Source organism: Thamnophis elegans, chromosome 1, assembly GCF_009769535.1.
Source record: "Thamnophis elegans isolate rThaEle1 chromosome 1, rThaEle1.pri, whole genome shotgun sequence".
In the NCBI taxonomy this organism is placed as follows: domain Eukaryota; kingdom Metazoa; phylum Chordata; class Lepidosauria; order Squamata; family Colubridae; genus Thamnophis; species Thamnophis elegans.
Window position 1 is genome coordinate 95,970,696 of NC_045541.1, and position 288,358 is coordinate 96,259,053.

The following is a 288,358-nucleotide window of genomic DNA, read 5'->3' on the forward strand; positions in this document are numbered from 1 at the left end:
GAGTCTTGACACACTGTTGATGTATTGTGATTAAGACAAAACATCTTCAGTCAACCAGAATCCTCAAATGTCTAAACTAGAATGTGTTTTATTATATTTAGAACATTTTTTTTTCTGATTGAGATGGATGAGGACACGTAATTGAAAATTTCCTGGCTTGTTTATTGTTAACTGAGGTGTTGAAGCCATAGGTTAAAAGCAGAATTTATCTTATTTTGCTAAATCAAGATATGATAAAACAAAAATAAGTGATAACAGAAAAGTGAGGATATTACAATTTGGGGCTTAACTTTGGTTTCTACCATGCAGTTTTATTAATTAGACTTCCTATATCCAGGCCAATGGATGATGGCTAGATGGCACCAAATAGAAACAGAAAATTCTAAGGTTTTGCTTTGTTAACAAGATTTTTATAGTCCAGATCCTGTATTTGTGTGATGTGTAAAAAGAAAAAAATAAATTATGTTGTATAGCTTGTTCATCTTGTTTAATTAGTATAGTGAATTAATCACAACACTATCCTCGGGTTCAGATTAGTCCATCTTGGTGGAGCTCCATCTTTGGGTTGGAAAAATCTTCCAAATAAAACAATGCTTAGTTATTTACTTAGCTGTGTTTGAGAATAAATAGAACAATTTCATGTCCTTTAGCGATATATTTCATTTCATCATATCCAAATAAATGTTTGTGGTTTCTTCATAAGAAAAGTTAATGCAGCAACAGCTAAAACTCTTTCTCTTTAGCAAACAACAATTTCAACCCACACAAACTTCAATTATAGACACAAGAAGAATTGTGTGTGCATGGCAAAAATAGCAAGTTCTTAATATTGGAACTATTTACTGACAAGCTTGTGATAGTTTTGTTTTCATACTGATAACATTCAGGTAAGGAGGTGCTCAGCATAACATGAAGATACAAGGAAGGGCTATAAATCCAAATCTATATCTCACAACTTCTAAGTTGCTCTGGGTAGTAAGATTGCAAAAGATACAAAGTGAGAAATGAGTCCAAAAAAACTCCAACAACAACCCCCAAACATTATGTTAAGGACTCTATTGGATGGTACAAGAAGAAGAGACTTTTATTTTTTTTAGTAAAAAAGACTTTTATTTAACCTCATTTGTACTTCCGAAAAGATTATTTGAACTTAAATTCAGATGCATTAACCAGTCTATAACTTGGTGATATGTACAGGTAGTCCTCAATTTACGACCATAATAGAATCCAAAATTTCTATTGCTGAGACATTTGTTAAGTGAATTTTTCCCCATTTTGCAACCTGTCTTGCCACTGTTGTTAAATGAATCACTGTGGTTGTTAAGTTAGTAACATGGTTGCTAAATGAATCTCACTTATGCATTGACTTTGCTTGTGAGAAGGTTGCAAAGTGTGATCACATGACTCTGGATATGGCAACTGTCATAAATATGAATCAGTTGCCAAGCAGTTGACTTTTGATCACCTGACCATGGGGCTGCTGCAATGGTCAGAAGTGTGAGAAACGGATGCGCAAAAGTATCCTTCAATATAGCCAATATAGCTCCATTTTATATTTGTAAGTCAAAGTTAAATGTTCTTTTATTGTTATCTTTAGTTTCTTCTATTTCTTCCCTTCCTTCTGCCATGATTTTTAAAAGAATTCAAAACAGCAGCATTTTTTCATGGGAAGTATTCTTATAATACAATCTAAAATCTTATTTCTTATCCATCTGGACACTTTGCTCATTTTTAGGTTTCCAAAATAAAGTTCGAATTACTCTTTTGCTGACTACTCCAACAACAACTTTAAAAATAAACTTGCATTAAACTACAATCAAAATGGTATTTGAAACTTATTTCATTATGATCTAATGAAAACTCATCCAGTATTTTCATACCTGTCAATCCAAAGTTTCAACTATAGCTTAAAATTAGTTAACAAGCAATTTCTGAACATGATTAAAAAAAGGAAGTATGCAAATCCAGTGACTTTAAAAATATTAATCATGGTTTGAGTAAGATAGCTATTCCCTCATCTCCCAATTCTCTAAACTCACCAGAGATCACTATCTTGGACATGTTTTAGGCAATTATCCTTTGGATTTTCTTGCTATTTATTTATTAGACTTACAATACGTGTGTTACCTGTGTTTTCCTTTTCTGTCCTTTTCTACTCTAGTTTATTAAGCAGAATGTATTTGTCACTCGAGAAGGAAACAGAGGCCATATAGTTTGCTGTATGGAAATGGAATGCATTTTAGTCTCCAACCTGATGCTGAAGCCTGAATGAGGAATAGCAGTAATCAAATTTTGCTTATCAGTGTCAAAACACCACCTCTCTCCTGTCTGCTCTGTCACCTCTTGTTAGCGCTTGTGCCCTGCTTTTCCTTGCCTTATTATTCTAAGTTTTCTCTTTTTCCATGAACAGCTTTGTTCCTTAGCCCGCCTCTCTCAAGTTCCTCATCCTCATTTCTGTTCATTCTGCATCATTTCTCAAGACTCTTCAGTCTTTCCTTGTCCCTTCCACTTCTTACAACTGTCTAATTCTTTCTTCCTTAAAAAAAGAATTCTATATATTAATGTACTTATTTACTTACAGAATGCCATTCATACTCTTAAATGTTGTTGTGACCCTGAGCATAGCAAAGATTCTGAACATAGCAAAAATTCTATAACTTGATGTACCAAGGTAGATATTATGACAAATGGATATGATATTTTTGCAAATGAGGAATATAATAGATAGTCGGAAGATGGTCTATGCTGATTATTTCATAGTTGTAAAACTCTGCCACTACTGATATGAAACATTTGTTTGCAATTCACAGCGCCAAGCTGGCATTGACTTCTGGTAAAGCATAACAAGCATAAAGCATTCTGATTAACAATGCTGAAATGAATACAATTATGTGTCATTTTTTAGAAGTACAATATAATTAACATAATGGAGGTCTGACCTGAAACAAGAATGAGAAATGTCTATAGCAGAAAAAAATACATACACAGGGTCAACCAAGAGTCACAATCGTTTGTTCTGATTGCTCATGAATCAATGAATATTGAATGAAATATGTCCCCATTTATTGCTGATTTAAAATAATTAATGGGAAAGAGAAATAGGCACAAGGGTGTTTATTAAACATTACTCAGCTGACTTGATTAATGTCCATTATTTTAAACTCTTTTCAATGAAGCCTCTGATTTGTCTTCTCTAGAGACATATTTTTATCTTCAAACACCTTGTCTCATGACACAGCCCGGTGACAGGTCTATAGTGGAAGTCCCCATGTTTTCATTCAGCAAATTCTGCTTGTGATGGCTGATAATCTTTAAGACAGAACCAAGCTTTTTAAAAGGAGCACTGAAATGAAGTTATAAAACTGATTCTGTGTGATGTCAACACTTTCTAGGGGTATACAAATAAACCATGATATAATCCAAGCTGAATATTCAAGATTGAAAGAGTATGATTAAATTCAAGGCCATGCAGGATTTGAATTATTTTTTAAAGTTCATTAGAGGTTATCAAAAAGAAACATCAAAACACTTGAAGCTCTTTGCGGATTTTTGTTAGAATGGGATAAAATGGCAAAAAATATCAAATCTTAAAGAAAAAAAATACTGCCACATTGAGGTACATATTTTTAAGGGATTCATTGAAATAAAACCTTGAAATAATCTCTCTGCATCTATTTTAGCACAAGGCAAATATTCATCAGAAAAAGATAGGCAACAGTCTCCAATTATGTTAAAATTGTGCCATATACTGTAAATACAGTGCAATTAAATACTAGTTAAATACAAGAAAGTTCACAAACTATTTAAAATTAAAGGTCTTACTTTGGAATGTCAGGATTGGCAAAACATTGAAGAGTAATTATTAATAAGCTGCTGTTTTTCCTGCCTTCTGATTGATGTGCTTTCAGCCATGCCATGATAATTTTCATAGTAACCAATAAGCTTGGTCCTAACATATACCATACTTACTTGTGTCATAATTGTGTTTTGCTAGTAATACTAAACAGAAAGGGTGGTATAGTTATTAGGATTGAGCAATACTAGTTTGAAGTCCAACTTCATCCATGGAACTCACTAGATGATTTCAAATTGACCACTGTCTCTAACCTAAGTTTATTTTATCTAGTTGCAGTTGCGGTGGGGGGAGAAATGGAGAAGGGAATTCTAAGTACTGAATTTAAAAATAAGAAAAATCAGATTATAAACCTAATAATAGTAGTTTGTTAGTTATTTCCATAAAAAACCCAACTTATAAAAAAGACACAGTGAGACACAATACTACAGAAATAAACAGGACATACATAAAAAGAGATTGGCAAAGGAAAAGTAACAATTGTAGCCTTGCCCGTCTATCATTTTTTTTAAAGGTGAAAGTTTGGGGTGGCATCTAAATATTTCAGCCTGGTCTCCAAGAAGTCATTATATCTCCTCAGAATTTCAAAGTAAAGTTTGGTTACAAATTACACTAATCAGCTTTGAGCTCATATCCCGAGTGGATGACCAGGAACATTGGCAGGATCAGCACAAAAGTGAATCTTTTTTGTAGAAAAGCTAAGTGTCAGCCCTTTGAAGTAGGCTATGTCAAGAAATGGCTACAGCAAGATTCTAGTCATGCTGCTTTATTTTGGTAAGGGTATATTAGCAAAATTTAGAAAAGCTGTCCAAAACCTTGACTGCCTCTTCTTAAGTAGAAAACACCCTCCAATGAGTTTCTTTCTCTGGGTCTACTTTCCAGGACTAAGAAATTATTTTTCTTAGTTTTCTTAGTTGTCTTTGTTAATTGTGTTGTTGTTGTTGTTGTTTTTAATTGGCCATCTCAAGGCCATATCTAAATTCCTTTATATTAATATTGTGGCTAGCCATATTAAAGAAGCTGAAACATGACAAAATAAATGACTCTGAAGCAATGTTGACTTTGCATCTGAGGAGATAGGGATCAAATTTAACCAGAGGTGAGTTGCTACAAGTTCAACCAAACCGGTAGTGGTGGCAGCGGGATGCTCCGCCTGGACACTTCTGCACACAAACGTTGCGCACATGCACAAGCATGCACACGAGCAAACTGATAGTAAACCGGTTAGCAACCCATCACTGAATTTAACATGATGGAATTCACAGGCCAATCACTCCTTTTTGTGACATATCATGCCATTTAGACTTACATCAGTGTTTTCCACATAAGGATATGATTTGGCCCTTCCTACAGAATATTGTCCACAACAACCTCAAAACAAAAACCTCATCAAATCAGCCCAAATGCCTGAAAGCTGACAAAATGCTTTGAGTGGGTCCCTGCTTTGATTAATGAATCAGCTTCAGTGAAGTGATTTGATTGAAGCTTCATGAAACCAAACTACACCTTTGATGCTTTTAAAATTTCTGGAATTCTACTGGAGTATCCAACAGCCTGCGAGAACTATTCTTGTTAATGTGAAGTCTCATTGCTAGAAGATGGGAGGATATGCTAACTTCTGAATGAAAGAGAAAAGGGTAAAATAAGGAAAAAGAGATAAAAGGAACTTAGTTTTTTGCCTGCTTATTCTTTTGTGCAGCTTTTGTTTCACAGCTTTTGGGAAGCTATTATTCCACTTGCTTTGTTTTGGATTATCTAACTGATTTGCCTTTTTTGTTTGGTAGGTATAATAGGAGGACTGAATTCACATAGACGAAACAATACTTTCAGCTGGAGTTTCTTTCTATCAGAGTAAGGCTTCAGGCCTTTGAAAGACTTTAGGAGGCACATCAAGGACACACATAGTTTTTTTTTGTTCAGAGAAGTTCTTTATCCATATGACAGTATCACCTGAACAAATGTCCAAGCAACAGAGATTTTGCTTTTATCATTTGGGAGTTAGCGACTTCCGGCTGCTAATATGACTAAAGACCAGAAAACAGAAATGCTTGAATATTTTCTATCGTGAAATGTACATGAAATTCTTTTGCAGTCAGTCAGCCTTTTCTTTGTCTTTCTGCCTGCCTTTTAAGAATTTGCCATTTTCATCTTCCTTTGTGTCCCCATATGAAAAGCAATTTAAGGTGGATGGGTGGACCTATGGAGCATGGCATAAATATCAAAATCGGTAAAGTGAGGAGCCAATGATAAAATTGTTATGACAACTTTTAAACTCAAGGGAAATGAGTTTGGGAACAATGAATCCGTACGCCAAAGGAAGCACGTTGAGTAAATGAAGGCAAGGGTTACTGTGGGATAAAGATGGTTGAGTCATTTCATTAGTTACTGCAATGGGAAGCTTCTATTGTGTGTGACATTCAGAATATTCTCACTCTGCAGAATCTGTCACTTTTTAAAGTCCAATGTAGCCTTTCAGCAGGTGACCTATTACAGTAGTTAGTGAAATATGCCTCTTTAGATCTTTCTTCTTTGTTACCACAGCAGTTATGGAATATATTAAATGCTCAGCCCCAGGAGGCTTAATCAACACTACGGCAGCAGTGTTCAGTTGTTCTGAGTTCAGCTTTTATCCATGGCAGCTTTCTTTTATTTTTAAAAAATAGCAGTTCTCCTTCCAAACAACTTCTTTCCTAGAAATATTACACCATCTTTTAAACCCTATCCTCTAGATTTCATTCCGTAATCTCTGCCAAAAGAGGAGAAAGTGACCAATCAATCTCCAGATGCGGTGGTTCTATTGCACTGCAGATTATGTGCAGGTTTGCCTCATTTTAACTCCTACCTTCCAAGGATGGAAGGATAATGATGCTTTTTCTGGTCTTTGTTTTTAGAAGATCAATTCCACTGGGAAAAGGACTTGCCCGACCATCCTGATCCTCTTTTGATGGGCAGTAGTTTACTTTTTATCTTTTTCCCATGAGGGGCACAATAAGGCTGATGTAAGAAGGCAGGATGTAATATACAATGTGCTGTTTGTTTCAGACTTTTGTCATGGGGAGAAAAAACAATAGGGAGAGGAGACAATATATCCTTTTCAGAATCCAGCCTTATTTTAAATTCCAGAAGCAGCTTATTTGTGTGTCCATTCCACCATGCTGAGCGTGCTGCAGCCATCAAAATGAAATCTTCTCTGAAATACTGAGTGGCATTCTGAAGCCAGAAGACAACTTTATCCCTCAAAGGGGAAACGAGATGCCTACACTAGGTTTTACACCAGATTGCTTTGTTTAGTTATTTAGAGTAATTTTTGCTTGTTTTAACTGAGGACTTAAACAAAGATCTGTTTTAATAACTGCTGTTCCCATCTGTGCATGGTTCCATGATCCTGTAAAACACATGTCAAACTCACCGCGTCACATTGCCGTTACATGACAATTCGCAATGTTTTTCCCGTTCGTGGAGCAACTAGCCCATGGGTCACCAGTTTGACACCCCCGCTATAGGTTGCATATTGTGTCACACAATAGGACAGGACCACAGATATTTGTACCTCAAACACAATCACATTTACATTTCTATTACACTTCATGCTTTTTTTTAGCGTATGGCACATGCTAGCCAGTGATCCCCAAGGTGGCTGACTGCCTCTGTTAAAGGGATTTTTGGGTGGTATTATCTTTTACCCATAAGATGCCTGAATGCTGGTAGGCAATTGGGGAGGCTCCCTTCTTGTCCCTATGTGGTTTGTTCGTTCACGGGAATCAAACCACCAACCTCAATGGTTTGCAGGTCCAGTGTCTTACTAGTGTCTTACCATGTGAGCCACCATGACTTCATGCTCTATACATCACATAGAAACACATATTTCCATCTAAGCCCAGAGTTATTACAATCTGGTTGACTATATGAGTATTTTTAAAGTAAGACAGACAGAAAGAAAGATGGAAAGGATACTTGTTGGGGTGAGAGGCTTTATTTGATCTTCATGTTAACTGCAATTTTCCCTGGTATATCTAGCAGAGAAGAAACAGCAATTGCCTTTCTACTGCAGTCTTCCACCTATTCCACTCCTTGGTGTCATTGAAAAGAAGCTGCAAAACCTCTTTGAGAGTGTTTGCACCTACTTAAGAGCTGCTCAGAGACTGGCTATGAAATTACCTCTCTGACCCTTTAATAGTCATATTAATCATAGAGAGGCTGCCAAAGCAGTTCCTGAAGACACTGCCTCGACCCATGTGAAATACGATGGAGGCATAAATGAACTGATATAAAAATGCCATACTTGATTTTTTTTTACACAACGTGCCAAAATTAATTAACTTTCTCCTAAAAATATGAGAATTCCCCCAGGAGGTGGGGGAGGGAAGTAGGAGGGGAGTGTTAGAGGGAGGAAAGGAAAGTTGGAGGGGGTAGATGGGGTGTATGGAGGATGGAAGTGTCAGGTGGGGTTGTGAATGATGAGTTGTGTTTTCTTTTTTATTTTTTTTTCCTTCTTATAGCAAATACCCTGTATATAAGTGATTGTAAAATGGAATGTGAAAATGAATAAAATATATTTAAAAAAAAAAAAAATGAGAATTGAGGGGGGGAAATACTGATGTGTCAATGGGCCTTCTCAACTCCATTATTTGCAGTCAAATTCACAAGCGCTCCCAAATGTTTGAATGTTTGAATGTTTATTAACATTTGTAGGCCGCCCTTTTCCCTGAGGGGACTCAGGGCGGCTCACATAAAATCAGGAAGGGGAATACAAACAATGACGTAGACACATATAGTAAAAATAATAAGCAACATTCATTCATCATTCGGGAGGGGCGGCTATCTTTGTCCCCAGGCCTGACGGGCTAGCCAGTTCTTAAGGGCTGTGCGGAAGGCCTGGACGGTGGTGAGGGTACGAATCTCCACGGGGAGCTCGTTCCAAAGGGTCGGGGCTACTACTGAGAAGGCCCTCCTCCTTGTAGTTGCCAGCCGGCACTGGCTGGCCGATGGAATTCGGAGGAGGCCCAATCTATGAGATCTAATTGGTCGCAGGGAGGTAATTGGCAGAAGGCGGTCTCTCAAGTACGCAGATCCACTACCATGCAGGGCTTTATGGGTGACTAGTAGCACCTTGAAGCGCATCCGGAGATCGACAGGTAGCCAGCGCAGCTCGCGGAGGATAGGTGTTATGTGGGTGAACCGAGGTGCACCCACAATCACTCGCGCGGCCGCGTTCTGGACTAGCTGAAGTCGCCGGATGCTCTTCAAGGGCAGCCCCATGTAGAGCACATTGCAGTATTCCAGCCTAGAGGTCACAAGGGCCCGAGTGACTGTTGTGAGAGCCTCCCGATTCAGGTAGGGTCGCAACTGGCGCACCAGGCGAACCTGGGCGAATGCCCCCCTGGTCACAGCCGTCAGGTGGTGGTCAAAAGATAGCTGTGGATCCAGGAGGACTCCCAAGTTGCGAACCCTCTCTGAGGGGTGTAAAATTTGACCCCCCAGCCTGAGTGATGGAATATTGGTCGAATCTTTGGGAGGGAAACACAACAGCCACTCGGTCTTTTCTGGGTTGAGTACAAGCTTGTTAGCCCTCATCCAGTCCATAACGGCCTCAAGGCCTTGGTTCATCACGTCTGCTGCTTCATTGAGTTGGCACGGGGCAGACAGATACAACTGGGTATCGTCCGCATATTGATGGTATCTTATCCCGTGCCTGCGGATGATCTCTCCCAGCGGTTTCATGTAGATGTTGAATAGTAGGGGGGATAAGACCGAACCCTGAGGCACCCCATATGTTAGGGGCCCAGGGGACGATCTCTGCCCCCCCACTAACACCGACTGCGACCTGTCCGAGAGGTAGGAGGAGAACCACCGCAACACGGTGCCTCCCACTCCCACCTCCCACAGTCGTCGCAGAAGGATACCATGGTCGATGGTATCGAAAGCCGCTGAGAGGTCAAGGAGAACCAGGATGGAGGAATGTCCTCCATCTCTGGCTCTCCAAAGATCATCGGTCAATGCGACCAAAGCGGTTTCTGTGCTGTAACCGGGTCTGAAGCCTGACTGGAAGGGGTCGAGATAGCTTGCTTCCTCCAAGGACCGCTGGAGCTGGAAGGCCACCACCTTCTCAACAACCTTCCCAAGGAAGGGAAGGTTGGAGACTGGGCGATAGTTATTAAGAACAGCTGGATCCAGAGATGGCTTCTTTAGGAGGGGTCTCACCACCGCCGCTTTCAGTGCGGCGGGGAAGTTCCCCTCCCGAAGAGAGGCGGTAACAACCGCCTGGATCCAGCCTCGTGTCACCTCACTGCTGTTAGTAACCAGCCATGAGGGACACGGGTCCAGTACACAGGTGGAGGCACTTACAGCCCTCATGGCCTTGTCCACATCCCCGGGGGTAACATCCTGAAACTCAACCCAGAGATGGTCTACTTGATCCTCTTGTGCCTCGGCTGGAACTGCAGGGATGGAGTCCAAGTCCGACCGAAACCGAGCAATTTTGTCCGCTAAGAATTGGGCATAATCCTCAGCTCTGCCCTGTGAATCCCAATTCACAAATCCTCTCTCAATGAGGATTCATTGTTATCCAGTAGAAGCACTTTGAATTAGTTAACCCATTCCTTTGCCTTTCATTTTTTTTAAAAAAAATAAAACATGATTTTATATCCCTGAACCTCCACCAAGATTGCAGTTCCACCTGCATTTGTGTGCACTTATCTAGTGATTTACAGAACCCTTCCACGAGCAGGAGATGCTGCAAGAGAGGGTCAATTGTTGATATTCTTGATATATATTTTTTAACAGGAAAATACTGAAAACTTTCCCATAATGCCATATAAGTACAGAGATGGTATTTGTTATTCCACTATCAAAGATGACCCCAGTCAGAGCATAGAAAAAGAAATGGTGCAAGATCAGAAGAGAAACCTGGTCCATATAATCATCAAGAGTCAGACTTGACTATCATCATCATCTGTTATTCACAGAGTGGCAAATCACCTCGATTGAAGGACTTTTTACTAGGCAGGGCCTATAATGGGAGGTGGGCCATTCCATCAATTTAAAAAAATGCCTGCTGTCATCTATATTCACGTGAGCAAAGAATAACTTCTGGTTCTTCAGCGGTAAAGAAACACCAGAATTTAAACATTGAAACCAGAATTTAAACACAAGCATTGAAATGAATCAGTGCTAGCCTGCATTCAAAGTTTTGCACTTCACCAGGAGAGGGTTCTTCCAGAGGCAGGGAGAAAATGGTGGCATAGACCTTTGTAGCTATATTCTGTATAGTTTATAATTACTGGAATTTAGGTTGAGTAAATTCACATTAAACTGAAAAAAAATACCCTTTACCTTAGCTTTAAATGTTAAATTTAGATAAGCAAATGCAGTAGTAGATCCCCTTCAAAGAAGTTGTTTTTGTGATTCTATAGCTATAGATTGAGTGAATATCTGCTGCAAACTCTGCATTAGTGACAGGAAGGGCATCTGGCCAGTAAACGCTCATTTCCGTTAGTTGCCTTGACTCCACCCCAATGCAAGGGATTATGGGGTCATTAAAAGACCAAAAACAACAACAACAACAACTTTGGATTGTGCAACATTTTGTTTTGATTCTTCATCTATATTGTTCATTAATTTATCATGCCACCTTAAGTCACCTTTCCACAGTGGAAGACTGCCATCCAGGATTCCTTATTTATTGAAATATTTCCATCCATGGAAGGAAATCACCGGGGGAAACAATGTTATTATAAACGTAATATTGCATTTTTTTTCTACCCAGGTAAGATTACTTCTTTTGCTCTCTCGGTTCTATGTCCCTGTGCAGCCATCAAAATTATTAACTATTTTTGAAAAGATACAATTATACAATATTTCATAATCACTAGACAAGATGTGTTGTTACATTTTAGAGAATGAATAAAAAAGATTTCTACTTGACAACTTAACAGGCTAAATGAGACAAAGGATATATTATAATGAAATGAATTAAAGGATTAGAGTAGGACTGGAAAGTGTAATGATCTGAAATACTGCATGTTGTCTGAGAAGCTAACTATTGCTAAAGATAAAGGTTCCCCTTGCACATATGTGCTAGTCGTTCCTGACTCTAGGGGGCAGTGCTCATCTCCGTTTCAAAGTCAAAGAGCCAGTGCTGTCCGAAGACATCTTCATGATGAGGCCAGCATGACTAAATGCTGAAGGTGCATAGAACACTGTTACCTTCCCATCAAAGGTGGTTCCTATTTTTCTACTTCATGATGAGGCCAGCATGACTAAATGCTGAAGGTGCACAGAACACTGTTACCTTCCCATCAAAGGTGGTTCCTATTTTCTCTACTTGAAAGCATTTTTTACATGCTTTCAAACTGCTAGGTTGGCAGAAGCTGGAACAAGTAACAGGAGCTTACTCTGTTATGCAGCGCTAGGAATTCGAACCACCAACTGATCGACAAGCTCAGCATCTTAGCCACTGAGTTTACCCATGTTAAACAAGCATTTTAATAATTTTGTTTTGAGAAAACCATTGTATCTATTTCATTTCAATGAACCCATTTTACTGTTTCAATAGGGATGTCACTTACTGGAAAACATTTTCTTTTTATTATTTTAAAGTGTAAGGCAGTTTCAGATTGGATATTCACTTATTGTCATAATAGAGGCTTTCAGTAAAACCCTGACAAATCCAGAAATGATGCTCCATCTGCTAGACTGTCACACAAGGCATTCTTCTTCAAAAGCAGAACACCTCGTGGGAGTCTATAAAACAATACGTGGAACTGAAATTCCGGGTTTTGTTGCTTGATGACATGAGATCCTGAGCACTGTTTGCTACAATTTAGATGATGGGAATATATTCACTGAAAAAGAAATGTGAAATGTTCTTGAACTTTAAATAACATTTGTTTATAACAAAAATATAGAGATGTGGTGGCTCAGTGGCTAAGACGCTGAGCTTGGGGATCAAAAGACCAGATGTTTGGTGGTTCGAATCCCTAGTGCCACGTAATGGAGTAAGTTCCTGTTACTTGTCCCAGCTTCTGCCAACTTACCTGTTGAAAAGCACGTAAAAATGCAAGTAGAAAAATAAGAACCACCTTTGATGGGAAGGTAAAAGGATTTTGTGTGCCTTCAGCATTTAGTCATGCTGACCACATGATCACGGAGCTGTCTTTAGACAGTGCTGGCTCTTCAGCTTTGAAACAGAGATGGGCACCACTCCCTAGAGTTGGGAACGACTAGCACATATGTTTAAGGGGAACCTTTACATTTATCTTTATAACAAAAATAGAGTTTGGTGGATCTCAAATTTTATTTTTGAAGGTACTCAACTGTCAAATGTATTCGATATGAAACCAATTCTTCCTTTTCAATTAATAACAATTACAAATCCTTCAGGTTCTTCTGTGCTGCCTCAACAAATCTGGAAATGGAAGGATCTGTGAGGTACACATACGTTGAAAATATAGACTCTCAGTTTAGTCATCAAAAGTGTGAAGGTCATTCCACCTATCCACCTAAAAAAAGAAGACATCAATATTGGATGGCAGTTGGAAGCAACATTGACAATGGCAAAGGCAATGGTTACCAAGAAAGCCTCTTGGATAGAGAGGCAATCTAAAGTAATTTATGATATGGTGCTGAATGATGGGCATATTTCTTGGCAATGTAATACTGAAGAAGAACTGAGAATTTGGGGGAGAATTGTGTTTTTGTCATAGCTACTTTAGTGCCTCTGAGATGTTCAGTTGCTGATGTTGCCATGCAGAAAAAGGAAAATTGAAGCTACAACAACAATAGGGCTCTGAAATATAAGAACATTTAACATGGTGAAAGATGGAAGAAATTATGTATTGACATCTGAAGCATCAGCAAATTGTAATACATTAGAATTGGGCATTTTGAATCAGAAAATCATGTTGCATATGATGCAGTATTGCTTTTTAGCCAGCATAGATATGGCAAAGCTGCTACCTATCTATAATGCAGTCAGTGACTGAATAATATTAATTAGACATTTCAGAAACTCTTTAATATGATGGTTATCCCAATTTAACATCCATCCATTGATATGGAATAAGAGGAGATTGATGGGTTTTATCATGAAAGTCAACCTGAAATTGACAGAACATGATCTTTTAAGGAGACCACGAGGAGTCCTTTAAAATCCTGAATCTCATTAACAGGGAGCTAGAGGGACCGTGAAATGAAATAAAAGAAATTATTAAGGAGGAATGTAGCAATAGCAATAGCAGTTAGACTTATATACCGCTTCATAGGGCTTTCAGCCCTCTCTAAGCGGTTTACAGAGTCAGCATATTGCCCCCAACAATCCAGGTCCTCATTTTACCCATCTCAGAAGGATGGAAGGCTGAGTCAACCCTGAGCCGGTGAGATTTGAACAGCCAAACTGCAGAACTGCAGTCAGCTGAAGTAGCCTGCAGTGCTGCATTTAACCACTGCGCCACCTCGGCTCAGTGAAAACAGGGTTCCAAAGACCAAGAAACCAAAGGAAGTAAACCAGATGTCACAACAAACAGTTGAAATTGTCAACAAGAGAAGAACCAAAAGATCTTAGGAAAGAACTGAACAAAGAACTTCAAAGGGACATTAGAAGAGACAAGAAACAGCATTACAATGACATGCATAAAGACATCCAAGGTGGAAATAAACAATAAGGAAGTATTCCAAACTTCCTCTAAACTCAGAAAAGTATTTCATCATCGTTGATCTTTTTCTTTACAGAAATTTCCTTTGCATGCATTACTGTAAATGAATATGTAATATGCAACTCCTATTGGTTTTCAGTTTACAGAAATTAGAGTGTCAAAGCTTTTTAAAATTTATTTATTTTTTTAAATTTTCCACCAAATTGTACAACTGAGGTTACCATTCTGATAATTATGCAACATTAAGTTTAGTATTGCTGTCTTCATGCATCTTTCCAGGGAATAAATGTATCTCAGACTCAGATGCACCACTCTGCCTTCACTTAATCACCTAATTTTTAAATGAAATTGCATTATATTTAAAAAAAAATCCAGCTCCTGATCATATAAATGTGAATCTAAAAATGAAAAACTCAATAGACAAATACTATGATGGTTTAGACCCGGAGTGGAGAACTATGGTCCTTTCATGACCTATGGATTTCAACTCCCAGAATTCCTTAGCCACCTGGCTCAGGAATTCTGGGAGTTGAAGTCCACAAATCATAAAGAAGCCACAGTTTCCCTTTTCTTGTTTAGAGAAATGTAAATTCTAAATATTGTTTAGAGTAATGATAGTTTGCATATTGATAATTGTTAATAATTTATTAAATAAAAATAATAGTACATTTGAGAAATCAAAGGTGCTTTTGATATGAAGACAATCACATCTGTTTTTTCTGAAAATCAGAAAAATGAATGGGAACAATAAAAACCACAGAATTAACATTCTTAGCCTTTATGTTACTCAATTCAATAATAACACGATTAGAATTATTCTAATTATACATTATAACTATTACATTTAATTGATTTCAATTTCTATATATATATATATTGCAAAATACAGGTTTTCAGTCATTTCTGCTTTTCTTTTGTCCTCAAGTACCTGATGGGATTTATGATGAAGAATGTATATTGAAAAGGGAAATTGATTCTGTTGGAAATAATGAGTGTCAAAAATACTTGTTGACATGATTGTGTTCTATTAATTAAATGCAAAGGATATCTAACTAGAGGGCTTGGGTTGCTAAGTGTTGCTGGGCAACAAGATTCATACTGAGCATGTGCCATGACAAACTGATGACCCACCATTGATTAAAATAGGGAGGAAATATTCAATTTAAAGAAACAACAAATATGAGGAATACAGCAAATATTTCCTTGATAGACTACAAAATATTCTATCTAAGAGATATAAGAAGAATTGAGGGTTGACAAAATATTTATAGAAAATCTTTTGTCAACTCTTAAATTACTTATTAAATTTAAACCAGTATCGAACAACTATTTAATTCCCTATCTACTTTAAAATGATTGAGGCTGTCCTCAAATGATTATCTTCTATCTTGATCTGGAAAGATAAATTACTCCTGTTCTTTTTAAGCTTCATTTTAAAAGAGTTTATTTTTTATCCAACTTTAAGTAGCATTGATTAAACAATTACAGAAGCTCTTTATGCTTTTGAAATCATGCTAGGAAGACCACTTAAATATTATATAAGATCATTTTTACCCTTTCTCATCTGTCTGTCTGTCTGTCTGTCTGTCTGTCTGTCTGTCTGTCTGTCTGTCTGTCTATCTATCTATCTATCTATCTATCTATCTATCTATCTATCTATCTAGCTATCTAGCTATCTAGCTATCTAGCTATCTAGCTATCTAGCTATCTAGCTATCTAGCTATCTAGCTATCTAGCTATCTAGCTATCTAGCTATCTAGCTATCTAGCTATCTAGCTATCTAGCTATCTATCATCTATCTATCATCACATTTATATGTACCAAAGGAAAGAAATTTGAGCTATGTTGCCAAGAAGAGTTTTCAAGTTCCAAACATATATGAATTAACTAATTAAGTGTTATAAAGTTTTAAATGCATAACATAATTGAAATTAGATCTTCCAATTGTCCAGCAATATAAGACTGCTTTTTAAATCTTAGGTTCACCATTTTCTTCAAGGTACTCATAGACATATTTGTCAGGCCTGTAGCCATGTTCCTTTTGGATCTTTGGCCTGCCATACTTCTATGCTACTATGCTGTTTCTATAGTGGGGAAATGGGAGGGGGGGATAGTATGGAGTAGAATGTTATGTAGCCACAATAAAATTCCTTTCTAGATTGCCAAGGTCATCCTTTGTCTTGGTAGCTCTGCACCTGATCAGAACTGGATGGGTGGAACTGTCAGCATGGCAGTGGAAATTTTGGACCATGTGATGGACTTGTGGCTGTGGGGGCAAGATCATTAACTTTAACTTGGGAGGGAGGGAATGGAAGAAGCTTCAGATTCGAGTTTTCCCACAGATGTGCCAGCATGGCTCTCTTAATAAATTGAAGCTTTGAGCAGTAGGTTGCCTTGGACCCTAATTTAATTTGGACGCTGACAGTATTCTTGTGATGAATGCTAATTTTGACAAATCAACATGCAATTTCTCCTTCTAGAAAAAGCCAGATATATTGTTCATTTCAGTTTCTCTACTTTTATTGTGCTACTTGGGCTGATCGATAAATACAGGAGAGTTTTGTTATAAAGAGTTTTTTTAAGTGGCAATGAAATGACAACAGTGAGCATGAAAGTAAATTTGTATATATATATATTTTTGACTCTGGAATTTTCACTTCTGCTGCCTTTTTATCGCTGGACTGCATTCTTGGACTCTGGAATTGCTTGTGAATACTGTATATACTTTTGAGGGTTTCCTAAATTGCCTTTCAACTACATGTCAAAGAAAAGGAAGAAATGTTGAGCTTCCTGGGGGCGGAGCCTGTTGCCGAGGAGGGCTCAACCGAGCTCCTCTCAGAGATCTGGTCTGTATATCTAAATAAGATCATAGATATCACCCCTTTTTGGCTAAGAAAGGGGCAGGGAGTAGCTCTGTGTGCTAGGGTCTATTCATAATCCACAGCCTTTCTCTTTTTTTGGCTGTGGACAGAGATTAGATCCAGCGGGAGCGGAGCTTTTATCTCCAGCCAGTTCTTCTCAGCTGCCTTTTTTTGCAGCCCTAGACAGGCGAGCCCCCCCCCCCCAGGACAAAGCAAAGTTGTTCCAAGCCAGGACTAATACGGGCGGGTCCCACTCCTGTGAGATTTATGCTTTTATTACTATCTTAATTACCAGCACTATTTGTCTTAGAGACTTCTTTGTTTAAACGGACTTCAAAATGGCGATTTCTCTCCGTTGGTGACTGATAGGTGATGTACTTAGCCGGTTTTACCTTCCTGCAGACCGCTCCTTAACAAAATAAACTCTTTTTTTTTTTGGAAACAGAGGGGAGCGAAAGCGCTGTTTATTTGTTTATTTATTATGGCACCCAGGTCAAAATCGAAGCGTCTCTCTACAAATGTGCTTAAAGAATCTAAAGAATTTATACTGGAATCACAGCCCTTGTCTCCTATGCCCTCTACTGGAGAATTTTTAACACAGGAATTTTTCTTTCAAATGCTTAATGATTTTAAACAAGAAATCAAGGAATTCGTATTGGAGCTATATGATGATTTAAAGTTTAAAATTGACCAAATGAAGGTGAATACGTTTGCAGCCGTGTCTGCCCTGTCAGATTACTCTGCTGAAATAGAGAATAAATTGGAAAGCTTGGAGGAGGCTAATTCTAATTTGACTACTAATATTCAAATATTACAACAAAAAATTAGAGACACTGAAGAACAGCTTGTGATGATAAATTTTAATAGGAAGGCATTTGCAATAAGAGTCAGAGGACTCTGCGAAAAGGAGCGAGAGAATTTGAAACAGACCTTTGTTGAAGCCTTCAGCCATGCGGTGGGAAGCCCGGGACTTAACTTTGATTGGCAGATTCGGAAAATCTATCGCCAGAACTCGTTGGTAGCAGAACAGCGACAGCTCCCGAGGGACATAATTATATATTTTTCCACAAAAGAATCCAGAAACGCGATTATGCAAAAGTTTCATAATAACAGTCTGCGAGTTGATGACCAGGACCTGATTGTCTTCAAAGAAATACCTTTCCAGATGTTGAGAGCAAGAAGAGACTATGCCTTTTTAACTAAAGAGCTTAGAAATCAACAGATCCAATACAGATGGGAGGCCCCAGCCGGCATTACGGTCACATTTGAGAATCAAAGATTCCGTCTTAACTCTGTTTCAGAGGCTCGAGATTTCTATTACAAGACTTTGAAGGCGGGACTTCCTGATTCACTCGGAAAAGAGGAGAGACAAGCTGAAGGAGAAGGCAAGCGGCAGGCCGCGTGGTTGCAAGATGGAGGGGGTAGCCTTTCCTCCCTCGGAGAAGCAGAAAAGCGGAGATCGAGGATTTAGACATTTTAAAATATTTGCCCAAGTTGTGGACTGAATGGGGGTTTGCGACCTTTCTCCGGTAGAAAAAGTGGAACTTATTGGTGGGGTGATATTGATTGTATATATGTAAAATGAATGCGGAATGATTTATGTTGTTTAAATTCTGTTAGAAGGGATTACTTTAAAACAGAAGGTTAACTGATTTTTGTTGAAAGTATTATTTGAATATGTGGATTGATCCATGCTATTTAATTCTTATTAGAAGGGAAAGTTGGATGAAATTACTTTGAACTAGATCCTAAACTAATGTTTGCATAAATTTGATAGTGGTAAATATCAGACAAGCAAGGGATGAGGGTAAAATGCATGCGGAATGATTTACGTTGTTTAAATCCTATTAGAAGAGAAAGCCGGTTGGGATTATCTTAAGCTAGAATGTAAACTGATTTTTGTGTAAAGTAATACTTGATCCACGCTGCTTAAACTCTACTAAGAAGGGAAAGTTTGGTTAGATTATTCTGAATTACTGTTTGAAAATGAGGTTAAGAAAGATTATTTACGCTGTTTAAATTTTATTAGAAGAGAAAGTTTGATTATATATGTAAAATGAATGTGGATGATTTATGTTGTTCAAATTCTATTAGAAGGGATCACTTTAAAACAGAAGGTTAACTGACTTTTGTTGAAAGTTTTATTTGAATATGTGGAATGATCCATGCTATTTAATTCTTATTAGAAGGGAAAGTTGGCTGAAATTACTTTGAGCTAGATCTTAAACTAATGTCTGTATAAATTTGATAGTGGTAAATATCAGACAAGCAAGGGATGAGGGTAAAATGCATGCGGAATGATTTACGTTGTTTAAATCCTATTAGAAGAGAAAGCCGGTTGGGATTATTTTAAAATAGATTGTAAACTGATTTTTGTGTAAAGTAATACTTGATCCACGCTGCTTAAACTTTACTAAGAAGGGAAAGTTTGGTTAGATTATTTTGAATTACTGTTTGAAAATGAGGTTAAGAAAGATTATCTACGCTGTTTAAATTCTATTAGAAGGGAAAGTTTGATTATTCCTCTGTAAAGTAATATTTGAATATGTGGCATGATCCACGTTGCTTAAACTTTACCGGAAGGGACTATTTTTGGTTAGACTGTATATTGATGCCTACACAAATCTGTATAAATGTTTATCTGAATACAAGGCTAAGGAAGAGGAACGGGAGAGTCTACAGGAGGTTGGGGTAAATAACAAAGAAGTAAGAGACGAGAATAAAATATAGATAGAATGACTTATACTATTTAGGCATAGATAAAGATGGGGGGCTGAGTTCAACACAAAGAGTTCTTTTTCCTTTTTTTTTTCTTTTTTCTTTTTTCTCTTTTCTCTTTTTTTTCCTTTCTTTTTTCTTGTTTCTCTTTCCTTTAATATATTACTTTTATTTTTAATCCATACGTATACAAGATACTTTAGACAGAAGGCAGTGCCAGGTGTGGGCCCTGGGAAGTCGGGGGGATTAGGGATGGGGATTCATGGGGGGTGGGTGGGTGGGTGTTAACATAGTCTCAATAAGAACAAGAATGTACTTATATACGGTTGTTGTTTTTTCCCCTTTTTTGTTTTTTTTTTCTTTCTCTTTTCTTTCTTTATATTTTTTTTTCCTTGGTTTATTTTACTTTTTATCAGATTAAACAACACTTGAATAAAGGCATACACCAAGGAGGGAGGTAGAGGGAAAGAAGAGGGAGGAGTAAGGAAGGAGTAAGGGGAATGTAAGGAGGGCGTGTTGGGAGTAAGGGGAGAAGGAAGGTTTGAGGGGAAAGGGAAGTAGGAGGGGAGTGTTAGAGGGAGAAAGGAAAGTTGGAGGGGGTAGATGGGGTGTATGGAGGATGGAAGTGTCAGGTGGGGTTGTGAATGATGAGTTGTGTTTTCCTTTTTTATCTTTTTCTTTTCTTATAGCAAATACCCTGTATATAAGTGATTGCAAAATGGAATGTGAAAATGAATAAAATATATTTTAAAAAAAAAAAAGGAAGAAATGTTTTATTTATGATTTTTCTGCCCACATTTTCCATTACACTGAGGAAAATGTTGCCATAGGTCCCAATGCTTTGTTTGACAAAGGAAGTAGTGCATGTCAACAAAGAATTCACAAATTCTGGGAGTTGTAGTCCCAAAACACTTGAACGATGTCAGATTGGGGAAAGCTACATTAGGCATATAACGGATGTCAAACTTGCATTGTCACAGCATCATCACGTGACACATCACAACTTTTCCCCCTTTTGCTAAACAGTGCTTGGGCATGGCCAGCACTGGATGTATCCAGCCCACGGGTTTCAAGTTTGACAGTTTAAAAAGCTAATTTAAACTCATATACACCTCTTCACCATCTTTGATTGAATATCTCCTTTCCTGGATATTCCAAAATTATTCCCTTTATTATTTTTGTTCTGCTTTGCACCAAGTACAGCACCCTCAAAGCTATTCTTTGAACTCCTTAGAGGAAGAAAGAAAGCATGAAATGTAATACTGGTGTTGATTATTCATATGTTCGGCTAGAAGGTGTTTGCATAACAAACTTCATTGTTCATTAAGTGTCACAAATTTCTGTTAAAGTAAAATTAATTGAGAAGAAGCAAACTGCTATTCTTTATTCCACAAAAGTCCTTCCTGCCATTTCAACCCAGCGTTTCATAACACTATTTATTAGCATTCATCTTGTGCTTACAGAGGAGGAAAGGAACTTTAATTCATGAAAGCACACCAGAATATTCATATTATGCTGTCAGAAGGTCTTATGTACACTTCAGCCATGATGTTCCTTTCCTTTTTGGTACCTGAAAGGTTATCGTTCCCAATTAACTTAGACATCTTTCAGGCCCTGGAGATCTTTCAGTCTTCATTTCACAACTGATTAAACATGTTCTAATAGAAAATTCCAGTGGCAAATAGAGCTAAGAAAACCACAAATTATAGAATTTGCAAAGGTAGAAAACAAATATGGCTAAAATCTTGTCTAAGCTACAAAAATATATATAATAAATAGGGCTTGCTGTGCTTCAAATGTGATTGGAAAAATTGATTTGGCACATGGAAAAATAAACTTATAACCTCTCTTTAAAACAGCTGCATCTTTCCCCATGATCAACTGATTATCCACTGCAATGGCCACAGGATCCTAAAAAAAACCACCCTATCTATGGCTGTTTTGAAGAATCACCAATAGGTGCCACTTTCAGATTCCTAAGTATTTTAGAATTTGGAAATAAAATTTGAAGCATTGTACAGATCTAATGATTAGGACAATTGTAAGTGATAAGGCAATGCATACTTAAAACTGAATTATTTCAGACCCTTAGTGAGCATAGCAATGCTCATTAAAGCAGTCTGTCTTTTTCAGTGCCTGCAAAAAAAATACACGATGCTGCCCTAAGGTATTGTTAATCTGACTTTTAAAACAGAGGCTCTTTTCTGAGGCTGCTGAATTGCAAAAATATCCTTAGGCTTGGAATATGTCTGAAATGCTTCTGAATAATTTTTGAGATCTTCACCTTAGCCTTAGGAGGTAACTTTCATGAGTAGAATTATATGCTTAAGAGAAAATAATTTTGTTTCTTTGTTCAAATGAAAAGTCAGTAAATAGTTAGGTGTGATGTTGTTAAAGTGTACTCCTAAATCACATACATTGTTATAACATAGCAACCTAGAGGTAGCTGATATGTAGGTTTTATCAGAAGTAAATATGTAATAAACCAAGAAATGGAATTAAAGCAGTTGTAGAGTAGGAAAAGTGTTTGAAATGTCACAAAAGTGATATGAATGTTACATTCTTTACACAGAAAACAAATGTGTTCATTTTATGAAATGTGTCAAAAAGCCATTCCCATCCATCTGAATTTATGTTATTTATCCTCTCTGCTTTGACTGCATTCCACATATAAGTGTTGTAAAGGCCTGTTTGACAAATACGTTCTAGCATACAACAGCACAAAAATAATCACAACCCTTGGAAATATCATACAATGTCAGTAAGTACAAGAATATGGCACACTTGTGTATTGAGTAAGCTTTTGTATATAAAGGCTTCCCTAAGCTAAATTCCAGGTAATGCAGAGTTCCAGATAACAAGGAAGCATTCATCTCTACACAAAAACTCATTCCAATAGACAACTGTGTAGGGTGGTGCACAATCAACTCTTCAGTAACAATTTAAAGACAAGCTGCCCACAACTCTTCAATACTTAAGCATATCCTTTGAGCAGGTTTCCTCAGGAATATTTGCCTGCTACTCAAAGTGTTTCATTTTGTTAAGCAACATTTCTATTGGCTCCCTTGTTGGGGATTTAATTATTGTGGTTTGTTAAGCTGTTAGTAAGACTATCCTATAGTCTTCAATAGTGCTAGGAAGCATGGAAGAAATGCAAAGATGGGCAAGATGCATGTTTTAGCTTACATATGTGGATATTCCATTGATGAACACTAACCTGCGCACACTGAACTGATTCTGTACGGTCAGCCCACTGAGGAAGACTAGTCAGGAAACAGACACTCCAAAGATTACAGGAATGTTCTTCATTGTTGTAGAATGGACTAACAGAATCTTGAAAGCCTGCCCCACCTTATACTAAACAAAAACAAGGTGATGGTTTCTCTAGATTTTTTTCTCATGCTTCTCTCTTTCTCAGAATTGTCAAATCATTTATGTAGACCCTCCCTTAACAGTAATCTCATACCTTCAATTCTACATTCTTTTACATGTTTATTAATAATTTGCTAAACTATTGCCAACAAAACCACAGTGATCCTTGGAGAGTTGTTCTGTGGCTTCTTTCCCTGATTCTGATTTTTTTTTTACCCAAATGATGTTACTTAAATAAGACTATGGCCCACTGTTGTATTGCTTCCTACAGTATATACTGCAAAAAGGACTAGAAAGGGGGAGTGGAGAAGGCAAGAAAAGAGAAGAGCTGAAATAACACCACAATGATTGCTTGAGCTGTATTTCTTTGATGTCATAATTTTCAGTTTCATAAGATGTTCATTTTATTGCAACTTAAAAGCTCTCTGCATTCTTTTTCTACTCATACCAGTTCATCATATATATTTCTACTTTTTATAGCCTTTCAAATTTTAAATTAACATCTTTAATATTAAAAAAAATCAATACCAGGTATCTATTTATCTTTCATTTCCTTTTGGTAAATCAGTAATATCATGCTGGAGACAGCAAAAGAACGTATCATGTAAAATGCAATGTGTTTGAAGACATATTCGGACTACTCAAAAACCTGTTGGATATTTGTATGTGTTACAAGTGTGAGGTCATTTATTCAGAAGACTGTTGACAACAATTATATTTCAATGGTACTTTGTTGTAGGGATTGCTCGTTATGTTAGCCTACTAGCAAGCTAAGTTCTGATGAAAAGGTCTGCCCTATGTCACAGCTGTGTCAGAGGCATGACTGATAGGAAGAAGGGATAAAGTCCCCTCGATGGAACTCTCTGCCTATAGGGTAGCATGCTCTATGGTTGCCTTTGATTGATTGGTTAAGACTTTCCTATTTAAGATGGCCTTCTTTCCATTGACAGCATCAATTTTATTTGAATAAATCTTCATAATGACTGCCTGTTTTTATTAGAAAATATACTTTGGTCTGTTTTCTTTGGTATTCTTTTTAGACCCCATAAAACTCCTTGAAATTTGCTCAGATGGCACAGGATGAGTTTTATGAGCTCCTTCCAGACAATCTGCTCATATAAAGACATAAGTGTTTTGTAAATAAGTAAGAATAAATGTGTTTATCGATACACGTACAAGTCACTCATTGCTTTCCTCTTTTTGCAGTAGGCAGTTTGCAATTATGTTTTTTCTAGTTGCAATCAGAAAAGAAAGTCGGACTATATAAGATCCCAGTGATAATGCCATCCTCAGGGATCCCATGACTGAATCATTTTGGTGATATTCCCTTTTGTCTGCATCAGCCTACTCTCACCTTCACTTCCTGCTTCTTTTCTGTCCCATCCTCTTCCTCTATAATTTCAAAGAGAATAGGATAAGGAGTCAAAAAGAAGTATGTTATAAAGAAGGTTCTTAAATGTTATTCTGACTGACTGCCACAAGTTATGTTTAGGTTTGTTTCTAAATATCTTGAAATAATAAGCTCTGTTTAGTTTTCAGGCAGAATCAGAGAGTGTCATACTCTCAGGTTAGTACTCTTAGTAATTTCCTTCCAGGACTCTGTAAAATAAGATTTAAAGAAGTTCAGGTTACTATGATCCCATCTTAAATTCTGTTCCACTATTACCACTGTTGAAAAAATGTTATAGAATGTGTTAGTGAGTACCATTATAGTTTAAGAAGTACAATAAAAAAGGCAGAACTTTTTCTTATGGATTTCTTATTTGAGAATAAAAGGGAGGTGGAGAACTAAATTCAGGGAAGTGCAAGGATTTAGTTGAACATAATAAGTTTCAGGAATGCAATTTCCTCTTTTTGAGACACTCTAAAAGCTACATAGAAAAAGAAAATTATGATATAAGTAAACCCATGAAAGCAGACCTTAGATTTTCCCTAAAGAAAGAAATTGCATTTCCAAAATGCATTGGGTCCAATGAACTCAAGGGACTCCTAAGGATTTGTTTTCTTTCACCTTCTTTCCACAGTTAGAACTTTCCCTCTTCGATTCTTATCTTCCTTTGAAATGGTCTTTGACAGGGCAATTATATACACGTCTGTCCAGGAATAAACTGGAGAGTTTATATTCTGGTCACTGCAGATAGAACTATAGCTTCAGTTCTTCTGTACTGATGGAAAGAGACATACAGAGAGGTTCACAGACAAAAGGTGAGGGGCTCTTGAAACCTGGTCAGTGATCCAGTGGCATCAGAGTAGTCAAAGGGAACAAAAGCTTATGTCATTATGAATGTGTTAATCTTGATCTGCCAGGAGATGCTTAGTGCTTTTGCTGAAACCAGCTGCTTTGTTGGAAACAGTTAGCACAATGATACTCTCAATGAAATGAATTGGAAAATATGGTTCACAACTGCCTACGTTTATATGTTGGCAGCAAGTCATTGTTCCATAATTTTACCATTCATTATACCTGTCAGCAAAAGGCACAGTCTGTTTATCACTGGTTTCTGTTTATACAGATAAGTGTGATTTTTCTTAGAGGATTGCATTTGTAGTTATAGTGAACTGAATCAACTGCATGAGCAGCAGTGCATATGGCCAAGTTAACTCAAACCTGCCTGATTTTAAAAACGTCTTGGTGCATCATTAATTTGGCAAAACAGGGCCAACAACCCATTGCTTCAACTCATTTTTTATGGAATCCACAGTGCTGAAGGCTTCTGCAAGCATGTAACAGGCACTGAATAGTTTGGGCCTCGAATAACTGAATGTGAAATGCAAAGGAAAATAAAGAAGTGCAATACAATTCTACATAGATTTTTTTAAAGAGATGAATGATGCTACAGAAGTCAAACTTCTCAATTTTTATGGAATGAGAAGGAATATATTTAGACCAACTATTTCCAATTTAGATTTGAGAAATAGGAAGCACTGAGCATTTTTTATACCCCCAGTACCTTATTCTCAGGCACCCTCTGATTTTGAAAAGTGCCACACAGAGAACTAAAGGAGAAACAGGGTACATAGAATTTTACCCTTTAATTCTGGAGTCCATTCTACAGTTTGTAGAGAAAAAACTCTTCCTAATGCCTGAAAATGGATTATAGACATTATATTATATTATAGATATAAATATATTATAGAACAAGATGTAAAACACATGCTATCTCACAAAGAAAGAAACATTATGGTAGAATTACAATTTCAGATGCAGCATATGAACATGTCAGTTTAATGTGAAGCTTGTGAAAAAGGCAATTGAAGGAAAGGAAAAGATTAATAGAGCAAAATGCAAGCTTATCAATACAAAAAAAAGTTTTGCATTAAAATGTGGAGATGGTTTATGTGTAGAACAAGACAGGAAATGTTAGAAATAATTGAAAAATTCTATTCAGAGCTATACAAAGATCAAGATCACTCAAAAGTAACAACACCCATGAAAGAGGAAATGCCAAATATCCTAGTGGAGGAAATATCAAGTTCTATAAAATCAATGAAAAATGCCAAAGCTTTTGGAAATGACTATGATATGGTTGAAATGCCAAAAGCTGGTGGTCACAGTTTACATAAAAGACTAGCAAAACTATACTTGAGATGCCTCAGAGAAGAAATAATATCTGATATATGGAAAAATGCTGAAGTGATTCATATACACAATAAAGGGGCCTAGGATGAGTTAAAGAACTATTGCCCCATAATCCTTATTTCAGTCATCTACAAGGTTTTCAACAAGATAATACAAAAACATTAGATGATGCACAGCCAAAGGAGCAGGCAGAGTTCAGAAGTGGCTACAGCATAACGGATCACATCCAGGTTGTTCAGCAAGTCACTGAAAGGCACAACAAGTACACCATGCCTCTGTGCATGGCTTTCATTGACTACAAAAAGGCATTTGACTGAATATTCCAGCAAGCAATAATTAATGCATTGCTCAACTAAGGCATAGACATTGGTGAAAAAACAATGGTGAAAATTTGCCTTAATTATCTTAAATTGGAAATCAACATAGAATGAGGTATACAACAAGGTGATTCGATATCACCTATCATTTTCTCAGCCTTCATTGAAGAAGTATTTCACAAACTGGGCAAAAGATGGAATAAAACTCAATGGTGTCTATTTAAATCACTTAAGATTTGCAGATGATATTTTTCTCTTCTCAAAAGACCCAGAAGAGCTACGAAGACACATACAAGAGCTGCATGAAGCAGGAGAACCATTTGGCTTAAAAATAAACCCGAAAAAGAGACTGGTTATGTTTAATACATTCACTAAAGAAAGAAAAAATATATATCTGGAGAAGAACTAGATGTAGTAGACCACTGAATATACCTTGGCCAATGGAAGGTGATACAACAAGGGAAATTGAACAGTGTGTTAAATGTGATTGGCAGAGATTCAGCAAGCTAAGCATAATTTTCAAGAACAACCTACCCTATGCCTGAAGAGAAAAGTTTTGATCAGTATGCTAACTGCTGTAACATATGCCCGTGAAACATGGACACTAACCTCACAATCAATACAAAAGCTACAAGTGGTACAAAGAGCCATAGAAAGACATATGCTTGGCATTACAAGACAAAATAGAAAGATATACAAACAAACAAAAGTATATGATATCATCAAGAGAGTAAAATAATTGAAATGGAAATGGGCTGGTCATGTAGCAAGAAGAACTGATGGCAGGTGGACCAAGGCAGTTATAGCATGGAACCCTCTTGATAAAAAGCATCCACAAAAGAAACCTAAAAGAAGATGGATCGATGACATTTGCAAGGATTGTGGGCCTAATTGCCAAAAGAAAGCTCAGGGCTGTATAGGTCTGAAACATGCAGAAGAGACCTTCATCCTGTAGTGGATAGACAGTGGCTAAAATGATGATGATAGGAACTTCTAATCTGAAGTTATTCTTGTAAGAGTTATTTATAAGAGATTAATCTATATTTTCAGGCCAAATGAGTGTGCTTATCCTCTGCAGATGACAAAATCTTAAGCAGGAATTGATGAGGAAAAGGTAAAGATTTGAAATGTTAAATCAGATATATCTGTAGTGATTGTTTCTTTCTTCAGAGTGGCTAATATCTATTCTTTCTTCTGTTCAGTATCTCTATCCTCATTCTTTTGTTTCTTTAATAAAGCAGTCTATTCATGTCCTGGAAACGTGTCTTCTGTTGCTGTATCTGATCTCTGGAATGAGGTGCCCTCTGACATCTGGGTAACTCCCACCTTGGTGATATTTTGGAGTATCTTAAAGAACTAGTTACTTCCCTATTCTTTTGGTTGAATGATTTAGTGGATGTATGAGATGTCTGTTGGATGGTCAGATTCACCATCTTGCTTACCATTATGTGCTCTATTTTTTTTATTGTACATGTGATGTTTTGTTTGCATGCTGGAAACTGCCCAGTGTTGATTGGAGCTGAATGGCATCAGCTATCCAGCTACTTCTATAGATAATTTAAAATTCAAAGACATAACATAAATTCTGTGGACTAAAAAAATTCTCAATTGGAATTTCTTAATGGTGAGAAAGTTCAGATATCAAGCCCTCTACAATTAAGGAAGAAGAGGGAAGAAAAAGAATGACTGTGCTTTCCCTATTGCTGACAGTGCAATGTCCTGAATTCCACAAGGACCTCTAGAAGAGCTAACAAAATGTCTGACATGGACATCTGGAGAAGAAATGGCAACCTGAAGATGGCTCTGATAAAAGCAGAGCAAACTATCATAATGGAGCAAAGAACCAGTGACTAGAACTGCTCTTTGTATAATCCTCTGGGTTTAGAACTCTGGGAGATATGGGGAATAGCTACATTAAAGGTAAAGATTTCCCTCGCACATATGTGCTAGTCATTCCCAACTCTAGGGGCAGTGATCATCTCCATTTCTAAGCTGAAAAGCCATAATTGTCCGAAGACATCTGTGGTCATGTGGCTGGCATGACTAAACAATGAAGGCACACGGAATGCTGTTATCTTCCCACTAAAGGTGGTTCCTATTTTTCTATTTGTATTTTTTACATGCTTTCCAACTGCTAGGTTGGCAGAAGCTCAGACAAGTAATGGAAGCTCACTCTGTTACGTGGCACTAGGGATGTAAAATCGCCGAGCTGCCGACCTTTCTGATTGACAAGCTCAGCATCTTAGCCACTAAGCCACCATGTAGCCTAGCTACATTATTATTATATTATTATAATAATGTAATAATAATGTAACAATAATGTAATAATAATGTAACAATAATGTAATAATAATGTAACAATAATGTAATAATAATGTAATAATAATAATCTTAAAATAATGTAATAATAATATACATTATTATTATATTATTATTACTAGGGTTATTACATTATTCAAACTACAATTGGTATCTTTAAGGATTCTGGATTCACATAATTCCCCTTCACTTTCATAATTACTAATAACTGCCTTTTAGTTATTAGAAACCTTTGGATTGACAAAGGTTTGAAAACACCTGGTGAATTTCCTTCAATCTTTAGCAGAAAAAAAGTTTCAAGTACAAGTTTAAGGACTTACCAATAAAAGAGAAGAACAGATTGCTCTGTATATATGCCTAGGAAAAAAGACAGAAGGCATGTCTTTAAATTAGCAGTTTCTCAGACCAAGAAAGGCAAAGTATATGAAGAGAGGCACAAAGTAAATCCTTAACTCCTTCTACATGCTATTCTCACCTTCTCACCAGTAGATCATGATGTGCAGAAGAATCAGTGCCTTTAGATTTTCTCCTTCGACAGCATTTGAGCCTTGGTGGCACAATGGTTAGAATGTAGTACTGCAGGCTAACTCACTGCTCGCTGCCAGGAGTTTGATCCTGACTGGCTCAAGAATGACTCAGCTTTCCATCCTTCTGAGATTGGTAAAATGAGCCAGGTTGTTGAGGGCAATATGCTGAATCTATAAACCATTTAGAGTGTGTAAAACACTATGAAGTACTATTGCTATTTCTGTATTGTGAACATTTTCCCCAGAAAATTTGGGTGAAGGAATTTCTGGAGTTGTATAAGATATAATATAAAACCAAAGGGAAGGATGATGGGGGAAAAACACTTTTTTCATTTCTTCAGTGAGAGATGGCTGGATTTCAGAACTTTCCAGAAATAAGTGGATCTTCTTCAGATAGTCCTTGAGGTACAATGAGAATTGGGACCAGAATGTCTGCTAAACAGCTGCTAAGCAAGGCAGTTTTTGAATTGCAACTGGATTTGTGACCTTTTTTGAAATGGTTATTAAGTGAATTGCTGCAGGTGTTAAGTGAATATGACTTCCCCCACTGACTTTCCTGCTGAAGCCAGTTGGGAAGGGCACAAACGATAGTCATATAATCCTGGGACACTGCAAACACATGCACCCAAATTTTGATCATGTGACATGGGGATACTGTGACGGTCATCTGAGGACTGACTTTGAATCACTTTTTTCCACTGCCCTTGTGACTTTGAATAGTTGCTAAATAAAAGGCTCTAAGTCTAAAGACACATAATAACTAAGGATTTAAGTTGATTATAGCAAATTTGCATGAATGAACATGGTGAGGATAATATCAAAGTATAGATTTTGATAGATAGCTATCTAACTGCACAGCTAGATAACAAGAGTGAACAAGGGAGGGAGAGGGAGGGAAAGAGAAAGTGGGAGAGGGAGGGAGAGAGGGACAGACAGAGACACACACACAGAGAGAGAAATTTGGTACTCTGAAGAAATTTCATCTGCCTGGATTTCTCACACTTTTCTATGACTCTAGTACTTCATTCATCATTAAAATTCAACACTGAACTCCAAGGTCTTGTCTAATATTCCCCGCTGCACTGATTTAAACAAATAGCACAATAGCTTCCCATTTTATTTGTAGCAATCATAATACTAACAAGAAACAAGTGCCCCATTTTCACAAAATTATGGTGCTGTTTTCCACCACCGCTGGAGCTGGATTTCTAAAGTGCTATTGCTGTAAGGAAATGAAATAAAGAAAATAAAAGTCAATAAATTGAAATTAGTCAAAATAATTCCTTTTGCAGAACTGGGTTTGCAATTATATCTTGAATCCAAATTGTTATAGAGAGATGCTAAATAAACAGTGAATTGAAAAAGACTACTTAAAAAAAGCCAAACAAAAAAATAAGGGGACCTAAACCACTAAATAAGCACAAGAAAAACATACAGAAATTTTCTTTGATTAGAGCATCAGGTTTGATTAGAGCATCAGGTTAGAAACCGGGAGAGTGTAAGTTCTACTCATACCTTATGCACAAAATCAGTTGGGTAACCTTGGCCACTCATACCCTCCCAGCCCTATGAAACGGGCAATGGCAAACCATTTCAGAAAAATCTTGCCAAGAAAACTGCAGGGACTTGTTCAGGTAGTTACCAGTTGTCAGAAACTGACTCAAAGATACATGCTCTCACACACAAATGCACACCTTATATGAACAAGCTTACTATTATTTTTCAAATTGAGAATTGTTAGAATTCCAGAAATGTAATGTTCATATCAATAAATGAATATTTATTGATGAGTTCCCCAACTTGAGTTTTACTCTAGTATTGGACTGACTACAAGTCTTGTTAGTAACTATTGTGTTTGGGATGGATGGCATGTAGCAAAATATTTTAACTTTGGGCACGTTTGAATGGTATTATGTTGGAAACGTCTACATTAAAGCTTTGTAGATGCAGTCTCCTCATACAATGTCCTTTGTGAACCAAGCACCGAAGATACCTGGGCAACATTGTTTGGGTACTTAAATTTAAGACATGCGATTTTGAGAAATGCTACATTGAAGTAAACAATGGAGATCAAATTAAGCAAGGAACCAGGTTCTAATGTAGATATCCTACAAGGGAGAGGAGGAAGAGATAATAGAAGACCAATAAGAAGTTACATAGTGTGTCGTTCTGAGTAGTGATCTGGGTAGGATAGTACAATAGATGTTCAACCAAAAAGTTCTGTATGTATTACTTTTAAATGTGTTACTTTAGGTGAATAGAAAATTATGTATTTCCACTCCCTACTCTATATATTGGAGTGTTATTTGATAAGCTATTGGATGTCACTAGACTGTGGCAAGGAAGATTTACATATTTTCACTTCTTTCCTTGTCAACTAATCATGCTGAACAATAGTTTCAGACCAGGTATTTCAAGTACTAAATTTGTGGTTTCAATGTGCTATAAACATCTTCAATGACATGCTGGATACATATTGACAAAGGATGGAATTTGAATCTACAGTATGATGTCACTGGAAATCAAATGTCAGTAACTGCAATTTTAGGCTGAATCAAGGAAAGCATCTTTTCTAAATTATGGAAATAACAGCTCCATTTTATTCTGCATGGGTGAAACCTCTACTTACAGTAGTAGTATTCAGCTGGTTCGGACTGGTTTGGGCAAATCGGTAGTGGTGACTTGTGGGTGCGGGTAGGCCTGCCCACCCACCTTGGAGCTATGCAGTCCTATTTAGCCACATTTTCTAAGCCATGTGCATATGTGCAAGCCGTGTGTGTGAGCAGAGCACATGCACAGAAGGCCACTTTCATGTGCGGAGGTTTCAGTGCACTGCAAATTGGTGGTATTATATGAAATCCATCTCTAACCACTTCAGATATTGGGCCCAATGCTGTGTGCTACATCTTAAGACTGATTAGAAAATGGAAGGGGGGGGATAAGGATGATCAAGGGCTTGGAAACTACCGTAAGATCAGGAATAGTAGATTGAAGGGAGGGTTGTTAAGCTTGGGAAGAGCAGATTGAAGAATAGTAATGTTATTTGAATAGCTGAAAGGAAAATTAGACAGGAGTTCAACACTCAGCTTTATTTTCATTTTTTTCTGGAGGTCAAATAGCAACACAGGCAGTTATGGGAAAACAAATTCTGATAGAACTTTAGGAAAAGTACACACATTTTCAGAGCAATTTAATACCAGAAGCAATTGTCCCAAGAAATAGTAGGCTTCCCTTCAGATCAGGAGAACTTAGACAACTAACTGCTGAGCATGCTTTAGTTTGGACTCCTACAGTGAGCTTGGCTTGAACTCAATGGCTAAATTGCTCTTTCCAATTTTGTAATTCTATGTTAGTATGACTTCAGCTTTTGCTAAGCTATCTGTAAAAACAGGATAATACAATTCAATACAATACAATAGCAGAGTTGGAAGGAACCTTGGAGGTCTTCTAGTCCAACCCCCTGCCTTGGCAGGAAACCCTAACCCGTTTCAGACAAATGGCTATCCAACATCTTCTTAAAGACTTCCAGTGTTGGGGCATTCACAACTTCTGGAGGCAAGCTATTCCACTGATTAATTGTTCTAACTGTCAGGAAATTTCTCTTCAGTTCTAAGTTGCTTCTTTCCTTGATAAGTTTCCACCCATTGCTTCTTGTTCTACTCTCAGGTGCCTTGGAAAATAGTTTGACTCCCTCTTCTTTGTGGCAACCCCTGAGATATTGGAACACTGCTATCATGTCTCCCCTAGTCCTTCTTTCTATTAGACATACCCAGTACCTGCAACCGTTCTTCATATGTTTTAGTCTCCAGTCCCCTAATATAATAACATCCTGTTCTTTTCCTTGTATAGAATTCTAAAAAAAATCACATAAAGAAAACCAATCCTTGATCATGTGATGAGTTGCTTTCTGTTCTTTGCAAAATATGGCTTGGAGATCTATCTGTGCTTGCATGCTGCTTCAATTGGTCCATGGTGAAACATAGAAAATGAATATATATTCTGTAGGTAGTTATGGTTTCACACTATCAACTCCAAGTCTCTGAGAAGCTATCATCCCTACCCAGCTTTATTTCCCTTACAAAGAATTCTGGAAAACAGAAAGATCTGTTGCTGCTTTCCAAAATATTTTATTACTAAAATCCCTGGGAGTCAGGGTATATGTTTGCAAAACAACGTTTGTTTTTAATAGTCCTATTTCCTTCTATGCATAATAGCATAATGTATCAAATTAGCTTTGCTTAGACAAAATAAATAGAATGCCATTTTGCCTAAGTGCATCAATGAAATTGGACTTTTAAATATAGATGGGGAAAAATGAAGGAACAAAGCATATTTTTGTAAAAATAAAATAAAACATGGAAACTGTACACAAATGTTGCAAATGAATGAATAAATGAATGTTTTTTCAAGAAACTGAAATGCTAGTCATGAGGAATTTCTTACTAGCTCTTAAATTCTTGTAACCTGACAATGTGGTACCTCTGTATTAAAACTAGCCAGGAGGCCATTTCTATGTAAATATAATGGATACTTCTCTCTGGACTATTACAGCTACAGTCCACAGCTTTCCAGAGTGATATTGCCAGATTTTGCAGAATTTACACTTTAAAAAAAACCAATATACATACACACACACACACACACACACACACACACACACACACACTGCATTACATTGGGTCAGTCACTGACTCCAAACTCTCTCCAAGAAAGAAAGATGCAGCAAATCACATCTGAAAGTGTTGCTGAGAAAAATGAAGGGATTTGTCCAAATCATATACAGACACCACCCACCACCAAATTATGTAAGCATGCATGAATGCATACTATGCAAGTTGAATAAATGATTTTTCTTCCACATCTAAGAATTGTCATTATATAGTAGCATGGTTACTCCCACAGACTTGTACCATCTGTATATTTACATTGTATCCATCATATTATAAGCAGCTGTTACTCTCATCTGACCCTGTAGGATACCAGGTAAAGAAGTCTTAGGATAGGGATGTCAAACTCAAGGCCCATGAGCCAGATATGTCCTGCGGGATGCTTACATCTGGCTCATGGGGCCAGCCTGGAAATAGCAAAGGACCAGCCCATGGTGCCTCTGCTAGCAATAATGGGGGGAAGGAGGGACTTCCCACACCCCAATTTTTGCCTGGACAGCCTCCTGCAGCACTCTACTGGACAAGACAGGGCACAGGGGGCTGTTTGTGGGCCCCTACAACCCATTTTGGCTGTAAAAGTGCTGCAGGTGGCATCCAGGCCAAAAATGGGGTGCCGGGGGCATATATGAACCCCTCCCACACCCCATTTTGGCTGGCAGGGTGCTGCAGGAGGCATCCATCCTGTCTTCCCCCACTCTTGGTCAGCCCATGAAGGAGAACTACAATGTTGATCCGGCCCTTGAAGAAATCCAGTTTGACACCCCTGTCTTAGGAGAAAGACAGCTATTTCATTGGGCACAGACTTTCACCCTGTGCTTTCTATTAATTATTTTGTTTAATTGTCTGTTTGTTTATTGTTTATTATGTCACCCCATTTATAACTTGTGTTATAAGGATCTGAGTAGAAAACAAGATAAAATTAAAATATGATTAATTTCTGTCATTTGCTAAATTGGTGCCCTACCAGGAATTCTATGGCATTCTAGACCGAGCCAAAGCATCATTATAGTAATATTGTTCAATGTTCTGGCTAACTTTAGTCCACAGATCAACCATGCATAAGATGGAACTACATTCCAGATGCAGTTATAAAAATCTCAAACTATTCTATGAAGCACATCCAGGTCCATACTGTATATGGGACAGAGCATGACCCCCACTTTCATGAGGAAATATTCAGTTCACAGCAAGGGATATAAATTATACTCTTTTCTGCTCCAAAATAAAGACAGGATCCAATAAAAAAATCTTCCAATGTCTTCCAATTACTTGTAACAAGTCCTGCACACTGAACTGGTTGAAATTGCCAATATGTTTTCAAACACAGCTCTGCTTAGAACAAGAAACAAATAACTTGTATTTAATGCTTGTGTCACCATGGCAGACATTTGTTATAGTGCATTTATCTTTCAGCATCTTGGTATTACTTCAGAACAAGTCCAACTGTAACTGTCTTGAATTAGACCTGCAATTATAGGGAAAAAAATAAGCACTGTTATGGAAAATCTAGGCTACTATGTTTGCGCTTGCTAAATTTTAATTGAAATCTAGACCCGTGATTTGCTCCCAGCCATTATTTAGAAAATGAAATTATAACCAGTTATAAGCTGTGGTGGTACAGTGGTTAGAATGCAGTCCTGTAGGCTACTTCCGCTGACTGCCTGTTGCCAGCAGTTCGGCAATTCGAAACTCACCAGCTCAAGGTTGATTCAGGCTTTTATCCTTCCAAGATGGGTAAAATGAGGACCCAGATTGTTAAATATGCTGACTCTGTAAACTGCTTAGAGAGGGCTTTAAAGCACTATAAAGCAGAGTATAAGTCTAAGTGCTATTGCTATGAGTCATCTTTCTCTCACTATGATCTTTGCAGGGAGACTACAGCTAGTAAAGAAAAGGACAGGTACGTACATGGAGTGTGTTTTTTGGTTACCTTCTTGGAATTCTGAAAATAAGGCACTACTGTCAACTGAAATGGTATTTCTTTCTCTCTGTCTGTGAATCAGAAGATGTGCGTGTCTATTTTATTGTGTGTGAACACTAAATTAGAAATTGTTGAAATTTTGGGTTTAATAATAAATGAACAGACGTCCAGAGTAGTATGAAATATAATATAAAGGAAAGGATGATGGGAAGAGCCACCTTTTTCATTCCTTCAGTGAAAGAGGATTGGATTTCAGATCTTTCCAGAAATAAATGGATCTTCTTCAAGTAGTCCTTGACTTATGACTGCAATTGGAACCAGAATTTTCACTGCTAAGGAAGGCAGTTATTACGTGAGTTTCAAAGTTTTATGACCTTCCTTTCTTTGCAAAAGTTATTAAGCGAATGACTGCAATTTCTAAGTGGTCGTTCAGTGAATATGATTTCCTCTATTGAGTTTGTTGGAAGCCAGTTGAGGTTGCAATAATAATCAAGCCACTATCAACTCAGAAGTAGCATTAGTGGAAGAAAAAAAGTGACCTACAATTGCCACTCAAGTAAGGTAATAGCTGGATTTTTTTCTATCACAGGGAGTGGTAAGAACAGGATGTTAAGATTACTTTTGGGAAGCCCCAGATGATAACCTTTTGTGGGGAAAAGGTGGGAGGCTCATGCCAAGCCTTACATTAAACTGGTATTTGTCAACCTTGACATCTTGAAGATGCATGGACTTCAACTCCCAGAATTCCCCAGCCAGCAAATCCACATATCTTCAAATTCCCAAGGCTGAGAAATACTATGTTAAACATTAGGCATGAAATATGCTAAGGCTGATAAGAGGTGGTTGATTTGATTTACTTTTCAAGTGTATTAAAATGGGTAGGGAAGAAAAGCTTTTGGTGCAGTCCTTGTGAATGAAACAGAGTTTATGGGTTTGCTTTTCCAGAGTTACACGAACCTAAAGTTTTTTTTTAAAAGAAAGTTATGAAGATATCATGAGTTCTCTTGGATCTGATTAAAGGGCTACCTTGCTTAGCCTCATGTATCCTACAGTGGCTGAACAAATGAATTTGGGATGCCTACGGTGAAAATGTGAAGGCAACTGTCAATTCCCATTGCCGCCTTGTTACTAGTACTCACTGGCAGATTGCTTCTGCACCTAGCTGTGACAGTTTCAAATTATTATCAGTCCCTCGCTTCAGATCTTTTACTTTGAGGTACTTGCTTTTAAAAAGCTGTACAAATGTATAAGACTTTTCATTAAAGTTTGAAAAACTTTAGCAGATCCTTTCAGGTAAGAAAAGTAGGTTGAGGCACTCATTCTGGCACCTTGGGTATTGAATGATCAGGATTTAGATATCCATTTTGAGATATGCCTCACAAAAATAGCACTGGAATGAATCACACATTGCTTTTGAAGCACAGACAAAATAACTAAAATAAATCAAGGGGTGTCATATTAAAAAGTGCAACCAACCACATAAAAATGTGACAATGCAGAAAGGTAACATCTCTAGACCTCCTTACCTCCCATCAAATTGGCCTCTGGTGATAGATTAATGAAGTTGAACTGAATGGGAAGGAGTGGATATAATTATTATTTCTCTCCTGGTGTTTTAAAACAAGCATTTTAAAACACGAAGAGACAAAGTTTTACAAACCTCTCCTGGTGAAATATGGTTTCTTTCAACAAGGCCTTGAAATTGCTTTTCTACAAATTCACTTCAATCAGGCAAGACAAAATGTCATGCTCAACACTCTTTTATTTGAAGTAAACAAAAGACACTATTGCTCAACCAGCTCTGGTCAGTTGAATATACTGTTTGAACAAGAAAAGCACAGTAAAACAAAGTAATCAAAAGAAGAAAAGGCACCACTTTATGTTTGGTTTATATCTTTTTGTCTTGCTAGATTACTTTTTTCTTATTTCTTTGAAAAATCAGGATAAATGACATCTAGCACGACTTGCAAAACTAAAGAAAATACCATAGCTGAGTTTGGATATCATGTTTTTTCTACCTTATTATGATAAGGTTAAGAGTGTTAAATTGTTTAACCAACAATTTAATGATTAATCCAAAACTGTTTCAAACATAAGTAGAACCACATGTAACTGCTGGGGTAAAATACTAAAAATGAGAGTGCGATTTGGGGACTTCATTCCTGAAAATATATCATAAGGTAAAGGTTCCCCTTGCACATATATGCTAGCCATTCCGGACTCCAGGGGGTTGTGCTCATATCCATTTCAAAGCCAAAGAGCCAGCGCTGTCCGAAGATGTCATGTGTGGTCATGTGGTCAGCATGACTAAATGCCAAAGGCGCAAAGAACTCTGTTATCTTCCCACCAAAGGTGGTTCCTATTTTTCCACTTGCATTTTTTTACATGCTTTCAAAATTTTAGATTGGCAGAAGCTGGGAGAAATAACAGGAGTTCACTCCATTATGCGGCACTAGGGATTCGAACTGCCAACCTTTCTGATCGACAAGCTGAGCCTCTTAGCCATTGAGCCACTGTGCCCCCTTTAAATAAATAAATATATCATAGGGGAAGAATATAAGTCTACATGCCAAACACTTATATAGCGCTTACCTTTGTAAGGGCTGCTGGAGTCTGGGTTCTCCTGGCCCTTTTGTGTGGCTGCCAGTCCAACCTGGTCCCTCTCTGATGCACCTCTACTTGCCAGGGTCATGTGATGGGGTGGTTGTCAGCCTCCTCTCAGCAGGCAAGTCACAGATGGAGTGGTATTCAGGTGACTAGTTGGAGCTTCTTCCTCTTTCTCTATCTTCACTCTCTATTGGACCGTCTGCTAGGCTCTTCTTCCAAAGCTTCTGCTCCTTCATTGTTTCCTCTGCTCTCCCTCAGGTTTGCCACACAGAAGCCTCTGCTATCCTATACTCTTCTCTCCCTCAGGCTTGTCCCACAGAAGTCTCTGCTATACCACTCCCCTTTTCCCCTCAGGCTTGGCCCACAGAAGCCTCTGCTATACTATTCCAGGGGTGGGTTCCTGTCAGTTCTAACCTCTTCTATAGAAGAGGTTCCACAAATCTACAGTGCCATTTAGAACTGGTTCCAGCTCTCTCCCCCCGCCCGTCCGCCCATCATCAAGATGAAGAGCAAGAGAAGGAATTCTGGGAGTTGAAGTCCACAAGTCTTAAAGCTGTCAAGTCTGAACACCCCTGGGTTTTTTTTCTAAAGGGTTAGGGGTGCAAGGGTCTTGTAACTTGACAGCTTTAAGATTTATGTGCTTCTAATACCAGAGTTTCTGAGCCAACACTTTGGTTGCTAAGCAAGAGCGTTGTTAAGTGAGTTTCACCACATTTTACAAGTTGGCCATGCCCACCCAGTCACATGGCTGGCAAGCCACTCCTAAAAAGCAGAAGAGGTTCTAAAATTTTTTGAAACCCACCACTGTAATATTCCCTTATTCCCCCCAGGCTTGGTCCACAGAAGCCTCAGGCTTGGCCCAGAGATCGCCCACTATTCCCTTTTTCCCCCTCAGGCTTGGCCACAGAAGCCTCCGCTATACTACTTCCCCCTTCCCCCCAGGTCTGGCTCACAGAAGCCTCCACCACACCACTCCCCCTTTTCCCCCAGGCCTGGCACACACTCCTCTGATCTCCTCTCCCCCTGCTTCCTCCCAGGACAGTCCCTCCTTCCTCCCCTCCCCTCCTCCTGTCCCCTCCCCTTCCTCCCAAACTCTGCATTTATTCCTTCCCCTCTGCTACACTTACTTATACACTTATGTTTATTGTACTAAAAACTGTACAGAGGTGCCCCTCCCATCCTAGTTTAGATGCTGAATGACATAGTCATTTTTTTTATCCCTTGCTACATTTTGTCTGCTATAACTGCAGCAATGAATGCAATATCAATTTCTCTCATTCTGCATAGTTGTTTTGCATTCCTAATTTTATTTCCGGTGAATCAATTCATGGAAAAGAGGGAGTTACTTAAATCTTTTATTAATTCATATATTTAGGTTAAATACACATTGACATCCAGATATTGTTTCAAATCATTCAATGCAAATCGGCTGGGAAGAAAGGAGAGAAGCCAACATACTGAAACAGCAAAGGTATAGATTAAACTACATTGGTCATGCTGTCTGATGACTGAAGACCTGATGGAGGAGCAATGTCCAGGGAGAGGTCTTCTTGAACCTTTCAGAATTCTTAGAGCATGCACTACCTTCAAATCCAGTAACCATGGCATCTTTCTGAACCTGCGGCAAAGGTTACAAATTGGCACACACTGCAGTGGTTCTGCTCCTCCTTGAGTGGGTGATTCCAGTCAGTGAAGATAAAGCAAGATTTGTACTAGAGGATATTTTTCTCTCTTCCATACTCTTTAGCATTTACAAGAAGTTGCAGAGAGAGGTACAGTACTCGGCACTTTAATGGTGAGGCAACTTACCAGTGTGTTGATGCTATCTAAGTATACATATTTATCTTAGGCTGGGCCAGAAATGGAATGGAAGTCCTGACCCAGGGCTAGAAAGCCATTAGGGTTTCTACGGAGAGAAAGAAGCTCAGGTTCAATGCCAGTAAGACTGAACTATTGTTTTATCAGAAACCATCTGACTCTCTATCTGCTCCAATGGTAAATTTCAGTGGAGTAGAACCCTTGTGTGTAAGCTAAGTCTGCAGCTTGGGAATACTTTATTACTTGTGGCTGGTGGTAGGCGTGCAAGTAGAGGCCATGGCTAGAGAGAATAAAGGTAGACCTCAGCGTAAAACCATTCATTTAGTGACTGTTCTTAGTTACCACAATACTTAAAAAGTGACTTATGATTGCTTTTTACACTTATGACCATTGCAGCATCCCCATGGTCACACGATCAAAATTTGGACATTTGGCAACTGGCTCATATTCATTATGGTTGCAGTGTCCCAGGAGTCATATGATCATCTTTTGCAACCTTCTGACAAGCAAAGTCAATGGAGACGCCAGATTCACAGAACAACTGTGTTATACATTTAACAACTGCAGTAATTAACTTGACAACTGTGGCAAGACAGATCATAAAGTGGGATGAAACTCACCATCTATCTCACTTAGCAACATAAATTTTGGACTCAGATGTGGTCATAAATCAAGGACTACCTGTATTGCTCAAATGTAGCTGGTATACCAGAAGCAATCTTTCCTGGACAAAGATGGCAATGACTTGTCACCTCCTGGATACAAGATATGTTACATAAGGATTCTTTTGAAGACCCCCTCAGTAGTTGCAGTTGGTGCAAAATGCAGCAGACTGTGAAAGTTGCTTTTCACATATGGGCATGAGTGTTATAGGCTTTGTTTTGTTTAACAACAGGTTTCTGGGACAATTCAAAGTAATGGTGTTGATTTATAAAGCCTTTTTAATGCAGGTCAAACACAAGGCCCATGGGCTGGCCCTCTTGAGCTCAATTTTCACTGGCAGAGCACTCTGGCCACCACATGAATGATGTCAAGCCAGCCACACCTACTGCAGCCCTTAATGAAATTGAGTTTGACACCCCTGGTTTAATGTCTAAGTGTCTTCTGCATTATCTGTTTCAAATAGAATGTGTCCTTATGGTGATGCTGAGAGATACCCAATGCAAATAATTTGATCCAAATGTCAATTTTAGTGATGGCTTCTATATTCTGAATAGCTTCTCCCAGATTTTTGTATGACATTCTCCCTCCTGATATTTTGATAGAACTTTAAAGCAGAACTCTGCAGATGAGCTTTTAATATAGAACCAGATGCCTTCAAGAGTGTATTTAAAGTTATCTGCTGTTTAATACTACAGTGAGTCTCACTACTATATGCACTTTTATGCTATAAATTGCCAGGAATCTGTAGGGAATATGATGGCAGAAATATAAAGTAAGTAAATAAAGATGAAAATGACTAGAAGTTTATTGATGCACGTACATTTCTGACAAATGGCACCCCTTCTGTATGCATCAGGATGGCTATGGAATAATTGTACTTCAGCTTTCAACTTTCTCTAGCTTGATGCACAGTAAATGGACTTTGATACTTATCAATCCCCCCCCTCACTTTCTGTGCAACTATTTTACATCACGCTATATGCGTACCATATTTCACTCCTTCAGAGACAAAATAAAACCAACCTAAAGGTGTCTAAGCAATGAACGGTATAAACTTCCTGGCTCTCAAGCTATCCCTTTAGAGTACTGAGTTCTTCACATCAAGGTCTTCCAACCAAAATGGATGGTCCTTTGTCAGAGATGTTCTATGCATCTTGACCAAGGAATTAATCCAGATGTTGGATTACAAACAACATCTATGGTCGTTGCATACAGCTCTCAAAAGGTCACCACCTCCAATATACACTACATAAACATGACAAAATAATAAACAAATAAATACACACATACATACATAATTATGCATATACCCACATATATGACACAGAGAAACAATACAGTCTAGCTCTGATATATACAAGTGCATGGTGAGAAAAACTAATCTTTTGAGTTTAGCAGATAGATGGCATAAAGCTGATACAGAATCAGATAGTCCTGCTAAAAATACTTCAAAACATCCAAACATCCAAACAAAACAGAGGAGAGCAACAGAAACAGATTGTAAAATGGGTGTGTGAGGTCTCTAACAAGGCTTTGAGTTCTTTTTAAAAAAGTAATATTCATTACATTTCCAACATTTAAAAAACAAAACACAAAACACAAATTTACACTTGTAACAGCTTTTTCATATTGGTATACATATTATCCGTAACAATCCTATTTACAAAAAATTGTATCTCTGTATCACTATCCTAAATTATATTCTTATTTAAATACTCTCTATATATTATACTTTTACCCTTTATACCTTAGGTTTTACATTTATTCTCAAGCCAGGAATACCATCTATTCCAACTTTGATAATATCTGTCTGTTTCCAGTTCTGTGCTAGTACAATTCTACTTTCAGTTCATATGTGTAATATTATGTAGTGTAATTTTTTCTCCATTTTCCCATCAAAGATTCCCAGGAGAAACAATTCTGGCTTCAGCTCTATCCTTTGCTCAGTTATCTCTTCCACCACTTCCTTATCTTGCGCCAATATTTTCCAACCTTGCATGTGGTAGAATGTTCCCGCATGTGGTAGAATGTTCCCTGCTTGTACCCACACTTCCAATACTCTGGAGATTGGTTTGGGAACATCTTAGCCATTCTGTTGGTGGTAGATGCCATTGGTAGAACATTTTGTAGAGTTTATCCTTGTAAGCAGCTGACATGGTTAGTTTGTAGTTTCTCCCCCATAATTTATCCCACTGATTCAATTGAATACTATGTTCAAAATTTCTTGCCCAGCTAATCATTGTTCCTTTCACATTTTCTTCTTTCATTTTGAATCTTAGTAAGAAATTATATACTTTAGTAATCATTTTATCGCCTGTTCCTAATAATATTTTGTCAAGTTCCAATTGCTCTTTATAAATGCCATATTGTTCCCAATTCTTTTTATATTGTGTTCTAATTTGCAGGTATGGCTACCAATCAATTTTTATTCCTTAATTTTTTAAGACTTGTTCCTATTTTAAATTTCCTTGTTCATCCAATAGTTCTGGATACCTTACCACTTTATTTATGCCCAATATATTTGGATAAATTATTGCTTCCATTTTGTTATCCAAATTGGAACTTTCATATAATGAGTCTTCTTGATTCTATCCCAAATATTTATCAAAGCTTTTCACACTAGATGTCTCTGGAAGCAAGTATGAATTTTATTTTTCCTTTCCCACAGAAACGCGTGCTATCCCAGCTGAAGAACATGACCCTCTAGTGTTAGAACCCTCTTGTTTTTTAATTGGACCCAATCCTTAAGCCATGTTACTGCCACTGCTTCATAATATAATTCCCAATCAGGGAATTAGCTCCTTTAGCTCTAGAATCCTGCAGAGGTTTAAGCTTTATTCCCCCCCCCCAATCAAATGGATTTACCTATTATTTTATTTAATTGTTCAAAAATTGTTTTCCCCAGACCTATTGGTATTGTTTGGAATAGGTATAAAAGTTTAGGTAGTATGTTCATTTTTATTGTGGCAATTCTACCAATTAAAGATATTTGTAGTTTTGCCCAATTGTCTAAGTCTTTTTGTATCTGTTGTATCAATTTATCATAATTGTCCTCTTTTATTGTTGAACATTTTGCCATTAGCCAAATTGCCAAGTACTTTACTTTTTTCACAATTTGAATCCCCAATTTCTCTTCCAATTCCTCATTTTGCTCTTTTGTAAGATTCTTGGCCAAATTTTTTGTTTTTTCTTTACTTATTTTGAGCCCAGCCACTTTACCAAATTCCTCAATTTCATTCACCAGGATGGTTCCTGTCCCCAGGGAGTCTTCTAAGATAAAAGCCAGATCATCCACAAAAGCTTGAACTTTATATTCTTCCTATTTAATTTTCAGCCTCTTTATTGTCTGGTTTTGTCTAATTTTTATTAGTAGTATTTCCAATGATAGTATAAATAGAAGGGGGGGAGAAGGGCCATCCCTGTCTTACCATTTACAATTATTTTCACCAATTGCTTCAAATAGATCGCTTTAATCATATCCGTAATTTTTTCTTCAAAGTTCATAATTGTTAAGTGATTTATAAGAAAGTTCCAATTTAATGCTTTGAGTTCTAAGAACATCATGCTTATAAGGAGTATCCTGAATAACAGGAATTGATCTTTCTATAATCTTCTTGGCTGTCCTTACCACTCTCTGTATGGACTTTCTATCTCAGGCATTGCTGCCACCAAGCTAAACTTTGATACAGTTTGTTAAAACATTTTTATTTGTGCCTCTGTAAAAAGTGGCCAGGACAGAAGGAGAAAGATATGCTCTTCTCATCCGACACAGGAAATGCAGACTCTTGTTTGCACGCTTCATTAAGGATGACATGTGGAGAGACCAGTTCAGCTTGTTAGTTATCTGTAGCCCCAGACAACTAACATAACATGATTACTCTATATAGAAAAAGTTCCAAGGGAAATCTGATTTATACTTTTTCTGGAGAGATCATTATACCAAGCAGCTAAATATTGCAATAATATTACCTTCCCTGAGGAATATTAGTATTTTATTCCCACAGTCATCTCAGAACTGTTTCAGGCAATAAATTTCATAAGTGAGGAGCATAAATGCCAAAACAGGGACTGGAGGAGAAGCCACCGTGTGGAAATACAAATAAATGACAACGTAAGTCTCTAGGCAGGTGGAAGAAAGGGAAGCAGTTTGAAGATGGAAATGAAAAGTAAGCAGCAATGACAGTGGAGAAGATCAAGAGACAGAACAATAGGGTAAAGCTGAGTGTAACTAGTTGGGGTTTCTGTGTAGTTCACGACCATATTTTTCTTTTTTTAAATCAACACATTTGATGGGTTTGTCCCTTGAGTAGGAATGAATATTGTAGATAAATTAATCTGATGACACCTCTAAGTGCTTCTTATGGGGGAAAGAGAATGGCACACATGCAGAGAGAATATTACTACAGGTAGTCCTTAACCTACGTTCATAATTGAGCCCAAAGCATATGGTTAAGTGAGAATTTGTTCAGTGAGTTTTGCCCCATTTTACCACATTTCTTGCCACAGTTGAGAAGTGAATCACTGCAGCTGATAAGTTAGTAACCTGGTTATTAAGTGAATCTGGCTTCCCCAATGAATTTGCTTGTCAGAAAGTCACAAAAAGTAATCATACAGCAATGGTCATAAGTATGGATCAGTTGCCAAGCATATGAATTTTGATTACATGATCATGGGAATGCTGCAGAGATTGTAATTGTGGAAAATGGTCATAAGTAACTTTTTTCAGTGTCATTATAACTTTGAACCATCGCTAAATGAACTGTTGTAAGTCGAGGACTATCTGTAGTTTGAAAAATAATTATTAACTTTTTAATGTGTATGAACAAGAAATGGTTATAGAGAGCCTCTGAAGAGAAAAAACAGAAAATGTGTTCTAACCTAGGCTTCCCAAAAGCACGAAGCCGACTTCTCATCCCCATAAAAACCCTTTTATTTAGTTTAAAGTGAATTCCCCTCCAGCAAAATCCCGGTCAGATTACACAACTTTATCAGGTTTGGAAAGCTGCCAGGCTGATATCTTCCAAACACCACTCATGCAGACAATACTTGGCAAGAAGTCAGGAACAGATCTTCACCCTAATGAATTTATCTAATTGTCTCCTGCAACCTCCACTCCCCTTTCACTCCTCCTTATTCCCTAAAGGAGGGGCCATTCATGGTCCACCTGTAGCTTTATTCCTCAACCATTGTTCCTTAGCTATTCCCTTCTCCTGGCAGCTCTGTGCTAGAAACATACTAGAAACAGGTTCCAGTTGTTCTTCTGCCCCACTGATGTCTGACTCCAAAGGCAGCTGATAACTGTCAGACGGCCATGGCCCCCTCTCTGCCTCTGATGAAAAGCACTCGTCAGACCCTTCCCCAGACTCCAGGATTGCCCCATGCTCCTCCCCAACCTCCTCACTGTCTGAGTCTGCCACCAGGTCTGCTGGTGGGCCACAACAGAATCCATTATTCCTGTTGATTAAGCCTAAATTATTATGCATTTGAGTTATGTATAATGAAACAATCCAGATTTGCTTATTTAGGGGAAATGATTATGCTTCTGGGGGATGAAACTTTTACCACTTAGAAGAGGCCATGTGATTGTGGTTCCTGCCAGCACAATTTTAAACAAAAAATGTTTTTAAATACATTCAGTTTTGTCCTGGTGCTTGCCAAATTGCTGGATTAAAACACACACAGAGAGATACAGGCAGAAACATTCATGCAAACCTCTGTGCATTAGACCTTTATCTGAATTTGCAAGCTGTTTGCAAACAATTCCATCATTTTCAGGATCCATTCCTCCATTGTGGGTAATGTCAGATCTTTCCAATTTCATCAATATAATCTTGTGGTTATTATAACTTCTTGTGATGAAAGGGAAAATAATTTTATATATATTTTTTTCTTTTTTAACTATATTCTTATTTTTCCTTTCTTTTCTGTTTTATCCCTTTTTCCTTTTGTTAGTTTGCATTAGCTTTTATCTTTCTAATTATAGATTTTTTTAAAAAAAAATTAAAATTATTATAAAAACAGGCCTCAGATGAAAATAAAGAATAAAAGATTTTGGATAAAGACACTAGCTAGCATTTGGCTCTTTTCAAAGTCTGGAATTTTCTTCTTCAGAATCTGACCTCTAGGACCTTGGTAAAAACTGCCATTTTTTTCATCATTCGAAAATGTTATATATTGCCGCTGTTCCAGCTATACATCAATAAGATTCAGCTCAGTGATATCCCTCTATGGAAAGGGAGCTTGAAATATTTGTTGGCAGTTTAAACATTCTTAGTGTCCCTGGGAGCTTTCTGAGAGCTGGAATCAGACTTGAGTAATGATTAGTGAAGCTGGATTTATAATAGAAAGGAGATTTATTTTTAGAAGATACATGAAAGGAATATTCAAAGCCTGGAACCCAATTAAATTCCATCCTATCAGCAGGAGAGTCCAAGAACAGGTCCTCTGTATATGTGTGCCTGGGCAGAAAGACAGAAAGCAGGACCTGAAATTAACAATTAGGCAATTAGAAATTAGACTAAGCATATAAATAAATAAATCCTTAACTCTATTTATATCAGAGGTAAGAAACTATGGCCTTTTATGATTTGTAGATTCAACTCCTAGAATTTTTGAGTCAGCAATGCTGGGAGTTGAAGTCCACTCATAAAAGGCCATAGTTCCCTATCTCTGATCTGCATGCATGCAGTCTCTGTCTCTGTCTGTCTGTCTGTCCGTCCGTCCGTCCGTCCGTCCGTCCATCCATCCATCCATCCATCCATCCATCCATCCATCTATCTATCTATCTATCTATCTATCTATCTATCTATCTATCATCTAACTATCTATCTATCATCTATCTATCTATCTCTATCTCTCTTGTGCAGTTCTGTTTTTTCTCTTTCTGCTTATTCAGTAACAATTGGAAGGAACCTTAGAGGTCATCTAGTCCAATGTCCTGTACTCGCAGACCTATCCTATTTCTGATAAATGACTGTCCAATTTTTTTTTCAAAAGCTTCCAGTGATGGTCACTTCTTGCATTTTGTCGCAATTGTAATTCTTATTACCCTGTTTCCCTGAAAATAAGATCTCCCCGGATAATAAGCCCAATCAGGCTTTTGCGTGCATGCGCTAAATAAGCCCTCCCCTGAAAATAAGACCAAGTGCTTATTTCAGGGGTCAAAAGAAAATAAGACCCTGTCTTATTTTCAGGGAAACTCAGTACATTCTAATCCTAATTAGAATTCTAATTTCAATTCTCACAATTGTAATTCTTAATAAAATTACTATTAAAATATTAAAGGTAAATTCATCAGTGAGATTGCCTATTATAATATTTGAGAGTTGATGTGGTTTATCTAATGTGAGGTTGGAAGATTAACTTTCCAACCAATGCAGAAAATAACCCATTCAAACTCCACAGAACTGTAAAAACACACATTATTATAAGAGAAATTTTCACAGTGTATATTGAGGAATAGCTGAGGCCAACGGTAAGTGCTTTGTGTTGATTGCAACAATAGCTAAGAATCAGAAGTTCTTTCCAAGTATTGAAAAGCAACATAGCAGGAGTTGATAGAGTTCCCTAGTTAATTGCAGAAATACAACAAAACACCAAACCTGGCTTGAGTAGTTTTACCTTGAATGGTTGAAATTAATTTGTGCAAAGTGTCTATAAATATCTGTTTTCTCTTTCCACTCCAGTTCTATGAATCACAAGCTCTTAAAAAAAAGCTGAAATATTTGGGGCTTTTCATCTAATCTTCATAAAATTTGATATGCCTCTAGAGGTGACCTACAACAAGCTACATGTTTCTAAAAGTTCACATTTTATTAATGAGTAGCATAGATTGTTCAGAGTTTTTAAAAAGTGAATCTGTCATTCATACTATTAATATATTAGTAAATTTAAAATATGTATTCATATCTTTCAGGAATTCAAAGCTCTTCACGTGGGGATTTTTCTAACAATGCAGCAACCTACCTGTGATGAAGGTGAGGAGAAAGAGAGTAACTAGTTCAAACATGCTCCTCTAAACTTCTGTTTTGAGTCTCTCCAGTCCCAGAGCAACACATTAAGTGCTATCTGACACCACTTTGACTATCTATTTATCTTAAAGATAGATAAAAGAATTTAAACAACAACTTTCAATTTTTCTACATAAAGTTATGTTAGAGAAAATATAATTTGTTGTGAAAGTAAAATAATTTAGTGAACATGTTGTAACTAGGGTTGGCTAACTTTATTCTTCCTTGTACGATTTAAAACCTTTTTGTTGTTAATATACCAACCAAAACAATTTCCTACATGTATCACTACCACCGATTCAATGAAGGATGCATTTTAATATTTTTTTCTTTCCCTGCAATAATAGCTAACAGCAGGAACTGAATCAATTTCTTATGTTACATCAATGTATGAGCCTCAGGAAAAAATATGGACAATAAACTAACTGCAATATTCAGTAAAAGCAACTGTTGGATGGTTTTCTCAATTTCTTTAAAAAAATAAATCAAAAGGACCAATTAATTGGGTGAGGCCTCATTTTAAGGATGATAACATGTTTCAATTTGTTTATAATCCCACCAGCACAACTTGGAGGGTATACTATTTATGTGTTACAATTTTAGAATGTCATATCAGCTTTGAATTATAGTCAGTTTTTGATGACTTATTGAAATAGATGCAAAAGGAATTCCAGTGAGAGTCATTAAGTTCAGCCCAAAATCATTTTGTTTGATTTTTATAAGACTTTCAAGGAAGCCTCTTGAGTAACAATTTCCCCAATGAAACACATACAGTACATTCAGAAAGTATTCAGACCCACTTCACTTTTGTCAATGTTGTTATGCTGTAGTCTGATTCTACGATTGTTGAAATTCATTTTTTCTCTGTATTCAGTACCCCATAATGGCAAAGTAAAAACAGAATTTTAGAAATGACTAAGTTTACTAAAAATAAAAAAAAATGAAATATCACACATGTCAATGAGGGTCAGGATTTCAATGGTGAAAATGGTGGCTATATGCTGATGACCACATTATGGAAACTGGTTTCTAGCTTAACTAATAATTTAAACATGAGCAGTACATAATCTGTTTCAGCCATTCCCTGTGCATATGTTTGCTGTTGCAAGTCTTCCATATCCTTCTACTAATTCTATGGTCAATTTGATTTCAATGTACTTCCTCTGATGATGCCCATGTATAAAGTCACTGTTGTGAAATCACTGGATTGGCAAGAATTTATAAGGCATTCTCTTGTTTCCTTCCAGCTTCATAGGTCATATCATTAAACTACATTTTTCTTGGTTTTTTTTTCTTTGAAGATGTTTTGCTTCTCATCCAAGAAACTTCTTCAGCTCTGACAAGAGAGTGGGGAATGGAAGAGTTATATTCCTTACAGACAGCTGGTAATTTGCATTTTTTAGAGGGTTATTGAAGCACTTGGAGATTCATCTGTGTTCTCAACAAAACATCTTCAAAAGAAAAAAACAAGAAAGTCCAGTTGCCTCCTGAAAAAGCAACTTTGGGACAACCATGACCTGGATGACTGAGAATCTCTACAGACTTTTAGTTATACAATTTGGGATGAACACCATTTGAATGGTGTGGGCTAGAAATGGATTTCCAGAGGAAAAGTTGCAGACTACAAGAACCAGAAGCACTACTCAGGTGATCCTGAGAACACAAATGAATCTCCAAGTGCTTCAACAACCCTCTAAAAGGATGCAAATTACCATTTGTCTGCGAAGAATACAAATTCTTCCATTCTCTACTATCCTTCTGAGCTGAACAAATTTCTTGGATAAGAAATGAAAAGTCTTCAAAAGAAAAAAGTAAAAAATTAATCTTTCACTGTATTGAGCTTTCCTATATCATTCAGTTTGAGGTATTTTTATGTTTGTTTGGCTGTATGGCAACCTCAGCAGGGACATGCAGTCGGGGGAGGCAGGGGAGGCGAGGAAACGAAAAGAATAATTAAAAGGAAAAAGACTACGGTAGTTGCTGCCAGACTCCAGAGTCACAGTGGATGACTCTGAGTCTGCTTAATGCTAACTGCAGGGGGAGGTGAGAGAACTACAGGCCTTTGCATAAGGAATTTTTCACCTTTTAACCCTTGCTCAGAGTTAAGCAAGGGTTAAAAGGTGAAAAATTCCTTATGCAAAGGAGGCACATGGTTCTCTGCCTCCTGATCTGGGAGCAGCAAATCGTGCCTAAGTTGCCTTTTTATTTAATTTTTTACATTTTCATTATGGTGAGCAGACAAGAGAAGAGTTGAAATCCCAGAAAAGGTATGTGGATCGGACTGAGGGAGGGGGGGAATTCAAAATTATTGTAATTTAATTTGTAATTTTTTATTGTGAGTAATTTGTGTGTGTGTGTGTGTCTCTGTGTGCGTGTGTTTCTTTCTTCACTCAAACTCTTTCTCAATTTGAGAGAGAGTTTGTTTGAGAAGAGAGGGGCAGCCCTCTCCCCCCAACTGGGAGCGCCGTCCTGCTCCCCTCTCCCTTTCCTCCTCTTCCTCTCCCCTTTCTTTGCCAGCTGCCGCCTTGCCCCCCCCCCCGAGTCGAACAGGCCAGGCATCTCACATTTATGTCCGCCATAAACACGAGACGCCTGGCCTGTTGGACACAGTGGTGGGATTGGAGGAGGCGGGGGGCAAGGCAGCGGAGCGCGGCAGTGGCAGAGACATTATAATTGTTGTTATTTTGCCTTAATTCTCCCTTCTCTTCCCGTCAAAGTCTTTATGCTTTTCAGGGGATATTTATAACCTTCTTGTGTTATTAAACAACAATAAGTTATTACTTGCCAAATGATACATACCCATTTAAATCTATATCTACATATATCTCTGCTATACATACGCAAATAATAAATAATTTACTAATTTTCTCCTTGTTAAATATCTATAAATAATTAAAATACAATCAAATGATTGCCTACATTTCATTAATTCTAATGTTAGAAATCAGTAAATTGTATCTAGTGTTTCATAATTCTGCTTACTGTCCTTTACATGCTGCCAAATACCTATTTATCTTTATTTATTTCTTATTTGTTGTTGTTATGAAGTGTAAATGCTATCACAAAAGCAAAATCAGATATTTATCCTCTGGTTGTTTATCCTTGGAATAAATTCGCTTTTCATATACACTATGATCCTGCTGGCTCAATGTTATTCTCTTGTTGGGTAAGAAAGGTATCCATATAATTAAGAGCAATGAATATGACAGTTCATAGACCAATCTTTCTAAAATAATTTTATTAATCAACTTGTGTGTGTTTTTGCCAGTAGGCATTCACACCATGAAAGATTCTGACATTTCTAACATTTAATTGAGTACATCTGGCTCATTCAATTTATTTTAATTATTATGCAGTATATTTATGTTTACTGTCGTGCTGAATGATGCCTTCAAGGATCGTGATGCAGGAATCACCCTTAAGTACAGAGTGGAGGGGAAGCTCTTCAATTTGAGGAGAAACTATTACCAAAATGAAGACAAACTGTTTTAGAGACTCTTTCTTTGCTAATGACTGTGCCCTGAATTCTGGCTCAGAGCCAAAGATACAAGTCAGTATGGACAAATTCTCTGTGGTTTGTGACAACTTTGGACTCACCATCCATATTCAAAAGACTGAAGCCATGCACCAGCTGACTTCTCATGCACCATACATAGATCTCAAAATCACAATCAAAGGATAGAAACTCCAGGAAGTAGACTACTCAGTTACCTTGGTAGCACTTACTCCCAAGTATGGCTATTGATACAGACATTAACTTCAGAACAGCAAAGTTAAATTGCATTGTTGGCACTCCACTGTGCAGTAATGTCAAGGAATTACTCCAGCAACAAATTGAAGGTCTACAAAGCCATGGTACTCACTACCCTTCGGTAAGCTTTAAAATGTGGGCTATCTATCAAAGGCATGCTAGTTGGTCAATCAATTCCACAGAATTTATCTTTGCAGAATTATCAGATGGCTAGATAAAATCCCAGACATGGAAGTTATCTCTAGAGCAAGTCTACCATCAATCTACATGCTAAGTCTAAAATCACTGCTACTCAGGGACGTGCAGTCACTAGAGGCAAGGGAGGCGGAGCCTCACCAGTCTCCTCAGGAAAAAGAAAGAAATTTAAATATATTTTTTTAAATAATTAAAGCCAAGATAGTTGCTACCAGATTCCAGGTCACAGTGGCTTGGTGTCTGCTTAGTGTTAACCAAAGCAGGAGGCGAGAGAACTCGGGGCCTCTTTTCCATAAGGAATTTTTCGCCTTCTAAAAGTTAATAAAGAGTTAAAAGGCAAAGAAGTTCAGATGGAAAAGAGGCACTAATTCTCCCGCCTCCTGATTTGGAAGCAGCCAATCGTGTCTTCTTGAGCACACTTACGTTGGGCGGGGCGTGCTTCAGAGGAGAGAGGAGTGGGCGAGAAGGAGGAGGCTGCCTCTTTGCTGCAGACCTGGGCGCTTGGCGGCTCCCGCGATGCAAAGTGCCCCACCATCCCCGATGCTGCCGCCCGCTGCCCCAGCCTGCTTCTCCAGGCTCCACCGCTGGAAGTCCCGGATCGCCTCTGGGGGAAGGCTGGGTGAGAAGCGAAGCGAAGCTTCTCTGCGGCCTCCCGGCGCTGCCCAGAGGCTCTTGCAGGAGCATGTGTCAGCGGCCGGCGGCCTGGAGCGGCCCCGGCTGTGAGACAAGGGAGCACTTAAAGCAGCCGCTGCCCCCTCCGCCACCACCCCTCCTTCGCCCGGCGATCCGGGACTTCCAGCGGCGGAGCTTGGAGAAGCAGCGGACGCAGGCCGGGACAGCGGGGGGGGGGCAGTGGGGCACTTTGCATCGCAGGAGCCACCAAGCGCCTTTGCTGCAGACCCGGGCGCTTGGTTGCTCCCGTGATGCAAATTCCCCCCCCCGCCAAGGCCGACCGCTGCCCTGCTGAGCCTCACCAGGTATCAACCTCACCGCATGTCACTGCTGCTACTCACTTCTTCAATCACTCATAGTGTAATATTGGTGTTGTTTTAGTTGTGTTGACCATATAATCATAAATGTACTTATTCTAGTTCAGATAGATAGATTACATAGATTCATCTGCAACTGCATAAAAAGATGACCTTTCTCAGAAGCAATTAAGCAATCTTTAAAAAAAATTAGGATGAGAAAATTAAATTGGAATTAATCGGAAAATTAACATAGACAACTATATTTAATGAAAACTTTTAAGAAAGCTATTTTACATTATGGTGTTATTTTTTAATTCTTTTGCTGACATCTCTCTCTTCTTTAATCTGAACAACATTCAGTTTTGAATCTCTTTTGAAGACACAATTAATTTTCAAGTTGTAAATGCAACCTTTATTAAGCAATTTCCTACAATAGCCTTTTCTTTAATGTCCCAACTGGCCTACTTGTCTGTTCTGAAAGGATTTGTATTAACTTCTTCTCTAACATGATGGTGATTTTTTTACAAGGTTTTATGATGTTGAATGTGATTGGGAATGTTGTTCAGGTCAAATGATGTATTAAATTTCTACAATGGGTGATTCATGTTAAATGAATTTTGTACATGAATGACTAGATGGGAAATTGCCTTGACTTTCATGACCCACATTCTCCAATCATTAGGACTATGACATATATAATTTCTCGAAATATGTGATATTGACATTTAAAATGATAAGTAGGCAAAATATAAAATGTTTGTTAAACAACAATAGCTCATTGACATTTTTAGGCTGTCAGAAGAATTACATCAAGCTATCAATACAATCAGGAGTAAAAATTCTGAGTTTTACTCTGCAATCCAACAAAAGAAAGAAGAACATTAGATTGGGATCCATCCTGTTGGCTTTGAATGCAGAAAACTGTGATCCTAACATAACTTAAGGACAAAATATTGAGGATGTCATGGCTTTCCTACACAGTCATGCTATACAGATAAGGTTCTCTCTAATAAGGATTCCAATTATTAGAATTCCAAGTACACTGAGCATGAAAACCCTGACTCCTAAAACTCCAAAGGTTGTGAATGTTCCAACACTAGAAGTTTTTAAGAAGAGATTGGATAACATTTGTCTGAAATGATATAGGGTTTCCTGCCTTGTCTGAAATGATATAGGGTTTCCTGCCTAAACAGGGGTTTGACTAGAAGACCCCCGAGATCCCTTTCAACTCTATTATTCTATTCTATTCCACTCTATTCTGTAAATTTTATAGCTGCAAAATCTACCTTTGAAAATTCAAGTACAATTTCCCAATGGACAATCACAGGGCTGAAGTTCAAAGAAATACATAATCAGTGACCCTCGTTACTGCTTTATTCCATTTTTGATGTTTGGTCAGAAGAAATGCTCAAGTTTAACTATTAATATCTGATTGATTTATAATAGCAAAATGATGTAATTTGCAGAAAAGGAATAAGAAGCAGCAAGCACCAGGTAAGCCTATCAATACTGACTTCAGCCACCAATATTGTTTGGTTTATTTGAGTGTTTCATTCATTTTCTTTTTAAGCTAGATAAGATGCTGCCAGCTGAGATGATACCTGAGTTGCACATGCATCATTCTCTGCCAACAATAAGGATATACCAGTTAGTTTCAGCATGCACTGAACCGAGGAGGCGCAGTGGTTAGAGTGCAATACTGCAGGCTACTTCAGCTGACTGCTAGCTGCAGTTCAGCGGATTGAATCTCACCAGGCTCAAGACTGACTCAACCTTCCATCTTTCCAAGGTGGGTAAAATGAGGACCCAGATTGTTGGAGCAAATATGCTGACTTTGTAAACCATTTAGAGAGAGCTGTAAAAGTACTATGAAGCGTAAGTTGAAGTGCTAAGTGCTATCTGTAAGTTGAACAGCACAAAATTTAATAAGAGAGAGGGAATGGGTGGGTGGGAGGTAGAAATAGAGAGGGGGGGAGGGAGAAAGGAAGGGAGGGAGAGACTCCCATCTTTCAACCATCTCTGGGCAGCTCCCAACCAAAGACTAAAAGACACATAAAATCTCATTAAAACTATAAAACCAAGCAGACTAAAATAGCTCGGAGGAAAAGTCAAGTCTTGTAGATATGGCCATAAATGTTTTTCCTATACAAATGAGGGTCTCTAATCTAGAAACTGTTTTGCAAGCCACTTTAATGTTGCCTACATACAACAAACTAAGAGGAATATGCAGTGCATTGATACACCTTTATGTCAAGCTGACCTAAAGAGGATTAATTGAGTGTAAGAGTTTACACTTGAAAATTCCTTGCTATATTTTAAAATATTTTTCCCACTACTTTTGCAATTATTTAAGTGTGCAGTAATAGCCAACTTCATTTTAAATTCCACATTGTACTTTGTTCTTTGTGTTTCTTCAAGTCTGTAATTATATTTTCAGAAAATGTGCCAAGAGATTAAATAAATCCCCAAAAAAGTATATTGGGCACAGAGGTAGCATATAAACTGTAAAAAAAATCAATGTTTCATTATCAAATACATTAACATAAATTGCATAATTGTATTTCTTTTTTAATTACAAGTTTCTGCAATTGCAATGTCTTTGCACATGGTTTCACATCTGGCTGATTGGCCTGTGCCCTGCAGCAAATGCCTATGGATAGACAAAAAAAATGCATTACTGAATATGCTTGAAACTAAAACTTCTTTCACTGTGAATTGAAGGAAAAATAAAGTCTGGAGATGTGTGTGTGTGTGTGTGTGTGTGTGTATGCTGGTCTTGTTGTATTCAGGTCTTTTCCCATGTAAGATTGAGATTGTCTTGGCAACGTTTCAGTGAGGTCTCACTCACCATCTTCAGGCTGGTGTTTTTGGCTTTAAGCGTGGTCGGAGCTGCTGTCAAATTAATCTTCAAAACTGAAAACTTGAACAAGAGAATAATTATGGAAGCTATCGAAATAGAGAAATACCCCCACAACATGAATATACGTGACGATACCTCCCACCTACCAGACATCTGGAAACCAGCCTTGTCAACAAATGAGCCCCACCCACCACCCAGGCCATTACAACACAAAACAACAACGGACAGACAGACAGCACCAATCAGCACAATCTACCAATCATGATACAATCACACAACCAGTCAATCCACTTACTGAAACAAAGCCAGCACTCCACACACCCCCACCAAGATTTATAGAAAGATGGCAGCTCTGACCATGCTTTAAGCCAAAGATACCAGCCTGAAGATGGCGAGTGAGACCTCGCCGAAACGTTGCCAAGACAATCTCAATCTTACATGGGAAAAGACCCAAATACAACAAGACCAGCATACCTACGCTCGTGAAAATCTGTGTGTGTGTGTGTGTGTGTGTGTGTGTGTGTGTGTGTTGCATTTGTGCTGATAAATAAATAAAGGGAGACTAGTATAGGTCTATTTCAAGCTATTTAGCTCTCATCAGCTAGCCATACCCTTCCTGGGAATTGAAGGGTATGGCTAGCTGATGACAACTAAATAACTTGAAATAGATCTATACTATCTCCCTTTATTTATTTATCAACACAAATGCAACACAAATGTAACAAAGGCAACATAAAAAATGGCTTTCTGCCTGGATGGCTACTAGGGTGATCCGAAAGACAGAAAAAGGAAGCAGTATGCTCCCTCCCATATTTGGGCATACCAGGGGTTGTGACACTAAATATATACCTTCATCCCTGGCTTCAGCTGATAAGGAGGAGACCTGTGGCTTAATGGCTAAGACGTTTGCCTAAGATGCAATACAGCACAGGTTTGAATCCCAGTAAGGGTATGGCTAGCTGATGAGAGCTAAATAGCTTGAAATAGATCTATACTAGTCTCCCTTTATTTATTTATCAGCACAAATTTAAAAAACACACAAATATAACAAAGGCAACAGTAAAAATATTGGGTTTCTGTCGTGATGGACTCTTGTGACGAGCCGATTGACAGATGATGGAAGCAGTTAGCTTCCTCCCATAATTGGGGCTTACCAGGGGTTGTGACTCTAAATATATACCTTCTTCCCTGGCTTCAGCTGATAAGGAGGAGATATGTGGCTTAATGGCTAAGACGTTTGCCTGAGATGCAATACAGCACAGGTTTGAATCCCAGTAAGGGTATGGCTAGCTGATGAGAGCTAAATAGCTTGAAATAGATCTATACTAGTCTCCCTTTATTTATTTATCAGCACAAATAAAACACACACACACACACACACACACACATATATAGTTTTTCTTGGTCAGAAAAAATATTAAATGTAGTATATTTTTGAAAAATTATTTTAAATTTCCCTATCTAGATTCTTTCTGAATATATCAGAAGCAAATATATGGAGACTATTTCTGAAAAAAACTCTGCAATTATTTAACTTTCAGTGTATTTTTGGAAAATGATGGGTTGGATATATAATTCATCCAAAACACAAATAAGTACCAATAATTATGATTCTTTAGAATTTCTTGCTTTTCTTCTTGAGCTTTATTTTTGTACTTTTAATTTTTTTTAGTTACAGAATTGCAAAGTATAGCATTACACACGGTCATTTTCAAAGATGAAATACGGAAAGCAAGAACTCCATTAAGTTTATTTTGAGATAAAATGGTCCTTACTCTTTTAAATTGGGGACATTTAATTAAATATATTTTAAAAATAACTTAAAACTTGTTATAATACCAGGCAAATCAATATACTATACAGAAATCTAAATTAATTTGCAGATACAAAAATATTTTTTAAGACATTTTATTAAGACTTATAGGCCGCCCTTCTTCCTGAGGGGACTCAGGGCGGCTTACAATCACAAAGGGAAGGGTGTGCAGTAACAAAAGACAAACAATAAGTGACCAAAAATAAAATGATAAACCACAACATGCATTCAACAATCGACACTCGGGCGGGTAAATTGGAAACCTATCCTCAGGCCTGCTGGGAGAGCCAGGTCTTGAGGGCTGTGCGGAAGGTCTGGATGGTGGTGAGGGTATGAATCTCAACGGGGAGATCGTTCCACAGGGTCGGAGCTGCAACAGAAAAGGCTCTCCTCCGTGTAGTCGCCAGTCGACATTGACTGGCGGATGGAATCTGGAGGAGGCCCAGCCTGTGCGATCTAATCGGTCGGAGGGAGGTAATCGGCAGAAGGCGGTCTCTCAAGTATCCAGATCCACTACCATGGAGTGCTTTAAAGGTGGTCATCAGTACCCTGAAGCGCACCCGGAGACCGACAGGTAGCCAGTGCAGCTCGCGGAGGATGGGTGTAATGTGGGCGAACCGCGGTGCGCCCACTATCACTCGCGCGGCTGCATTCTGGACTAACTGCAGTCGCCGGATGCTCTTCAAGGGCAACCCCATGTAGAGCCCATTGCAGTATTCCAGCCTAGAGATCACAAGGGCTCGAGTGACTGTTGCGAGAGCCTCCCGGTTCAGGTAGGGCCGTAACTGACGGACCAGGCGAACCTGGGCAAATGTCCCCCTGGTCACAGCCGACAGCTGATGGTCGAGAGTCAGCTGTGGATCCAGGAGAACTCCTAAGTTACGGACCCTGTCTGAGGGGTATAAAATTTGACCCCCCAGCCTGAGTGTTGGAATGTCGGCCAAATTATTGGGAGGAAAACACAACAGCCACTCAGTCTTGTCCGGGTTGAGTACCAGTTTGTTAGCGCTCATCCAGCTCTTAACGGCCTCAAGGCCCTGGTTCATCACGTCCACCGCTTCATTGAGTTGGCACGGGGCGGACAGATACAATTGTGTATCGTCCGCGTATTGGTGGTATTTTATCCCGTGCCTCCGAATGATCTCGCCCAGCGGTTTCATGTATATGTTAAATAGTAGGGGGGATAAGACCGAGCCCTGCGGCACCCCATATGTTAGGGGCCTCAGGGACGATCTCTGCCCCCCGACCAACACTGACTGCGACCTGTCCGAGAGGTAAGAGGAGAACCACTGCAAAACAGTGCCTCCCACCCCCACCTCCCGCAGTCGTCGCAGAAGGATACCATGGTCGATGGTATCGAAAGCCGCTGAGAGGTCAAGGAGAACCAGGATGGACGCATGGCCTCCATCTCTGGCCCTCCAGAGATCATCGGTCAATGCGACCAAAGCGGTTTCTGTGCTGTAACCAGGTCTGAAGCCGGACTGGAAGGGGTCATTATTAGTAGAGATGTAAAAATGTTCTATTATGTCAATGGTTCCATAGCATTAAATCACTTAAGACTGAGAGAGATTAATAAAGTATTGAATCTAAATTATATCTGTGTTGTAGACCACTGGAATATGATTCAAAGAAATAAAGACATAAGTCATTCAGATAAATGTTGTGGCCCAGCAGGAGCCATTGGAGCTGCCGATGTACTCCGATAGCAAGGACATCTATGAGTCTGCTATGGAAGATGTGGAGGACCCTGAGTAGGGGTCAGACTCAGAACAGAGACCAGAGAGGCTGGTTGGCCACCAGGAGGTGCCTGAGGCATGGAGCAGTGGGGAAGATCAAAGGGAATTTGTCCCTGATGCCAGGCAATGGAGGGCAGAGAAACAAAGGCAGCAGTTACAGAGACAGACTCATAAGAGATAATCAAGCCCAGGTGGTTGTGGCTTGGCCCCTCCCAAGAGAGTATATAAAAAGAGAGTTTGGGAGGAGTCCTTTTGCAGGACACAACCATTCGTACTAATCTGGAGAACTCCTTGTCTTGTCTGCCTTGTGTTCCCATGTCTGTTGGAGTCTGGGTTGCTGCCAACGTCTTGCCAGTGAGTTGTGTCTGGGCTTTCAGCCAACAGGATTATAACTGTTGTGAATAAAGAGTGGTAAACAGCTAAGCCTGTGTCTGCGTTCATTACTGGACAGAGGGGGGCCAGAAAAGATAACAGATAACTATTGGGTATTGAGTGTTGTTCTCTTCTTTCTGCAGGAACCTTTCATTTCTTTTAGTGATACATTTTTTGATCAAGCATCTTCTGCTGGAAAAGAAGTACTGAGAAGTTGCAAAACAAACCTAATCCTGCAAAATCAACCACTTTTTTTGAAAGTGGTCTGGAAAGGCTTGGATGCAATGATGTAAGAAGCAGATTTCTACTAGGAGTGAAAATTTAGCTTTTCTTAAGTGATCCATTACAACATGAAAAACTTGCATTATAAATTAATTAAGAAGATTCACTTTTAAGATTCATTAACTGTGATTCATTAACTGTGATTTTACTTCAAGAACCTTCCCTGCTTCTGATACTTATGTCAATCCTTGCAGAGTTGTTACTGTGAGGAAAATTGGAGAAAGAAGGTGTGCTGCCTTGACTTACTTATAAAAATAATAAATGTGGTAGAGAATACATTATATATATATATATATATATATATATATATATATATATATATATATATATATATATATATATATATATATATATATATATATAATAGAATACAAAAACAAACAGGGTTATCAAGCAATCGAGTGACCTTTTAATTCTGGTTAAGTAGTAAATCAGTGTCAAAGAATAATGATAATTAACATGTTGTGCCATAGCCATTTATCTGGGAGTAACCCTATTAAAATTCAGTGTGACTTTTGACTATAAAAATGAAGAACTGTTCTGATAAAACATATAAAAATGAAGGCATTACTTTGCTTTCATTGGTTAAAATGTAGACAATATATGACATGAAAAGATACATATATCTAGTTTAATTGGTTGGGGAGAATTGCATTGCTGTCTGTCTAGAGTGCATAAAATACAGATTGTATCCTTTTCTGGTTTAGCTCCTCATTTCCTCATCAATGAATAAACCTTGAAATATTGAGATGCTGGCTTCTTAGCCATCTGTAGCTATGCTGATAGGAGGTAATCAGAAATAAACTATTTGGAATGTGATTTCATCCTGGCTATTGCTGTAACAATAGTAGGGAAGCATAAAAGGATCTACAGTTGAATATGACATAAACAATCGGGTCCATTATATTCTTCTTGACCTGGCATTCTCCAGAACTAATCAGACTGTATGCTAGATTCTCCAGCCAACATACTAAAAGCCACACTGCTGGATTTCAGAGACCCAATTCCCAGTTAGAATAACCTTGAAGCTCATGGATAGGAAATAGAAGAACTGTGAAGTCACTTTAAAGAGATTGTTAAGGACAATGAAAAGAGATTGCCATAGATCAAGACAAGAAGGAAGCAAACTGGATCTCAGAACATACCATGGAAACTGCTAAGAAGATAAGAGAATGCAAATCAAGAAGGACAAAGAGCTCAGGAAGGAACTTCGAAAAGAATTTCAAAAAGCTGTTATGAGAGACAAGAAGCAATATTATAAGACATCAAAGAAACAAACAAACATGGGGGGAAAGGAAAAATGTTCCAAAAGACTCAAAAGCAAACCCTAACCCTAACTATAAATTGCTATGTATAGTAATGATGTCAATAACCAAGAAAAATTAAAATATATTCTTAACCTAGAAGAACCTCTAATGCAAGTATGTACAAAGGAGGGGCACCAAGATTTGTTAGTGCTCAGGGCACCAGTGAGCCTTAATCTGCCACTGGATGGAATACCTACAGATATTGGGTAGTCATACCAAAGAAGAAGAATCTGAAAAAGTTCTAACTAAGAAGATAGAGGGGGGGGGGGGGTATATCATTGATAATGCACACTGGATAAGCAAAGAAATGGAGAAACAGACTGAATCAGAGTTGACAATATATGTATGTATGTATGTATGTATGTATGTATGTATGTATGTGTATATATATATATATATATATATATATATATATATATATATATATATATATATATATATATATATATATATATATATATATGTTATATTTATGCTGATAAATAAATAAAGGGAGACTAGTATAGATCTATTTCAAGCTATTTAGCTCTCATCAGCTAGCCATACCCAAGTTTGGGAATCGAACCTGTGCTCTATTGCCTCCCATACTTGGGCATACCAGGGGTTGTGACTTTAAGTATATATATATATATATATATATATATATATATATATATATATATATATATATATATATATATATATATATATATATATATATATATATATATATATATATATAGTCACAACCCCTGGTAAGCCCTAATTATGGGAGGAAGCTAACTGCTTCCATCATCTGTCAATCGGCTCGTCACAAGAGTCCATCACGACAGAAACCCAATATTTTTACTGTTGCCTTTGTTGCACAAATAAAACACACACACACACACACACACACACACACACACACTATTTACATAAAACTACACTGATAACATTACATTAAAGTTGAAGTTGAACATGCAAATGATCTGTCAACTCTAATAATAAAAGTCTGGGAGCAGAATAAAAAAAATAGAACTAAGATTAAATATAAAGAAGACCAAACTAATGACTACAAGAACAGTAACCTGCCTTAGAACTAACAATGAAGATACCAAAGAAATGAAATCTTTTCAACTATCAACAGTGAAGGAATCAGCTGTCAAGAAATGTACAACAGACTAGAACTTGGCAGAATATCCATGAAGACCTTTCAAAAGATATTTTAATGATGAGATGTGCCTATACCTACAAAGATCAGATTAGGGTAGCCAATGGTATTCCCTGTGATATAATATGGAAGCAAAGGAGAAAGCGCCTGAAAACACTAACAAAGAAACAGCAAAGAAAACAAACATTGAACTAATCAGTCCAGAGTTTTCACTCAACGCTCAAAGAATCAGGCTTAAATGATCATATTTTATATACATAATAGGAAGATCTGCAGAGGTGTATAATGCTGGGAATGGTGAAATGAAAGAGAAGAGGAAGAACACAGCAAGGTAGAGGTACTGAATTACAAAGGCAATGGGTGCACCATTGGAAGACCTGAAGGATCAGGTTCGGAAGCAGCCATCCTGGAAAAACAATCTATATTTGTGACCTCTAAGAGTCAATACCATGACTCTTATGGCAAATAATTGCATTCTAGAATATTACCACCAATATTTAAGATTAAATATGAGGAATTTAGCTATTCAACTATTTGATCTTTCTCTCTGGGTAGCGTCTGAGCAAACATCAAATATGTTTGTCCCTGATCACACATCCCTAACTTGAACCAAAAATAATCTTGATTGTGAAATTGAATATAGGTTGTAGCTGGGAAAGGACCTGACTTAAAATTTTTGTTGTTGCCTGCCAGCAGCCAGAGGAGTGAGGAGGTTGGGAAGGAACATAAGCCAGTCTGGAGCCTGGAGAAGGCTCTGATGGGGGCTCTGTGTCAGAGGCAGAGAGAGGGCCAGAGCCATATGCCAGTTATCACCTGTTTTCAGAGTCAGATATCAGTGAGGCAGATGAACAGCTGGAGCCTGTTCCCAATGTGTGCATGCACAGAGTTGCCAGATGAAGAGAACAGCTAAAGAACAGGGGCTGACTTGGGAGTAAGGCCAGAGATGGATGATGAATGGCCCTTCCCAGAGGAAATAAAAGAGGAGAGAAAGGGGAGTGGAGTTGCAGAAGGCAACTAGTTCGCTTAATTGGCTTGTGATTCTCCGAGACTCCTTGCCAAGTTTTTCAGATATCAGCCTGGTGGCTCTCTATGCCAGATAAGGTCTGTGACTGTAAATCCTCCCTTGAAAAACTTTGCTGTATGTGAATGAGCAGAATTCACAGTCAATTAATTTTTAAAAAAGGGGGTTGCCAGAACAAGGAGTTTGCTTCATGCTTTTGGGAAGCATAGTTCAGAACAATTTTAACCATACCATCTTCAATTCCACACTGAGTGCTATATGACTCTGGGTGCTACGGTAAAGCCTCTCAGATATGCTGAATGAAGAAAAAGATTTGATCTTTGTTCTTTTGATCAGTAACAATGTGAACATCACAAGAGCCCACTTCTCTATTATAAAGTTGTCTCTTTCCAAGGCTCTAGCTTTCTTTCCATTATATTCAATGAGAAACCTTTTCAGGGATGATTAATAGAGTAGTTTTTCTAAAAGTTACTTTTATCTGTTGTATCTTGATTTGTGAATAAAAGGCAGGGTGCAGGAGAAAGGTTTATACTCATTTGTTAATCTTTGCGTTTTATATTCTGCAATTCGACGAGGAGTGCTATGACTTGCAACAGCCACATGCTGTTTTCACATTAGTTTTGTGCACTTTTGCATTTGCTAGTTGACTTTGAAATCTCAAATTATTTCCATGCCTTTATTAAGGAAAGGCAAAAGGAGAGCTTTATTATGCATATCGAAAGCCCAATTAATGTCAGAACAATTTAACACATGTTGCCTTTTCCAGGATTGCATCCCAGCTCTTTAGGGAAGAAAATTGTAAAAGTATTTTAAAAATACTTTTTAAAATACTTAAAAAGCTATTTTAAAAGTAATACCAGGTAAAATTATAAAATAACTGCAAAAAGGCATTTTCAATTTTTTTATGGGCAGAAAATAAGCAAAATAAGTGCTTGCACTTAGCTAGTGCTCTAGATGATTGTCCCACCTCCTTCTGTAAACTTAAAACTTAAAAATATGTCATGCTCCAATGAAGTATAACAATAAAATTAGACAAGGGAGGAATGGGACCAGCAGGTCAGTTTATCTGGTTATTGTTGTTGTTGTTGTTGTTGTTTGCAGTGCTCTTAAGTTTAAATGATGAAAATCTGTTTTTTATACATAGGTCTACTACTGTATCTGGAACAGAAGTTCTACATATTTCAGCACTCTTTTCATGGCAAAATCTCAAGCATCAGCCTGCTATTTTAAATATTCTGAGTGACTGAATGATAAGCTACATTTCTTTGAAATGCTGGTGTTTGTTATTAATAAGTAGATTCATGCCAAGACATTCCTTTGTTATGCAAATCTTGACTGGGAACATCAAATCGTATCTCTTTCTCAAGTTTTCCTCCATGTTAAGGGGTTTCTGAAGTTTCAAACTATCAATAGCAGAACAAGCAAAATTCTGGTTTCTGGATATTTCAATTCCCATACACTCCAGTCAGTAATAATTGATTGTGATTGTTATAGTTCAAAACACCTCTCCCAGCTACAAACTGTGATTGATCACTGCTTGCTATCTGCATTTTAAAAAAAAATCTTCTGATTAAAATAATTGAAATTGCAATTACAATGAACTAGATAAAGGAGCATGGGAAAACAACATCAAAGCCTCTCTGACAAATGACACACACAAACACATACACAGTCTCACACACTTGCAGATAACAGTGACCTGGGGCAAGCAATAAAGGAATATTGCTTCATTATATTATTCATATAATATGAAACATTGAATAAAAGCCTTAAGGGAGAGAAATAAGGAGGTATGCATATATGAAAAAAATATTATGTGCATTTGAAAAAAAAAAGAGCTAAGAAAAAAATTATGTTGAGCAGGGACTGGAGAGATGCTTGTTGAAACTTGAGTGACTTTGAACCAGTGCCTTTTTCTTAGATTCACTTACACCGTATGGCTGTTGTTGTGAGGATAAAATAAGATGATCTAATGCAGGGGTATCAAACTCAAGGCCTGGGGGCCAGATCCAGCCTGCGAGGCGCTTAGATATGGCCCATGGAGCCATCCTGGAAACAGTGAAGGACTGGCCCATAGTACCTCTGCCAGCAAAAATAGAACTTGGGAGGGCCGCTAGCAGAGGGTTGCAGATGAAAACGGCATTCAGGAGCCACAGGCACTCTTGACACAACTGACATTGAGCTGGCCACACCCACCCTGGCCCCCCAAGGTCAAACACAACCCTGGTGTGGTTGATGAAATCGAGTTTGATATCCCTGATCTAATGCATATTTTGCTGAGCTTTTCTAAAGGAAATTTGTACATTTCAAATGGTTATGGTATAACTAGCCTTCTAGTTTTTCTGTTTCATACTTAGACTTCACTAAAATTGCTTATCTCTATAAAACTAAATTCTGATTTCCTTCCTATTGTGTTCTGCTAATAACTCTGCAGATACCTTCCAGTTTTAGGATCTGTCATCCCCAAAAAAACAGGGAAAGATGAATGCAAATAAGTTACAGCTCCAATATCTACAACTCATTTGTGTAGCATATACCTTAGCAATGGCTATTACGAGCTACAGCATTGCTTTGATTCACTGGGCCTTTTCATTTTGACATTATTATGAATGTCAAATGTTTCTGGTTTCCAATTCCACTTCTAATGGCATTCCCGTTGATTTCCGCTGAAACATATATCTTTCAAACAAAGTTAACCATACCTTCCAGGCCATACTGGTTTTTTAAATGTAAATAGAAGGAGTGTCACCTCGTGAAGCTTCCCTGACCTGCTCTCAAGTTGCCATAGGCAGGGGGGGTGAGAAATTGTGCCTTGTAGCTGTACCAAGGAATTTATTCCCTAGTCATAACAATATGTCTTCAGGCTGACCAAGTCAAGGCCATCTCTGTGGATACCAGCAATGCCTGGAAGGGGATGACTTCTGCAACCCGAAATTACCTCATTGGGGAATGTGACTGGGTGACACACTTTGGGGCGCGGGGGAATCGGAGTTGGAGGTAAGCAGGAAGAGGGTGAAGACTGAGTTGGCTTCATCTAGGTAATGCTGACACGGTGCTCCTAATAAAAGACTGGGTTTTTATTGGTGGATGGCTTGAGACACTTGATGGTGTTAGGGCACTGGTTGGAACCCTGACAAGGAGAGCAAAAGAAAAAAGTATCAATCAGGTTCTTAGCATGCTGCTGCACTTTAATACAAGTATCCATTTGCAGATGTATTGACAGAAGACTCGATCAGTAATAGTACAAGACGATTGCAAGAACATATGATTCTTCCATTTATGGGATACACAGTTGGCTTAAAAATAAAACTGTTTAGCTATGAATCAATTTTATTTCCTTAAGCATATTATGGATAATTTGTAATGTATCTCACCAGGTTCCAATTCCCATATGTACAGTATTTAAAAGATGTGACATTCAGTATGAAGAATGAAAATATGTGAAATGTGGAAAAGAGGGGGGCGGGGGAAGTCTGACATTGAACATTCATAAACTCTGGAAATAATCATGAACTATAGAAATTCTATGGCACTTAATTGATTTTTCAAGAGAAAAAAGTAGTGTGGTTATTCCATATAAAAAAAACCTAGGCTGAAGATAGTACATTTTATTTATATTATACATAGACAAACTCCCCTCTGACTGACCCAGAGGTGAACTGATCTATTTTATAAAGAAAAAGGAAAGAGAAGGATTGGTTTAGTTCTTAAGTCAATTTTAAACTAGAGGCTTTTAAAAGCTAGGAATATAGCCTCAAAGATGTATTCATGGTCACCATCACACACACCCCACACAGCCCCATCAAAAGTCTTTGAAAACTATTGTCAGTGAAACAACTAATAAACAAGAGGTTGGTCTCACTCTCTAAAAAGTTTATCAAGTTTATCAAAATGTTTTTAAGAAGAGATTGGCAGCCATTTCTCCAGAACGTCCCAAAGATGCTCCCCTCCCCCCTCCAAAAGGCAACTGGACTTTCTTTGCTTTTCCTTGAAGATATTCTTTTCTTATCCAAGAAGCTTCTTCAGTTCTGACTGAATGGTAGGGAATGAAAGGATTTATATTCCTTGCAGTCATCTGGTTGTTAGTACTCTGAAGGTTGGCTGTTAGCTCTCTGAACCTTCACCCCATTGGTGCAGGGCTCTGATAATTCCCACACAAATATTTACAGTTTGATTCTCACCACCCATTGGAGCACAATGGGAGTGACCAGAACCCTACACCACTGAGCTGAAGATTTCCCTACCAGCAAAGTGGGAAAATAAAATTAACTAAAACACATTAAGGAATCCCTCCGAACTTGTGGCTATCCCAAATCCAAAAAAGGCTCAGAAGGAGCTCTTCCATAAGAGATAAAGAAAAGAACAACAAATGAAGCAATGTTGTCATTTTATACACTGCGGTAATATCTGAAAAGCTCAAAAGGATTTTCAACTAACACAACAAACGTGCACACTTTATACCTGAGAGTCACTAAGGCAGGAGCTTGTCCACTCCCAGGATAATTACTCATACACAAACTGAGCACTGTGGTATATGTAGTGCATTTCAGTGAGACATGTGCAGACCTCTACACCGAGAAAATAAAATATCCACTTTACAAATGCATGGCATAGGAGGACAAAGCCATCAGAACAAGATTTAGCAGTCCATCAGCATTTGAAAGACAAAGTTCACTCATTTGAAGACAGCAAAAATCCACATTCTGGACAGACAGGACCACTGGTTTGAAAGGAAGGTCAAAGGAGCCATCTCTGTTAAAACCAAGCAGCTCTCTTTCAACAGAGGGGGAGGAATATGACACCTCCTGCTTACAACACAGATCTTTAAGGAGTTCCAAGAAGGTTCTACACCGTTTGTGTTCTGGTCAGGTGGCCTTGTGGGTACAGAAAAATCCCCAAGTGGCCTCAATGACTGTCAGAGATCTGACTGACCTTCAGAGTGCTAATGACCAGATGGCTGCAAGGAATATATTCCATTCCCCACTATTCAGTCAGAACTGAAGAAATGTCTTAGATGAAAAGCAAAATGTCTTCAAGGAAAAAAGAAAGAGCTCCAGTTGCCTTTTGAAAAAACACCCTTGGGACAACCATAACCTGGGTGAATGAGAATCTCATGCACATATGTCCAGATTGGTATAAGGTGTCATGTTTGGACAGGGTTGGACTTCCAAGATCTCTTCTAATTTTATTATTCTGTTGCCAACATCAAATACAGCAAGTAAATTCTCAGTCAGGATTGAGGAACCATTTAGGCCATTGAACCCAACACCATGTGTTGGGTGTGAATCCAGATTAAAGAACCATGATGGACACCTCCCTAGCTTCTGCTAAGGCATAGCTAGAGAAGAAGACTCTTCCTATGGTTCCATTGTCTGCCTGCTTTTGTTATTAGAACATTTCCCCCTACTATTCAGTGAACACCTGCCATCCTTTAACTTAACTACATTACTCCACATCCTACACTTTGACATGTCAATGAACAAAAAATGAGATGGATTTATGAAATTTTATCATCAAAGTGTTCCACAAAATGATTGTATTGAGATGCTGAGAGATCTCTCTCATTGCTCCATGTCCATAATAGAATCATTCCTTCTCTACTCTAGCAGGCAAGAATTACTTCTGTACTACCATTTTTGCCATAAGGTAGACCTGAACTGGGCATTAACCCATGTTTAGACAGAATCATCTTTCACCATCACTCTTCATTGTTCTAGACAACTACTCTAATGTACAAAGAGGATATTAACTAGATACATGTCAACTTGGTTACACATTTTGTATGAGATAGAACATCTACTTTCCATGCAGAAGTTCATCGTTGAAACAAACCCTTTTTAATGACCATTTAGCCAAGGATTGGAAAAAAAACCCTGAATATGCTTCTGAAGCATTGAGAAGCAATGAGAAGTTACTTTGGACAATTCCAAAGTAGAGTTAACAAATATCATGGATTTCATAACATAGCTTCCCATGTGTCTATGACATTAATGTAGCTTATGTTCTGTTATTCGAGGAAAGGAAGCATTTCTTGATTAACTCATTTGAAGGTATAATATAAAGCAAGTAAAAGCAATTCAGAGAAGCAAGAATTTCTAACATTTATGTTTGACTAACTGTATGATGCTTCAGAGGATGCTAGATTCTTTAAACAAACAAAAAGTAACAGGAGTTACCATGGTTACCATTTCAACCATTATCCTTGCACTTACATACGCAATATAGCAATATTTTTTTTGAAAAATAAAAAAAATGTATAGCAGAATAATCTCATCTTCTACAAACCATCTGGCATTGAGGTTAACTTTTTTCTGCATTATGCTACATTTCCATAACTTAATATGGCAAGAAAGGGATAAAAAAACTATGAATAAAGAACTCAATAGGGGATACGATGGAAGGTGATTTAACCTGCAGTCAAGGAGGGAGAAGGATTTCTGCTTCGGAGATTTGAAAATTGCTTGATAACTTTAAAATCACAATGATGGCAAAGTCTTGCTTTATGGGGAAAAAAACATGCAGACAAAAAGTAACATGGAAATCAAGTTTATATTTATATAAATGTTACTAGCCAAATTTCATTGTGCTCTCTAAAAAATAGTGTCTCAATATTAAAGAGAATTGGGGTTTTTTTTTTGGATTTTCTGTTCCTAAAGTCTATTGTTGGATCCTGATGCACAGCAACTTGCCCTAAATAGACATACCAGATTTCTAACCAATATCTTGAATCCCAAAGATTAACCTTAATAGATATATTTAAAGTACATTATTTTATAATCTCCTTTTCCTGGGTGTTTCTGGTACAATCTGTGTTTCCAGAAGCTTTCTATGGATGTTAAGACCGGATCTTATTTTTGGGAAAATTTGGTATTATTCCATTATAGGAACATATGTGTACACATTTATCCATGTTCATGTAGCAATTACTGACCACTATTTTAGTCAGCTCTTGGGGGGAAATTCTACCTTTGAGAGTTTACAGCTTGACTTTTTGGTTGCGTTTCAATTTTGTAAATCTACTAAATACACGTACAGATCATATATGCACCTACACTTACTGCAGAAAATGCATTTATCTTTTTTTTGTAAAAAGTTTTTTTTAATTTTTCCTTTCAAATTCATTCTTAAATATACATTCTTATAATTGTTATTTAACATGTCAATTCATATCATTTTTCCACCTGTATATTTACATTTTGATATTTTATTTCCCCTCCCCCTATTTTAATCATGTGTCATCTGAGATACTTATTTCATGTTCTGTCCCTTTTTCTTTCTGTTTATATCTTTTTTCAAGCCACTCATAAAATCGCCCCCATGTCCTGTAGTACACTGATTCCTCTTATCCTTTATTCTCAATGTCAACCTATTCATTTCTGCACAGTCTAATATCTTCTTTGCATTTATATTTTTTCAACGGAGTAAATAACAATCAGAACCATTTTGAAAATGGATCTAGCTCCTCTATTTGAGCTTTTGCAGAATTTTGAACTCTGATGGTCAAAGGAGAGAGTGCAAATAGAGCTTATCTTTAAGAGTCATACAGCATGTTGCCAATTACACGGAAAACCTCATATTGGACTGCTGCCACTGTAAATGTCTAATTTATACAGGCTTCTCTTGTATTCTGAATATATGTTCCATACATATATATCACTTTGCTAACTCCAAAAGTGAAATTATGTTACAAACATTTAAAAAATGTTACAGTAAATCGGTGATTTACAGAAACTGAAAGCCCCAATTTACTTCAATTCTACCTATTTTAACACTAGCATAACATGATCAGCTTTCAAGTGGCCTAGAGGTGGAACTCTTGCCTCACAACCAGGAGGCTGTGATTTCGATCCCAGGTAGAGACAGATATTTCTCTCTGGGCACAATGACAATTTATCTGCGGAATGAAATTCCATATAAGTGACAGGAAAGGCATCTGGCCAGTAAACACTCTGTGTCATTCAGTTGCCTAAACTCCACCCCACAAAGGATTATGAGGTCATCAAAAGGAGGTGATCACATGATAGGCTTTTGAGTTGTTTTAACAAGGCAAATTTTGTGTAGCTATCAGATTGTCTTATATTTTTTCCCCCTACCAAAGCCATGTTATCTTCAATCTCATTTAGGGCCTTTACAAAGGACTTGCCTACATATAGAAATCTCCTTTGTTGAGATGAGTCCTGGTAGTAATAAATCACTTATTCAGAAAATCATCAGTTTTATATAGATGTGTTGAGCCTTAACATTGTGGTTTGGATGTGTCCATAGAATTGATAATAATATTTTTTTTCTTGGATATTTTGTAGTATATACCCCCAAAGAACAATTTCCTGACATATGTCAGACTCACTCTAGATCATAATGAAATATTTTTATGCAATCTCTGTTGGACTGAATGAAAGTTACCCAGCAAGCATATTTGGTAAATTGCACTATTTGCTTTTCAACGGCTCTGGTGAACCTTTACATAGCTGAAAATAAGGAAATCTAAGATTTTAAAATGCCAATTTCCTAGATAAATCTCTACCAACATTTATTTGCAAAGAATTAAGAACATCTCCAGTGTCGACTTTCAAATGCTTATCTAAAACTGTTTTAATGTGTTCACTATTTTTCTTCACCGAATAATTCAGGAAGATGAAAAGGAACTGGATTCTTTTTTTTTTCAAGTCAAGGTGCTGATTGGCTCATTGTATAGGTAGACTTATGGTTGGTCTGATTCCTGACTGGCCTGCCTCTAAGCCAGATTACTGCTAGGTTTTCTTTCTGATAAGACTGCTGCAGATTTTATGTTGTTGGTTAGTTAAGTGCCCTTTAGCCTTGCTGTGCACCCATACTTTATTTAGTTTCAAAATGTCCTCCTTCTAGTTGAAGTTATTAGAATGTTATTTGATAGCCTCTCTATGTAGCCAACTCATGGTCATTTGATAAAGTAGGTCCAGTATGAAGTGACACATGTTCCACTATTGCTGATGATCAATTTTCCTAGATGGCAATGCATTTCAGGTTCTTTTAATAAATATTAACCTGGTTATTATGGCTTTGGAACTGCAGGAAAGTGATATACCACTGGATTATGAAAGTGGATTTTGGCTTTGGTAAAAGCAGGGATGAAATGCTACCGGTTCAGACCGGTTCACCCGAACCCGTAGTAAAAAGTGCTACTGCTTCAGGCCAGCCAGTATTTCTGTCGATCAGTTATCATACATGATTTATATAGCTAGGAAGTAGGATTTCTCTACCCTTGCTATTCTACCTTTGCAGGCACGCTCAGTAGCAGGCTTCACCCACACACCTGGACATCATCACATCCATTTTTGATGCTCTGGCATGCGCAAAAGGTCCTATACATGCACAGAGGTGGTGCGTGCGAGTGAAGTGCTCACATTTGCGAACCAATAGTGAAGGTAAGTAAATTTCACTCCTGGGTAGAAGCTTTGAGTAGAGCCTCACTCAAGGATAGACTAATTGTTTCTGAAATCAATCAGAATTCTTCCTAGACAAGGAGCCTATCACAGCGATGGCGAACCTTTTTTTGTTTGTGTGCCATAAGGGGGGAGCGCAGGGGGGTTGTGCACTAGTGTGCTGCACCCATAATGCAACATGCGACTCCCCCAGTTTGCATGCATGCATGAAAGGCAACCCCCCCCCCATTTTTTGCATGCTTTTTTTGCCCTCCGCAGGCTCCAGAGGCTTTATAGGAGCCTGGGGAGAGCGAAAACAGCCCCCTTGCCCCCCCCCCAGGCCCTCCAGACACTTCAGGGACCTTCAGGAGACTTTGCAGAAGCCTCCAGAGGGCTTAAACTGACCCTACGAGCAAACTGGAAGTCACTTCTGGTTTGCTCATAGGGTCATTTTTAATGCTCCGGAAGCTTCAGGGAAGCCTCCAGAAGGTTCCTGAAGCCTCTGGAGGGCTTAAACTGACCCTATGAGCAAACTGGAAGTCCATTGCCAAACTTACGGTTTGCTCATAGGACCGGTTTTTCGCGCTCTGGAGGTTTCAGGGAAGCTCCTGAAGCCTCCAGAGGGCCTCCAGGGGGCGGGGGCTCTTTTCACCCACCCCAGGCTCCTATAAAGCCTCTGGAGCCTGGGGAGGGTGAAAATGGATTTAAAAAAGGCTGAACTCAGCTGGCCAGTGTGCACATGTGCTCTGGCCAGCTGACAGGGCAACGCCTTGCGTGCCCTGACAAATGGCTCTCCGTGCCACCTGTGGCACGTGTGCCATAGGTTCACCACCAGAAACAGATTTCTTGGACTCCTGTGAAATATACAATTAGGGATCAGCTTGACAAGTGCATTTTCTATGTACAGGTAGTCCTTGTCTTACAATCACATTGGAACCAGAATTTCCATTGCTAAGTTCAGTGAGTTCTGACCGATTTTATGACTTTTTGCCATGGTGGTTAAGCAAATCACTGCAGTTCTTAAGAGAATCATGTGGATGTTAAAATAATCCAGTTCTCCCCATTGACTTTGCTTGTTGGGAGCTGGCTGGGAAGGTCACAAATGATGATCTCATGACCCTAGGATGCTGCAAGTGTTGTAAATACATGCTGGTTGCCAAATGCTCAAATTTTGATGGTGGAAATGCTACAACAGTCATAAGTATGAGGACCAGTTGTAAGCTACTTTTTTCAGTTCCATTGTTACTTCAAATGATCACTAAAAAACTGGTGTAAGTCTTTGTTGAGTATTTATTACCACTACTATTAGATACTCTGATACATTTTGAATGTCACTCCCTATGACTATTTAGTTTTGCTCTGGAGAAGGGAACACAAGACAAGCATACAAGAGAATACAAATTAAGTCATTGAGATCCAAGAAAAATTGCCTAGGCTGTAACCTCATGACTTTGAGAAGGAAAAAGAAAGAAAACTGGATGTCTATGGAGATTCTCAGTCAGGTCATGATCGTCCCAAAGGTGCTTTTTCAAGAGGCAACTAGACTTTTTGGTATTTCTTTGAAGACATTTCACTTTCCATCCAAGAATCTCCTTCAGTTCTGACTGGATTGTGGGGAATGGAAAGATTTATATTCCTTGCAGACAGTAGTGCAAAAAGCTGTGGAGCCTTCTTGGAATTGCTAAAAAGACAGTGTTGTAGACTGGAGATAGATGATGCCATATCCATCCCCCTCTGTTGAGAACGGGCCATTCAGTTTTGACATAGACGGCTGCTTTGACCAAGACACAAACTGAGCAACATGGTATATGCAGTACAATGCAGTGAGCCATGTACAGATCTGTACATTGGGGAAACAAAACAAGCACTTCATGTACAAATGGCACAACATAGGGGAACAAACCCACCTGGACAAGATTTAGCAGCTCATCTGCGTTTAAAAGACAAAAGCCACTCTTTTGAAGACAGAAAATTTTATTTTTGGACAGAGAGAATCGCTGGTTTGAAAGAGGGGTCAAAGAGGCCATCCATGTCAAAATTGAACAGATCTCTCTCAACAGAGGGGGAGGGATACGACATCATCTATCCCAGTCTACAATGCAGTCCTTTCAACATTCCAAGAAGGCTTTACACCCATGTGCTCTATCTCCAGGTGGCCTTAATGATTCTCTAAAAAAATGCAAATGACCAGTTTCTGCAAATAGTATAAATTCTTCCATTCCCCATCACCCAATCAAACTGAAGAAGCTTCTTGGATGAGAAGTGAAACATCTTCAAAGAAAAATGAGAAAGTCCAGTTACCTATTGAAAAAGCATCTTTGGGTTGCAATCAATTAGAACATCAGAACTGCAATCATGTGTTCATGCACTCAGGCAAAACACTGTAGTTACCCTTACAAAATATCTGGGTTTTTCAAGGCAGAAATGTTCTGACATTTCTTGAATCAAGGCCATCCCTTCAAGTCAAGTTAAAAGCCATGGGCCCTCCTCCCAAGGAAGCAAGACTAAGATAAAAAGAACATTCTAACTGACTTCGTTTACAGCTAAACATATTTAATTTGTATTTAATTTGCATTTAATACCTTTGAAATTACTGAAATTTAATTATGTTTAAAGAAATTAAATGCAGCCAATATGATTATCTTTTATATCTCGCACATTAAACACTAAGAATTTTAGCATAGTTTTAAAAAGAATGTGAACAGGCTTCTAATTATTACACTGAAAATCTATACCTGCAACTTCAGATTTCATTTCCATCTTCACATGTTTGAGAGGCAATACAGAAAAGCAGTGGAATGGGTCTTCTCGGAACCAGCTCAGAACTTAGATTTGTTCTAAGCAGTTATTGAAGAAAATGATTAATGCTTGTTTTTCATGCTTACAATGGTTACAACACTGATCACATGAACAAAATTCAAGCACTTGGCAATTGACTCATGATGATTGCAGTGTCCGTGATCACCTTTTGCAACCTTTTGACAAGCAAAATCAATGGGAAGCCAGATTCACATAACAACAGTGTTACTAACTTAACAATTGCAGTGATTCATTTAAACAGCTGTGGCAAGACCACAAAATGAGGCAAAATGTATTTAACCATTCTCTCTCTTAGCAACAGAAATTTTGGGCTCGATTGTGGTCATAAATCAAGGACTATCTATCTGTATATATAGCATTTACTTCTTTATGTTAATAGCAATAGCAATAGCACTTAGACTTATATACTGCTTCACAGCACTTTACAGCCCTCTCTAAGGGGTTTACAGAGTGAGCATATTGCCCCCAACAATCTGGGTCCTCATTTTACCCACCTTGGAAGGATGGAAAGCTGAGTCAACCTTGAGCCTGGTGAGATTCAAACTGCCAAATTGCAGGCAGCCGGCAGGCAGCAGAAGCAGCCTGCAGTACTGCACTCTAACCACCGTGCCACTCTTAATATTACAAACTTTGGAAAGGAATCGCCTTCTATTTGCTACATCTGTCCACCAATCATTAAAGCAGCCAAACCAAGATTACTAACTTATAATTTTTCCGTTGATTGTATGCTCTTTCCAAAACACACATTTCAGAAGGTGCTGCCTTTCTACGGTGTTTTTCTATGGCCTCCTTTCTTGAACAGAATTGCCAATACAGAGCCTGTAAATAAAGGGATAGGTCAGAGCGACAGTACCCCTTCTTTTCTGACTTGGGGAAATCTGCTTTCACCATTGAAACATGGTCCCCTGAGTTCACCACAGGGAAGGTCTCCTTGCTGGGAACAGAGCAAAGATTACAAAAGCTGTCTCTTATTTATTCTCCAGCCTACAAATTCACTCGCTCAGCTAGAGCCACCACATCCCTTGTAAAGGCACAGAAATTAAAGCAGCTTTGTGACATTTAGTGAAGGGTGGAGGGAGGGGGGCACAGCTCTCATGTAGCCAAAGATATATCAGAGGAGAAGGGTGTGCGACAGTTAAAAAGCTAGAATGCTTTATTTCAACACAGTAGTTCAGTGGGGCTTAAGCCTTTTAAGCCAGTGCTTGCTGTAAATGAAGGAACTCTGAACACAGGAGTAACACACTGCTGCTGTGTGGTATTCTGAGATCCCAGAAAACATTTAGTTCTCTCAGCTGGCTTGAGCTTGTCAGAGAACACAAATACCTCATGTTCTGTGCTATTTGTTTCTTGACTAAATGAGGAGGAAATAAAAAAAGAGGAAGATAATTTTTCTAGGAAATAATTTCCCAATTGTTAGTGAAAATATGACACAGCCATTTCCTGAGTCATTCCATCCAGCCCTTGCATTATACTAGCAGCAAATGTTTTCTCCTACCTATCATTTATAGCTTACTGTGTTTCTCTCAAGATCCTAAGATTGCACTTTCAGGTTTTCAGCTGTTATTGGCTAAATCGGTGGGTCACAACCTTTTCTTCACCATGGACCATGGCCACGGAACCCCCAAGACTTAACTCAAGATTTAAGTCACAACATTTCTTCAAGCCTTCACGGATTCTTTGTGTTGACATCACATACCCCTCCCCTCCCAGGGTCTGTGGACTAGAGGTGGTATTCAGCCAGCTCTGACCAGTTCTGGAGAACTGGTAGTGGAAATTTTGAGTAGTTCGGATAACCGGCAAATACCACATCTGGCTGGCCCCGCCCCCATCTATTCTCTTCCTCCCAAGTCCCAGCTGATTGGAATCCCAGCTGATCAGCTGGGTCTTCTTCTCTTGCCCTGCACAGGAGAATGTAGCTGAAAGCAGGTTAATGAGGTGGGGAGGGAATGTGGATTTTGCAGTATCCTTGTCCTGGAGTGGGAAGGGAATGGAGATTTTGCAGTATCCTTCCACTGCCTAGTAAAAAAATTGAATTCTACCACTGCCGTGGACCACAGGTTGAGAACTACCGGGCTACATAATAATGTGGCTTGGTTTTTGTATAATAAGATATGCAAATCTATACTGTATTATAAATTTATTATGCATGAGCAGATCATTAAAGATTTGTTTTTTTAACAAAATAGCCACCATTCTGTTAAATTCTCTCTTTCTGTGGTAGATTCCACTTCCAAAGCACCAATAAGGAAGAACGTGACTGATTTATTTGCTCCAAATAAATATGATACAGCAATTAATCCAAGGACATTGTAAAGGATATTAAAACTTAAATGGCAATTTTCAGGCCCTGTGAGGATGAAAGTTACAAGAAATATCAAGGTTCAAGAGGGGGGAAAAAACACCTTCTCCTGTGCCAGAGTATTTCAGCTTTATCTGGGAGAGGGAACTATTTGCAGATTTGATGTAATCTTAAGGAGAAGCCATGCAGCAGAAAGATCTGCAAACAAGAAGAGAGTATCAGAATATTGCTCTCAAAATACAGAATTTTGAAAAGGTCAGATCAGCAATATACATGCCCAATAAATGTTGCTGTGAAAATACATAGCCATATCTTCCATTTATGGATCACCACTGTAGATGAAGGTCAGAATATAAACCCTTATCAAATTCCTGGTTTCACCAAGTATCTTTTCAACTCACTGTTCCATTCCCCCACCCCAAAATTCACAATGCTAACTTGACATACAAAAAATTACTGACACAAGGATGCTCTGTGCAATCTGCTTCAATCTTCACCAAGCAATAACACGGAAAGAAGCATTTTTAGTTTTGATTCCCATATGCAATAAACAAGGGACATGGTGGCTCAATGAGAGACACTGAACTTGTCGATCAGGAAGGTTGGCAGTTCAGCGGTTCGAATCCCTAGTGCCATGTGTTCCTATTCCAGATTCTGCCAACCTAGCAGTTCCAAAGCATGTAAAAATCAGGACCATCTCTGGTGGGAAGGTAACGGCGTTCTGTGTGCCTGCGGCATTTAGTCACATCAGCCACATGACTATGGAGACTTTTTCGGACAGCATGGCTCTTCGGCTTTGAAATGGAGATGATTATTGTCCCCTGGAGTCAGGAATGACTAGCATATATGTGCGAGAGGGACCTTTACCTTTATACAATAAACTGGCAAATTTATTGCTACTGTGTAATGGTTATCTTTGCTTCTCTTCTCAATCCATTTTCCTACTAAAACATTTTTAAAAAAACCTACAGGTAGCCCTCAACTTATAACAGTTTGTTTAGTGACAGTTCAAAGTTACAACAGGAATGAAAAAAGTGACTTAGGACTGTTTTTCACATTTATGACCGCTGCAGCAGTACCAAGATCATATGATCAAAAGGTGCATTTTCTTCTTTGACCACACTTCTACCCTTTATGTGGGCCCATTATGTTCCTTAAGATGCACATATGACTCTCATTCCTTTCCCAATCTGAGCATCCATCTGTCAAAGACATTCACGCGGGCTTGATTTCCATATTAGTGGCGGTAGCTTACGTTGTCAAAGTACAAATAAAACTGGGAGAAAAGGCAAACCTTAAAACAATTATAGCACATTTTAAATGTTGAATGTAAGATGCCTTCATATAGTTTATAGGATATTTTGTAGTGAAATTCAGAGATTCAAAATGATATTAAACAATGGGGATATCCATGTATGCATATAACAGGGGTGGGTTTCAACTGGTCCGCGGCGGTCCGCACAGACCAGTTGGTCAGTGAACCCAGAAGTAAGTAACTTCCGGGAACGCCAAAGGGCCCACCCACCAGCCCTCGCTCCTTACTGGTCTTTAAAGGCTTCTGCGCTTCCACGCAGGTGCATGACACATACAGCACCTGCGCGATTCTCCGTGAGCAGCTGGAGCATCGTGCAGGTGCTAAGACGTATGCGTGAACTGCGCACGTGCACAAGGATGCCGCCAGCCCCGTTCCAACCGTACCGGTTGGAACAGGATTAGCAATCCACCACTGGCATATAAGATGTGCATATGCTCATCTTTTTACATATTTGAGAAACATATTCAGATAGATGGTGATAGACAGACAGACAGACAGACAGACAGACCAACATCGCCCATGCTCAGGTCACAGCAAATCAACATTCCCCATTTTATATATCGGGATTGCTGCTCACAGAATTGTCAGATTGAAAATTCTGCAGTCCTAATATATATTGAAAGGAAAGAACCAGAAAAGCTGGTTTAAATTTCTTTTTAAATGAAAGCTACAGCATCTCAAGGCTCAGAACACTCATTTATGACAGCACAGGATTTTTTGCTGAAGCTGAAATGACAATTGTAGAACACTGTCACACTGATACATCTTTTGACTGATGACAGCAGCATACAAAACAGTGCAAGTCTGAGACTTTTAACCCCACTTGACTACAACTTGAAAACTTGGGAAAAGTGACATTAGACCTAGAGATGGCTCAAATAAACTAGGCCGTGCTACCAGTTCTGAATACTATTAGAGCAAAAAGGGGTGACCCTTAAAATAAAACAAAAAACAAAAAAAGTGGGTTTGTTTTTAGATTGCTTACATTTTATAAGCCACTTGCCCATCTAAATTAAGCCTGTCAGCAGTTTATCTAACTGTGAAGCACTACGAAGATTCACTATTGGAAGACAAAAGTCTAAGGGGATGAAAGTTGGCTCTCTGCCCATCTGCAGATGGAAAGTGTTTTTGTTAGTCCACAAAAGAAAGTCCCTCTGACAGAAGCATCAGAGTCCTGCTTTTCAGCAATGGCTGGAGGTAGGGGAAATTAAGGGACTACTTAAAGTTTTCTGTGTGTCTTTGTGTATCTCCTGCTGTGTGTTTGTGTGTGTTTGTGTGTGTTTGTGTGTGTGTGTGTGTAAGAGACAGACAGACAGACAGAAAATAGTAAACAGTAGCAGAGTTGGAAGGTACCTTGGAGGTCATCTAGTCCAACCCCCTGCTCATGTAGGAGACCTGTACTAGGGGATTCAAACCACCAAACTGCCGACCCTTCTGATTGACAATATCAGTGTCTTAGCTACTAAACAACCTAGTCAGGCTCAGACAGAGAGAAAGACAAGGAATATAACCTAACATAAACCAAGAAAGAGGGGGCAGCAAAGAATATAAAGTAACACGATATTAAACTATACCTGGATAGAATTTTTCCATATAGTAGTTTAGAATAGTAAAACAGTCAAGAAAAAATGGACTTGTATTTTGTCCATTCAGGGCAAGGGAAGGCTTTTAAGCTCCCATCTGTCAACAAAACAGCTGCTTGTACCACTACAGCTTCTGCCAAAGCTCATAATGTATCTTTGTGCCATATAGTTTTTGCAACACCACAATCTATACAGTATTCATCTTTATGCATTTTACCCTACCCAAAATATGGTTTTTGTGACATTCAGGTTTTGACAATTACAGAAGGCAAGATGCCCAATTTAGGAGTTAGAATCACCTTTTTAAGGATTTTTTTTTAACCAAAGTACAAAAGATTCACATCCAAATCAGCATCAAACCAACTGGGTTACAACTAAGTAATCACACATGCCACTCTTTCTCAGCCTAACTTCCTAAAAATAATGTCTGTAGTTCTTTCTGTTACAGTCCAGGTTTAAGGTCTTACTCTGTTATGGAGCACAATCAGAGGTGGACGTCACAAACTGTAACAACCAGTTAGCCTAGCAATGGAAATGTGAGCATGCATGCGTGCGGCGGTTCCACCACAAAATCGCGGAGGACAAAATTGCGCTCGACGAAAGCGCGCATTTGACGTCATCACAGCGCGCCGAAAACATCGCGCTGTGATCGAAAAATGTAAAAATAAAGCGAAAACCTTACCCTAACCCCCCCAAACCTAACCCTAAACCTAACCCTAAACCTAACCCTTAACCTAACCGTAAATCTAACCCTAAACCTAACCGTTAGCGTAACGCTAAACCTAACGCTAACCCTTAACCTAACGCTAAACCTAATGCTAACGCTCTAAACCTAACCCTAACCCTTAACCTAACCCTAACCCTAACCCTAAACCTAACCCTTACCTTTATGTGAATCGGCTTGCTTTAATTTTATTTTTATTTCAATTTTTAATTTTTTTCGTCGCGCTGTGATGACGTCACATGCGCGCTTTCGTCGAGCGCGATTTTGTCCTCCACGCTTTTGATGGGTCACAGTGTGCGGCATCAAAACACACATCAATTCGCTCTCAAGTGCCTTCTCCGCATGCATACAGGGTCAAAACCACAGCGATATAGAACGAGATTACACCCAGGAGGTTGCAACTATTAGTTCACCCGAATAGTCCAAACCGGCGGCAGCCCACCACTGAGCTCAATGGATCACTTTGGCCAGCTATTCTCATTTAGTCTAAGACAGCCTATGTTCATAGGCTTCTTCCAGAAGGTACATGAAATAAATATATATATTTTATAATGGACGGAAACATAGTTGATTAATCGAAAAGTATTTCATATAATGCATACACACACACACACACACACACACACACACACATGCACACAGGCAGACAGACAGAGATAGAGACAGAGACAGAAATATCAAATTTATATGACCCCCATTTCATTGTCTAGCGATTCTGGGTGGCTTGCAAACATCATAAAAGTAAAGGTTTAAAACATTAAAATATTAAATAAATAGAGATTAAGTAAGTTAAAAAACAGAATACTTTGGAGTCAAAGTGGGATCTTCTTCCTAATCTAATAACCACCTCCAGTATGAAACACCCCATCAGGGTTTAGTAACGTGTGGGTTGTTGTTGTGAGGGAATTGACACGCAGGAGCCATGTGCAAGACAGATCTTTATTATAACACAGGTGACAAGCGATTCAAACGTTCCCTGCAACTGTCAGGGTATTTATACTAGCACTCAGACCAACTGTCAAAACGACCAACCAATCAGGTCGCAGCTGGTATTTGCATATTGAATATGCAACACTCCTTCCCCCCAGTTCTAAAGACCAAATGACCAGCCAATCACGTCGCAGCTGGTATTTGCATATTCAATCTCTCTCCTTCCCCCCAGTTCTGCGCATGCCTGGCCTCGCTGTTTCAAGATGGTAGTGAGTCCTTCATAGCTAAATTTTAGAACCAAAAAAAAAACAGGTCCTTTGGGATCTTTGCAGCAGAGAGGCTCTCGTTGTGTTGTAGGAAGGCTCTCGTTGGTTTTAGGGAGGCTCTCGTTGGTTCGAGAAGCAAGCGGTGGCCTTTGCAGCGGAAGGAGGCTCTCGTTGGTTTTTTAGTTTAAAAAGCGGCGTGGAACTAGGCTTTTGAATAGGCTAGCGGCGGAGCTGTAGACGGAGGCAAAACGGAGGCAAGTGGATTGCACAGGTGAAGAGTGCTCAGGTGTAGAGGACAGTCTGGTGTATGTTGTGAGTGTGCTAGTGTTGGAGAGGCTTTAGACAGGCTGAGAGAGCGTAGCCGGTGGTGCTAGGTCGCATCTTTGAGAACGAGGCTGTTGTTGAATGCAGCGGTTGGAACGAGGCGGTTGGAGTGCCGTAGGAACAGCTGGTGGCAGGCATGCCGTAGGAACAGCTGGTGGCAGGCAGGCAGGCACAGCTGGCGCAGTTTAGCCATCACGGTCCATAGCTCGTCCCTGAGTAGCGGCGGCGGCTCCAGTCGAGGTTAAGCGTAGGAAGCCCATCCCTCGGACGGATGGAGGCCGCGCCTGGGAGCTTACTGAGGTTGGCTACAACCGGAGGCCCACAGCGGTGGGTACTGCTGTTGATGTCGCTTGCTGGCCATAGCGGCGGCCCTGACAGGCCCTCAATGTAGGAAAGAAAAAAAATTTTTTTTTTCCTGCGTTCACTGCGTTCACGTTGGCTGATGTTGTTAGGCTCTGCGGGAATCGCATATCAATCCCATCCTCGTCGCCAGTTTAGTAACGTGTGGGTTGTTGTTGTGAGGGAATTGACACGCAGGAGCCATGTGCAAGACAGATCTTTATTATAACACAGGTGACAAGCGATTCAAACGTTCCCTGCAACTGTCAGGGTATTTATACTAGCACTCAGACCAACTGTCAAAACGACCAACCAATCAGGTCGCAGCTGGTATTTGCATATTGAATATGCAACACTCCTTCCCCCCAGTTCTAAAGACCAAATGACCAGCCAATCACGTCGCAGCTGGTATTTGCATATTCAATCTCTCTCCTTCCCCCCAGTTCTGCGCATGCCCGGCCTCGCTGTTTCAAGATGGTGGTGAGTCCTTCATAGCTAAATTTTAGAACCAAAAAAAAAACAGGTCCTTTGGGATCTTTGCAGCAGAGAGGCTCTCGTTGTGTTGTAGGAAGGCTCTCGTTGGTTTTAGGGAGGCTCTCGTTGGTTCGAGAAGCAAGCGGTGGCCTTTGCAGCGGAAGGAGGCTCTCGTTGGTTTTTTAGTTTAAAAAGCGGCGTGGAACTAGGCTTTTGAATAGGCTAGCGGCGGAGCTGTAGACGGAGGCAAAACGGAGGCAAGTGGATTGCACAGGTGAAGAGTGCTCAGGTGTAGAGGACAGTCTGGTGTATGTTGTGAGTGTGCTAGTGTTGGAGAGGCTTTAGACAGGCTGAGAGAGCGTAGCCGGTGGTGCTAGGTCGCATCTTTGAGAACGAGGCTGTTGTTGAATGCAGCGGTTGGAACGAGGCGGTTGGAGTGCCGTAGGAACAGCTGGTGGCAGGCATGCCGTAGGAACAGCTGGTGGCAGGCAGGCAGGCACAGCTGGCGCAGTTTAGCCATCACGGTCCATAGCTCGTCCCTGAGTAGCGGCGGCGGCTCCAGTCAAGGTTAAGCGTAGGAAGCCCGTCCCTCGGACGGATGGAGGCCGCGCCTGGGAGCTTACTGAGGTTGGCTACAACCGGAGGCCCACAGCGGTGGGTACTGCTGTTGATGTCGCTTGCTGGCCCTAGCGGCGGCCCTGACAGGCCCTCAATGTAGGAAAGAAAAAAAATTTTTTTTTTCCTGCGTTCACTGCGTTCACGTTGGCTGATGTTGTTAGGCTCTGCGGGAATCGCATATCAATCCCATCCTCGTCGCCAGTTTAGTAACGTGTGGGTTGTTGTTGTGAGGGAATTGACACGCAGGAGCCATGTGCAAGACAGATCTTTATTATAACACAGGTGACAAGCGATTCAAACGTTCCCTGCAACTGTCAGGGTATTTATACTAGCACTCAGACCAACTGTCAAAACAACCAACCAATCAGGTCGCAGCTGGTATTTGCATATTGAATATGCAACACAGGGCACCAAGCTACTCAGCAAAGTCAGGTTTTGAGCTTCATACAGAAGACCAAGAGGATGGTGGCAGATCTCACTTCAAGCAGCATGATATCCCAGAAGGCGGGAATCATGGTAGAATAGGCCCTTCTCCTGGATCTCATATTTCACCGGGCAGGAGCCATGGAAGAAAAGCCTCTTCTCCTGGATCCCACCAGCCAGAATTCCTTGACAGATGAGGTCTGTAAGATACCACTTCTGCTGGAATGAATGGGCCAGTCCAGGGGTGGTTTCTACCTGGCTTTACTGCTGGTTTGCATGTGCATAAACTGTGTGCGCATGCACAGTTCAATTAAAATTGTTCTGCACATGCACAGAACTAAAAAACAAGATGGCGGCAATGAGGGAACCGGTTCAGGGGCGTGGCAAGCCCGGATTGCTTCCAGTTCTAGCAACCCAGGCTGCCATACCACTACCGGTTCGGTCGAACAGGGCCAAACTGATAGGAACCCACCCCTGGGCTAGTCCCATTGATGTGACACAGTTCCTCAGGTAGTCTGGATCCATGCCACAAAGTCCAAATATTATATATCTTTTCAAATTTGGTGACCAAATCAAATACAACAAATATATAACAAATCTATACCAATATTTAAAAATAGGATTTGTTCTATGCAGAGTTTCACTTTCATCTCTGTTTATTTAACTTTGGTGGTAAGTTTTTAGCAATAGCAGTAGACTTATATACCGCTTCATAGGGCTTTCAGCCCTCTCTAAGCGGTTTACAGAGTCAGCATATTGCCCCCAACAATCTGGGTCCTCATTTTACCCACCTCGGAAGGATGGAAGGCTGAGTCAACCCTGAGCCGGTGAGATTTGAACCGCTGAACTGCTGATCTAGCAGTAGCCTGCAGTGCTGCATTTAACCACTGCGCCACCTTGGCTCTTGAAAGTTTTGAAAGTGGACATGTAGGAACACATCATAGTTTTGTTTTGGTCTTAACTTATGCATCAGATTTACTCCAATATATATTTATAAGCCAAGCACAATGTTTTGGATTTCACAGGTTGAAGTCATATAAAGACAAAGAGGGGTGGGGTTTTGTTCACTGGGGCAAGGAGCAATATGGTAAGCACCAACCAAGAAGACATGATTTCAAAAGGTCTATACAATTTAAAGTCTGGACAGCAGCTGATCACAAAGTCCTCTGCTTGAGTGTATGGAGCTCCTATGCATTGTAGACCAGATACCATTGGATGTATACATGTATATTATATGGATGTTTGGATAGATGGATAGACAGATGCAGCAATGGGTTTCACATTTTGTTACCACCAGTTCTCCCCACTCCCCCACCTGCATGCATGTGTCCCTTCTGCACATGTGCCTAGCCTTCCTCACATGCGCTGTGCTCACGCACATGCCTTCCATGCATGTGTCCGGCCTAAAAAATGTGCCTAAATGTGCATTGAGCCGGGGCGGGTGGGCAGGCCCACACGCAATTTCTGCTACTGGTTCAGGAGAACCAGTCGGAACTGGCTGAATACCACCACTGAACGGATGGATGGTGGGTATTTCTCAACCTTAGCAACTTTAAGACACATGGACTTCAATTCTGAGACTGCCCCAGCCAGCTGGGAGATGAAGTCCATCTCTCTTATAATGTACTCAAGGTTAAGAAACACAGGTACTGATCCTGTATATTAATTTGTTAGGTGCTGGTATCTTCATAAAGAGAAGAAACAATATCCCAATAATCATTCTTTTTAATCCTTTGTGAAAATACATTTTGTGTTTACTTTTTTTAAACTGCAGAGCTTAAAAGTCTAACAAGTATTAACGGCATCTAATATATACAGAAATATATGAATGAATTGGTTTTATTGTCATAAGCCCAAAACCTTGTTATACATCGCCCTCTGGTGGGCTCAGTAGAGGAAAAAACAAGCTAATGTTTAAACACAAATAGACTTCTTTGAAAATAAAATATGACGTTCACTGGAAAACAATGCACCAAAGACTTCATGATGATAACAGTTTATAATCTATCTTAAAATGTGGCTAGAATCTCCATACCAACGATGTGATATGATTTACAATGTTACAGGGGGAAAAAATCCAAATTTGCTTTCAGCTACATAACATGTAGAACAGCTTGTGTTCTATAAGGAATTTAAGGAGTGCTGTTTTTAATCTTTCATGAAAAAAGCTACTCACTTTCAGAAAATTAGATAATACAAGTACCTATTTCAGTTAATAAGTTGGAATTAACCTTATCTGACATCAACATCAAAGAGTACGTGGTAAGCTATTAGTAGAAACTAGCACCCTAAATAATTGAAAAAACTCCATGTCACAGAGAGATTAAATTGATCATTCCTTGGAAAATATTCTTTCTTAAGAGGCAATATATTTGATGACCTAATTGTCAGTCCCAATGCAAACTGATCTTCCTCAGTAGATAGGAATAGGTGTAAAATACATACTTACCATGACTAGCAAATTTGACTATGGCCTTCAATGATTCAGAAAACACACTGGTCAATCACTCAGAGGCTAATTGATTCAATGTGGTGACTGAGATGAAAGAAAGACTCTGAAAACTGAATTATATCTTCCTTTTTATTAGTGTGGGAAGCTTAGGTTATAATTTTTTAAAAGGGCTTTTCACAAGATGGGATGAGACATTTAATAAATCATTTAAGAGTGATGATACCAGATCTACTTCAAAGAAATAGATGCAGAGATTTTAGGAAAGGGGTTCCTTAAATCCTATTTTTTTTAAAAAATATATGAAAAACTGACATTTTTATTTGCTTCCCTTTAAAAATATAAAACGACATTGCAGGAATATTCGAAACTTGTTTATAAAAATGAACACGGTCTTACTTTAGACATCCAAGCAAAGGAGATTTTACCTAAAATAATCTTAAACCTTTCAAAATTTATCCTGTTTGTTGGGCAATAGCAATGAATTTGGCAAAGGATTAGCTAAGAGCTCTCTCTAGATTCAAAACCTGTCAACCTAAGGAAAGCTTTTTGTGGACTATGGGAGTGTCAGCCTATATATCGCTAGCTTGCTACTGGCTGCCATAGTAACAGGGAGGGAGGGGGTTTATGTTATTTGGGAGGGGAATCGTGCTGGAGGAGACATCTTGAAAGAGGGAGTTTTGTTCTCACCATCTTCTGCGCATGCTGAAGGCTCATATTTGGGTTTGGTCAAGGCCAACCATCTCTGCATACCAGCTGGATGAGGCCAGCTGAAGAAACACCCCAGATGACACCCTTGGAGGTTGGAGATTGGACATTTAGGCTGGGGTAACTGGGGAGAGGGATTTGAGTAAACTTTTGATGTGTACAAGTTCACGCCTTTTTGCCTCAGATCTTGCTTCACTTTCACTGTTTTCACTTCATATCCAGTAAAAGTACCTTTTCTCTAAACCAATGGAGTTGGGGGTTTCCTTTTTGGGATTCTGACAGGAAGACTGTGAGTTCTAGTTCTACCTTAGACATGAAAGTTGGCTGGTGACTTTGAGCCAGTCATACCCTCTCAGTCCAATCCACCTCACACAAGTCACCTCTCTTGCAGGAGCTGCATTACTTCCCAATTTTTTTCTGGGTCCAATTAAAGTTACCTTTAAAGTTCTATATGGCTTGGGACCATGTATTTGAAGAACTACCTTTTCCCATTTACATCTACCCTGATCCATAGGGTGCAGGGAGGAAAGATATGTTATAGGTCCTCTTTATTAAGGAGATAGGGGACACGGTGGCTCAGTGGCTAAGACACTGAGCTTGTCGATCAGAAAGGTTGGCAGTTCGACCAGTTTGAATCCCTAGTGGTGCGTAATGAAGTGAGCTCCCATTACTTATCCCAGCTCTTGCCAACCTAGCAGTTTGAAAGCACATAAAAATGCAAGTAGAAAAATAGGAACCACCTTTGATGGGAAGGTAACAGTGTTCCATGCGCCTGCAGCATTCAGTCATGCTGGCCACATGACCACGGAGACGTCTTTGGACAGCGCAAGCTCTTCGGCTTTTAAACAGAGATGAGCACCGCTCCTAGAGTTGGAAACGACTAGCACACATGTTTGAGGGGAACCTTTACCTTTTTAATAAGGAGATCCATCTAATGGGTCCAAGAAGAAGGGCCCTTCTGTGGTGGCTCCCTACCTATGTACATCATTCCTATGGAGATAAAATTGGTCCCCATTCTCATACTCCTTTAAAATGTTTGAAAATATGGTTTTGCCATTGTGCCCTTATTATTTAGCTTTGAACTTATACAGCTTAATTTACTGCAACATGCTTGGGTTAAACACCAGTTTTGTTTTGACTGTATATCAAATGTTATTTTGCATATCACATTTTATACTTTGCATTATATGTTTTATAATGTGCTGGCTATTAGACACCAATCTATTTCAATAGGTTTACATCATGTTTAATTGATGTAACCTTCCCTGACTTTTATCAGATCTTTTAATGGTTTAGAATAACTTCTTGATTACTCAACTTACATTTCACCAGTCTCATCACACAGAATGAGTAAGTGTGATGAACAATATTGACCATTTACCATCATATATATAAATTACTATTTGTAGAAAACTGGTCATTTCTCTTCTTCTCATTTAGCTGAGGAGCCAAGATTACTTAACCTTAAGAGATTAAATGTGAATGTACTCATTAAATGTGTACTTATTCATCATATGTGAAGGTATGGAAAGGCAGAATTGGCTAAACTCTCTAAAGCAGGGGTACCCAACTCCTGGTCCGTAGACTAGCAATGAGCCATGGCATGCCAAAAACTGGTCCATGTAAACAAAGAAAGTCCCATCCATGGGATGCAGGCAACACACAAAACCACAACCCATCTGGTCCATGGAAAAGACTCTCTTTACAGAACCAATCCCTGGTGCCCAAAAGACTAGGGGCCACTGCTTTAAAGGTACTGTATGTTTGCAGCTACTTTGTCACTGTTTAATGGTTGAGGCTAAGGAGGGCAGCTTTTGTAGACCTGGGATTTGATTCAGAAACATGTTCCGTAGAGACACAAATGTAGTATCTGTCTCCAATTCTTTAAAGCAGCATCTTTAAAGCTGCATCTTTTCTCAAGGTTGTAAGTGAACTCTGGTCTTAAATATATATATATATATATATATATATATATATATATATATATATATATATATATATATATATATATATATATATATATATATATATATATTAAAAAAACATACCTGAAGCACCGCACAATCCAAGAGCACCATATATTTTATTTGAAACAAGTTAATAAAAGCATCACTTGATCAGCCTTTCGGTTGAATGTTCACCTTTCGGATCAGATGCCCCTTTGTAATATGTGGACCTGTCTCAAAGAAGTTTTGGAAAATATGTAATACTTGCTTTTTAATAAACGAATGCAGAGGGAAATACAAGAGGGAAAAGCAGAAGGAATCTTCTTGTTTATAAAGGAAAAATGCAGACTCATTTTATTCTTAGTGTTATATATCAAAGTTCCCCACTGCAAGAGAGAGCTGTGGGATGAATAGTGAGCAAGAACCATGAAAAAGCAATGAATACAATGATGAAATGAATTTTTATTCAGAAAGAGAGAGAGGGAGAGGGGGGGAGGGAGGGAGGGAAATCTGTCTTATTTTGAGGCCATCAAGCAGAAATGGAAGATAATGGGTTATTGTGATTCTTAGGGCAAAGGGTAATTTTTCCATCAATAAAATCTCCTGCAATCAGTCCAACTTGGCTATCTCTTAACCATTATGCTGGGATTTCTAAAATTGATTTATTGAACCTGAAGAAGCAGAAAAACACTTTTATAAGTCCAAAGCCAACCATTAGGTAGCTACCATACATTATGAGATTTTTCTTGCCCAACAGTGGAACTAATAGAATTACATATAACTTATAAGGAATAGAAATGAGATTCTCTGCACGTATTTTAGGTTTCAAATATGCCTATGGGTCCCCCCACCAACCTTTATTTACTCCACCTTGTTCGTTACATGTTTGATAACAGGCACCTTTTTTCCCCCCTACTCTTCAGGAAAATGTGGCTGCATTTCCCTATGCGGGACATGTTATTGGTCCTTTCAATGAATCAGCCTGTAATTGAATTTAAATGCTGGCTCAGCTTTTAGAACAAAGACAAAAGGCTGCAAAAAGCACACTGTCCAAAGCTTACATTCCTTTAAATCCCTTTCTGTAAAAATTGATCCAGAAATGTAAATTAAAACATACCCACTTATCCACTAAACATAAAAGAGAAATAAAGCCACCATTTTTCACCCTATCTTTTTAAAGCACAAGATCATATAATTTCAGTTGTACAGAAATCTAACACAATTTTTACCCACTAGCATTGGATTTAAATTCTGGTTTGTTGCCCAAAGGAGCTTTGGCGTCCTTCTTGGGGTGTGTTCACACATCACAGTGAGCCAAATAAAAACCTACAAAGTAGCATAATGGAAAACAGTGGTGGGATTCAGCCAGTTCACACCTATTCGGGAGAACCGGTTGGTAACTTTCTAAGTAGTTCAGAGAACTGATTGTTAGAAGAAATCTCATTTCGTTTTGTTTTTTTCCACTTACAGGGCTAATCCTGTAAGGAAGGCAGGAAGGAAACATTCTAGTGTTGTTTCTAGCCTAATATTGGTATTGACCTGCTTACAGAAACTGCCTCTCCAGTTAACCCTTATTACATTGTAACAGCTAAGGTGAAGCACCCATCAACCTGAGTGACCTTGAGTTGGCCACACCCACCCAGTCACATGACCACTGAGCCCCACCTACCCAGATGGTCATTATGGCAGAGAACCAGTTGTTAAATTATTTGAATCCCACCACTGATGGAAAACCTCTTGCAGCCCTATATAGAATACATATTTAAGCAACGTAGGTTCTGCTTTTTAGAAAGTGGATATAAGCAGAAATCCCAGAGGGATGGAAAGTGGGGATCTGTTAATGCGACTATTGCTCTATTCAATATATCACTGTAGGTAAGGAGGTATAGAGGACACTGTGGTGTTCTTGACTTCAGCACCTGTCACAGATCACAAAGTAATTAGCAACCCATCATGACACCAGCAAGGATGCTATGCACTACAGCTTTGTCAAAGCTTCAATTAGCCAACCAGCATAGCTGGAGAAAAACACTACTACATTAAATATATTTATTTCTGCATACTTTGAGCGGTCCTTCAAACATTAGTTTAAAATAATTAGGAAAAGAGAAGTTTTTTTTAAAAGAAATGGCTACTGCATTTATGTTATTTATTATATTTACATTTAATTGTATTACATATAATACTTATAATGATTTGCTGTTGTGTTATTAATATTTTAGTCTGCTGATTGGGTCTAAGATTCTGAAAAGCAACATTGGAACTAGCAGTTCCTGAAGTTGCTATCTTTTTCCTGAAAATAAGACAGGGTCTTATTTTCTTTTGACCCCTGAAATAAGTGCTTAGCCTTATTTTTGGGGAGGTCTTATAATTTTTGAGGTACAGGAGGCATAAAGTGTAGTCACTTCATGGCTGCTGCTCTGTTGCAATATTTTCAGGGATGGCTTAACTTCAGGGAGGGTTTATTTTAGCACATACACTCAAAAACCTGATCGGGCTTATTATCTGGGGAGGTCTTATTTTAAGGGGAAAAAGGTAATCACAATGCACATGGGACACTGTACAGGTTTTTTTTTTTTTTTTTACAAAACACAAGCAATGCTTCAAATACATCTGTTACTTGAAGACTGAACAATATGTATAGGCAATTGTTCTTCCCATGTATAAATACTCAATATATTCATATTTATGTATATATGTATGTACGTATGTACGTATGTATCAGAGGTGGATTTCTACTGGTTTGCATTGGTTCGGGTGAACCAGCAAGGGTAATTAGTCCTGGGTCACAGAACCGGCAGCAACCCAGGCTGGCCATGCCCCAGAACCGGTTCCCCAGTCTCTGCTGCCGTTGCCAGCATGGTTTTTATTAGCTTTTCATGGTCTTTGCGCATGCATAGAACAATTTACAGTGAACCACGCATGCACGAGCAACACACATCTGGCACGCAAGCACGCCTGCAAAGCGCACACTAAGCGATACGGTACCAATGTGGTAGGAACCCACTCTTGGTATGTATGTATGAATTTATTTATTTCATACACTTCTTATTTCACCTAGGGGCAACTCTAGGCAGCTTACAACCAAGTAATGAAACCAAGTTCATCACAGGTAAAGAATGAAGATTTAGAATTGGTAGATAAGCTGAGGTTGAAAAGCCAAGAGAAAGAAGGAAGAGATTGTGAGTAAATTAATCAATATGCACACATTTGGGAAGACAGTAATTCAATGGGGAAGACAGCTGAAGATGAATGATTGCTCAGAGTAGAAGGAAAAAGGTAAAGAATAGCAAAAAAGAAATAGCAATAGCAGTAGACTTATATACCGCTTCATAGGGCTTTCAGCCCTCTCTAAGCGGTTTACAGAGAGTCAGCATATTGCCCCCAACAATCTGGGTCCTCATTTTACCCATCTCGGAAGGATGGAAGGCTGAGTCACTAAACCGCTGAACTGCTGATCTAGCAGTAGCCTGCAGTGCTGCATTTAACCACTGCGCCACCTTGGCTCATAAAATCATGAGAAATGTCAAGAAGCTACAATTATACAACACATTAACCCACAATCCATTGTTAAATAATCACATCAGGTGTCCTAAACCAATACTGTATATGGAAATCATATTAGATTCTGATTTTATTTGGCTCAGAAAGGAATTAGAAAACCACAAGTAATCTGAAATAGCATAACTATGTCCTGAGAATGAGCCTTGATAATAATAAAAAAGCTGCATGTACTGTATTTAAATTAAGTTTTAAAATGAAGATGTTTTCCAATCTTTCCATAATTTCAAACCCCAAAGAAGCTGCAAAAGCTTACAGGTCCATGAATCGGCATACTTGCTTTACAATATATTTGTAATCTTAACTATAATTAAGGTGAATAAATACTAAGGGGTGGTTTATTTAAGCTGAAGAGTTAGTAAACATCTTGATGAATTTAGTTAAACACACTGGGCTTTAAAGTTAGTTTCCCCTCTATAGAGAAAGAAAACAAAACAGACTAGACACCCTACTGATTAAAAATATATATGTTTAGTAAGGCCTATGTAGAGTTCACAGATTTCCTTTTCAACAGACATTTGGGAGTGATCTGATCAAATGAAAAGGCATCTAGTTCACAACTCAAGTGGTCAAACTAGAACAGGGGTGTTGAGCTCGATTTCATCAGGGTTGTGTTTGGCCTTGGGGGCCGTGGGAGACATGGCCAGTTCGACATCACTCATTGATGGCTTCCTGCAGCTTTCTGCCAGTGAAAACGGAGCTCATGGAGGGCGTGCATGGTCCTCCTGGGCTCCATGTTCGTTGGCAGAGGCTGCAGGAGCCAATTGTGGCTAAAAATGGAGGCCAAGAGGGCTGGGCATGGCCTCCCCAAGATCCTTTTTTTCCTGGAAAAGGCACTGTGGGCCAGTCCTTTGCTGTTTCCAGGGTGGCCCTGCGGGCCAGATCTAAGCATCCCATAGGCTGCATTCGACCCACTGGCCTTGAGTTTGAACTGAACTAGAACATGAGTTTGGTTTTCTTTTTCAAAGCGGTTTGTGAACTGAATGGATTGAACAATCATTTGTGAGACTGAAGCATGATCATGTTGCTTGGTACCACTACCTTACTACAAGTAGTTCTTGTGTTACAACAGTTTGCTTAGTGACTTTTTGAAGTTACAACGGCACTGAAAAAAGTGATTTACGACCATTTTTTGACACTTACAATTCTTGAAGCATCTCCATGGTCATGTGATCAAAATTAAGAAGCTTGGCAACTAACTCATATTTATGACGGTTGCAGTGTCCTGAGATCTTTTGATGATCTTTTGTGACCTTCTGACAAGTAAAGTCAATGGTGGAAGCCAGATTCACTTAACAACTGTGTTTGCAATTTAACAACTACAATGATACATTTAAAATTGATGGCAAGAAAGGTCATAAAATGAGAAAAAACTCATTTAACTGTTTTGCTTAACAGAAATGTTGGGCTCAGTTGTGGTTATAAGTCAAGGACTACCTGTATTACATGAGAAAAAGTGGATAAAGTTGTTATATTATGCAGTAGTATATACAATACTTGCATATGGATTCCAGGCATGGACATTGGAGTTATCGTGATGAAATGGATAATAATTTGAACATTCTGTTTGCTTCATTACTATCCTTTTATTAACACTTCAGATTGTGTGTCTCATCTGCTGCAATATTTTTCAGTTCCCTAAACTTTAGCTTTCAAAATAGGTTTGACTTGACAAAGCACTACATGATTTATTAAAGATCACTTTGAAACTAAATTGAAATATTCTCACCCTGAAGTGAATATTAAAGGCATATATCAGTTCTTAACCTGTCAGCACTGATTGCCTACTATTTCTACGGAGGCAGTCTCTCACTTCCAGTTTGCTCTAAAACCACTCAAATTAAAATTTAAAAGCACATCAAGGGGAAAGCAATCTTTTTATACTCATCATGAAGGTAATTGAATAAAGCATTAAGGCGCTCAGTCATTTTTCTTTTCAAGCAATTATTATTATCTTAAATAAAAAAATCTGAACAGGGAGATATATTGTTTATCAAGTCGAATTCTTGGAGACAGGTGGCATTCCTGTGCCATTAACTCAAGAGGACATACTAATCCCTTTCAGACCACTTTTTTTACTTATGGATCACTTTTCAACAGTTTTTCACTTATCTGCACATCACATTAGCACATTATTATTTCTGCATCAATACAAGTAATAATTTAAGGATGAAAGAAACCTTAAAACCCAACTGTTATTACTACTACTTTCTACTAGCAACTGAAAGACCTTATTAAGCTTTTGTCCATTCATATGATGTCAACTTCGAACTAGCAAAAAGTATTTGCGGGCCTTTTCATTGAGAAGATGTAATTTGCTTAAATTATAAGAATAGCCTAAAAGCTTCCACATTTTGTCTTTCAATAAGTGGCAAGGAATGTTCTATGCTGGTCTATGGCTCCTAGTTGCTTGGGTTTTTTGGGGTTTTTTTTGGCAAAATCCACATTCCTTGTGTCAAACTTTGTACTGCAAAGTGCTCTACATGGGGCTGCCCTTGAGGAGTATTCGGCGACTTCAGCTAGTCCAGAATGCGGCCGCGCGAGCGATTGTGGGTGCACCTCGCTTCACCCACGTAACACCTATCCTCCGCGAGCTGCACTGGCTACCTGTCGATCTCCGGATACGCTTCAAGGTGCTACTTGCCACCCATAAAGCCCTCCATGGTAGTGGATCTGGGTACTTGAGAGACCGCCTACTGCCAATCACCTCCATTCGACCAATTAGATCTCACCGATTAGGCCTCCTCCGAGTTCCATCCGCCGGTCAATGTCGACTGGCGACCACGCGGAGGAGGGCCTTCTCAGTGGCAGCTCCGACCCTATGGAACGATCTCCCCGTGGAGATCCATACCCTCACCACCCTCCAGACCTTCCGCACAGCCCTTAAAAACTGGCTTTCCTGTCAGGCCTGGGGCTAAAGATTGCAACCCGCCCGAATGGTATGAATGTTGTGTTTTAATGATGTTTGTTCTATATGTTAAAAGTTTGTTCCCCCCCCCCTTTTTAAGTTGTAAGCCGCCCTGAGTCCCCCCAGGGAAAAGGGCGGCATATAAATAAACTTAAATACAAATACAAAAATACAAACTATTATCTGACTTAAATTGTAATAGCTTTTATGACAATCTATTTTTTTATTTGAATTCTAAGCTGCCTTGGGTATTTCTATACCCAGAAAAGCCTGCTACACATTTAATAAAATAAATAAAGGGAAATCTCCATACAAAACTTTGCAAATAGAACAATTTTAATTATAAAGCCTTCCCACTTTTAAAAGCTTGCCTGTTTTGAGCAAGGACCAAACTTTCAATCTAAGCATCTATAGAAACTCTTTCCCACCCTGCATTTGATAGAGCCGTGAGGGTGAACCTGTGACACGCATGCCAGAAGCGGCACACAGAGCCATCTCTCCCAGCACACGAGCCATCGCCCATTGCTCTACCGGATTCTGGCAGAAAGGCCACCTGGTCTTCACATGCACAGGAGCGCCGGAGCACTGTCTAAACCAGGGTTGGTGAACCTTTTTGGCACCGAATGGATGCAAACATCGGACAGCAGCTCTAATGGTTTCCGGTACATGCATGCACACCAGCCAGCTGCTCTAGAAACTAGAATACCAGATGCATGTGCACACTAGAAACCAGAGGACGAGCCGCCTGGTATGTGCATCAACTCAGTGCCGAAAAGGTTCACCAATCCTGTGATAGAGGTATCAAGTAACTCCCAGCAACCAATAAATACAGACTATACCCAGATTATACTCTTCCCACCAGGCACCAAATCACCAAATGGTTGATTCCTTGACTCAACTCCATTTTAGTCCAATGGTGGGAGAAGAATCAAGTCTTCACTGACTTTTGGAAGGTTGAAAGGATAGGACTCCTCTCCCCACTCTCAGATTTTAGGTGGGACGCTATTCCAACAGGCTGGATCAGCTACTTAGGAAGAGATCTGGAGCGTGCTCTATCTGCCTACTTTATCCTCATAAAGAGGGGGTTCCACTAATAGCCTAGTCTTGTGTCAGGTAGGGTATTATAGATGATAACAAGCATCTTGATTGTACCCAGGAGCAAATGGGGGACAGCAACACTCATGAAAATCAGTGTTAACATGGGCAAACTGTGAATCACCCAAAATTGTACGTATTGCTACATTCTGGAAGTTGCAGCTCCCAGACAGAATTCTAGATGGTATTGATCTAGAGCACATTGAAGCCATCCAATACAGAAATGACTAGTGCATGAGTAACAGTAAGCATGACTCCCAGGAAAGGGTGCCATTGAAACACAAGATGAATTAGTGAAAAGGTTCCCCTGATCACAGATGCCACCTGTTCTTTCAGCAGGTAGGGTAGACATACACTTTCTCTTGCGAGCAGGCAACAGAATTTCATTTTTAATGTGGGCATATGTGCTTGCAATAAAAAAATGACAATAAAGTCACATTATCTTATCACCTTAACACAACTGTCTTGCAAATCATGACTCTGATTCGAAAGAATTCTCCTTGATAAAGTAGCCAAGATACATCCGAAATATAGGTTTCCATAGATCAAAAGGTGAGCATGTCAGCAGCTGCCAGAATTTGTCACCTCCCGTTCGGAAGAGGGACTGGTGACTATCTTTCTTACCGGGAAGTGGTATTGGGACTCCACAAATAAACTGAATAGAATAGAATAGAATAGAATAGAATAGAATAGAATAGAATTCTTTATTGGCCAAGTGTGGACATACAAGGAATTTGTCTTTGGTGCATATGCTCTCAGTGTACATAAGGAGAATAAAAATACATTCATCAAGAATAAAGATACAACACTTCGTGATAGTCAAGGTTACTAATAAGCTATCAAATCGTACTAGGAAACAAATAAAAACAGTATGTTGAAAGATACAAGCAGCATGGCTATAGTAATCAGTTGGAAGAGATAGATACTAGTAAGGAAGAGAAGAAGAATAGTAATACAGTCTTGGTACATTATGTGGTTCCATATTAAATCAATCAGGCAATAAGGACAGCGCCAGCAAAGGGTCCAGAGGAAACCTACACCAGCTTAACGACTCAACCCAATCAGAAGGAAGAAGTCTTATTGGCTTCAGTTAGGTTTACTTCTGGGTAACGGTTGCACTCAGCACCCTGAGAACCTCGCAGCATCGGCCTTTGCTAAAGAGAGGCATCTGCTAAAGAGATGCATTTGCTACGGTCTGAGAAATAACCAATACAAACGGCCAGGCAACCGCAGGCCTGATTGCTAACGCCGCGGCGGCAGAAGTTGCGAAACTTCTGCTAGTTTTGCTCTCCCTCTTTCTCTCCTGCTCGACGAATCCCACGCAGACGGAACTCTGCTCTCTCCCACGGTCGTGCCAGCGTCCTCCCCTCTTCCCTCCGGCTCCGGAGCGGCAGGTGGCGCCGTCCGTGGTTCGCACAGGAAGGCAGCCTGGCGGTGGGTGGCTTGGGAGGAGGCCCGCCGGTCAAAGGACGGCGGGGCGGGGTTCCAGCTTGGACTCGCCGCTTGGGCTCTGGCCGGCGGAGTGTTGCAGGCAAGTCGGAATGGGGTTGTGCCTGCCCTGCCTGGGGGGAACCGCCGACCAAGTGGTGGAGACGCCGGACCCAGTAAGTGGGGCGAGATCGGGCTGCCGAAACTCGTTCCGTGGCGGCTGGGGGTTTCTCCTTCCTTTTGGCTTTTCTGGGCAATCCCAGGTGTCGTTCAGCGTTCGCCTTCCGAAAAATTCCAGATTGTTTTTTTTAAATCCTCCTTCATGCAGCATGTCTAAAATGCCCTTAAGCCTTCGCCGAGCTTGCCCCCTCCCTTTGTTTATTAATTGTTAGATTATGTATGAAAAATACAACAGCTTTGAAGTACGAGCAAAGCCCGGTGTTTCTCCAAAACCAAGCCCTGTTGAGTTTACTTACTCCCAGGTTCCGCCTTGTAATATTAAAAAAAAAATACTATGTGTTTTGTGGTCCAAATTTAACTGCTTAGTTCAGGATCAATTATTCTTTTCACAGGTAAGGGCATGTCTGTTTTATTATTTCCTTATCTTGCCTTTGTGCACTGGAGGAGCCGGATCAGTGTGTACCCAAAGGTCCATCATTGCAATGCCTGTGCTACATAAGCACAAAAAAATAAAATATATATATAACAATGACAGTGCCATCTTTCAAAAATGCCAAAGGGAGAATAAAATTTAGGATGAATAAGCCCTGCTGGAAAAAAGCTTGTTTGTTTTCAAACCATTTGATTTATTCCCGGGAATGTCAAATAATTGCTTGGTTGAACGCATAGCTTCAGACCTCTTTATAAAGGAAGTGATCTGGATAGGAATGACACTCTTTATGAAGTGTTTGACTGATGGAGAGTTAATAAAATCTTAGCTACAAGCAAAAGCAAGTCCTTCGTTTTCTATGATTGGGTTTTGTTGCAAAGTTGGTGTGCATAGATTGGAGGTTTGATTGAAAAACTGAGGAGATGCAGATAGCCAGGCGAGTTCAAGTCAATGTGAATTAATGCAAGGCTGTGGGCTTACTGAAAAGTCCTCACACAATAACTTCCTTATATCAGAAAAGTCAAGTAACTTATTTTCCTTTAATAAACAAGGTCCAAAATTTTAGGGATTGGGTTGTGTTGGAGAACATGCTGTGGGCTGCGTCACAAAATGGTATTCAGCCTATTCAGAAAAGAACTGTGATAGGAACCTACTAATTTAAAGCCCTTCGTAGCATGGAGCCAGAATATTTGCAGAAAGATTTTTCTGCCTGAAGTTATCTCTGCCCATCTGAAAAAATACAGCTGGTTTAATGCTTTAGGTCACATCTTTTTTTTCTGCCTCTGCCCTCTGGAATAGTATTTACACAGGGTTGGGCTGATAGGGGTTTGCACCGATTCGGATGAGCCTCTAGCTAGGATTCTGCCCAGTTTGGCAAACCCCCAAATGCTGCCCCTGGCTGGCTCCACCCACCCCACCCTTCCCAGGAGTCTCCACGTGGCCTGTTCATCATGCCAGATAAGTGCAGGGCCCGCATGGAGGATCAGCGAGGGGGGATAAACGGGCCAACTGAAGGGTCCAGAAGTCCGGAAACGGGCCTGTTCCGGTCTCCAGAGAGCCTCTGGAGCCTGGGGGAAGCAGGGAAGCCTTTCCAGAAGTCCAAGAAAAGCCTCCAGAGCCTGGGGAGGGTGAAAACCACCCCCCTCCACCGTGGTGCAGGAGGCCAACTAGTCCATGGCCACATCCACCCAGCAGTGGGGCAGCGAACCCGTTGTTGCAATTTTTGAAGCCCACCCCTGCATTTACCCCAAAGTTTGCAAAATTTTGACCCTGTCTGACTTTTAGCAGCGTCCTAAAGTCTCCGCTTTCTCCACAGTAGTGAGCCAGGACAGTGTGTGAGCCACTATTCGGTTGTTTGTTGATAATTGTTTGCCTTCTACCCTACCCACTCTGACGTAGCCACCTCTATATATTGTTTATGTTATTATTTTTAATCATTGATAGCCATCTGGAGTTGTATATAAGAGATCAGCTATAGAAGTTGAAATTATAAATAAATAAATATATTCACTGATACAAGCATTAATTTTCTAAAAAGCAATTTGTGATCCTCTTTTATCTGCCCTTGCTGCAAAATGTTGTGCATTAACCCTCTTCTTTGTTGTGACAAGCAGGCACAGTTCCACAATACGGAGTTGCAGCCACTCATCATTTGAATTTTCTAAGAAAGTTTATGGTCCTATTTGGGGGCCAGAGGCATTCTGGTAATATCTCAAGGGGATCCTAAAATCTTTTTTTCCCATGATAAAGTGCTTATAATCTCCTTCCACATTCTTCTTCTTCTAAATGTACAATATACAAAAGTTAGCAAGGAAAGTCACTAAAATTCCACTCTATTACCAAGAATGACCACAATAAGATTGTAATGTAGCTGATAAAATATTCTTGCAGGATTCATATTGGAAACCACCCAAAATCATTGTAACAGTGAGATGACCATCATTTAAATTCAATAAAAAAATAAAATAAAACTACCAGAAAAACTGTTTTTTCTACGCAAATTTAATTCACACTGGTACATACTTAAATTGAAGATGAGACAAGCTGATTTATTTGACGTCTGACTGTTGGCTTGAATTTTGATTGTCCCAAATCAGATATAACAAACTCAAGATAAAAGTAGCTAACAAAATGGGTTTTTCACTTATTCAGCTGGAAGCACCGTTTAGTCTTTCACATGTGTAGTTTAATGACCTGTGAAATGTTACTGCTTGGTTTTATGTGGATGACAGAACCCCAGCGGTGGAAGTACATGGCTCCTTACAGTGACTAAGGATTTCTCTCTGGCAATTCTCTTTTGTCAACATTAAATAATGTGACCAGAATTGGCATTTTAAAAAATGAATGCTCATTTCTAGGATTTTGAAAGGTTGTAAGATATTTGGAAAACCCTTTTGAAAACCCTGTCTGTTACGTCTGCATTGGTGATATGAAATATCTTTGTAACTATTGTTATATGTTTTCTTCAGGAAATTAGAAGGCAGCAACTTGCAGAAGCAGCAGAAAAAAGACAAATGGAGGTAATTGGATATTTGGAACAGCAATAGATTAAAAGAAAACCTCCTCCTATAATGAGTGTGAACAATAGAAAGATCTTTCCTGGAAACAGCATCTCTTAAGAATGTGCAAACTGGCCATTATTATACTATTGGCAATGGGGTTATACTGAAACTCAGCACTACAACTAACTTTCCAAAAAATAAGGTAAAGATAAAGGTTCCCCTTGCACATATGTGCTAGTCCTTCCCGACTCTAGGGGGTGGTGCTCATCTCCGTTCCAAAGCCGAAGAGCCAGTGCTCTGAAGACGTTTCCGTGGTCATGTGGCCAGCATGACAAAACGCCAAAGGGTCACGGAACGCTGTTAGCTTCCCACCAAAGGGGTTCCTGTTTTTCTAGTTGCATTTTTATGTGCTTTCAAACTGCTAGATTGGCAGAAGCTGGGACAAATAACGGGATCTCATTCCGTTACGTGACACTAGGGATTTGAACCACTGAACTGCCAAACTTTCTGATTGACAATATTAGCGTCTTATCCAATGAATCACCATGTCCCTTCAAAAAAAAAAACAACCTACTCAGTGCTTATTAATGAGAAGTAATAAGATCATGGATATGTGAAATAAGAAACAATGAGATAATATTTGCAATGGTGTTGGGGGAGCTGTTCACAATAATTTATAGAGAAAGACCTGCAGATTAACAGGCTCTTATGTCTAAAACAATCTAAATATCAATGATGTCCTTGAAGAAACACTAGAAGAGGTAACAGAAGTCGCTCAAATTTATTATTCCAATTGAAATGGAGAGGAGTTGGGCTGAGAATGTCAAGATTAAATGTGCAGGCATCACTGATTTAAGTAAAGCAAAAATACCAAAGTTCAGGATTCCTGATAGATTGGTGTTCTTTCAAACACACTGCCCAAACTTTGCTCTAGTATTTGAAGGTTGACCAAAAAGATAATACCTATAAATTGACTCTTTGCTTGAACTATTTCTTTATGGTGGGAGGCCTCCCATTTGATGCTCTCAACACCTATACATACATTTTTCTGGCGCAATCCGTCCCTGCCACCACCACTATTACAAAAATCCTCTTTGCAGCAAAGGAGAGAACTTGTATAATAATGCCAAAATCACAAGTTTTAAACCACATATTTAGTTTTGGCATAAGATCAGGCAAAGCAACAGGAAAAAATAAATAAATACAAGTTAAGACAGCTTTTTCAAGTATTTCCTGACACATTCGGGGGGGGGGGGTTCATTTAAAAATTTTAATTTCTGCATGGTGTTTCCTGCCCCTTTTGTGAATTTAATGTATTTTAGGGTAGTTTTTTTCCCAAATAAAACTACCACGGCTGAGTCTGTAGTTAACTTAAAAAATGAGTGAGAAATGGGGGATTATCCCCCAAAGTAAGGGGAAAAACTAGCTAGTCTTTAGCACACATTGTAGATTTAGGTAGGGCAAAGAAAATGTAGATATCCTCTGTTCTATGCTAGGTTTGAATAGGTTCAATTCTATAGAAGAAATAACTGCAGTTATTTCAGTTTTTCTTTTTTAACATGGAAGTGCAATGGGTGTTGTTTGTTTCCAATTCTTCAGTGGAATGAGAAGTTTTGCCTTTGCTTTTTAACAGGTGTCAAATTCCAGTCAGTTGCTTCTTTTTAACATCTGCATTAGAGAAAATGTGAACAGCAATATCATGTGTTGTGATCAGTTGTGACTGATAATAATCAGTTGTGACTGATTGATGGACAGCCGATAAATAGCAATAATCCTGTATATCAAAGGAAGAACATGTATATATAGCATATTTTCTCACCCATATTTGATAAGAATCTCCTTATCAGTGAAATGGATGGCACATATATTTAATAAGTAAATAAAAATAATAAACAGCCATCTATTGGGGTGGGGGGGGAACCCTACTGAGAATTGCTTCTCAAGGAAGCTTCAAAATATGCTTCCTGACCCTCCTCATTTTTGTAGAGGAGGGAGAATAAAACTTGTCCAAATGCTTCCCTAAAATGTTTTCCTGTAGCGTTTTTGTTGTTGTTGAAGCCCATGCTTTTACAGTCATATGTTATCACTCTTCTAAGTAAAGTTCAGAGGTGGGTTTCTACCGGTTCAGACAAGTACATAGTAACTCAGCCTGCCATGCTCCCAAACTGATTCTATCGGCAGCATCATAGGCACCACCCTCTTGTTTTTTGCTTTTGTGCATGCGCAGAAGCATTTTTTTCAGTACTGCACATCAAGCGCACGAACGTGCGTGGCACGTCCCTGAGCCAGTGGCAGCAGCCAGAATCCACCCCTGGTAAGGTTATGTAAATTTAATACAGATTTATTGGAGTTCTATATGGAATACAAATTAGAGAACTAAATTTATTTTGCTGATATAAAAATGAGATGTAATGTAATGTCCCGTTGTTTCTTTTCCAAAGGCTGCATCTCGTGGTATTAAGAATCTCTCTTCTGTGGAACAAAAAAAACGAAAACAAGAAGAAATGGAGAAACGTCTTGAATCTGGAAGCCATGAACCAGACAAAGGCAATCTAAGGGTAAGAAGTGAAGAATCAAATTTGGATGGATAAGATCAACGGCCAGGATTTTCCAGTTATTGTTTCTTACATTGCCAGTTTAGACAGGGTGTGAAGGCTTTCTTCTGATTTTTTTTCCCTCAGTATCTCACAAAACGTATCAATGTACCTGGCTTGATATCAGTCACTCTTATGTCTCTTTTAAGTGTTTCTTTGTGTATTGAAACTTTAGGATAAATGACTTCAGCATTTTGGCCAGGCAATTGCAATTATTTAGATAATGTGGCGAACCTTTTTAGCACTGTGCCAAGATGGAAGCATGGCAAGCTGGTCTTCGCGCACGTGGGAGCACCTGAAACTGGAAGAGCAGCTCCCTGGTGCACATGCACGGGAATGCCGGAAACCAAAAAGCAGTTCCCCTGCGTGCATGCGTGTGCCAGGAGTCTGAGTTTCCGGAGTGTGTATGCACACTGGTCACCTGGTCTTCTGGTGCATGCGTGAAGACCATCTGGCCGGCACACATGCACATGCCAAAACTCAGAAGTTCAGATTCCTGGCACGTGCATACACACCAGGGAGCTGCTCTTCTGGTTTCCAGCACTTCCACACACGTGAAGAGCAGCTTGTGCATGCCGGTACCCAGAAGAGAAATGGGTGACAGGTGGCATGCCCGGAGAAATGGCTCTGCATGCCACTTCCGGCACGTGTGCCATAGGTTTGCCATCACAGGCTTAGACAGATCCACTAAGCTGTGTTTACACATTTGGTCCCATTTTTACAGCATATGATGGCTTGATCCATTATCTTGTCAAGATCACTGCTTTCTTCTTCTGTATAGATTTGGGATAGAGTCTTGAAGTAGAGATGTCTGGAAGTTGAGTCATGGCAACCCCTTTCCTTTTTTGGTTTGAAACATTTTGCTGCTTATCCAAGTCGCTTCTTCAGACTAACAGAAATTTCAACCCCCCCCCCCAAAAAAAAAAAGAAGAAGAAGAAGAAGTCCATTTGCCGTGGGTCAGCTTCCAGACAATTCTACCTGATGACTTAGAATTTTCATCAGCATTGTGTGTGAGCCAGTCGGGGCAGTTCTGAAGTGCTCCCATCTTCAGAATTCCATTTAAAGCTGAAATAGGTAGACTAATCTCAGGATATAAGCAATGGATTTACACAGTCTTTATTTTAAATGTGATCATTGTAATTGCTGCATAAATTTTTACTTTTCTTACACAACAACTTTTCCTTGTATCTTAAAATGCATTTGCTTCCTTTACATAAACTCATGGTCCAGAATTGTTGTTTGGAATACAATAAAACTCAAATGCATTAGAAAACAAGTATCATTATTACTTGTTTTTTTTTCTTCAAAATACTATATTTAAGGAAGATTTTTCATAACCTAAAAGTAGCCTGGAAAAGTGGGGTGGGGGTTGAAATAAAACAAGGTTATGCTTGCAAGTGAGAAATTGAATAATGCCCTTACCTGTAAAAAGTAGCTAAAATTCATTTCTGTGTTTTTGCTTTTAGTGGCAGGTTGGATAAAATACTGAGCTGCTTCAGAATGAAGAAGGGTGAAGCTTTGTCCTGCCAATAACTTGCCAGTTGCTGCAGATGAATTAAACTTGTTAATTGTTTGGCTTTTGCTGGGTGCCTCTGAAGATGCAGCAGTATTTTGCCGTTGTAGCAGGGTAGCTGACATACGTGCACTAAGGATGAACACTTCACAATACCCGCAAAGATGCCCCAAACTGATCACTTCCTGTTTGTGTTGCATTATTGTGTAACATTGCATGTCTAAATGTACTGGAGGGGTGAATTATGGGAGTTACTTAGGTAAACTGTTGCCATTTTCATGCCTTTGTGGTCATGGGGGAACAATTCTATTTTCCAAAAGTGCACCTTGTTAAACTTGTTGCCATCTTACCCCATGTTATACTTGTATGAATCAATTCAATCCAGTGCACAATCCTTGAATCCCTCACACCTGATTAAATGACTGAAACCAACAGGCTTGTTTTAAGAGTAAGAACTTCAGAATCAAAGCTTTAGTGCCTTCTGCTGGTTATACATTTAACTGCTACATTGCAATGAGGTGAAAAATTCCTATTCTTGTGTCTTCGTTTTACACACGTTATGCCTATCTGCAGGGTTTACAAAAATACAGGCCAAAATACTAGACTCTTATTTTTTAAAAATAACAAGTGAAAGAATATAGTGAAAGGTGTTCTGCTTTATCACTTGGGTGTGAAGTTTGGGAGAAAAACTCATGAAAGGACAGCTACATGATTCTACTTCTTTATGATTAAATTGCTTTATAAAAATTACTTTTTTAATTCTTAAAAACTGGTTCGAGGACATTATTCTGCAGATACATCCAGTGTAAAAATATGTTTATAACGTCATTCATATACTGGAGTAAATATAAACATATTAAGTACTTATTCTCCCATATGATCCCTTTCAGCTTATCTGGAAGTGATGCAAAAAGAAACAGTACATTTGTTGAACTTCTAAACTAATATAGGAAATGTTCACACATCTTGAATTTTAAGCAAGGAGTAGTATCGATTTTTATGAAAGAAATGAAGGTGCAGTTTATCTTGCTTTGTATCAGAAATAAAGATAGTTGCTTCTTACTTATTCCCAGTGTTATAAATATTGTTTTTTTGAAAAGAAAATGCTTCAGAAATATATTTAAAAGTAATGACAAGTGTTGTATATGTAGATATATGTCTGAGAGAATAAAATGTGCAAATGAATTATTTTTTTCTGATTTTTACCTTTTCCATCCTAAACAAGTATGAAAAAATAATGATTATTTGACAAGAATTTGACTAATAATAAATTTCCCATTTAAAATGTGACATAAATCAATGTAGCTTAAACAGATTGCTTAACCATATTCTATTAACCTCAGTAAAATATGTTGTTTTCTAATCTATTACAGTCAGTTCTTTTTTTAAAAAAAAATCTTGAAATCTTCATATTTCACAGTTTACACTTTCCTCTTTCTCATTTGTGCACATAAATCCAGTACTAAATGTTTTAAAAAATTAATTGGAATTCTGGAATTCATACTTTTCATTGCAATAAAATAGTTTAAGCTGTTAAATTATTGCAGTATTTTGGACTAAAATTCCAAAAGGCGCTTTGAGTGTCTTTAACTGTTTGCGTCTCTTTAAAGCAGCCACCCCATTTCCCTGCATCACGAGGCAGCTGCAGAGGAGAACCTGGTATTTATGTGTCAGGTGTAAAGATTTGCAAGCAGATGGTACTCTTATGCTTGAATGCACCTTTTCCTATTTATTTCTGAGGTTCTTTAGATTCCTATAAAATAATAGTGCTACTTTAAACTTTTCACTTTGTTTGCACTTACTGGGTTATTATAACCTTGTTCATTTATTAACAAGTACCATTTTTCTTTAGTTGAGCTAATCAACCACTTGGTGCCCACTTTGATCTTTGTGCATTATAATGTTACATTAATAAAGTACAATCTATTAAAACCTGATGATAAATGGGCATTTGTACCACTCTCTTTCACTGCTTTTGTTAAGGCAATGCCTATCTACCAATAACAATTATTTTTGAATCATCTAGATTGATTTTCTTATGGATAAAATCCCTCTGGAAAATGGTGCAAACCATGATTAAAGTGAAAGGACTAATTTTGTTTGCATAATTTTTTGTTTAAGAAAAACAGGTGGTGTAAGGTGTATGTGAAATCAAAGCTCAATGATGAGATCATCATATTGTCAAGTCTCCTTTGGTCCTTTCCCCAGTTGGCAAAGTTGAATTGCAGCCTCTTGTCCTAGAAAGGATGCTCTACTTCTGCTCTAAAATGTGGTAAGACATCTGGCTTTACATATTCAATACATTCCAATGTGATTTTCTGCTTTTTGTTCCCCGAGCAGGCCTACTATTGAGTCCTTCTGAATAGCTGTGTGGCCCCAGGACAGATATCCCACTTAACCATTTCTTGTGGGCACATTCTCATGATGATGTCCAATCTTCTCTCGAAAACCTCCAGCAATGGTGCACCGATTACCTCCCTTCGTCCCATCAGATCGCACATAGTGGGCCTCCTCCGAGTTCCATCCGCCAGTCAGTGCCGACTGGCGACTACGCGGAGGAGAGCCTTCTCAGTAGCAGCTCCGACCCTTTGGAACGATCTCCCCGTAGAGATTCGCACCCTCACCACAGTCCAGAGCTTCCGCACAGCCCTTAAGATCTGGCTATCCCGTCAGGCCTGGGGATAAGATCTTCATACACCCCACCCGAATGTTGACATGAATGTTGTGTTTTATTGCTATTATTATTTGTACTCACATATTATTTTACGTTCTGTCTTGCACCCCCTTCCCATGAGTTGTAAGCCGCCCTGAGTCCCCTCAGGGAAAAGGGCGGCCTATAAGTGACAATAAAATACTGAAAAAATACTGAAAAAAATACCTACAGCTTCAGGATGCAAGCTATTGCATTGATTAATTGTTCTTACCATCGGGAAATTCCACTTTATTTCCAGGTTGAATTTCCGCCTGATGAGCTGCTTCCACCCATTGCTCCAATATAAGAGTGGTGTTTTCTGCGATATGCCAACATTCCACATGGATATGGAATCACGCACAGAGGAAGCAGCTTAAGATAAACATAGTTGAGGTTAGCAATCTGATTGGCTCCAAATGGTCTACCAGAGCAGCTGTGGGACCATCTTCTTCTGTTTTGTTGCTAGGCTGGGCAGTGTTATTTCAATTGTAAGGGAGACCAGTTTCCACAACCAATATTTTTGTATCCTTTGTGTTGGGAAATCCACCCAATTGGACAAACAAAAACAACTTTTCAATATGCCTAATGAAAAATGAAATGTAACTCCTGCCAGTGCTGAGTTATCCATTCCTCAAGATCTTAACCTAATTGGACCAATTGTGATTAAAATATTGGGTTGTATCATGGCTATTCCTATGGATAGAACAATCACTTTTGGAGACTTAGTTTATAATGATTGCAAAATTCATTACACTCATTTATGTAGAAAATTAGGGGGGAAAGGAGTTCTTAGAAGTGTTTTTAAAGTATCTTTATTTCTAATACACCATGTGATTTGAGCTGATCACATCATTTATACAGTCACCATTCAAATAATTATTGAACAATGATTTCTTTTTCCTAGCAAGGCACAAAGTTATCAAGTATAGTCAAGGAAAATTAGCAAAACCTATAACCCAAACCCCAGCATTTGCATATATCACAGATATGTGTATGGCAAGCCCCTTCCCATTATTATCTACATATCATTTTCATTTTTTTCCAGTATGTCCAAATATAATGGAATTCAGAAGCATAAACTGTCCCACAGGGTCAACAGTGTATGTGTGTGAGAGAGAGAGGGAGGGAGGGAGGGAGGGAGGGAGGGAGGGAGGGAGAGTTTAATATGAAAAACAATCCTGAATGAAATTGGTAACTTAAAAGCATTCCCAATAATTTTTCACAGATGTACATGATTTCAAAACATCTACTGGTTCTAAAAGAGAAATATTACTAAGTTGCTCTTCTCCATTTCTTGCAACTGTCCATTTATCCAAAATTAACTGGTGTTAACTTGTGACCTACTGACTGCATGAATCCTGACTTTCTGGGAAACTTTGTTGTGTTCATTAGTGTTGGGTTTTGAATGGAGGGAAAGTTGTTGTTTCAGTGAATCAGCTTCCTGGATGTCAATTGACCAAATGGGTCAGTATGAAGCTTGTCGTTCTACTTTAGATTCTCAAACAATATAGATACTATTTGAGACATGCCAGAGATAGACGTAACTGACAAACTCACCATATATATCAGAATCAGCTATTTTCTAATATGAATAAACAAAATGAGCCATCCATTTACAGAGGATTTCTATTATTTCTTTTTAATTTCATTTTGTAGATGGGTTATCATATTGGTCCAGCAAGTATTTATGGATATGGGCCTGCCTGATGCAAGTATATATTTTCCCATGTCTCATTCATTTAATATGAATATGTGTATAGATGAACTTCTTTCCATATAGGAATCAGCCAGGAAGCATAGAATAAATGCACCAATTGATACAGGTAGTGATCAGCCTTGAATTGTTGAGAAAATTAAATTGGCTGTTCACATGTTTAAATGTTAACCCATGAATAATGATTGACAACAACAATGGATGGAGTTGTATGTGATATAATTCACAAACAAGGAGCTGTTTTTCTTTGAACAATGTGTGTATGTATACATATATGAATCCTGAATTTCTGGGAAGCTATATAGACAAACAACAGCCTGAAGATGGCGAGTGAGACCTCGCCAAAATGTTGCCAAGACAATCTCAATCTATATTCGCTCTCCAGAGCCAAAGACAGATGGTTTTCCCATTACATTATTCTTCCCCACCCATTGCTTTCTTTCTTTACTAAACTGAATATTCCCAGTTTATAGTACTGAATAGTATTCTTTGCTGTGGCAAATTATTGGGAATCATACCTACTGCTTTTTCAATCAAATTTGTCCCATTTCACTTTTCTAACATGATCCATATTCTTTTAATCATCCTACGAGTACATTCATGGAGTAATAATTAGGCTAAAAATATGTCTGTCTTTAAAAAACATATCTGGTTAACCTACCAAGAGTAACTTGCTATGAAAAGGTACAGTACTAGAAATAAATAGTTCTACAGTTCAACAATCCATGAAATGGGTTGCCATTTCCAGTCTGCATGTTAAGTCCAGAAGTCCTTTCAAAGCATCAACTAATTTGACTACACAGGAAGAATAGCGTGGGTCTACATATACCAAGTCCCCCAAAGAAATGAGAAGGCAATTTCACTTAATCTCTTTTTTGGTTTTGTAATGAGCAGAAACCACCAGGTAGCTGTCTGGAGTCAGGTCCTTGATGGTGGAGACTTGTTCTGGATGGGGGAAGTTTTGCCATCCACCCGAGATATTTGCAGCATTCGGCAGGGGTCATGCTTCAGCAAGTATCCTGCAAATGTCTCCCATCCTCCTCCTACACGAACCATTACGTGTTTGTTGTGCAGCATCTAAATCAGCAAAAGGAATGGGAAAAAAAGAAGGAAAGTTAAAATAGCTGAAGGGCAAAATTCACATTTATCAACTGTTGAGAAGTGAAAGGGCTTGATAGCATACATTAATCCTGTTAAAACTCATTGTTAGTATCCAATACTGGGCTGATATGTGGCCGGAAATATAGATTTTTGCCCCTGAGATATTGCCTCTCCAAAGATAGCCAAATCTAGATGAATGTGTCCTTTCTTGTTATTTGGTTCTAGGGAAATATCTATAACTTATGAACCCCTTCTAAACCAATGGCCCCAACCTTTTGAGCACTGGGGACCAGTTTCATGGAGAGAGGGTTTTTTGTGCGCTGCTTGCACCCCATGGATGGGGCTTCACTTGTTTTGTGACCCGGTTTCTGGCATGCTGCAGACTGGTACCCATCCACAGACTGGGGATTGGGGACCCCTGTTCTAAACTATGGCCAAAAAAAGAGATGGGGGCGACAGTGCCTGCTTTGACTTTATAGCAATTTGTTCCATAATACTTCATAATGGGAAAAAAGGAATGGATTGTTGATGTCAAATGTATATGTGGAAAATACCTGTAAAAAAATAGCTGATTGATGAGCCAAGAGTGTTAAAGGGAGTTCATGTCATCTAAATAGCTTGGAAAGCCAGATCAATTTTATTGGGCACTATCTACATTTGACTTAGAGATCAATCAGCAAGCAGAGAAGCAGTGGCAATAGAGTGATGATCACAGACTTACAGTTTAAGCACTCCGGGACAGATGCAATTTCTGAAGCATCTTCAGGGACCATTTCATAAACATAACATTGGAGTAGTTTAGCCTATAGGAATCACTGAAGCTAAAACTTTCTCTTTATATATGCATATACCTATTTGATGTGGCAAGAATATACCTATTTTCTGCGCATGTGCGAGGAAGATGGCTGCCTGAGCTTTTCGCTCGGGGTTTGAGGAGAAAGGAAACCTCGAAAAATCGACCCTCTTTCTGTAGCCAGACTACTGAAGGGCGAAGCCTGGGTAAGAGGATCCTGAGAGGGTGCTGGAAAAACGAGCACCTGAAAAAACGCTGTTCGGGACGGCTTGGGCGACGCGGTATCGGGCGGTGCTGAGAAGCCTGCAGGCGGACTCACCCCCCTACAGACGGCGTGGGGCGGCGGCTTCCAGCTGACGGACCGCCGCAGCTTGCCTTCCTTGTGAGAAGCAGCGGAGCCGCTGGAACGTGAAGCCTCCACTCCTCCTCTTGTGGACGGTGGTTTCCAGCGGATGGCAGTTCCAGCGCTGTGTTAGATTGCCGCGGTCCTGCCTTTGTTCTGCGTGGCGCCGTTGGGCCTTTGAACTGGACGCCCCCCCCCCTTTCCACCCTCCATCGTGGATGCAGCGCTCAGCTTTGGACCCAGATTGTCATGGTCCTATTTTGTCATGCTGCTGAGACGCTGGGTGTGCTGTCCTCAGGGGGGTTGGTGAGTTGTTCCTGAGACGCCGTGGGCCGAAAGGTTAGGCTCGTTGCTGTTATTGCTGCCGACCCAAACGCAACCACCCCTTCCATCTCACCCTTTGAACTTCTGACTATCATGGCCTGCCTTTCGGCTCATGTTGCTGTTGCCGCTGCTATCCGTGGCTGCTTTAGGAGCCCCCATTTTAGACGCTTGACTGTCCTTGCCTTTCGACCGGCTTTACCCCCACCTTTACCTTCAAGACCAACATTTTGGAATAAGCTGGGATATTTGAATTCACCTCCGGCCTTGCTGAGACTCCAGCCATTTTCCTGTATACCATCCTGCACTTTAATTTTGCAGAAAGAAGAAGGCAGGGGACGAATAGGACATGGACAGGGGGCCTGCTTGGCACCTTCTCTCAACTGACACTAACCCTCTAACTATTTCAAACTTTTTAAACTCTTGGCTTTGCCCCCTTTTGCTGGACTCCACAGAGGAGAAGTTCAAAACATTAAGTTTCTCCTCTCTTGCGCAATTTTTTAAATTGGTATGTTGAGTGTATGGGAGTTGGCTGGAATTGAATGAATGGCCCACTTTTAGTAATTGTTACCTTTGTATTTTATATGTTTTAATATTTTACGTGGGAACTGTTAGTGTGGATAACTGAGAATGTGTGACTCGGAGGACCTGCTGGGGAAGGCGGGGGGTACCGGGGTGGTTGGGGGGACCATGGACATGGGAGTGGGTCGGAGCATAGCGGTCGTGATAGGGAGAGGCAGATATGGCGGGGACCTTAGGGCTGGCCATTACCGGGGAAGGAGGGTTCGCTACATCACAGAGATCCCTCCTTCCGGCCCTAGGAGTCCCACTCCAAGACCAGATGGCGCGAGTAGTCAGGACCCTGGTCTCAGGCTGTTGTCGCTAAATGCCAGGTCTGTTGTTCACAAAGCTCCCCTCGTCCGGGACTTAATTGTTGACGAGAGGGCAGACCTGGCATGTATTACTGAAACCTGGCTGGGCACAGAAGGAGGAGTCCCCCTTGTAGAGATGTGCCCAGAGGGATTTCAGGTGCTTCATCAGCCGAGAGCCCAGGGAATGGGTGGGCGGTGTGGCTATTGTAATCCGGGGAGTCTCTGTTACCTCGTAGGGTCCCTGCTCCGGAGCTTGTCGGGGTGTGAGTCTCTGCTGATAAAGTTGGACCTCAAGGGTCAAGTGGGTTTGCTGCTAAACGTACCTGCCTCCCAACTGCGTTGCAGCATCCCTCCCCTCGCTCCTCGAGTCAGTAGCCGAGCTGGCAGTTGAGTTCCCCAGGCTTATAGTTCTGGGGGATTTCAATCTGCCATCGCTCGGTGAACGCTCTGATGGGGCGCAGGAGTTCATGGCTTCCATGACAGCCATGGGCTTGACCCAAGTAATTCGGGGCCCAACCCACGCAGCGGGTCACATGCTCGACCTCGTATTTCTCTCGGAGCAGTGGCTGTGTGATCTTGTCTGAGGGGTAATGATATCCTACCCCTGTCGTGGTCAGACCACTGCCTACTGAGGCTGGACTTCCGGAGGCCAACCCCCACCGTAGGGAGGAGGAACCGACCAGATGGTTCCGCCCCAGGCGACTCATGGACCCGTTGAGGTTCCGACGGAGCTTGGGGTTATTCCTGATACTCTCGCCACAGTTCGGCGGAGACTCTGGCTGCCGCCTGGTACTTCGGCGGCGTCGGAGTCTCTCGACCGGATTGCGCCACTACGGCCCCTCCGGGTCAGTGGATCCCGGAGACCTCCCTGGTTTACCGAGGAGCTCCGGGAGAAGAACGCCGGAGGAGGTGCCTAGAGCACCAGTGGAGGTCCGATAGGTCCGATGCGAACCGAGCACTCTTAATTACCTGCACCAAGGACTATGTCCGAGCACTAAGAACTGCAAAAAGATCATATATTTCAGCCTTGGTTGCGTCCGCCGAGTCACGCCCAGCCGCCCTGTTAGGATAACCCGCTCCCTCCTCAATAGGAGGGAAGCGGGAGACCCCTTGCAGGGTAGGGCTGAGGATTATGCTCAATTCTTGGCGGACAAAGTAGCTCGGTTTCGATCGGACTTGGACTCCACCGCAGTAGATCCAGCTGAGACACAGGAGGATCACTTGCCACACCAGTTCTGGGTTGAGTTCCAGGACGTTGCCTCTGGGGATGTGGACAGGGCCATTCGAGCTGTAAGTGCCTCCACTTGTATTCTGGACCCGTGTCCCTCCTGGCTGGTTGCAACTGCAGGGAGGTGACACATGGCTGGATCCAGGCGGTTGTCACCGGCCTCCCTTCGGGAGGGGCACTTCCCCGCCGTACTTAAAATGGCGGTGGTGAGACCCCTCCTGAAGAAACCATCGTTAGATCCAGCCATTTTAAACAACTTTCGTCCTGTCTCCACCTTCCCTTTATCGGGAAGGTTGGTCGAGAGGTGGTGGCCTTTCAGCTCCAACGGGCCTTGGAGGAAGCTAGCTATCTTGACCCCTTCCAGTCCGGCTTCAGACCTGGTTACAGCACAGAAACCGCTTTGGTAGCATTGACCGATGACCTCTGGAGGGCCAGAGATGGAGGCTATGCGTCCATCCTGGTTCTCCTTGACCTCTCAGCGGCTTTCGATACCATCGACCATGGTATCCTTCTGCGACGACTGCGAGAGGTGGGAGTGGGAGGCACTGTTTTGCGGTGGTTCTCCTCCTACTCTCGGACAGGTCGCAGTCGGTGTTGGTCGGGGGGCAGAGATCGTCCCTGAGGCCCCTAACGTGTGGGGTGCCACAGGGTTCGGTCTTATCCCCCCTACTATTTAACATATACATGAAACCGCTGGGCGAGATCATTCGGAGGCACGGGATAAAATACCACCAATATGCGGACGATACGCAATTGTATCTGTCCGCCCCCGTGCCAACTCAATGAAGCGGTGGACGTGATGAACCGGGTCTGGAGGCCGTTAAGAACTGGATGAGTGCTAACAACTGGTACTCAACCCGGACAAGACCGAGTGGCTGTTGTGCTTCCCCCCCAAGAATTTGGCTAATATACCAACGCTTAGGCTGGGGGGTCAAATTTTATACCCCTCAGATAGGGTCCGCAACTTAGGAGTCTCCTGGACCCACAGCTGACTTTTGATCACCAGCTGTCAGCTGTGACCAGGGGGGCATTTGCCCAGGTTCGCCTGGTCCGCCAGTTGCGGCCCTACCTAGACCGGGGGCTCTCACAACAGTCACTCGAGCCCTTGTGATCTCTAGACTGGAATACTGCAATGGGCTCTACATGGGGTTGCCCTTGAAGTGCATCCGGCGACTGCAGCTAGTCCAGAATGCAGCCGCGCGAGTGATAGTGGGCGCACCGCGGTTCGCCCACGTTACACCTGTCCTCCGCGAGCTGCACTGGCTACCTGTTGGTCTCGGGTGCGCTTCAGGGTACTGATGACCACCTTTAAAGCACTCCATGGTAGTGGATCTGAGTACTTGAGAGACCGCCTTCTGCCGATTACTTCCCTAAATCGACCAATTAGATCGCACAGACTGGGCCTCCTCCGAATCCATCTGCCAGTCAATGCCGACTGGCGACCACAACGGAGGAGAGCCTTTTCTGTTGCTGCTCCGACCCTGTGGAACGAGCTCCCCATGGAGATCCGTACCCTCACCACTATCCAGACCTTCCGCGCAGCCCTCAAGATCTGGCTCTCCCAGCAGGCCTGGGATAGGCTTCCAATTCACCCGCCCGAGTGTTTGATTGTTGAATGAAAGTTGTGTTTTACTATTTTTTCTTTGTTCCATATTGTTTTGTTTTTGACCTTGCACCCCCCCCCTCCCACCCCCCTGTGGTTGTAAGCCGCCCTGAGTCCCCCTCAGGGAAAAGGGCGGCATATAAATCCCAATAAACTACAAACTACAAACTATTTGTGGCAAGGAAGTAGGGGCAGTCAGGCATAACACAGGTTATGTAGACAGTAAACACACGGTCAATCAAAATGGACTCAATGTCTATACACCAATGAACAGAGTATGAGGAATAAACAGGGTGAATTAGAAATTCAAGTAAATGAGGGCAGATATATTGTTTGCCATTACAGAAACTGGTGGGATGAAACCCACAAATGGAACATACAGCTAGAAGGATTTAAATTATTTAAAGAAATAGACAAATAAAAGAAGAGGTGGAGTTGCACTATATAAAAGAAATAACTACATCTCTACAGAATAGAGCACAACTAATGATGAGAACTATATTGAATGGCATTTGGGTCAATATTAAAGAAGGGGAAACAACATTGCCATAGGTCTATTCTACAGGCCACCCAACCAAGCAGAGGAGTAGATGAACTTTTGCTAAGCAGCTAACTAAGGTATGTAGGAAGCACACCACAATAGTATGGGAGATTTTAACTACCCTTGACATTAACTGGGAAACAAACTCTGCCCCAAGTGGAAGATCCAACAGGTTCCTAAAGAACCTAGCAGACAACTTTTGTTTTCCAAAAAGTAGAGAAGGGAAGAAGGGGATTGGCCATATTAGACTTAATTCTCACTAACAGAGAGGAAATCATAGAAGGTGTTGAAGCCATAGTAACCCTGGGGGCAAGTGACCATGCAATATTGGAATTCAACATTATGCAAACACAAGTAGTAGAACAAAGTCAAATTAGAGTCTTGGATTTTAAAAGAGCTAATTTCAATAAACGTAGAGTTTGGGAAGAATTCCATGGATGAGAATCCTCAAAGGGAAAATAACTCAAGAAGCTTGGGAAATTTTGAAAAATGAGATTACAAAAGCTCAGTCTAGCACAATACCAATGAAGAAGAACAGTAACAGCTCCCCAAGAAACCAGCATGGCTGCAGAAAGAACTCTCTGACAAATGGAAAAACAAAAAGTTAAGTATAAAAAGTGGAAGGGGGGAGGGACAAAACTAAGGCAGAATATCAGCAAATAGCCCAAGCCTGTAAAGATGAAGCAAGGAAAGCTAAGGCTCACAATGAAGAAAGGCTTGCCACAAAAGTAAAAAATAACAACAAAAAAAGCTTCTTCCAACATATTAATAGCAAGAAAAGGTTAAGGAAACCATTGGTCCATTGCTGGGAGAAAATGGCAAGAAGGTAACATGCAACAGGGAGAAAGCAGAACTATTTAACTCATTTTTTGCATACGTCTTTACACAAAGGGATACACAAATTGAAATAGGGAAGAAAAATGGTAAGTGAGCACCTGTCTACCCTGGACAAGTTCAAATCACCAGACTGGATGGATTACACCTCAGGGTTCAGTACTCTTCAACATCTTCATCAATGATTTGGATAAGGGGATAAATGGGGAACTCATCAAATTTGCAGATGACACCAAGCTGGCAGGAATAGTCAATACTCCAGGAGATAGGCTTAAGATACAGAAGGATCTTGACAACCTTGAACATTGGGCACTATCTAACAAAATGAAATTCAATGGTGAAAAAGTAAGGTTCTACATTTAGGCAAGAAAAACCGAAATGCACAGGTACAGTATAGGTGGTACCTTGCTCAATAGTAGAAACTGTGAGAGAGATCTTGGAATCCTAGTAGACAACCATTAAAATATGAGCCAGCAGTGTGCAGCAGCTGTCAAAAAAGCCAACACAGTTCTAGGCTGCATAAACAGAGGAACAGAATCAAGATCACGTGAAGTATTAATACCACTTTATAATGCCTTGGTAAGGCCACACTTGCAATACTGCATTCAGTTTTGGTCACCACAATGTAGAAAAGATGTGGAAACTCTAGAAAGAGTGCAGAGAAGAGCAACAAAGATGATTAGAGGACTGGAGACTAAAACATGAATAACGGTTGCAGGAACTGGATATGTGTAGTTTAATGAAAAGAAGGACTAGGGGAGACATGATAGCAATGTTCCAATATCTCAGGAGTTGCCACAAAGAAGAGGGAGTCAAACTGCTCTCCAAAGCACCTGAGGGTAGAACAAGAAGCAATGGGTGGAAACTAATCAAGGAGACAAGCAACTTAGAACTGAGGAGAAATTTTCTGACAGTTAGAACAATTAATCAGTGGAACAGCTTGCCTCCAGAAGTTGTGAATACCCCAACACTGGAAGTCTTTAAGAAGATACTGGATAGCCATTTGTCTGGAACAGTGTAGGGGTTAGGCAGGGGGTTGGACTAGAACAGTGGTCCCCAACCCCCGGTCCGCGGACCGGTGCCGGGCCGTGGATTACCTGGCACCGGGCCGCGCAGCGGCCGGGGGCCATGATCGCTGCAGCGGCCGGAGGCCATATTTGCAACTTTGTAGTCCTCATGAACGCGCCCTTTCTCTGCCCCCCCCCCCGCCGCCCCAGATGTGCGGGGCTGGGGGGGCGAGGGGAGGCCCGATCTCCCCCCCCGCCCTCTTGCTCTGCTCGCCCGTGAGGGAAGGGGCGGCGGCGGCGGCCTCGGCCTCGGCCCGAACTTGGGATGCTGCTGGCGGAGGCTGCCTGGGAGATGAAACTTTGTCCGCGGACTCACCCGGCCCGCCTGCCTGTGGAATGACGAGGGAGGGGCAGGAGGGGGCGGCGGCGCTGCATTTTCCTCCAAGGAGAAACTAAGGTGCAGGGGGGAGGGGCGCAGCGCGGCCGTTTCGGGGGAACTTGGGGAGCTTTTGCCGTTCGAGAGGTGCTTCGCACGCAGCCCCACCCAGGTGGGAGATGTTTTTCCTCCACCGAGGCGGGGAGGGGGGGCTTTACGTAAGACTCGCGGCGCAGCTCTGCCCCCCCTCCTGGAGTGTCACCTGCCTCCCGCCCCTCCCCTCCGCCGCAGCGCTTTTTGTGTCAGGCCGGCGGGGCTCTCGGGGGCCCCTTCGGCCGCAGCCCGCCTTCTCCCCCTCTTCCCTTCATGGAGCGTGGCACGGAGGCCCACCCCCTCGGAAGCAGCCGGCCTCCGCCGCGCCAGCCGCCCGCCCACCCGAAGTAGGACACAGGGCCTCTTTTTCCCCCGCCGAACTGCAGCGAGGAAAAAGGGCTGCCCGATGCGAGCGGATCGTGTGGTCGGTTCCCCCTCCCTTCCCCCGACGGCCAAGGAGGAGGAGGCGGAGCGGCCTCGTGGGCTGTCGGCCTTGGCGTTGAAGGAAGCCCCCCCCCCGCCCTGCGGAACGCGCACCAGGATGGCCGCCTTCCCACCCGCCGGTCCGGAAGGCCGAGGGAGGCTCGTCTGACTGGTCCGCGGGCGATAAAAGGTTGGGGACCACTGGACTAGAAGACCTCCAAGGTCCCTTCCAACTCTGCTGTTGTATTGTATTGATCGGCACCAAAAGAGCCACTCAGAAGAACATTCAGATTATCAAGTCACAAATGTGGTAACACCATCTTAACTCTGTTATTATGGTTCATACTCAGATCTTAATTTTACAATTTGTGATGGTATTGCATTTTTAAAGCACTGAATATACTGAATATCAAGATGCTGCATCAAAAAGTGTATCTTTTGCAAGAACATTGCAGCTTCAAGCATTAAATGACAGCTAAAACAGTGAGCCATATTCAATATCCTAGCCTAATCTGTTGAATATCTATTCTGAACAGTCTCCAGCACAGATAGATAATAAGAATGGATATCTACCACAATGGATGCCCCTTGACAATCGTAATCTTTAATCATCATTAAAGTGGATTATTTTTTAAAAAATTGGTAGGTTTTCAGAGTATAGTATTATGATTATCACTGAATAAAAATAAATAAATAGTTATTCAAAATTCCTTAGACACAGGTGGCACATGGAGCCCTCTCTACAGGAATACGAGCCATCACCCAGCTCAGCTCCACTGCGCATGTGTGTGCCTCCCGCTGGCCAGCTCATTTTTGAGTCTCTGCTGTTGCATGTGGGAAACGCACACACATGCGGCATGGGGGGGGTCATTCATGGGATAGGAGCTCAAGTGGTGCAGGCGCCTTCCCCACACCATGTTTTGGTCCCAGGAGGCTTCAGGGAAGCCAGCTAGACCCAAAATGGGCAATGGGGAGGATCGCACACACATGTAGGGGGGGGGGGTCATGCATGCATGTGCAGGGGGCGGGAAACATGGGTGGTGTTGCTCACATATTGCTTTATGGGTGTGGGCACACTGTTGCGCATGCGCGCACACACACTTTCAGAACGCAAGGACAAAAAGGTTAGCCCCCACTGCCTTAGTCCATAAACAAGGAAGTTCATCCACAGAAAATATAAGTGGTCTTGCTTTTAGGAGAAGAAAGTAAACTAACCAAAGCCTTGTTTTATTAATTTAACATCTGAAAGCAAAAGTCAGGTGAGGGAGAGGTGTAAGAGGTGTAATAAGCTGGCCAGAGCCTTAGGGAACAGCCGATAATGGGAGACGCCGCCACGCTGCAGGTCCGAGCCCCAGCAGGTGCGGAATTGGAACGTGGCAGCCATGTCGCCGGAAGGCAGCAGACTCAGCACCAACTCTTCCCGCAGGGAGTCCCGAGGGGGCTCGGTGGCACTCTCCACCGACCCCGAGACCCAAAGCAGGAGGCCCAGCAGCGAGACGGCCACCTCATTCTCGCCGTGCCAGGAACATCTGCCTCAGAATAAAAACCTGTTCCATAATAAAACAACACTAGCATTATAAATGGTTCAAAATGGATTATCATACTTATTATTACTAGTTCCACAATAGAAGGGCTATACTCTACTTTGGGTAAATACTACAGAAGTAATAGAAAACATGTTTAGTGAGGGCTGTCTATTCCTGATGGTTTGAAGATAAAAATGACTTAGGTTTTTCACAAATCATGACATTAGTTTGTTTGGGCAATGTAAGAAGTTTTTATACAATTATTACTATCCCTCAATCACTCAAATCTGTATTGATCCCAGAAGAAGCACTTAAGCCAATGTCAGAAAATAAAATGTGCCAAGCCCAAAATCTATTGCAGAAAAAAAGTAAAATTTAATATATATTTTATAGATTAAATATAAAAGAAAAAATAATTAGAGCACTACTTATTTAATAGACTTCATGTTTAGTAAATATTCTGGATAAAAACACTGAATAAACCAGGGGAAGAAAAGTCAGACTGAAGACCTGCTCTTCAAACATCTCTGGACCAAAAGAAGTGGTCCTTTTGAAGTGCTCCTCTTGAGCAGACTTCAAGACAGCAATCTCGGACTTCCTGGGAGGAGCTTACTGGTGGAAGCAGCAAAAAATCAGCTGCCTCCGAATTCCTGGCTACGTACCTGATTTAGAGGATCTTCCATCTGACGTCTTATCAGGTTTCTTATCCCTTCAGGCAAGAGGGAAAGAAGAAGAAACTGTTTTGCTGGCAAATGCTCTTCGATTTTTGCAGCTTTTGTGCTTGCAAGGAAAGGGGGGCTAGCCCAAGGCAGAACGGCTGTCCGTGCTGGGAATTTCAAACTGCCTTGTGCAGGACAAAGTAGGTCTCTCCCACTCTGCTCTAAGTTTTGTTTGATTTAATCTGATCACGAGCTGAATCCGTTTACTGCGAGGACAATAATTGCTTATCAACATTTTAGCTTCTTCTCTTTTCTTCCTCCGAAAATTATTACTCAGAGGCTTTTAAAATGGCGCCGAGCAGGCTGGTTCTCCCGGTAATAACGAACACTTTTGCTAATTCTCACAAGACTTCAAAGAATTCAAACAAAAGAGATAGCTTATCACATGTTTTGGTTTCACATAGAAGAATTTTACTCCTTCATTAACTTTGCTTATTTGGAAGTTAAATGGTGATGAATCTGTTGAACGGTCTTGTTACAATGTTTACTCAACTGAAACTTTTGCCAAGCCTTAAACTTTCAAAATAAAGCCTCTTTACTTAAAGCTGCATATTTAGGCAATAGAGTTTTATTAACTGCAGGCAGACAAATTTTGAAATGGCCTCAAACAAATATTAACTTGAAGTCGTCACCCTCTACTTCCAGGGGCACAACCTCAGTGCCTGGTACAAAGCTGCAGCCTCCGCTTCCTACGCCCCCTGGGGATGTGTTAACGAAAGAATTTTTCTGAGTAATCTAAGCGAGGCTTTTAATGCACAGACAATTAAAATGGAAGATAAATTTAGAGATAATAGAGAGGAGAGAAAAGAGGAAATAAAGAAATGAAAGAAGAAATTAAAAGTGAAATTAAAAGTGAAATAAAAGGACTTAAACAGGAGTTGTATGAGAAATTTGAGGCTAAGGTTGATAAAATTAGAGACGACATGCTGAGTCTTGTAACTGTATTAACAGAAATATTTCTGGAGTGGAAGATACTCTAGAGGTTCTTAATGATGCCAATGCTAACTTGACAGTGAAAACAGAGGTGGTGGAAAAAAGTGGAAAATGCTGAAAAAGAAATTATTATGATACAGTACCGACAAATGGAGTTCGCATTAAGAGTAAGGGGCTGCGTGAGGAGAAACAGGAGAACCTGAAACAGATCCTATCGGAAGCTTTTGACCGCCTGATGGGAAGACCAGGGACCAACCAAGGCTGGCAAATTGACAAAGCTTACCGCGTTAACTCCTGGCTGGCAAAGCAGAAGCAGCTTCCTCGAGACATCGATATATTTTACTACAAGAGAGTTCAGAAATATGGTACTGCAAGCGTCTTATAACACTAAGCTTCAAATTGGCGGTCAAGACCTGGCTGTTTTGAAAGAGATACCACCTCAAATGTTAAGAGCCAGAAGAGACTACGCTTTTTTGGTCGAAGAACTCAGAAATCGTCAGATACAGTATAGATGGGATGCACCATTTGGCATCATATTTACATTTGATAAGCAAAGGTACCGCCTCAACTCTGTATGGAAAGCCCGAGATTTTATTATATATATTGAAGGCCGGACCCTGCACCATCTGGACCTAGAGAAAGACCACAAGAAGGACAGGATAGACAGCAAACTACACAACCACCAGACAAGATGGAGCATCTCTCTTCTCTAGAAGTGCAAGGTGCTATGGAACCAAGACCTAGCCGCATGACTACTAGACGTATGGAGAAACAAGCTAAGAGGCAACAGCATCAACAATCATCGGCCATCGATCAAGGAACTACAACAACAAATCTGGAAGCAGTGGGAGGAGCTAGACCTAAGGTTAAACAGGCGTGCAGGAAGCTCTAAAAATGCTTCAACCAACCAAAGATGACAACTAAGATTTTAACATGGAATGTCAACGGACTGAACTCTCCACAGAAGAGGAAGAAAATATTTCATTATCTTAAACAGTTTAAGAACGATGTAATTTGTTTGCAGAAACTCATATCAAGTCAACTGATCAAAAATATTGATCAACTCAAAACTTGGTCAACATTTTGCAGCTTCTGCTATGGAAAAGAAGAATGGTATAGTTGTATACTTAAGAAAAGATATGAAAGCTGAATTAATAGAAGCAGATCCCTTCGGAAGATATATTGCTTTAGACTTAATCTTAGAAGGGAAAAAGACATTACTTTTGGGAATTTATGCTCCCAATCAACAGCAAGATAGATTCTATAGAAATCTTCATGCTAAATTAGTACAGTGGGACTATAGTTCCTGTATACTATTGGGTGACTGGAATGGAGTGATAGACACTAGAGAGATAAGAAGATTTCCCGCTAAATACCAAGATGCGAGCAAAGTTACCCAAATCTTTCTTTGACATTATGGATGATTTTGAATTGAGGGATATCTGGCGAGAAAGAAATGCAGAGGAATATGACTTCACTTTCTTCTCGGACAGGCATCAATCCCTTTCAAGGACCTCGGAAAGGGGGGTATTACAATTAAAATCTTTAGAGGTATTAAAAGAGGAGAAGGTAGTTCAAACATGGTTCCAGTATGGGCAATTACAGGCTAGGTGGAAAATAGATCAAAAAATTGGCTTTATTCAAGTTGAGGATAATCTGTTTAAACAAATAAGAGATCAAAGCTTAATGCATATAAAGAGGATATATGTATTAATACAGATGGATTCGGAAACAGAATTAGTTAAAGATTGTATGATAAAATGGGCTCAAAATATTGAGGAACCAATAATGTTGGATACATGGGAAAGAATTTGGGTAAGAAATGTGAAATTTACACAAGCTCAAAATCTGAGAGAAAATTTTTACAAGATGCTCTATAGATGGCATTTAGATCCTAAAAAGTTGGCTGCTATGTATCCGAATGTACAGCCTAAATGTTGGAGGTGTGGTTTCTCGATGCTACATATTATCATATATGGTGGACCTGCCAAAAGGTTAAGGCATTTTGGATAAAAATATGGTGGGTCATGCAAAATGTTTTTAAAAAAGGATAAAGTTTATTCCTCAGTTATTTTTACTAGGATATGTACTGATTTTACAGTGGTAGAGACCAATTTGATTCTGCACCTGATAACTGCAGCAAGACTGTTGGTGGCGCAATATTGGAAGAAGGAAGACTTGCCTACAATCCAAGAATGGACATTGAAAGTAACAAACTTAGCTGAAATGGCTAAATATCGGCATATCTCAAAGATCATTCAAATGAGAGATATAAACGAGACTGGAAAAAATGGATTGACTATATACAAAAAATACGGGACTAAGAAATTCCAGTTAGCCTATGCTTAAGATCAGAAATGATTTAAACTGTTAAAAGTTAGTTCAGTAAGAAGAAGCTAAGTTCAATCTAGAATGTCATTAATTTCTTTATTTTTTTTCTCAATAGATTTTAGACTGTGTTAGTTAAAAATCCAACCGTGTACGGGTTCTGGGAAGTCGGGGGGGAAGGAGGAGGGGGATGGGGGGGTGGAGGGAGGGAGGGGTACACACAACAAAAAAAATTGTATTTCAATGTCTTAATGATTGACAAATGATGACATATTTGTGTTTGTTTTTTTTAAAGAAAAATAAAAAGTTCTCTTAAAAAAAAAAAAAGACAGCAATCTCTAGCAAGTTTTGGGCAATGGAAGACAAAGGAATAACCATTGTGTTCCTCTTGCAAAGGAATAGCATCTTGTGGTTAGCACCTTTAAAAGAATACTATGTTATCACATTTCTTCAACAAATTATATTAGGAAATTGCCTGTTATCAGTTCTAGGCTGCATAAACAGGGGGACAAAATAAAGATCACGTGAAGTGTTAATACCACTTTATAATGCCTTGGTAAGGCCACACTTGGAATACTGCATTCAGTTTTGATCGCCATGATGTAAAAAAGATGTGGAGACTCTAGAAAGAGTGAAGAGAAGAGCAACAAAGATGATTAGGACACTGGAAGATAAAACATATGAAGAACAGTTGCTGGAACTGGATATGTCTAGTTTAATTAAAATAAGTGCTAGAGATAAACATGATAGCAGTGTTCCAGTATCTCAGGGGTTGCCACAAGAAGAGGGAGTCAAGGTATTCTCCAAAGAGGGTAGGACAAGAAGCAATGAGTGGAAACTAAAAGGAGAGAAACAACTTAGAACTGAGAAGAAATTTCCTGACAGTTCTAACAATTAACCAGTGGAACAATTTACCTCTAGAAGATGTGAATGCTCCAATGGACATTTTAAGAATATGTTGGATAACCATTTGACTGAAGTGGTGTAGGGTTTCCTGCCTAAGCAGGGGTTTTGACTAGAAGACCTCCAAGTCCCTTCCAACTCCATTATTCTATTCTAACTACTTTTCAGTTATTAGGGATCTTTGAATCAACAAGCCTAAAAACACTAGACTGGATTAATCTGCCTTCAATCCTTAATGAAAGAAAACTTTAATTACAAAAATGGATTAGACAGCACAAAGATAATTAAAATTTTGATTTTGAAAAGTTTAAATGTGTAAGTTATAAAGAATTAATTATAAAGAACACTTTGTCTGAGAAACTTGATCTGTTTTAAATATATGAGAGATAACAATTTCAATAATTGTACACTAGAGGGAACTAAAGTTTTTAATTGAAGGGGAAGAATACATAAACCTGATTAAGAACTACAGAATGATACAAAATATTATAACATTTTGGAAATGTTATTATAACAATTGGAAATACTGCAGGATACTTTTGAAAAGTGGAATCAGAAGTTAATATCAACAATGTCAATAGTGTTTGTGGATGGATTGTGTCCAAACAACGTTTTAGAAAAAAATGTCAGAAGAGGAACAAGATTTATTTGACAAGACAGAGATGGCATCAACAGTGGATCTAGAAATAAGAATGACATGGAAAGAATGACATGGAAAAAGATGTTTAATTGGACATACAAAATAAATTGGTTGATGCTTTAAAAATCAAATGCAATTACAATTAATAAACCAACACAATGACTTGGATAATTCTTTATATTGGATTTACAAAAGAGATTAATTAAAGCCTGGATGAATGTTGTAAAAATGAATATCAAAGAAATAAAGAAAATTGAGTTTTATGACATTACGTGGTTAAAATAAGAAGTCAAAGGAAGAAATATAAAATTAGTTTATTTGATAAAGGTTAAAATAGATATTGTTATTCTCTGGTAATTCTTAATAGATTATTGTTGACATCAGAACTGAAATGACTATATTTATGGATTTGTTTATAGATAAGATATGGGGCATAGAATGATCAGATCATTTGGTTGTAAATTAAGAGGTGTTAAAAACGTACTAAAGTGTTTATACTACTTAACAGAAATCTTGGAAGTCACTTCTTTACATATTTCTTTTTCTTTGATATATTCTTAATTTTTCTCTTTTTTCTCTTTTCCTCTGCACTTTTTCCTTCACTATTTCTACTCTGTTCTTTCTTTTAGTTTGTATTACTTTTTACAATTGCAATTATCATACTTAATATTATTTTAAAACTTTGTAAATATTTTAGGAAAGGTGAAGGACTGAAAGCATATGTGAACCCACATTTTTATTTAATCTTGTAATAATTGCAATCAATGAGTTTATTTTTTCAAGTATCTCTTATATATGTTTGAATGTTGATATCATTCAATTAAATAAAACAATGGGGGATTACAAATTTGTAGCAGCTAATTCACTTAAAAACTATGCAGTTAAAGACAACTACACAATTAGAATGCAACTAAAGAATTTTATAGGACACGTGCAATTCAGATATGTCTAACATTTGATTTATTGGTTGGTATCTGTCTCCAATCCTTAACTAAAGAAATAAAATAGTAATATGAGATGGATTAATTATAACAACAGCAATGTAATAAATTTCAAGCACAACAGATTTGACCTTAAGGAAAATTCTTAAGTTAAAAAAAAACTGCTGTTATTCTCATGCCAAATTAGAAAACATATGAAAGATTCATAAGCTCTGGAGGGGATTAATCAATGGAAACCTTTAGAGGTCATCCTTCCACCTAGGGGGAAAATATTTGAAAATTTAAAATGTGATACTTTGAAAGCATTTTCCCCCCAGTCATGACAGTCGTTGTAATTATAGAAGCATATCTTGAATGTTGACATTCTTGTATCCATTTGTGAAATGTCAGAACCTTATGTTTAAATATGTAAGGGAACTTTATCTGAGGAAAGCTGAAATGATTTCGGTTATGAGTGCTCCTTTCTTAATAGGTTTTTAGTTAAAAAGGAAATACAATGTTTGGGTTGCATTAGGAAATCTCCTGCTTTCTTTTATTCACATGTAAATCCAAGGTCAGAAAGCTGACTTGAATGTCATCAGAAGTAACATGTTAATGTAATATCATGGCTCCAACAAATACAGAATTTTGCATCATCATCATCAACAATCTAGAAGAGAAAAAGGAGGGAAAAGAAACACTCTTTGATTATTTGACAAAGTCAACAATGGAAAGAAAAAAAGATTACCATTTTAACTCAAGGTATCTTTTTCAAGAGGCAACCAGAGTTTCTGTTTTTCTTTGAAGATGTTTTACTTCTCATCCAAGAAGCTTCTTCAGCTCTGAATCTCCATAGACAGTAGCCTTTTAATATAAATTGGGGCAGTTCTTGTGGAAGTGTAATTCCCACCATTTCTCTTAACCCAAATAAGTTGTTACTAGTCACTGTTGAGAAATCTGCCTCTTAATCTATTATACAATCAATGCTAGGATCCTGAATTCAAGCAGAAAATTTTTAGACCATAGCACTTGTAACACTGTCCATGGTCCTGAAATTGTTAATCTATAAATCTTCAACTCATTACCTTTCCCTCAACCCTCTTGCCTAAATAGTAGCCTTTTTTGGATAGTAGAGTTCCTGATGACTCCAAAAATAATCCTGGTTTTACTCTTTAAATTACCTGAAGAATCAATGGAAAAAAAACCTTTTTAAATTTTCCTTCCATGATAGATAAATTTCATAAATGTCATAAATTGAATCTTCTATGGAGTTCATATTTGGAATTTCCACATCACAATTCTTTATAGAGGCTCCTAAAAGTTCCATTAATCAAGCTGAGTTTATATCAAACTGCATCATAAATACCTTTCCCCTGCATCCATACTATTTGTGTCAAAAGTATTAGATAATTCTACACACCAAAATAGTCCCATAAATATTTTGCCACAAGGCTTGACTGAGATTTGCAAGCTAAGTCTGCATACTGCAAAATAGATTGTTATACTGTATCTCAGGTTATCACATCAGGATAGATTTTAGAAAGCATCTTGCTCTTTCTACATATTTCTATGCATCGTTATGCAGCAATTGTGTAAATTACTCTGGAACAATATGATAACAAGGAAACAAATGGAAAAGAATGATAAGCCCATGCAGGGAATCCAAGTTGTGTGTTTATACTAGGGTTAGGGATAGCATCCCTCCAGGCAACAAAAGGCCCATGGAAAGAACCAGGGTTTCAATGCCTTCCTGAAGGCTATTAGGTTCAGGATCAAATGGTTTTGCAGGACAGTTAGAGGAAGATCATTCAGAGAACAGACACTGCAATGGAAAAGGTACACTGTCTGGATTCAGTCAGATGACATTGCTTCAAGGAAACCTAAAATATGCATATCTTTTAAAAGCCCGTCAAGGACAAGTGGTGCTACAGGTAGGTTGAGGGTAATTGGAATGATATAGTTAAGAAGCATGTGGTAAAATATGAGACAGAGTCATAAATGTATGGGTACTGAAAGAATGTAGAGGGAATGCAAAAGTGAGCAGCTAGTAAGAGTTTTGAAGAACCAAAGGCAATGGAAGAAGCCTTGTATGAACCTGGTAGAATTAAAGATTAGTTGGCATGATTGGTACACAGTACATTTAATGCAAATATGTTAGTTATTGATATTAAGCCAGTTTCATTTGTACTTTAGGTCAGCAAAATATGAAATCATTGGAGAAATTTTAAAAAAATCAATTGCCTGTGAAAACTTTGCTTGGCTTTGAAAAGACGATTCAATTCAGATGAATTGAAGTCCTATTGATAATGTCTCTTTGCTCACATGGGGATTAATGAATTCACATCTGGTCAACTGATTTTATTTCTGTCCAAATTTCATTTGACTTTCCTAAGACTGGTTCAAGAATTGTTGCTATTGCAAGACACTAAGTATGACTGAAACAATCTTCTCACAGCTTTTGAATTTTCTGAAGCACAAGCCCATATCATCACATTTCGGAACATTGGTACACTGATTGGGAAACATGAAACAAAATTTCAGAATGAATATTTTGTGAAATAATTTGTATTTCTGTACATTCTTAAAATGTACCAATAATATGTTTCCATATTTCATTTAAATTTTTATGTGAGGGGAAGGAGGGAGGGAGATGGACAGAGGCAGAAAGAGACAGAAAGAGAAAAAGAAAGAGAGAGAATATATATAGAAATTGCTGAAAAGAAATGCAGGCAAAGGATGATGGCTTAATAGATCATGTTTTTATTTGGGGCATGTGAATTAGATTGGCTTGAATTAAAACTAAATTAAAAATTGATTTAATGAAACAAGAAATAGACTTATTTGTTTTACTGATCTGAAATGTTTTCCATTAGGATACTTTGGGGGGAAAGTATTCAATTGTATATGAAAAGCATTCATATAACAAAGAAAGCTGCCCTCAAATGAAATGCTTTTATTTCATAAAAAAAAGATATATGAGAGATATAAGTCAATGCTTCTACATATGAATAAGGCCTGATATCACTGATATAAAGTGAACATACTGCATAAATGAATGATTTCCGAGAAACCTATTAGTTCTTCAACCATAACTTGCAAATCAATTTAATAACTTGGAAATCCTCAAATAATAGTTAAGTCAAAGAAGTTGCAAATATGACATTTATCACTAGATGGCAGACATGCTCTGTATAATGTGTGCTAATCTGGTACATCATACTCTAACCTGTGTGTAGGAGAGTAAAGATACCATTGAAAGTGAATCATATATACATACATATGCACATACATACATATGTATGGACATGTATATATACATACATTATTAACAGAGAAAAATCTGAACCAGACTTGGAAATCCCATAAGTCTTGAGTGTACATTTCATTGCTTCAAAATAATCATTCCTATGATGTGTCTATTTGATCCTAAACCGAAGCTGTAAAGGGGATGGTGTTGTTTTTTTTTAATTGGCAACCACTGTTCAGCACAGCGAGATAGGTAGGATGTAAAGCAAGTTGCTTGGATATTATTTTTTCCAAGCTTGACATAGCCACATTCCTATGGTCTGCTCCATCAAGGGGTTGGACAAGCAGTCCTCCAAGGTCCCTTCCAGCTCTGTGATTCTGTGATTCCTAGACATGCGCTGCTGAAGTATTTGCTTTTTATTAGGACGATACTCCCTTCTTCTAATCTTTTGCCTTATCCTGTAGTCATTTGCAGTTCTATGAATATTTATTCCATATCAATTACACTAAATTCATGGGAGAATTTTGGGACAGTCTTCTTTAGAATTATTTATTTGACAGAATTATTAAATCACCTCAACAAGTCAGTTAGCTGGGTCTAGATATGGGATGGCTGGATAGATATAATGAAATCCAAAACCACTCTACCAGCAGCGGGGTGGGGGGACTTTCCCATCCCCCAAGAAACAAAACAGGAATCACAGAATCAAAATCAAATCAAATGGTTGCCCTTTATTTTTCCTAGCTATTATTTTTATTTTATTTGTTTGTTTGTTTATTTAGTTTGTCACTCATGTACAAGATAACAGTAATAAGAATAAATATAAATAAGAACACAGTAAATGGGTACAAATAAATGGGGACAGTAGGACAGGGATGTTAGGCATGCTGGTGCACTTTTGCACACCCCTATGTGCTTAATCCCCCCTGCCCAAAATCCAGATAAAAAGTTTGCCCCAAATAAGGAACCAGAGGCTCGTGCTGTTGGGCCATAAGCTCCGCCCTTTTTTGTGTGACTGGCGAGTGTCGCTCACCTGAAAGAAAGGCTGGAGCTCACACTGCCTTCAAATCTCAGGAATACATTTGAAAGCTATTCCTAAACTTGGGGTGGAGATCATTACCAGACATTTCTCCAGAGATAAAGCATCTCATAATGCACAAGGCACTAAGAAAAAGTCCCATCTCTCTTTTTTTAAACTAAGCAATGATCCTCCCCCTCCCACAGCTATATATGAACAAACATCAGGAAAGGCTAGGCTTTTGTTCTTGATGCAGGAGTCTGGAGAGCCAGTCTCTTTATGAACAATGGCTTGATTTTAAGGTAAGGATATTCACACACATACAGACACACAAATACTGGTTTAAAACACCCATTTCAGGTTTTGTTTTTTTTCCATCCTCATTTCCCCAAATCAAGGTCGATTCTCCCAGCTTTGTATTGGGAGCCACTGTACATTTTGAAAAGCCATTTTCCCAAAACACTTTTGCAAGAAGAACAAGGCAGGGAGTAATTGTGTTGAACTAGTTGCTTCCAATTAGAATTGGCCCTAACACTGTACAGACACATTTGGCTGTCACTCAGGGTTATACATGCGAAGGCCGCTTTGAAGATGTAAATCAAAATTGCAAATGTGCACTGGAACCACTCCGGGCTGCAGGAACCACAGCTTTCAAAACAGGGATGACAGATTGAACCAGCTAGAAATTTTAATTAAAGCTCGTAAGGGAGAACTCTCCAGCTAGCTGAGCCTCAGCTGTGTGGCTGCCCTGGCTTGGGTGAAGCGCCATGCCAGAAAACCAGAATGATTTGAGAAAGTCATCACATCCTTAGAATCCATTAATTCTGCTCCCTTATAATGACAATATTTTTGAAGCAACCGGGGGGAGTGGGGGCAGGCAGTTTTAAAAATGACAGAACATATAGTACGGGATACAAAGCAGTGTGACCTTGGTTGCTTAGCAATGTGGGAATAATGCAAAAGAAAATGAAAAAAAAATCCAGAAACTATGGGGCCTTTGTGCTACACTCTTGCGAAGCGTTATGTTATGTACTTCTCTTCAATATTTGTGGTAAATTGCCAAAGCTCCCTGCATTACACTCCCTAAAAAGGTGAAACGCCAATGAGAAAAATGTAGGATCAATTTTTCCTTTCTTCTAGGAGATTAAAAAGGATGGTTTGCTTGCTAGAAGACCCTGTTGCTTTTTAGAATGTCTGGTCCTGAAATCTTTTTAAATTGTAAACAAAAGAGAAAGGGCTTGGGAAAATATTCATGCATTTTTCTTAAGATAATCTAAGTGCACCTTATCACAGTTCCAAAGAGACACAAGATCAGGGCTACATGTTATTGCAACTTTCCGAAAAATGAATTACCCAGTTAATCTAAGCAAAAGTAGGTTGGGTGCACAAGAGCCAGTGAAAAGCCGGTATGTTTATCTAATCTGTGGTCCTTTCTCTCATGTTCTTTAGGTGTGTTTACATACTGGTGGACACTTGATTTGGCTGGGGATACTTGTCCTGAAACAGTCTGGTGGGCATCCTGGACATTCTTTTGAGTTGGAACCATCAACCAAAACCAGGTAACTTCATTGACTTGGAAAGCTTCTTGCCAGCATTAGCTATTTGACCAGTTCTAACTCCTCTATAGGAAGAGGGCTGGCTTTGAGTAGACAAATGCTAGGATTACATGAGGCTCTCTTTGCAAACAGGTGAGGAATTATTGTGGTAGCAAAAAAAAAAAAAAAAAAAACCTGGTGGGCACAAAGTGTTGGAATACATGCACCTGTATTATGATGGTTACAGAGGATACATCTTGTTTCTGATTCTAGCTTTAAAATAATTAAAAAAAAAACTGTGGTGTCATAATCTGAGGTACCACCTTCATTTTTCATCTTTTCCATTATCAGAATGGTATGTGATACACGGTCAGCTCTGATACTGTGAATGCTGAGCACTAGCAACAAGATCTTTTCATTAGTGGTTCAATGAGATTCAATTCATTTAGTCTACATGTTGCTTCTACACCAACATTTATACCTAAGCTGGTTCGAAGTAAGATAAAAATTCAATTCAACGTGACTATGGCAAAAATATTCAGATGCTATTGCATTTACAACATGGATGAAAAACAAAGCTTGTACTTTTGAATGCCTTCTTATTTGCTTGCAACTCAATTCTACTTCTATTACTATAATTATCATCTTTATAGGATTCAGAAATTTGCCTCAGGACCATAACAGATATGAGGAAGAACTATATTTTTATTTCACCCTTGTATCACTTAATGATACATTGTAAGTGATTCTATTTTGAAACCCATCTAACTAATGAGATTGCTCTAGTGACGACTTTTCATGGAAGCATTTTTAAACACAATGTCAAATCAAAAGGTTCCAAGGAAAATTTCCAAAACACATTGTTTAAATATGAAGATGTGGAAGTCATGTAGCTCTGAAGGTGATATGAAGATAAATGATCTGCGTTTAGTATTAACCATCTTGGCTGCTGCCAAATGCAACATAGAGGCATTTAGACAAAACCTTAACGTAAGAAATCTGAGTACGTTGGATGCCTTTATGTTCATCAGTTTTATATCTTCCTCTTTAAACTAGAACACCAGAAGAAGAATGAAATAAAGAAAGGAGACTTTGGCAAAGTGTTTGGACCAGAAATGTGCTCTAAATGCCAAAAAAATACTGATTGTTGTAACAGAATATCTGGGAGCTTTTATCCTTCCATTTCCTTTCAGCGTGAACAACTGAATTTGGCCATAGTCTCCATCTCTAATAGGATGGAGTTTCATAGTCTCCATTTCTAATAGGATAAAAAAGAACAGAGGATCCTGGTACATAACCCCTGTATGACTTAGTTAATATGTTCATATATTAATGGAACAGCCAAATCTTTTACCTCTCCTCTTCCCAACACATGTTCCATTCATAGCCATCCTGAGACTATTCTTCACTTATTATTAATTTTTATTAATCCAATTTGCCAAGCTGCTCATTTCAATGTCATACTTCCATTCCAATGGGTGCTATCCAGTCTTCTTTCTGAATTTTAACTTATTTATTTACCTACAGGATGTCTGTCTGTCTGTCTGTCTGTCTGTCTGTCTGTCTGTCTGTCTGTCTGTCTATCTATCTATCTATCTATCTATCTATCTATCTATCTATCTATCTATCTATATCTATATCTATATCTATATCTATCTATCTATCTATCTATCTATCTATCTATCTATCTATCTATCTATCTATCTATATATATATATATATATATATATATATATATATATACATATATATATATATCTATCATATCTGTTTCAGAGGTGGATTCACTTACCTTCCCTACCGGTTCGCAAATGTGAACACCCTTGTCTGCCCATGTGCACTGCCTTCTGCGCATGCGCAGTGCTTGCACCTATATGGGTGAGTGGGTGGAGCCTCCCGCAGCCGCTACTACTGGCTCACCCAAACCAGAGAGAATCGGTTGAATACCACCTCTGGTCTGTCTGTCTATCTAGCTAACTAGCTAGCTAGCCAGCTAACAGCCTGTTTTTATTATTATTTTTATAAACAACTCAAGGAGGCTAACATATCTAATACTCCTCCCTCCTCCTATGTTCTTCACAACAGCCCTGGGTGATGGATTGGACTGAGAGAGTGTGACTGGCCCACGGTCACCCAGCTGGCTTTTATGGCTAAGGTGGGATTTGAACTCATGATCTCCTAGTTTATAGCCTGGTGCCTTAACCACTAGATCAAACTGGCTCTCCATACATTTGTGCATGCATGCATATCCATAAAGGATTGAAAGACTATGTAGGTACAAGTCACCTGCAAAAGCGAGTATTCCTCAGGTCTTCAAAAGTAAAACTTCTTTCATTCATCTCCAATTTATAAAATGTTTTTAAAAAGGAAAATCTTGGATTTTTTTAAAAAAATCCCTACTAACTGTACTGATTTATTTATCACATGTTCATACCATTTCCCAGCCAAAGAATTGTATCCAAGGAGGCTTTCATCACCAGTTTTAGCTAGGGCAACTTAAGTCAATTGCCCAAACAAAGAAGTGGAGAAACATTACAAGTAGGTCCTTTTCTAAATGCATAAATTCAAGCCAACTTGGAAGAGAATTTGGAAATTTCTAGTTTATTTCTCCTTTGAGATGAATACTTCTGAAAGAATAAAGATTATTTTGGAAGGCAAACCAGATGAAGCTCACCAACGTTTCTAAATAAAAAAAGCCTACAGTATACATTTTTTTTATTTCTAAGCGCTCTCACTCTCAAGATTTATGGGTTATTAGGAGTAGCACAAAATGGGGGGGGGGGATGTGGGGGAGAAATGAACTGCCCGGGTTTCATGATTTATTTATTTATTTATTAGACCATTAGAATGAAACATCATATGCAGGGTGCTTCTTCCATTACTGAATACAAAATAAAAATATCACGAAGTACTTTTCATTTGAATGTCTTTGAATCCTATTCTTTCTTGATACAAATAAACATTTCTTTAATATTTGGCTTTCTCCAAACCCCTTTCTTTCTTTCATTTTCAGCTCCAGTAATTTTTATCTTCTTCCTAAACAGACCTGTTTTATTTAGGTGATAAGGGATAAACGATATATAATAAGCTATGAGATATTATGAGCCGCGGTGGCACAGTGATTAGAGTACAGTACTGCAGGCTACTTCTGCTGCCTGCAATTTGGCAGTTCAAATCTCACCAGGCTCAAAGTTGACTCAGCCTTCCATCCTTCCAAGGTGGGTAAAATGAGGACCCAGATGGTTGGGGGCAATATGCTGACTCTGTAAGTTGCTTAGAGAGGGCTGTAAAGCACTGTAAGGCTGTATATAAGTCTAAGTGCTATTGCTATTAATAAATATCTCCAGGAAAATGGAGTTTGATTACCTTGTAAGAGGGGAAAATACTGATAACTACCAGTAACAACAGAAATTCTGCAGAGTTTTACCTCAATCATTTTAAAAATATAATTTCCTTGAATCATGATCACCATACCAAAGTTCATACTGAAGAGTTTGAAATCAGCATCTCACTGCTGTGATGTATTTCAAAGTTAGCTTCAGCAGGTACCTTTGCTGATCTTTGCTTTCGTCTCATATTTGAAGGGAGTTGAATAGGTTCAAATAAAGAGTCATGTGATATATGGTTTGAATGAAGTATAGGCAAGTTTATTTTATATGAAACCAATCTCTCTCTAGGAGAACTGATAGTTAAAACAGTCCCTCAGAATCTGTGCTTTTCTTAGGCATCAATTAAGAACTGTTTCCGCTTTGGAAGATTTCTTATTCTGATCACGATTATGCATCAATTAATGGGCATGTTTCATTCATTTAAATCAGCAACATCAAATAAATAAAATGAATAAATAACAGGGGTCATGTCTGCTCCAGAGAGAATTGGGGACTGATGTACACTTTCTGCATGAACAAGGGATGATATCACTTTTTGGCTTGCTATAATCATATACCCTGGAGAAAGAGGAGGAGGGGAAGGAAATTGAGAAACAGGCTTTTTATACATGTCTCAAAATGTTATATGAGTCTTTTCCTCTCCTCTCAGTAAATCATGGCAAGCGACATGACATAACAAGTAACTGCCTATACAAAACAAGAAATTAGTTTGAACAATAGCAGTGTTGTTTCTGAAAAACAACTTTTAAAAAATCAATCAAGAAAATAGCAAGGTCAATTGGACTGAATCCAAGTCATACAAAAACAATAAACTACAAGTCGCATACATTTTTGCTTTTAGATCTAAACTTACAGTATTCACATTATGGATACATAAATCAGGAATCTTTTCTACTATGGAATGCAAAGTTAGCTAGTGAATCAAAGGCAACAGATACAATTTACGGTGTATAATACCAACCAGGAATCATAGCTCAATATAAAAGATAAAATTGTTTATCTCTGACAAAAATGCTTTGTTTATGGCTACACACAGCTAGGAAATGTGCAAATATTTATATGAATTTCAAATAAATTTGGTAATTAGATTTACAAAGGGGGCCATCAGCTTTAAGTAAGTATTTAATATTGCTAGGTTGGCAAATTAATAAGTTCATCACATTCAGCCAATTGCAAATAGCAGCTTTATTTGAAACAACTTGTGATGATAGCTCAAATATTATACAACATCAGATACCTCCCTTTCCCAGGTCCTTGTTTAAACATCTAACTGATTGTGTTACCTTCTATAACAAATATATGGTTATGTCCATGTAGTTTATTTATTATATGCTGTCTATTATACTCTGCTAATAGTCTCTGGGTTTTACAAGAAACTGAATTTAACTTCTTTTTTTTACCAATACTAGTGATTATCATTACACACATACTGTTGCACATTAATTCATAATATCAATACCATGTTATCGTTAATAAAGATTTCTGAAGGGCTTTATGGAAAATGGAAAAGAAACATTTCTTATTCGCTACATTTATTTTAATGAGTCACTTTTTCATTCCAACTTCAATTATTCATTGGTTAATACAGGGAATTTGGTCACATTTATACGAGCTTATTATAAGCCTAAATTAGGCATATTCCTTATTTCTTTCACGATCAAGATCTAAAAATTGAAGGTGAAAGATTATGGCATAAACAGCCATGGTTGCACTAGTGGTTATCAGCACTGGTAATTCAGTGGGTGCTATACAAAAAAAAAGTCCTGAATGGCAATTAGAAAATCTACATTTTGATAAAATATCCATCTCTCAATTACAAAATGCTATACTTCTTGGAATGCACATATTCTACACTGACACATTACAAAATCCTGCAATTTTGTTTTGGGAAGAATTCGATGTGTATGAAAGCCAACATCAGCTAAAAATCTGGTAGTGTAATTTTACATAGTTGTGGATACAACAAGGACAAATTCTGTCTAAATATCTGTTTTACTATGCAGACAGCTTTAATAATGGAAAGTTTGAAAAACAAGTTTAATTAGTTGTGGAATGGGCCACAATCCTATTCTGATCTGCTATTAAGTAAGAAGATGAAATATTTGATGGGAAAGCATGATAGTACCAAGGAAGAGTTAAGCAAGCCTACATTTTATCATCAAAGTTCACTCCACTAAAATCTGCAGTGGTCTTGTTCTTTTAATTCAATTAGATCTTCAAGCCACATGAAAATCATTTTTGCATTTTTTGGGTAGTATAAAAATATCCCTGACATAATAATGGATAGGATAACAATATCTTGTTATTGTTGATATCTTGATATAAAACCTTTTATATCAACAATATTGTATTTTCTAATGTTTTACCTAAAACTGAGAGATCGTGAGTAAAGCTGATTTAAAATTGCTAAAATATTTAAGAGTTTTTTTAAAAAAATATTGCTATATTATGCTACTATATCTCCCTTCTAAATTAAAACACATTTAACAAGCATACTTTTTGTGCTTTTATTACATCCATTCCTTTCATGGTATCCAATTAGCTTGTAAGAAAAGTATAGGTTCATTCCTCTTTCTATTGCAGGAATCAGAAATATTTTCAAGTATTAGGTACTACTGTGAGATTTCAGGCAATGCTGTGGGTGGAATAAGCAAGAGAGATGAAAATAATAAAAATGTCCAAAAGCTCAAGCAAAGTCCAATGAGAGAACAGAGGTAATGTATAAAATCTGGATCACTTTATTTATGTTTCTTAATTTATTTAAATTGGAAAATAGTGGATTGCCTTCCAGGATTTCAGAGGTCCTACCCATCCCATCCAATTGCAAAGATTTACCTAGCACCATTAATTTAATAATGATGTGTTCACCAAAAGGCCTGTTGCCAAAACTTGTGTTGGGGGAACAGAAATTTGAATGGGAAAGCAGTAAAGTCCATTCCCCCCCCCCTAGTGTTCCAGTGATGATACAGAACATAGATCAAATTCCCAGTTGGTCTATCAGAAATATTTGCACATAATAAGAATGATTTGAAGGGGATACATTTGCATGAGCTTAAAGACTTCTTTTTCAGTATGAGATATCATTAATGAAACACAAGAAGGAATACCAAAAAAGTTTTTAAAAAAAATGTTCTGTCACATTTTTTTATTCCTGGGAATCATCTAAACATGCCCATTCATTTTTATTGCTAACATTTTTCAAAGCAGGCTTCTAGTCTTATTCCCAGGACTGAGCCACAATGACTGACTTTCTATATAAGACAGGACTAGAACTCAAGAGTATTCTGCTTTCTACCTTGAAGTCTTAAACCACTGCACCAAATTGCCTCAATGAGTTTTTTTTTTCCAGACTGCCTTTACTTCAGAACAGACCCTTCTAGGATTTAGGGGGTATTTACACCACAACAAGTAACAACAACTCTCATTATAGAAACCATATCTTTGCAGTAGTATCAGGAAAGTGCTATGCTTACTTAGTCACTGTGCAAAAATAACAACTACCATATTATAAATTAATGTGAAAACATTTAACCTTACCCATTTAAAAAATACTGAGGAGAAAAGAGATGGAGTAGAGTGAAAATCTCTTTTTTACATAGAAAAAATGTAATGTGATAATCCTCCCTACTTTGGAAAATATAATTTTCTAAAGATTCTGAGAGAGGATACGAATCTCATTCTAAAGGCTATTTTGAGGTATTATTTAAAGAAACTGATATTTTAATGTACATAATGGAAGAAACCAAACTATATTTACGGTATCATATGTTTGTTTATCTTAAAAAGTAATACCCATGATATAACATGAACTTTCACATGTTTTATCAAAGGTGTTGCTGAACTACTACCCTGCATTATTTCTGCGGTTAGACTCAATTATTCCCAGCAGAGAGTTCATTTTCCAAAATTAGTTTCTCTTGAAAACATAATAGTTTATAGATAACATAAAACAATACATTTAAAACTAAAGAATATGGATTAATGTCAAGATTTTGGAATATCCAAAAATGAAACTTATGTAATAGTCATCCTTATCACCAGCATTTTTTGAAGTGCTTCATCATCTGAAAATGCAATTCAGCCTGGAAATTGATCCCTGGAATCATTTTTAAATTTTGTTTTATATTCTGTAAATAAAATAACTGGCTTCATAACTTTTCCTGAAAAACACTGTAAGATATTCACTGTTGTAAAAGTAGGTAAAAGTTCCCCTTGCACATAATTGCTAGTCGTCCTCAACTCTAGGGGTGCTGCTCATCTCTATTTCAAAGCCAGAGAGTCAGTACTGTCTGAAGACGTCTCTGTGGTCATGTGGCCAGCATGACTAAATGCCGAAGGTGCACAGAATTCTGTTACATTCCCACCAAAGGTGGTTCCCATTTTTCTAATTGCATTTTTACATGCTTTTGAACTGCTAGATTAGCAGAAGCTGGGACTAGTAAAAGGAGCTCACTCTGTTACACGGCACTAGGGATTCGAACTGCTGAACTGCCGACCTTCTGATCGACAAGCTCAGCATCTTAGCCACTAAGCCACCGTGTCTCTTTTCATTGTTGTACCTACTTTAAAAAGCTCAATATTTTACATTTTCTGTGATGGTAAAATGGAATTATTTAATTGAAACTTACTGCTATACTATACGGACAGATGGTATTAGCTGGGAAAAAAATTAATGAGGAGAATCCATTAAAGATCTATTGGAAATGCTTTTGCCTCCTAAGATTTAATTAACTTTTTCCCCCTTTGTTACCGATCAGCTCCCATCAGCTATACAACCTTTCCAATATTTGAAGATGGAAATTAAACTGTGTCTTCATCTTTTTATTTATATGCTAATTGTAATGCAACTCCCTCAATCTTTTTTCATAAAGCAGGATCTCTACCTGATCACCATATCCATTGTAGCTATTTTCATCTGCAATATCCAAAACTAATCACTGTGTTTCAATTAAAGTTTGATCCAACTCAAGGACATCTCTTTAATGTCTCTATTAGAAGATAAAAATTAATGCAATGTTTCCTATTATTGGGAATATGGCAGCATACTGCCAACTCTCCTTCGCAAAGATTACATGTAATTTTGAGATGCCTTGTCTTCAGAAGTATTTTCAGAGGGTGGCCATGTAATTATGTCTGCAATATCTTTTTCTTTAAATGGTGAAAGATTTCTGCTAATGGTAATCCTATAAATCAAGGAACTATTAAAACAATGAATTATTGTTCCATTTCCTTCATGAATGCTCTGTTTACATTTTCTGATGCACACATGTGCTAACAAATAAACATACAAGTGTACAAACATAACTATTTCCATTCTATAACTTTATAATTTATTTAATCCAAAAGCTCTAATTTTCTGCTAAGCTTTTTAGAATAATATTACAAAAGTTTTATCATGATAGTGTCTTAGATATTTCCTCATCTCATATGTATATACATATATACATGTATACATGTATACATGTACACACACACACACACACACACACACACACACACACACACACATATATATATATATATATATATATATATATATATATATATATATATATATATATATATATGTAGGTCTCTAGTTGTTCGGGTTTTCTCCCGCGTAGAATTGGAGATGTCTTGGCGACGTTTCGACGAAGTCACATTCGTCATCTTCAGGCTGCTGCTGACTACTTCAGGTTTGGTGTTTCCAGGATGGCACTCAAATTATCTGGAGGGACTACGGTAAAGAGCTAATATTCATCTATTTATAAAACCAGAATAATAAAGTGTATAATCTATTGTTTAATACTTTTAATTTTATTGTTTTGTGTTTGTTATCAAAAAAGTGAACAAAACAAAGGAAAAAATGTTCAGTGGTTTTTCAACTGGATAGAAAGAGAAAACAGTGGACCAATGTTACTATTTCTTCTGAAATATGCCTGCTTATTAATGTATAAAGAGGAGTGTTTCATTGGAATGAGCAAATGGTAGATCACACACAACTATTAGATAACCGGCCAATTTCCAGTGTACAACAACAGCTGATTTTGGGATTCTTAACAAAGAAAAGGCAACAGTGCCTTTTGCTCAGAATAAATTGGCTGAGATTATTGTCTTAATTGTTAAAGAGATTCTTAGAATCTCTTTTTGCTTTGTAAATTTAAAACACATTGCTGGCTGTAGAGCATGTAGTAAAGTAAATAGACTGATCAAGATTAAGTGTGTGTTGGGGGAAGTTTAATACCAAATTGGTTGATGTTGAATGAAATATTAAGAGGTTATGATGCGCGTAATACCATCCAATGGACAAAATGAGACATGAAATATCATCTTTCTTTCCTGTATATCCTAGAATTTCACTGCTTTTTTAAAATAGTCTATAACATGTGGTTCAGATAAACATTCCTCTTGATTTATGGGACAATGTACCACTGAATTGCACACAGATATTTTATTTTGAGTTTGAGATCTCTGAAATTATAAAAGAATATTGCTAGATATCTGGTATGGTATGAAATTACATAGTTTAAAAATGTCCCAGGAATGCAAGTTTCATTAACTTTGGTCAAAATGGATCCAATTCCCCAAATGTCATCTGGGTGCAAAACAAGTTTAATTGTTAAAAATTAAAATGTGGGTGGAGGGGATAAAATTAACTAAAGTGTCCATTTATGCAAAAGGTTTTGAAGGCTTTGTTCTTGAATTTTCAATTTACATTCCTACATATTCAATCATATATTGTTCAATTCCATGAGTTTTCTTCTCCCATGCTGGCAAACAACTGTTTACCAACTTGGATGAAAACATATGAGTAAGAATTTTATTTACTTTGCTTTTTTTATAAGAACTTGCTTTCTCCAAAAAAATGGATGAAAAGTACATATATTTTATTGCATGTTGGGAAAACAGAGTTAAACCAAAGAAGCACTATGATACTTCAATCTTATTTTAAATTTCAAAGATTGTGAATCTAAAACCGTATTATATACTTCTATATTTGAAGAACATTCACACTTATTACTATTGTTAATTTCAATGTAGTTGTTTCTACTTTTCTTCCTTACCTCCTATATCTTTTACTTTAATCCTATTTAAATAAGAATTAATCTAATTATTAAAGCATATAGAAAGTAATCTAATAATTCATGAATTGCATTAGCAACTTTTTAAATACAAAAGGTTACATATGGACTTGAAGATGCTTTAAATAATATTCCATAGTTGTGGTTATATATGGAAAAAGAATATAAATATGTCTCCATTGACAAGAAATGTATTTCCAATGTTTATGCACCTAATATATCCAGACATGGGTATCTTTGCCCAAGATTGTATCCTTCTAAAAATCTTCTAGTTGTAGCTCCAAATCATGTGCCTAATATACATAGTTACACATTCAATGCCATAATTTATAAAAAGTTACATCAAGGTTGATCATTTTCAACCCCTTTCAGTAGCAAAGTGGAATAAAGAAATTAAATGGATGAAGAATGTTTCTTTCTCTTGATTTTCAGAAAGCCACACTACTTAATTCTGAGATGTCAGATTACTTTGAAAGAATCAAAAGCAGAACTCATAAAGCTGATGACAAATACACAGACAACTCCCATATATGAAACCCATTTACAGTATGTAGTTTCTGTATTATAGAGATTAGTGTGGCTACATAAAGAATTCAGAGAATGATACACCTTCAATACAGATTTACCTTAGACCTTTTCAGTAATGCAGACCTGTCAATTTGCACCAGAAAGCGCTTTCAGAATGCCAAAAGCAACAAGTCCCTTTACCCAAGTCATTATTAAGTTTATTATAAGCTTAACCTAGTTCTCATCTGTTAAGAAAAGCAAAGTACAGCTTGATTGGAGGTTATTTTGGATACACAGAAACCAAAAGGTTTCCTGAACCTGAGAGAATCTCTATTTAAAGACAATGGAACCTCTTTGCAGGCTTGCCCAGGAAATAACCTTTTCTGGTGATCATGATGGATATTGAGCTTAATGAACTAGATGATTAATGTTCAGTCTCATAAAATACACACAGTCTATCTGAATGCACAGGTGCACGAATAGACAATAGCATGCAAAAGTATCCTGCCAAAGCCCAGGAAAAGATCAAAGTATAACTTATGGATAAAAGGACCAAGTCGGGACATGAACTTGCCTGATCAACAATTGCCTATGAATGGCTACACTGCACACCAAACTACCTTCTAAATTTATAACAATTTTCTTAGCAAAATTGATGAAAAGTAGCTAGTCAAAATCCAACACTTTTTGGTTATAACACAGGAGACAAAGAGAAACTCTATACACACTTTGTGTGTATGTATGAACAGACAAAAGGGGCATGTGTGTAAAGCATGAAGAAATTCTCTAGTTTATTTGTTACTTTTTATCTGTTCACTATACATACACACACACACACACACACACACACACACACACACACATCTGGAATCAAAGATCTAAAACACAACTTTTGGTAGCTATCTAACAGCTAATATATATATATATATATATATATATATATATATATATATATATATATATATATATATATATATATATATATATATATATATATATATATATGTCATCTGTTTACCTTAATTGGAAAAAATTGCTAATCAGTAATGTGTATCTCTAATTTGCTCTGCTACAACTGGCTGTAAACAAATAGCTTAAAAGAGAAAGGCCATTTTCCTCTTTGAGTAATATTATTTGCTTGGCAAAAGGCAAACAGAGAGCAAATCTCTCAATAAAGTAAACAAGGTACATTAAAAAAAGATCAGAGAATCATTCTTAATTTTACCTTTAAATTAAAAGTTATTTTAGGAATTGAACTGGGATACATTTCTAGATTTTTATTGTTTTAAGCAAGCGTGACTATCTAGAAATAAATACAGAATTGTATCTTAAAGAATATTTCTTTCTATTTTAGGATAGCAAAACAAAATATTGGGAAATAAATATAGGGAAACCTCTAGATAATAGATCTCGATTGTTAACATTTGTTTTATGAACAACATAGGGAAGAAGGAATAATGTTTTCCCAAAATGTTTTGTCCTATGCCAGCAGGGAGTGGTCCTGAGGTTGTAACCTTCATGATAGCTACTTAGCCATCTACTGCAACTTCCATTCAACAATGTCAAAATGTTCTGAATTCTGCATTCTAGACTAATACGACTGGAATTGAAAGAAGAAACAGCAGCACAATATTGAAGAGACTGATTTATAGTGAACTGAAATTGAAATCCTAGATGCACTTTTCCTAGAAATATTTTTTTTTTAAAAACCACCACTTTTAAAAATCTCATATTAGAGTGTCAAATTATTATGAATCCTCTGGTAGTACTGATTTACATTTTCCACAATAACAATATATATTTAAAACCTACATTGAAAATGAAACTAGAGTTAGAGTTACAGTTAGGTTTAGGTCTACTTGGAGTCATGTCTGAAAACTAATGTGAGGGATAGATTCTTACTGTATATGATTTCTAAGGGAAGGGATGCTGACAGCTTTTCATTTGGAGTTGTTTCTGGTGCATAGTAAACTAAGTTGAGGGTTAGAGTTATGTCTACCTGGAATCATGGCCAAATATTAATGCAAGGACAGGTTCTTAGAAGTTTTCTAACAAAAGCAACAATGACATTTTTTTGGTTTGGTGTTGTTTGTCAACTACAGTAAAATACATGAAAAAAAATAATTGGCAATGAAAATAAACCTAGGCTTAGGTTTAGGTCATGGCCAAAACCTAATACTAGGGAGAATCAAGGATTCTTTGACCTTTTCTGACCCTTTCCTCAGCTTTTTCTTCAGACTTGTTTATGGTCCACAGAAAAATATAAGTGAAAATCCCATTGACATTGAAAATGAAAATAAGGTTAGGATTAAAGTAAGGTCTACTTGAAGTCTTGCACAAAATCTAATGCTAGTGATAGGATTTTGGCGGGTTTCTAAGGAAATTGTCAGTGATAGCTTTTCTCTCGGAGTTGTTTTTGGTTCATAGTAAAATGCATGGGAAAATTCTACTTCCATTGAAAATGAACTACGGTTAGGGTTAGGGTTATGTCTGCTTGGAGCCATGGTTGAAAAGTAGTATCAGAGATAGTTTCTGAGAAGTTTTCTAAGGGAAGCGACAATGATAGCTTTTGGTTCAGAGCTGTTTGTGATTCGTAGAAATATATATAGCTCATTGGCACTGAATATGAAACTAGGGTTAGGGTTGAGATTGACTCTACTTGGAGTCATTGCTGAAATCTAATTCTATGGATAGATTCATAATGTTTTTCTTAGGAAAGCACCAGTGACAGCTTTTCTTCTGGAGTTGTTTGTGATCCACAGGAAAAATTCCATTACCATTGAAAATGAACTAGGTTTAGGGTTAAGGTTTACGTAGATATTAACATTCCAATAGCTTCTCTAGAAGCATTAAGCAGCTGAGCCTTTAGGAACAGAATAACTATCTGTCATTGAGAAGCAGCTTCCACCATGTGATCCTTTACAGTTATGTAGAAGTATTAAAACTTCATTCTAATAGAGACATCCATATTGTGGGTTGTGTAAAGGTGAAGGTAAAGGTTCCCCTCACACATATGTGCTAGTGATTCCCAATTCTAGGGGGTGGTGCTCATCTCCGTTTTGAAGCTGAAGAGCCAGAGCTGTCCAAAGATGTCTCTGTGGTCATGTGGCCAGCATGACTAAATGCTAAAGGCACACAGAATGCCGTTACCTTCCCACCAAAAGTGGTTCCTATTTTTCTATTTGCATTTTTTACATGCCTTTGAAGTGCTAGGTTGGCAGAAGCTGGGACAAGTAATGGGAGCTCACTCCATTACATGGTGCTAGGGATTCGAACCGTTGAACTGCCGACCTTTCTGATCAACAAATGGAGCGTCTTAGCTACTGTGGCCACTATGACTAGCTCTTCATAAATCTCACCTATTTAGCAAATAGGACAAGATCCTCATTTTTTTTCCAGATATGAAAATGTAGCTTGAAAGGACTATTAGAAAATCAATCTCTGGATTTCTTCTACTATCCTACCTGAAATAAAACCTAAGATGGTTTGCCTCTATAATATTTGTTCTGTGAATAAGCTATGACAACAGATCTCTCAATTACTTAATAGTGTGTTACTGATATCATTAATAAGCTTCATTGCTTCAATTTGTAATATGTTGTTAGTGTTTAGTTTGACTTTTGGTCTATTTTATATCACACTCTTGTTTTGCTCTAAGTTGTTCCGAAGACCATGGTGGTGAAAGAGCAACAAATCCATACATATTGAAATCAAAGAGAATTTTACCATCTGAACCAGGGATTTTCTAGAGTTGATGAATTACATTCCTTACAATGTTTATTACTGAAACAAGTCTGAGCCATGTTTGAATATAAAATCACTAATCCATAGAAACACTACAAAAGTATGAAACTTGAAAAGTAATCCATTATTTTTTTCCTTTGGCTGTCTGAACAGACAAAATACATAGCCATCTATCTTGTACATACCTTAAAATATATTCATATACACAGATAAAAGCACAAGGAAACAAGGAAAAAAGAATCTGCAATCAACTGAAGATGTATCCAAAAATTGCCCTGTATACAGTTCTCAGCCATCATATCTAAAATACTTTGAAATGGGAGCCTAAATATATGGTTTTGCCTTCGTTCATTTTCTTTTCATTCTTTCTATTCTTTTTTTTCTTTATCATAATTTCACTCTCTGCATTATTTAATTGATTTCTCACATTTTGACCAATCTCTATCTTACTATAGGATGCCAGTAACTATAGGATCTAGTAATTAATAACTTAAATAAATTTAATTTGGTTTTTTATTTAATTAATATAATAATTATATTAGAAATAAATAAATCTTCCACAGATTTTTTAAGACAAGAGAATAGTATTTTTTTATTTTCCATGTGGTGAAAAATGGAAAATACTCATGGCTGTATCATAGAAGAAGCAGCTGACCAACTTGTCCACATTCAGAAGCAGGATAAATAACATTTAGAAGACTACAAGCCTGCAAGGTGCACTGAAAACTCAAAAAGGAAGGAAGGGAAGCAGAAGAATGTATTGCCAAAGCATTTTTGAGCTAGCACTAAGAAAACCACAAAGTTGTATTTTTTGAAGTTACCAGGCGCGTTGAGCTCAAATTCATCTTTGCCTTTATGCACAAGCATAGTAGGATCTAGAAGTGAATATCTTGCAACCATGGATGAGGGATGAATAGATGAATAAATAAAATAAATGTTCCCCTGAACTGAGCTCAATACTTGGTGATTTCACATATATGTCTGTCACTTTCTTGTCTACACTACTATTGGTTTTATAACAGTGGATGCTAGAATTTCTGATGAGAAAACAATGTTGTAAAAACAAACATGGCTAGAAGTGTGCAGATCTTGACAATCACAGCAATCACATTGAGAATATAATCTGAACTAGAGCTTTATTTTAGACTGATTTTCATATAAATAGCACAGGTAGAAGGCTGGCTCTAAAGGTCCCCAAATTCAGTAGCACAAATGCCTTTTTAAATAGAACAAGAACTGAAGCAGGACTGATTGAAGGGTGGGGAGAGGAGGAAAGAATGAGGAGAAAAGGAGAAAGAGGAGTTCGGCGAACAGGATGGAGAGAACAAATTTTGGCTGGGAGGGAGTGTTCAAGTAGTCAGAACACTAGGTAAGACTTCCAAGATGGCATCCTGCACACAGCCCCTTCAACATTGACTTCTTTTACATGCTCCTGCATAGCTCTTTATGATAGCACAGGTTGCAAAACAGTTCTTTCGAGACCATTTATCTCACTCATTTGCTTACTTACCATATTTCACTTCACAAAAAGGATAATGCTTTTTTTTTTCTTACCCTGATGAAAAGGATCTTCTCTCCAACTCTATACCTTCCCTGAGAAAGGCGCTCCACACAAAATTTACTAGGGCATTTACAAGGAGGGTCTTCAGAAATATGTTTGACCTGGAAAACAAAGTTATAATTTCAATGTATCTTCTGCATTATTCTTCTATTATCTCAGATTATATCCAGACTCCTCTGTCAGAGATGGACTAATTTCCAGACTCTTCTCAATTGTACATCCTTCTGAATTTATAGTCTTCTCATTCCTACATTTCCCAACAAGGGATTTCAATAGGCATAACCACTGACATATGAATTCTTCTTTTGGTACAGATAGTTAATATAACATTACTTGCCTTGTTCATATTACAAGGAAGGTTAAGAATTAAGTCTCTCTTTCTCTCTCATTTTAGTCTGATGTATTCCTCCCTCAAGATGCCTTCTGGAAAGAGCTAAGAGAGCTATTAAATGGGAAGTAACTTAAAACTGTCTCATCTACAATTTTATAATCTGATTACATCATGTCCTGCTACTTCCTTAACATATTGACTCCTTCCATAATTTTCATCTAGAACAAGAGGACAAGTGGCATCCAAAAATGAGGGATACTAACTTATTGGATCCTTTCAATAGCTTTCCAGCAGATTTCTCAAACCTAAAATTTAACTCCTCTAACTTTGCTGCTACTAATATATGAAAAAATTGATGTGCCATTATATTTTGCATTATTAATATTTATAATAAACAGTATCCTTGACATCTAGTCATTTGTTCAGGAATGCAGATTTTTTTAAAAAACAACAACATGCAATTAGTTATATTAATTCAATTTTTTTCAGTAGAAGTTCACAGAAGTGATTAAATATTGATTCTGGAATTAATAAACCACACTAGCTACAAACATTGTGAAAAAGATCTTGCTCATTATTTTGAGAAAGTCCTAAATTTCTGCCCTAGGGTTCTACTCTGTGGACGTCTCTGCTTTTATGTATCTAATTTTAAATGGTTAAAACTGAGTTTCCACTAATTGAAATTCAAAATGTAACATGTTCAATCTCAAGGGTTGGAGTAGACTTACGTACACATGGGAAAGATGCATGTGTACAATGGCAACTTTACACACACTGAGACACATACACTAGTATATTCTCATAAGTAATTCAACACCTGAACATTGTATATTTTCACCCTCAGATGACCCTACTGGCTAGCAGACATGAGGCTGCTGGGCTTTCTGCCATTAATTTCAGGAAGAAATCATTCAACTAATGATTTCATTCAGCTGTTTCTTTTGTAATCATGTTGATCATGGTGATGGGAAGCATAGCAAAATTTTCTAGAGTGCCTTTATATCCGACATTTGCATGTGGCTCCAAGAATAGATTTTTCACAGCTTTGTTACATGTATGTATGTATGTATGTATGTATGTATGTATGTATGTATGTATGTTTTATTTGTGGTGATAAATAAACGAGCCAAAGGACAGAGAATGACGAGCTGAAGGACAGAGAATGGAAGTAGTGATCTTCCTCCCATATTTGGGCATACCGGGGGTTGTAAATATAGATAGATAGATATAGATAGATAGATAGATAGATAGATAGATAGATAGATAGATAGATAGATAGATAGATAGATATAGATATAGATATAGATATAGAGATATAGATATAGATATAGATATATAGATACACACACACACACACACACACACACACACACACACCATTATCGTGTTAGGCATCCATTAGAATCATAACTGTATATGGAGGTGGCAATGTATTATTTTTCTTTAAAAAAAACACAAATATGTCATCATTTGTCAATCATTAAGACATTGAAGTACAATTTTTTTTTTGATGTGTGTACCCCTCCCTCCCTCCACCCCCCCCACCCCCCCTCCTCCTTCCCCCCCCCGACTTCCCAGAACCCGTACACGGTATGGATTTTTAACTAACACAGTCTAAAATCTATTGAGAAAAAAGAAATAAAGAAGTTAATGACATTCTAGATTGACCTTAGCTTCTTCTTACTGAACTGACTTTTAACAGTTTAAATCATTTCTGATCTTAAGCATAGGCTAACTGGAATTTCTTAGTCCCGTATTTATTTTGTATATAGTCAATCCATTTTTTCCAGTCTCGTTTATATATCTCATTTGAATGATCTTTGAGATATGCCGATATTTTAGCCATTTCAGCTAAGTTTGTTACTTTCAATGTCCATTCTTGAATTGTAGGCAGTCTTCCTTCTTCCAATATTGCGCCACCAACAGTCTTGCTGCAGTTATCAGGTGCAGAATCAAATTGGTCTCTACCACTGTAAAGTCAGTACATATACCTAGTAAAAATAACTGAGGACTAAACTTTATCCTTCTTTTAAAAACATTTTGCATGACCCACCATATTTTTATCCAAAATGCCTTAACCTTTTGGCAGGTCCACCATATATGATAATATGTAGCATCGAGAGAACCACACCTCCAACATTTAGGCTGTACATTCAGATACATAGAAGCCAACTTTTTAGGATCTAAATGCCATCTATAGAACATCTTGTAAAAATTTTCTCTCAGATTTTGAGCTTGTGTAAATTTCACATTTCTTACCCAGATTCTTTCCCATGTATCCAACATTATTGGTTCCTCAATATTTTGAGCCCATTTTATCATACAATCTTTAACTAATTCTGTTTCCGAATCCATCTGTATTAATACATTATATATCCTCTTTATATGCATTAAGCTTTGATCTCTTATTTGTTTAAGCAGATTATCCTCAACTTGAATAAAACCAATTTTTTGATCTATTTTCCACCTAGCCTGTAATTGCCCATACTGGAACCATGTTTGAACTACCTTCTCCTCTTTTAATACCTCTAAAGATTTTAATTGTAATACCCCCCTTTCCGAGGTAAGAAGCTGTCTGTAGGTAATTCTGTCCTGTTTTTGTGCTGTATTCATATTTTCAATTGCGTGTCTAGGAATTGCCCACATGGGTATCTTGTCATTTAATTTATATTGGTATTTCTTCCAGACCCGCAATAAAGCATTTCTTAAAATATGACTTTTAAAGTTCTTATCCAATTTTTTGTTGAATAACAGGTAAGCATGCCAACCAAATACCAGATCATGTCCCTCAATGTTCAATATTCTATCATTGGTTAAGTGAATCCAATCACTAATTACAGATAATACCACTGCATCATAATATAGTTTTAAATTAGGTAGTTTCAATCCTCCTCTCTCACGTACATCTTGCATTATTTTCATCTTTACCCTCGGCTTCTTTCCTGCCCACACAAATTTGTTGATACCCTTCTGCCATTCTAAAAGGTTCGCATCTTTTTTAAGTATAGGTAACATTTGGAAGAGAAATAAAATTTTTGGTAAAATGTTCATTTTCACTGCCGCTATCCTACCCAGCAAAGATAAGTGCAATTTCTCCCATTTTTTCATCTCTGTCTGTATGCTATGCCAAAGTGGTTCATAATTATGCTTATATAATTTCCCATTTGAAGTTAAAATGTTAATTCCAAGATATTTGACTTTTTTAACTACCTCACATCCTAGCATCACTCCTAATTCTTCCTTTTGTTTAATATTCATATTTATAGCTAATATTTTGGTTTTTCCTAAGTTTATTTTAAAGCCCGACACTTGACCATATTGATTAATCATATTCATTAAAACCATACTAGATTCCTGCGGTTGTTCCAATATTATGACCAAATCATCCGCAAAAGCGCGGACTCTATATTCTTGCTGCCTAATCTTGATCCCTTTTAAACCATCCAAGCCCCGTATTTTATTCAACAATACTTCCAAAGTTATAATAAACAATAATGGGGACAAAGGACAGCCCTGTCTTGTACCTTTTCCAATTTGAAAAGAGTCTGTTAGACTTCCATTGACTATGATTTGTGCTGTTTGCTGTTGGTATATTGCTTTAATTGACTGTAAAAAATTATCTCCTATCTGCATTTTTTGCAGTATCTTCAACAGAAATTGCCAGTTAACTCGATCAAAGGCCTTCTCAGCATCCAAAAATATAAACGCAGCAGGGATCTGGTTGTTCTTTCCCAAATATTCTAATGCATTAATAATTAATCTAACATTACTTTTCATCTGCCTCCCTTGTATAAAACCTGTTTGGTCCGTATGTATCAATTGTTGAGTGACCAACATTAACCTATTTGCTAATATTTTAGTAAAAAATTTATAATCTACATTCAGTAATGAAATAGGTCTATAATTTTTGGGTTGAGTAGTATCTTGATCTTCTTTGGGTATCAAAGATATAAACGCTGTCTTCCAAGATGGAGGGACTTTACCTTCCGTTTGAATCATATTAAATAATTCTCTAAGAGGTTCTACCATTTCTAACTGTAAGTTTTTATAGTAAACCGCTGTCAAGCCATCTGTACCTGGTGCTTTCCCTGACTTTAATTGCTTAATTACCTGCAGGATTTCCCCCGAGGTTATTGGTTGATTCAATTTTTGCCTGTGTTCTTCTCTAACTGAAGGTATTTTCTCTTTGTCTAAATATTTGTCTATGTCTAAACCATTAATTTTATCCCCTTTATACAGTTCTGTAAAAAATTCCCAGAAAGCCTTTTGAATCTCTTCCTGTTGAAATACCTCCTTCCCTCTGTAAATCAGTTTAGATATATTTCGAGTTTTCCTTTTTTTCCTAATCTGATAAGCTAACCATCTGCCAGGTTGTTTGCATTACAAAAAGTATTGTGTTTTGCATATAATAGATTAGTAGCCACCTGGTCAGAGATCAACATGTCAAATTGAGATTTTAATATGTTAATAGCTTCCTTAACCTTTGTATCGTCTGGGTTCATTGTTAACTCCAGCTCTTTTCTCTTAATTTCCTCTTCCAGTTCTGTTCGTTTTAACCCTTGCTTATTTCTATGTGTTTTATTTATATTCATCAAAACTCCTCTCATATACGCTTTGCTTGCGTCCCATACAAATTCCATAGATGTACCCTTATTCATATTCAAAACAAAATATTCAGATAGTAATTTTTTACAATCATTAATATACTTTTCATATCTAAATAAGTTTTCGTTCAATCTCCAAGACCTTCTTGCCTGCACTACCCTTCCCAACTCCATCCAAACTGGGTTATGGTCCGAAAGGATCCTAGCTGCAATCTTTGTTTTCTTGACCCTAGAAAGCAAATCATTAGTGGTTAGAATAAAATCAATCCTTGAGAGGGATTGATGCCTGTCCGAGAAGAAAGTGAAGTCACATTCCTCTGCATTTCTTTCTCGCCAAATATCTCTCAATTCAAAATCATCCATAATGTCAAAGAAAGATTTGGGTAACTTTGCTCGCATCTTGGTATTTAGGCGGGAAATCTTCTTATCTCTCTTAGTGTCTATCACTCCATTCCAGTCACCCAATAGTATACAGGAACTATAGTCCCACTGTACTAATTTAGCATGAAGATTTCTATAGAATCTATCTTGCTGTTGATTGGGAGCATAAATTCCCAAAAGTAATGTCTTTTTCCCTTCTAAGATTAAGTCTAAAGCAATATATCTTCCGAAGGGATCTGCTTCTATTAATTCAGCTTTCATATCTTTTCTTAAGTATACAACTATACCATTCTTCTTTTCCATAGCAGAAGCTGCAAAATGTTGACCAAGTTTTGAGTTGATCAAATATTTTTGATCAGTTGACTTGATATGAGTTTCTTGCAAACAAATTACATCATTCTTAAACTGTTTGAGATAATGAAATATTTTCTTCCTCTTCTGTGGAGAGTTCAGTCCGTTGACATTCCATGTTAAAATCTTAGTTGTCATCTTTGGTTGGTTGAAGCATTTTTAGAGCTTCCTGCACGGCCTGTTTAACCTTAGGTCTAGCTCCTCCCATTGCTTCCAGATTTGTTGTTGTAGATCCTTGATCGATGGCCGATGATTGTTGATGCTGTTGCTTTTTAGCTTGTTTCTCCATACGTCTAGTAGTCATGCGGCTAGGTCTTGGTTCCATAGCACCTTGCACTTCTAGAGAAGAAAGATGCTCCATCTTGTCTGGTGGTTGTGTAGTTTGCTGTCTATCCTGTCCTTCTTGTGGTCTTTCTCTAGGTCCAGATGGTGCAGGGTGTCCGGCCTTCAATATATTATAATAAAAATCTCGGGCTTTCCATACAGAGTTGAGGCGGTACCTTTGCTTATCAAATGTAAATATGATGCCAAATGGTGCATCCCATCTATACTGTATCTGACGATTTCTGAGTTCTTCGACCAAAAAAGCGTAGTCTCTCCTGGCTCTTAACATTTGAGGTGGTATCTCTTTCAAAACAGCCAGGTCTTGACCGCCAATTTGAAGCTTAGTGTTATAAGATGCTTGCAGTACCATATTTCTAAACTCTCTTGTAGTAAAGTATATAACGATGTCTCGAGGAAGCTGCTTCTGCTTTGCCAGCCAGGAGTTAACGTGGTAAGCTTTGTCAATTTGCCAGTCTTGATTGGTCCCTGGTCTTCCCATCAGGCGGTCAAAAGCTTCCGATAGGATCTGTTTCAGGTTCTCCTGTTTCTCCTCACGCAGCCCCCTTACTCTTAATGCGAACTCCATTTGTCGGTACTGTATCATAATAATTTCTTTTTCAGCATTTTCCACTTTTTGTTCCACCACCTCTGTTTTCAATGTCAAGTTAGCATTGGCATCATTAAGAACCTCTAGAGTATCTTCCACTCCAGAAATATGTTCTGTTAATACAGTTACAAGACTCAGCATGTCATCTCTAATTTTATCAACCTTAGCATCAAATTTCTCATACAGCTCCTGTTTAAGTCCTTTTATTTCACTTTTAATTTCTTCTTTCATTTCTTTTATTTCCTTTTTTCTCTCCTGCTTTACCACCTCTCTATTATCTCTAAACTTATCTTCCATTTTAATTGTCTGTGCATTAAGAGCCTCGCTTAGATTACTCAGGAAAAATTCTTTCGTTAACACATCCCCAGCAGGGGGTGTAGGAAGCGGAGGCTGCAGCTTTGTGCCAGGCACTGAGGATGTGCCCCTGGAAGTAGAGGGTGACGACTTCAAGTTAATATTTGGTTTTGAGGCCATTTCAAAATTTATCTGCCTGCAGTTAATAAAACTCTTTTGCCTGAATATGCAGCTTTAAGTAAAGAGGCTTTTATTTTGAAGTTTAAGGCTTGGCAAAACTTTCAGTGAGTAAACATTGTAACAAGACCATTCAGCAGATTCATCACCATTTAACTTCCAAATAAGCAAGGTTAATGAAGGAGTAAAATTCTTCTATTGTGAAACCAAAACAAATGATAAGCAATCTCTTTTGTTTTGAATTCTTGTGAGGATTAGCAAAAAGTGTTCGTTATTACCGGAGAAACCAGCCTGCTCGGCGCCATTTTAGAAGCCTCTGAGTAAATAATTTTTCGGAGGAGAAAAAGAAAAGAAGCTAAAATATTGATAAGCAATTATTGTCCACAGTAAACGGATCCAGCTCGTGATAAGAATAAATCAAACAAAACTTTGAGCAGAGTGGGAGAGACCTACTTTGTCCTGCACAAGGCAGTTTGAAGTTCCCAGCACGGACAGCCGTTCTGCCTTGGGCTAGCCCCCCTTTCCTTGCAAGCACAAAAGCTGCAAAAATCGAAGAGCATTTGCCAGCAAAACAGTTTCTTCTTTCCTTCTTGCCTGAAGGATAAGAAAACCTGATAAGACGTCAGATGGAAGATCCTCTAAACAGGTACGTAGCCAGGAATTCGGAGGCAGCTGATTTTTTGCTGCCTCCACCAGCAAGCTCCTCCCAGGAAGCCCAAGGTGGCAATGTATTAAAGTGCAGTAACTCAATTTTGATATTTAAATTTAAAGAGTCACCATGGCACAGTGGCCAGAGTGGTTACTGCAGGCTACTTCTGCTGCCTGCAGGGTGTCTGCAGTTGAATCTCACCAGGCTCAAGGCTGACTCAGCCTTACATCTTTCCAAGGTGGGTAAAATGAGGGCCCATATTGTTGGGGGCATATACTGACTCAGTAAACCACTTAGAGGGCTGTAAAACACTGTGAAGTGGTATATAAGTTTAAATGCTATTGCTAAATTTAGAATGAATACATAATTTTTCACACACTTACTTTTGAAGCTAAGCTTCAGATAATGAAGCATTGATGTTGAGTTTTTTGGGACATAATCCAAAATAGCTAATTTCACTAACTATCTATAAAAACCATGTCAGAACAAAAACGGCCAGTGCTAGCTTTCCAAACTGTTTAAGTATTTTGTGTTGCATGTTCTTCTCCTTGATGATCCACCCATATAATTGCATTAAATTTACAATAAGTTGAGGTCTACTATTTTAGAAACCACATGTAGGTGAAACACTGTTGAGCTGTGCTAATATTTAATTTAACTAGAATTTCCAATGAACTGAAGTAACAGAAACTTCATAGCAGACAAAAAGTTTTAGTTGACTGAATTCTAATCTGACATTCAAGTACTACTGCTGATCAGCATGTGGATGAATAATGTCTACATAACACAGTGTTCCATGATGAAAATTGACCCAGTGTGTTCATGTCAAATAAAACAATGAAGGAGCATTTCCTAAATATTTCATCCACTTCAGCTTAATACTCTAGAGACACTTGTAAATCTAGTTCATAACCCAACAATGTGTAAAGGAAGATGGAGAACAAGATAAATGTGTTGCTAAAAACATCTATTAAGAAAAGATAGTGTTTTAAACTTTCTTGCATTCTGGTTTTTTTTAAACAAATGTATTTCTCAAATAATAAGAATAAAAACAACTTTACTGGATCAAACTAAAGGTGAGCTAATCCAGTGATCTATTCTCAATTGTGGCCAATCATACAATCAACCACATAAGCAGGTCACCAAAACAAATGTTCTATCGCATATTTTATTCGTTCCATTTTAACAAGCCAGAAAATGTGCCTGGTATAAACAATGACTTCATTTTAACTAAACTTGTCCTAAACTTAACTCAATTGGAGTCTTGCTGCTATCACAGGGAAGGGATTTATCATCTTGCATTCTTCATAATTGCTTGAATCTTGTACATTTCAGCAGGTTTCTTTTAGCTAAGCAGTTATATAATTTTAAAACATGATGAATACATTCATCATGTGTATACCTCCAAATAGGGGCTCCAAAATGTCAGCTTATATGGCAGCAAAGGTGCCATTTTACAGGAGTTTCTGGAAGTGAGGCACATGAATCTGATGCCCTTTCATAACATCAAAGGTAATCTTGATTCAATTTAATTTCAAAATCTTATCTCTGTCTACTGGGAAAAAAATCTAATATGAAGTCCACATATGTTTTCAAACATGTTCATCTGCAAAAGAAAACTGTTGACATTGGGCATCATTTTTCTAGGAGTATTTGCTTTGAGAATAAAGAAAAGTCTTATTCTTTTCTTTAAATTGCCTTCTTTCCATGATTCATTGCCCAACAAATATGGCCATGTTTTTCTTTTATTCTGTCACTGTTTTACAAGTGCCATTCCTGCTACATTAACAAGACATAGATAGATAGATAGATAGATAGATAGATAGATAGATAGATAGATAGATAGATAGAGATAGAGATAGAGAGAGATAGAGATAGATAGATAGATAGATAGATAGATAGATAGATAGATAGATAGATAGATAGATAGATAGATAGATAGATAGATAGATATAGATATAAATATAGATATATTTAGTGTCACAACCCCTGGTATACCCCAATAACTGCTTCCATATTTGTCAATCGGCTCGTCATAAGAGTCCATCATGACAGAAACCCAATATTTTTACTGTTGCCTTTTGTACATTTGTGTTGTATTTTTGCTGTAGATATATATATGATCTATAGATATATAGAGATAGAGATTATATATATGTGTGTGTGTGTGTGTGTGTGTATATTGTATTTGTGCTGATAAATAAAAAAATCTTATATATATGTGTGTGTGTGTGTGTGTTGTATTTGTGCTGATAAATAAAAAAATCATATATATATATATATATATATATATATATATATATATATATATATATATATATATATATATATATATATATATATATATATAAGGTTTTCGCGGGTGTTAGTATGTAGGTCTCTAGTTGTTCGGGTTTTCTCCCGCATAGAATTGGAGATATCTTGGCGCCAAGAAGTGGGGGGGGATGTATATACACACACATACCTGGGAATCACTTAGGAGTGATATAATTGGGCAATAGCTATAGTAGTTCAATGATTTGGCCCAGATTAATGATACATTTGGGATAGATGTGTAAGAATATCTTGAAACATCACATGAACTCCACCCTATTCAGACAGACTGTAGGTCCAAGTAAATTACTAATCATACTGTACCTAACCTCACATTCCAAAATCCACACAAGCAGGAGTTCTACATAAGCAATCATTCTCTTTGAAGATAGTGTTCACTGAATCCTTTTCTCCTTTTCTTTCTTCTCTCTGATTTAATACTGTGTTCTGTTTTGATGTTTTGAAGGAAGGAGACATATCTTCTCCTCCACCTGGGCTGAATTATGTATTGAAGATTGGCCAAATCATGTAGATGCATTTTATTCAGCATGTATATGGTCATTTTGTCTTCCAACAGCATTAAGATAACATAAAGGAATTTCCTGATATAATAGCAACCATGGTGAAAGGGGCTAGATCTGGGAAGCATGTTCAAAGTCAGGGTTCGGTTCAGTTAAAGTTATATACATAAAGGTAGTTCTTGACTTACAATCACAATTTTGAGCCCAAATTTTATGTCGCTAAACAAGATAGTTCAATGAGTTTTGCCTTTTTTACAACCTTTCTTGCAACAGTTGTTAAATGAATCATTGCAGTTGTTAAAGTTAGTAACAAAGTTGCTAAGTGAATCTGACTTCCCTATTGACTTTGCTTGACAAAGAGTCACAAAAGATGATCACATGACTCCATGACACTGCAGCGTCGTATATGCATGCCAATTGCCAAGTGTCCAAATTTTGATCATGTCACCATGCGGATGGTTGCACCAGTTGTGTTAAAAATGGTAATCAGCCACTTTTTTCAGTGCTGTTGTAACTTCAAATGGTCACTAAAGAAATGGTTGTAAATCAAGAACCACCTGTATTCAACTTATGTGGAATAGGGAGTCTGCATACTAGAGACACTTCTAAGTAGCTTTATTTTTGTTTTCTTCAATTCCTATTCTATGAATGATGGAGATCATAAGAAGCATCTCTTATATTAACTCTACCTTTTTACCTGTTACTCTTCAGATAGGATGCGTTTCATTTTTATCATCTGGAGGCAGCAGGACCATGCAAGCAGGAATGAAGGGACTTACAGTGCAACTTCTTAGCAGGCAGTAAATTGGGAAAGGGTACCATATTCCTATTTTTCTCCTCCTTTTTTCCTCTCCTGCGAGAATAATGTCTTTTCATTGCTATGCATTACCTCTGCCTATATTTTTCTCTGACAGCCATAGTGAGAGAGTTTGAAAAGTTAAAGACGCAGGAAGGGGGGAAAAGTGCTGACCCTAAGAAAGTTTGCATTTCAACAAATTATACACCAAATTCTATCTGCTCATTATAGCTCTTATGTGGCACAGGGGCTTTTAAGGAGTGCTTTGTAATTCCCAGGCCGGTAGCTACACTTCTACCCTGCGATATAGGAGTTGCCATAGAAACAGGTTCTTTTAAAAGTGCCATTCTTACTTTCCATTTAACTCTTCGTTCTCTAGAACATGGTTTATCGTGGTTCTGCTTGTATAAGAGAAGACTGGTGTGTGAACTGAACAAGAAGTATGATTCTATTACGATAAATACCCAAATTGGCTGCATGAAGAAAGTCCTAGATTTCAAGGCTGTTTTAGAGAGATGAAAAAGAAAAAGAGAAAACCTTAAGACTCTGAAACCACTGCCAGGTAGATTCAAAATATGGATCTAGCATAAACTATTAGTCATTCTATTCAAAACTCTCATGACCTCAGATTCTTCTTCATCTCTCCACATAAATTGCCTGTACTTTTCCAATTCCACCTTCCATTTTTCAAAGCTCTTCGGCATCCCAAAAAAGTATTCCTTGTAATTTTAAATGTTCTAAATTGATCCCTGAACACCTATTAGACATCATATCCTTCAAAATCCTATTCAACACCTTCTTAAAAGAACATTGAAGTACATTTCTTGAGATGCTAACTAGTTATATTGGGCTCATATTGGAAGCCTTCATATCTGCAGCCAATATAAGCAATAAAGTTTATCACATTTGAATGCGACTAGCTGGGGGAGCTGCTTTATAGTTCTTGTTAACAAAGTTCCTTCATTTCCTTTCTTCTGCTGCTTCTCTTTAAGTCTTCCACAGATCCACCTGCTTCATTCTCTGTAAAATACCATGCAAACTGACATAGGCAGCAACAGAATATTGGGCTAGATAGTCCAGTGATATCAAGGCTTGATTCAATGACAATAAAATAATAATATTAAATAATGAACAAAATCTTTAAAAACTACATGGTAAACTCTAGGGGTTGGTGCTTATCTCTGTTTCTAGAGCTCAGAGACCCAGTGTTGTCTAAAGTCATTTCCATAGTCATGTGGCCAGCATGACTGTATCCTGAGGTACACCAAATACTGTTACCTTCCCACTGAAATGGTACCTATTTATCTACTCACATTTGCATGCTCCCAGTCTATGATACAGCAGACACCTTGCTCTCTTTTGAATTTTAAAGCACATGAAGAGGATCTGGGAGGAATATAGTGACTAGAATCCTATTACTATGTCTGTCATCTCCAACATCTATATTTCAGAATATCTGAAAAATGACTCTGTATAAATATCTTGAAAGATCAAGTCCCTGAATCTTACTGTTATGATCCTTTGTAGAAAACAGCCTTTAACATCCTGTGAGAAAATATATCTGTATTCTTCCTTTTATTCCTTATTCCCTTTCTTTTATAATTTTATTGCATTGTATTTTGTATTTTGTTTGCTTTCACTGTACATCGCTGAAGTAATTTGGAATTGGACAATGCTTCCATTCCATTCTGTTCCATTCCATCAGTATGCAGTTAGTAACAAATGGTTCAGTATTGTAAAAACTTCACTATGCCTTACTGTTATCAACATGTTTTTAATCAGTCCCTCATTTGAACTAAATTTCCACTAAGTTTTTACATGTGTTTATTTAGTTCACTACTGTGAATTACTGTGTATGTGCATGTGTATGCTATTCAAATTTGGGAAACAAAATACTTAAGAATCAGATGTGTAAGCTTCAAATGTGTAGAGCTGCAGCTTTCAAAATTCCCACATAGTACCGTCAAATATTTTAGATTGGAGGAGACTGAAGTTGAATAAATAAGGTCCTAGGAGGTACAGTATAACAAAATATAACTCTTAAGAGGTATAACAAAAAAAAACTTACTGCATCATCCAGAAGTTTTCCTGTGCTCTTTTTGCCAGGTGACTTTGTCGGGGAAGGGGAAGGAGAAGGAAGAGGAGTTGAAAGTGTCTCTTCTTGTTCAATCTCTTTCTCCAGCTTTATCAATCCAGAAGGCTCTACACCAAACCTTTTAAAAGGATAGATTGAACCCTGGACTTATCAATCAGTTACATCATATTGACATCAATTGCTGAAAATTGTGGGGGGAAAAAACTTCTAAAAATCACATTAGAAATTCTTGCTTAAAATAAATCCCTAGGCCTGCATTAGTTCTGAGGGTAGGCCTGGGGAAAGGCAACTACTGTATTGGTATTAACACAATCTTACATGATATATTAACATTACCAATTAATTTTGGACTTCGGGCACAGTCATATTGTATTTATACAGCCCTGAATTTACTCAGAAATTCTTAATTGTTCTTCTTCATAGAGGGCTCTTCCAGATAATTCCATCACTAGAGATGAGCCTTTCCCTTTTGACCCCACAATGCCATCACTGGTTGCATGTGATCATGATATAAAGTCAGGTGAATACCAGCTTGACTGGCTGGTCAATAGAGAAAAGCTGATTGTTCCAATTTCCAAATGATTTGAAATGGTCAGAACAATCTGAACCTTTCAAGCAAATTGAAATAATAAAAATCTGTGGTTTTAATGGCTGATCATCTGGAAGTACCCTTGGTCAAAAGGCACAACTTACTTTCATTGCAGCATTTATTGCATAACTGGTCTTGTTGCATTGGACAAAGCTATTGGGCATGCTCCCATTCTTTCTGGGATTAAGGAGCAATTCATAGCCTTAAGATTTTCCTCTTTCAGATTTTCCAGAAATATTGAGGCTCAAAATTACTAGCCATTATGCAGGTGCAGGAAAGAAGACAGTGATAGATTGGAAAGACAGTGCTACACTATGAGACAGTGGAAATATTTTTTTTCTAATTTGTAGAGAATTCAGATATATCTAATACAAAAATGTCAGTGCTGTTTGTTATGCAGTGAAGATCCAAGTCAAATTTACCACATTGGCTTTTCTTTTTCTAATTCCAGACACCAGATTTTTAATAATGCATCTAGTACAGACACGCAGATGCTGAGAGGCCATAAATTATGCTTTTCCCATTGGACCCTGACTATACACTTAGAAATCAAATATAGCTTCTGTGCTCTTCAAGTGAATTCAAATCCATTTTCTCTTCCACTTCAACATCTTATAATACAATGTATCCTATTTCATGGCTTAAGAGTGCTTTCCCCCAGCCCAGCTATTACCCTTATTTTGTTCCAGTGTTTTACATTAAATGGTACTACATCTACATATGCTTATATCTTGATACACACTAAATGAAGATTAAATTGATATGGAAATTTGATTATTCAACTCTGATCATTCAATTATTATTTTTTGTAATGTATTACTTTTTTTTTAATATGGTTGGATTAGAAACTATTCACTTGAAAGTAATGCCAGCAAAGTATAAACTCCTTTATAGAGTTATTTTTAGTGGAAAAGTCAAATGGAGAAGAGAGAGCAAAGATCAAAATAGTTAAAAATACAGATTTATCAATTGTATATAGGACTGGAAACAATTAGAAACAATTATTATGTTTGACAAAATGGGAGAATATAGAATAAAATTGTTAGGCTGGATGAGAGATATTTCTCTAGAAGAACTCTACATTGTCATCAGATAAAGGTCAAGACACAAAATATGTGTCCATATATCACCAAGAATCAGTAGCAATCTTCTTCTATCTTCTATCTATTTTCTATCATCTATCTATCTATCTATCTATCTATCTATCTATCTATCTATCTATCTATCTATCTATCTATCTATCTATCTATCATCTATCTATCTATCTATCATCTATCTATCTATCTATCATCTATCTATCTATCATCTTTTATCTAAAATGTATGTATGTATGTATGTATGTATGTATGTATGTATGTACGTACGTAAGTACGTAAGTACGTAAGTACGTAAGTACGTACGTATGTACAACTCTGGAACACCTTGAGTAATTTCAACCACACTTGGTATGGATGGCTTATCCACTGGAAACAAAGACACCCCTGGGTATGTATGTATGTATGTATGTATGTATGTATGTCTGTCTGTCTGTCTGTCTGTCTGTCTGTCTGTCTGTGTGTGCATAACTCTGGAATGCCTGGGCCGTTAAGGAGAGCGAGTGTAGTCTCCTAGAGCAGCAATTATTTTTGATGTCATGGGAGGGAGAAGGGAGAGCCTGGGCCTTTAAGAAGAGCGAGCGCAGCGTGCAAGAGCAGCAGTTGTTTATGATGTCAGTTCCTTCACAGTTTCCTCTGGAAAGCCAGCCATGATCTTCGCTCTCCAGTGGACAAATGGAGAAATGCCTGATGGATTTGGGGCAAAGGGTCAGGATCATAGACAGGGTAGGAAAGAGGAGCGCATGAAAGGGGGAAAGGAGAGGGCAGGGATGATGGGCATGGGAGCAGATGGAAGAAAAGCCTGTCTCAATGGCTCCCTGTCAGAGAAATACTTTGATGGCAACTCCAGATTTTCAGCTAGTTAACTATAAATTCTGGATTTTGCAAGCCTAATGGACCTGGAAGGAAAGTATGCACTAGGGAGGAGTTTCTCACTTCATATACTTCTTCTGAGAATTAATATTCTTTATTCTATGACCCTCTAGGGATCTAAAAGACATCTCTGGATTCTTTTCCCTCCCTTTTGAATTCCCTATGTGCAAAATAATGGAAGTATTCCATTCCATAAGATGACTCCATTCTGTTTAGAATTGCATGTTCTCTATATAAAAAGCCTTAATTGCATAAAATACCTTTCATGAAAAGAGTAGGGTACACAAGTTTATTTCCTTATGGAGACAATGGCCACAGACAGAAACCCAATTTTTGCCCACACCCGATTTTCTCAAGCATGGCAGCTTTAATAGAGCAGTTTTTAAATATAAAAAGAAATTATTTTAATGCAACAAGTTTATGTAGCCTTCTAACCACATCTACATTTTACTAAACCTTATACACTTAGACTGAAATTACCCCTGGGTCATTCATGATTTATCTTGATAGGCATACATTTTGCCTTCTTCACAGTGTTATCTTTTGGTCTGTTTATATTTCTATTGTTGGTTAATATTATCTGCTGTTCTTTCTGTCACATATTTTCACTTGAAGTACTAAAGGCAATGGAGGTGTCTGCCTTACCCCCTCAGCATATGCATGGCACTACAAGAGTTCAGCCCACCACGGGAGCTGGCATGCCTGCAAAACTCTTACATCAAAGGTTGGGCCTTTGTTGAGATAATGGTGTGAACTTTTCTTACTTCCCTATCCAGTCTGGAACAGCATTATCATCCACAGACCGAACGTTTGAAAGTTTGCTCTGTGTTCTGTCAAACTTTGGAAACATCAAAAAAAAAAAATCAAGTTGGGCTTATTTGCAACTTATTTTGCATCTCCATCATTTCTGCTATTTTTTCTAACCTTTTGCTTTTTAGCACTGTAATAACATTTATTTTTCATCTCCTGTCATTAATGGCTTAACTACTTCACCACAAAAGAAGCCAACTTGGTTTTACTTGTGCTGGAGCAGACTGAAAAACAACAACACACTTCATATGAAGAAGAGGATGATGATGCAAACACAGATTGCCATATTACTGTTTACAATAATGACCCAAAGCAAAAAGATCCCAGTGATTGAAGCAAATACTCTGCCATGAACATGTCAAATATTCTATGGAGGAATCTATTACACATTTTTTTCCAGGATGATTTTTTTTTCAGCTTTTTGAAATGACATACAAGCTCTATCACTTCTTTTTTTAAAAAATAAAATAAAACCTTGACTGTTTTGTTTGAACAACTGCCCCCAATATACTCTACATGTACTAATAGTTGGACCTTTGCTTTGACCCAGACTAGTATAAATGTTAGTTTGACAGTGCACTGAACCACTAATTCTCTCCATTTCTCCTGCTGCCAAGGGTGACATTCTTGCTCATTCTTTAAGTAAGTTTGCCTACCTGGCTGCAATCCTTCCAAGCTCAAGCAAACAAAGGCACACTTCTCTGGGCTGCTTGTGGAGGACTGTAAAAGCAAATTGGAGACAAAAAAGTATTTATGGCAAAGGCATTAGAAGCACTTAATGATACATGCTTGTAATATGTTGAATCCTAAACTACAGGATTGAATGGCTGGCACAGATAAATGACAGTAAACCCACAACAGTTTATTGGAAAAATAAGATCTGGATGGCATGAGCTGTCCTAGAAGAAGACAACTCTTGCCAGATGACATCTGATGTGAAACATGCAGGCTTCATTAAAGATGAGAAATTAATAGTTTTTTTTAAAACCCTCTATTCCTCAGTAAATTGATGTAAATGATTAATTCATTAATTAATCAATTATGAGTAAGTCATTTTTTCCTTCCAGAGTGGCCACCCTAAATTAAGATTCTTAGATATTTCAAATTAAATAAAGGATTGTAGAATAAAATTCAAAGGTGCTAATGGATTTAGTGATTTCTATAATGTGATCAACAAACTATATGTATGCATTTTTTTAAAAAAAACATTATACATAACAAACATATAACTAGTCACTCTTTGAAACATACTGTACATTAAGCAGGTTACAACTAATAAGATCTTTACATAAATGAAGGAGGGGATTTGGAGAATAAAGTGAGTTTGAAATAATTTAGTCTGGCACAGGACCATTTCAAAGTTATATTCTTTGGTTCCCAAAGTATTAAGATAATTGCTTTTGCAAACTTAAAAGTTTTGTTTAGGCAGTTTTATGGAATAGCATGTGAAACAAAAATCACCAATTTGCTTTTCACAGACATTTCATGTCTTTGAACGCTCTATGATTTGATGGGTTGGCAGCAATCACCCTACTGTCAAAATGGGAAAAGTCCTTGGAAACTGACTCACATGGTGCACATAAATTAATGTACATATTAAAATACTCTTTAACATAAATTAATTCTGAAATATCCCATGGGATATTTAAAAAAAACCTTCAAATTTTTAAAGCAATATAACATTTCAAGAAATGACAAAGGTGCTAATTGGACAATATGAAGGAGTAAAAGTTGGTTCCTAAAAAAAATGTTCATTCGTGGATGCAAATTAATTTGTTTCTGTGCATTTGGGTCACAGCAATCTGGCTACATCTCATTTCATGATGAACAATGTCAAACAATGTAATGGTTATTAAAGCAAATAGGACAATATAGACAATATTCAACCATTTAAAAAATTTCATGCTATGTTAAGAATGTGTATATGAAAGCAAGACTATTGTTCCTGATTATCTAGAGCAGTGGTCTCCAACCTTGGCAACTTTAAGACCTGTGGACTTCAACTCCCAGAGTTCCTCAGCCAGCAAAGCAAAGCTGGCTGAGGAATTCTGGGAGTTGAAGTCCACAGGTCTTAAAGTTGCCAAGGTTGGAGACCACTGCTCTACAGCACCTCTTGAATAAAATAAGTGGTGAGAAGAATTGTTATTATTATAGAAATGTATACTTACTGTTTTGCATTTTGTGGAACTAGAATTATTCTTTCTATCTATGAAATGCCATAATCTTTAAAAGCTAAATTACATTATTCTTATCTTCCTTGATATTAGGCATATTAAATTAAAAAGTACCTTCTTATAACTTTGACAAAACTCCAGGGACAATTTAGGTTACAAACAAATAAAAATGTGGTACCTATGCAAGTTATACAACTGTGTTCATGAAAATAATTACTTTCAGATGTATTTGCTCTTGTTACACACTCAGATTTATATTGAAAAAAACATCTGTACAGTTTGCAGCTTAATTTCCAAAAGGATTTAAGCTGGGTATATACAAAAATTAAGGATTTGCTATAAAAATACAGTGCTTATACACTATGAAGAAAGTAGAGCAATTAAAGGTAATGAATAACCCAGATACCCAGTAAGTTTAATTAGGTCATATTAATTAGTGAAGGTAAAAGCAAATTAATTATTAAGTTAGGAGACAGAAGATTGTGTATTACTTAGAAACATCATTAAAATCAACCAGCAAGGAGGAGTTTGCTTTCAGGTTGAATGAGATACTCATTTTTTGCCCAAAACCTAGCATGTAGAACTTATCTTTCAATCCTTAATTATTATTTCCTATGAAACCTTCACTTATCTTATATACAGTAGAAATGCTATTAGCTTTTCTAAATATTGTTCACTTAGTTGCAGGTGTTGATCCTTTCTTGTATCTTGTATTATGCTTAAATTGCATAATGCCACATTGCAAACAATCTATATCAGTTGAGGGTGGCTAACTTTAAATAACATTAAAGATTCATTGTTTATGCAATCACACAAATAAAAATGTACAGTAAACAAATCACAGTAAGAAACACAAAACTGTGAATAGTTCAAGCAAACTTTGTGGAAGACACAGACAGAATAAAAATAAAGACTTATTCTGATGCAACTGGGAGGGGGGGAGAATTAGTTAATTCATTTGCTGCTTTGGAAAGCCAATTGCACACCTCAGACTTGCCACCTGCTGAAACAAAGACTTCTAAATTGCAATTTCAAAAAATTACATTGAAAATGTAATTCCAAAGCAAAGGCACTGGATTAATCGATTAGCTTGGTCACCACAGTAAGAAATGGAATACACTTCTACTCATAAGTGAGTTTCACCATGGGCAGAACTTCCAAATGATATAATTTGAACTTTTAGATAGCAATAGCAATAGCAGTTAAACTTATATACCGCTTCATAGGGCTTTCAGCCCTCTCTAAGCGGTTTACAGAGTCAGCATATCGCCCCCAACAATCTGGGTCCTCATTTTACCCACCTCGGAAGGATGGAAGGCTGAGTCAACCTTGAGCCAGTGAGATTTGAACCGCTGAACTAGCAGTCAGCTGAAGTGGCCTGCAGTACTGCATTCTACCCACTGCGCCACCTCGGCTCTTTATAGATGGCAACACTATGAAGCAAACAACTGACAATTGAGAAAATGTCACTGAATCCTAATGATAAATACACACGGCATTCTTACAAATTTATAAGGCACCAAATGAGAGGCGCATGCACTGTTGGCAAGCATGACCATGCTTTTACTATGTATTACTCTTATTTTTATTTTACAGTGCACGTTTAACCATAAGTCTAGGATTAGGTGCCATGCAAGGTAGAATAACAAAGTAAGTCAATCTAGGCCCATTAGATTCAGTGTCACTTCCACAGGATACTTGCTACATCAGTGGACCATCACATATGATTGGAAGACATAACAGGTTGGAAAGAAGTCACAGTTGCAGAAAACTGATAACTCATGGTGTAGTTTTTATTCCAATGTTGTAAGGGTGAAAATGATTCATCATAAGGGGTGGTTTTTTATTTAAAGCAGACTGTAAATGAGGAGCAGGTCCACTTATGTAGTAAAAGTCTTGCTGTGTGTTGCATCAAAATGAGTCTGAATCAGTCACATGTAGGTATGCCATAGGTATGCATAAGTGTCACAAGAACTAGTGATGGAGGGAAAAAATATTTTGAAGCACTCCAAAAATAAATCACATATATTATAGCATGCTTAGCATAGCTAAAAGGCAAACCCTTTTCTTGCTCAGTAGAATCCTTGAAGAAAAAGATGAAGGTTGATTGCCTCCATATCCTATAACCATTAAACAACACAGGAAAGTCACACTTATTTGAAAATAGAGGATGGCATGTTTACAAAGCAAGTGCACAGAGAACCATCAATTGTCAGTTAAAAAATACTGTTGTACTTTAGAAGGAGGCTTTGGCAGTTGATAGCAACCACCCACACAATACTCAAATTCCTCATAGTTTGTAAAAAGAAAAAGAAAAGTTTGAACCATAAATAATAAGTGATGTATAAGAAACCAAGATCTTTTTCTTTGCTTTTTCCTTGTTTTCTTGCACAACAATAACCAAGTTTTGCAATATTACAGGTGGGAGTTCTGTAGGCTGATCTCCCACCTTCTGTTCCCTAGGTCATCAGAATTAATGATAAACAGGGAAAGATAGGTATTGAACACCAGACAACAAATGCTGCAAGGTAAAACTCTTCTATGTTTTATATCTGCAATAAAATATATTCAATTCTGTCATGTAACCAGTGCCACGGGCAATTGAAAAAAGTTAATGGTGTTTTGCAGACTGTTCCTCTTTGGTTTCCTTCTCATCTTAACTCCTTCTTAATGCCATTGATTACAACACTTTTCTTGTCTAATGCATCATTCCTTTGCCTTTAAGGAAATGCCAGGGACTTGGTTCTTTGTCATGCCCTTCAGATATTCACTACAAGAACTCTCATAATTTGTCACCAATTGTGAGAGCTGGATCTAATGGTTAATGACTACAAATGTGAACAAACTGAATGGCCTGTCATCACTTTTAATGTGTACATTTCATCTATCAAGGCATTTCAATCAGATCATAAGCTTCTGAAAAATACATAAGCAGCAAACGTATCTATTGTAAGAACAAATGCTAGAGTAAATCCTATGCTGTGTAACATCCAAAATATACTGAACATCAGTGGTTTAGAAATTATATATACTTAGTGGATGCATTTTGATTTTCATGTATTTCCGTGTATTTACTGCACGGGATATAAACAGCTACAGCTACATTGATACAGTCTTCAGATTATTTTGAATAGGAACATCTGGAATATATTCTACTGGGCAAATGTCAATGTAACGCTGCCAGAGAAAAAGATAGGTGTCTCCCTGGAGTTAGTCTATGAAATAGAAAAAACAATTGAGGCAACTGCTCCCTGCTCATTTGATCAACTTATGTGTGAAATAAACCTACATTTTTTCTCATGTCATAGTGAAAACTCAATGGCATGTTTTAACAAAGTGTTACACACAGAGACAGACACACATAGGGGGGAAGGTGTTGTGTGTGTATACATGTATGAGTGTAAACACATGAGGTTGGAGTTTAAAATTTGTGATTAGTTCCTTACTTCCAGGGGGATTTAGCACCTATTTTTCTGAATCTGTTTATGTGTTCATTCCTCCCAAGGTATCTCTGGAACTCACTTCAACCTTGCCTCAAGGTGCAATTCAAATTAAAATCAAAATCAAACCAAATCAAACCCTATATTTGTACATTCAGGGAAAGAGGGGAGGAGAGGGAATGCTCCTAGTTCCTCTCTGATTCCCAGCTAACAACGAACTTTCTTATATGACCTGATAGTAACCTCATTTACAAACCCAAGAATGCCTTTAAGAATGAGTTGGCCAGAAAAACAAACTTTTAATGCAAACAATCTGCAAAGAAACAATTTGGAAAAGAAGCTCAGGGCCCTGATTATTTAAACAATTCTATAATCCACAAAGAGATTATTTTAGTTGCATCTTTGGTCACAAAAGATCTTTTAAAGAAAGTAATTTGTCTAATTGAAAGGATATGTGGCCAAACAGATCACATTCCATAAAAGTAACAGGCAATGATCTGAACCAGCCATGCTGACTTAAGCAATTACAACAACTGCTTTTAATTTATATGCATATGGCACATACTGTAGAACCTGTCATAATTTCCTACCCTGTCATGAGTTACATTCAGTTCATTTGAGTATAGCTATGTGTGTTGCAGCATGTGTTATGACAGGAAAAAGCACAACATACTTTTGAAATTGGGTATGGCTAATATAAAGGCACAAAGATGTCAATTATAAGACAAAAGGGCCTTTTATACCTCTCTGTTCAGGCTTCACCTCAAATGTTGTATCAATGCATGTTAAATGATCTCAGCCCTTTCTTTTCTCTCCCTAAAATAAGCAGAATTATCCATAATTACAATAAAACAAGCAAGAAACCCATATTCAAAATCTATCATTTATCCCAAGAATGGAATTAAGAGGCCAACTTTGAAATATTAATATAAAACAGGCCAATGTCCTTTTTTAAAATTAAATTTGGACAGGGCTACTATAGTTATAATTGTTGCATGAACTTCAGCTTCACGAGTATCTAATGTGTGAATCTGCCCCTTTAATAATTAAGGCATGCACTCTCAGCAAAAGACACTTTTTCTCAGAAAAATCTCAGCAAAAGCAAAAGGCAACAACAAATATTACAGCATAATTGGCAGTTATTTCTAGCTTGAGACACCTAGAATCCTGAGATACATTAAGTAGACCTAGATGCAATTGGTGGCTGGGACTGGAATCACTTGTCGACCCCAAGTACTAAACAGGCAGTCCTTGATTTACAACAATTGAGACCAATATTTCCATTGTTCAGCAAGGTTCTTGTTAAAGGGAGTTGTGCCTGGTTCTACAACATTTATTGCCATGATTACTGAAGTTGTGAAGTAAATCACATGGTTGTTAAGCAACTCTGGTTTTCCCATTGACCTTGTTTGCTGGAAAATGGCTGTAAAAGTTGTAAATGATGATCACATGACACCAGGATGCTGCAACTCCCGGTATTGTAAATGCATGCCAGCTACTAAGCATCCAAATTTTGATCATGTGACCTGTGCTGCAACAGTTTTCAGTGCGAGAACCGGTTGTAAGTCACTTTTTTTTCCAGTGCTGTTCAGTTTTAACTATGAACAGCCACTAGGCAAATGGATGTAAATTGAGAACTTGTTGTATATTGTATGGATAATGTCAGACTTTTCCTTGCCTGTTTTAGAGTAAAAGTCATGCTGGCAAGGACTCTAGAATGAAGTGATTTTGACAAATAGATTTATTTTAAAAATAGTAGAAATTCAATAAAGAAATCTGGAAGGTGCCAAGTATAGAATGCAAACCCTATTTAAAATGAAGTTCAATTTTTGTGCCACTTTTTCCTTCCTGTGCAGTGCATACTTTTGAGAGAATAAATTGGGTTTTATTATATTATATGACATATTGGGCTGTTTTGTTTGCAGATCTAACATAAAGCTGCCTCTAACAGCAGAGATTCCAGGCCCAATCTTTCAAATTCCCTGCATAAATATGCAGTCATTGAATCCATTAACACCCATATCTTGCAAGTGGGAAACATTGACACAATGAGATAAATGATCATTATAATGGCAGCCCTAATGCCATGGCTTAATTATTGAAAGCAAGAGCCTCTTACAAATCTATGCAAAATCATTCAGAGATTTATCACTTAAGCCCTCCCTTTCTTCCACCCATTAGTTACCGTGGGACAAGGCTGTTGAAAAGAATTAGATTAATCAAGACAATGATGGAAATGAGCACAGAAAATAAGACAGGAACTAAAAGAGGAATTAAAACAAGCATTCTCTATGCCAGTGATGGAGAATCTATGGCACCCCTGCCATAGGTGTCACGCGGAGCCATTTGTCAGGGCACGCGAGGCACTGCCCTTTCAGCTGGCCAGTGCACATGCGCCCGCTGGCCAGCTGAGTTCACCCTTTTTTAAAGCCATTTTTTGCCCTCCCCAGGCTCCAGAGGCTTTATAGGAGCCTGGGGAGTGCGAAAAGAGCCCCCCCCCCGCCCCCCAGAAGCGCTCCAGAGGCTTCATGAGCTTCCCTGAAACCTCCGGAGCACAAAATAACCAACCCTACAGACAAACCAGAAGTTCAGGAATGGACTTCCCATTTGCTCGGAGGGTCGTTTTGACTGCTCCGGAGGCTTCAGGAAAACCTCCTGAATGTCCCTGAAGCCTTTGAAGAGCTCAAAACGACCCTCCGAGCAAATCGGAAGTCACTTCCGGTTTGTTCGGAGGGTCATTTTGACTGCTTTGGAAGCTTCAGGGAAGCCTCATGAAGCCGGAGGGCTTCTGGGGACGTGGGGGAGGCTGTTTTTGCCCTCCCCAGGCTCCTATAAAGCCTCTGGAGCCTGGAGAGGGTGAAAAAAGCATGCAAAAATGGGGTGTCACGCCTATAGTGTGTGCATGTGCACTGGGGGAGTCACGCATTGCATTATGGGTGTGGCACACCCGCGCATAACACCCCTGCACTCCCCCCACTTATGGCATGCGAGCCAAAACAGGTTTGCCATCGCTGCTCTATGCCATTACCTATCTACACACTTGTTTCTTACCTCTTCATGAAAAGGCTAAGTTGCCTTGGCAACTGCCAGAGTGCTAGAGCTATAAAGTCATGAAGTTTTTCATAAATCATTGCAAACAACACATTTTCAGTAACGTCACACCACAGCATCACCGAATACTGTCTAGCATCATTTTTTCTAAAAAAAATTCTTCCAGCTTGTATTTGTGCTGTAAATGGGAAATATATCTACTAAGCCATTCCTTCATTTAAATAAGCATCCGAAGGTGATGAAGTCATCCCTTTAATATATGTTTTAAGCATAAAACAAGGTAAAACAGAAGCAAACATCTTATTAAATTGTTCAGTTGCCAGATAATTAAATACATTTGAGGAAATGATTTTACTCAGGTTTCCATCACTCAGATGATAGCCAAGTAAATTGTTTTGTAAAATAACACACTGAAATCTTTTCCTTTTTAGTTTTGCTCTTTGAAAGAACTAACCCAACTATGGAAGATTCACTTTGGGTTTCATTCTACTATTATAGATTGAAGATGGATTACTATACAAAACCTCAAACAACTGGGACTTTCTGTTACATAATTTCCAGATGGAGAATTTAATCTGTCAAAGGATATCAAGCTACCATTGATTTATTTAGCCCTCTGCTGAAAGGGTACTGAAAAAAATGAAGGAAGAAAAATAGCTGGAGAAAAAAAAAACTTCATGTAATGAAATAGCTGATTGGAACTCAGCTGATTTTGTTTCCTTATATCCCTCCCTCAATCCTATTTTCTTTGTAGTTTATGTGAGAAAAGCCAAATATATGTGTAAAAATATAATTATAGTTTATTAAAAGCCAAACATAGCATAAACATCCAATAAAGTGTAATCTGATGAAAAAAGACCAGGAGCTTTTTTTTTTTAAAAAAAGATTGATGCTGAAAGAGAAGTAACATCAACAAGCAGGTGTGACAGGGCACTTCAGGAGAAGCACCCTATCTCCCATTGGTCTGGGAACTACCAAATACACTTTATGAGAGACACCGTAATCAACAAATTCTTCAAAACACCTTTCTTTTTCCGAAAAGGTGAGGGGAAAAATCCAAATTAATTACTTTGTGGAGGCGGGCGGGGGGGAGTTCTCTAACAAAGGTGGCTTCAGATCTACAAAAGGAAATATTTCAAAGGGATTCAAATGACAGAAGATTTTTTTTTTAAGTTCACAAGTTCTAGCACTGCATCATAAGAATTATGCAACCATGCATAATTATAGCAACCGTGAGTGATATTATAATATTCCCCATGTGCAGGAAATAAGTGAGGTGGGATAAAAACAGAAGTGGGATTCAGCCAGTTTGGATGGGTTAATGCAAACAAGTAGTTCCGGTGATCAGTTGGCCCCACCCACCTGGCCCTGCGCTAGTTTGTCCTATATTTCCTTTGTCTGAAGCCCAGCTAATAGGCGCAGCAGAGCGGATTGCCACGCCTCAGCTGTTTTACTCACTGGGGCTGCAATAGAAGGTAGGTTTTAGAGCTGTTTTCAAATGCACTGCATGCACATGCACTCATCAAACGGGTTGTTACACAAGTTGAATCCCACCACTGAATAAGAAAGATGGTAAAAATGGGCTGTCATCTTAAATGGGATTATCTTTATAGTTATGATGACATCATCCTGCATTTTCCTAATAAATTATAAAAAGGGCAAGACTGTTTTCTTCTGCATATCCAGATGATGTTCCATCTTAGGAACTTCAGAAGTTGATCACAATTGTTCAGGCATGCGGAGGATTTCAATTTGGCTATAGAATGAGATGTGCAGTTTGGCCCTACCTTTTCTCCCCTGACTTCCACAGATTTAGCTGGCATTCAAAGAAGACATAGTAATTCTTATTTGCTTGAATATGCATATGTTCTCCTGATAATGTGGTACTGTTTTATTAAGGAGCTGAACTCTATGGAGAGATATATGCATACTTAAAGTGATGTGAGCTCATTTCCCCTTTCAGAAACTCATCTGAAGGTATGGAATTCAGGAAGAATAAAGGGCAGAAATATACTTACATCTCCCTTTTCCACCTATGTATATGCTTGATTTATATAACTGATTGCTTGAAAAGAGCTTATGTAAGATTTTTTAAGCCCCACATCCACTGTTATCTGCTAGCAGCTGTCTGAAAAGCAGCCATTAAGATCTCTAACTTTTAAATGAAGAGCCTTTTGACTTTGCATTTTTAGTACACAAAATAAGTGTTCAGGTATTGATTTAGTATGCAAAAAAGTGCTTCATTTCAGCCATCACTAGTTTCAATAACAGTTTTATAGTTTTCTTTATCCAATCTCTCCCAAATCCCCATGGAAGAGAAATGGATACTGTGCATACTTAATTCCATTTTGACATTATATTCTGAACACTATTGGCTATTTTATGTAATTTTTTGTAAGTCTTCCTAGAAAATATCTAAGGAATTAAATATTATCCTGACTGAACTGATATATAACTGAAAGAACAGATGTTCACTCCAAAACAGCTTCTTTTCTCCAAACAATCAGGAGAAATAGTTCTCTTGGAATGGTTCTACAATAAGGTTTGCTTATTGTATAGTCACTGAGTAATGTGTAGGCTTAGTTTTGCTTGTACTGTAATCCCATAAACTGATGGAAAGCTAGCAATAAATTACTTTGGAGTATTATAATGCATAGCCTGTGGGTGCTTCTTTAAAGTCATATTGGAAGATAGTACGCTAAAACAAACAATGACTTCTATAAAGTCATTAAAATGTTTATTCAACATTATCTTGGTCTAGTAAATATATTTATTTTCCAAAAAATGCTTTTTCAAGAGTTAGGGTTGAAGAAGCTTCTTGGATGAGAAGTGAAACATCTTCAAAGGGAAAAAAAAAACAAAGTCCAGTTGCCTCTTGAAAAAGCATCTTTGGGACAACCATGATGACTGAGAATCTACTTAGATATTTATTTATTTATTTGTGTAATTATTCATAGCTTTCCCACTTCTAGATAGTTGCAGTAGAGTAGAAAACCAGTCATTAGCAGAAGTGAAATTAAGACTACTTTTAAGAAAGTAACTTCAATAACAGGAGAGGGCACATATTTCAAAAATCATGTCCATTAATCTTCTGAATATTTTAAATAGTGGATTATCTAGTTACATAGCTACTAATCATGGCAACTATTTGCAATCAAAACTAATAAAATTCAGTATTTAGAACTGTCAGAAAAAGCAATTAATTGGCTACTATGGGAAACAAGATAGTAGACGAGATAAGGTTTTTTTCATGTGATCCAAGTATATTCTTCTTACAGGTTTTTAAAACTAAACTTAAGTGGATACAATCAATTAAAACTAAATGAACAACCGCTTGAAGAGATATTTGAAACCTTAAATGAAAGTAGTGAAAACAACTCTATTGAATTCTTCATCTTGCTAATGAAGATTTCTGGGAACCTCAGATATGTATCTGGCTTTGTAGGGCAAATAGGGCAAAATTTGCAATTTTATTAGCATATCAGTGTGTTTAAAAACAATTTAGCAGAACTACAGCTGTCAATAGATATATATTATGTAATCAACATAAGTAATGATGACAGCGAAGAACAGAATGCGAACACAATATTCTCACATACAAAAATGTAACAAAAGGAAGTACAGTACAGAAGACAAACAGTTTATTTGCAACTCAGATATGAGTTACACATATTCAAAAACCTTTTGAGTGGTGGAAAAACAGAAGCCCCTTGATGATAGCCCAGTTGATTCATTAGGCTCATCTTCCATTACAACAGCTGAATTTCATTGCCAAACAAACAATTGGTTCTTTTCATCTTCTGCTGAAATGCAATCCTGAATCAAAATAGTTGTCCTACATTTTGTATCAAAAGAGATCTGTTGTAAGAACTGAAATGAGCACAAAACACTGCAAAGATGAGGATTTCACCTGAACTAGTGCCTTTGTGGTACAAATCTGATATAAGTTAAGGCACAAGATATTGCCATTTGATTCTTCCTTTTTTCTGAATGAAATGGCTAGCAGTACATCAATATAAGGCAAAAGTAATTCCATCCTGTTATTTTAAAAATGATTATACGCTATTTTTAAAATCACACATTCAGTTGAATTCTAGTTACAAATTTAAGGACACAAGCAACATCCATTTCTATCTCCTGGAGATGTAAAAGAATTGGATTTCTGCAAGTTATTTTTTAACCAACGAACAGATGACTTGAACCAAACATTCTACACTATTATAGTGATTTAAAGATTTATGTATACAAATCAACAAGCCAGTTTTACATCTGCTGTGACTTTACAAAAGGAAATGTCCTCAAGCCCTGAGGATCTATATTTTTTAGCAAAATTATAGCTGTGATTTATCATTTTCTTCCAGAATATTTTTATTTAAAAAAAACTTTCCCAGATTAACACAAGGTCTTGGAATATCCTTGTGGTCTGCTCTCCAATAACTACCCAGGTCCAACACTGCTTAACTTTTCAATATTAGCCAACTTTGGCTTTCTGTTTTCATGTAGATTAATAGTAACTTGATTTGAAAAGCAGAGCAACATGGTATTGGCATATTAAATCTGATTTTAAAGTATCTGGAATCATGACATTAGCAATTATCTGCAATTCTTTAAAGCTATTTAGTATGTTCCCAAAGCTGTACAAATACTCTTTACAGCACTAGCAAGTATTATCCAGTGGTGCTAATTTCATCTTTGTTAATATTTGATCATTCGTGATGTAAATATGAAAATCAAAATTTATATAATTGGCATAGGAAATTAGTAACTGAAAGATCTTGATATTAAAGTTGGTATTATATACATTGATATTATTCATTTCAGGAAGCAAATGATTATCAGTTATTATATTTAAGATCTTGTTCTGATTTGTCATTATTTTACAAATGTTATTGAGGATTTGCAGAACATTTTTGGCTAGTAAGCCAAAAGCACACAGTTGAAGCATCAAACTGTGGGTCTGCTTTAGTTATTAAGATCTAAATGAGTGACTAGATCAGTAAGATAATGCTAGTTGTGATTAGAGAAATAATAATTTATAATAAAAAAATCCTGAGCATAATGAATTGTATAGTCTGAATTTTTGCTCACTTTCCTGAATAATTTTCACTGAGAAATGATCTAGGGCCAAAACATTTAGGGGGAAAATATGATAAAAATCTCCAGAATTCTACTACTATTAAAATATATTTAAATGGTTGCTTACCTAAATGTTTCCCCAGATTTTGTTTTAAACCTACTACATGCAGACAACAGGTAAAGAGAAAACTACCCTTTCTTCAAAAAACAAAAGAATTACAGAAAAATTCAGTAATGCAATTATTTCTTATGTTTTGAAGTGATACAACAACTACATCATTCAGTTTTTCTGGCATGCATAGAAAGCATATAATGTAATCAAGGTAATCAATGTATTAACCTCTCAAATGAATTTGTATCAAATTGGCATCGAAGTAAAGATCCTTCTACAATAGCTGCACCTCAAGTCCTCACAATGTCTTAAGGATTTTAGAAGTCTTAGCAAAATGGGAAGGTTGAGTTCTGAATGCTGTTTCACAGTTGATTCTATGCTGTTCCATAGAAAACTAGGTTTCCTTAAGGTGAAATTCTCCAAGAGAAAGAAGTTCTACCTAGACCCATTTAGCTCCTCATAGCTGCTCCATCTAGAATATCTGAGGGACAATAACAGAGTTTACAGCAGCATTTTAATTTGCTGTAATTTCCAAGTAGCCAGTTGCAGAGAGTACTAACATATAGAACAAGTATACGTGTCAAGAAATTAAAAATATCCATTGTGAAGCTATGGGCATCAAAATTGTGTGGAAGACTTATTCTGATTACAATCTAAAACACATCAGAGTTTAATCAAGTTTTTTTTTACATTATTGAAATGCCTCTATTTTCTTTGAAACTCTGAATTATTATTATACCTTTAAAATAATGCACATTATTCCAAAATTAAAGAAACTATAAATTCTTGAGTTCTGCAAAAAGTATGGAGGAGAAATAATGACATCATTGATATAATTACTCTTTGAAATAGAACATGACCTCATGATAGATTGATTATATCCCAGGAAAATCATTAAAAACATATGTGGTATACAGTGCAATATACTAAAAGGTGCCTCATGTTACTGGCTGATACATACCCAACCCTTCCGATTCAAAGAGACAAGTATCATCCACTCCCACATCTCTGCACCAAGATAGGAAATTTGCTGTATTGTCCCGTGCAAAAAAAGACCCAGATGGAGCATTGGCTTTGCAGGGAATTTTTCTCACTGGCATTTTCTGTAACACAAAGAGAAAGATCGTTATGAATGATGGCCCATCTTTGTATACAATGGCGACTCATACAAAGGCACAACCTGTGGACAGCTAGTTTAGTCCATGAAAATGATCCAAGAACTTGATAGCCTAATCATATTTTACAACTCTATGAAAAGACTGAAATAGTTTGAAGCAATATAGAACAAGGCTACAGAAAGGCTGAAAGTATACAAAGAAGGCAAAAGTTTTAAATCAAATAGAACACAAGATCAGAATGTAGGTATGGAGATAGTAACAGTCTGGAACATTAAAGCTCAGCAAGACAAATTCTAGCTTTCTAGAAACTTATAAACAACTAATTTGTAGACATCTAACTTTTACACAACAGAGATAAGCAATCAGATATCTGATGATCAGCATAGACATAGAAGAAGCTTGTCACTGAAAAATTTAACAAGAGTAGACAAGGCCGTGTAAACCAGAAACTATCTTAGAATTCTGTGAGGAAAATTTTCAACATCTTTCAATGGTTGGGCCAACAATCCAAGCCAAAAGAGAAGATGACTCTTTTTGCAACCATGGGACAATTTATGCATTGACTCCTCTTCTCTGCCATCTTACCCACCCTTTGGGTCATCTACATCAGAGATTCTAAATCATATTTTCCCTCCTAGTCATCTTCTAAGCCTTATTTACTTTTGTGACTTCTAAAAATATGACAGGCTGCAGGGAACATATGGCCCATACTGAAAACTACTGATATGAACAAAAGATGATATTTTGCACCATTTTATTGTGATGTAAAGGCTACCTAAATGTTTTTTTTTTGCAACCCACCAAGTAGGGGATGCAGGAAATACAATGATTGATGCAGGCATTACAATAATTGATAAGTGTCAGTCATGCATGAATTCATGCTTTATATTTCTCCCTTCCTCTCTTTCTGTACATGGCTTCCCCTGTAACAATAAATGTTGCATCATAGAGCAGTGCATATTTTGAAAGCTTTGCTTCTTTGAGTATTCAAACAAATCACTTCATTGAAGCTGTTCCTTGAAGTCGCCTCCCTTCCCTTGAAAACAAAATGACCATGTCATTTTGATTAGCTATGCTTTGACAAATAAACTTTTGACATATGCTTCAGAGAATACAGCACTCTCTTTTTCCAATATATCTCGTCCAAGCTTTGGTGAGCCATCTTAAGTAAAGGCATTACTTTACTTTTTCCAGCATGTTCTTCATGCTGGAAAAAGCTTGAGAAGGTTTTTAACCAAGTATAGTTTATGTCAGCGGTGAAATCCAGCAGGTTCTGACAGGTTCTGGAGAACCAGTAGCAGAAATTTTGAGTAGTTCGGAGAACAGCAAATGTACCCCTGGCTGGCCCCAAAGTGGGGTGGGAATGGAGATTTTGCAGTATCCTTTCCCTGCCATGCCCACCAAACCACTCCCACAGAAATGGTAGTAAAAAAATTGAATTTCACTACTCGTTTATGTGCAGCCTCTTCTCCTGGCTTTGGAGGCAGTACTCAAGAAATTTCTGGTCAACATTAAGTGCTTCATCAGAGCATTGTACTTTTTTTCAGTGAAGAAAACTACTTTGCCACTGTGGTACAAATATCTTTGATGAAGCAAATCTTAATTGTTCTGCACAGGCCTCTTGTACCATATTTGGATTTTGGTCTTCTATCTGGTTTACCTCAATACCACAACAATCTTGCAGAGTGCCCCTTATCTTCTTGCTTTCTTTCTGGATTATATCAATTAAAACTATTTTCCTTTTTCTGGAACCCATAACACAGCTCTCTTTTTTAAACAACCATTCACTGGAAAATTAAGTGACTATTATTATAACATAATTAATTTGTTATTCTTTAAGTCCAAAATTCTTTTTTGACAAAAAATGCCCATAACCCATATAATCCTATGCACACTTTTTAAAATTCAAAAATGTTTTCAACTATATTTCCTTCCACTGAGGTATGCTTAGGCTTTGAGAAGGATGCCTGAGTCATTGGTCACACAATTATGCATGTTCAAGAGAAAAAGCTGGAGATGACTGGAATAAATTTAATTTAATAATGAAAGTGAATTAATTATTCTCCATAATTCTCTACTTCTATCACCTGAACAATGGCAAAAATTGGAGAAACTCAGGCATAAATGTCTGCAGAGAAACAATGAGAACAATGAAGATATGTATGTCATGGCACCAAATAAGTCATGGCAACTGATATGACTTATGTTCTTTGTGAAAAGAAATCATGACTGAGGTGCCATATTTTTTTAAATCATTCTTATTTGTTTTAGATTCTACTGGAATGTTAAGATTATACTGAAAAGATTTCAGCAACAACATAACATCTCCTGGTTCAGGTTGTGCAGTCTTATAGTTGTTACCTAGGTTTGTTAATATTAGACATGCATACTAAGTATAACATGAACATATGGGTCCAAAACAATATGCCTAATCTTCTATGCAGAAACAAATCAAGTCTTCAAAAATAAAAAATCAGTACATTCCCTATAAATCACAGAACAACTACTCATACAAGGCTGGAGATTTAAAGGATATAGAGAATAAGCAATCAAGTCAAGAATTTATCAAAATGACTAATACATGCATTGTGACCATGCAAGCTTAATCCATGATGAACTTTTGTCTGACATTATTATGCAAAAAAAAAATAGCTTTGCCTCATGTTATTGTGATGTACATTTCAGCAGTTGCTCCCTCTTAATCCCTCATGGACACAAATGAACATTCTTAGGAACGTTTCTACAAATAGAAAAATGTCCATATTTATGTGGGACACCAAGATTAAATGAATTTGTTTGTGACAAGGTACATATGTTCATATCCAGATGCAACAATAATACGCGCACATTCAAAATTTTCTCATCTGTGAGAAAGTTGGGCTAAAAATAAATGGGTTATAATATTCTGTTTCTCTATTAAAATGATTTATGGAGTATCTGCTTCTGTTCTGGAGCTGGATATTAAATTCAAGATTGTTTTTAAGCCAAGTCCTGGGAAGTACAAATGATGTCTGCAAAACCTTCCAGCTTTGAGTCCAGACATAATTGCATGTAGGGGAAAAAACCCAAACAAACAGCCTTATACAAATTCTTGGCAATATTACAAAACAGTCATGGGGAAGGGAGCACACACAAGCAACACAGAATTGACTGAGTTACATTTAACTGTAATTACTGGAAAACTAACTGTATCTGATGTACGATTCCAGTAAAGAAAATTATTTCAAGTAATGAAATCACTTTGGGAGCAGTGAGGATTTTGCTATAAAGTCTCAAGCCATGTATTAACTCTGTTTAGGCCATTTGACTCAAAACTAGATTTTGATATTTTATTTGCATTCCACATCATAGTGCTCAGGCCCACATGGACTTGTATATGGATTGCAGTCCATATAAACATATTGGGAGGATCACTCTCCCTGAGATGTTCCATAGAAGCAACAGATTAATATTCAATGGCAATCATGTCAGGTGAAGCAGCTGGGATGGAAAAGGATATAAGAGCCAAGTATCCCCATTTTCCTACTAACTCCCATTCAGTTTTTGGCTTTCTGCTTATCAGAATCATGGAAGCTTATCAGGAGTAAAGGTGGACTAGATGTGGAAACTAAGCTTTTCTGGATAACAAAGCATTTACCCTTTTTGTTTTAAATTGATTAGGTACCATCGAATCAGTGTCAATTCTTAGCAAGCACACAGATTTTCTGCATGATGATTTGTTCCTAGCCTGATCTTCAATGTCTTTCAACGCTGTACCACCTTCATATAAATGAGTCCATCCACCTTGCTGCGGGTCATCCTCTTCTCTTTCCTTTCACCTAGAACATTCTCCAGAAAGCTAGATATTCACATAATGTGTTTGAAGTAGGATAATTTGAACTTGATCGTTTATGCATCGTGAGAATTCGAGTCAACTTATTCATTGATCCTTTGATTTGCTTTGTGGCTGTCCACAGCATTCTCAAGAATCTTCTCTAGCACCAAAGTTTAAAAATATTGTTACCAGTGGTGAAATTCAATTTTTTTTACTACCGGTTCTGTGGGCATAACTTGGTGGGCGTGGCAGGGGAAAGGATACTGCAAAATCCCCATTCCCTCCCCACTCCTGGGGGAAGGATATTGGAAAATATCCATTCCCACCCCGCTCTGGGGCCAGCCAGAGGTGGCATTTGCCGTTTCTCCAAACTACTCAAAATTTCCACTACCAGTTCTCTGGAACCCAGAGGTGGGTTCCTACCAGTTTGCACCTATTCGGTAGAACCGGTTCATCAAATCTACCGAACTGGTTAGAAGAAGTTCCACCAGTGGACCCGGAAGCAGGCCACACCTACAGAAGAGGTTCCAAAATTTTTTGAAACCCACCACTGGTCCTTGGATATGATTATTCTACACTATCATGCTCATATTTATAAAACTCAGTGCCTCTGTGAAAGTTAAGGATGACTACTGCATTTGTGGTGCAATCAGAACATTGCGTGTGTTGACGTTGTTTTAACGCAAACCAAAGATGCCTTTTAAAAAACAAGTTTACATCATATTCTTATGCATGCCAGTGCTGTGTGTGAGGCAATTTAAGGTGGTTCTGACAAGTGTCATCGGCATCTTCATATCCGGTCACATGGGCGGCAAGCCACTCCCATCCTGTCACATGGGCAGCAAGCCACTCCCACAAAGGAGGCCACACCAACAGAGTAGGTTCGAACAATTTTTGAAACCCACCACTGCTGGAACCTGTTAGAATCTGCTGAATTTCACCTCTGGTCAATACTTTTCCTATTCTGCTTCTTCAATTTTCACTTCCATAGGGTGTCAGAGGAACTACCATGGCTTGCACTGTGCTTTTTGTCAGTATAGATGATATCAGAGCATCTGAATTTCTTTTCCAGAGCTTTCATGATTGTTTTACCAAGTACTAGTCAATGGCATTTTTCTTGACTGTTCACTCCTTTACTGTTGATGGTTAATTGTAAAAGGCAGAAGCACTAAAGTATCTTTGTACTACACAGTGATACCCATTTCCTGAGTCTTTCCCTAGAGCTGACATGTTGATATATATTTAAGTCCAATTGCAGGCAGTATCTGCTACCAAAAAAATAAAATAAAAATCTATGCAATTTAACAGAAAAGAAGGCAAAAGATTAAAATGTCTCTTCTTATCCACAGTCAGGTGTTCATTTGAACTATGTTACTTTAGCATAAAAAATGAAAAAAGACATAGCTATTATGGCTTTAAAATAATGGCAATCTCAAAGTTTAGATTAAATTTTTACTGAAGAAAATGGGAGAAATATTTACAGTTACTTGTTACCTAATACATTTACAAACACTTACACATAACTAAAATCTCCATTTTTATTATTCTCCTGCTAGAAGTAAATTCCAACTCTGAAATATAAGACTTATTTAACAAATATTTGATGTTAGATATTTTATTAGATAAAATCCAACTGCTTTTTAAAAATGACTTGAAATTCTTCAGTGTTTGGAACAGATTGTCCTGACCTAATTAGGTTTCCATATGGCAAAAGTGACTTTTGTTGACATAGCAGTGTATATCCACAGTTAGCCTAAAACAGCAGGGCACACAACTACTCGTATCAAATATCAACAACCCCCCCACCACCACCACTCCCCACTTTCAGTCTTGTTGATGTGCATGCAAGCAGTTTATGTCAGGATGTGAAAGTGAGAGTGAAACAGATGATGTCAGCCTGGAAAAATGTGGCCAGGTTCATGCTTACACCCCAAGAGAGGCTATGGATATATGAAATCATATGGAAAAAGAAATAAATTGATATAATTTTTCCAAATGAGGCTCCATCATTCTATTTTACAAACAGATACTCAAAGCATATTTTAAGATCTTTAGAAAGGAAAAAGGAACTTTATTTTCCTTCCTTCCTCTTTCTTTCTTTCTTTTCTTTTTCTCTCTCTCTCTTTCTTTCTTTCTATCCGCTTTTCTTTTCTCTCCTTTTCCTCACAATTAAGTAAACCTAAAAGAGGGAGAGCTACAGTGCCAGCTCCAAGGGAAAGAATCCTGATGGGCTAAATCATTTCAGTAATCTTTTCTATCCATTGTAGCCATCATTTATACATGCATATAATCCACTGACTTCTCAGACCTTCAAAAACAAAATAAAAAAAGACTCCTCTGTCTGGAGAAGCTATCATTTTCATTCTGTAAATTCCCTCCTAGATTCTTCCTTTATGAGTTGCTCAGTGCTCCTGGGAAAAGCACATGAAGGAGAATTTCTTGGACTGCTCTGTTTCAGATTGCAACTGCTGGAATATCATTTTTATTCCCTTTCCCCCCAAGAGGAAAAATATCCTCGACACACTAGAAGCCTAGTATATCCAGCAATGGCTGGCTTCTTCCCAGAACCACATTCTTCTTCTTCGAGAGAGGCTGCTTGCCTGCAGGACTTCAAACTTAAGAGCCCGTCTATGCAGACAGTAGCGGTTCCTCTCAAGAAAAAAAAAACGGCTTTGGGATATGGTTCACTGTGATTTAAGGTGAATGAATATTCAAAACGAAACATACAAAAGCAAATATGTAGGGATATGATTTTACACTGAAACAACAACCATCCAGCAGTCTTTTCTAACTGATGAATTCCAGGCTGCAATTCCCATCACTGCCAATGAGCAGATGTCTTTTTTTTTAAAAAAAAAATGCAGTTTGTTCAGTCAGGTAAAAATAAATTGAAAAACCATCTAGGTCCATGACATTATGCTTGACTGGAAATGGATTCCTAAAATCCAAATTTATGGGGATTTGAAGACATACACAGATTAAGGCAAATTAATGGCGGGGTGGAAACTATTGAAATCATGATAGAATTTGACAAGTTTAAGGATGGGAGAAACGGGCTCTCGCTGTTACTTTGCAGGGCAATGCAGTCCTCTAATTTCAAAGTAAAGTGGTCTTGTTGCTTTACCTTGGTCTACTTCAGAGTCATTCTCAGCATTTTCCCACAAACTCAATATGAATTAGAAGAACTCTCCTATAATTCCATGGCCCAAATCAATCTGTGGGAGTAAATGAATATAGAATAGAATAGAATAGGATTGAATAGAATTGAATTGAATAGAAGCAGGGCAGAGCATAACAGAACAGAATAGAATAGAATAGAATAACAGAGTTGGAAGGGATTTTGGAGGTCTTCTAGTCCAACCCTCTGCTCAGGCAGGAAACCCTACAACATTTCAAATAAATGGCTGCCCAACCTCTTCCTAAAAACTTCCAGTGTTGGAGAATTCACAACTTCTGGAGGCAAGTTGTTCCGCTGATTAATTGTCCTAACTGTCAGGAAATTTGTCCTTAGTTCTAACTTGCTTCTCTCCTTGATTAGTTTCCACCCATTGCTTCTTGTCCTACCCTCAGGTGCTTTGGAGAATAGCTTGACTCCCTCTTCTTTGTGGCAGCATTATTTGCTCTGCATGAATATAATAACCATGGGTTCAGATCATATGTTCAGACCAAGCCAGACAAAAACATAACCACATCTTCTCTGGATCCTGTTTTATCTGTCAATGTTTTCGAAGAATGCATGATAGCTACCAACAGTAAAATGCTACACCCAGGCTCTTAATCAACCAGATCTGGTTATAGGGAACATTCAACCCTAGTGTGGCAGCAGTTACCTCATGTACCAGTTATTTTCAGGAGTAATTCAAAGTACTGTTCATGCTCTATAAAACTGTGCATAACTTTATATCTGGTTTTTTTAAACACATTCCTCCAGGTGAGTCTGTTCGGAGTTTTAATGTCTTCAAGAAAACCTTTCATTTTGTTCTGCCAACTTCTGAAGCACATTTGGCAGAAATTGAAATGAGTCTGTCTGTGGCTATTCTAGAAGGAATTTTAGGAGCCGGGGTGATTTTCTAACCATCCCAAATAACTCTCCACCAAACATGTATTTGTTCAGATAGGTCCTTGGTGGCAAAGCTAATGCACTGGAATGGCTGTAAAGATAAAGAAAATGTGTGCAGACTTTGCTACAATTACAATTACGTATATCATTTCACCTTTCTGCTTTGCCTTTCATATGTTTTTTTTTTCCTTTTTATTGCTCCTTGATTGCACTTTATTCTCTTTGTATTTGTACACACCAATAGTGGAAACTCAGAAACAGATTAAACAAATATACACAGGGATTTTATGCTATTGAAATAAAATCGTATGCCTCCTCCCCAACCTTACTATGCCCTATTGTAAAATTATATTTTTTCAGTGCATCTACTATATACAAGTCAGATGTGTTAGCAGAAACCAATTTTCTTTTTCATCTCTGGCATATGGTATTTGAATGACCTCAAACAAACTATGAATAAATGGATAAGAAAAAATGGGGTTCTAAGGACAAAAACAGTAGGCACGCTGGTGTGCTAATGCACACCCCTTACAGAGCTCTTAGGAATGATTTGAGGTCAATAGTAGATAGTCTAAAGTTAAACTTTTGGAGGTTTGGGGAAGAAACCACTGAGTCAGGGTCCAGGCATTGACCACTCTGTTGCTGAAGTTGTATTTTCTGCAATTGGGTTTGGTATGGTTTACCTTAAGTTTGTATCTATTGTGTGCTCATGTATTGTTGTGGTTGAAACTAAAGTAGTCATTGACAGGTAGAACACTGTAGTAGATAATTTTATCTACTACACTTAGGTCAAACCTATTTGATACTTATATATATTTGACACATACCTTATTAAATCTGTTTTTTTCAATAATCTCCTACATAACTTATCATCGAAAGGTTGAACTATATGCATGTATAACCTACTCTACTTAAATATCAAATGAGAACCCTATTCTCTAGAATGGGTAACCTGGCACTATTTCTATGGTTTTAATGGCAGGATTGGATGGATGAATGAATGGATGGATGGATGGATGGATTTTTGTTATGGAAAGAAGAAGTCACTGCTTGTCATTTCATTCTGATTAACTCAGCTTGACTATCAAGCTAGACAGTGATTTGAAAACAGAATTTCTTATAAACTGCTGATTCACTGGAAGGAAAATGGGAAAAAAAGAAAAAAATATTTGGGAACTGAAATTAATGAGGGAAACAGGAAAAAAACAGAAACTACACTGCATTTAATGGAGTTTGGAATGGAATTACAGTTTAACTACTGTTATGCAGCAAAACTGAAGGGACATCAGTGACCAAATTCCTTATTCATTCATTATTCATTTTCCCCAAGGGAAGGAAGGAAGGAGGGAAGGAAGGAGGGAGGGAGGGAGGGAAGGAAGGAAGGAAGGAAGGAAGGAAGGAAGGAAGGAAGGAAGGAAGGAAGGAAGGAAGGAAGGACACTCAGACTGGTTCTGGTTTTTTCCTTTCAACTCATATTGTTGCATCAACAAATGCAGCATGAAAAAAGATCCCACTGGACTGGGCCAAAGGCTTTTCCTATCTGCCTTCTTACAGAGACATTTACTGTGAAGCCCAAGTGCAAGACATGGGCACAAGATTATTCTGATACGGAATTTCAAAGATACAGTAGTACTGCTTTGTTCCAGGATACCACGTTCAATTGATCAAGGTAAAGCCCCCTTCTAAATATAAGCAATTTCTCTTTTCAATACTGGATCATTATCAGCCCAAGTATAAGTTTTCAATAGTTAAATAGCCCAGGGTTAAGAAATATTTTTCTTTTGGTTATGAATTCCCATTATATGTTGTATGAATCAAAAAGTTAATGTTTAAAAAGAGGAATATATATAAAGTCACAACCCCTGGTGTGCCCCAATTATGGGAGGAAGCTAACTGCTTCAATTCTCTGTCAATCGGCTTGTCACAAGAGTCCATCACGACAGAAGCCCAATATTTTTACTGTTGCCTTTGTTATATTTTGTGTTTTATTTGTGCTGATTATCAGCACAAATAAAACACTATATATATATATATATATATATATATATATATATATATATATATATATATATATATATATATATATATGTGTGTATGTATGTATGTATGTATGTATGTATGTATGTATGTATGTATGTATATATATGTGTATATATATATGTATGTATGTGTCAAGCCCCACTCCATTACATAATTAGGAAAGAAGGCTAAGAGACTCCATGGGTTGGAAATCAAAAGTACTTTTACTAATTATAAATGGTAAGTGAGCAGTAGCAAAGCAAAGTCTGATTAATATGGCGCGAAAGCAATTGATATATAGAATAACCCGTTCCCCCCCCCTTAGGATCAAAGCTCCAGTCCAATCATAAGTCCTTCAAATGTCAGGTGTGAGATAACTTCAAAAAGACAGGCCGGACGATGGAATGTCGAGGCCGTTGATGCAGGCGGGAAACACATACGCATGCGCAATCCCAACGACTGGTACATCCTTGAACATTCCTCCAGCACATCAATTAACCCCTCCCAAATACAAGCCCCCCCCTTCCCGTTTCATGGCAGCTGAAGCAACAGCAAGGCAGAAGCTGACATCCGGCCGTCCCCCGGAAAAAAGGCAGTCAGGCCTGGAAGAAAAACAAACAAAACAGACAAACGACAAAACACAAAAAGAAGAGGGAGGGGAGAAAAGTCAAGGCTTGTCGGGATACGAAGCATAAAATTTCTGTAGCAGGCGGGGAGCACGAACGTGGGATTTATCAACCCATTCCGTGTGGGATGGGGGGAAGTGTTTCCAAGCCACCAGATATTGGATGCGATTACGGTGCCTGCGGGAATCAAGAATTTCACGAACTTCAAAATGATGTTCCCCATCAATCAGCAACGGAGCAGGCGGAGGATCATCCGGGGGCCGTAAGTGGGACACCCGAACCGGCTTGATGAGGTTGATGTGGAACACTGGGTGGATTCGGTTGAGATGTTTGGGCAATTGTAAACGAACAGAAACAGGATTGATGACTTTCACAATAGGGAAAGGGCCAACATACTTGGGTCCCAATTTCTTTGATTTCTGTGTAGTGTGCAAGAATTTTGTGGACAAATACACCAAATCCCCAATGTGGTATTCATAGGGCTGAGAGCGTTTCCTATCGGCTTGCTTCTTATGGGATTTATGGGCAGCGTCCAAAGTGGAAAGAGTCAGAGGCCAAATGCGACTGAGACGCTCACTCCAGTCCGCAACTGAAGGAACCTGAGGCTGGGCCGTAGGCAATTCGGGAATAGGAACAAAATCCTGGCCGTAAACGACCCGAAAAGGGGTAAACCCCGTGCTGGAGTGAACCGAGTTGTTATAGGCCACCTCAGCATGTGGTAACAAGTCAACCCAATCGTCCTGTTGATAATTGATGAAACAACGTAAATATTGTTCAAGGACGGAATTAGTACGTTCACAGCCGCCATTAGTCTGAGGATGGTAGGCGGAGCTAAGGCCCTGGGCGGAGCCAATGCGTTTGAGAAACTCCTTCCAAAAAGTAGATGTGAATTGGACCCCACGATCGGAGATAATACGGTCGGGAACCCCATGTAAACGGTAGATGTGGGAAAGGAACAGTTTAGCCAATGCCTTGGCGGAAGGAATTTTGTGACAAGGCACGAAATGAACTTGCTTGGAAAACAAATCAGTGACCACCCAGATGACGGTATGTCCCTGGCTCTCGGGAAGCTCAACAATAAAGTCCATAGAAATCTCCTTCCAAGGGGCAACCGGGCGAGCGACGGACTGGAGAAGCCCCTGCGGTTTCCCCGGTGGTTTTTTGGCGGTAGCGCAAACAGGGCAACTGGCCACATAAAGTTCAATGTCCTTTTTTAAAGAGGGCCACCAGAACTGTCTCTTCACGAGGTGCAAAGTTTTTACGAAACCAAAATGACCCGCCAATCTGGAGTCATGAGCGCGACGAAGGACGACAAGTCGTAGGGAAGCGGGGACGTATAATTTAGCACCAATCCACGGTAGATCGTCCCTCATGGTGCACTCGTCCCGATGGTCCAGAAACCAGTCGTCTTGAGGAAGAGCTTTTTAAAGGTCAGAAAGTAGATCTTGAGGCACTTCCTTCTGAGCGTGGGTCTGTTGACGTGTGAGTACCGGAGCTGCCAGGAGCGGTTGGACGATACTCAGTTTAGAGCAATTATATTGAGGTAATCGGGACAAAGCATCTGCCATGAAGTTCTTTCCACCCGGGATATACTTTAGAGTGAAATTGAAACGGTTGAAATATTGGGCCCATCGCATCTGTTTGGGGGAGAGACGACGAGGCGTTCGCAACGCTTCCAAGTTCTTGTGGTCAGTCCAAACCTCAAATGGGTGTTTAGCGCCTTCCAGGAAATGGCGCCAAGTCGCGAGGGCCCAACGGACCGCAAAAGCCTCCTTCTCCCAAACTGCCCAACGCCGCTCCGTGTCAGTGAGTTTACGGGAAGTGTATGCGCAAGGCTGCAAGTTACCTTGGTCGTTAGCTTGCAACAGAACGGCCCCTACGGCGACATCACTGGCATCAGCCTGGACGACGAAAGGCTGGTCGAGATCAGGGTGCTTAAGAACTGGTTCAGCGGCAAAAAGGCGTTTAAGCTTCTCGAATGCCGCCTGGCATTCCATGTTCCAGTCCAAAGGCTTATTGGGTTTAGGCTTCGGGTCGCCTTTCGTCTTGAGCAAATTAGTAATAGGGAGAGCAATGTTAGCAAAAGAGGGAATGAATTGACGGTAGAAATTGGCGAACCCCAAAAATTTTTGCAATTGCTTACGAGTTCTGGGCGCGTCCCATTCAGTGACTGCCTTCACCTTTTCAGGGTCCATTTCAATGCCATCAGGGGAGATGCGGTAGCCCAGATAGTCAATTTTAGTTTGGTGAAACTCACACTTAGACAATTTGGCATAAAGGTCAGCGGCACGGAGTTTTTTCAAAACAGTGCGTACCAGATTGACGTGGTGGTCGTAACTGCGGGTATAAATGAGGATATCGTCCAGGTATACGATAACGCCCTTGTACAGATGATCGTGCAAGACCTCATTAATAAATTGCATGAACACAGCAGGAGCCCCCTGGAGGCCAAAAGGCATAACCCGAAACTGGAAACAACCAAGAGGGCAGTTGAAAGCAGTCTTCCATTCGTCCCCTTCCTTAATGCGTATCCTATAGTAAGCTTCTCGCAGGTCCAATTTTGTGAAGATGCGGCCCTTCCCTAGTTGCGCCAACAAGTCTTTCATCAATGGGAGTGGGTAGAGGTTCTGAGAAGAGACCGCGTTAAGGTTTCTAAAGTCACAGCATAAGCGAAGAGAACCATCTTTCTTTTCACGAAACAGTACAGGGGCAGCCACTTTGGGTCGGGCTGGTTCAATGAAACCACGTTTCAAATTTTTGTCAATGAAAGAACGCATCTCCTCCATTTCCCTGGGCGACATGGAGTAAATCCGGGGTTTAGGGAGCTTAACCCCGGGTAAAATGTCTATGGAGCAATCAGTAGGCCTGTGGGGGGGCAGAATGTCCGAAGATTGTTCGCTGAAGACTTCCTTAAGATCCAGATATTCTTTCGGAATTTTCTCCTCTCCTGCAATCCTCTCCTGCCCTCTAGCGGCTACTTCAGGAACGTCAGTGACGGCAGGTTGGTCCGGAGAGCCCTCCCCCACTGGAGGCACCTTCGAGCGAACGCGTAAGCGGCCTGTCCGCCAATTTATGTGAGGGTTCCACTTTCGAAGCCATGGGATGCCCAAAATGAGTGGCCTGTCCATGCCCGGAGCGACCACAAAAGAGATTAATTCAGTATGGGTACCCATCCTCATTTCCAAAGGCTCCGTAAAAAAATGGGCGCCCCCCCCCCCGCAATGGAGCCGTCTATTTGGCAAAATACAATTGGGGTTTTCAAAGTGCGCAATTTGAGGCCTAATTTCTCCACCATGGCTGGATTGATCATGGACCGGGAACAGCCTGAATCAAGTAAAGCCAAGAGGGTGGCAGGTATCCCCTCAGGAGGAACTTTTAATTCAATAGGGATTAGCAGGGGCCCCTTGTTTGAACTCACCCAGTGAGGCGATGTGTCGTCATCGGAGTCCTCCGAAGAAGAGGAGTTAGCGTCCGCGTCTCCCTCTAATGGCTGGGCAAACGGAGGGGGGTTGGATTCCCCAGCGAAAGCTGTCTCCTTCTTCTTCTTTTCAGGGCCTCTGGCAGACTTTTCCTCACGTTTGGGAGGGGGTTGGGCAGAGAGGGGTAATTTAGCACGACATTCGGGGGCGATGTGCCCGAGTTTGCCACAGCGAAAGCATGTTACAGGCCTGGAGAAGCCAGAAGGGGGCCCCCTTGCTTCACCTCGTCATTTGAAGAGCGATTGAGTGGTTGGAGGGGGGAGGGATTTGGCAGCCCTCTCTTTCCGCTTCCTTCTTTCCTCTTTAGCATAACGGAGACGGGTTAAGTCGAGTTCAGCGTCCGCTGCATGCTCAAACCAAGTGATTAAACGTCTCGGCAGGTTACGATTGACACATTGCTGATAAATGTCTTCATTCAGTCCTTCAGCAAATCTGTCCAGAAGGGCGTCCTCCCCCCAACCTCTCATGTATTGGGAAAGACACTGAAATTCCTGGATGTATTGGGCGACAGGTTTATCGTCTTGTTCAAAGGTTAAAAACTTCAATTTGTTCCGCTTCTCAGTTAACGGGTCATCAAAACGTTGGCGGAAAGCCTCCATAAAGCGGTTGAAATTCCCCAAGAGGGGAGAGGCAGACATATGCAACGCAGTTGACCATGTAGCCGCCTCACCATCTAAGGACAAAAGAATCATCCTGACTCTCATGGTGTCAGTTTCAAAGTCCCGGCCATAAATCTCCATGGAGTTAAACACCTGCATAAGAAACGAGGGCAGGCTAGCAGAACCACCATTATAACGTACAGGCAAGGGAGGGATTTTAGCCATCCGATGTCTTCGGGGGGGAGGGCCTCCTTGATCAGCAACACCTCTAGCCGCAGGGGGCGAAGCAGGCCGAGGGGGAGGGGGAGATGTCGGGCGTGGGTAACGTTGCCAATTTCTCCAGTCTCTTTCCTCCTCCCCCCTTCTCTCCCCCAAATATGTTTGACCCCAATAATCAGGTAATTCACTCCGCTGGGGTTTTCTCATGGGCCCCTGGTGCTGGTAGCTTCTCCATTCTCCTTCATCGCCCCCCCTTCTTTCCTCAAAGTACCTTTGGCTCCAATAGTCAGGGAACTCACTCGTCTGGGGTTTTCTCATGGCACCCGGCTCCAGCGAAGTTTGTCGGGGTGGTCTTTGGGTGAGTCCAGCATTCCAGCTTGTCTCTGTCTCTCTTTGTCCCACTGAAGTTGACCATCGGGGTGGGGGGGAAGGTTCAGGCTGGCTGGAAATTTGCAGTTGAAATAAATCTTCGTGCAAGGATCGGTCAGGCGGGCTGGGCTCGTGTAAAGAAAGGTCGGGAGGTCCTAGTTCACTGGAATCCGCCCCTCCAACGGCCCCCTCCTCCTCTCTGCTCGGAGAAGACATTATTTCCCTTCTCGGTAGATGTAAATCTCCTGGAAAGGGGTTTTATTAATCAGACTTTGCTTCTTGTCAAGCCCCACTCCATTACATAATTAGGAAAGAAGGCTAAGAGACTCCATGGGTTGGAAATCAAAAGTACTTTTACTAATTATAAATGGTAAGTGAGCAGTAGCAAAGCAAAGTCTGATTAATATGGCGCGAAAGCAATTGATATATAGAATAACCCGTTCCCCCCCCCTTAGGATCAAAGCTCCAGTCCAATCATAAGTCCTTCAAATGTCAGGTGTGAGATAACTTCAAAAAGACAGGCCGGACGATGGAATGTCGAGGCCGTTGATGCAGGCGGGAAACACATACGCATGCGCAATCCCAACGACTGGTACATCCTTGAACATTCCTCCAGCACATCAATTAACCCCTCCCAAATACAAGCCCCCCCCCTTCCCGTTTCATGGCAGCTGAAGCAACAGCAAGGCAGAAGCTGACAGTATGTATGTATGTATGTGTATGTATGTATGTATGTATGTGTGTGTGTGTGTGTGTGTGTGTGTGTGTGTGTGTATATATATATATATATATATATATATATATATATATATATATATATATATATATATATATTCTGAGGTTTTCGCGGGTGTTAGTATGTAGGTCTCTAGTTGTTCGGGTTTTCTCCCGCGTAGAATTGGAGATGTTTCGACGAAGTCTCATTCGTCATCTTCAGGCTGCTTCAGGCTACTTCAGGCTTGGTGTTTCCAGGAGTAGGAAAAGTGTATGATGGTTTGCACCAGGAGTTTTGTTTTGTAAATTAGATATTTTATAAAGCTAATTGAATGGTGATAGAGGATAATAGATGATAAACAAAGCTAGAAATACTATTTTTTTAAAAAAAATCCCACATTGTAAATTAGCTAAAAAGTGAGTTTTTAAAGTTGGTAGAAAACTATTTTAGTAACATTCTATTAACTTTAAAAGATTCTTTAGATGTACATGGTAGAGAACCACCATCAATTATTCCATTACTCCAATCTTGTAAACTATAACCATTCCTTTCAAAGAACCAACCTTTGACTCTCACTTATTAAAATTGCAGAAAGTAAAATCTGACTAATAATAATAAAAAAATTATGGGCAGATTCCCAGCAGCAGTTGGGAGCACATGGAATGTGTTTCCATATTCAACTTATCTTCTTTGGTTTCGCCTTATTTCTTAATGGATAGTCTTATGATAGGTAGTTGTCCAAAAATTACCTCCAGTCCCCTCTCTCCTGCAAAATTAGTTCCAAATGGTGCTTTACCTTTTAGGAGCCAGCTGGCAACCCCAGGACAGCAATTTAGATAATATAAAAGTGTATGTATTCATGTGCCTATGTGTAGATAGACAAGATAGATAGGTTTTGCTGACATTTATGAAATTGCCAGATATTCAGAGAAGTTGATGCTGTCACTCAAAATGTTCACTGGGAATTTCAGTCTTGATTTGTCTGAAATTTAATTTGACATTATTCTAAAACATTTCATTTCTCTTCCTCTTCTGTGATAAAGCTTAATTTTTTTTTCTGTAATTCTTCCAATCAGAGACCACAAAGTAACTTCTGAGATCTAGGGAATACAAAGCTGGATAAGTCTTGGTTTTTTTCCCCTCCCTTTAATGGCTCCATGATTTAAAAAAACATGCTGGAATGTTAACAGAGGGAGCCAAATTTCCAAAATCAACCTTAACTAAATGAAATTCAGAAACACAGCTTTTTATTGTGCACCATTTTGATAAGAAAGCTGAGATACTTACAAAAACAAATACATAAATGCACTTCAGACCCTTTGCTCTTATGTTACTTATTCAGATAAGTTCTTAGCTCTTTTTTTAGAATAGTAAAACTGATATGATTGGAGTCAAACATTCAGGAAGTCCCTATATTACATCTATGATTTCTTCTCTGGGAAATATAATGATTGTGTGTAAAATGATAAGCATAATATAAAAAGTCAGGAAAACAAAGCATTAAGAAATCAGCACATTGATAGATACATAATCAACACTTGTTTTACTATTGGTTATTGTTATTTTTCCAAAGTATTGTAGTACTCCATCAGCAGTGAAAGCAGTGTTAATACAAACCCTGTCCATTTTGGCTTCAGAATCATGTGAGGAAGGTTAACCTAAGATAGTGATGGCTAACCTTTTTCTGACCGAGTGCCCAAAGCATGTGCACACAAACCCCCAAAATGCAATGCATGTGTGGCCCCCCACATGTGCCCCACCCCCATGTATGCACAGCAGAGACCCAAAGACCAGTTGGCTGGTGGGAGGCACGTGTACATGAGCAATGGAGCTGAGCTGGGGCGATGGCTCACATGCCCACAGAGAAGACACTGCGTGCCACCACTGGCACATGTGCCATTGGTTTTCCATCACAGACCTAAGAGATTGGCCTCAACTAACCGAGAAAGCTTTGTGGCTGAGGGGCCTCATTTTTTTTCAACCTTCATTCATGGCTTTAATTGTTAATTGGGTTACTTTTTTATCTTAATTGCATAATACATTTTAGAAGGCAAAGAGATAAGATGGCAAAAGTCACACAGTTTTTCCCCAGCCTTCCTTTTAAATGTTTTCACTCCCTAGTTATGACAATGTAGCTTTAACATTATTCAGTGTTCTGCCATCTAACCAAGTCTTATTTTACTGAATTTCAAACCCAAAAACTGAACAGGTCTCAAAAGAAATAAGTTGTAGGCAAGGTTTAGAATTATCCACTTTTAAATTAATTGATTGAATAAATCCTCTTCTGCGCTAAATCTGGAATCTTGAACCCCAGGCTACCTAGCCTAATACATTACCCTGTATCTAGCAGATTAAAAGTGATAAAATGCAATCAATCACTTTGGGACTCAATAGTAAAGAGGATGATTGTCTACTGATACAACATATGGTTGTTTACCTGTGCCTGGCTTTGAACATGATAAAATTGGTAATAATGTTTTTGTTTTTCATTGTCCCAGGCAAAATAGCCAAAGGCACCAAGAAGCTTCTTTGTAAAGTGAGGTGCAAATAAATCAACCCATTACATCAAATACATTTGTGAAGCATTTTGTTTCAGGCTTAAAATTCATTACAAAAATTTCAGGTAGTTAAAGGAGATCAATATCCCTCAGAACGAACAAACACAATCTGTCTGCCTAAGATCTTTTTTTGCAATGTATTCTATGAATAAAAACAAAATCTGGAGAATGAAGAATGCATCACTAAGATAATATACCCGATTTGTTCTAACTTCATAATTTTCAATTTAAAAATCTGACTGGCTCCTCAGAACTGATGTAGTTACTTAGTTCTGTCTTGGTCCATTAACCACTTAATTTTAAGTATAATTTCTTAGGATTTTCTACAAAGGTAAACCTAGACATACATTTATGTCCAGAGCTGTGGCACCATGAATAATTTCTAGTCTCCTTATGCTCACAGTCTCACATTACAACCCTCTAAGCTATTACAAAGTTATTGGGCAATTTTAAAGTACTTAAGACTAACATGACAATGATATATTATCATGTCTCCAGTCAAGCTAGAATGGCATCACCTGCTTTCTATAATTAAAACAATACATGGTATTTCCTTTTCCTTAATGCAGAACAGGTAATTCCACTCTAAAAAATTTTCAACTGTAATAAAAATTCAAGTAAACACAAAACCAAGCAAAATTACCATTAAGGGGAGGAACCATATCCACATACCTGTAGAAAAATCAAATGAGTCTGGAGATGATTACCAGTAGTGAAAAACTTAATTTGTACCTAAGGATCTTTTTACTCATCACCAAGGCAGTTTAGCCAGTTTTATTCACTCAGTAGAATACTGGAACAATTGCTTTCCTGTAGCTTAAGTGATATAGTCTAGCACAGGGGTGTCAAACTCGATTTTATTGAGGGCCGCATCAGGGTCGTGTTTGACCTTGGGAGACTGGGATGCATGGGAAAGGCATGGCCAGTGTGGGTGTGCCCAATATAGGTGTGGCCAGTCTGATGTCACTTGTGCCAAGGGGACCTGTGGTGACCAAGTCCTCAGACCCTCCCTTACTCCCATTATAATTTTCCTTCCTTCCTTTTCTTCTTTTTCCTTCCATTTTCAGACTGTTGGGGGCAAGAGGCTGACTCTGTAAATCGCTTAGAGCGAGCTGGAAAACACTATGAAGCGGTATATAAGTCTAAGTGCTATTGCTATTGCTATGATGGTCACAGTGTCCCGGGGTCATGTGACCACCTCTTGTGACCTTCTAACAAGCAAAGTTAATGAGGGAGCCAAATTCACTTAACCATGTTATAACTAAACAATTATAGTGATTCACTTAGCAACTGTGGCACAAAAGGTCTCAAAATGGGGCAAAATTCATTTAACAAATGTTTCACTTAGCAACAAAAAAATTAGGCTCAATTGTAGTCATAGATCAAGGACTACCTGTATGGATTTTTTAAAGCATTTTTAGTTGGCCAACGTCTGGCCTGCCTTTCTACTACAGGCGAAAGGCAATGTTCATTATTAGCTCGTTTTCACGTTTCTCCTCCAAAAAAGCAAAGTGGTTGGGCTGAGAGAAAGTGACCGGCTCAAAATTACTAAGTGTCCATTCATGGCTCAGAATGGATCTGAAATTAAATCTCCAGATTAATAACTCATTGTTAGTTATTAAAACGACAGTATTTCAAGAAATATCTACAATTTAAGAATCCAGCAAAACAGTCTTATTAAACACAAGTATTTTATTTCAGTTCGATGGTTTCCATTGCTGACATGTCCCTCTGTTTCTATGCACATGTTCTTGTGCTTGATTACTTCAAAGTATCAATGTTCCTTCCTATCTGCTACTCCAACCCTTTCACAAAGTTCTGCATATATAATTCCATCTAGTTTCTTTCTTCCCCAAGGATTGAAATCATTTCAAGTAACAGTTAGATTTCCATGTGTCCTTCACGGAAATATATTCATGAATTTACAATGACCCCTCCAGAAATGTTGCACAGACAAAAGTGTAGAAACACATGCAAAATTCTGCACACTACTTAACTTTTCTTATTTCGCTGAATTCACTGAAATCACTTAAGATTTTTTCCTTAACAAAAATGTGCCACACTGACATACACACACACACACACACGTGTGTGTGTGTGTGTGTGTGTGTGTGTGTGTGTGTGTATAACTGTCTGTAAATTACCAGGTCGTTTGCAAATCTTCCATCTGGACAAATCACTTATACATTACTTCCATAAGCATGTATTTATAGAGAGAAATAGAAGAAACTTCAGCTGTGAGGATAAATCTCACAAATGAAAGGAAATATATGTGTCCCAGGATAATGTTGCAGGATCCTAATCTGGGTTGGTCACCAGAATGAGAGGTTTAGTCTTCTGAGTTTTCAGATTTGTACTGTAGGCCAACCTTCTCTCTATCGTAGAATAGATTTATTTAATCAACTGGCTAAATAGTGTAAATTAAACATCTGCCCATTCCACCTAATTATGTAGGCTTCATTATCAACATCAGTTCTTTCCTCATCACCATCACTTCCAATAATTGTATAATATTTTCTCACTCTTAAAGGCTTCTTTTATTTCTGTAATGTAACTGTCAACCATCCAAATGTAAATCATGTGACCATGGGGATGTTACAATGGTCATAAGTGTGAAAAATGGTCATAAGTCACTTTTTTCCATGCCGTTGTAACTTCAAACGATCACTAAACAAACTGTTGTTAAGTAGACTACCTCTGCTTGAAAGAAAAAAAAAGGGTTAAGATTTAAACCTCAGAACTAATACATATATTTGGAAAGGGGTTGTCTATGTATATATGATTTATTTTGTTTGCCATAAAGCAACATATCCCCTTATTTGCTATTAATTAGTTACTGAATACAGAAACTTTGAATGCATTTATTTATTAATTCTATTTACATACTGCCTAATCAACTGCAGACTATAACTGCAGCAGTTTATAATAGCTAATAAATGTATAATTCAGGGACGGTTTCTTGTTGAGGTTGGCATAGCACAGCCTCTTCTTACCTTAAACCCTCCCACAAAGTGGTATTGTCAATTTTGTTTAGCTAGACAATTATGCTTCCACCTGCCTTCTAAAGGAGACAGAAGGAGCAAATGTCCAGAACGCAAATAGTGAGGATCAGGCTGGAAAGCATTCTGCCCAGTCCCTCGGAATTCATAAACTAAAAATAATCCAAGACAAATGTTTAAACATTGCCTCCACCAGATCCCATCCACAAAAAGTCAATGTTTTGGTGGCTTGGAGCTATTTGGCAACAAAGTGGTTGTGGTAACCAGTCAGGATGTTTACCTGTCTCATTTCTCACTAACGAAAAATTAGCAACTGTAAACAAGACTACTGACTGACAGCCCAGCAAAGCAATAAAAAAATACAGAAGTAGAGATATTTCACCACTGTGTAGGCCCAAACGTGTGCTTGAATCTTTGCTTGGTGAATTTTATTCTTTGTGTTTCTTCACCAGCAGTCTGAGATTTGCTGCTCCCATTTTATCTCATAGTGTTCCTTTGTAATACAATGATCCAACCAGAATAAAAATACAGAGAGAAGCAGCTTGACCATAATCATACTAACTCAGTGCCAAAGGCTAACTCGATATTTCCTAACAAGCCACTGAGAAATTGAAATGACCATCAGAATCTGTCAGAATACATGAGATGCCTGAAGCAAAATCATCCCACAGATATATCCTGAGAGCAGTCATTCTTACCTGGACTACGAAATTATCTGACAACAACAAAGATCTAGATCAGTGATGGTGAACCTTTTTTGGCTCGTGTGCCAAAAGGGGGGGAGGGCAGGGGGTCGCGTGCAGGTGTGCCACACCCATGATGCAATGTGCGACTCCCCCAGCACACATGCTCGCATGACCAGCGTGACCCCCCATTTTTTGTATGCCTTTTTCGCCCTCCCCAGGCTCCAGAGGCTTTATAGGAGCCTGGGGGGGGTGCGAAATCAGCTCCCCGCTCCCCTGGAGGCCCTCCAGAGGCTTCAGGGAAGTTCCTGAAGCCTCTGGAGCGCAAAATAACAGTTCTATGGGCAAACAGGAAGTTCGGGAATGGACTTCCAGTTTGCTTGTAGGGGCAGTTTTAACCCTCTGGAGCCTTTAGGGACCTTCCAGAGGGTTCCCTGAAGGCTCTGTAGGGCAAAAAAAAATGACTCTATGAGCAAACTGGAAGTCAGTTCCAGTTTGTCCATAGGGGCGTTTTTAGTCCTCCGGAGCCTTCAGGGACCTTCAGGAGGCTTCCCCGAAGGCTTTGGAGGACTAAAAACGGCCCTATGAGCAAACCTAAAGTCAGTTCCCGAACATCCAGTTTGCCTGTAGGGCCAGTTTTTTGTGCTCCAGAGGCTTCAGGAAAGCTCCTGAAGCCTCAAGAAGGCCTTCAGGGTGGGAGGATGTTTTTGCCCTCCCTAGGCTCCTATAAAGCCTCTGGGGTCTGGGGAGAGCGAAAAATGGCCTCAAAAAAAAAAAGGCTGAAATCAGCTGGCCAGCAAGCAGCTTTACAATCTTATGAAAATAATCCTGTCCAGATGGATTAACACATGTTAACACTATGTTATATCCTCCCAATTCAAATTATTATTAAAAACATTTTTGCTCCAAATTCTAAGAAGAAAGTTTTTGAGAAACTGGAAGACATTATCCTTGCACAATAGTAGCAATACTTGAGTTGATATTACTGGTAGCAGGAGGAAAGTGTATGCAATTTTAGCTGCTCATTCTGCAATTCACTTGTCTTGCATGCATATATACCTACACATGTACATACAGATAGTATTTATGAATTGTTATGTTTGGAAGGATTACCGTATATACTCGAGTATAGGCCGACCCGAATATAAGCCGAGGCACCTAATTTTACCACAAAAAACTGGAAAAGTTATTGACTCAAGTATAAGCCTAGGGTGGGAAATGCAGCAGCTACCGGTAAATTTCAAAAATAAAAATAGATACCAATAATGTTTTTGAATATTTATTTCAAAGAAAAACAGTAAACTAGCGGTGTATTCAATGAAATACTTCACTCACCTCATGATGCTGATGTCCCGCTGTGATGATGATGTCCCGTGCAGCCGCGGGAGCGATGTCCCGCCTCCTATGACACACGGCACAGTGATTCCTATCATTGGATCACTGTACCAGAGGAGGTGGGACATCGCTATGTGGCTGCTTGCCATAACAAGGAGGAGGTGGGACATCGTTGCAGAGCGGCAGGAGGGGGAGGAAGGGGAATCGTAAGACAGCCCTGCATTACATTAGAACATGAGGAGGGGGGATGGTGCGGTGCGCGCTGCGCGGCAAACTGACACAGAGGGAGGGGAAACTCACAGGGGCACTGGGCCATTCACGAGTGTCACCCAGCGGCATGGCCCCGCCCCTTTTTCTCCTCCATTTCGGGCAAATTTTTCACTGACTCAAGTATAAGCCGAGGCGGCTTTTTTCAGCCCAAAAAGTGGGCTGAAAAACTAGGCTTATACTCGAGTATATACAGTAGTTAATCCTGTAGTTTTAAATTTCATTTTCTGCTGAACTTGGATCACAATAAAATATGTTTAAACTTGGTTTGAAAATGCTATTTTACAAACAGCACTTTTATATCATGCTATCTCAAATTGTGAGTGGGAAGCTATCTGTCTAGAAGTTCTCCAATACAGTATCAAACTTTCTCTCCAAGGTTCCTTCCAGCTCTATTCTGATTGATCGATTGGTTGATTTTAAAAGAAAATAAAAGATACCTATTATTTGTATACCTGGGATAATATTCATGAACTGCCCTTCCTCTCTTAGTGGAAATTGGCACAAGTTAATTTAAGAACTGCTATCATTATTGGTTCCGGTCCACTGACATATTGTCCAGCCATTATCTTCTACTGCATTCATTAGTTTAATGCCCTTTACTAGGTTTGTGTTAATAAATTACCTGTATGTTATTCTATCTGGCCTGCTATTAACACTCAGATTCTGGGGAAAAAAATAATCTCATGAAGCTTTTTATTTGTGTTAGACTGGACATGATATCTAATGCCAATTTTATACCTGTCCCCAGATATAAATGGCATGATCTTATCGCAAACTGAGCTAAAATGCTATGTAAAAGATTATAACAATGCTTGCATGTTAGAATTATTTTGATAGCTAGAGACAGAGTCATTTCATCTTCTGGTTTACAGTGTATCCTTTCATTTCAGAACCTAGAAGTTTTTTTTCTTAGCAATAATACCAGAAAGGTAATCCATCTTTGGGTACCGTTGGAATAATGCCGTGAATATTATTCCAATAACTACTAATGCACATGTTATTTGAGTTTAACTCTTCAAAACACATGTGAGCACACATAGAGATTATTTAGTGATTTCAAAGTAATAAGGACTCTGTGCATACCACACATGCCTTGGTGCTTTAAATTTATTTGTACAGCTGCAAAATTCTCAGATTAACTATCTGTCAGGAGAAGTAAAATATAGTCTGGAAAGTAAGGAGATGAAATCCAAGACACTGGGAGAAAAATTACAAAATGAACTTCTGCAATATGAATTACTTAAAAGAGAGAAAAAAAAACCTCTCACACTTTCTAGAATAATAACCTGTAGTTGGAAGACCAGTATATCATTAGCAATAGCCTGGATAGTTCCAGCCATTTACTAATAGGCAGCATTTATTGACATAGCTGTCACTGAAACTCCTTTTCTCTTAAATCTGCTGGAATATAAATTTGGTCATAATGCAAATACCACATAGTGTCCCGGACGCAAGACTGCAGGCAAGAAAACAGAACTGCAATCTTCACAAATGATCAGTCTGTTCCCATGGAATCAGCCTGCTATTAAATCCTCAGATTTTAATGGTTACATTTTCTTGAGGAAGATTAAAATTATACGTTTACATGACATGCTTTTTATCATTCTGATTGTGTCAATACATACCAGCTATGTGTCATTCTTTCATTGCATTTCACCAAAAAAAAATGTTTAGTTTGTTGCCTATTTGCACATTTTTAAAGGACTGGAAACTTAAAAGTGTAGTAGTCCATTTCCATTCTCTGAACTAACCTCTGCGACATGTATAAATATTCAGATATATATGCCACACATATATACAAACAGTACGGATCCTGTTATGCTAGTGCATATGATGTCCCATTAAGATCTACAATATTTAAAACCAATATAGGAGTTAAAGTAATTGCACAAAAAAAAACCAAGACAGCAAGACAAAAAAATACAAAAAGGAAAACTGTATTACCTTGTTTCTCTGAAAATAAGACTTACCCTGAAAATAAGCCCTAGGCTGATTTTATTTTTTGCGTGCTCATAATATAAGCTCTACCCCAAAAATAATCCTTAGTTAAGGTCGTCATCAGTGCATGATGTGGCCAGCACCGGAAAAGGAAAAACCGCAAGGGCCAACGGTGTCTAGCAGGAGCTGCAGTCTGCGCCATACAGCATAGGTGAGTTGATTACCTGTTCAAGCAGAAGGCTAAAGCAGAGGTGGGGGTGGCATGTGATCTGGACGCACCACGTGGACTGCAGGCCAGCCAAGAGACATGAAGATGGCTACCCACCCATTCTGTCCCATCACCTCTCAGCTTGTCTGCGACCCATGCAGCATGTTGTGGCCACCAGCAGCCAGCAGAGCTTGCAGCAGATTCAGACAGTGAGGAGGTTGGGGAGGAGTCACAGTCCTGGAATCTGAGGAAGGCTCTGACGAGTGCTCTGTGTCGGAGGCAGAGATGGGGGCAGGGTTGTCTGACAGTTATAAGCTGCCTTTGAAGTTGGACATCAGTGGGGAAGAACAGCTGGAGCCTGTTCCCAGTGTGTGCATCCACAGAGCTGCCAGGAAAAAGGAACAGCTAAGGAGCAAGGGTTGATTCAGGAGTAAAGCCACAGGTGGATGGTAGATGGCCCTTCCCATAGGGAATAAAGAGGAGCAAAAAGGTAGTGGAGTTTTGCAGGAGAAAATTAGTTCAATTCATTCGGGTAAAGATCTGTTCCTGACTTCTTGCCAAGTATTATCTCCCATAGAGTGGCATTTGGAAGATATCAGCCTAGTAGCTCTCCAAGCCTGATAAAAGTCTGTAGTTGTGAAATCTCTTGAAAGACTATTGGCCATGACTTTGCTGGAATTCACGTTAAACAAAATAAAAGGGGTTTTATTGGGATGAGGAGTTGGCTTCGTGCTACAAGTTATTAAAGAAGAATGCGTATAGGAAATCATTACCAGAATTGGATTTTCTCCCCAATGTTCAATTTAAAAAAGATAGAATTTCACCTTGATACTGATGTGATTGTATTATATCTAAGAAAACAATGTAAATTTAGAAGGCAGGAGCAACATTGCATAATTAACACAATTTTGAACTTTGAAAATTGGAAACCATTAAGCCAATTGAAGTCCAACTCTAGACCCTCCTTCCCAACTTACATGAAATTGTATTACATACCCAAATTGGTAAATTCAAGTAATCCTTGCTAAGCAACTATTTGAAGTTACAAAAGGCCACCCTAGAGTCCCTATTTGTGACCAATTTTTAAAGTTCCAGTGGTCGTTCGTCCCCGCCATGATTTTTATGCAGATATCAGGTCCTTATTTTTAGATGCTTGCTTAACAATTGTAGCATTTGGTTAATAACCCAAGTATTTGCTTAATGACTTTCTCAAAAAAGTAGAACTAGGCAATAACTCAATTAATGACTGGCACAACTTATGACCATAACTCTGAGCTCAGTTATGGTTGTAAGTCATGGACTGCCTGTAATTAACATCATAAGGATTGTTATAATAGCATACAAACATTAAATATAGAATTTTATATGGAAGCTCAAATGTGCAAATTAAGTATGTGAACAGCACAGAATTTCAACAAGCAGCGTGAGATATAGCAATATGTGAAGAGTGTGTCATAAAAAATTGAGGACATATGTTTCCTGATCAAAAAACGAGCTGAAATGGGAGTGGGTGGAGGAAGGCAATGTAATGCTTGGAATAAAAAAAAAATATCTGGAAATAATTTACACAAAAAACATGAATATAATAGAGATACAGTGTCTTTTCTATTGGCAAAGTATTTCATCACGCCCAGCTAGAGAAACGGATTCAGGCTGTTTTCCCAGCACAAATGCATATATACAACATGACTTGCACAAATTTCATGCACCAAATGTGAACTCTGCGCTATCCCAGATTCTTCACAATAGGATTCTTTATAGTCTTGAGTTTATCATATCCAGCCATTCTAGAAACTATTCTCATGGGTTTACATCATGGAAAGAGCCATGCTCAAATTGATTCTGACAAGACCAAAATAGTTTATTGCATTCCATTACTTTGAGATGAAAATAATGATGTGCCCTCGTGGCCTTTGAAGGCTCGTCAGTAACAGAGGAAAGTTGCAAAGGAAGTCTATATTTTTCCTCCTCTTTGTAGGAAGAGATAGAACCTATCAAGACCACACAAAGTGCCAGATGGAGCTCATCTTACTGACACTGAAGAGTCCTCATAGCATTAGTCACTCCAAATGAGTCATTGTGTGAAGATGAAATATGAGTGTCAACAAAGCCCACTGTAGTTTTCAGAGATAATATTTTGTTCTAAATGAGAAAATGGCCACAACCTCTGATCTATCTACCTCACGATTTTGATCCCTGCAAATCTAATCTTTGCTGACACTTTTTTAGGATACTGCACAGAAAATCAACTTACATAAAGATAAGAAAAGAAACATCTACCTGTTACATTTTTTCCTGTCTTGCTTCTGAAAAAAGACCTAGAAAACTGACAAGGGAAAAAGCATCAAACCTACATTTTTCTATTGGAATATGGTACTATTTATTTTTAGGTGAACATAAGACAGCAGACATTTTTCATTATGTTGCTGTAAGAAATGTTGGAATGTAACCAGTATTAAGTCTGAAATATAATTAACATAGACTGTCTCAAATTTATATTTATTTGTGTTGAGTTGAGAAACTTACTTTCATTATATAAACATCCTTTTGGATAATAGCTATTTAAATTTTCCCCCTAAACACCTACCTCTCAAACTCTGAAACTCAAACATTTTCTGTCAGGCTTCTTAGAAAATATGAGCCGAGCCAAGTAGCAATTTAGCAATAGCATCAGAAATAGCATTTAAACTTATATACTGGTTCATATGCTTTACAGTCCTCTCTAAGCGGTTTACAGAGTCACATATTGCCCCTAACAATCTGGGTCCTCATTTTGCAGATATTGGAAGGATGGAAGACTGAGTCAACCTTGAGCTGGTCAGGATCAAACTCCTGGCAGTGGAATGCAGAGTTAGCCTGCAATACTGCATTCTAACCACTGTGCCACCACAGCTCACTTCAGTCACATAGATGGCCTCCCCAAAAGAAAACCATTTGTATATTGATTATTCACCATTGTGTTCCTATCGGAAGTAATATACTCATGCTAATAATGCTACCTAAGGAGATGTGTGGCTGAGGCATAAAGTCATGGCACATGAACCATCCAAACAACATTCTAAAACAATTTTCTCTACTCAATGCCCTCAAAATATTTCAGGGATATTAATTCACCATCATTCTTAACTACCAAGCTATGTGACTACACCACTGAAGTAGCACTTGAATTAATCTTGGATTAAAAATGTGTTTAAATTGCGGATGATTTCAGTCCATCCCTACCGATATTCACAGGTACATGTGATTTGTCTTTACTGTCATTGTACAAAATGAATACACTGAAATTAGTTGCACTTAGCAGATAAACTGAAGAATGAGTAGGTTTGTAACAGAAGTTGCATCAAGAATAACTGCATAAAACGAGGTAGAACTCTGTTCTTCACATTTTACTAGTCTTCACTTGATAATGTGTACTCAATTGACTCATTTTTCTGCATTCACACAGCACACTAAACTATTATGGTTTGGATTCCACACAATAGGCTAAGCAAAAAACATGCTTGGTTAATGTGTGATGGTTTATATAAAAAAATTTATTTCTTGTTCCCATATAATTAAACAAAGTCTCAATGAGTCACTTGCTCAATCTCTGTATTATTGAAAAAGAAGGAATCCCTTTGAGATTCAGTGTGCAATAAATTCTTAAGCTCTACTTTGAGAGGCATGATTTGGCACCAGAAAGCTCCCATTATATGAAAGAATGCATTAAGATATAAAAGCAATGTTTTAATTTATTTGGGGAAATGAAACAAAGACAATAACTGTCAATGAATTCTGATGGAGACATGCACCCTGTTGAGATATAAAAATGTGACTGATAAGCTTTCCGTTCATGGAATTACTTTATTGGTAAAATCTTCTTCATCCCACTTTTCTTTCCTTCATTCTAACCTCTTCTCTGCTGTCTGCCTCCCACTCACTCTGCTGCAGTTTGGCTGTTGTCTTCTGCACAGATCCTCTGGCAGCTGTTTCCTTTTTAAAAACAATCACCCTGCACCTACCTCCAGAGTGCTTTATCACTTTTAATAGCAGCTGAAGTGTCTTAAAGTTTCCAGCTGCCAACCACATCTTCAAGAAAGCAGCTGGACATGAGCTCCATTATGAGCCATATGCAGCCGCATAACTCAATAGTAGCACATACAGTATATTATGAGTGCAGTGAATCTCATGCTTTGGAAGAGCATTACAGAGTCCTTTAGTATATTAAATTCCATGTAGCAGCATTCTCATATATTGCATATGCTCTTTTGTACTAAGATTTGCATTTTCCAGTTGTGGAGTTTATAGATTGAAGCTTCTACCCAAAAACCCATGAAAATGGAAACATACCTTGGGAAATGTTGGCAATGGTAAAAAGCTTTAATGCTGCCACTTCTTTTCATTCTTAAGCTATGGAATGTGAAATAATATGCTTGCACTCATACTCTCACTCATAACATTAGGGTGAGGTTTTCCGATTCCACCACAAAACCGTGTTCGACTAAACCGCGCTCGACGAAACCGCATAGCTGATGTCATCAACAGCGCGACAACAGCGCGGAGACAGAAACACGCTGTAAATGCTAAACCTAAAATTAACCCCTAAACCTAAACCTAACCCCCCTAAACCTAATCCTAAACCTAACCCTAAACCTAACCCTTACCTTAAGTTGAATCGGCTTGCTTTCAAAGCGCTATTTAAAGCGCCCTTCTTTCTCCGCGCTCGCTGTTGTTGCCCTGTTGATGATGTCAGCGACGCGGTTTAATCGGGCGCGGCTTAGTTGAGCACGGTTTTGTCGTGCCACGAGGTTTTCCGCGCTCATTTGCATGACATCTACATAGCTTAGAAAAGAAACTAGCTTCTGGAAAGGGGAAAAAAAACTTCAAGAAAGAAGAAAACTACAGTTATTTTATATCTTCCTATTGTGGCATAAAACAACCACCAAAACTCGTAATCACTAGGCCAATTTGATCTAATGGCTAATGCACCAGCCTAGAAACCAGGAAACTGAGTTCTAGTTTCAATCTTAGGCATGAAAGCCAGCAGGGTGATTTTGGGTCAATCACTTTCTTTCAGCCCAACCCCCACCTTATGGGGTTGTTGTTGTCGTGAGGAAAATATGAAGGGGAATGAATATTAGGTACACTTGTGGCCTTGAGTTATTTATAAAGGTAATAAGGGCAGGAAATAAAAAAAAACATTTTTTTAAAAAAAGATAAGTGCTAACATAAATAGTAAAGCAGCAACAAATCATTTCCATTTTAATTTATGAGGCAGTGCTAACCATTTCAGGGAAAAGCAAATGTGGATAATTGTTAACAGCCACCATAGTTCCGTCCGGTTCATTGCTCATTGTTCATTGCTCTTTCACCCTCAGTACCCATTTCACCCTACTGGTACTTCTTACAGATCAAAACATCAACTATTGTTTGGCATCAAACATAAAAATACTGATGGAACTCAGATTAGGAGCAAAATACATCTTTGCCTGCGGATGATCCTATGTTTGATGTTTGTTATTTCTACTTTTAAAAGACCTCAGGCCATAGAACTGGAAAGACTTCTCCAGATACTCTTACTGTTTCTCAAAGCAGGCCATCCTAGGTCAAAGTATATTCAAAGAGAGAGCTAAACATCACTGTATCTTTTCTACACCCCACCCAAAATTGTAATTAAATTGTATAGATTGCTTCAGCTTCCCTGCCTTATTACTTCTGGTATGCAATTCCACAAGGGGAAGATTAATACCGAGACAAGTACTCATATAATCTCTAAAATGCTCATTTATTTGATTTTATGTTTACCCTGACTTTGCACCAATAAATGACATTGAAGACAGCCATTGATTAAACACTGAGTCATGATTTCCTATTAGATATGCATATCTAATAGGATATCTGCATATGGCAGACGAAAGGCAGCTGAAATAAATCATTAGTTATTGTCACTGGAAAGATTGAAATCATAAAAATAAATAAAACACCTTACGTACATGTACTTTCCTAAATTAAGGTAAGTTTACCTTCCCAAACTTGATTTCAATGCAGTTTTCTTTAAATTTCTCCTGTAAAGTCTCTGCTAGCTGACAGAGCAAAGCACCATTATCCAATTTCTCCATGAAGGTTTCAGCTGTTATTTCTTTTCCTGAAAAAAGATACAAAAGGAATACCAATCAGCACCAGTTTTGTGGATTGTTCATTGTGTGGAAAAACATGATTGCACTGTGGATTTTGTTTGCATCAAATTGTGATTGCTCCCTGCTGAAGAAATATATCTCACATTATAAATCACATACTCATTTGTACTTTTTAAAAAAAGATGGCAGAACCTTTATTAAAGGAAAGTTATAGTCAATGAAGTCAAAACATATTTTATTTCTTGATTACTAATCTGTATTTTCCCCTGCAGCAGTTAATGGTAACACTGAAGAGCATTGTTCTAAAGCTTAAAACACATGTAGCCAATGTAGTAGCTTCACATACTGAGACATTTTTTTTATAAATGCAGATGATTGCAATGCCAGATTGGCTGAAAAGATATGTTTCCATAATCTAAATTTAGCGGGTTTTCCTTTAGGATTTGGGGAGGATGACATTACACTAGAGCACCAGTCAAAAGACATATGATTTAACTTGATGAGAAGGCGCTGGAAGCAACAGCCAATGGATTGGATGTCATTTACCTTAATGAGCTGGGGGGAATGAGGATGGTGGTAGTATTTGATATTTTTTGGAGCAGAAAAAGAATACTTTGCTTATTCAGATTTAATAAATATTATAGTTCTATTTAATCTTTACAGTTATGGTTTCCTACCCACTGGAGATCTGGCTGGCTTCCATTCTGATAGCATTCAGAGGGCCTTGAAAGGACCTGCTGTTTTTCTAGAACTGGGCATGGGTAGTCGAAGCCCCTTGCTGGATATTTGTTATATCTGTTCTTTGTGTTGCTAGCAGAAATGATCACTTTTTTCTGCTTTAGTTTTAATCTTCCTTTACTTTTCTAATTTATCTTCTATTTTTATTTGTTTGTATATATTGTGAGATAACCGAACACATCTTGGAATTACCACCAAATTGAATTTTTATTGATTGATTTATTACATTGGTAAACTCCACCTAATAATGCTAATTACACCACTTGAATACCTTTGGCATTGATAAAGTTACAATCGGTAACTGCAAAAGGTAGGAAGAATGCATATAGAAGAAGTACAGAAAAGTAAATATGACATTTTTTTTTAAAAATGTATTTCACTTTTTACAAAAAGCAATAGCTGAATACATGACCAGTATAAATAAGGATAATAATGCATTTATAAGCATTTATAAATAAACACACAACATCAAGCCAGCTGGAAGAGGACAATTGGCACAAAGAAATCCAGATCTTAGTACTACCTCCAAGCCTTTAGATTAGCTCAACAAAATGACCTGGAGAACAAGTTCTGAGTAATGTGTATCCATGAATGGCATTGCCCTTGAGCTTTTTATGGTAAAAAATAATGTCAGACAAATGTCAGTGGTATGTCATGCTTCTATCCCTCATTCTTGTTTCCAATGACAGACTACAGTACATGAAAACAAATTGTTGCCTTATCTATTTGTTGCATCTTGATCATTTTTGATCTTCCAAGAATCTTTTCTAAGTATCTTCCTGCCAATACCTAGCTTGCATCAAAATAGGGATGCAGAAAAGCAGTGCTCATTGTATTACAGAATCTGTTCTGTATCAGACTGCCAGAAATGCTTTTGTAAAATGACTGGAATAATTAGAAGATGGTTATTTTGTTTGTTTTCATGGCCCTCTGTGTGCAGACAGGGGAGAAGATGTAGAATTATTATGAGGACATTTTATGATTTCTACAAATGCACTTATACCCTGCAAGCCAAATAACAATCCTAAACATCATTTGCCTGCAGAAAATGCATGAAGTGTCGCCACTCTCCTTTAACTACAGTTGAAACTCTCAATACAATTTGGGATACTGCCTAAAAAAGCCCAAATCAGAAATCCCCAGCATGCAATAGAGGTCTTCACAATTAATTTCTTTCGGCACACTTCCACTACCAGTTTAAGATAACCATGACTTAATGGCTAAAACTCTGCCTAATCTTAATACTGACTTTGACAGTTTCTTAACTTGTAATTTAACTAAGTATGTTTCCAGAAAACATGATTAATTACAATTTGATCTGGTGCACACTTAAGATTGTTGTATAGTGCAGATGTTGGTATGTATATAGAGTATTGTTCACAGAATATGTATTGTATATAATATTCCTTCCAGTCACTGTTGACTACTGGCAATTGCATGGATTAGTTCTTGCCGTTTTCAGAAGTGATTTGCATTGCTTCCTTTCTATAGATGAGAAAAGAATCATTAATCCAAAGTCAGCAGTTGCCTTCATGCCGAGGGTGAATCTAGAACTCACAGACACCCAGTTTTTAGCCTGGTGTCTTAACCACTACGGCAGATTGGCTTTCATGATGGATATATGGGCTTGGGTTTTTTTTGTTTATAAATGATGGCTTGTTGTATATTATTGTTTTACTATGCCAACCCAGTCTTTATTAAATCAAGATGATTTAATAAATCAAGATGATTAAACACCAACTGTGTTTAATCTAAAAAATAGGGGGAAAGACTTAAAGCTCCTAATCCAAGCTGTCTTTAAAAAAAGCCTAGGGAGATTTTCAGTCATAGTTATCTCAATACATGAGCACACAATAGATACAAACTTAAAGTAAACCGCTCCAAACTCGATTGCAGAAAATACGACTTCAGCAACAGAGTGGTCAATGCCTGGAATGCACTATCTGACTCTGTTGTAACATCCTCAAACCCCCATAACTTTAGGTTTAGACTGTCTACTGTCGACCTCACCTCATTCCTAAGAGGTCTGTAAGGGGCGTGCATAAGGGCACCAACATGCCTACCATCCCTGTCCTAACGTTCCTTTTTATTTATATCCAATTCGTGTATTCAAAATCATGTTTATACTTATATATGTTATCTAATGCATGCTTGACAAAATAAATAAAATAAATAAATAAAACCGTGCCTTTTCAAAAAGGCAACTGGACTCTTTTATTTTCCCCTTGAGGAAGAAGCAAAAATGGTTCATCCATAAAATAAGAAAGTACAATCGATTCTTACACTCAGGACAAAATTCCAACATCAGGATTTCTTAACCAAACAATTCCATCTATGCAAACTCAAAAAAGAATAATAAAAAAATCTTCCTGAAATCCCCAAACAAAATATCTTTTTTTTTCAACATGGTCTGAAGGTTTCCAAATTCAGTCACAGTAAAGAATTATGGCTTTTTGTGTTTCTTTAATTTAATGTCCCAGTTGGTAAATTGTTATGTAATTTTGTGCTCTTTAAAATTATAGCTTGCCCAAAGCCTAAGACCAAAACCTAAATGGTTATTATCATATTGTGGAAATTACAGAGTTTCTTTACTTGCCACTTACAAGTTTATACAACAAATCAAAACCTAATTTAGTAAGCTTGACATTTAATTTATTTATCAATTGATTTGTTTAATGCTGAAGCCTGAGCATTATGCAAAAATATGAAATGTAAAAAGCCCATTTTTGTGTATCTAAAGAAGTGCATTAATATTGAAGCCATAATTAAAATATTAGTCTTTTAAGATATAAAATGCATGTTGCTTTTGGAGAGATACATGGCAACACATTCTGGGGTTTTCTTTAATTAGGACAAAAATATGAGTGCATTATAGTTATCATATTAAATTCTAATAGTTAATTCTAATGACTAATGACTGATCCATACTGTAAGGTTTTTGAGTATATAAACTCTGTTATACAATAGTAGCTCCACTTTTTTCCCTTCCAACATAACAGAATATTTTAATTGGGCCAAGATCGATTCACAAATTTATTAACATATTAACAATATTTGATGGTAGAATATATTAAGTGAAGTTTCTTTTAGCACAAATATTGTTTATGCCTTTAAGCATGAGTAAAATGATTATATGATATCCTAATCATATCCTGTTTCCTGAGTTATGGTTCTGTCCTACTTCATTAGTTTATTTTATATACTTAGTCAAAGTTATAAAAAAGTTAATCGGATGCTGAAGGAAATGCTGTTAACCACCACAAACCTGAAAATTAAACTTAATGAATTTTGCTTTCAACATCTATACCTGAAAAATAAGTGAGCTACATCAGCCTTCCATATTCAGACTGTGAGGTCAGCAAGGAACATTTCTTCTTTATCTACCACAATCACCCTGACATCCAAAAGACTTCAACCCTATCAAAGGTCTAGTGAAATATTTTGAAATTATGTTGTTTCTCTTTTATGGAATTGCAGTCTTGTCCTCCAATATCAGCACCCTATACCTGTCTGCCTAAGGTTTGTATGTCAAACAGGACATGGGGAAATGAGCAGCAATGTTTTTTTATAATGGCATGCTAATCAGCTTTCTATGCACTAAGCAGTGATGGTGAACCTTTTTCCTACGAAGATACAAAATTGTGCACATGGGTGTGTGCTCACCCAATCTCCCAAACCACCTGCACATGTGTGCATGACCTGCCTCCCCCATGCAGGTGCATGTGACCCCTCCCCACGTTCCGGATGCTTTCCTGAAGCCTGGGGAATGCGAAAACAGCCTCCCTGGGGCCTCCAGATGCCCTCTGGAAACCGAAAATGGATCATTCTCGAACTTCCAGTTGGAATGTTGGAGCTGTTTTTCGCCCTCCTCAGCCTCTGGAGGCTTTCCTGAAGCCTGGGGTGGGTGAAAACGGTCCCCGCTGGCCCACCGGAAGAACAAAAAATCAGCTGATGGCTGGCCTGCCACCAAATATGGCTCTGCATGCCTTAGTGCTGTCATCAGAGCCGAGGTGGTGCAGTGGTTAGAGTGCAGTACTGCAGCCACTTCAGCTGACTGTTAGCTGAAGTTCAGCGGTTCAAATCTCACCAGCTCAAGGTTGACTCAGCCTTCCATCCTTCCGAGGTGGGTGAAATGAGGACCCAGACTGTGGGGGCAATATGCTGACTCTGTAAACCGCTTAGAGAGGGCTGAAAGCTCTATGAAGCGGTATATAAGTCTAACTGCTATTGCTATTGGTAACTGCTATTGCTATCACAGCACTAAGGACTTTATGTGATGATGAGCAATAAGTTAATGAATTACCTAAAACAACCACCATTTAGCAGTGATATTTCCAATTCTCACTTAATATTCAGATGCTCAGGAAAGTGATGTCACAAGATCATGAGCAGAAAGAGATGCATCCACTTCCTTCCCTGGGGTTTTTTGAGAGCTGATGTCCATACAATATGGCTGTCTGCTTGCTGACTGGCATTAGTTGCTAACACAAAGTACAACAAACAGGATTAATTTTACTTATTCCACACACATTCCACACATACAAGTTCTATGAATTCAAGAGACTGTCTTGCATTCAAAAACCCTGCTTCAAAAATGGGAGACATCAGGCAGAAAGTGGATGGAGCAACTTTGATTATTTAGTTTATTATTAAATCATATGATTTTGCAGGGGGTTGGTATTAGCTATTATTGGTATTAGCACTGAGATTCTACTGACCCCATAAAGGCTAAGCAAAATCCAACAGAATTAATATTGGATAGGAGAAACCAGAAAATCCCAAGGCAGTGGGCCAGAATGGAAGTTGAAGAATCATCTCAGAAGGAAGCTGTGACAAATCTTTTGCTTCACCACCAAAATATGACTATGTAGTCACCAGGATTCAATCTGACTTCTAGAGAGAACCTTCACTGTTTATTTTATTCAAAAATAAGACCGCCATGTTTATTTTTTAGTAGATCCTCCAAAAAACATATGAATAAAGGAAATCACCAGAATAACATGATTAACATTTTGAACTATACTTTTCAGAATTTGCATGAGTTAATTGATAAAACAGGTCCCTTGAAGAATTTTTTCCCCTTCAAAATTTCTCCCCAAGGGGGGGAGTCTCATTTTGGGGGTAATTTTTAAGGAAATGCATTCAATTTCCTAATGTCACTATTCCTAAAACAGACTTGAAAAACTTTGGATCTGACCATTCTAGGGAAACCTGGGCATAGAGAGATTTTTTTAAAATGTAAGTACAGTAGATTGTGCTTTTTGGGCTTCTGCTGCAGTTTCTTAATTATATGATTTTGAAGTGGAGAAGGCTGCTAGATGATTAATTGCACAATACCTATAGGTCCACGGGTTTTTGTTTTGTTTTTTTTTAAATCTGCTTGCAAAAACTTGGTTCTCCTTCCTGAAATGGAATTTAGCTGCTGGGTAGTAATGAGTGATTTCATTATAAGCTGTATTCTCCCACAATATACTAAGGAATTTGCTATCAAGTCAGTGCAGTGTAGCTAAGACATCTGGTATCATACTACAACTCTGCTGGACTAAAACTGCAGAATTGCCAGCCACCTACCAGAGCCATTGACTGGAGAAAGTCATCTTCAATAATCAATTGCTTCACAGTGTAATTAGGAACATGGTTTTTGATAATAGTTTCAGCTGATAAATTCCATCTTTAAAAGATATGAAATAAAGTATTTGAATCAGAAGAAAACCACACAATACTTTTTTGAAGCCAAAAAGTTGGCTTGTTAATGCAATTTACTCTAAATTAATGCCCACTTGATATTCTGGACTGCAACCCCCATAAACATGTGGGCTACAGGTGAGATGGGAGTCATAGCCAATCACATATGGGCCCATCATGTTGAAAAACACTTTTCAAATCAATCTGTAAAGTATGGTTCACAGCTTTCATGTTATGGAATATTAGCCATTTCTGATTTTACTGATTTCAGAGTCCTAGTTCCTGAATAGTGTCTTGTTCATTGCAAGTTTTGTTTCCTTCAACCACGTTGCCTCACCATATTTTTTTGTCTTTTGGAATATTTGGCATCTCTATGTTTATGTGTCATAAACCTTTTAAGGTAAGGGCCTACATAACTATTTTCTCTTCCCATACAGAAGCTGAATTGCAAATTAGGAATTACAGTTTTCTTCCCTGGCAAAATTGCTTCAAACAGTTTGGGTTACTACTAATTCAGTCATTTATCTCCCATAGCCTCTCATCCCAAAACAAAAATAATATGCAATAAGCACAAGTTATCTTTTTGCCCAGTTTGCCCAAAAGATAAACTAAGATATCGTAAGCATTCCTATGAATTGATAGGATAGGACCATGATGGCGAACTATGGCACGCGTGCCACAGGTGGCATCCATAGCCGTCTCTGCAGACACCTGAGCCATCACCCCAACTCGTTTTTGCCGTGCCTGCGTGTACCCCTCCCACCGGCCACCTGATTTTTGGGTTTCTGCTGTGCATGCATGGGGCGGGGCACATGTGGGAGATGCACACATATTCATGGGGAAGCAGGGTGCATGCGCAAGCATCACTCATGCATGCACAGGGTGGCATGGGGGATTCATGCGTGCATGCACGGGGGGCACACAGGGGGGATGGGTTCATTGCATTATGGGTGTGCGTGCATGCACGCTTTCGATACTCGGCACCAAAAAGGTTAGCCATCACTGGGATAGGATTATGTTTTGTTGTACTGTTTTTCTTCTCTCATGAAAAGTTTAGGTTTCAGACAAAATGTTGATTTTAAAACCCTAATGTAATTTTCAAGACCTAACCTGAGGTCATTAAGAAATATGTACGTAAAAGAATGCTACATGTTACATTCACCAGGGACAACAATCTTAAAGTATACATCATACACGAAACACCAACCAGAATAGATATCCTTACATTATTAAGACTGATGGGAAGAAGGCTTGTCCTCTCTCAGCAATCTAATCAAGACAGCTGTCTCAGGGCTTCCTGGGGGCGTGGCCTGTTGCCGAGGAGGGCTCCACCGAGCTCCTCAGAGATCTGGTCTGTATATCTAAATAAGATCATAGATAGCACCCCTTTTTGGCTAAGAAAGGGGCAGGGAGGATAGCTCCGTAGGCTAGGGTCTATTCGTAAGCCACAGCCTTTTTCTTTTTTTGGCTGTGGAAAAAGATTAGATCCAACCGGAGCGGAGCTTCTATCTCCAGCCAGTTCTTCTTAGCTGCCTTTTTTTTTTGGCAGCCCCAGACAGGCTAGCCCCCCCCAGGACAAAACAAAGTTTTTTCAAGCTAGAATTGATACGGGAGGGTACCACCCCTGTGAGATTTATGCTTTTATTACTATCTTAAATACCAGCACCATTCATCTTAGAGACTTCTTTGTCTAAATAGACCTCAAAATGGCGATTTCTCTCCGTGGATGATTGATACTGGATGTACTCAGCCGGTGTTATCTTCCTGCAGACCGCTTCTTAACAAAATAAACTCTTCTTTGGAAATAGAGGGGAGCGAAGCGCGGCTTACTTGTTTATTTATTATGGCACCCAGATCAAAGAAGCGTCTTGCTACAAATGTGTCTAAAGAATTTAAAGAATCTTTACTGGAAACACAGCCTTTGTCTCCTACGCCCTCTACTGGAGAATTTTTAACACAGGAATATCTCTTTAAAATCTTTAATGCCTTTAAGCAAGAAATTAAGGAATTTGTATTGGAACTTTATGATGATTTAAAATCTAAAGTTAATCAAATGAAGGCGAATACGTTTGCAGCCGTGTCTGCCCTGTCAGATTACTCTGCTGAAATCGAGAACAAATTGGAAAGTCTGGAGAAGGCTAATTTTAATTTGGCTACCAATATTCAAATTTTACAACAAAAAATTAGAGATAACGAAAAACAGCTTATGATGATAAATTTTAATAGGAAGGCATTTGCAATAAGAGTCAGAGGATTCCGTGAAAAGGAGCAAGAGAATTTGAAACAGACCTTTGCTGAAGCCTTCAGCCATGCACTGGGAAGCCCGGGACTTAACTTTGATTGGCAGATTCGGAAAATCTATCGCCAGAACTCATTGATAGCGGAACAGCGACAGCTCCCGAGGGATATAATTATACATTTCTCTACAAAAGAATCTAGAAATGCGATTGTGCAAAAGCTTTATAATAACAGTTTCCGAGTTGATGGCCAGGACCTGATTGTTTTCAAAGATATTCCTTTTCAGATGTTGAAGGCAAGAAGGGACTACACCTTTTTAACTAAGGAGCTTAGGAGTCAACAGATTCGATACAGATGGGAGGCCCCTGCCGGTATCACGGTTACATTTGAGAATCAAAGATTTCGTCTTAACTCTGTTTCGGAGGCTCAAGATTTCTATTGTAGGATTCTGAAGGCGGGACTTCCTGACGCGCTTGGAAGAGAGGAGAGACAAGCGGAAGGAGAAGGCAAACGGCAGGCCATGTGGCTGCAAGATGGAGGGGGTAGCCCTTCCTCCCTCGGAGAAGCAGAAAAACGGAGATCGAGAATTTAGACATTTCAAAATATTCGCCAAAGTTGAGGACTGAATGGGGGTTTGAGACCTCTCTCCGGTAGAAAAAGCGGACTAATTCTTATTAGAAGGGAAAGCTGGGTGAAACTACTTTGAGCTAGATTTTAAATTAACGTTAGCATAAATTTGATAGTGGTAAACATCAGACAAGCAAGGGATGAGGGTAAAATATATGTGGAATGATTTACGTTGTTTAAGGCTTATTAGAACAGAAAGCCGGTTGGGATTATCTTAAGATAAGTGTAAAAAGAATGCGGAATGATTTATGTTGTTTAAACTTTGTTAGAAGGGATTACTTTAAAATAGAAGGTTAACTGACTCTTGCTGAAAGTATTATTTGAATATGTGGAATGATCCATGCTACTTAACTTTTATTTGAAGGGAAAGTTGGTTGAAATAGCTCTGAGTTATATTTTAAACAAATGCTAGTATAAATTTGATAGTGGTAAATATCAGACAAGTGAGGGATGAGGGTAAAATGCATGTGGAATGAACTACGTTATTTAAATCCTATTAGAAGAGGAAGTCGGTTGGAATTATCTTAAGATAGAAATTGATTCCTGTGTAAAGTAATATTTGATCTACGCTGTTTAATCTTACTAAGTAGGGGATTTTGAATTACTGTTTGAAAAGGGGGTAAAGAAAGATCATTTACGCTGTTTAAATTTTACTAGAAGGGAAAGTTTGATTACTTGTCTGGAAAGTTATATTTGAATATATGGCATGAACCACGTTGCTTAAATTTTATCGGAAGGGATCATGAGGTTTAGGAAGAGGAACGGGAGAATCTACAGAAGGTTGGGGTAAATAGCAAAGAAGTAAGAGACGAGAATAAAATATAGATAGAATGATTTATACTATTTAAGCATAGATAAAGATGGGGGGCTGAGATCAACACAAAGAGTGGTTTCTTTTTTTTTCTTTTTTTTCTTTTTTCTCTTTTCTCTTTTCTTTTCTCTTTTTTTTTTCTCTGTTTTTTTTTTCTTTTGATATATTACTTTTATTTCTTAATCCATATGTATACAAGATATTTTAGACAGAAGGTAGTGCCAGGTGTGGGCCCTGGGAAGTCGGGAGGATTAGGGATGGGGATTGTGGGGGGTGGGGTGGGGGGGTGTTAACATAGTCTTAATAACAAGAATGTATTTATATACGGTGGTTCTTTTTTTTTTTCCTTTTTTTTATTTCTTTTTTCCCTTGGTTCATTTTACTTTTATCAGATCAAACAACACTCGAATAAAGGCATACACCAAGGAGGGAGGTAGAGGGAAAGAAGAGGGAGGAGTAAGGAAGGAGTAAGGGGAATGTAAGGAGGGTGTCTGGGGAGTAAGGGGAGAAAGGTTTGTGGGGAAAGGGAAGTAGGAGGGGAGTGTTAGAGGGAGAAAGGAAAGTTGGAGGGGGTAGATGGGGTGTATGGAGGATGAAAGGGTTAGGTGGGGTTGTGAATGATGAGTTGTGTTTCCTTTTTATTTGTTCGTTTTATTCCCTTTTTCTTTTTTTTCTTTTCTTATAGTAAATACCCTGTATATAAATGATTGCAAATGGAATGTGAAAATTGAATAAAATATTTAAAAAAAAAAAAAAAAAAAAGACAGCTGTCTCAGCACTGCTGATAGCTGGCCAGGTGATGGATGATCAGTTGGGCAAAAGGCAAGAGCTCTCTAGAGGGATGGAAATAGCTTTTGCAATTCTGATTGTTTTCTCAGTCCTGATCCATGTCTAGCCAGTATGTTAAAATGAACACATAGAGCTAGCTTTGAACTCTCCTGAAAGCTTTGAGGTATCTAACATATGCATTACTCATTCCAGCAAAATGTTTGCACACCTTTTAATACCACAATAGTAATTAATGGGAGTCAACCTTTTTCATTAAATTACAATATGGAAACACTTTGGGAGGGAGGCTATGCTGTTACTAATCTCATCTAAGAAACCCTCCAAGCCCAGAGCTATGGACCCACCCATAGAATTTTTTTTCATCTAACATCTATCCTGAAGCTTTAAATAACACCAGTAAATGATTTCAGATTTTGTTAACACCAGCTGCCCTTTACAGTCTCAATTTGTCCACACAGAAAATGTTTCCAATCTTGGCAGCTTCTAAGATGTGTGGACTTCAACTTCCAAGTTTCCTGTCAGCCTGACCATTGCTTAAACTAAGATCCACACATCCAGAAATTGTCTAAATTAAACACTGTATTATAGCTTTTACAATTATAAGGATCTTTTTAAGTCCAATTTCCCATCCAGAGATGTCAGGTCATCCAATGTTTCTTATTTTGCCCACCAGTGAGTTTTGGATTGGTTATATGAGCTTATTTTGGCTGGCTTGTGTTTTTCCTCCCTGCCAAATAGGTTAGGATTGGATTATCAATCAACAGCTGACAATTATCTCTGCACTTATTATATGTACTTATAATTACAAGAATACTTGGGACAGCCCTTCCAAATATTGAGGCTAACTCTGAGGGCCCCATGCTTATTGTTCCGTATCTAATGTTTTTATATTGACTGTTTTATCAATTATCGTGCACCACTCAGAGGCACCTTTAATGAGATGGAATGATAGCGAGTGATATAAATTTGATAGTCTCTTCTTTAGGCTAAACATAACAGATCTTTTAACCATTCTTCATAAGATTTAGTATCAAAGGTTCTCTCTATTTTTGTTGCTTTCTCCAGTTCCTCAGCATTCTTTTTATTGTGCCAAAAACCTGAATATAATATTCCAGGTGTGGCCTGATATCAGGTGTGAGAGATCAGGTCCACATGTGAAGGTCTCATCAACTTGATGTATTGCTAATTATGCATAATAATTACATCATTCTTATGCAATTAGTAATCTTCTCAACTAGAGTTAGATAAGGATCAATGGAATTCAAGAAGGGTTGGACTTAGACTTGTGGCTTTGTACAAATTCTAGGTTGATCCCTCTCTTAACTCCACCGCCAGGTTCTGCCACTCCTTCCCCTACATCTGACCAGTGCAGCAGATTGCAACATTATACTGGTTCTTTTGAGAGTTGAAGGGAGCATTGCTAGTTGTATTTAATGTGTGGTCTATCAGACACTCAGAGCCTTCTCACAAACACTTCTGTTGAACCAGACTTATGTTATAAGTCATGTCTGGTTGTTCCTACCTGTGCAGAATTCTACATTTCTCACCATTGAAATGCACTTGGTTGCAAAAGGCCCAATATTCAAAACTACAGATAATATTTTGAATCCTGATTCTGTTTTATGAGGCAGCAGCACTATGCCCCTCCCCCCACTTACAAATGTGTGCTCTGCATCCCTTCTACCCATTTCAATGATTCATAAAAATGTTGAACAGAACTGCATATCTCTCTCCACTTAGACATAAATCAATTAAGCACCACATGATGGTTATTCAACCAATTGCAGATCTGGTTGGTACTGGAATCATCTATCCCACATTGCCCCACTTTAGCAAGAAAGAGACTGTGGTCTACTTTATCAATTACCTTACTGAAGATCAGGCATATTACAACCATTGATCTATTACTCAAATCAGTTTGTAAAAAAAGGATAAATTATTAAACTGTTTTAAAGAAACTCACGTTGGCTTTCAGTATTTACTTTGGCCCTTTCTAAATACCTGAAAACCCACTATTTTGTTATCTATTCTAGGCTGTAACCAGATATTAAAATTAAGCCATGTATGGTATACATTTTCCTGAGTGCACTTTTTCTCCTTTTTTTTAAAGATTGGGAAAATGTTAGCTCTTCTTCAATCTTCTAGCATATCCCCCATATTCCAGCAGTTCTCTAAGATTACAGTTAGTGGTTCTGAGATCATATCTGCCAATTTCTTTACCACCCTGGAATGTAATCCATCTGGCTCCAGCAAATTGAATTCATTCAAAGCAGCTAGTGTTCTCTCTCCCCTTTCTTGCCAATTTTGACCTGCAAGCCTCTCCTGCAGCTGCTGACAAGATGGACCATTTTTTTTAATCTTCTAAAAAAAACGTGAGAGACAAAATAGGAATTAAGCAGTTCAGCTTTCTCCTTGATTTCTTTAACCACTTTAACATCTTCTCCCAAAAATAGCTCAACTTTTCTCTTATTTTGCACATATTTAAATGACTGTTGTTGTTTTTGACATTCACCCTGTAAGCCTCAGCACCTTTTGAGCCTTTGTCTTCCTGACTCCATGTTTACAAATTCAGGCTATTTCCTGGTATTTTGTTTTTGCTGTATGTCCATTTTCACATTTTTTTAAAAAATTCACGTTTTCACTTTATCAAAGAGTTCTTCATGAAAATATGCTGTTCTCATCAGTCATCTCTCTCATTTTTCTTTCTCTTTCTAATGGCTTAATCTTGTAACTATTTAATAAATATAGGAGGAGGTGGTCTTACCTAAAATATTTATTGAAATGATTATAGAAAAGGTATTGTGCATAGATTCTTAATCCTGGAAGTGTTCTCAATAAGTCTCCCTCATACTTTCCTCACAGAAAAGCAAACACATAAAAGGATTGAAGAAATACCAATTACATATAGGTCAATTACATATCCCTCAATTTGGCATCTGCCAGATGTGTGGTCTTCAACTCTCAATATTTGCAGCCAACATGCTTAAATTTTTGGGAACAGAGGTTCACATATAAATACAGCCTCCAGCTTAGAAAATGCTAGTATACCACATATTGTTTTTTCATATGTTGAGAATGAACATCTGCTAGGAAGAACCTGTTTATAATCTTAGCCTCCCTACATCATCTTGTTGCTCTTGTTAATTACTGTTATTATTTCCCCCTTATTTGTTCCAGTATACTTCATAAAACAGATGAATTGGCATTGTCCAGTTTCCTGCCTTTCCCTTTCCCTTTCCTAATTGACTCCTGAAAGACTTCCTAAGAACCATCTTGTCTTAATAAGAGAGAAGAACAGACAAAGGGAGAACTCAAGACCAGAAATGCAAGAAGAAACAAAGAAGAAAAGGAGGAGGAGGAGGAGGAGGAGGAGGAGGAGGAGGAGGAGGAGGAGGAGGAGGAGGAAGAGGAAGAGGAAGAGGAAGAGGAAGAAGAAGAAGAAGAAGAAGAAGAAGAAGAAGAAGAAGAAGAAGAAGAAGAAGAGCCAGATGAGAGGATACATAATTCAGTTTAAGAATAACGAAAACTTAACAGTTATATTACCATCCTCTTAGAAAATGTGATCAGCAACATCCTTTTTTTTCTCTCTCCCTACTGAATGCCTATCCTTCTGTTTAGGCCTTTTAAACAGTAAGCTTCAGTGAGAAAGGCCTTACAAGTCTCTTAATTAACTATTTTTGGCCTAAAACCAAGATAAAATGGCTTAAATACTTTTGGGGGATAAGATCCTTCAAAGCACAAGTTTTTATTTCACCTTGGACACTGCATAAATCTAGTCAAATCCATCCTACAGAAATATTATTTAAAATACACTTTAAAAAAATAATAAAACTAAGAAACAAAAGGACAAAGCTTTCAAAAACATCCTAATATTCCACCAAACTTTGCAGCCCCTCACAAAAATCTAACTAACATAAGATGTTGCCTAGTCAGCTTCATGGATTCTTACTACAAAGAAACAAGATCTCAGTAAATCTAAGTGACTTCATCAACAAACTGCTAGCAACTGGACAGCATATCTTTCTGTTCTTGTCCCCCCTAAACCAGGCTAACAACTCAACAATGCAGTACCAGAAAAGTAATAGCAGTGCCACCTTCAACAGCATAGTATAGGCTTCAATCTGAGCTCCTACTTGTGCTGAGTCACATTCAGTTCTATTCCTTATCTATCAGCTCCAGACTTCATTCCCATTTATTTATCTCCTGAATCTTCTGAAAAAACTCGAAGACAACAGATAGAAAAATGCTGCTTCTTCAGAATCCAGGTCACCTCCTTGTGCCAGATATACATTATATGACCCAGCAGCACAACAACAGCCCACAGTGCTGTTGGGATTTATGGATTCTCTAGTTTGGATACATTCTGTAGGTAATTTGAAGTATCCTGCTTTAAAAATTGTTGTCATCATGCGCATTTCACTAAGTTAACAGTCATGACAATGGGAGATTTTTTAATGGAATGGGTCTTGTTTAACATGTACATATTCCATTTATGTACTCTGCTTTATTTTCCCTACCTCATGCCTTAATTTATTCATCTAATTTTATCTTTATTTTCTGTGGTTGCCTAAGCTTACCAATTCTGAAAGAGAAAAGTCTGGTGGGTATATACCTAAGAAGAAAGTTTTCAATCAAAGCTTTGGCCTATTGGCAGACACCATTTAAAAAGCCTTCCAAACAGACCTCTCTTCTAAAAAGTGGAAGAAGACGCTCTCCTCCTGCTTAACTGTAATTTAAATGAAATCTGCACACAGGAAGAGAAGCATAAAATAGTGAAAGACATTTTATCCATAATTACCAATAATGTTCCTTCAAAGTAGTAGGAGAGAAGTGCCAAGATTGGAATGCCTATTTTCATAGGACTGTTTCAAGAAAGTCCAGAGATTTTTCACACAAACTGAGAAAATAGTCTTAGGCTACTCTGTAACATACAGAGGAGGAAAATGAATTTAGTTCATTACTAAATAGTAATGAAAATGTGCTGAAACCATAAACAATATTTCAATGCATGATGTTTGTTGTATTATGTCTTGTAATAGAGGACATATGTGAAAGAGATTAGAATCCAGTTTGTATGAGACATGACGGGGTGGGGGGAAACAGACGAAGATATCCAAGACAGACATTGAAATGCAAATGCAGAAAAATTATGCTGTGTTATTTTTCCCACAATTTTCATTCCATTCCATCTGATGGAAGAGAATTTGCTCTTAAAATTTATATTAAAATGTCATAAATTGGAGAGGAATCTCATGCACTTATTTAGGCTTACAGCCAAGGTTAGATGTAAATTGCCTTGCATATTATTGCCCAATTACATCCAATTTCCAGGCTTCTCATACTTCAATTTAATTCCAAGGAAAGGTATCACAAGAGTGATATCCATGGCTACTCATGATGCTATTCAAGGTATGCGTTGTGATGTCACAACACAGGCTACACTCTTTCATACTTACACCATAATGGTGGAAAGAAGTACATTAAGGTGCAGTTTGCACTATGATACTGCCATGCATGTTTTTTCCCTTGTTCCTCCTATCATAAGGATACCTATGAAATTCACCTTGTTCATGCAAAATGGACCTTATATATAAGAAATCCTCAACACTACTGGCAAAGGAAACATTAAAGCAGATTTTTTAACACAGCATAAATACATATAACAAATATATTTGAAAGCAGGTAAATAAACAAAATTCTCAAAGCTCTACTATAGCCGTTTTTTTCTTTCCCCCCCCATCCCCGCCCAATACATACACATATATTATACACACATATGCTAAATTAATATGGAAGAAATATTTACTTCATTGTAGCCTTCCAAATAAGAAAGCAGGTGAAATTATAACTCTAAGCAGCCTGTTGAACTAGATGATAAACAAGACAGATGGTAGAACTTTAATTATTTATTCAGAGCAGGTTTTTCCAGTTGCATGTCAGGGTCCAAGATCAAATTTAGAAATGCTTGACAATAATTACAGTATGTAGAAATAATCTTACCCAGCAAGTTTGTCAGCCATAACGCCAAATCTTCCTTCATTGGTAACAAATTAGCCTCATGTCTGCTGGCCAACCACTGGCTGTACTGGTGCATATCAGAGAGGCCAGGCCCTCGGACCTTAGGGCTCAGAGAAGTGCACATCCTTCAGCCACTGATGGTACCTGAACTCTAGAAAAAAAAAAAAAAACACCTCGTATAATGAATTGCTTCCAGATGCTAAGAGTCCAGATTCAATAGAAGCCAGTGTTAAAAGATGATAGAGGCTTCTTTCACAAGAACAATGCACTCTAAGACAATTGCATATTAGCATTTTTTTTCAAATGCAGCCTTTTGGTGTTAATAATTAAAGGCAAAAACAGTTCTGTCCGTATATATTTATGTATATACATGTATCTGTGCATATACACATACACACACACCAGAGGTGGTGTTCTTCCAGTTCGCACTGGTTTAGGCGAACCAGTAGGGGCGATGGTGGGAGGCTCCACCCACCTGTCCATACATCATCATGGACTCTCTGCGCATGTGCATGTGCTCCCGATTCTGAACCAGTAGTGAAGATAAGAGGATTTCATGCCTGATACACACACACACACACACACACACACACGTCTGTGTGCGCACACGCATGCGTTATAATTTCAGTGAAGGTTATGGACAACAGTGTTCCATATTGATCCAATGTGGAATCATAGGAGTGCCTCCCAGTGAAGGTCTGGGAGAGAGTGATTGACCTGAAGTTTACCCCGTCAGCTTTTGTGCTCTTAGAAAAACATGGGAAAAATAAGTTGCATCAAATCTTCCTTTCCCTTTCAGAAAAACTGCAGGGTTATGATGGATGGAGTCAAGTTCTAACTTGTAAATCTGATGCAAGCTGACAGATCAGGCTGTCTTTTGGATCTTGTTCATTGACTGGGAACTATCTACACTCTTGGCTTACGTGGCTCCTTTAATTCATTATGACATGTGGTCTTCCTTTGTGCTGTGTTAAAACCCACTGAGAGCTCAAAAGTAAGGCTAACTTTCCTATCTTTGATGGGATACCAACATTAATCAACACTGACACTGAGTTTAGAATAAAGGTGCATAAAACACTGCAAATATAAAATATTACCTTAAGGGGAAAAGGAAGTAGAGTCAATGAATTACAATGGTAGACCCTGGGTGTCTCCTAATCAGTACATGTAAGTGTTTCTATGTTCGTATGCATGTGTATATACACATAAAAACCTCTGAAATAAAGAATTTCACAAATAAAAGGTAGACATGTTAAGAGATATGATGTAGTCCATTTTTTGAGGTTGGTTGTTTTATTGCAGACCTTTTATTATTCAAATAGGTAACATCATCAGTGCTAATGAGTGTGGGGTTTGTTTCCTGTCTATATATAGTTATGTGTCATGCTAGTGTTGGTGAAATTGTGGTTTTTCTCCTCAGTAAGTCCTAGAAGTTCACAAATTTAGAAGTTTACAAAGCTCAGTAAATATTTCGTATCTGTTGAAAAAATCTTACTAGGATTTTTTTAAAAGAGTACCAAGATTTGCCTATAATTTTTTACTTACTAATTTGATCAGAATAAAATAATGATTATTCTTTTATCTCTGTGAATATCACCTCTACTTGGTCTTCATCTTATTTCTTCCAGTCTGATTCTTTAAAAAAGTCTGTAATGACTGTTTACATTATTATTACGGTCATAGTTTATAAAGTTCTGAGAATGTTTTCCAGCATCCACAATTTGAGTCTGCCATTTTCTATCTACAGAATAATATATTAATAATAAATGTGTACATTAGATTCAACAGCATTAAGTTTTTTTAAAGTTTTTTAAACCTAGATTATAATTTGTAAAACAGGAAATGTCTTCCAATACTTAGAACAAAAGAAATACAAGGTTAAGGAGAGCTCTGCTGTCTCTTCTAGCCTCCTTCACTTCTAGTATTATAATTTAAATGAGGAAAATTGGAGAATATAAAGATAGTTTCATGTAAAGTTCTGCTGTTGATGATTACCGATACAATTGGGTGCTTTTCTTGGTCAGAACACATAAGTAGTTTGCCACTGCCTTCTTCTGGGTTAGGTTATATATTTTTTTATCCCATATTTCCACTCAAGTATTAACCAGGCTTAACTCTGCATAGTTTCTAAATCCAGATAAGGAAAACCAGATGCAAAGCTTTGAACTACTGAGATAAGTACTATATCTAAACATTGAGATTAAGCCTTAATGAACCTAAACTTTAATGAAAAGAAGGACTAGGGAAGAAATGACAGCAGTGTTCCAATATCTCAGGGGTTGCCACAAGGAAGAGGGAGTCAAGCTATTTTCCAAGGCACCTGATGGTAGAACAAGAAGCAATGGGTGGAAACTAACCAAGGAGAGAAGCAACCAAGAACTGAGGAGAAATTTCCTGACAGTTAGAACAATTAATCAGTGGAACAGCTTGCCTCTAAAAGTTGTGAAAACCCCAACACTGTAAGTCTTTAAGAAGATGTTAGATAGCCATCTGTCTGAAATGGTATAGGGTTCCCTGCAACTCTGCTATTGTATTGTATTGTATTGACTCTGCCTTCTGAAGGAGATCTATTTTTTCACATTTGATCCATTTAACATTTGTTCTGCCCCCCCCCCGCCTGTCTAAATCACTTGGTAGCAGCCTAATGACATAAATACAGTTGTGTCAAAATGGACTAGGCTCCAATACAGCAAGGTGTCTATATCACCTTTCAAATCATTTTGTAAATAGAAGCTCATTAGAAGATACATCAATTACATATTAATACACTGGATTAACTAAATTATGCATAGATAAACACTACATATATGGAAGGATGAATTGTACCTCATGAAACGAGGAAAAGAAAAACATATCAGAAAGTGGAACAAAAAAAGCATATTTTTATTTCAGTTATGGCAACCTTGATTCAGTGGCTTCAGCAAGAATAATTATTTGATAAGGAACATAGAACTGTGAAGGAAATGGGGAGGGGGGGAACTAGCAACAACAAAGGATAACTGGAAAGATGCAGCCAACAAAGAAGGATGAATGTATCTGATGATTAACTTGTACACCTAAACATACCTTGGAACTTTAATTGTTAAATCCAGGACAATATTTTCTTAGTGCTAATCTCTCATCTGGGCCCCAAACCTCTCTCCTCAAAAATCCCAGGATAACATCTTCTGTAGTATTTGGTGAAATAATCTATTATTCAGTTCATTGTGGGTATTTATCTCATCAAACTGTGCTTTCTTTGAAATAGAAAAAAATGAATGGATAGGTGTTTTTAGAACATCTGAAAAGACATTTTAAAACAGCAAGGGCATTGTGGAAGTATCATAATTCTAGCTGTAGCAGGGAAAAGGGGCAGAGAGAGATTAATTCTACAGCCATAGACATTTTGTAAGTCTTCTCATCTGCTTTCTTTTTCTCCTTGTTAATTTTTTTGTTTGTAGTACGTCATGCCATATTTCATGCACACATTTCACACATTCATTCTAAATTCAGCATCAATGTTGATTAATGTTGATGTTCCTATAAAAAGATGGGAATGATAGCATTACTTTTAAGCCCTAAGTGGATTTTAATGTAGCACAAAGGAAGACCGCATGCCATTATGAATTAAAGGAATCACCTAAACCAGAATTGTAGATGGTTCCCAGTTAATGAACAAGGTCCAAAAGACAGCCTGATCTGTCAGCTTACATCAAGATTACAAGTTACCATATTCTGATCTCAAGCAGGAAAGCATTCTTCATAAGCCTGCAGTTTCTCTGGCAAGGATAAGAAAGATTTTTTTCGCGGCTAATTTTTTTCACGTTTCTTTGTAGTATCAACATTATTTGGGGAAGAGGCAAATTATGGTAAGATCCAAGATCTACTGCTCTGCCAACCATAAAAGTGGTTTTTGTGTGCATGTGTGTGTTTGTGTGTCTTGTATTGTTCTGTTCCAGGGATGTGGTGGCTCAGTCGCTAGGACGCTGAGCTTGTCGATCAGAAAGATCAGCAGTTCGGTTGTTCAAATCCCTAGCACCGCATAACGGAATGAGCTCTTGTTACTTGTCCCAGCTTCTGCCAACCTAGCAGTTCAAAAGCATGTAAAAGCAAGTAGAAAAATAGGGACCACCTTTGGTGGGAAGGTGACACAGTTCTGGCATTTAGTCATGCCGTCCACATGACCACAGAGACGTCTTTGGACAGCGCTGGCTCTTCGGCTTTGAAACGGAGATGAGCACCACCCCCTAGAGTTGGGAATGACTAGAGCACATATGTGTGAGGGGAACCTTTATCTTTACCTCTGTTCCATCAACTTTGTAAAAAACTTGGAAAGTCTTCATTATTGAATTTTTGGAAATGTAAAACAGAAATGCTTTAGGTTTGAAGTAGCAATTTGGAACCTCTCGTTTTGAATACAGTAACAAGTGCAGTATACAATCTCCATGTACAGTACTGTACACTCAGAAATATGTCCCACTCAAAAAAATCAGAATGTTGTATTATGTCTTGTAATGCCAACTCTTATTGATGACTCAGTGAAAAGATTCAATAGCCAATTTTTTTTAAGAGAAATAAAGCACAGATTATAATGTTTGAATCAAATGGCAAACTTAGTATATTTTGTGGACCTGTCATGAATATATTTTTTCTATTCTTGAGGGATTTAAAAATAAAAGTTTCACAAGAAATTTTACTTTTGCAACTTTGTTACACATACATAGCAGTTGTAACTTTAGTTACTGATTGGTAACTGATGACTAAAGAAATTGAATGAATGAATGAATGAATGAATGAATGAATGAATGAATGAATGAATGAACGAACGAACGAACAAATAACTGTACAGTTAAGTGGGACTTTCTGTCAAATTAATGCAAACTAATTTATACCAATATTAGCATAAGTCCACTTTTAATAAGTCCAATTGTGGTCCATGGCTGGCTCTTTCTTTCTTTCTTTCTTTCTTTCTTTCCTTCCTTCCTTCTTTCTTTCTGTCAGGAATATTATGGTTATGCTTAAACATATTTTTCTTTTACTTGTATACCACCTTTTCATCACTGTGTTCAAGTTATCAAAGTGTGGTAACTGAATAAAATATCCCCAAGATTTTCAATTACCTTCAAGGTTAAGTGAAGGTTTGAAATGAAGACATTCAACTAAAGACATTGCATGATCAAGCTTAAAATTTTATAGAACAAGTTTTTGCACACCTCAATTACTCAAGGAAATTTACTTCCAGGAACGTGAATAGATATTGCAACTTTCATTAATATTATTGCAGAGGAAAAATGCAGTTAACAAAGCTAATGTCAAAGTTTACAAGACAAATCAACATTAAGCACCAAGATAACATGTAATTTCTTGCACAAAAAAAACCCCATTATTTTACAAATAAAAGAGAGGGAGAGGACACCACATCAAACCATATTTGAAATTAATATGATATATTTATTTCTAGATGTGCTGTTTGCTTTTGCTGAATTATAATTAGATGTTTGTTATAATTTTACATAAAACTCAGCATTTACTTCCTGATAATTTTCTTACTAATTTAATTTGAATGTGTACTATAAACAATTTTGTATGCCTTTGGCCAAAATTAAACAAATTATTTTCTTCAGCATTGCTAAAAGTCACGTGTCCAAATATGCGGTTCCACCACAAATGTGCGAACGACAAAAGCGCGCCTGATTAAACCACGGTGACAAAACCGCGCCGACAAAACCACGCCAACGAATGAGCGCTGAAGCACGCCGACAACAGCGCGCCGACAAGCGCGCTGTAACATAACCCTAAAAATAACTCTAAACCTAACCCTAAACTTAACCCTAAACCTAACCCTAAACCTAAACCTAACCCTAAACCTAACCCTAAACCTAACCCTAAACCTAAACCTAACCCTAAACCTAACCCTAAACCTAACCCTAAACCTAACCCTAAACCTAACCCTAAACCTAACCCTAAACCTAACCCTAAACCTAACCCTAAACCTAACCCTAAACCTAACCCTAAACCTTACTTTAACTTAAATCACGCTTCTGTCGGCGCGCTGTTGTCGACGCGCTTTTGACATCGCGGTTTTAGCGCCGCGGTTTTGTCGGCGCGCTTTTGACGTTCGCGCTTTTGTCAGGTCACGCAAATATGCTACCACGTTTTTCATAAGAGCACAAGGTAAAAACATGAGTTTGCCCCCTTTGCACTTTTAATTAAAGCAAGTAATGTAGTTCTGTTACTTGATTAATTAATAATGTTCATAAATCCAGTAATGAAGTCTGTCTACCATCACTGTCATGTATCCTGCAGCATCCATTCAGTTAGCTCAAAAATAACAAACCTCAGGGCTTCCTGGGAGGAGCCTGCTGGTGGTGGCAGCAAAAAAATCAGCTGCCTCCGAATTCCTGGCTACGTACCTGTTTAGAGGATCTTCCATCTGACGTCTTATCAGGTTTTCTTATCCTTCAGGCAAGAAGGAAAGAAGAAATTGTTTTGCTGGCAAATGCTCTTTGATTTTTGCAGCTTTTGTGCTTGCAGGGAAAGGGGGGCTAGCCCAAGGCAGAACGGCTGTCCGTGCTGGGAATTTCAAACTGCCTTGTGCAGGACAAAGTAGGTCTCCCCCACTCAGTTCAAAGTTTTGTTTGATTTAATCTTATCACAAGCTGAATCCGTTTCCGTGGACAATAATTGTTTATCAACATTTTAGCTTCTTTTCTTTTTCTCCTCCGAAAAATTATTTACTTAGAGGCTTTTAAAATGGCGCCGAGCAGGCTGGTTTCTCCGGTAATAATGAACACTTTTTCTTAATTCTCACAAGAATTCAAAACAAAAGAGATTGCTTATCATATGTTTTGGTTTCACAATAGGCCAGCAGAAGCTTTTTAATTAGTTTCATTTCTAAAATAATTTTACTCCTTCATTAACTTTGCTTATCTGGAAGTTAAATGGTGATGAATCTGCTGAACGGTCTTGTTACAATGTTTACTCACTGAAAGTTTTGCCAAGCCTTAAACTTCAAAATAAAAGGGGAACTCAGCCTCTTTACTTAAAGCTGCATATTCAGGCAATAGAGTTTTATTAACTGCAGGCAGATAAATTTTGAAATGGCTTCAAAACCAAATATTAACTTGAAGTCGTAATTTTTTTTCCCATTACTATTCAAAATACCAGCTTCAATTTTGTAAAAGGCTTTCTTATCCAGCTGTGTTACAAGATGGTGATTTTATAGCTTCTGCGTTGGATATATGACACACTCAATCAGCTCTATTCTCCTGAAGACTTCTCCTTATTAACTGTTAAAAGTTTATAAACAGTATCCCATTTAAAACCGAGGGGAGCAGAGACTTTGTTTGTTTGTTTGCTTGTTTGTTTGTGCGTTTTTTTATAATGGCTCCCAAATCGAAGCAGTCTAAGCGTTTCCTTAATAATATATCTCAAGAAATTGTTACAAAATCGCTGCCCTTGCCTCCCACGCCCTCTACTGGAGATCTCTTAACGCAAGAATTTCTTTTTGAAACCCTTAAAGAGTTCAGACAGGAAATTAAACAACTTTTATCGGACTTATATGATAAACTGGATGCCAAGATTGCTCAAACAAGGGAAGATATGATCGGAGTTATGACTGTTATGACAGACTATGTTGCTGAAATGGAGGACAAATTGGAACTTTTGGAAAAAGCTAATTCTAATTTGACATCTAAAATTCAAACGTTACAACAGGAAGTTGAAAATGCTCAAAAACAACTCATTATGATAAATTACAATAAGACTGCGTTTGCAATAAGAGTCAGAGGATTGCGTGAAAAGGAACAGGAGAATTTGAAACAGACCTTTTTTGAGGCTTTCAGACGTTCGGTGGGAAGTCCGGGATTTAACTTTGATTGGCAGATTCAAAAAATTTATCGCCAGAACTCGTGTGTAGCAAAACAACGACAGCTTCCGAGGGACATAATTATATATTTCACCACAAGAGAATCCAGAAATGCGATAATACAGAAGTTCTACAATAACAGGCTGCGAATCGATGGACAGGACTTGATTGTTTTTAAAGAAATACCATCTCAAATATTAAGAGCAAGGAGAGACTACACTTTCTTAACTGAAAAACTCAGAGATTCTCAGATACAATATAAATGGGAAGTGCCATCTGGTATCACAGTCACATTTGAGAACCAAAAATATCGTCTCAATTCTGTTTGCGAAGCCCGAGATTTTTACTACAAAACTCTGAAGGCGGGACTTCCTGATTCACCTGGATTTGGAGAAAGACAAGGAGAAGGAGAAGATAAGCAGCGGGACACGTGGCTACAAGGCGGAGGGTGTTGCTTTCCCCTTCCGGAAGGGCAGAAGAGTAAAGAATAAAGATCCAGCTATGCCTTTAAAATACTTCTTAAATTTTTAATCTGAATAAAATTTCAGGACTCCTGTCTGGTATAAAATGACAAAGCTGTATACCGATGAAGAGATATTGAGACTGAAAGAAGCGGTGCTGAATTTGGACATATATTGTATGGGACTTATATAAGACTTGTTTGAATCTTAATTTAAACTGCGCATGATCTATTCTTTGGGGCGAGGAGAGCGGAGATCGTAGTTTTCTTGGATTGTGGTTTGGGATGAATGGAGTCGGGTGGCGTGGGGTAGATGGAAGGGTAGTGAAAGTTCAATTAGATTACCTTGATCCAGAATGTAGGGTGGGAGGTATAAAATTTATATGCGGAAGCGGGTAAAGACATTGTTTAAGATTTTAAAAATAATGAGAAGCTGAGTTTAATGTTAGAGAGTTTATTGACTTCTCTTTCTTGGGGGGGGGTTTCCCCCCTTTTTTTTCTTTTTATTATTCTTTTCTTTTTTGTTCTTTATTTTTTTTTAAATTATTATTTTGTAACTTTTAATCTATTTGGTTTCAATATACTCCAGACTTTGCTTGATAAAGAACGATGCCGGGAATGGGATCTGGGAAGTCGGAAGGGGGTCAGGGAGGGGGGTTCAGGGGGTGGGTGGGGGGGAGGGTGGAAATATAGACTCAATTTTCAGAACAATGAATGCACTTGGATACTGTTGCTTTTTTTTTTCTTTTTCTTTTCTTCTTTCTTCTCCTTTTATTTTTCTTTTGTTTTAGTACAAAACAAATAGACCAATGAATACTAGAAATACACCGAAGCGAGGTGTAGAGGGAAAGAAGAGGGGGGAATTAAGAGGGAGTGAGAAGGGAATGTAAGGAGGGTGAGATGGTGGGAAGGGGAGAAAGGAATGGCTGAGGGGGAGGGGAAGTAGAAGAGGGGATTGTTGGAAGGGAGAAATGAAAGTTGGAGGGGTAGAAGGAAGGGTGTATGTAGGATAGAAGTGTTATGAGTTGTTTATTGCTTCTTTTTTTTAACTGCACAGTATTTAAGTGATTGTATAAAGGAAAAGGAAAATGTAATAAAAGATTAATCTTGAAAAATAACAAACCTCAGTCATTCAATCTACTTTATATGTTATCATACATAAACTCAAAATTTTGCTGTTCCACATCTAATCTTTTGTACTTTATTCGATCAGTGTGACAAGATACACTACCAATTATAGACTCTAGCAATGAAAAACACATGCTTGAAATACTCACTTCTTTACCTCAGTAATAAACCTTCTTCCACATTACTTCAGTAGGGACTTTCAACCAAGAACAGAAATTTATTCACACTCGGTGGATCTGCCTCTCTTATTTATGTAGTGTTTTCTTACAGACTTTTTTTAAAAAATCTAATTGTAATAAAGTATCTCTAATTCTTAGCCTGATTGGCTATGCAAACAATTTCAGCACAGATAGTTTACTGTACACCTAATAGCATCTAAGTTTCAACAAGCTGGAAGGTTGCATTTCTCCCATTCACTCCTACCAAACAGTGAAGTTTTTATTTTACAGACAGAAGATGTACTTAGTTTTCTGTGTATTATAGCTCTTTGCCAACTCTGCAATTTAAACTGTTGATATTTGTCAGAAATCCTAGGGGAGATTAGGTGACTATGTGGTATAATTCAACTGATTATCCCAGTATTGGCACTAATTAGCAAAAAATAAGTCCAGTTTTGGATTAAAGCCCTAATTATATGGTAAAAACTGGTTTATATGGGAGACACTGGCTTATTTAAATTAGGCGAGGAGGAGAGGCAATAATAGTTAAATTGTTAAAGATTACCTGATACAATTGAATATGTAAGCAGTAATTAAGGAGATGTGGTAATCCTACACCTTTGGAAAGCATTAGATATGCTCACCCAGCTGGAATTAAATCTTGCTAAAATAAATTAACCACATGCCTAACAGACATGCATAAGAAGCCATGTTAATCAGCATAAAGATTAAGAAACATGCCCAAAGATTAAGTAACATGTCTCTTGCCCAATTTTTTGTGGTTCTTTGATTATCAAAAGTACTGCTTACAAAATCAATAAGAGAACTCATACTAAAGCAAGGAAAAAGTTGTACCACAACAAGAATCTGTCCTCTCATCGACTAATTTGATCGCAAATGAACGGCAACATCTTTTATGTCGCAATCCTGACTTCTCAAATCCAGACATCACAGCAGGCAGCAATTCAATCATCATCATCATCCAGATATCGCCAGACTTTACAAACCACTATGACTGACCATACTGAGCTGAACTGATAGTTCAGCAACATTGGATATCACAAATCCATCAGAAGAAATGAAACTGAGCTGGCTCACCTAATACTCCCTCTATTTTCACAGCTCAGGGAAAGATCTCAGGTTAGACACCGTTGATACCAGTTTCATCAACTTCCCATGCTAGGAACCAAAGTAGTTGCTCTGTTCTTGCAGTCTTCATATTTTTTCATCCCATTTTGATATCAGTTTGTAAAATGTTCTATATAACTGTCCAGTGAAGATTTAATGTGTGCATTTTTCTGTGATTTTTCTAATGGTTTGCAGTTTGTAATGTAATTGATTGGCTGAAGATTAGTCAAGTCATTGTTGATGCCTAATGACCAAATATTGTCTGGCTATCTGTCCTTAGCCTGATATTTCAGATCTAATAATAAACAAAATTACAGAAGGCAGCTTTACTTGGAACAGATTATATCTTGTGATGATACCCTTAACACTATCAAACACCATCTGCCTATCCCAAGTCATTAGGAAGGACTCATAGGTAAATAAAAAGGCCAATGTAAACATCTGCCTGTACAACAAACCACAATAATAGCAAAAATGTGCATAGCAACATCTACAAAAATACCATTTACCTCCAAGTAAAAACTGGTGGGACCATAAAATAGACAAAGAAATAGAAAATGGAGAAACTAAAGTGCTTTAGGGTTTTAAAATTCAGACAGACAAGCACCTGCCATGTAACACCCCGGACTTAACTGTCAATAAGAAAGACAAAAAGGTCTGGATAGTGGATGTAGAAGCATTTGGAGACAGCAGGGTGGGGGAGGACTGGAGAAAATTTATAAAGACAAGCAAATAAAAGTAGAACAACTATGGCAAAAGAAAGCAATATTTACCAAAAGTAATAAGTTTCTTGGGTGCAATTCCGGACCATGCACAGAAGCATCTGAGCGAGCACGGAAGTGTCCGGGCAGGTGGGTGTAGCCTCCATCCACCACTACTACCAGTTCTCCCAATCTGGGCTGAACTGGCAGCAATCCATCTCTGTTACAGACATCTGGAATGCCACTTAATCACCATCAGCATTGACAAAATCACCATCAGTCAACTGCAAGAGGCAGCTTTACTTGGAACAAATTACACATCCTGTGATGATACCTTCAACACAATCAAACAGCAACATCTGCCTATCCTGGATCCTTGGGAATTACTCAAGAGGTGGATAAAAATGCTAAATCGAGTCTAAACATCTGGCTGACTATGCAATCAACCATAACAATAATTTATATGCTGCCCTATTTCCAGACCTCTGGGCAATTTTTACAAATTATTAAAACATTAAAAAGCCACGAATAATAAATAACACAAAGAAAATACAAATCAATAGCACATTTTAATTAAGATGCATATATTGGAGACCAAGTGCTACTCTTATAATTAGTTTCTCACTACAAGAATGCCTGTGTCATAACAAAGAAATTACTTGTGATTGACATCATTTACTAATAATTTTGAATCAATAATTTTGAAAATCTATATTTTACTTCTATTTCTATTGAAATGGACACTATTCAAAGCTTATAAAACTTAGTATATAAATTGTTCCAAGATTCTTTGATATTTATTTGTTCCTGTAACATATGCATTTTAACTATTGTTTTAAATGTAAGTTAAAGGGAAAATATAATTTTAAATATGAAAAGATGACCATGTTTTTTATTTGTGCTGTTTTATGAAGCATGCAACAGATGGCATTTCAAGACATTTCTGTCCATCCTGACAATACACATAAGGGGTCCACTCTAGGGATTTCTGTATCCAGAAATCTGTAACAATATAATGTATATAGAAATACTTTGCATATATGGTGGCCTGTTGCTTGGTAAGATAATTTTGAGTTTGTTGAAAAGGCATGTCTTTTGTAATATGATTGGACTATAATAGATGCATTCCAGAATCAAATTTTGACTTCTTTGATTATTTCAGTAAATGGTAGGGAAGACCAGCAGTTCTTGGTGCATGTTGAACTTGATTGTTTGCTTACAGACATTACAGATGTCCAACAAAGTAACATCATCAGTGCAAGAAATCAATACTTGGTAGTTGATAAATAGCCTGATCTGGAATATGCAATTTCTGTTACTATGGAACACCAAGAAAGGAATCAACATCTGGAAAAATGCTACAATTTCTTGTACATAGAATGCCATACTCCTTAACTGAATTTGTTATTACAGAGTCCAACAAAGTTGCACTTGCTGAAATTCTCTTCAGTCTAGATCAGGGGTGTCAAATTCAATGCTTGCAGACCAGATCCAGCCTGTGGGGTGCTTAGATTCGGTCCACAGGGCTGCCCTAGAAACAGTTCAGACCGAACCGGTCCGAACTGGTAGGAACCCACCTCTATACAGCCCTCCAAGCTCCATTTTCACTGGCAGAGGCTGTAGGAGTCTGTCACAGCTGAAAACAGAGCTAGAAACAATAGATCCCCCCAGCCCATCCTGGGCCACCACTGGTGCCCCTGACACGAGGGACATTTAGCTGGCCACACCTACCCCAGCCATGCCCACCTAGTGACCCAAGGTCAAACACAATCCTGATGGGGCCCACAATGAAATCAAGTTTGACACCCCTGATCTAGATCCTGATCAAATGGGTAAGCAGTAGTTCACTGCCTTTAATAAGACTATTTCACAAATTCACTTTTTCCTGGATTGGCAAGTTTATTCCTGTGCTTGCTTGCTTGTTTGCACTCTGCCTACTGTCCTGACTGAGTTTCTCAGCAAGCTTCATTCCCTCAATTATCCTGAATTTTGGTTGAATCATTTCATGAACAGACTATCTGAGCAAGAGCAATTTCCATGTTAAATCCTTATCTGCTACAAAAGGTTCCATAGCTTGATGGAGCAGTGCTCAGAAAGGGGTAGAGAATAAGGGAGTGTGTAAATAAGATTTTAAGGCAGACTTAATTTTGCATCTCTATCAACTCTAAGGTAAATTATAAATGCAGTAATTTAGTAACTATATTTTCTATAGATATTGTACACTTCATCTCTATTATACACTAAATCAGAAGTGTCAAACTCGATTTCATTGAGGGCCACATCAGGGTTATGTTTGACCATGTGTGTCTGGGGTGAGTGTGGTCAGTTTGAAGTCACTCGGAGTTACTTAGCCAAGTGCTAAGGCAGGAATTCCCTGAGATTTTCCCTCACTCTCATTGTAATCTTCCTTCCTTCCTTCCTTCCCTCCTCCTCATTTTCCTTCCCTTTTCCTTCTCCTTTCTTCTTCCTTCCCTCTTTCCTTATTTTTCCTTCCTAGATCTCCTCCCATCTTTCCTAATTTTTCCTGCTAAGGCAGGAATTCCCTGAGATCCTCCCTCACTCTCATTATAATATTCCTTCCTTCCTTTCATCCTTCCTTCCTTCTCTTCTTTTTCTTTCCCTTTTCTTCTCCTTTCTTTTCCTCCTCTCTTTCCTCATTTTTCCTTCCTAGATCTCTTCCCATCTTTCCTACTTTTTCTTTGCCTTTCCACTTTTCCTTTCTGTTTTCCTGTCCCTTCTTGCATGCTCAAATGCAAAAGGGGAAACATTTCTCCTTTTGTTTTGTTTTGCTAGCCCTCTGCCAGCGAAAACAGAGCCTGGTGAGGCCACGCACAGCCCTCCGAGCTCCATTTTCACTGGTAGAGGCACCGTGGGACGTTCCTTTGCTGTTTCCAGGGCAGTCCCACAGGTCAGATCCTTGGGGTCCAGCCTGTGGGCCTTCAGCTGACACCGCTGCACTAGATGCTCTCCTGGCTGTTGCAGTTACACATTGATAGAAATGGAAATATATGAAGCAAGCAGAGGCAGCTTTCATCAAATAATTAAAAGCTGCCAAAGGCTAGTTAATAAAAAGTAGATCAGTTGCAGCCACAGAAAATATTTCGTTTTCATGGATGGAAGGTAACGGCCCTGGAGAGCAGCCATTTTGGACAGAAATAAGCTGCAAGAGCTGAGAAGCCAAAGTTGAGTTCAACAGAGTCAAATTCAAGTTTTTGCCATCCCTGCTATTTCTATTTAGTATGTGCTCACCTCCCCCTTCCCTTAAGTGTCACACACAAACTTGCACATAAGCCCCAAAGAAAGCATTTAAATAGAACAAGAGTCTTTTGGCTCTTTTGTATCCCTTCTGGTTTTGCTCATAATCTTGATTGTGCTTAAACAGGAATGAAGAAAAAATAAACATATTTTTTTTTTGCCGATAACACTGAAACCTTCCAAGGGAACTGCTTACAGAAAAGCACGGTCTTCTCCCCTTACTGGAATTCTGTTAATATTTGAAGCAGAAATGAATACCTAATAAAATGTATCTAATAAACAAAGAAAAAATCCATTCATTCTTAAAAGCACATCTTGTGTTTTGCATCTTCCCTTTCTGAAGGTACACACCAGATCAAAACTGTAATCTTGAAATACAATTTTCTTTATTGCTAAATTCCTATTATTGCCAGTCTAAGTTTGATTCTCTGTTAAGACATAGATTGGAATATTGGGGAGAATCTACTTTTCTTATTTTTTGCTTACTAGCTTCTCCATCTAAAATAAATTCAATACGATGAAAAGGGCTCAAAAATATTGTTATGGTTATCTCTGGAATTCCATGGCAACTGGACTGTGAAACACAATGCTGGGCAGAAAAGCATCACAAGGAAAAAGACACCATCTGCAGGTAGTCTACATTTAACATTCCGCAACTGTTCAAACTTCCAACAACTTTGAACAAATGGTACTTCAGGTTCAGACCAGCACAATGCTCTTGCAGTCATGTGATTATGACCCATTTCTTGGCAACCAGCCTGGATTAGCAATAGCAATAGCAGTTAGACTTATATACCGCTTCATAGGGCTTTCAGCCCTCTCTAAGTGGTTTACAGAGTCAGCATATCGCCCCCACAGTCTCGGTCCTCATTTCACCCACCCCGGTGAGATTAGAACTGCTGAACTGCAGATAACAGTCAGCTGAAGTGGCCTGCAGTACTGCACCCTAACCACTGTGCCACCTCGGCTCTTTCTGAGTCAGATTTCTGACTACAGCAATGTCTGATAGTCACTAGCTAACTGTTCTGACGTAAGCCTTACCCAATCATGAAACAAACTCCTTGTCCCCCCTCCAAAAAAAAAAACATTTTTATTTGGCTAATGTGAATTCCTAGCATTTGCATCTAGCCAAATCCCAGCAAACAGTCTTTCAAGGGTGAATTGCAATCACAGACTTTATCAGTCCTTGGATAGTTGCCTGATAGCTTCCAAGTGCAATGCTGCACAATGAAATACTTGGCAAACAGTCTTTGTGAGGCACGGATTCAGATAAGCAGATCTTCACACTAATAAATGAACTAGCTGTCTCCTTCAAACACCACTCCCTTTTTGCTCCTATTTATTCCTTATGGGAAGGGCCATTCAGTGTCCATTTGTGCCTTTATGTGCTCCTTAATTGTTCCCTTCTCCAACAGCTCTGCACATGGGCACATCGGAAACAAGGTCCACCTGTTCTTCTGCCCCACTTTTATCCGACTCCGAAGGTAGCTGATAACTGTCAGATGGCCCTGGCCCCATCTCTGCTTCCAATGCAGAGCACTCATCATAACTTTCCCCAGACTCCAGGACTGGCCCATGTTCCTCCCCAACCTTCTCGCTGTCCAAGTCTGCTGCCAGCTCCACTGGCCACTGGCAGGCCGCAACACTAACTGGAACAGTCATGTGATATGATCGCATCACTTAGTGACAGAAATTCCAATCCCAATTACCATCATTACCTACAGCAGTAAGCCAGAATCCACTTGAGGCCATAGTATGAGCCAAGTCCTGCTGAAGAAACTAGAATAATGAGGCAGTGAAGTATTAGGCAGTGAAGGAAATTGGCAAGCTAAGAACTGGCTGGTAAACTGATACATATTTAAAAAATGTAAAGATGCAAAAGCAAAGCCAGAATTGAACCATTGCTGAGATTCGTAGGCAGTAGGAGCTATTAATTTCTTGTAAGAAAATCTTTTTTCCCTTGTAGTTATATTAATATCCATATACACTATATCTCAAAACAATTTAGCACATAACTCTGGAACCCTCCCAGGTTAGCTTGGAACAAATTGTAGATGTTAAGGGGGGAAAAGAGGAGAGAAAGAGAGGAACCATCATCTGAAACTTGTTAATCAATTAGAATGTTTAAAGGTTTACGCTAAAATATGACACAAGGTGATAAAGTAAACTCTAATTCACAAACAGCCTTTGTCTTCTGACTTATATATTTTATAGAAAGTCCATGAAGACAGAACCATGGCATGGCATCTTAGACATTCATTTCTAACCGCTGTGCTTGGGTTGAAAGCCAGCATAAAATATATTTTCCAGTGGGGAAAACGGCAAATTGTGTGACTCCTTGGAATAGGAGAAGAGCCACAGCTCATGTTGTGCTAGCACAAGAACCTTGGAGCCTGAAGAACTTTCTAGAGTTAAGGAAAATTGACTCATTTGTTTTCTGGACAGCCATTTTTTGCTAGCAAAATGGACACTTTTGCAATCTGTTGGTGAGTCCAGTGGCTGAGGTGGCGTTTACCTCACATTTAGTACTGTTACATAGCTGGATTAAAACACACACTAGAACTGAGCTGCCTATTTCTAAAACACTTTTTATATTTTGTTGGTTTTTTTAGTTACAGAGAGAATTTCTCAGATACGTATTAATATTTCCTCCTGCATACTTTTGGTAATTTTGTTACTTTTTATGTAGAAATCTGATACACTTACAGGTAGTCCTTGAGTTATGACCACAATTGAGCCCAAAATTTATTTTGTTTAGTGAGACATTTGTTAAGTGAGCTTGACCTCATTTTACGACCTTTCTAACCACAGTTGTCAAGTGAATAATTGCAATTGTTAAGTTAGTAACATGGTTGTTAAATGAATCATGATCATAAGGCACTTTTTCTCAATGTCATTGTAACATTGAACGGTCACTAAATAAACTGTTGTCAGGACTGCTGTATTGAGATTTGTGTAATTGGCAAAAAAAAATCAAAAGTTTTGCATTATTGCTGGCTTTTTAAAGATCTGACGGAATTATTTTTATGGATGTTCAGTTTAACTTTCCAAAAATCTGCATCTGTAGAGTTGGAGTTCTGATTTTTCTGTTTGTGAGAATGTTTTTCCCTGTTTGATTGAGTGCTGATTATATTGTGTGTTGATATATAAACAAGATAACTGGAGACGTACCTTTTATTGTTCTCTTTTTCCCCCTTTTTCCCCATTTTCAATGAATTTAGTAACTGCAATATTCTTTATTTCTTCTCTTTTTCTTTCTTTCTCACTCTCCTTCCTCCCTTTCTTCTTTTTCTTGGACACTACAGTCCAAGGTATATGGTCCAACCATATTGACTATGGTTATAGAAAAAAAGTCACAATTCAGTGGATCTGATAAGACTGAGTTTTGAGTAAGTTTTGGTAAGACCTGTTTGAAGAATTTACAGTTAGTGACATAATCTATAGAAGCCAAATTTGAGGATTTGGGAAAAAACAACTGGATAATAAATTGAATAAAATTACTGGCAATATTAAACAACTGTATGATGGGTGGAACTTTTAGAATACAAAATGGAATCTGGAAAGAGGGTTAGAAGAGTGGCTCCCAACCTTTGCGACTTGGCGGCCTGCCTTGGGGGGGGAGGGGAACTGGGCCATGCAAGTGGTAGGCTAGCATCCACCTGTAGTTGAGATGCATTTGCATGTGCGTGCATGCCATCCCACCACTTGTGCAAGTCGAGCTGCATGTGTGTACTGGCCTGAGGCCCAGTTGCAAATAGATCAAAACCAAAACCCAGTACTGGGGTGTGGCCCGGGGACTGCTGATTTCTGGTTTAGATAATTTTATATTACTTGAGATTAGAAAAAAATAATTCTAAGACTTAGAACTGTTCCAGAAAATCCCAGTGAAGGGACAAGGAAAATAGTGGTCCAAGCACTATCAAAATTATGAAACTGGGAGGAGGAGCAAAAGGAGCAAGAATTGGATACAGTCTATCGCAGTGCTTCTCAATCTGTGGTCTCCGGATCCCTGGAGGCCTGTTATGATTCAAATCTTGAGTTAAGTCTTGGGGGTCCATGGCCACAAAAGGTGGAGGGTCCATGATGAAGAAAAGGTTGAGAACCACTGATCTATTGCATATTTGTGCAACAATAGCAATAGCAATAGCAGTTAGACTTATATACCACTTCATAGGGCTTTCAGCCCTCTATAAGCGGTTTACAGAGTCAGCATATTGCCCCCAACAACAATCCGGGTCCTCATTTTACCCACCTCGGAAGGATGGAAGGCTGAGTCAACCCTGAGCCACTGAGATTTGAACAGCTGAACTGCAGAACTGCAGTCAGCTGAAGTAGCCTGCAGTGCTGCATTTAACCACTGCGCCACCTCAGCTCAAGATGTTTTGATGTATGAAAAGAACAAAGCAACACATTTTGCAAAGTCATTTTATTCAAGATTAAAAAATGATACTATGTAACTGTCATAAAAGAAATCTCCCTTAGGCTTCTATTCAAAAAAAAAATAAATATTCCTTTCTAACAGAAATTTTGAAGCGTAAAAGGATTCCATTTTGCTGGGATTATCTGAAAGGTGCAATTTTTACTTTTCATCAACATACGTCGATTTAGCTCTGTCCAAAAGGCTAAGGACTTTATTACAAAATACAGGGCAGAACCAAGAAAGGCCTAATGGATACAGAAGACAAAGGTGTACTTGGACAGCAACAGCTTGAAGCTACTGAAGAATTGGCGGTGTGAGGAAACACAGCTACAGAGTGTGTTGGAGTGTTACCCTGAGTACTGACAAATTTATAATTTATGGAATATGAATAAAGCCAATGCTTCTCAAAAAAGAAAAAAAGATTTTTTTATTGTGGAGGATGTAATTTGCTTGCAGGAGATGTACATAAGGACAAAAGATGCAAAGCATTTAATACATAAGATTTTGGGTGAAGAATTCTATCAAAAGTTTACTGTTAATCTTATATAACGGGTTATGATGTTACATTTGCATCTGTAATGAAATTGGTTAGTTATTTATTTTCTGTTTTCTCTTTCTGCACTCCTAGCCTTGTTCCCTTCCTGACCCTTCCTTTCATATTTCTTTATTTTTCTCTTTTCTTATATTTTATTCTTCCCTGAAAACTAATGTAGTCTTACTTTAAAAGCCAGCATAAAATGCAATTATACTTTGTATAAATCTGTGACATTTTACAATAGCTGTTTGTCAATCATATTATCATAGTGTATGGTTATTACTAGGTAAGCAAGTGACTATTGGTAAAATATATATAAGGCATTTTGTTTCTTTTTTCTTCTTTTTTCTTTTTATCCTATTTTTTTTCTTTTTAGTTTTTATATTCAAGTTTAAAGATTGTTCTGTAAATTGGGAGGGTAGTGTATTCAGTTTTATCTTGGTGAACCGAATCATTTTTGGTAGCAAGGTACAAACAGCACAATCCTCTAGATCAGGAGTGTCAAATGTGTAGCATCACAAAACTCTTGAGAGACCGCCTCCTGCCAATTACCTCCCTGAGGCCTATAAGATCGCACAGATTAGGCCTCCTCCGGATTCCATCTGCCAGTCAATGTCGGCTGGCGACTCCCCGGGGGAGGGCCTTCTCTGTTGCTGCTCTGGTCCTATGGAACGATCTCCCCGCGGAGATCCGGACCCTTACTACCCTTCCGGCCTTCCGCAAAGCGACCAAGACCTGGCTGTTCCGGCAGGCCTGGGGCTGTTGACTTTGTCCAGCCCCATCCTAAGTTGTGACTGTTGTGGATCTTTTAATGTTGTCTTGTTTTTGTATGTCCTTCCCCTTCCCTTTTTTTACTTGTAAGCCGCCCTGAGTCTCTTTGAGAGTGGGCGGCATAAAAATAAATTAAATAAATAAATAAATAAATGCCCAGTGATTCACCAATTAATGGAAGTCTCTATAAGAGCCATCTTAGTTGTGACAATTACTTTCCCAGTTATGATACATCATGTGATGTATCATGACTTTCACCTTTGCTAAAACGGAGGTGGGTATGGCCAGCACATGATGCATCAGGCCTGCGGGCTGCAAATTTGACACCCCTGCTGCAGATGTTTACTTATAAGCTACTCTATTCTTCTTCAGCACCACAGGGACTTGTCCTTAGCTAAAAGAATAAAAGACTAAGGCCTGAATGTTAATGATTCTTTCTCATTCAGTACTTGCATTCTCTCAGAATAGAACTACTGAAGAACGAACAGGTAATGGGGAATCCAAGGCTTTCCCTATTTATTTTCTCAAAAGGTTCCTCTTGCAAGTTTCTCCTTGCTGCAGTTCAAGAATTAAATAAATTAGGCAAGCTGCTTGAATCCACAGCAAGGTGGGGTAGAAACTTGAAAGAGTACAGGCAATCCTCAATTTACAACACTGTTTAGTGACTATTCAAAGTTACAATGGCACTGAAAAAAGTAATTTATGACCATTTTTCACCCTTATGACTGTCGGGTCATGAGATTTACGTTCAGATATTTGACAAGGGGTTCCTATTCATGATGGTGGCAGTATCCCAGGATCATGTGATCACCTTTTGTGACCTTTTGACAAGCAAAGTAAATTGAAGTCAAACTCAATGGGAAAGCCAGGTTCACTTAACAATGATGTTACTAATTTAACAAGCAGAAGTGTCAAACTCGATTTAATTGAAGGCCACATCAGGGTTGTGTTTGACCTTGGGGGTCCAGGATGGGCATGGCCAGGATTGGTGTGGCCAGGATGGGCATGACTAATCAAGGCTTACTCATCAAGGCTCCGTTTGCGGCTGCGACGGCCTCCTTCAGCTCGCTGCCAGCAAAAACGGAGGTCCCCAAGCTCTGTTTTTGCTGACAGAGCCACCACGGGCCTGTCCTTTGTTGTTTCTAGGACGGCCCCACAGACCAGATCTAAGCACCCCATGGGCCAGATCTAGCCAGCAGGCCTTGAGTTTGGCACCTCTGAACTACTGTGATTCGTTTAACGAATGTAACAAGAAAGGTCATAAAAAGTTTCACTTAGTCACATAAAATTTGGGGTCAATTGTGGTAAGTCAAGACTACCTGTAATGAGGAATCATGCTAGGAGGACAAGGTAACAGGACTCCTGATGATGGTGGTCTTATTTCTGTGAGGTTCTCCATTTTATTCCCCTAGCTAGTCAGATTTTCCATTATCAAGCATGGAATTGAACATAGATCTTCCCAGGCCTGGTCAAAAGCCTTAAGCTTATGATGCTCCAGGGTTCACCAGCATACAGGCTGGGAAAGTCACCTAGGTACTAACGTGGGGTTTGAGGGAAGACAAAAAGGCTGGGGTGGATGTGCATTTGTGTGCTATGGGAAGCTTGTTTTCTAGTGGCAGTGTTTATAGATGTGGGGAAAATATCTATTTTCTATGTGGGGTGAATGTTTTAGGTGTGTTTTTCATATACTCTTGTGTGTGCCCTCTATGGTAGAAGTCTGTGCGGTCATTGTGTTGGGGGGTAGCCAAGCTGATTTTGCCTAAATACTGGATAGCATCTTTCACCATATTCATGACTAGGAGAGTGACATCAAATAAGGAAGGGATCATGCGACAAATAGGCAGCTTACTATTTTCATAGTCTTTACCATTTACTGTCTCACTTTGTTAATGTCAGGAGTAACCATATTTTCTCAGCATCTCCAAAGGTATGTTACCTCATATAATCATAACTTTTCTTATGCCTTTTGTTTATAACTTAAAGTGTGTTTGATTCCCATTTAAAAAGATAAAAACGACCTCCAAGTGATTTAGGAATGTGTTGTGGCCCGGCAGGAGCCGTTGGAGCTGCCACCAGACACCGACAGCGAGGAGCCCTATGAGTTGGCCCTGGAGGATATGGAGGACCCTGGACAGGGTTCTGACTCTGAGCAGGGTGCAGAGAGTCAGGTGGCGCCTGAGCCTTGGATCAGTGGGGAGGAGACAAGAGAGAGTGATCCAGAAATCAACAGTGAGTTGTTCCAGGATGCACGCCATCAAAGGGCTACTCGGCGTCAAGAACAACTACGTAATTACAGGAGGTAATTATGCTCAGCTGATGGTCATTAAGCTCCTCTCCAGACTATAAAAGCGACTGCTTGTGCCACACCCTTCTTGCAGAAATCAACGCTTGGACTAAAGAGAAACGAACTTGGCAGGCTGGGTTGCTGCCAGAGTTTGTTTGCATTGCTGCCAAGGTTTGTCGTACTTGCTGCCAAAGTCCTTATCTATTTGTTTATTTGGCTTTCAACCACCGAGAGTCTGGACTTGCTATTAAAGGACATTCTCATTAAGCGTGTCTCGGCTTTCGTTACTGGACGGAGGAGGGGGGGTCAGAACAGGAATGTATCTATGTGGTCTATTTTCTTTTCCATTGAGAGGGGCTTGCCATTGTCTTCTCCCCCAAATTTTCCAATCATTTAGCAAAGGGGGGGAGTCGTGATATGTCACATGACCCCACTGTGACGCTGCACATTTGACACCCCTGCTTTTAGATCATGCCTTGTGAACTCTGGACTTGTCTTGCCTCATGCACCCTTTTGCATTTTGAATTTAATTTTGCCTAGTGGGTTTCTCTTGTTTGGGAAACTTTCAAGTGCCTTGTGGACTCATGGTCATTGCTCTGTGGCCTAGCATTGTTCTGCTTTTGGCTGGACTAAATAGAGACACTGGTAATTCTAGGTTTCTAGTGAAGGGAATTGCTGGCAAATATTAATAAACCCACTAACCCACCATTATGTGCGCATATGAGTGAATGGGAGACCAGAGACATAAACCAAAGGAAGGAGCTGAGACTCTAAGCAGGGTCTCCTTTCTCAGATAAACAGAAAGGTTGCAATAGGAGAGAGAAGGCTCTTGCTGCAGACCCAAATTACTGGACTATCAGATAACAGTGAAAGGGATGATAGTGGCCAGACTAAAAAAGTTACTTCAACATAAAGCAAGGAATGGAAGCATCTACTCCTGCTTCCCTCTTAGTCCTACACTCAGCCTTAAATACTTGTTACAGGTAGTCCCCAACTTATAAACATCCAATTAGTGAGCATTTGAAGTTATAATGTCACTGTTGCAGCATCCCCATGGTCACATGATTACTTTGAAATCCTTAACTCTGAGTCTAAGTAGCCTGCCAAGGTTACTATATTGTAAAAAAGGAAAGGAGAGTTAAACATGTTGCATACATTCTAAACAAAGCCTCACAAAGGCTTTGTACATAGATAGACAGATAGACAGATAGACTGATAGACAGATAGACAGACAGACAGACGGATGCATGAATGGAGAGGGAGGGAGGGACAGACAGACAGACACAGACATACAAGACTGAGTTACTTAAGGATGTGGAACCTGCTCTTTGTACAGCCATTCATTTAGCAACCATTCAAAGTTACAATGGCACTGAAAAAAGTGACTTATGACCATTTTTCACACTTACAAATGTTGTAGCATCTCCATGGTTAATGATCAAAATTTGACTGCTTGGAACTGGCTTGTATTTATGACAGCTGCAGTATTCCAAGATCAGGCGATCACCTTTTGACAGGCAAAAGTCAATGGGGAAGCTAGGTTCACTTAACAACTACGTTACCACCTTAACAACTGCAGTGATTCACTTAAGAATAGGGACAGGGAAGATTGTAAAACGAAAGAAAACTCACTTAACAACGGACTTGTTTGGCAACAGAAATCATTGGGCTCAATTGTGGCCTTAAGGCAAGGACGATCTGCTCGTTGTAAAAGTGAACTAGAAGAAGAAAACGGGATAAATCTTATTCAGATAGCCAACCCCCATTGAGTTCAGGATTTGTTTTTATCATTAACCTCAAACCCCAATCAGTCTACGGTATTCTATAGAAACACCGATTGCGTCGGGTAAGGGCACGTACTCCCCTCCCTGGCTCGGTCCTCCGGATCAATATTCCGCGGACCGACACTAAGGCTTTGGCCAACTGTATAAAACGCAACCGCTACGCAGCCCATCCATCACCAGCGGCCGCTCGGCCCAGGCGAAACGTCTTGCCAGAACGTCAGCCAATTTCCCATTTAGAGCGCGGTGGTCCCATCGCAAAAACCACCCTGCTGAACTTGGTCCAAAAAGAAGTCCAGTCATTGGGGGAAAGGGGTCTTTCCCAACTACGTTCTGTTTCTACTCCCGGCCTCGCTAACGGCAAGGCCAGACCCCCGAGAGTCCGCAGAGCTAGAGGAAACCTGCAATGCGACGGGGAAGGGGAGGAACCCGCGCCGCCGAGCCAGTTCAGCCACTTTCTGAAGCATGGGGGGGGGGGGGGGAAACCGCCGGAAAACAGCCCCACCTCCGATTCTCTCTCCCCCCCACCACCACCACCTATTTCCCGCCATCCCTGAACGGGAGGAGGGAGAACACCCGGCGCTTGGATCTTTGCGGAGCGGCAGGGAAAGGGGCGGCGGGGGGAAGCAGACTGCAGAGGCGAGTCGGTAACGTGATCCCTGCCAAACATACCATTCCTAAGAGTCTGTCTCGTTTTCTGGCTGATATCTACCTCTCCCACGGGCGGGAAGCAGGAGCCTTTAAAGCAACGTCTCCTGGGCTGCTCAGGGTTAACCTAAAGGTCTGCAATTAAGGCAGGAGGGAAAAGCTGGTCGGGCTCTCTTTTTTTCCCCCCAAGCAAGATTTGCTGCAGATGTTTCCAGAGAACAACGCTCAAAGGAGGGGAGAAACAAAGACTCGGCTCGAAATTAATGGAAGGGAGAAGGTGCTATTCCCTTCTCCCCCCCCCCCAACCTTTCTCTAACGAAGCCGAGTCTTCCAAAAGAAAACGTGGGGGGAGAAATGAAAACAGGGGGAGAGTCAGTTGGGTGTAGTAGTGGTTGAGGCAACGGGCAGAGACTGCGAGTTCGAGTCTCGTCAGAAGAACAAAGCCACTTGGGTGACGTTGAGCCATTCACTCACTGTTTCGTCATGACAGTGGCAAACTACTTCAATAATATTGCCAATAAAACAAGACTTATCCTGGCAGTTGGCAGCACTCAACAATGCCCCTTCCTCCCAAAATTGGAATTCCCAAGTCTGCTGTACTGCTGTATAGCCAGGACAGGTCCTACTTATAAGGCTCGTAGGTTGCTAAAAAAACAACAACCTTTTGTCTGATCTAAGTCCACTTTAGGGAACAAGTTTGATCTGGTGCAGAGTGCTGCCTTCTCCATTAGGGACTGCAGGGCTCCTTCCTGATGCCGGAAACGTAACTCACCACTGTACAACCACGGAAATCCATGGTTCCGTGCCCCCCCCCCCCCGTCTCTCTCTTCCCCCCGCTCCCCTACAGGCTCACGAAGTTGCGGGAAGAAAGGACTTGCATGTGCCAAGGCTTGGTCCAACTGGAAAAATCCAATTGCCCTAAATCCCGATTGCCCGTCCCACCTCAGAGGGCTTTCCAGTGGTCTCCCGTTTCAGTTGTCCTGCGGACCTACCTTCCACAGTGCTATTTGGATTGCCTGCTGGAACCCATACAGTAAAAACGGGCATCTCCCTCGCGCACGTAGTGTATACATTGGTTTTGCCTGCCTACCAACCTCACAAGCCTGCTCTTTGGGGGAAGGAAAAAGGAGAGAGAGAGAAAAAAGAATGCCAGCGTTCATTATTGGGGCGGAGGTAGATTTTGTTATCTGCGGTCAAAGCCAAGGTTGATGCGCGAGAGCCGGGAGGCCACAGGCAAAAGACCAGCCAAAGTTTCCAAAGTGCCTAATGCGATTCCCCCAGGAACACGTTCCAAAACAGCGCACCCACCCACGCACGCAGGCACTCCGTCCTTTCTTCCCGTCGTCTTTGTTGTTGTTGTTGTTTGGCACACTCAAACGTGTCGCACTGAACGCGATTGTCCCACATCCGCAGACTGCCGGACGGACGCGCGCTTGTTTGTAAACTTTGCGCGTAGCCCCGGCGCGCTGTGGAAGACCGCGTGCGCTTTTTTTTTTTTAACTTGCGGAAACCTTCCGCCTCGCTGCGGCAAATCTAGAAGGACGCGAGGCGGAGTAGAAAACGGAGTGGAGGGGTGGGGGGGGGGAAAGAAAGAGGCTCGTCTTCTACGGGAATCGAAAGAGGTAAAATATTGTCTCTCTTCCCTTGCACACACTCCCCCCCCCCCTTGGGATAAAAACAGACCGCCTCGAGGTTACACAGACGCAACGTCCACTTCCACCCACGTTGACATCCTCAGTCCCTTTGTTCAATTTCAACCGCACCGATATAACTGTCTCTTAGATGTCTGGCGCGGCCGCCAGAGCCCTCTTCCCCTCACCCACCCGCGGCCGCTATTTCTGAGTGGAGAGTTTAGCGCACCCGCCTCCCCGCCGTTTCGCTTTGCAAATAAAAAAACGCTCACTCACTTTGCCCGCGCGATGGCTCAAAGTCTCTCTCCTCCTCTCGTAGCTCGTCCTCTTAGCCCGAGCAGCCCGACCGCAGCAGCGCTACTGCCACTGTTCATACTTCTGATCTCTGTATACTTGGTGCTCTCTTTGGGAAAGCGGGTTTTTTTTTCCGCCAGAAACAGATTTCCTACATTTCATCAGTCCACATAGACGGAACGGAAGTTTAATGCTGACTTGAGGGAGGGGAGTAGGGGAAGGAGGGGGTGGATAGAAAGAAGCGGCGAAACGGCAAATACAGGTTTACCATAGGAAAGAGGAGGGATATTGAATTACAAACTCTTCGCAGAAACTTTGGACCGAGAACGAGCCAAAGTGCTTATTTATGTTGCTTCCAATGCATTGAGAGGAGCGGCGTGATGGCTTTGAAAAGAATGCTGCATGGGATTGATTGGGAGCATTTAATGACACTTAACATGCCAGTAAAATGTTTCAGCTGGGGAACATCAGGAGCCAAGGTTAAGTTTATTCCTTTAGGCTCATTGGGCAGAATCCATCTCTTCTTGAGGCCAAGGACAGTGGTCCCACTGATGGAAAACGAGGGGTGGGGAGATGCAGTTAATATATTCTGGCATACGTTTGCCTGGGTATATTTTTCTTCCTGCAGGGTTGCAAGCAGATAAGTAGACAGACAGAGTGACAGATGATGAAGATGGGTGGATAATTAGGTAGGTAGGTAGCAAGAGGCCTGTGGAGCAGAGCGGTGTTTTTTTTTGTATAGGCTTCTAAGTCCCACAGACTTGCTGATGAAATTTGGTAGAGCAGTGAAACACTAAATATTGGAACAAGGTTTGCTTGTTGACCTGTCCAATAAAGTGGGCATGCTAATTGCTACTGGGTTTACCACAGGAGTGAAATCCAGCAGGTTCTGATGGGTTCTGGAGAATCCATAGCGGAAATTTTGAGTAGTTTGGAGAACCGGCGAATGTCGCCTCTGGCTGGCCCCAGAGTGGGGTGGGAATGGGGATTTTGCAGTATCTTTCCCCTGCCATGTCCACCAAGCCACGCCCACAGAACGGTACTAAAAAATTGAATTTCACCACTGGTTTACCATAATACCAAGTAAAAGATGAAAAATTCTTTCCCCAAAGGGACAAAAAAAGAAACTTTCACTGCAGTGGCCTTTCATAGTAATATAGCAATAGCAATAGCAGTTAGACTTAGATATCACTTCATAGGGCTTTCAGCCCTCTCTAAGCGGTTTACAGAGTCAGCATATTGCCCCCACAGTCTGGGTCCTCATTTCACCCACCTTGGAAGGATGGAAGGCTGAGTCAACCTTGAGCCAGTGAGATTTGAACCGTTGAACTGCAGATAACAGTCAGCTGAAGTGGCCTGCAGTACTGCACCCTAACCACTGCGCCACCTCGGCTCTAATATATCATTTACCTTGGTCTCTGGCTTTTGCAAGTCAATCAATCAATCCTTTCAGGTACAGAGACATACAATTTTTTTTGCCTGATCTTGAAAAACAGAGATTTTTAAAGCCAAGCTATTCCATGTTGGAGGACTATCCAAATATCATATTTAAAATATAAACTTCTTTGAGCTGAGCTTCAGAAACAGGGCTGAGGTTTTCTAAGTTACAATATAAAAGTACCTTGTTGTTGCATTATTCATGAATTTATCCACCTATCTACACTTTCATTTCAACGCCTACTCTATAGCCTTGTTTAGTTCTTATCTAGTCCCTAACAATGTCTTAAGCTTTTAGAGATTGGCATAGGCCAGCCAAGTGTGGTCCCTTCCAGTAATTCAGATGAAATAATTTCCTCACGGTAATTGGGATTATAGTGGAGAGTTTCCTAGCAGCACTTATATTGTGCGTCATTTAGTCATTCTTATTCACACCATTGAGGTTCACAGTAAGATTGCTTCTATATATCCCGTTTACCATCTTTGATATAAGCCTATGTGTAAAGTCACAGCACTGGTTGCATTCACTTCCCAAAGATAAATTAGAGTTTTTCAATTTAGAAACAGAGTCCTTTTAACACTTGCTCTGTGTGCCAAGAGAAAAAAAACACTCTGGACACAAAAACTATATTCTGGCATCTTCTAATTATGATATCCACATTTATTTAATTACCTTACTTACTGTTTGTTATTTTAGCCATAATGTTATCCAACCGTTGCTTATTAGTTCAATCATCTTGTCATTGTGGGGGGAAAAACTTGTTAATTCAGGAGGAAGAAACAGATGTTGGAATGACTGCATGGATATAACACTTGTCTGGTTCAGTTTCCTACTAGTTATCATCCTAGTCCCTGAAAAAAACTACAGAACATTCCAAATCTCTCCTCATTTTCCATTATTCTTTTCCATCTGACAATAAAAGTGGTCACAGATCATGTTTAAGCGTGGGTAGCCTTGTAGAAGTTGGATCATATAGTTTGGTTATTTCCCCACCCTTGAAAGAAAATAATAAGAGGGTGGAATTTTCAACCCAACTACATATAATAGATGTATTCCACTTATGTGATGTTATGCATACTTATTTTTATCTCTTTCCAAGTGAAAATAGATTACATAAACCTAAACCATTGAGCAAGACAACTTGGTAACATCATCAAAATGAGAATGAATAAAGAGTTGCCAACTTTTTTCTTTGTTTACTTTATTCAGTAGGATCAATTTCTGGATATATGCATCTCTTCTCCAAATAGAAGTTGATTAACTATAGTTCTTGCAAAGGTATAAGCTCCTTGATGCCTGATCCATGGCTCACTGATGCCATTCTTCCAGAATCCACATGCAAACGGACTGAAAACTTAAAGGAACAGACGCATGGATGACATTATCATGGCAGAAATTAAAGCACCTCTTCTTAGCAGATAAGAATCAGATCACAGTCATCGCCTATCCAGGGGTGTCAAAACTGGCAGCCCACAGGCCAGATGCGTCCATGCAGCCACGCCCACTCCAGCTTGGCAAAGGGGAAAAACGTTGCAATACATTACATGACAGCAATGTGATGCCATGAGTTTGACATCTGTGGTCATTGCTAACTTGTACTGCTAGTAAGTTATTTTTGTAGCTTGCATTTTGTATCTTTTTGAAGATGCTTTCCTGAACCACAGGATCAGGAAAATCCAGAGTTTTCCAGAAAACTTATGACTTCATACTTACTTCAAAAGAACTTTTGCACTTGGAATAAAACTATGAATCTTTTCCAGACTTCAAACTCTACAGTTATGTGTACATGGGTTTTATTTCAGATAATTAAAAAAAAAAAGATTGGAAAGGCTGTGTAGCCACATACACAGCCCTCTCCTAGAAATGTTCAATAATACGTGCCTTAAACAATGTCCAAGACATATGGTTAGAAGAACAACATGCCAATTTGTCTATACTTACTCTGTACTTTCCACCCCCTTTTCAGTGAAATACATTTACTGAGTTTTTATTCTTGTTTTGACTGAACAGCCTTCGTATCATGCTTCAACGTGCTAATGTGATATGAAAATACAGCACAATTGGAAAGACACAGACTAGTAAAGCTGTATATTTCCAAATCAACTTTATGGTTAGACCCGATTGCCAAATGCACAGCTGAAACTGATATTATTAGCTACAAATAATGCAGAGATCTACACTTCAAACAAAACCTACACATTCCTGTTTTGCACTTCTGATTGAATTTTGCTTCCAGATTTGGCTTCCTCTTCAAATAACAGCCTTTAAGAAAGGCTTGCAAAGAAAAGGTAAAAATATCCCAAATGCTTCTTATAATTTTTCATGTGTTTGTGGGACTGTTGGACTGCCTGATCAAACATCTTGGAAAGTGTAAAACATCTGTAATTTGGGTTTAAAAACAGAGATAAATAACCATGCCTTGAACCACGAAAGGTTTTAAAACGAAAAATATACTTTATAGAATAACCATATGAAAACTTAAAAAACACTCAAGAAATAAATAAAACTTATTCACCATCTGGGAGGAGAGTCACAGCTGTCTGCCCCTCAGATTTAATGTAATAAGAGTGTCCACAGACTTTCTAAAGACCAGGAAGATGGGGGGAGGCAATTTGAATAGGTGGAGTGGCCATTGAAAGACATGTTTTATGACTTTTGTAGATGACAATCTCTAATCAAAGAAACGTGTGAAGAGCCCACCCAATAAATGTTAGTGAGTGATAGATAGGATGGTCCCACACCATGACCAAAGAAGGGCTTTCAAGATGACCATCAGCACCTTAAATTGTACCAGGAACCTAGCTGTCAATCAGTGCAGGTCTTAAATATTTTGTATCTTGAGACTGATCTGTAACTACTTGGAGTGTAACATTCTGGACAGCTATGCAAATGAACTTAAAGGGCATTACCCTGTAGAATACATTGCAATATTTGGGTTGAATGGTGATTAAGGTGTGAGTGACAGTAAATAAAGCTTCCCTATTCAGAAAAGGGTTAGGCTGGGGAGTTGTTTAATAGCCCCCTTGGCCACAGCTACCTACTGCATTTCCCCCAAAATATGACATTTTTGGGGTGGGCAAAAATATAAGCCCACCCCCAAAAATAAGCCCCCTTGGACACACACCCCCGGCTAGGTCAGCGCCATTCACTGACCTAGCGGTATCCTGAAGGTTCCAAGTCATGCAAGCGCCTGTTCCCTCTGGCTTCCATGGCTTGGTGCCTTTGGGATACCGCTAGGTCAGTGAATGGCACTGCCCGGCTGGAGAGGGGGGTTGCTGGGCAGCTGCTCTCTTGCGAGTGGCCTCCTGAAGAGCCAGGCACAGCCTCAGGGGCAAATAGCTGTGTTGCACTGTCACAGCAGCGCAACATGGTAGCCATGAGGTGACCATGCTCATGAGTAGCCACACAGCAACCCCCTCTCTCCAGCCAGGCAGAGCGCCACTCACAACCCAGTGATATCCCAAAGGTCTCCCAAAAGTTTTCCAGCAATGGCTGCTCTGGAAGTGCGCTCTATGGTTGTGGGCCAGCTGCCAGAAAACTCTCTGCCCCGGCTGCCGGAAGACTCAGCAGCAGATTTCTGGGGTTTGGAAGCTGCAGAAGAAGCCGTCCTCAGTTCTGGAATGGCAGTGGTGCCCTGGCCCTGCAGGGAGAGGTTGCCAAGGTTGGGAAGTGCACAAGCTGGGGGTAGAACATGTGCTCAGTCAACCTCCCTCTCCAGTCGGAGAGAGTGCCGTTCACTGACCCAGCAGTATCCTGAAGGCACCAAGCCGCGTGAGCACCTGGTCCCCCAGTTCCCATGGCTTGGCTCCTTTGGGATACCACTGGGTTGGTGAATGGCACTCTGCCCAGCTGGAGAGGGGTGTTGCCAGGCAGCTGCTCATGAGAGTGGCCACCTCATGGCTGCTTTGTTGCACTGCTGTGACAGTGCAACACTGCCGTTCGCCCCTGAGGCTGTGCCCAGCTCTTCAGGAGTGAACAGCTGCCCAGCAACCCCAAAACAATTTTAAAAAAACCAATAATAAGGCCCATATTTGGGGGGGGGGTCAAAAGAAAATAAGTCCCTGTCTTATTTTCAGGGGAACACAATACTTGCTGCTTGAGAGGTGTTTCGAATCCAACAGGAAACCAAATTATATGTCTTTGTCTCTTGAAGGACTTCCACGATATTCAGAACCTCAGATGGATTTGGCAGGCTTTCAAATCCTGAGCCACTTTCTCTGACTGGGAATGAATCTCGTCCTCTTCTGCCCCATCCTGACCAGAACAGCCTCCAGGGTCCTGAGTAGCACTTCTGACAGCCTTGCTTGTTTGGTTAGAAAGCATGAAACCTGATCCTGTAGTAACGGATGATCTCAGCAGCAGTTTCATGTAGATGTTGAATAGGGGTAGAGAGAGTATTCAGGATATCTCACCCCACAACTGGGGGGGGGTAGGGTTTAATCTCTATCCCCCTGGCTGAAACTACTTCTTCAGGAAGGAGAAAAACACTGAGAAAGCCGCCCAGTGCTCAAAGATTTCTCTGAATGATATAATGATTGATAATACTAAAGTTTGCTGAGAGATCAAGCAGAAACAGAAGATTCACATTCCTTTCCCCAGGCTTTTCAGATATCATCTACAAGCCCAATCAGTGCTACCTCCACACTGTATCTGAATGATAAGTTTTTCCCTTCAAGAACTATCCTTTTGTATTAAGAAATATGCTGAAGAATACATTGGATTCCACAGGGGAAAAAGAATTCTAGAATCTATATATGGAAAGCTTATATAGCACCCACTGGGAACTTTTTAAAAGAGCTGCATCTTTTTTCAGATCACATGACTGCTTTCTGCAGGTGGATGGCAATATTAGGCACATAGAACATAGAGTTGGAAGGGACCTTCTAGTCCAACCCCTGCTCAAGCAGGAGAACCTATACCAGGGGCATCAAACTGGGGGTCCATGGGCTAGATGTGTCTTAGACAGGCCATGCCCACCCCAGCTCCACACAGGGGGGAAACATCATAATATGTCACATGACTGCAACATGACACTGCAAATTTGACTCCCATGCCCTATACCATTTTAGATAAATGGTTGTCCAGTCTCTTTTTGAAAGCCTCCAATGATGGAGCACCCACAACTCCTGAAGGCAAGCTGTTCCATTGATTGATTACTCTCACCATTAGGAAATTTCTCCTTGGTTACACGTTGCTTTCTCCTTGGTTAGTTTCCAACCATTGTTTCTTGTATTGCCTTTGGGTGCTTTGGAAAATAGTTTGACCCCTCCTCATTTTTATAAGAGCCCCTCAAATATTGGAACACTGCTATCATGTCTCCCTATTCCTTCTTTTCATTAGACTTGACATACTCAATTCCTGCAGCCATTCTTCATGTGTTTTTAGCCTCAAGTCACCTAATCACTCTTGTTACTCTTCTCTGCACTCTTTCCAGAATCTCAACTTTTTGTAATATTGTGGTGATCAGAATTGGATGCAGTATTCCAAGTGTGGTCTTACTAATGTTTGCTTTAAGGGGTTGCTGACAACTACTTATATGCGCATTTAACACATACTCCATCACATATTTATTGTTCTTTAAATATGAAACACTGCACAGTTTTATTAAGAGGCAATATTTATTTTATTCATTGGTTTACTTGTCAAATTTATTGGCCGTCCATCTTACCCATGTTACCAATATACTCTGCCCTGATGTGTTTTTTTTTCATATGTTGATTATATCTTTTTTAAAAACTTCAGAGATTTCCAAATGGACAGTGGGATAAGGCGCAAGCAAAAGCCACAATCCTGTGACCTGGCCTGCCCCTTTCTTCTGCGCTGTCCTGATTGATGGATATTTTCTCCCATTAGCTGAAGACAGATTGAAAAAAGACAGATCAATCCTAAAAAAAAAAAAAACCACCTTACTTATAGCACTTGGCACACTCACAATTCAAGACAATATTGCTCAGTAATAATTCAAAACCATGAGCATAACGGCAGACTGGGGATTGGCAATGGACAATAGTAAATGTTATGCCCAGGGTTGGTATTCAGTTGCTTTGGACCAGTTCGGGCAAACCAGTAGGTCTGACAATCAACTGGCCCCGCCCCGCCAGCCCGCTCTATCCTGTCCTTTATTTCCTGCTTTCTAGCTCATCTCAATCACGCCAGCACACCTCATTTATCTCCCCACCAGCTGCTTTACTTACCATTGTTGACTTGGAATGTAATCAGCTGAGCTGCTAAATGTACCATTTTCAGTGCTGCGTGCATGTGCAAAGCATGAAACGTGAAGCGTGCGCTCACTGAACCAGTTGCTAAACCAGCAGCAGCCCACCACTGGTTATGCCTGTGCTTTTTGTGCCAACTCAGAGATGGGTGGCTACAGCTTTAACTTAATAGTTGGAAAAGGCCAGATATTTAATGTAACTCATGAGTTTCTGGTAATTTTTATATTGATGCCTAATTTAAAGTTTACAGGCTGGATAGTGAAAAAGAATATCAAAGGAAATGGCAGAATTTTCACCAGCCATTTATTTGCCTGCTGGGAAGGGAAAGAGATTTCTTGTGCTTGCTGATGGAAAACAACTAAATGCCTAGGTCTATTCAAGAGAAGCAACCACCTTTTCTTAATAGTACAGGTAGTTCTTGGTTAATGACAGTAAGTGGGGCTGGACTTTGCATTGCTAAGTGATTCAGTTAAGTGTGACATCATGTTACTCCATTGTTTAGCAATGGTAATCCCAGCACTTCTCATTGCCACCATTAAGCAAGAATCGCAGATTGTTATGCAAGACTCAGTTGCTTGTAAGCAGGTGGGCAGACAGGTAAGTGTTGGAAAATATGTGGGTGACCCACATGCCATAAGCATGATGGGACTAGGGGTTTGAGGTTTGAGGTTTATTTTATTTATATGCCGCCCTATTCCCTGTAAGGAGTCAGGGCGGTGAACAACTCAAACGGGAAAGGGGTGGCTGCTGCTGGTTGGGGCATTTGGTATTCCAACATGATATAACTATTAAGTGAACTGAATTGGTTACTAAAGAGCTTTCGGTGCAATTAAGAGGTTGGTGGTGACCCTCAAAGCCCTTAGAGGACCTATTTTCCATTGCCAAGACTGCCTTATGGAACAAGCTCCCTGCCATATGAAACACTTCATTGGTTCTGTCCCTTCTGGTTTTGAAGACGACAATGAAAACCTAGCTATTCTCTCAGAAACTGAAAGAAAGGCAAGAAAGGAACTGGCTATAGGATACAGGTTGTATAACTGATACATGGCTCATTGTCTTTATAATTTTCAATGTATAGGTTATTTTTAACCTTTGTTAACCACCCAGAATTATGTGGTGAGTGGAGACAGCCATATAAATCAATTAAATGAATACAATTGATTAAATACATTAAATATATGTTCAACAATAACCCTGGGCATAAAATGTAATATTTCCTTTGTTTTCTCAAAACAAGGACTTTCATGTCAGTTTTCTCTAAAAAGCTACCTATTCCATGTATGAGACCATCTAAATATGTAATCCTTTGGTAAACTACCCAGTTGATTTGAGTCAGATGGTATCCAAGTAGAAATAAATAAAGAATCTCAGTACATAGGTATGAAGATGTATCAAGAGGACAAGCTTATCACTGGAAAATATTTTAGGAGAAGCCTACATAAAAGAGATGGATTCAACTTGAATCAGAATGGAACAATATTACTGCATACTACTACAATACTGCAAAGTAGTAGTAGAAAAGCAGTCCAATTTTCAGGATACAGATGATAAAACTGGGAAACATCTGGTGTTGGACCAATAATTTCTAGAAGACTAGAATGAATCCTAAACAGTATGGAAATAGGACATAGGACATACTAGCTAGTCCAAAATGCCAAAGGACTGTAGAGAAGAATGATTTGGGAAATGAAGCAATCCATATATATCTTTATACCAATGCTAGAAACCTTTGAGCTAAGATAGGACTGTTGTAATAGGTAAATGTAAAAGGTAACATAAAAACAGAAAGTCTAATGGAAACAGGTAGAAGGGAAAGAACCAATACTCATACAAAAGTCATCCTGGAGATGTTACCATTCTGCAGATGAAGAAAACATATTTCCAGATAAAGTTTATCGTGTCACAAAGTCTTAAGAGCTCAGGAAAAATCTATGAAGTCCAAGAGGCCATTAACATGTTTAATGAGCAGCAGCAAGGAAGTTTCAAAACAAAACTCATCCAAATGTGAACAGCTTATCCAGAAGCAAATAAAAATAACTATGAAAAGTAGAGCATTTTGATAAATGCACTAAAGAATAATTAACATTCATTCATTCATTCATCCATCCATCCATCCATCCATCCATCCATCCATCCATCCATCCATTCATTCATTTGGCTTCTATTCTGTCCATCTTGCCTAGAGGTAAGATCTGGGAGGCTTACAAATAAAAATCTGTGAATCCTTTCACAAAACAATACATAAGTCAATAATTCATTTGTTTATATATGGCATAAAAATATTAAATGAACATAAGCAGATTGCAAAACAATTGAATGAATTCTTTATCTTCAGTGCAGAAGATATACAATACATATTTGTGCCTGTATAAAGTGATACATTCAGGAGGATGTTATAAAAACTGAAGAAAATTGTATTATTGGGTCCATGTGACACTTTTAGTAAAATCTGTAAATTGCCAATATAATAAAAAATATGGCAGTTAAGGCCAGCTTCCTCTCCAGAGGTGAAACTGACCAATCTAAAAACATTTCACAGAGCCAGGAGAAACTTAGGAAAGTTAGCTTAATAGCTGTTCCTGGTAAATCATAGAAAACATCACTAACTTTAATGTCATGAAACAAAAAGAAGAAGTTGCTGACAAAACTTCAATATGGTTTCTGACATGGTAATTGGGTCTAACTTGATAGTTTAAAATTGCCAGTAATCATGTTAGTAGATGATTGGATAGACATTGCAGAAGACTTTTGAAGAAACCTCTCACCAGTTTCACGAGCAATCATGAAATAAGTGGTGAAATCCTTTTACAGATTTCTGTACCTGATTGAAGAGCACAAAGCAGAATGTAAAAATAAATGAAGTGTTCCTACAGTGGAAGAATGTAAACAGTAGAGAATCTGAATTGGAACTTCTATTTTACACATAATTGGTAAGTAGGAGACGGTTGCAAATAGTCAAGTTTGTGAATGACAGTGAATTATGAAGTAAGGGTAATTAAAATTAATTTGGTTTCTTTTGTTATTGTTGTTTCCAAAAATTCATTTCTATCACTTTAACAGAAAATAGATTTTATTTTAAAATCTAAAGAAGAAGAAAAATTCCTTGAAATATGTTAAGCAGAAGGCTCTCATACTGACATTAATTAGGACATGGTTATACTGTAAAATTTCATCTCTGTGTGCTGCCATTCCTTCTGTTTAACACAGTGCAACCCTCCTAGCCCGCCCTACATCCACCCTTCTTCAAAGCAAAATATCTTCAGTGAAACTTTTTTCAGACTAGGAAGTGGCAGCCCTTCATCTTTCAGTAAAACTAAACTAAGTTCAGAACCATCACCAAAATACATTCTAAAAACAAAATTCTAAAAACCCCTGATGAAACCGATTCATACAAGACTTTTTCACAGAGTTTTGAAATGTTTAATATTACAAATTATTAATGTTAGTTGAGATTAAAGACTAAATCTATATATTCGTTTAATCAATTTATGCTGCTCTCAACTCAGATTTTGGGACTGTGTGGCAATAGCATGTTAACAATGTGTTAGCAAACTTTTATATAACCAAAACCAGAAAAGATTTTAAACATAATACCTCCAACTTCACATAATCCCTTCAAAGCAAGCTAATCCAACACCTTGGCCCAATGCCAGGGAAGAGCTGGTCTTGTAGAAGGCAACAGTGTTGAGGCCTTCTGAATCTTGGGGTGGATAAACCACTCATAGGACTTGAAGGGACCTTAGAGATCTTCTATAACTCTCTGCCCAAGTCAGGATCCCTTGTACATTCTGGACAAATGGTTGTGCAATCTTTTCTTGAAAACTTCTAGCGATGGAGCACTCATAACTCCAGGAGACAAGCTGTTCCATTGACTAATTATACTCACAGTCAGGAAATTCTTCCTTATTTCCAGGTGGAATCTCTATCTAATGAACTTCCATCCATTTGTCCTCAAATGCTATGGACATTAAATAAATGCCCTCTTCCCTTTGAGAGCCCTTCAAGTATTGAAAGACTATTATCAAGGCTCCCCTGAGCCTTCTTTCATTAGGCTAAACAGACCTATTTCCCTTAGCTGTTCATTATATGATTTAGCTTCCGGACTCCTTATCATCATCATGGAGACCAGAACTGGATGCAGTATTCCAAATGTGGTCTCACTAGTGCACTAAAGAGGGGTACTATCACTTTTTGTAATTTTGATGCTATCCTTCTGTTGATGCAGCCTAGAACTCATTGGCTTTTTTTGGCAGTTGCAACACACTGCTGACTCATACTCAAGACTGTCACTCAAGACTGACTTCAGTGCTGTCACAGGATTGTAGTTTGCTGGCAGAACTCTTTCAGTGAAGGGTCTGGTTTCCGCCTCTTGTTTTCTTTTCAGGATGGCACTAATTGTAAAAATCTCACATCCCAAAAGTATTTTTGGGACAGCAGATAAATTCAAACAGGCATGTCCTGCAAACTTTTATTAATGAACAATTCAGTCACAGGAATATATTACACCAACGTATCATGTAGACTGTATTTGAAGATGTCACATAACTGATTCAAACTGGCAGCCATGAAAAAAAAATGGTAGGCAACAAAGGAATAAAAAGCCCCTTTCCTCCCTTGTACTTTAAATTTTGGGGAAAAAATGTACAGCTGTGTTGGTTCTTCTTTGGTTATGTGAAAATGCCACCATGTAAAAAAGCTCTGCTCTATAAAGATGCCAATGACTGATCAATACTAACACATCTCTCCAAAATAGGTTGCAGGTGGGAGGGAGGAAGAGAGAGATTATGTGAATAATAAAGGATGCACTATGACTTTGCATAATATTAAGCAAGAAAAAACTGTTGTTGCAGGTTTGTTTTTGGGTTCAGTAAGTTTCAGAAAGCAAAATTCATGGGGTTTCGATCATAATCAGGCTAACATTAAATAGCAAAAAAAAAAAGTTGTTGATGTTGCTATCATGTTAATCTAAACTACTCTAATAAATAATGCAACTTAAAATGAACGCATTACCTTAAATCAAGGGTATCAAGCACCCCAGGATGCTTAGATCTGGCCCATAGGAAACAGCAAAGAACTGGCCCATGATGCCTCTGCCAGCAAAAACTGAGCTTGTGGCCCTCCCGAGCTCTGTTTTCACTAACAGAGGGTTGTAGGAGGCCATTGCAGCTGAAAATGGAATCCAAGGGCCCATTTTCGCTGGCAGAGCTCTCGGCCACCACAGCCTCCCCAACGTGAGTGATGTTGAGCTGCCATGGCAACCATGGCCATGCCCCCCAGCCTCCCCTGGGATCAAACACAACCCTGATGTGGCCCTCAATGAAATTGAGTTTGACACCCCTCTGCCTTAAATTTACTGTGACTTTACTATTGGCAGCAGACATTTTTCCTTTCTCCACATTTGCTATATTTGTTCTCTTGGCTTCAACTGCAAGTAATTCCAGTCGTAGATATGACAGATCTATATGCTTAAAGATGAAATTTAATCTCACTAATTCTTTTGTCATGTTGGTTCACCTAGCCTCTTTTGTTTCAGAAATCCTGTTTGTTTGTTTGTTTTTTTAAAAAAACACCTTATAAAATTCCTTGTTAAATGTTTTGGGTTTAAGCAAAATTTTATCTCCTCGAGGAAAAGAACCCTTTATTTTTCCTTCAAAGAAATAAAATATTTTTTTTCAAATTATGCATCAGCATGATGCAGCCATTTGTATGATTCCGCATAGAACATGCTCCTGGATATGCGCATAATGTCCATTTTAAAGTTAATGAGTTTAGCATACAATACTTGCCATCAAATTTAGAATACTCACTTAAGTCACAAAACACACACCAGCTCATATGATTCCAACCATTCCCTTGCTCTATATATTTTCCCCAATGAATAAAGGTCCATATGGAATGTTGAGTTCTCAAGTTTAAAAAAAAACGCTGCTAAGGAAGACTGAAAGAAAAAAATTCAGTGGTTTTCATTTCTTTGGCTTTAGTATTATTTTTTAACTTAAACTCTCACAGGACAGTTCAGGTGATGTGTTTGGAAAGCTTAGCTATGCCACAAAGGAAAGACTGAGAGAATAATAAGAAACGTGATGGAAGAATGTATAATAAAAAGCCTGGAGAATGAAAATTGAAACAACAGACACTTAGAAAAGTATTGGAACAAAGCTGTCTTTTGGATCTATGGGGGAGAAGGAGGGGATATCAGAGTACATATGCATAAAAACATAATTAGGGATGCTATTAGCACACCAATGAAGTAATAGCACAATAGGACATATATAAAAAAAATATGTGAATAGGTTTAAAAACAATTCAAGTAGTCAGAGCTATAAGAATATTCAGACCTTTCTGTAAGCAAGTGTGCAGCTTTTAAATAATGTTTATTGCCTTTAAAATAATAACAGAAAAAAATTAAACAAGAGGAACAAAGTGCACACACACAATCAAAAAATAACAAGGACTTAAAAATAAGTGAAAAATTGCAACAGAAAAACAAAATATAGAATATTGGGCCTAGTTGTGAAGATGCTCACCTCCCACTTGGTAGCTTGAAAATTCAATCCTAGGTAATGGCATATATTTCTCTTTTAGGGTGCAAAGAAAAAAGATCTGTTGTGAACGCTGCATAGTGTTAGGAAGGGCATCCAGCCAATAAATGCTTGGCTTCATCCAGTCTTCCTGATTCTACCCAGAATTAAGGGACAACAGGATTGCAAAAAGAAAGCTTATATATCCCCTTATACAACAATCATACTTTTCTTAGCCTACTATATTTTGTATTTCATTATACTTAGCCATACAGTTCTATGTCTATAGGCAATCTGTTCACAGATGGCAAGCATAATCAAGTCTTCAGTATATTGAATAAATGGGGATTTCCATTTATCTTTCCAATGTTGCAGTCTTTTAGCTATAGTAAGGACACAGAGAATCCATTTATATTCTCCACTTGTCCGTTTCCATGTAGTAAGTATACATTGCACAAGAATATAAACTTCTGAAAATTTTAGCTTTTGTTGCAGTGATATTTATTATATCCACTACTTTCTTCTAAAATTTAGAAAGTATAGAAATTGTAAAAATGTATATTTAAGAGAAACATTATAATTACAATTATAATTGACATAACATAAAAGTTATCTCAATTGATATAAAAGTTAAGACATTCTTATATTGTCTGGGCAATATAGGAATTTCTAAGTCTTTATTCCACTCATCTCTTAACATCTGCATATCAAGTTGATTTACTGATTTATTGATAACAAATATCCATGCAACTAATAGTAGGGCTTTTTAATTTTAAAAACTTTAACCTGTTTTACTAATATTTTGAGTATCTCAGAAGCTGAAAATTCTGGTAGTCCGAACAATGGTAACAAACATTATAGTTGTAAATATTGTCACTGAGTTATTCCTGATAGATATTTGTTTCTCAGCACAACAGTGTTAAAAATTCATCTTCATAATTTATCCATCATCCAATCAATATTTCCATTTTTCCAAATCACCATCATTTTTACAATACTCAATGTTAGATTTCCCCAGAAAGTAAATTTAGCATGGAAAAAGGTTCAAATCTGTTTTTATTAGACATTCCATTCCATAGCTTTCTAACTGAAATAACGACTTCCAGAAATACTAGAGTTTTATTGTGTAATATCAATGGTGGTATATATGTATAGTCCCAAATCAGAAACTTAGCACTAATTTTTGGCTTTCAGTATTTAATATTTGACAATGGATAAGCCTAATAATGTAACTCCAGATTAAAAAAAAAACAAAAAAAAACAAAAACAAAAAACGGACTGTTCATTCATTAATTGGTGATTGCATTTTTTGGTAAAGATATTCTTGAAATTGAAGAACCCAATAAAATATGCAGTACTTATTATTAATGCACTCCATTTTTCCTTGAATGGCAAGAAATCCAAATAATGCCAAAACATTTCACTTGTTCACTTGTTTTAGAAGAGGAGGTATAAATGTTTGGTATCTTTAAGGTAGCCATTTTGAAATCAATCACACCAGTAAAGTCCATTGGAAAGTAACAGACACCAAAGTAGGCATGATTGGGCCTCAGCTTTTTAAACCCATACAATGGATCCCCAAAGCCCATTCAGGATGTCTGCAGAGTAGTTAAACTTAAACCTTTAAGCTCTAAGACTTCTGCCTTTTCAGAATTTAAACTGCCAAATGTTTCTTTGAAAAGAATGTGGTAAACTGCTGATTCAGTTTCTAAGGGGGGGAAAAGTATTCCACTCACCAGCTGCCACTGAAGAAACCTCTGCTGGTTTTTCAGATTGTTCCTGGGTGATGCCATACCAGCTGCTTTATTCATAATTCTCCTACGTAGTATGTTGTGTTTATAAAACATATATTCAATTTCAAAGTAAATTATAATTTAAAAACCAGATTAATCCTCCCTTTTGTTTTACTTCCAGACACTAAAAGAGTCCATCCTAACTATTCCATTCAACTTCATTTCAAAACCATTTTAAATGAATTATTCTTTGGCTTGCTGATCAGGAAGAACTTAGCAGACTAGGATAAACATTGGTTTATCTTTAATCATTGCAAAACTAGCAAAAGCCAATATTTTGTTTTAAAGACCACTAGCCCTGAAGTAGATATGTTCAGAGGTGGTTTTCAGCTGGTTTGGTGTTTCAAATTCAGCTGGTTTGGTGGTATTTCAGCGGGCGCGCATGGGGTGAACCGCTGGATATGTTATCTATGAAATGGGCTCATATGTTTTGTTCATATTTGTAAACATTTTAACAATAATCAAAATGTGGAAGTTCTCAGACGCATTGTATGCAAGATGAAATGGAGCAAGGATTACCAACCAACACCAAATATAGTTACTGTGTATAATCTTTTAAATACTGAGGTTTATTTTTTTTAAAGGAATGTGGTTCAGTAACCTCTTGCTTGATGGAGGTCCAAAATAGTCACTCTTTTTTGGAAGCCATGGTATTCATCGGTGACATTCTATGGAAGCAAAGTTGTACATGGAAGAAGCAAGCTAGGAAGAGTAATTTCTATACTTTGGCATTAGAGAAGAGTCCTGAGAATACTGCAGATAGTCAAGAAAACAAATTAATGGATCACCAAACAAATCAATCCAAAGTTCTCACTTGAGGCACATCAGAAGAAATTCCTCATTGTAAGAGAGATTAAAAGTAAAGGTTCCCCTCACACATATGTGCTAGTCATTTCCGACTCTAGGGATGGTTCTCATCTCCATTTCAAAGCCGAAGAGCCAGCACTGTCCAAAGACATCTCTGTGGTCATGTGGTCGGCATGACTAAATGCCAAAGGCGCACAGAAGGCTGTTACCTTCCTACCAAAGGTGGTTCCTATTTTTCTACTTGCCTTTTTATGTGCTTTCGAACTGCAAGGTTGGCAAAAGCTGGGACAAGTAATGGGAGCTCACTCCGTTATGTGGCACTAGGGACTGAAACTGCTGAACTGCCAACCTTTCTGATTGACAAGTTCAATGTCTTAGCCACTGAGTCCACTGTAAGAGAGGTTACAATAGAGAAATACACTGCCATAGAAACTGGTGGACTGTCTTTTGCTTTAGGAACCTGAATGATCTTGAATATCTGCTGGGGATTGTTTAGTAGTAGATACCCATATTGGAAAAATGACTGTACTGGATTTACCTCCAAGGTCCTTTTCAATCCTAACATTTGCAATTTTATAAATGATTGATATTCTCCATTTTCAAGATAATTTCCTCAACTGGTGCACAAACTATGTAAATAAATATACATTTAAAAAAAACAATAGGCCTTGGAAAGACACCATTTGAGGAGGCCTTTCTCCCTATCTCATTTCACAGATAATCTGCAGAAACAACAAATACAATAGGAAGAGGAGGAGGGCAACAACTGTAATAATGAAAGCTGCATCACAAAACAAACCTCCTTTTTTTTTTTTTTTACAATCCTGTAGCCTCTGTTCGGAATAGAGTCAGGGTGATGGGGTGGAGTTCAGCATTTACTGGCTGGATGCAGTTCCTGATGCCTATGCAGAGTCACAGCAGATTTTTTTTTCTTTGCACCTTGGGAAAGAGAAACATCTGCTGCTACCTAGAATTGAACTCTCAGCCTTCTGAGTGGGAGGCAAATGTCTTCACCATTGGGCTACCATGCCACTCAAAAGCTGTATCACAAACAGTCCTCATAATCCTATAGGAAAGATATGCAGCTTTTGTTTCTTGGCTCCAAGTCCTCAGTAAGCAAACCCTTCAGCTTTGGCAAGAGCAATTTACTGGTTTCCCATGATTCTGTTGTATGGGAAGAAAAAGATGGCAGAGAGAAAGTAGCTGTTCTTCCCATTGAGTTCCAGCATACTGTATGTAAGAATATATTATATTACATTACACGTGAAATGTGTTTTCTTCAGAAAATCCCCGTGCTATTATTTCTCAGGGTTCTAAATTAGTTTTCCATAATAGGGCTGGGAAATCTAGGAGCTGTAATCATAACACACCTGGAAGGCACCACTTTGGGGAAATCAACTTCTGACAACCTAGGTAACATCAGTGTTATAGCTGATGGGACTCCAAGGACAATGTCACAAAAGGTAAATTAAAGAGAGGGAGAAAAAGAGAACATTAAAGGTCCATCCAAAAGGGATAGCAGAGTCACATACACCCATGACCACAGATATCTCTGTTTCTCACTTACTAGTTTGTAACTGTATTTTTCACATTGATAGTGAATGATAAACCAATAAAACAAACATAACCTTAAATCTATTCTCTACCTTCTTCAATCAGAGGAGCAGAAAATTGTTCATGCTTGATGAATCTGGGAGCTAATCTGACTTGGTAGCTCTCTGATCTTATTTCTTTAAAAATCCATTACCTATGGTCTATAGCAACCTACTGCCCAATGCAGTGCTTTTCTTTCAATGAATTTCTATTGCAGTATGTGGGGGTGTTGCTGCTATTGCCCTCCAGTTGTTTATAACCCAATGCAAATTGCAAATGATTTATCAAAGCCTCCCCCAGGCAGCAAATCAATTTACTTCATTGGCACTGTGTAGAGCAAGAATTTATTTCAAGGCAAAACTCTCATTATTCTAGCTCATCACCTTTTGAACAACAATCCACGAGAAGCTTGATGTCATTTGTATGGGAAGAAAGTTCTCAATTTTCTATCATTAGCTACCATCAATTGCTCTAAAAGGCAAGCATGAAATAAATACCATTATCGACCCCATAACAAACTTTCCTATGCCTTCTAGTTTAGAGTATATTGTTCTACCTGAGAACAAGTTTTATGGAACCACTGTAACATCCTACTGAAGAGAAACATGCCTTTTTCCAACTTGGTACTATCTGGATGTGTGGATTTCAGCTCCCATTATTCTCAGTTAATATGAAGAAAGAGGAAATGAAGGAATGGTTAAGGTTCCGTGTGCCTTCGGTTTTTAGTCATGCCAGCCACATGACCACAGAGGTATCTTTGGACAGCGCTGGCTCTTTGGCTTTGAAAAGGAGATGAGCACCACCCCCTAGAATCAGGAATGACTAGCACATATGTGTGAGGGGAATCTTCACCTTTACCTTACTGAATCACACTGTACAAAGCAAAAAGCTATGAGCCTCTTCCTGGATTTTCTGAAATCTAAAGTTGTAGTACATTTTGAGGGGAGAGGAAGATATGTGCTAATTGATTAGAGTGATATATAGAAGATCTGCTGTCTATTTCCTTCTACTCCCTCAGACTGGAGGTACCAAGAACAAAGAAAACTTCACCAACTGTTGCTGTTGGGTCTGTTGTCATGGAAACACTGGTCTTAAAGAGCCAAGGTGGCGCAGTGGTTAAATGCAGCACTGCAGGCTACTGCTAGATCAGCAGGTCAGTGGTTCAAATCTCACCGGCTCAGGGTTGACTCAGCCTTCCATCCTTCCGAGGTGGGTAAAATGAGGACCCAGATTGTTGGGGGCAATATGCTGACTCTCTGTAAACCGCTTAGAGAGGCCTGAAAGGCCTATGAAGCGGTATATAAGTCTACTGCTATATTGCTATTGCTATTGCCTCACCTTTGGGTGACTTTTTCTCAGGCCTGGTGTGATGCTGAGATACCACCTTACTGATACAAGTTTTGAATTGGGGATACTTCTTCCGGAATCTTCAGGCTTCATTTGTGAATCTTCTGGTGAGACACAGAGCCATCTCCCAACTTCTCCTTCATCACTTGGGACTTCCTTTGAAGCAAAGAACCATTCTTCAGAGAAAAAGAAACCAACAACTTCATGAGAACACAGGTTCAGCTGCTGCTTTTACAGTTACAGTTACAAGATTTGGGAGAGAAGGATGGAGGCCAAAATCGATTCCTGGGCCCTCTTGGATTATTTTGCATTGTGGCCTTATGGTTTACAAGATAGTGGCTACAGCTATGTTGGAGTCTGGCTGGGAAGTGGAAACCAAAGTCTTGCTGCTCACTTGGCTACTTCTGGAAGACCCACCTCACCTGTCATCCTTTTGCCATCTCTTGCCTGCCCCAGGTTTGAGTTTGCAAGACCTGTTATCCCAATCTACTCAACCCCTATTTGAACTTCCTGTCTACTTGGGAAAGCTGTCTCAGTTACAATCCTGTAAATGGAGAGTGGCAAGTCAATGGCTAAAAGAGAGTGAAGTACTTTGGCAGAAGTTGCAGAAACCTTCCCTCTGCTTTTACAAGGTCATAGCCAGTAGGCAACACAATCCAATCCCAGCTGGAATAATGTAAAGCTAGGGATGTGGACTTTGAAATCTGGACTCTAAGCATATGGAGTAACCTCCTTCTTGGCATGGGGACACTTGCTTGTGAGCCAAAACCTGGAAGACTTCGTTCCTATCTACTGTAAAGACCAAGCCCAAACATCTAATTCCATTGCTATTTGAGGCTCATTTACCTACCTTTAATCCTCATTTTTGATGTGCAGTTTTCAGACCATAAAGTTCTAAATTACAGGATTAATACTGTCTAATTTTTTAGTAGTAGCACTAAATTGTCTTTGTTAAGCGAAATCAGGACTTTGTTCTTCATTGTCACTGTAGTGTTACTACTACAGTGGTACATTCAAAAAGGCATGTAAATAAACTGCAGGTTAGTTTTTCACCACATTTTTGATATGTTCAAAACTTTCTAGTGAATTATATGATTATATTAGTTATGTGGTTTGTTGCACAGTCAGTCAGATTCTCAGACTAGATTTGGCCTTTTTTTCTACCTATCAAATCTTTTCCAAGGACCTGGAATAGGCATATGTGGATGTTTGATGATGTATTGTTGCAGGATATAAGCTGTTCTGAGTAAAGCTGCCTTTTGCAATTGACTGATAATGAATTTGTCAATGCTGATTGTGTTCAAGTGGTGCTCTAGTTGTTTTGGGATTGCATTATTGGTACTGCCTTTGCTTTCTTTTGCCACATTTGTTCTATTTCTACTTGTAGATTTTGTTATCAGAATTTTCAGATATTCTGTTATCTTCTCCAGTTCTCTTCTGCTTTCTTCAAGTACTGCCATGTCCACTATCCAGACTTTTTTGGTCTTTCTTTTTGACAATTGTTAACTCTGAGGTGTTGTGTGGTAGGTATCTGTCAGTTTGAATTCTAAAATCCTAGAACATTTTAGCTTGTTCATTTCCTATGACTTTCTCATTTTATAGCCCCACCAGTTCTTACTTGCAGGCAAATAATATGTCTTGCATATCTTCCAATGCATCATTATTGCTATTTTGTCATGGTGTTGTTTGAAGTTAATATTTGTGAACTTCTTACAGTAGCTAACCAAGTAATCTCCTATTTCGTCAGCTTCTTTGAGATGTAGCACATTGTCTGTTCTCTCTTTGTGTGCATTTGTTGTTAAGGCTTGATCTTGTGCAGCCAAAATCAACCCCTTTGTCTCTTTCTCCAGGTTTTGTGCTCTTAGCCATTGCCAGGTCTTGTTATTATCTCCTTTGCCTGCTTTTTAATATATATATACAGTATTTATATGTCACCCAACTCCCAGAAATTTTATTATTGTTGCAGTACCACAGTTCCGAGTCTAAATATTAAACTAACCAAAATGTCACACTAGAGTAAGTTTTTCACTTTTGAGCTTGGAGGTCGTTCACTTTGTCCATTTTCATTGCAACATCTTTATGATAATAAACATTATGCCTGACCATAGACCTTGACTTTACTTAAGAACTCCGAGTAGATTTTTTTTTCTGTGTAAATGAATTGAGGACATTTTCAAAAAATAAAAAAAGTTAAATTCTAAGTCCTCACACTGTTTTCATTTGAAGCAATAACTGATGATGCATGAAATATGTTCCATTAACACATGTATTTACTATTTCTAAATGTATAAATTGTCTCATTGTAGCTCTAATACTATAATTGAATATTCAGAGTTTGAAGCCAGAGAAATTTCGTTCCCTTTCTCTTTCCCTTGGTTTGATAGGACTATTATTATCCATCATTTAGATGGTGGCTTATTCATTAAAAAAAAATACAATCCCTCTTCTTCCCCTCACAACCTATTAATGCTAGGCCACATATTTCCTGCCTCCAGCTTTCAACAAAAAATGCTTACAGGAGGATTTAAGTTCCACAAAGAATGGACTAGGGCACTGTTGTTGAATCTTTTCAGCACCAAGTGCCAATACGGGAACATGTACACATGGGGGGAGGGCAGCACCAGAAACAGGAAGAGCAGCTCCCCAGTGTGCAGGTGCACGTTGACCCCCTGGCTTCTTGTTTCCACCATGCATGCATGAATGAAGACCAACTGGCTGGTGCACATGCACTTGCCAGAAACAAGAAACTCAGCTTCCCGACACGCACATGCACGCTGGAGGCTGCTCTTCTGGTTTGCAGCGCTCCTGCATGCGCGAAGACCAGCTGGCTAGTGTCGGAAACCGAAAGAGTAATGGATGATGGCTGGCGTGCCCAGAGAGAAGGCTCTGCGTGCCATTTCCAGCACATGTTCCATAGGTTCACCATCATGGGGCTAGAGTTACCTGGAACTGCAGTCAATCTTTCTCTAGTTAATTAAATGATAATCCAGTCCCTTTTGTCAGCAACAAGGGCAAGAATGTGCAAGTGATATCATACTAGTCATGACATCAATATGCTAATAATGCAAATAGTGTAATCTACCTAAATTACCCAATTTGCTTAGTTGGCACAATGCAGGAAATCAGGCAAACAGTGGAAAATTCTGCTCACAGAAATCATTCCTTATATTATGATTGAGGATTTTGTGCTGGGTTCTCAGCAAAATGTTTGCTACAAAGTTAGAAAATGCAGCAATGTCTTTTTGATGGGATGGCCTGTCAACAAATTCTACTACCTACAGTTACAGATAAATTAATGTGATTATTGTCTTTTTATCCAATGTCATATAATCATCTTGGTGGTTTCTTTCTTTTTACTTGATGAAATGTCAGATTAAGCTATTTCTTTCACTAGATTTATTTATTTTTATCCTAGTCTTTACTGTTTTTACAAATAACTCAAGACAGCAAACATTCAACAGAACTTCCTTCTCCTATTTCCCCCCCACAATAACAATCCTGTGACGTGCTATAATCCTGTTGCTGGAATTGGGTATGTTTAGTGTAATGAAAAGAAGGACTAGGAGTGACATGATAGCAATGTTCCGATATCTCAGGGGCTGCCACAAGAAAGAGGAAATCAAGTTGTTCCCCAAAGCACCTGATGGTAGGACAAAAAGCAATGGGTGGAAACTAATCAAGGAGAGAAGCAGCTTAGAACTAAGAAGCAATTTCCTGACAGTTAGAATAATTAATCTGTGGAACACCTTGCCTCCAGAAGTTGTAAATGCTCCAACACTGGAAGTTTTAAAGAAGAGATTGGTTAACCATTTGTCTGAAATTCTATAAAGTTTCCTGCCTAAGCAGAGGGTTGAACTAGAAGATCTCCAAAGTCTCTTCCAATTCTGCTATTCTATTCTATTCTATTCTATTCTATTCTATTCTATTCTATTCTATTCTATTCTATTCTATTCCACTCCACTCCATTCCATTCTATTCTATTCTATTCTATTCTATTCTATTCTATTCTGTATAGACTCTGGAGACAAAGTAAATTTTGCTAAGACAGAATGACTGACCAAACATCATTCAGCTGACTTTCATGGCTAATATAAATTAATCTATTTGTGGAAGAATACGGTGGAAATGTTTTAAGTAGTATATATTCAGTGCATAAAAATGACTTATTCCAATAATATTGAATTAAGTTCAGTTTTTATTATTTTTGTTTTGTGCAGTAATAACTGCAAAAGAAAAATGAAATTATTGTATCCATTGAAACCTTATGCTGAACTACCTACATTATATCAGTTAACAAAAATATTTGGAAATAGGCTTTGGGGAATAATATATACACCAATCACACTAATACCATTGCATTAACTTGGCTAAATCACCAGATGCACGGTAAGATATCACCTGAACTAATTTATGACTGTTACATTAGCACCTTGAGTACTGTTTCTGCACATTTATCTTTGACAGTGTTTTAGAAAGTATATGATTATGATGGTAAAAGATAACAAGAATCTACAATATGACAGCAATTTTTAGTTCAGTGTGGCCAATAAGGAGATTAGTTTTAGTTTAGTTTAGTTTAGTTTAGTTTAGACAGACATAGATGCTGTCTGTCTTCCAGAAACAGCAGGGATACCAGGAACGTTCTTTATTGCTGTAAGGTAAAATAATATAATCTTGAAAAATCCATCAGAGTTTCTCTGTGCTCCATTTCATACCAACCAAAAACAAGATAGGTTGCTTTAATTTTTTTTAAAAAAAAATTCTCATGCTTTGCATTTTTGCAGAGCTGAGTAGTTTTTTTCTTTTTCCTTAATGGTCTTTGTTTTCTTCCCAAAACCAATTCTATATACATTCATACCAACCCAGATTAAGGAAGACCACTGCATGCTAACTAATATGCAAAGGACATTATTTTGTCATTTAAGAAATTTAAGTATGTTTAACATTTTTCTCTTTTGAGTTTTTCTAGTGTTTAAAATAAGTTAAATCTTTAGTTTTTTAAATAATATTTTTGAGCTACATACGGCCTGCAATAACCAGCCTGAAATCATAGATGATGCTCAGCTATAATCTTCCATTATAACTGATTAGTATGGTTGATAGTTTCCCACCATATAAACATGTTGTCATTTGTGGCTTATAAAATAAGCTATGGTTAAATAAAACATGGCTTATTGTGCTCTATGAAACAACTGTAGGAAGAAAAAGTTTGGTCTGGTTAGACATATAGATATATATCTAAAGACCCAAGGGTTAGGTGCCAGAAAGAGTTTTATTATGCCCTAAGATAACATTTCTGCTTCTATTCTGTGAACTGTGTCTCATTTATATATAATACAGTAGGGCTTATTCTGAAGTAACTATAAACTGTTAGTTTGAGTCACTCTCCTGGCAACTGCCTGAAGTTTGCTTGGCAACATTTTAAAAGTGGTTTGCCATTGTCTGCTTCTTACAGGGCCAAGAGAGAATGGCTGGCTCAAAATCACCTGGTTTGTGCCTCAGAAAGGATTAGAACGCATGGTCTTTCAGTTTCTAATCAGATACCTTAATCACTGCAACAAATTTCTCACTATGATCTGAAAGGGGCACATAGTCATTTTATTTTTAATAACTATATTTTAATGACAGTGTATTTGCTTTTCACAGTTATGCAATCATCTTACATTTGCATGCTTAAAAACAAGATCCATAAAATAAGGTATACTCCCCATGCCTTGGTCATAGGATTATAGTTTTTAATCCCTGGTGAATTAGATTAGCTTTGTGGATTTCATTTTGAATCTGATGCAGTATTGAGGCTTTTAAAATTAAAAATTATGGTTGAACTATTTGTTTCCTTTGAAATAATTTGTAAATTTAGAGCCATACTTGCATTTTTAATGCAATATAATTATTTTGCATTTTGATCATGGTATTTTATATGTAGAATTCCAAAGAAATCTCATTATGTATTAATTAGGTGATTTTTCCATATCAGCTGCCCTAGCTGAATTTGTATTTCTATTCTTTGTTCCATTTGTGCAATCTGTGGCACTTTGCACTAAACTGTGCAGCTAAATCCAGAATCTGAGTTTTTCCTCCTCTTTTCCTTTCTCTTTCTTGTCCTCTCTTCTTTTTTCTTTGTATCCAAACTTTTAAGGGGATTCCAATATTGGCCAGGTTCAGCATTCATAAATCTTTTTGGATTATGCAAAATATTCCAATAATATAAATAGAAAAAAGCTAGTGAAATCCCTTAGAAAGTGGAGCAGAAAATGCACACATTTGACACAACACCAGTGACATATTCATTCACAATTTTGATTGACCAGCATTTTATAACAGATCTACTAGTTTTTGGAAAAAAGCACTGCATAAAGCAGTCTTCTAAAAAAAACCTGGTACACAAGAAGTCTACATAATGTATGAACTGTGCTTTTTTTAAGAAGCCTCCATATAAACCAGGTGTGGTTTTTTTGTAACCCAAGGCAAAATACACATGTAGAACAGTGCTAGGACACAGGAGTGCAGGAGGTGTGCCTAAAAGCCTCAACCAGCTGATAAAAGTTCAGCAAATACTACTGGTAGCTCCTGACTCCATCATCACCATCATCAAGTTTGGGGAAAAGGTATCTCAGATTGTCCATACCAAGTCAGATGCTGGGAGAAGATGGAAAAAGATTCCTTTCAAAGTGGAAGAGCTGGGGACAATTCTAGGTTGCCTCCAAAAAGTGTTGATGAGCTGAAGCCTGCATCTTGAAGACATGACTACCAGATGGCAGTAAATGCCAACTCTGCTGCCATCTAGTGATCATCTGGATGGAGCAACCCAGATATGATAAACCCTAGTTAAGTGGCTGCTTTATGGGCTCCTAATATGTCTGAATCCCAAGATTTCATTACACTGGTCAGCTAAAAGCTGTTTTGGATGGAAATGGAATAAAAAAGGATAGCAGTCAAGATGTCAAGGATATTAGAAGATTTAGAATAAGAAAAAAGTACAGCTGCATAAAGCAGGATGGTGAGAAAAGGAGCTGAATTCATTTTCAATATCCATCATGACAAGCTGTGAAAATAATCTGAAGGAGAGAATAAGAAGTGAAGCAGGTGAAAGAGAGAAAATTGTGACCGCTCTTGTTGTTTCTATGAAAAAGAAATCAGTTCCACCAACAACCCTATGTGAATCCAACTTCACTCAGTGTATAGTACAAGCCAGGATAAAGATTAAGTTAGAGGAATAAGGTTTAATTTTGCAATGGAACTTGATAGTCCAGAGAGTCAAGGAATGAAATATAGTCTATTTAGAGCTTTGTACATTTCTAGCCAGTGTTTTTCTGTCTCTTATTCAAACCTACATTACTTGTTAATAGCTTGTTAATATACACTAAACATAAATTGAAAAAATTGTTGAACAAATTGAATGTTTCACTGAATCTTTAAATAAAAGGAATCTGACACAGTCCTTTCATATTATAAAATTAAACATGGTATCTTTATGCAAATTCAAATGCGCACCTATTTTTATATAGTTTACAAATTCAAAATAAGAGAAAAATAGGTATGGTAAGCATTGTCAGTCATACTTTGAAACACCTTTTCAGCAGATGTAATACTTTCCAAACATATCCTATCCATAGACAGCTATCTTTCTATTCTTTTAGACTTTTTCTCTCCTTTGCAAAATCTTTCAGTTCAAAAAATATTAGGTTTCCTTGTAAGCATATTCAGGTTTGGAGTGGCGGTGAATTTTTTCTTTTCTCAAAAGATGGTGGGAAAGACTATCTTCTTAATCATTAATTTATCCTTACAATTTTGGCCCAATCAGTCAGTCAACCTAAGGTCTTAAAATACATTTGATAGCTGAAAAGGAACACAGTGCAGGCTTGGGAAAAATGAGAGTGAACTATGCACCTCTGTCTCAAGAGAAACTACTTGTAACACTTTTCCCCCATCTCTCTGGCTAATTTTATTATCCTTAAGCAATTCACAGTCTGGACTCTGCCTTTTCCTGCTTTCTGCACCTGGCTGCTCCTGGTTAGGCTATTGGCATTGATTGAATTGCATTTTTAACCCACCTCAAGTTTAAGCACTTTTGCTGAACTGAATAAACAGAAAGCATTAACACTTGATGTTGGTGTATGAGAAGCTAGTTCAGTTTTGATATTGATACTGTATATATGAAACTAGTTCAGCCAATTTCCGCTGTGGTCACAATCCAGATGGTGATTCATATATAATATAGAAAATAGAATAACAGAGTTGGAAAGGACCTTGGAGGTCTTCTAGTCCAACCCCTGCTTAGACAGGAAACCCTAGAGTCTAGACCCCTTCAGACAACTGGTTATCCAACATCTTCTTAAAAACTTCTAGTGTTGGAGCATTCACAACTTCTGTAGGCAAGTTGTTCCACTGATGAATTGTTCTAACAGTCAGGAAATTTATCCTTAGTTCTAGGTTGCTTCTTTTCTTGATTAGTTTGCACCCATTGCTTTTTGTCCTACCCTCAGGTGCTTTGGAGAATGGTTTGACTCCCTCTTCTTAGTGGCAGCCCCTGAGATACTGGAACACTGCTATCAAGTCACGCCCAGTCTTTCTTTTCATTAAACTAGACATACCCAATTCCCAATTATATACCCAGTTTATATACCCAGGTATACAAAATACCTAAAATTAAAAGGGAGAAAAATAGGCAGCAGTGATAAGGAGACTTTCTTGCTATGCTCTTAAATCTCCTCCAAAACTTAGAGAAAGGAAGGTTTAGAGAGGGAAGTTTTCTAGCAGTGATAATAATGAGTGTTACCTTGAG

General features: G+C 38.6%; 2 protein-coding genes across 2 annotated transcripts; one reads left to right on the plus strand and one right to left on the minus strand.

The window, feature by feature from the left end:
* Positions 1 to 100,971: 100,971 nt before the first annotated feature.
* Positions 100,972 to 109,339, plus strand: SVIP (small VCP interacting protein). The gene is made up of 4 exons (XM_032226790.1): positions 100,972 to 101,111; positions 104,014 to 104,064; positions 106,488 to 106,604; positions 108,108 to 109,339. The coding sequence occupies exons 1-4, from the start codon at positions 101,049 to 101,051 to the stop codon at positions 108,120 to 108,122; spliced, it is 246 nt and encodes an 81-aa protein (XP_032082681.1). The 5' UTR covers positions 100,972 to 101,048; the 3' UTR covers positions 108,123 to 109,339.
* A 4,139-nt stretch (positions 109,340 to 113,478) lies between these two features.
* On the minus strand, positions 113,479 to 232,943 carry GAS2 (growth arrest specific 2). Its single transcript, XM_032228454.1, has 7 exons — positions 232,802 to 232,943; positions 215,800 to 215,921; positions 183,750 to 183,891; positions 169,592 to 169,655; positions 165,543 to 165,687; positions 152,120 to 152,227; positions 113,479 to 113,637 (listed from the first exon to the last, which is right to left on the minus strand). Exons 1-7 carry the CDS (start codon positions 232,941 to 232,943, stop codon positions 113,479 to 113,481), a joined length of 882 nt encoding a protein of 293 aa, XP_032084345.1.
* Positions 232,944 to 288,358: the final 55,415 nt, after the last annotated feature.

Bases quoted from the DNA above. Each gene is read 5' to 3' on its own strand.
- SVIP (XM_032226790.1), top strand. From the start codon at position 101,049: ATGGGGTTGTGCCTGCCCTGCCTGGGGGGAACCGCCGACCAAGTGGTG. The intron at 101,112-104,013 runs GTAAGTGGGGCG...TGTTTTCTTCAG, and splicing joins TGGTGGAGACGCCGGACCCA to GAAATTAGAAGGCAGCAACT. The intron at 104,065-106,487 runs GTAATTGGATAT...TCTTTTCCAAAG, and splicing joins CAGAAAAAAGACAAATGGAG to GCTGCATCTCGTGGTATTAA.
- GAS2 (XM_032228454.1), bottom strand. From the start codon at position 232,943: ATGTGCACTTCTCTGAGCCCTAAGGTCCGAGGGCCTGGCCTCTCTGAT. The intron at 183,892-215,799 runs GTAAACTTACCT...TTTGTGTTACAG, and splicing joins TTGAAATCAAGTTTGGGAAG to AAAATGCCAGTGAGAAAAAT. The intron at 152,228-165,542 runs GTAAGTTTTTTT...TTTGTTTTCCAG, and splicing joins GAAAACTTCTGGATGATGCA to GTCAAACATATTTCTGAAGA.